At 37.9% G+C, this 288358-nt stretch overlaps 4 protein-coding genes across 5 annotated transcripts in view; 3 read left to right on the top strand and 1 right to left on the bottom strand.

Moving 5' to 3' along the window:
• LOC149287231 (voltage-dependent L-type calcium channel subunit beta-2-like) overlaps window positions 1-10498 on the top strand; it is a 43302-nt gene extending 32804 nt beyond the window's left edge. For both annotated transcript variants that reach the window (XM_089493220.1, XM_089493219.1), the window contains exons 7-13: window positions 284-364; window positions 1735-1793; window positions 3212-3321; window positions 8071-8222; window positions 8526-8621; window positions 9119-9304; window positions 10010-10498. In XM_089493220.1, coding sequence (XP_089349346.1) covers window positions 284-364; window positions 1735-1793; window positions 3212-3321; window positions 8071-8222; window positions 8526-8621; window positions 9119-9304; window positions 10010-10498 — 1173 coding nt within the window. The remainder of the gene's footprint in view (window positions 1-283; window positions 365-1734; window positions 1794-3211; window positions 3322-8070; window positions 8223-8525; window positions 8622-9118; window positions 9305-10009) is intronic.
• An 8799-nt stretch (window positions 10499-19297) lies between these two features.
• LOC149287230 (tRNA (cytosine(72)-C(5))-methyltransferase NSUN6-like) lies at window positions 19298-26700 on the bottom strand. The gene is made up of 11 exons (XM_089493213.1): window positions 26626-26700; window positions 25965-26120; window positions 25293-25372; window positions 24466-24575; window positions 24225-24378; window positions 22751-22832; window positions 22269-22388; window positions 21168-21309; window positions 20375-20526; window positions 19853-19978; window positions 19298-19501 (listed from the first exon to the last, which is right to left on the bottom strand). The coding sequence occupies exons 1-11, from the start codon at window positions 26698-26700 to the stop codon at window positions 19298-19300; spliced, it is 1401 nt and encodes a 466-aa protein (XP_089349339.1).
• An 11318-nt stretch (window positions 26701-38018) lies between these two features.
• LOC149287229 (ADP-ribosylation factor-like protein 5B) lies at window positions 38019-45998 on the top strand. Its single transcript, XM_089493174.1, has 6 exons — window positions 38019-38064; window positions 39736-39796; window positions 39890-40037; window positions 43901-43984; window positions 44455-44606; window positions 45950-45998. The coding sequence occupies exons 1-6, from the start codon at window positions 38019-38021 to the stop codon at window positions 45996-45998; spliced, it is 540 nt and encodes a 179-aa protein (XP_089349300.1).
• Window positions 45999-106545: 60547 nt separating this feature from the next.
• LOC149287228 (MAM and LDL-receptor class A domain-containing protein 1-like) lies at window positions 106546-284467 on the top strand. Its single transcript, XM_089493201.1, has 34 exons — window positions 106546-106702; window positions 115606-115763; window positions 117182-117274; window positions 119727-119913; window positions 120285-120431; window positions 123257-123348; window positions 126763-126939; window positions 129729-129828; window positions 132787-132939; window positions 133323-133428; window positions 133974-134341; window positions 135993-136414; window positions 139971-140058; window positions 140792-140968; window positions 141725-141884; window positions 148175-148331; window positions 149850-149960; window positions 152643-152856; window positions 153572-153816; window positions 154704-155001; window positions 155088-155333; window positions 155765-155922; window positions 163602-163779; window positions 173225-173353; window positions 175055-175204; window positions 177075-177232; window positions 178228-178429; window positions 183110-183382; window positions 186395-186520; window positions 191057-191123; window positions 202573-202655; window positions 202738-202819; window positions 204498-204514; window positions 284388-284467. The coding sequence occupies exons 1-34, from the start codon at window positions 106546-106548 to the stop codon at window positions 284465-284467; spliced, it is 5559 nt and encodes a 1852-aa protein (XP_089349327.1).
• Window positions 284468-288358: the final 3891 nt, after the last annotated feature.

Raw genomic sequence — 288358 nt, 5'->3', positions numbered from 1 at the left:
GAATACAAAATACGCCCTTCCTATGGTCCGACCTTTACTTGTAAGGGACAGTATATGGGATGCTGTGAGTATTCACATCCCTGCATTACCTGAAAGGACCCCAGGTAAGGTAAAAATTTCATTTAGAGAAGCATAACTTTGGCAGGGCACTGGGTTTCTTAAAACTTCAAGACAGAGTTGGTGTTTTGGAATCCTGCATTAACACAGAATATAAAATATAAGTTACCGATTGCTATACATTAGTTTTACTCACAGTGGAACTGTTTTTCTCTTCTTTGTACAGACAGAACACGTCCCTCCGTATGATGTAGTGCCTTCAATGAGACCAGTAGTTTTAGTGGGACCATCTTTAAAAGGCTATGAGGTAAGACACCCTTTCATGTTACAGGGCTTTTTTAGTATAATAAGGGCAACCGATGCTTTAAGTGCTATGAGATTGTTCTTAAGGGGTGATAAGTTTATGATGATCTCAGCAGACATTAAACATTAGCATCCCAGATTGAGATGCACGTGTTTGTGACCCTTAGGGCCTTGCCTTTTTCCTTGAAGAACTGCCCCCTCTTCATGGGCTGAGAATGATCGGAGTAGAAGTCCATCTTATTATGTGCTGCAATGTTTTCTCTTAATGTAAAGTTCAAGAAAAATGTTTCAGTTGGTTCAAAAATGCCCGTCTCTCTGTCCATTGTTATGCACCCTCCAAAAAGCAAGGCGCACGTGTCTCTAAATATATAATCACTTTCAATGAAATCCCAAGCCCTCAGACCAATCAATGCAAGAGACCAAATTGCGGCATTCTGAGATGTTGAGGGATTCGGTACAATAAAGGGGAATAAAATATAAATAATAAAAAAACTGTTTTCCTAGCTATAGATTACCAAAAATAATATAAAGCCATTAAAAGCACTTAGTGGGGTGTAACTTAATTCAGAATTTAATTCAGAAATTGTTTAAAAATGTGCAATAACAGTGTTTAACGTTACTATTCATTTTCTACCTTATAATTATTTGCAATCTACTAGTATAATAATTAATTTAAAAGCATTTGAATTATATGTAACCCTAAATTCTACCTTAATTAAACTATTTGTTGTCACAAAATGAAATAACGTATATAAATTACTCATGAGTGCTCATGGGATAAAAGTAATCAGACTGTAGACTAAATTCTATTAATTTATGGAAAATTGCCAATCCATGTTTCCAATATGTAGAAGTAGGCATTGCCAATTAGTTTACTTTCAGCTTTGTACTTGCAGGATAGCGGAATCTATCTCAATCTCAGAAATCATAACAAGACTCTTGGAGGGGGAAGAAAATAATGCCTCAAATGGGAGATAAATCGTTCTATCATGATGAGAAAAATAGCAGTAGTAGTAGTCATACCTGGGAACTTTCTAAATGAGCTGACCCTGAGACTCGCCAAATTTGTTAACCAAATAGATTTAATTGTGGTCCTGATGGAAACCTTGGCTTGTCATTATTTAAAGATACACTTAAGTGAGTCACCTGCATTCAAGCAGGGATATCAACCATACCATTCTAGCAAAAGCACCAATACAGAGTCTTATAAGTAATCACACCAATGCAGAATAGGAATGGTCAGCTCCAGACAGTACGACCCTGTGAACTGCCTGAGGTCAAACACTGAGGGTTCCTAGATGTGGTAGTAGTGTTATTTCAGAAAGGGCTTCAAAGTGATATTTATGACTAAAAACGCAAACTTTTTTCTCATAGGTTACTGATATGATGCAAAAGGCATTATTCGATTTTTTAAAACACAGATTTGAAGGGCGGTAAGTTGTTTTTATATATATATTACTTTATATGCAGTATATTATGTCCTACATACTAACACAATGTATGATGTAGAATAATAATTCTGTGTAGCACTGCCGAATCCTCTACACCCTCCCATTGTATCTAGCTAAATTGAATCGGTTTCCACTTTGAGAAAGCCCAACCTGACACATTTTTAAAGGACATGTTTTTATTTTTTTATAAATAGTTCCTTTAGGTTAAAAAGTGATCATTTATTTCCGTTACAAAGGCCTGAAACAGAAGTAATCTTTTATAGACTGTCAAGTTACACATATACTCTTGCATTTACACATGCCCATACAGACACATATTCACACACAGGCACCCTAGCATACACTTGCCCAAGCATAAACTTTCCTTCATACTTTCTTTCTTTCCTTTCTTCTTTCCTTTAGTGGAATCTACTCATCTAGGAAAACCTGATCGCAATAAAATATAAATGGACAATTCTGACACATTATAGATAACTATATCACATAAAAATTGCTGTACTTTAAGGAAACTTTGCAGCTGATGTACATAATGTTCTATAGAACAAACAACTCTTTATAGTATTTCTTTCTTTGAAAGCATCTTGTTACTTTTAGAGTCAAAGTATGTGAATATGTTGAGGGGCTCTTGTTATGTTTATCAAGTTAATGATTTCCCAAGAATAAAAAAGTAACTCAGTTTATGTTTTCCTGGCTAATAAACATACCTCAATCTCTTGACATAGCAGAAGTACTCTTAGTGGGCGCTCACGCCGTTCTGGAGTTCATCAAGTAAAAAATAAACTGTTGCCAAGGGAAATGGCTTAAATAAATATTAGTATTCCAGCCACACATTCCATCTGTCACGTAGAGCTGTCAGATACCTGCGCCTACACCCAAATTCCTGTATGATCTTACATGACTTGTATGATAATATGAACAGATGGGTCTATACTATCTGTAGCTTAGTTTTGTGCAACTGTACAGCTTGGCATTTTTTACACATGTAGACCACCGTTTTGTAGCATTTCACACAGCCTTGTAGCTAATATTAGCTATGTCTGTTATTTTTAACATGGGCCTGAATTTAGAAGATCTTGTGTTGTTGCGGAACTGAAAAGGGACCAGGTCGTCTGATTTTATGCCGCGACGCAGTGTATTGGTAGCCTCCTGGCTCACCGCTCCCCTGTTTGTGAGATGGCCTGATGTATGCTGAAGGTGCGCGCTGACCTCTCGCCCGGGCACAGGGAGGAGGCATTGGTTTCGTACAACAGATTAGACCTAAACTTAACAAGGTTGCTCACAAAATTAACTGGGTCATCAGCTTGGGTTAATGTTGCCCTATATCAGACCTGTTTGCTAAGAGTATATAAATTTCCTCTCCATGAATTATTCAATATTAATAGCATTTGCCTTCATTTCAGGATATCCATAACACGAGTCACTGCAGACATCTCACTTGCCAAACGTTCAGTGTTAAATAACCCCAGTAAACATGCGATCATTGAAAGATCCAATACACGGTCAAGTTTAGGTGAGTACCTGGTCTGGCTTTTTTGTTTTTTACATGTATAAGAAATCTACCTTACGTATAACATGGGAGTAACCATATTGTCACTAGGCATTTATCTTATTTGCTTAGGTCCCACGTTGGGACTATATATATTTTCTTTTTTTGCACAAATTCATGACAAGGTTACATCTCTGTAATATATGTTTATTGAAAGCTGTTATATAATTACAAATATTTGTTTAGCTTAAATAATTATTTGCATTGCTTGTTTATTGCTTGTATTACTTGGAGCCAAGAAAATGTTATCACTTAGCGCCCCTGAGACTTACAGCCTTCCCTTTAAAAGAGACGGGACAGAACTTCAGGCATGACTGCCGACAGCTTCCTATTTACCAGGCTTATATGTTGGCGGTTTGCTGTTCTAGTCATTGATCTGATTTTCAGGGCTGCTGACAGACTGTGTAAGCGGGGCCTGAATTGACCTCTTACATGTGTGAAAGAGGCTGAAACGGACTTACTGTGCGCAGAATGTACCGTGACACAAAACTGCCCATTTAACAAGAAGCTGTGACATCACATATACATATTGTGCATGGGCCTAAATGTGTCCCATAACTTTTACATATCTATTTGTCTTTTTATTTTTAAGAAAACTTATTAATATTGAAGAGTTACTGCTTATTTAACGTGGTTATTATTAGCAAATATTAGGACAAAGTATTAAGTTAATATGCAGTAGAGTCATTTTAAATGGAGGATAAATAAAGCTTGTCTCCTAGCTCTGCTGTGTATCTTGTATGACATAAGCTCAAGTTTAAAAAAAACTACCACATGTAAAACTGTATACAAAACATACTATACAGACAGGTCTTTAGATATTTTGTTAACAGTGTTTAATGTCCATTTATCTGGTTAAAAAGAGTGTTAAAGATCCAGGAAAATATTGTAATATTCACTTATTTTTTATGACAGTTAAAATGTAAGAATATACACTTTTATAAAAGGTAACTTTGTACTATAAATGCCGTTTGTTATTGTTACAAATATCTCTGTATATGTGTTGTAAGCATATTGACAGAAGAAATTCAGTTTCATTGTGAATTATAGTGCCAGTTGCAATTAATGCATTTTTTAAATATGGAGAAAACAAAATAAGAATTTTAAATCACTGGCTTTTGACATATTAAGGTCATGAAGTATGCCAATGCTTAGCCTTATACTTCCGTATTCTAGAACATCATTTGTTTTAATTTTATTTACTCCGTGGTGACTATTAATTATGTCGTTATGCGTAGAAACAAATTTTAAAAATCTTACTACATAATGAAACCCTCTTACGTAATAAGACTAAATGTTATAAAATAGCTGCAGACATTCTGTAAGATATTGTATATATTTGTCCATGTTAATAGTTAATGGTATTACTATGCTGTTTTTAATTCTATCAGTAGTCTAAAAGTTCATTTCCACAATAAATTATTCACAGGACAAACACATTTTCAATATCTGTCTGATGATCACATTTGACTACCTTTAGTCTTTAAGGAAAATGTTTCTCCCTTGAGAAATTGAGAGCTTTATGTTTGCCTTTATAAGGATCAATGTAGAGAGGGATGTTTTTGAAAGGGTGAGATTTAACCTAGATAACCCCAAGGTTATGCATTTGTGGAATATAAATAACTGTGTAAAGTCTAGACCCAACCCAATGTGAAATAAAATCAGCAGGGTGTTTTAAGCAAACTGTTGGTATAAATAACAAGATGGCAACAGAATTACAAGTCATGATGGTAATTGATCTGAAATGATCAGGGTCACAAACCAATCCTTCATTTGTGATGTAAGTATGATCTTTCATGTATATTAAGATTGCCAGGGGTCATGGTCCTTCCAGAGTTTAAGGATTTTTGCACTAATCATTTCATTAAATACTATTCTATATTGCCAAGTTTACTTGTGAAATCTATTTGAAACCTAGTGTACGTACATATTCTTGTTTCCTTTGCCAACAGGGCTGGCCTGACCTTATAGGACAATTGGGCAGCTGTCTAGGGCACTGAGATGGTAGGAAGCACCACCATTAGGTTATTTTCCCCTATACGATCTGTTCAGCAACACTTGAATATCTATTTCTAATAATGTGCAAGCATAGATTTTCCCTAGTTCAAAGGGAAGCTTGGGGACTGCTTTAACAAGTATAGGGCATGAATAGTAGTTTAGACGCCTCACTTTCCAGGCCTAGGGAATGGAATTCAAAACTCGAGATGCTACCTTTCTATGGCATATATTAAGATGGATAGAAAACATTGATGAATATGGACATGCTGTCTCTTCAACTGTTAAGCCACAAGGTGTATGGCTAATACTAATGGGTCATATTTTTGCCACTTATACCAAGTAACATTTTTCCACTAACTGGTCGTTAGAGAATTACAGTCCATAAATTAAACTAAAAAGAAGTGCTATAAACATAAGAAAAAGCTGTGACCTTATTAATCTTCATATACAGTAATACATTACCGTGACCACACAGTGGCCTTCATTTGTTGCCATTTCACTGTGTTCTTCCAAAATCTGCATGCTTTCTCCATAATGATTTTGGTTTATTCCATTCTGCCCTCCATGTATGGTCCTTCCTTTACAGATGTTTTTGGTATGTACTGGGTGCGTTGTGTTTACGGTGTATTGTCATGTGTGTGAAGTGATTGACTCTAATGTTTTTCTACATGTCTGTGTAATTTATGTGCACGTCTTACATTGCTCGTGTTATTTTTTGATGTTCCATTTTAGTGCTGGGTTATGAAGAAAAAAAATCTATTTATAGCAATGTTCAAATAGAACAACGCTATACTTAAATAGACTATTTTCTATTTTTGCCAGTTGCCACTACTGTAAACAAACTGGTTTCACCCGATAATGTATGGCAAATGTCTAAATATTGTCAAATAGACGAGCAAACAACTTAGTCAAGAGCTTTATAATTAGGCATGGATAACCAACAGGTAAGCCTAACCACTGTTATAACTAGAACTCCCATCATTTACTTTGAATTGTGGGTATTGTAGTTAAACATTTTAAATTCCAGATCTTTACTTTTCATGTAGAGGTCATAGAGTTCATAGACGAAGACTGTGAGGCAGGGCATTGAGTGATTTGAACTTGTCCACAAGTTGGATGGGAAGGGAAAGAACCCGAGCAGGGAGTGGGCAGAGAGATATGCTACTTTCTCCACTAGGAAATCAGAAGGTTTCGCTAGAGACCCATGAATCAGCTGATCAGGACAGTTCCAAGTTTGTGTTCAACACGTCTAGTGGGCCATAATCAGACTCACTGCTGCGCGGCTGCTCAGTGTGCCAGTTACAAGGGAGATCCCTGAGCTCCCTAGCTGGTCCATTTATGCTTTAAGGACTCCATAGTGTAGGATATAATGTGATGTCCCTGCACTCAGCAGTAAGGTTGGCGAGCTGCGGATGTGAGTCCAGGGCAGCATCCTAGGCAAAAACATCACAGTGGCCAGTCCGTGAATCCAGAACCATTTCAATGAAGTGCACCATGGAGCTTGACAAGCAACCTGCATTTGGAATGTCCTGCCCTGACTTCAGAGATTCAGGGCTGTACGGATTTGTATATCATTTGGAGCCAATCGAACTGTCTTGAAGGGAGTAATACTTCACATTCTTAATGTTCGTTATATATATACTCAAAATTGGCTGCCGGGACAAATCCAGATATACAATCTTACTGAGATTTTTAAGTAAGTAGGCTTGCTTTTGACTTCTTTGTGTTAATAGAATCCCCTTTAAGTAAATCCTTGAAGATATGATGTGCTTCTCTGGTCCTGTTCTGTATGTCACACTGCTTCCTATTTCTGTAATATAAGGTAGACTATGTTGCAGATCTCTAAATTAGTGTCGATATATCTGATGATTGTATAGGTTTTGCTGGTGGGTATGATTCTCACCAAAAAGAGTGCTGTAGAAGCCTTAGTGCTATGTTTTACAAAATCTAAATTGTATCGTCGATGTATCGCTCGATAGAGCCACAGAATGAATTGTAAAAAAGCTCAACTTTTTTTGTTTCGTTAACAAGTCCAATCCTTGCCAGTCCAACTGTAAAACATGGAATGTGTCAGACCATTTAGATGCATGGGTTGGAGGACAGTGATTGTTGGTGAAATTCAAGTAAATCTTTCTTATTTTGGCGGGTAGGGACAAAAAATTCTTAAAAATTTGGGAGGACAACTGGATACCATCATCTGAACTGATGATAAATTAGGCCAACGTGAGGGACTGAATGTGTGTAGCCCATAAGCCCTCCCAGACATGCACTAATGTAAATACTAACGTTCCATGCATTCACAGCTAGGTATTAGGCAAACCATGAACCTATTGTATGTCAGTGAGGTTTATTCATTATAGGGGGAAATCTGTAGGAAAGTTGAATATTTCTGTATTAAATGGAGCATGCATGACCGGCTCAGGCCTTCTTGTGGATAGGATTGACCCATCATAATGCATAGGAAAATAACAAAACAAGTGGATCAACGTTACTCTCTGCGAAGACCTTATTCTTGTATTAATTTATCACATACATTTCCAAGGTCCTTTTTGAAATAATTCTTATTGTACAGTATATATTTTTCAATTATTTCAGAAGATTACATTAACACGATTATTTCATATAACTAAAATAACTAACCGTGTATTTAAGAAATATGTATATGTTGTGCATTTCGGTGTTAAAATGTTATGATTTTGTTCTCGCGTTACACAGCTGAAGTTCAAAGCGAAATTGAACGCATCTTTGAACTAGCGAGGACTTTGCAGCTTGTGGTTCTGGATGCAGATACCATCAACCATCCGACTCAGCTCGGCAAAACCTCCCTTGCGCCTATCATAGTGTATGTCAAGATTTCCTCCCCAAAGGTAAACGCATGCATTTTATTATGTTTGCAGATCGTGAGCAGGAGGGGCCTTTTCTTCAATAATTTAATTAACAGTTTAGCTGTAGGGAGTGTTTTGGGTAACCTGGCGCATGGTAATACTTTCAAGTTAAGTAAAGGGACAGAGGGACAAATCATTTCATTTAATATTTAATGATCAATAGTTTGTGTCATCTACTGGGTAGGAAGAAGTATGTTTGATGACCTGAAACACATTATTTCTAGCTAATATTTTGTTTCTTCCAATCATTTTGTAAGTTTTCCTTCATATATGTCTTTCTTGCAGGTTTTACAGAGACTAATAAAATCAAGAGGAAAGTCTCAAGCAAAACATCTTAATGTCCAAATGGTGGCAGCTGACAAGCTAGCTCAGTGTCCTCCAGTAAGTTGTCAGAGTTAATATACTATTAGACGCTATTTGTACAGATAAGTTAACACCAGGGCTCGCTGACATATTACATAACCAAACTTCACAGCCTCGTGAGCCGTAATATGCTTTCCAAATAGTAATCCAAATTGTCATTTAATAGTTCTGGAATAGCTGATTACTCAGGTTGAATAAATATTTTCATTGCTCTTAGGTCCTGATATAGCTTTACCAGTGAATAGTTTTGGCTTTAGCAGCACAAAGAAGAATGATGCATGCACACGTCTAGGGTATTTCTTAGAGTTGGCCCCCTGTAGCCTTCCTCTTCCGGCTCTTTTTGGATTGTCAGCTCAATTCGGTAGAGTTGGGCATTAATAGGTGCAAGACTAGCCCACAAGTCCAGAGTATGCAGAACCAGGGCTGGGAGTTGGTGAAGCAAAAGCAAAATGCAAGTTAATAGCCTAAATGATTTATTTAAATATTGATTATTTCTGCATTAATGTATTTCATAGGAAATGTTTGATGTGATATTGGATGAAAATCAGCTTGAAGATGCATGTGAACATCTGGCTGATTACTTGGAAGCTTATTGGAAGGCAACTCATCCTCCAAGCAGCAACCCCCCGAATGCACTACTGTCTCGCACGCTTACAACAGCAACGCTTCCCATCACACCTTCCTCAGGCTCCAATGCACAGGTACGTACATGTTTCAAAGTAGGAGTAATGGCAATGATGGAGTGAGCAGAGCTACACGTTCTGTCATTGGCAGCGTGGGCACAATTAGATTCTTTGTCAGTGGCGGAATTCAATCCTGTTATTGACAGCGTGGGCAGAATAAGATCCTCTGGCATTCTCTGTCAGGGAACTTTAAGAGCTCACTATTTCTATTGCTCTTTAAATGGGACCATGGCCTTAAAGGGATGGTGAAGAGAAAATTACAATTATGTTTTGGATCAGTGTTTTACTTCAAGCTATTTTTAAATTGAGTATAGATACGGTGTTTATGTCACATGTAATAACCATACGCCATACAGTCTCCCTTGTGTCCTGACTCCCTTTTAAGTTATAATACTTTGATGTAACAGCTAGGATTGAGTGATTCCTCTGAACCTCTGAAAGTTGCCGTGTAACTAACTGTAACCTTTATAAGTACATATTTATTTGTGGTAAGGGATTATGTTGGTATGATGTCCCTTCTCCCAAATGTACTATTTTTTGTATAGTTTTCAGGCTCAAGTGTTTGTGGATAGGATATTTTTTTAGGGATGTGTAAGAACCTGGCGCTTCACGGCTATAGTATAAGCTATGCGTGTGAAATTATTGATGTCAAATTTAAGATTTGTACTTTGTTGATCCTGAACTGAAGCCATAATCAATCTTGTAACTCCGATGTGTAAGCAGGGATCCCAAGGAGAACAGAAGAATGAGCATCCAGCCCCTGAACGAACTGGCTCAGTGGAGGAGGAAAGCTGCGCTGCTGAGGTCACAAGAAGATCCCAACACCGATCTTCCACATCTGCTCAACACCATAATCATCGCAGTGGAGTCAACAGAGGCCTGTCTAGGCAGGAAACATTTGATTCTGAGACGCAAGACAACAGAGACTCCCTTTACCTAGACACAAAAGAGGACTACCCTGAGCATGAACCTCAGGATTCCCACTGGGATCACAATCACAGGGACGAGTCACATGGAGGAGGTGGTGACCACAGACATAAAGAAACAAGACATCGGTCGAATCACGAGCAGGACAGAGAACAGGATCACAATGAATGCAACAAACCACGCAGCCGACATAAATCCAGAGACCGATATTGTGAAAGGGATGGAGAGGTTTCTAGGAAACGTAACGATACAGAATGGAACAAGGATGCTCATATTCGCCAGTAACACTTGCTTCATTGATATCTTTATATGTGATTTTTGTTTTGTTTTTCATTCATGTAAAACCACCCTTTTCGAATTGCTTGGTTTTCTGTTCCAAAACATATAGGACCCCACTGTAATCCGTCTTTTTGGAACTGCTGTTGCTTCCATAGCAATAGCATGCAATAGCTTTTTTTTGTGTGTTTTAATTTAATATTTGCCATGGTGCAACTGCAAATCTGTTACCTGACCATATATTTAGCTGTTTTGTGATTACCATGTTTGTTGCCACGAAGGTGATGTTGCTGTTTTAAGGCAAGTGATAATGTCTCATTTTTTTATTTTTTTGGCGGGAGGACGGAACAGATTCAGGAGCATAAGGATGGTAATTTCACTTGTTTTCCTTCCACATTTATTCCACTTTGTACATGAATAAATCTTTTCCATCGTTAATTTTCGAAGACCGGGAAAAGTGATATCAGACTTTTGAAAAGACTACTAGAACATCATATTTTATTTTTGTATTTTGAACTGCAAACACTTGATTTGAATGTTAATTTCAAGACCACTTGTATTTCCTCCATTGTGTGGGTATGAGGACAGAGCTAAATATTGCCTTACACTTGATAGATCAGTTTTAAAAGAATTTTATGTGTGCTGGTCCTTTATGTTGTAAACGCTATTTATATGTTTCCTTCATACTGCTTGGTTATAATGTTCTACAACAAGGTTGTACATTATACATAATAACTCATTAGTCCTTTTAAATCACTTGTGACTGGAATTAATGTGGAAAAGTAAAATTTAGGCTTCTTTCAAGTGAATAATAAATCATCGTTAGTGTAAAAGTGGCATTAACCACTTCTCTGCCAGAATGGTCTCTGAAACCGTTAAGCAGCAAAAGGGTTGGTTATCTGTAGATAGATATTCTGGACCTAAAGTTATTTTTTATATTGTTCCATTACCTGCAAAAGAACGGCAATAACAAAAACGCGGTTGACAGCGAAGGCTAAAATAGGTGCCAAGATGATGAAATAATTAAGGTCCTTCCGTTATGTGTAAATTAGATTTTTGAAATGATTTGCATATACATATTATGTTTATAATGGAGATCTATGGTGTTGCCCCATATGTGTTGGGTATGACAGCTGATTTGATTTGCAGTTTAATGCCAGTAAGGGACGTGCGTAGCTCCATAGCCTTCTTGTTTAGGCGCCCATAATACATTTTTCTTTGGGGGTAAAAGCAAAGTCGAGGACCCCAACTGATACAATACTATTCCCGAGTACAGGTATGTTGCAGACGGACTTTTAAGTCGTTCTCTTTTCCCCATTCACTGAAACACACATACATAAAAAGTGACAGGTTCGCTTTAAATTCCCTTACAATTGTAAGAAATGTGTCACCTTCGACAAAAAAGTAAACATTAGCATGAGTAAGATTTCATGTCTATCTAGATGCATAATCAGCAAAAAAGATTTATATATGTATATATATTTATATATATTATAATGTATATAAATGATGAAATTATATCAGATTAAATGTTACTGTCACCTCAGAGTATTATTATTGCCAAGCAAGATTGGAATTAATAGCCGCTCTATTCATATGTTCATATATTTTTGTCATAAATGTACTTTGGTAAGATGGTTTTTAAGAGAAATATTTAAATATAAGCCTTGTTGAATACTGTATATGCATATTTGTGGGAAGTACCTTTATTTTCCAAAATCAGATTTGTAAGCATTTGTACATACTTCAAAACGGCCTTTGTAGATAATGGATTGTAGGTTCAGTAGACCTGTTGGACTGTTAAATGGATTTATTTATTATGATATTTACAAATGATGGCTGTAAACTACATGTTATTCTTGTAACATGTAGAAATCACCAACAAAGAACAATGTTCCAATACATCTGGTGTTCATCTCTTAATTATAATATATACTTTGGCCGTTCAAGAGTTCTTTGCTGTAATATTCTTCATACATGCTGATGATGACAGTATTGCTTCGTGAAGCCAGAGAAATGTATGTATTATACTGAAGTACAAAGGATTGGTGAAAAACCCAAGATGTGAAAATGTGGCATACAGTGTTACCTCTAAAGTTACCGTTTCATTGTGAGCACCACTGAGGTGACTTCTTCCATATCTTCTGTTGAATGCAATTAGTGGATAATACTTCTGTAACCAGTCTTTTCTGTTTCAGTGTTGGACTGATTACCTTATAAATAATGTTTGCATATGAAAATTCTTGATAGGTTGAAAGTTACTCCTGTGGGATGCAGAGAGTCCCTGTTGGACCAAAGTTGCCTGTCCAGCCAACACACATCTCTTCTAGGTTGGCTTTATGGTCGAACATTCAACTTATACACCTGGTGTTACGGAATTACCATATTTATTAAATAATATATAATCAAATTGTTTAGTTACAGAGAAATAATGTTTCAAAATGAAGTCATGGTTATATAAATATAAAATATAATATAAGGATAATTAGATTTATAAAATGTCTATTGCACATTTTCCCATGGCCCCTTTTTCTATGTTTGGAACTAACAGATGAGAGCTTTGCTTAAATGAAAAAGTCACTCTATGCTACCATGGCCATATTTCAGCAGGGTATGACATCAAGATGACCCGGACTGGCCATTGGAAAAAACACTGGGCAAACGCGAGTGCCCTTTGTGACTCCTACCTACCATTGGTAAGGCTTGTGCGGTCAATCAGACACTTAAGTATGCACCCACCAAATACACCCGCACACACAATTATAGTGTACTCAGTTGTAAGACTGAAGAGTGAGGCCCCATATATCCAGCAGATGGCCAAAAATGTGATTAATCGTCCCTGTTATTCACTCATTGGCAAGCAGGGCTGCCTCGCTTACATCACCATTGACCGAGTTGGTCGAAGCCTTAATACCTCTCTGCACCAGGGTCCCAAGCAAAACTTTGGGGGTTTTGTGGGCTTTTTTGGTCCAGGTTAAGTACTTTTATTCTTCCCATGAAAGTATGAAATCAGATGGGCCCCTGTACCTTTTCAATTCATTTACCCAACGATACCAATTAAGGCTACAAGGATTCTTAGAATTGGCACAAATAAATGTAAACTGATGCAAGTACCAGATTGAATAATTCCATACCTGTCTAAAGCCTACGGGTTAGAATATATGCACCGTGACTTTGTTTGGAAATGGATCAAGAAGTAGTGACGCGACACACTTTTGTTCAGTGAAGACAACATCAGTTGTATACAATAAACAACATTCAATTCTAGACACTGGGGAGAATGCCAGTCAAAACATTCACTTAATGCTGCAGTCTTTTATGGCCAACCCTATATATCGGTAATACAGCTTTTACATTTGTGATGTTACGTGAAACATATACTTTTAATTGTGTAAACAAACACATGGATGTTCCGGTTATACAGATATGGTCAACATTATCGACACCTTTAAATATTTTGTACATCATACAGGCTATCTTCAGAAATAATTGGAATGTACCTACTTCGTTTTATCAGAATATTTTAATGTGATTTCACAGAAGAAACATAAAATATGACCTGGAGTTCCTGGGGCCCCTGAGCCCCCATTCTGTGGGAGAATTTGTTTATTGGTAGTAGTCTGAGCTGCTCCGCTGCTGATATAACCTCCGCATCCTGTGAGCTTTACAGCAGGTATGGATATTACCTGTGCGGAGCCGTCTCCTCTCTCCCAGTGACCATACCAGGTAGGAAGAGTCTGAGAGGTTAAGGTCACAGAGAGTGCTCTGATTAACAACTTCTTCTCTCTCTCCACCTCCCTTTTATTTCCCTCCATGTTATATGGGCTCATGTGGTCCATCACAGGCTGTGCAGGAGCTCGTACCCTGCTGGGGAGAGGACTGCAGCCCCCAGACAACAAGGAAATGTCTTGAAATGCAATGGCTGATGGCAACTCTAGGTCGCTTTAGTGGAGCTTAAGTTCATAGTTGTTTTCCACCCATGTGTTGTGTAGCATATGCAATTATGTCGTGCCCCAATTTGTTGCCACTTGACATGGAGTTATGCACCACTTGCCTACCTAACTTAATAACAATGCCAACTGTTGAAACAGAGATGCCAATGTTTTGGAGATGGCCCTGTACCCTTTAGAATTCTTATGTTTGCTGATAATATTGTGTCTGGTGCTATCAGACAGCTCTCTCGTCATTCTTTGTGAGAAATGAACAGGGATTAAAAGTGGTCTTTTTAAGTATTAAAGCCATGTGACCACTGACAATTCATCACAGGAGGGTCTAATTTCCCAGCTATGATTTTATACTTCTTTACAGTTTTTAAATCGTTATTGTTTTATCCTGTGCTGTCCTGTATTTAACTTTTTTCAGGAGATATTCTACATGATGTGCACAGCATTCAACGGTGCAAATAATGTTGACCATAACTGTACCGGGGGATTCTGGTAATTCTGATTACAAGGCCCCTCCGCAGACCTTTCACTAGAGAGGCAGTAAGGCTTTGCCCATTCCCCCATTTAGCTTTACCCATCGTCATATGGTTACCCATAGTATGTGGGAGACAAGTTCTAAATAAGATCAGAGGGTTTTCATAGCAGGACAAAAAATGGGTGGACTAGATACACAGAGAAATTCTTAACAGTCAAGTTATGTCTCTTTGGGCAAAATCCAAATTTGATCTCCAAATTAAGATTCCCCTTCAATTAATTCCATTGTCATATCAACAGATAAGATATCGTTATAATTCTCCTCAGAAGTCTCTGAAGGTGAATTATCTATCACCGTAATAAAGGTTGAATGGAAACTACCACACATTAGATAATTGATTCCCTGCTTCTTAATATGTTGAAATAATCAATGGAAAAGAGAACATCCTGACTGTCATGAATTAGTTCACAAATCTTCGGTTGTCTCATATCGAGTGGGACCAAAACCAAAAGTTTTCGGTCAGTTTAAGGACTATGGTAACGATTTAAAATATCTTCAAAAATGTTTCATGTTTGTATTTTATCAAGCCGCATATTAATTTGGATTGGTCCTGCATAATGACATCTCCAAGATGAAAACGTTCATCCTTAAATCAAGTTGTCAGCATAGTCTGAACAACCTTTCGGACCATATCAAGATTATAGGCAACTATGATAGGGTATACCTGTATATCCTCTCAAGAAAAGTTACATTTAATTTAGAAAGTTTATCAGCTCTTAATGGACGTCCCCCAGAAGATGAGCTTTTGGGGAGGTAAAAGGATACAGTGTGAGACCTAAAGATCAAAGTTAACATGCATTGTGAGTTTTATGTCTTTAAGGAAAATAAACAAGTAACTAAAATGTTTGTCCCAAGACGACACACGTTCTTTTTCACGTGTAAACATCTTTATAACTGCTTTCTTAAACTCATGCCACCCTTACTTCTCTGACCTCAGAACATGCCATAATCTTATTTCACTAATGCATTCCCTGTCAGTTCGTTTTATGCTCCCGTCTCAAGTCTATTAATTTGCCGAGGACTTTGTCGGCTCTCAGCACGTCTCTCTCCGTGGACATTATGCCCCTGGACGGTTGCACTTGCTTTCATGTTTCTACGTTGCTTTCTCGTATGACCTTGCGGAAAACGTTATTGCGCGTCACTGATGTTTTAAAACTGTTTTTACAGAAGAATGGAGCAAGAATAAAGCTGAAGCATACAAAAGGGAAACACGCATACATAGAATTGTCTTAATATTAGTTACCCCCTTCGTGACAAAGGGTTTTTCTTACCCTAAAGGACAACACTTTTTTGCCATCTTTACCATACATTTTATAAACCATGATTACCCTTTTCCGCAAAAATTATACATTCTAATTTCAGGATACGAAGGGCTTCTTTTGAAACAATGGAAATACATAAAATGAATTAATTACTTTGCAATTAGGATTTCTTTTACAGGGCCACATTGATTGCATAATAACATATATGGTATCATTTTAACACTTAGGGGCATCAAAGGTTTTTTGTTTGTAATTCTATATTTCTAGTAGCAGGGGTAGAGGGTATCGGGGTATGTTCGTGTAGTTTTTATTACATTTTACATTCATTTTTAGTTTACATTAATTTTTAGCTTTTCAGTTATATGTGTATATGTGTCGAAAGTGTTAATAAGATAATGATTCTTTCACAAGTAAGTGATTATAGATCACGTTTTACGACATGTTTAATAGATGACATTTACATATGGTTTTTCTTCCCAGGCATGGGAATGGCTTTGCGTACCAAACCCCACTGCCCATCCACTAAAGGCTGTCTGTGTCCTCTTATACGTAGCCAGCCTCTTCAAAAAATCTACTCCCCCATAAGTGGCGGGCTCTCATAGGTGAGAATATTTAAATGAAGCCAAGAGCTCAGAGAATCTTAGGGTTTGTAAAGTCAGGCCTGGCTCACGATCGATCTTCTAGTTTACCCAGTTGAATGATGTTGAGGTCAGGGCTCTGTGCGGCCGGTCAAGTTATTTGACACCAAACTCATCCAATAATTTATGGACCTTGCTTTGTGCACAGGGTCACAGTCATGCCGGAACAAAAAAAGGTCTTCCCCAAACTGTTCCCACAGAGTTGGAAGCATCCAATCGTCTAAAATATTTTTGCATGCTGCAGCATTTAGATTACTATTCACTGGAAACCCCGAAAAACAGTCCCAGACCATTATCCCTTCTTCACCAAACTACAGCCGGCACCGTACATTCCGGTAGGTAGTGTTCTCCAGGCATTTATCCATCACACGTCCATATAGTGAAGTGTGAAAAATGTTTTCACTGCTCCAGAGTCCAGTGATCCCTTGGAAACCCATTTCATGAAGCTCCCGCTGCACAGTCATTGTGCGGAGTTTGCTTCCAGAGGTTGGAACTCTGCAGCGAGGGACGCTACAGAGGACAGGCGATTATTACACTCTACACACTTCAGCATTAGGTGGCCCCGTTCCGTGGATTAGAATGGTCTACCAGTTTGTGGCTCAGCTGTCGTTATTCCTAGACTTAACAATAATAGCTCCTATTGTGGACCGTGGTAGAATATAGCAGGGCAGACAGCGCCAAGTTCAAAGTCACCGAGCTCTTCCGTACAACCCATTCTACAGCCGGTATTTGTCTATGGAGATAGCATTCCTTTGTGCTTGATTGTATGCACCCATTTGCAATGAGTGCAGCAAACACCCAGTAACACCTTAATTCAATAATTAGGAGGCATGTCATACTTCGGGTCATAATCTGTAAGTTTAGCATCACCTGTACCTATGTAACAGCCCTTGAGCAAGGTGTATACACTGTTTCTAACACTCCCAATTCTTGCCCCGGTCATTCTCTTCCCATCTTTGGGGAGGATTCAGATCTTTTATTCTTGTTACTTTGCCCGTTGGCACCCCTTCCACTTTGAAGAATGATGGCAGGTGTTAAAGGCTCAGCTTTATGGGTGTATCGTATATGGATATTGCACCCCATTAGATGGCTGTGTAGAAACAATTGTACCAGAAAGTTACAACTGCACCTAACTTTCTTCCTAGAAAAGAGAACTTACCTGCCGTAAATTACCCATGAGCATTGTTTTGTGTGCTCATTTTGACACTTTTGCGCTGTACTGATGCATGAAACTTCCATTTGTGTGCAGTCTTCTTAAATAAGGATATTTCCTTGAATCCCATGCGAGTTAGATGACTCACCAAGCCTGAACAACTTCACAATCATGGGTATATTTCTTTTACATGATGTTGATGAGGCTATCTATATAAATACTTGTCATTGGAATGGTTATAGGGGGTACAATTTGTTCTGCAAAGTAAAGTACATTGTGTACTACACTACTAAGTCAAAGTATTATAGTCTTACTATATAGACAATTCAGAATTTATTATATCTGAACATCAATATTTTTTAGCCCTTGTGATCTTGTTTGGATTTTCCAGCACACCAAGGACAAGAACCCAAATTTATGATGCCACTGTACAAAACGATAAATACAAATTAAGTAATGCAGCAATTTAAATAAAAACAGATAAATGTTCTGTAGCATCTACAATGTAGTTCTTTGCTGATTACTGGCTTCAGGTTGAGGCAAAAAACATAAAATGGACACAATGAGATTTTAACACACACACTAATATCTATCTATCTATCTATCTATATATGTAAGCTTGCTTGAACAGGGCCTTTTTGTACTAGATGTAAATAAAAGTTTATTTTCAAGGGAAAGTTCAGTAATTTAGGAAAGCCTTAGACAAATAGTTCAGCTTTATTATTAACAGAAGATGCAGTTAAAAAGGCAGAAAGTCGGGAATACCTTGCACGTCCAGAATATGAAGGTATAACCCGATGCAAACTCTGGCTTTCTGTCTTAAAAAACAGTCTTTAAAACAATTTTCTGTCTGTACATTCAATCTAGACGGTTTATTTCTTTCCCCCCTACTCTGACCCTGAGCTAGACGGCCCCATGTTCTGCACATGCCTGTATCTGTTAAGGTACCTAAACAGTTACATTTTAGACAGCCGTTAGTGTCAATACAGCGCATGGAGCGCACAGAACCTAAAAGGTTAAGTTTGTCAGGCGTGCTCTTTACTGGAAACGTATGGATGACATTGCTGCTCCTTTAATGCTGTTTTTAAACCTGTTTTTGCGGCAGCTGACGGGGAAGTAAACTTGCAGACTGTCTGCGTCCATGGCAACTGGGACTTTCATTTGTCGCCATGGTAACGCGGCAGCAGTAATGAATTTACCACCTGAAGAATGTTATTACTTCGCTCGTGTTGCACGTTTTCACTGCAAGAATCTTTTAAAACATTTTTTTTTAACATTATTTCTTTTTTAAAAATTTCGCAATAAAAAAACCTATTGTGTCCTTATTTGCTAAAACAGCGGCGGCTTCATCCATGGAAGTCAACGTAATCAGATCAACGTCACGTAATTCGGTATCAGATGGGTCAAATCTTTGTAGCATCGTTAGCTGCTCAGGGGATAACCCGGCACCCATCATACCTTGCCCTCCGATATGAGGTTCCTGGAGAAAAAAAACCAGCTTGTAAGCAACACCAATCATTAACAATAATGAGCATTAAGAGTAAATTGCAGATCCTTGCTTAACCCTTCAAATACTAAAGACGCAGCTGCCAACTGCCCCGATTTGGCTGAGACAATCCTGACAACAAGGCATGGCAGGCTGCACACAGGTTTACAAGCACAATGGCCATTTTGCGGCAAAAAACTTGCTTTTCATATACGCGGTATGGTGAAGCATGATGTCACAAAGCCGCAATGCAAAGAAAAGTTGTTAACAACAAGGGGTTAAGTTACAGGAATGATGTAGAGACTCCTAAAGGAGAAAGCAGAACGGTGGTGCTGTGTGTTTTACCTGTGATTGAAGCCAGAGGCTGGGAAACGTCTGCAGGGCCCACGCTACTTGTTCTTCATTTTCAGACAACGTTATAGTGCAGGTGCTATAAACAAGCGTGCCACCCGGCTTTAACAACTCCACGGCCTGAATAAAGAAAAACAAGTCTGACGTGAACACAGATTAGTTGCTGTTTATTCCCCATGTTGCTAAAAACTTTAGAATTATCACATCATATACTGATTTTTTTTTTGGTCAGCCAATCAGGGTGCCCCTGCCCCTAGCGAGTCCCAAAGCAATCGGCACTGAAACTTCCCCCAAATGGCTGAATTTGGGAAAAACTCCTTCCCCAGATATAGCTGCACATCTTATTAAAGTTAACGTTAATAATATATTACGATGGCAGTGCTGCCATTTACTGAACAGACTTGCTTGTTATATAATGACTCAAACTCTTCTATATAACACAAAAGAAGATAACGCGCTCAACAGAATAATGATTTCCACTAATTCTTTTGCTGAAGTCACCATCCATGCACTTACCACAGAGAACAGTTTGCGCTGGAGAGGTTGGTAAGATGTAATTTCTTTTAAGGAGAAAGGACAAGTCATGTTGGGCCTCTGTCCCATTCCGCTACAGGGGGCATCCAAAAGAACCCGATCAAATGTCCCTGGCAAGAACGGGGGTCCACCTCCTATATTTACACATAATGTTATAGCTTAACAAACAGTTCCATATCCTTGACTTATCATATATCGTAAGCAACAAAAATTAGAATAATTATCCCAACGCCTCCTATATGATTAACTTTACGTCACAGAGTGAACATCTAAATAAATGTTATCTTTATTTAAGTGGTTGGCCTCACATCCCACCAAAAGGATCTGTAGGTGGACCTTTAATAAAATTTACCTTGGAACCCCTCACTTTAATCAAAGCATAAAAACTGCCTTAGATTGTGTGTAATGCCAAATGATAGGAAAATGCTTATAGTTTCGGCACTGAAAAAAAAAGTTACTATGACATAAAAAGCTGATAAATGCACATCTGGCCGATCAGAAATGTGGAGATAAGTGGAATGCTTCATCACATAATCACCTGGCAGAGGTAGGGTATACAATGATTTTTTTTGTGAACAAGAAAGCTAACAAATACTAGCTTAATGTAATACGGCAATGTTATCCCTAAAGGCCACTAGTGCTGGAGTTTATTTTTCATACAAGCTACAGAATTTTCAGCAATATATCTGAAAATTATTTTAAAAACTATAACTGGGGAGCCCATTTAGCTTTAAACGTAATGTACTAATTTTATCAGTAGTGGTAAAAATCCTACCTTTAATCACATTTTCTTCCGTCGCTACAGCTTTGGTGCTGTCAAACTGAAACGCCTTTATGCAGTTAAGCTTCAAAACAGAAGCGTTGCATTTAATTTTTTCAATTTTGCTGCTTATCTTATCCATTGCGATGACTTCTCCCTAAAAACAAAAAACATATTGTTTGATGCATTTTGGCATAAAATCCATGCAAAAAAACTAGTTATTTCAGATGCTGCGGAGGACAACGGAAGAGGGCAAAGGGGAACGGGAAAAGGACAAAGTGAGGAGGCGGAAACTAACCATGGGGAGACTTGTTGGGTTTACAAAAGACCGTGGTCATTATTACTGTAGATATCCCGATGGTTGTATGTGAACATGTATGTAGAACACACAAAAAGCATCACAGAGTAGCCTCAAATCTTTCAATGAGAGCAATCCAGAGGTCAGCCGCCATTTGATTATGGGGCACTCTGAATTCCACCGGGGGAAAAATGCTTATAAACAACATTCATTCGTAATTATTACATTTGCGTTCACTGTTGGGAGATGATGGGCTATTTTAATGTCACGTTACTTTCTATTTCTGTGCAGAAAAATAACTAAAAGCATATAGAGCATTACTCGGACAGCTTATTCCGTGACCTGCTTCTCTCCACTCCCATCTCAAAAAATAATAATAATCGTGTGTTGTACGCTTTCCCACAGCAGAAATACGTAGAAAGGGAAATGTTCCCCAAACATACATGGAAGTAACCAGCATCAGCTGTAAAAATATTTTTGATAGAGCTACAATGTTTATTCAGGTCTGCGCTCTCTAGAGAGGAGGGGACACAGACCATACTCAATGCCGAAGTTCTGACAAACATTACGTGACATTCTGAAACGGTAGGTAGACCAAACTGTACTTAAATTTAATGGATTTCACTGAAAAGGTCAAAAATGATGCTGTAAGCCTTACTTTCCTTGTTTGTTTTGTAGACAGAAGCTTTGCAGGTTGGTTACGTTTTCAGTGTAAAACCTACTTTATTTGTCAGGATAACAAAAATGTCGATTAACAGTAGAAAATAATCAAGACACTGCTAGTAGTCTCCCCCTGAAGTAGAGCTTTTTGTCTTTACCTGGTCATTCATGAGCGTGGCCATGTGTGTTGTCTTTCCGCCGGGGGCAGCGCACATATCCAAAACCCTCTCTCCTGGCTGCGGACTCAGGACGTGGCTCACAACAGCAGACGGTAAATTCTATCAAAAGGAAAAAAAAAACCTTAAAACGGGTGAAGGCACCACCAAACGTTACCAGTAAGAGACTGTAAGACCATTTGACACTTTCTTCCAAGAGACTGAGAACACTGGTGATTACAACTAAAATACAGTAACATTTTCTATAAATACTTTGCTTTAAGATATATATTATGCATGGAATACAGCTCGTGTTCGTTGAACGCAAATAGACTATACCTCAAAAAGGACCCAGGTAGCCATGCCATGTCCGTTTCGTATCCTCCGCAGGCAAGCACTGGCCAGCTGCCCAGAAAGCTTAACCGACTGATCCAAATACAGTCAAGAAGATGTCCCAACACAAACTTCACAGCCTTGAAACATACCTGTAAAAATACAGACCCAGGGAGAACGCCGTCAAAAGATGGGCTCCAGTATACAGGTTCTGTCATTCTGATCCCTTTACCCCTAAAAAACAGAAAAAAGGAGCACGATCAACAAATTAGTATCTCCCATGATCACAGGTGATGAATCCTAACCATGGATAATGTTTCTTGAAGCATTGGAGCAATGCTGGCAGCATTCTCTGTTGCTGCCACTCACCAGCTGCTGCTAAGTGGATAACTAAACACAGGGGAAAAAATAGTTTTTAATCAAGGATCAGAGCAAAACCCAGACTGGCGTTTTCAGAACAATGTCCCACTTAATCATTCTTGTACCATGTTTCCAGCAGACATTAAATCTACTACTATTAAGATCCAGGTCTGCACAAGGTCACCTATAGCACATATAGTTGAAGCACTTACACTGATCAGCCATAACATTATGGCCACTGACAAGTGAAGTGAATGACACTGATAATCTTGTTATCATGGCACCTGTCAGTGGGTGGGATATCCGGCAGCAAGTGAACATTTCGTCCTCAAAGTGTTGGAAGCAGAAAAAATAGGCAAGGGTAAGGATCTGCGCGACTTTGACAAAGCCCCCAAATGCAGCTCTTGTAGGGTGTTCCTGTTCTGCAGTGGTCAATACCTATCAAAAGTGGTCCAAGGAAGGAAAAGCGGTGAACCGGCGACAGAGTCATGGGCGGCCACGGCTAATTGATGCACATGGGGGGTGAAGGCTGACCCTTGTGGGCAAATCCAACAGACGAGCTACTGTAGCTGAAATTGCTGAAAAAGGTTAATGCTGGTTCTGGCAGAAAGGTGTCAGAACACACAGTGCATTGCAGTTTGTTGCGTATGGGGCTGCGTAGCTGCAGACCAGTCAGAGAGCCAATGCTGACCCCTGTCCACTGCCGAAAGCGCCTACAATGAACACGTGAGCATAAGAACTGGACCACGGAACAATGGAAGAAGGTGGCTGGTTTTAATGTATCACATTTTCTTTTACATCTCGTGGATGGCCAGGTGCGTCGCTTACCACATGGCACCAGGATGCATCCATCGAGGCGGCACCTCACAACTTACAGGACTTATAGGATCTCCTGCTAACATCTTGGTGCCGGATATCACACCACACCTTCAGAGGTCTAGTGGAGTCCATGCCTCAACAGGTCAGGGCTGTTTTATTGGCAAAAAGGGACCTACACAATATTAGGCAGGTGGTCATAATGTTATGGCTGACCGGTGTAAACATGCAAAAAAAGTTATATGCATCTGCTTCTCATCCGCTAGGTAAACATGTTTATTTTAAATTTGATTAGAATACAAAGTTAAAAGTACACAGCAACACCAACAATGCATTATTTATACAGCAAAAAGGAAAATGAAAGCATGCTTTTGAAGTGTGAGTTTGCTCCAGATTCCTTTCTCATTACCCATTTAACATTGTATCAGGTTCGTTTTTATGGACACTTACTTTACTGGAACGTTTGAACAGAAGATGTCTTTTCGACTTAATTCAGAGATCCCATTCCCTATAAACACCTTTGCCCCAAGAAACTCTTTGGCACCTCGTTTACATTTCCCTTCAATATCGGAGTACACGGACACTTTTTCACCAGATTTCATCCCTAAAGTCAAAAGGAAAAAAACAAAACGTGGGTAGCGGATGATAACTGACATAAGATCCTTAACACAAGAGTCTGACGGTGGCTTACATTTAGAGGCAGATATGATCCCAGAAGAATAGACATGAGCTCCTCTAAGTACAGCATTCCCACACTGGGCACCGACAATAACTTGCAGAGAATGTTGCTCTAATGTCCTCCTAAATATAGAAGAAAACACGGTTACCATTCATAGACAATGTTGGGCAAGCCACTGTGAGCTAAACTGTCAAGACCTGGCACTATGATTTGAGCGTTAAACAATGAGGTATATTGCATTAAAAGAAAGTACAATTTGTATATATCCAGTACACTTTAAAACATTTAGTAGCTTAATTTTAATGTGCTAATAATAGGCTTTCAGCCATACAATCTTGGCTGCTTTTATTTCTTGAGTGGTTATATGGAATCCAGATTCCAGAAATGCTTCCTTCTCCCACAGTAATGTTAGATAAAACCCTCATATTGTGTCAAACACAACAAACAAAAATCCACAGCTGCTAAAACACTGGAAACTGAAAAATGAAAGAACATATCTAAAAGGTATAAAATAAATTACAGAAAATAATGGGTTTTTTTTCCTATTGAATGATAGGATGCATTTTCAATAATCAATATATTTCAACATAATTGGCTCCTGATTAACAAAGGAAGAATTTTTTCAGATTATTTCCTGGACTGTTCGTGAATAAACCTTTATGTCATAAGTTTTTGGGGGTTCTGCGTAGAAAGCAATTCTTGTACAAGGTGTGCTGTCACCAGAGTATCCAGGGCAACATTCTTGATGATTGTTCCACGTTTAACAATTTGCACTTTACAGCACAAAATACATGAATGAAAGATGACTGCTTTATGGGTTAAAATTTTATCATACATACCTCGGGCCAATGACTGGGATTAACAAGAGATCATGAAGTTTGGGGTGTTGCAAAACTGGAATATTGACACCAGGATATTGCTGTTAAAATAATAATTAAAAAGTCAGTGCACCGAAACGCTACAAAGTGTAAATCATATTAGAAACAATGTGCGGGCAAACTTCTGGAAAAGCCCAACCGGCATTGGTCTAATCCAGCTAACCGGAATGAATCCAAGAAACAAAAATATGGCAAAAAAACCAAAAAGATATAGTATATAACACAAGAAGGTATTAAATATTTCAGTCCCAACAAGGAAATTTTATCAAGTCTCTCTAAATGTTTCTATTTGGGACTGAATCACCAACTTATTTTTTTTCTATAAGCCTGGGCTGAATAATGCATTCAGGTACATTATTTATACCATTATGTATTTTTATTTGATTGCTTTAGAATCATTAAAAAGTTGTGATTTATAAATACGCCGTGCTGTTAGAATAGTGGTTCCTATAATAATTTTTGCTGTTATGTAAAAAAAAAAATCTTTTTTCAAGTGAGATTTATTACAAAGAGCAATTAAATACATGAAGCGATTCAATGAAACTTAAATCATAAAAAAAAGAAATCGAAGGGGAAAATGGAATGCGTTCCCGGTCTTTCTGTCCATTTACGATGTGCAGCAACAATGCAAACCTTATTTATTTCTTCCTTAAGCAGTTCCTTCACATTTTCCACTGAGATTACGAGAGTGTTCACACGGACAGTTGTAAAAGATGGCGGGTGGGCCAAGTGATTCTGAAGACGGTCAAACTTCTTCTCAGCCTCAGCCGCACCCAATGTAGCCACAATCTATGAAAGAAACCAGTTTAGAACAATTAGTTTAAGACAATACTAATTTAGTTCTTTCATTTTTATTAGCTAGAATATTCACTCTGGGTGATTAAAACAGGGCCGCTCCACTGTTTATCCTAAGGCAGAATGATAAATCAGTGCATTTGTCTCATTGGGCTATGAGACCAGAATATATCCAGCTGCCTAGAAATATTATATTATTCCAAAAAAAGAATTATCGTAAAACATCACAATGTATCTAAACAATCATTTTAATGAGATATTCATAATATATATATATATATATATATATATATATATATATATATAATATATAAAAATGGTGTGCATTTCCAAGTTTAATATTTCAAGAACTTCGCATTATTTAGTATGTATTTTTTTCACGTACAGTCTGATATTCTTTAAACCTAAGTGGTAAGGAAGGCATTTCGCAGCGAATGTTGTAGCCTGTGATATGATATTAACAATTTATGTATTTATGTGGCACGTAGTTCTAGCTCACCTGCGTATTAGTGTAAACACCCCGTAAATAGGCCTCTACGTCACCTTTTAGCAAAATCTTAGGGAAAAAAGCCATGTCGCACAAGGAATTGTGCCAGACTGCTGTTAAAACTGAAATATAAAACACACAGAAAAGGAGGTTTCATTTAAAACATAAAACACTTCATTGTATTCTAAATGTATGTACATAACATAAATCCGATATTCAATTTGAATTTATCACAAAGACTCAACAAAAAAAACATGTCTTGGTGGCTTAATAATGAAAAACCAAAAGGGTAATTACCAAGGGTAATAAAATCAGTTTTTATATGGAAATCACTCATTTTGGGAAATGTGGGTAGTAATATATATATATATATATATATATACAGTACTTGGTTGGTATAATAGTGTAATAATGTCCCCACATGGCCCAGAGTTCCACGGACACGTTTATGTCACTCTGTAACAGGCAGACTTACCATAAGGCAAATAAACAAAATAATCCTTGTTATAAAATTATAAAAGGGAAATAAAACTTATAATAAAATAAAACAAACTTCGTTGCTTGGCTTTCTAATCATATCATCCACAAACTGTGACAGCCGGCTAGGTGCAATTGCATTCTATAGTGCAATACGCTGTAGCTACGGAAGCTCCAGAGGCTCAAATATCCCTTCTTGGCGTTCAGCCGCCATTTGTCAGAATAACTTGCCAGAACCCGTCTACACCGGTGTCGATGTGTTCTTTTTTCCACCCCAAGGTGCGTGGATTTAAAAAAGATCGGTTTTCAATGGCATAATGTGAACGTTAATAAACAAAGTATGTCCATGTGAAGCTACCGTACTGACGCGATATAACAGGCGGTTTTCGGCGCCATTATTGGTACTGGCGAAACTTCCAACATTAACCCCTTGATGTGATGCTAAAAAGCACTGGTCCAGTTATTACTTATTAGGTAATATAAGAATAAAATAAAAAAAATCTTACCTACCTAAAAAACCAATACGCTTCTTGGTCATTTGAAAGCAACGTTGCTATACGTGTCATATAAATACCTTTCTTTTATTATTTAACCCCTTAAAGATTAAGGGGATTTTCTTTTACACTTAACCCTTTCAAGACCAGGGTTTTTCATTCCCTAAAGCATCGTGGATTTTTGTGATTCTTACCATATGTTTGTTAAACCTTTTAGATACTTGATGTACCCACAGGGCACTTTTCTTTTACAATTATATATATATCCATAATAATTATTTGTGGTATTATATATGCAAAAAAAAAAATAACACACTAAAAGAGGAAATAAATTGTGGGTTTTTTTTGCAATTTTGACTAGAATTTCTGCACTGTAGGTGCCACAGCTGAACAACCACTCAATTTATGTTCAACAGCATCCCCTGATTACACTGAAACTCCTGGTTTGAGGGGTTTGGAGGTAACTATTTTTTAAAATATTTTTTTACTTGTAGTGGTCGGGCTAAGAGATTTCAGGGTACGTTTTAAAAATATACGTTTTTTTTGTTTTTTTTTTAAAGGAAACTGTTCCCAGTGCAGTATGCATCACAATCCATTTGGGGGTCTCTTATACAGTTTGGTTGCCATTGATGTCTCACTGACATCACTGTCTCTGAAATTTTATTTATATTCCATTATTCCCTTCATTTTTTTCTTTATTTTTGGGGGAAAAGTAGAAACTTTTTTCTCCTTCTTCTTCCTCTGATCTGTCTGTTCAAGCAGGGTTCCACCAGGTGGAGCACTTAGAGGTCCCAGAAGGATTAGAGCGACCATACCTGGTCTCTCCTATCCTCAAGTGACCTTGTGGCGGGTATCAGCATTGACACTTACTGGGAGGGAACGCCTGAACGTGTAATCGGGGTAAATCAATATTTATTGAAATGTTCAAATTTTGTAGGGATACAGAAGAGAAAAATCAGGGAAGGTAAACAAGGGAACACACACTCCAATATAGCATGTAAGGAGGATGACAAGGTGGCATACAATAGTGCAATAACCAGTAGTCATGCAGAGTACATCAAAAACATGCCAAATGAGCATAGTCACTCGGTCATGACCCCCATCAGTGGTAGGAACATGAATATAGAATGGGGGAAGCCCCCGCAGATAGAAAAACAGGGCATAAGAGCACATCAACATAAGCATATATGAAACCTAGGGCTTAGATGAAGCAAGTGCCGAGATAACACAGCATACCAGTACATCACATGAAAGAACCAGGCAGACGCCGAACTAGAGATACCATATACCAGTGTATGAGCGGGGCATGCCAAGGAGAGAGGCGCGTGTGTCCCAGAAGGGAAAATAAAAAAAAAAAATAAAAAAAAAAAAAAAGGGGGGGGGGGGAGAGGAGAGAAAGGAAGGGAGAAAAAGGAGAGAGGAGGGAGAGGGAAAAACAAAACAAAACAAAAAAAAAACATATACATGGGGGGGGAGGCAGAGCAGGCAATAGAAGTAGAATAAACAAAAACAGAATACAACAAAAAGCCCCAACAGAAGCCCATTACAGTCACGCACATGGCGCGTCAAACAAGGAGGTGGCCGGAGAATCGGAAAGGAGCCGCATCCAATAGAACCAGGTACGTAGATGTCTAGTCGCCGCATCCGAGGCAGAACAGATAAGCTCATCAAGGGTTCGCGCCCTCTCAACACGCTGAAACCATTCCCGAATCGTGGGGGGGGCAGAATCACCCCAGTGCAAGGGGATCAGGGCCTTCGCCGCAGTCACTAAATGGCGGAGCACAGAGGATTTATACCAAGAGATCGGGTATGGCATATGGTTTAGGAGCAAAAACTCAGGGGTAAAGGGGATAGCGTTATCCGACAGGATTTGAAGATAGGAGTGCACAGTCGTCCAGAAAGGCGAGAAGCTGCATCTCCAGCACTCGTCTGAAACAGCAGAGGTATAGTGCGCAGTAGAAGCAGGAGACCGGTACCACAGGGCGAGCAATTTGTAGGACGTTTCCTGGTCCCTATTGCTGATGGAGCAGTGGTGCGCAAGAACACACATCTTCTCCCACTGAGCCTCCGTGAAGACCACTTGTAGAGAAGACTCCCATCTGCCCATAAAGGGGGGCGGGGCAGGGTGCAGGACCGTCAGGAGGAGGCCGTAGAGAAGGGAGACACCATGAGCAGGGAGCGAGGCGGTAACGCAGAGGCGTTCGAACGCGGTGAGGTCCCTGAGAACATGATGGGGCCGACTCAAAGACCGAAAAAAGTGGCGAAGCTGCACATAACGAAACCGGGCCAACAGGGTCGGAGGACCCGGAGCCACCAAGTCCCCCAAAGGCTTGAGACCGGAAGGAGACAAAAAGGCACGAATACCAGAGCCCCCCGCTGTGGTCACAGCAGGGAAAAGGTCAACACCCATACCCGGCGGGAAATCCGGATTATCCCGGACAGGGGTGAGCGGCGACGGGATAGCAGACAGTGCAGTACCGCGCAACAAGGAGTGCCAGACACGCAGCGTCGCCCTGAGAAAAGGATGGTGGGAGGCCCACTGATTGGCCGTAGGGATCGCCAACCAGGGAAGGGACCTGGCAGGGAAGCCCAAGAGAGCATCCTCAATGCCAATCCACAGTTTCTGCGGCGGGCCATGCACCCATTCCAAGATCCGAAGGAGGTGGCAGTCCCTATAATAAGTACGAGGGCAGGGGAGCGCAAGGCCCCCTCTAGCCTTGGGGAGGATCAAAGTACTGAAACGAATACGGGGGGAACGGCGCCCCCAAACGAACCGAAGAAAAGCAGAGCGGACGGCAGAAAAGAACGGAAGAGGTATGTGAATAGGAAGAGTCTGAAATAAATACAACAGGCGGGGCATAACAGTCATTTTCAAGACATTAATCCGTCCAATCCAAGAGATCGCTAGCCCAGACCATTTCCGCAGATCACAGCGCAGAGACGTCAGAAGGGGAAGGAAATTATAAGCATAAAGTTGGGGAAGGTCAGCGGACAACCAGATACCCAAGTAGCGCAGCTTCGAGCAACACCATTTGAAAGGGAAAAGAGCACCCAGGGCACTACACTCCCGCGGAGGCAGGGTGAGATTGAGAATTTCCGACTTGGCCATGTTTATCTTAAAATGAGAGAGCGAACCATACAACTGAAGCTCTCGCATAATGGAAGGGAGAGAGATCCGGGGCTGGGAAACTGCAAAAAGAAGATCGTCCGCATACCCCAGAAGTTTATGAGATGTGCGACCCACCTGTAGGCCCGTAATATCGGGGTTCAACCTGATAGCCTGCAGCAAGGGTTCCAGGGAGAGCACAAACAGCATCGGCGACAGTGGGCAACCCTGACGTGTCCCATTACGGATGGGGAAGGCATCAGATAAAAAGCCATTGATGCGGAGGCGCACGGAGGGGGATGTGTAGAGTGAGCGGACCCAGGTGAGAAACCCAGGACCAAAACCCATATGGCGTAGAGTAGCCAATAGAAATGACCAGTCAACCCGATCGAAAGCTTTCTCCGCATCAGTCGAGAGAAAGATAGCAGGCAGCGAGTTGCGCTTCGCATAGTGCATCAGATTAAGCGCGCGAATGGTGCTGTCCCGAGCCTCCCGGCCCGGCACAAAACCGGTTTGGTCCGGATGGACCAGGGTGGGCAACAACGGTTTCAGGCGCATAGCTAAGATCTTCGCAAAGAGCTTCAAATCAGAGTTGAGAAGCGAAATGGGACGGTAGCTGCCACATTGTTCCGGATCCTTATCCTCCTTGGGTATGAGGGAGATGGAAGCCATCAAGGTATGCTCGTGAATCTGGCCCCCCTCCAGGATCGAATTGAAGGCAGAGACAAAGCGTGGGCCAAGGGTGTCCCGGAAGCGAGAGTAGTATCGCAAAGGGAGACCATCGGGCCCCGGGCATTTCCCGGTTTGAAAGGCTGTCACCGCTTGAACAAACTCAGGCAGCGTGATAGGAACATCTAGCGCTTCCGCAGCAGTAGAGGGGATGCTCGTACGGACAGTACGATCTAGGTAAGCAAGCAACGCCGATCGGTCAGCGGTCGGATAGGGGCCACCGTCCAAAGGGGGGAGGTTGTAGAGGCCCGTGAAGTAATCAAGGAAACTCCGCGAAATGCCGGAGTGGAGAAGGTGCAGACGACCGTCCGTAGACCGGACCCTAGGGATATATGTCAGGCGCCGGGAGCCTCGGAGGGCACGAGCCAGATACTTGCCAGGCTTATCGCCGTGTTCACGGAACAACGCGTTATTGCGTAAGTAAGAGCAGTGGTATTTATCGTTAAGGAGCTTGGCCAGTTCTCCACGAAGAAGCGTAAGCTGCTGTAAGATGTCTCCAGACAGAGAGGCCTTATGGGCCCGTTCTAACTCAGCGATGCGCGCACACAAGGAGCTGAGCTCCCTGCCCGCCGCTCGCTTTCGCTGGGAGCAGAGTCGTATGTAATGACCCCTAATCACACTTTTATGGGCTTCCCAGATAGTAAGTTCCGGGACATCGGGGGACGAATTTTCACTAAAATAAAGGGATAAAGCCTGTGAGGTCTCAGCACACACCGCCTCATCGGAAAGGATAGCGTCGTTCAGGCGCCACGAGCGTTCCGTGGGGCGAGTCAGAGGCGAGGCCAGGGAGAGAATCACCGGGGCATGATCAGACCACGTTGTTAGCCCAATAGCAGCCTGACGTAAAAGGACAGCGCAATCATAGGGGAGGAAAAAGTAGTCAATACGAGAATAGGAATTATGAGGGGTGGAGAAAAAAGTATAGTCCCTATCGGAGGGGTGAAGAGCCCTCCAACAGTCAACAAGACGATACGTGGAGAGAAGAGAAAGGAGGGAGCGTAGGACGCGGCGCGGAACGCGGGAATGGCCAGAGGAAGTGTCCATAGAGGGATGAAGAGCCACGTTAAAGTCACCCCCCAAAACCAGAGTACCCTCAGTAAAGGCCCGTAATCTAGTCAGGATCCGTTTCAAAGATAAATGTTGCCCCCGGTTAGGAAGGTAAAGGTTAGCAAAAGTGTAGGTTTGGGTCGCGACAGTCCCCTTGAGAAACAAATAACGTCCGTCCGGATCAACGCAGACATCCAGCTCCCGGAAGGGGAGAGATTTAGAGAGAAGGATAGCAACTCCTTTCGTCCTCGCGGCAGTGTTAGAACTAAAGAAACCAGTAGGGTAGAACCGGTCAGAAAGCCTAGGGGCTCGACCGGCACAAAAATGCGTTTCCTGGATAAAAGCTACATCAACCTTTTCCCTTCGTAAATCGCGCAGCAAATGGGAACGTTTTTCCGGGATATTAAGGCCCCGAGCATTAATAGAGAGAAGCGTGAGGGCTTTCGCCATGGTAACGGGCAACACCGTATAGGAAGGAAGAACAAACAAACAAACAAAAAAAAAAAAAAAAAAAAAAAAAAAAGGGGGGGAATGGGGGGGGGAAGGGGAGGGCAAGTGCTCTAGGGGGAGGTAAAAGGGAAGAGGAAAGAGAAAAAGAAGGGAAGGAGAAAAATGGGAGAGGAGAGGAGCCGGAGCCCCGAACAGGGGACCGAAACACACCAAGCGCCTGCCGAGACGGCAAAAAAGGGGAAAACCACCTCCCAGGAAAAGGGAAAGTGGGGCCGAGTTGGCAAAAAAGAGGCGATATGTGCAGGGAGGTGAGCAACCAACAAGGAAGAAAAAGAACCCCGCCGCTACACACAAACAGATGTACGCGGAGTAGAAACCTGAGCAAACAACATAGTTACAAGTTAAAACTGCCACAGGGCCAGTCACAATGTAGAAAGAGCAAGCCACCGAGGCAAGAACAGAGCGGCAGAAGGGCGGTAGACAGAGGACCGTCCCCAGGTGAGAAAGGAGAAACACGGGTGTAGCAGGAAAGAACTGACAGGAGGAACACAGAGTGAGTGCGCTATGTTACAGGGTGACGTAAACAGACATGCCAAAGTCACCAGCTCAAAGAGTAACGAGAGCACCCAAATAATAATCATACAAATATATACAGTTGCAGAGATAAATGCAGATGCGTGTGTGCGAGGCAGGGGAGGCAAGCGTGCGAGGACAACCCTGTGCGCGCGCAGAAAGACAAGTGCAAGGGAAAAAAAAAATAAAAAAAAATTGTGTGTATGTAGGCGAGGAGCGAGGATAGAGGTAGGCCCAGGAGGGATAGCCCCGCGCGCACAGGAGTGGGGAGGCAGCCCCACAACGGCGAACCTGGTTAAGGAGGCAGTGGGCAAGTGAGTGGAAAGCGCACCTCCCATCGACCACAACGTAAGAACAGCCCAGCGTGTGCCAGAAATACGCAGAAAGCGACGCAAATGGGTGAGTATGTGAGCGCAGGTGAGGGCCACATGGCGAGGACATCCCCTCGTGCGCACAGGGCACCCCCATGTGGCCTTAGAGACATGTGCGATGTGCGTAAATAAACATAAACAACCGCAGTAAAAAAAAAACAAAAAAAAAAAACAAACAAAACACGTGTACGTATGCGAGGAGGGAGTCAGCTCCGAGAAGGCGAGTGCCCGGAGGGCCACCCGTGGATCACAATACAGGGAGTGAGCAACCAGTGCCACAACGGGGGGGACCTGGGCGAGGAGGTGGCGGGCAGGTGAGGAGAAAGCGCGCCTCCAGTGGGCCACAACACAAGGACAGCTCCGTGCGTGCACAAAGACATACAGAAATCAACATAAATGGCCGAGCATTTGTGCGTATGGGAGGGCCACACGGCAAGGGCATCCCCTGGGCACACAGAGACATATGCAATGCGCGCAAATAAACATAAACAACCACCATAACAAAATCAATAATAAAAAAAAAAAAAAAAAATTGTGTGTATGTAGGCGAGGAGCGAGGATAGAGGTAGGCCCAGGAGGGATAGCCCCGCGCGCACAGGAGTGGGGAGGCAGCCCCACAACGGTGAACCTGGTTAAGGAGGCGGTGGGCAGGTGAGTGGAAAGCGCACCTCCCATCGACCACAACGTAAGAACAGCCCTGCGTGTGCCAGAAATACGCAGAAAGCGACGCAAATGGGTGAGTATGTGAGCGCAGGTGAGGGCCACATGGCGAGGACATCCCCTCGTGTGCACAGAGCACCCCCCGCGCGGCCTCAGAGACATATGCGATGTGCGCAAATAAACATAAACAACCGCAGTTAAAAAAAACAAAAAAAATAAAAAAAACCAAAAACACGTGTACGTATGCGAGGAGGGAGTCAGCTCCGAGAAGGCGAGTGCCCGGAGGGCCACCCGTGGATCACAATACAGGGAGTGAGCAACCAGTGTCACAGCGGGGGGGACCTGGGCGAGGAGGTGGTGGGCAGATGAGGAGAAAGCGCGCCTCCAGTGGGCCACAACACAAGGACAGCTCCGTGCGTGCACAAAGACATACAGAAACCAACATAAGTGGCCGAGCATTTGTGCGTATGGGAGGGCCACACGGCAAGGGCATCCCTTGGGCACACAGAGACACATGCAATGCGCGCAAATAAACATAAACAACCACCATAACAAAATCAATAATAATATAAAAAAAAATAAATTACAGAAATAAATATACATCAATAAGGCAAGGCAAGGACACCGGGCATCTTACGTGCAGGGGAATTCGTACAGGTAACATAGTCCACCTCAGATGTGCGAAGAAGTCATTGAAACGTGAGGGTGTGAAAAGCCGCAAGTCTAAACCCCGGGGAATGTAGCAACATAGGGAGAGCAAACCGTGCCTGAGGCCCATCAAGTGGGCAGCCAATAGAGCAGAAAATAGACCGTGTTATTCCTCAGCGGCCCGTGCGGAAGGTAAGGCTCCCGGGTGCGCGTCAGAGTCCGGTGGAGTACCCCCGAGTCGGGGACGCGGAGCTCTTCGTGGGCGAGAAGGGAGCGGAGGCCGCGACGATCCGATCTCAGGATCGAGACCCAGGAAAGTCCAATCGGGGATACGTAGAGAAGACAGGCCAAGCGTGCGGAGAACATCAGGGAGCTCGTGGTGGTATCGAAGCGTGAGGGAGGTGTTTGCGTGTCGGATTACCAGGGCAAAGGGGTACCCCCATCGATACGGAATGTGCAGACGCTGTAACTCCAAGGTCAATGGCCGTAGGGCTCGCCGTACGTGGAGGGTAAGGTCAGAGACATCCTGGTAAAAGGTGAGCTGATGCCCCTGCCAAGGCCATGCCCCCACCGCCCGGGCACGTGACATGACAGCTTCCTTGAGGGTAAAGTCTGTAAAATGACAGACTATATCCCTGGGAGGACCGGACGGAGTACCTCTGGGCCGCAGGGCCCGATGAACACGGTCGACAGATCCCGCCGCATCAAACGGTCGACCCAGTAAGCCGGAGAGCAGAGATGACAGCAGCCCCGGGAGGTCCTCAGAGGCGTCAGCTTCGGGCACACCACGGATCCTGATATTATGGCGGCGGCCCCTGTTGTCCAAGTCCTCAACACGGCGGCGGACCTGTCCCAGACACCGGAGCAGCCGGTGAGTGTCTTGGTGTGACTGCCGAGTAGCATCATGGTGGGCCGATGAGGCGTCCTCCAAAGCAACCACCCTGCGCTCCAGAGAGGTTAAGTCGGTTCGCAACGCAGAGACCTCGTCTCTCACTACCTGCTTGAGCTCAAGTATCAGCGTTGAGAAGTCCGTACGCCACGGAGCGGAGGAAAACAATTGACGAACTTCAGGCGTAAGAGGCTGAGAAGGTATCGGAGGCACTGGGGCGCCATCTTCAAGAGAGGACGAGCTAGCGGGAGACCGGGCCTCGTGCTCCTCAGAGGCCTGCGAAGCCAGGTCCGCAGGAGTGCGGAAATATTCCCGCAGGGAAGCAGAAGTCGAGCGGGAGCGGGCACCCGGTGTAGAAGGGTCCGCAGGCAGCTTCTTAGTGCGTCCCATGGCAGGGAAGAGGTAAGTTAAAGCAGGTTTCAGGCTAAAAAAAGAGCGAGCAGCGGCGGAGCTGAAAGATCACGCAGCCATCTTCCTCGGTGGCTGGACACGCCCCCTCCTGAACGTGTAATCAAGCATTCCTTATATAATGTTTTGTCAGCGCTTACACCAAGCGCCATTACATATGATCATGATGCTTGCACCATACTTTACAGGCTACTACGCCCGTGGCATTGGGTACATTGCCACATGACTATTTTAGTGGCCTTTTACGACTGTCCTAGCTAAATACAGAAAAATGAACAAAAATAAAAAGATTTATAGATCACATCAATTTTACAAGTAAAAGGCCCAGCTTTTTTACCCTATTTGGATTAATAATTGACAGCCTGATCTGCCGTCTACCGGCGTAGGACACACTATTATGTCCTTGTTGACCTAGGGATTATTAGAATGTCTGCCTTGGTGATTAAGACTAAGCCATCCTACTATTTCACGCAGGCAGTATGATAAGGAGCCAGGGTGTCTAGTAGATTGGGCTAAAATAACAGACTTAGATACATATAAATGGCCTTCTTTACCCAATGTATCACTGCGTAACTGACTTAGTCTTTCTATTTTTGTCATACACAGATAGGAAAAAAAAAAGAGAATTTTTTTTTTCAAAACCCATTTTATTGTTGTACTAGTAATAAAAATTAGACTTGGGCGTCGGTGGAAAGTCCGTATTCGTTTTCGGAGGGGAAAAAAATTCTTCATCCAAAATTTTCGTTTCCGAAAATCCCATTCGTCCATCCCATTGCTATGGAAACAAGACATAAACTTGTAGTTGAATTCAAATTCAAAAAGATTCTACGCCTATTAGTGTAGTTAAAATGCTGGCCGCAAAAACTAAAGAATGGCCAAAGATTTTCGTATTGCGCACATTCGTCTTTTGTTCCTTTCATCCAATGTTGCATTCGTTCGTTCTAAGGACAATTTTACGAAATGCCAAAAGTGCCAAAAACAAATAGCCAAGTCTAATAAAAATATATATCTGATGATTCTTGCCACTGATTACCCCCTTAATTTTAAGTATGGGGGAGGGGAGGGTTGCAACTTTTATGCTATCACATAAATGAAAGCGCATACAAAGGCTAGTGAAATGCAACTCAAACGCATGGATCATTAATGTAAACCCCCGGTGTCATTCACTTGCCCTCAGGGCTAATTTGCCATCCCCCTAGTGCTCAGTAGCTGTATTGGGTACCGCAGGCTGCACTAAGCTTCGCACGCTTTCCCTCTCATGACCCTCAGGCAGCACGCAGCCAGTACTAGGAATTGAAGAGCGCTGACGTCGCACGCGCGTCAGACGCCGGCTGCGGGTACGTCAGAGCGTTGTGTGCGCGTGCGCAAGGCTTGCAGGCGTGAGGCTCCAGCTGCTGTGCATTCCCCGTTCCCTGAGGCTCAGCCAGCGCTTCTTCCCCATGGAGGTGGCCTGAGAGGGACGGCTCCGCTACCCCCCGTGCGGGACACCCTCACTCCGTTTCCTATGCGATTGCACGAAGGGCGGCCATACGCCGGATAGGCTCCCGTTAATCATGGGGCTCATTTTTGCTAAGCTGTGGAACTTTTTCTGCAACCAAGGTGAGCGGCGGCGGGTCTGTGCGAGCGGTACAGCGCGCTCTGTTATTGCAGCTGCCGCGGCTCATTGCCTGAAGGAATACCCCGTGTTTAATGAAGACACACGTTAAAGTATGCTGCACTAGTTGGGTCCCTAACGGGAATGTAATGCACACTCGGCACAGAGCATTTAATGCCCCTTCTGGTTCCTAGAGGGTTAAACTGGTCATCTGGCAGCCCACGGCTTGTTTACAATGAAATGCCCCATTCTCCGCGCATAGTCAAGTACATGCCGCATCCTCCCATACATCCATGAGCCCATCCCCCACTCCATTACATGGATGCTGTTTGACTTTCCATTGTGCTGCCTGCTGTGCTGAGTGGCACTTAGATGTTTCTAAAACTCCTCTTTGTTGCAGTGTGTGTTGCTTGCTTTGTTTATTGTTGGAGGTTTGTGTTGTGCCCGTGTGTGACATTGTATCGCAGTATACTGTTATTTAATGTCCTCTCTGGGATGTCTATATGTAACTATCCATACTGCTGCCGATGTATTGGTGGCTGTCACCGTGTCCTTGTGTTCAGGTCAGGAAGCCTTGTTTACAAATACAAAGTATAAATAGACAGGGAAACATTGCCAACGCTGCCTTAGATGATCCCCGGTGACCTGGCAGTAGCTTTGATTGGCCACCTTATTGATTTAATGATGATACTCGCGTTGCGGTATTCCTATAACCTCGCAAAGACTTAGTAGCAGTGATTGTGGCTTTGTTTACATACATCAGAATAATCGTAAATATATATTGAATTATTCTGATTCATACCTGCATCATGCCTTCGTTTTAGACCCAATCTCATGTTACATCATGAGTTCAAACGAGCATAAAGCTATCCTGACTCTAGAGTCAAGAATTATTAAAATCGGAGTCTTTACAGGAAAAAATGGGCATCCTAGATTGGCCGAGTGGTTCTTATCTGCTGTCTAATTCTAGGTTTCTATGTTTTCAATCATTAATATTCTGGATTTTTACCAATAAAAATAAAAAAAAGCTCTGTGTCATTTTCCATTCAAACAACCTGCCTGCGCTGGTGCTCCGAGAAGTACCTGGTTCTGCCATGTTCAGCCATCTCATAAATCTGTAGATTATCTGTATAATGTATAGTTTTCTAAAATCTGATTAATGTGAGGAACTGTCCTGTTTTTCTTAGCCTGTGGCTAATTATTGCGCGGGTATTATTTAACGGGTTTTCTCCCACTTCTGTATGCTGGACAAAGGTGTTTGTATTGCATACCTTTTCTCCTTTCCGCCCGGTTATTCCCCCGAGCTGCAAAACTTTTTGCTTGGTCATTTCTCAAATAGTTATATTTGGATAGTAAAGTTCCACCGGGCTTAGGGATCAACCCACAAAAATTACTTCACCTCAATCAGTGTATGTATTTTTACGAGAAAAGTCTGGACTGCATAGTGTGTTTGTTAAACTGTATATTCCAAGTGAAAAATCAATACATTGATCGCAGTTAACATGGCTCTGTCATCCACAAAAACGTTGATTGCAAGGTTCACTATGGGTGATTATGACATTTACATTATGCAAGCAAAATCATTATATAAGTTGGTGAGGTTTTTCTTTTTATTCCATTTTTTTATCCCTCTGTTGTTTTTTTATTAGTCATAGTTTTGTCTTTTTTTCCCCCAGAGCACAAGGTGATCATTGTTGGACTTGACAATGCTGGCAAAACAACTTTACTGTATCAGTTGTAAGTATTTGTGTGTTGTACTCCGCAACTGTCCTTTTTAACGCCTAGAAATGGTAACACATCCGTTATCTCCTTTATTTTCTTATGAAACAGTCTAATGAATGAAGTGGTCCACACATCTCCGACGATAGGAAGCAACGTAGAAGAAATAGTTGTGAAGAATACTCATTTTCTGATGTGGGATATAGGAGGCCAAGAATCTCTACGCTCATCATGGAACACCTATTATTCCAACACAGAGGTAAGCGCCTCCTGTTACCTGCATAGTGAACATAATTCACGTTTTAGTGCTGATAGAAATACCTGTAGATGGTCAGTCATCTGAATCATGGAAAGACAAACACCGTATAGAACACATACTCAAATATTACACGCACATAAAATAATTCTAGGCAGTGTTCCTGACAACGTATCCATTTTCAGACATACTGAATTTTATTTTGTACTTTTTATTGGGCATGCCTCACATTTCTTTTGGATGGAGCTGTAAATGCCAGTGTGTGGTCTTTATGTATTACGCATGTGAGATTCTTCCACGCAATCATTCTTTCAGCACATATCTTTTTAGCACATATCTTTTTAACAGAACATTCCTGTAAATTTACTCTGTAAATAGCTCCTGCACCTATTTAAATATCTTCTAGTTCCATCAGCTATGGATGGATTGTAGAGGATAATAGGTTGCATTCATATTGTTCACTTTTAAAAACTCAATCTTATAACTCTCGGAAAATGCAGTCTATACAAAGTACTGTACATAGTATGGCCACATCGTGATGATGCAAAGGTAACAACCTAACTATCCTGGTTATAAAATGCCAACATTTGACGGCAGGTCTCCTCTTAGTGTCCAAAGATCGGCTCGGAAAGGCGGCTCTAAACTGTAGTAAATGTTCTGCATGTAAATTACACTGGGAAAGCAGAGATTAAGGAACACCCATACAAGCTTTTATGTAAACCTTTTATGCTCGTCTTCTTCATATAACATACCTAACACACGTTGCTGGGCACCATGGGGACAATAAATATGCCATATAAAGGGGAGGAAAAGGGTGCGAATTCCCTTTAAATGTTTCGTTGTGTCCGCGTAGCCAAGGAATTCAGTGCCGTGCACTTTGAGAGCAATGAATTCCAAAGCTCTCATGGGTTTATTGAGGCCCATAAAGTGGATCTGCCACTCTGCTACAACTATTGGCCTAACAATATTCATTCGTTTAAACTACCCATTGTCTGTGTATTTTGGTTGGTAGTCAGTGTAATTATTTTGGAAATATTTAAACATCAACCCCATGGAAGCTGCAGTCTGTGCTGTGTGCAGCAGGGCCAGTATTATCTAATCCAGGGCCAGGCAAGTGTGTAGAAGTAAGGAGCCAGAAAGAGGTAAACCCATAAGGGTGAATATAAAATGCTGCAAGCATTTACGAGCCATATCTAAAAATTCGGTAGTTGTGGCCAATTGGCTTCTAGGAATTGCCAAGAACGTAATCTCTAATGTAATCAAGGTCCTCACCTGATCTTTCCCTTCTCACCTACCCATTCCAACCCTGCTTGCCCCTAATTAACAATAAGCAACTTTGGGGGAAAAAGCGACTGATATGCTTTAATATCCTACTAGGGTAGGTCTTGCTTGTGCTTGACAAATTAATGACCTTGGTACATGACCTGTGCTTCTTAGATTGGATTACATGGTCTACTGATACAGATCTGGTTACTTTTTGCCTGATCTGTTTCCACTGTGTTATATTAAAGGATATGTCTCATGTAAAATACCGTATTTGCTCGATTATAAGACGAGGTTTTTTTCAGAGCAAATGCTCTGAAAAATACCCCTCGTCTTCTAATCGGGGTCGTCTTCTAATCAGACCTCAAATAGAGGTCTGATTAGGAGACTAAGATCCAGATCCCCCGCACCGCTGCAGGGGACCTGGATCCTCCTGTCTCACCCGACTCCCCCCCCCATCCCATCATACACACACTTACCGGTGCTTCCTGCTGTGTTGCCGGGACAGCGGGTTGACGTCTACGCAATCCGCGTAGACAACGTCCGCTGCAGCCGGAAGGAGGTGTGGCTAGCAGCGGGGGTTGTCTGCGTCCGTCGCATAGACCTTCCCCGACTGTCAGAGATCAGAGTTCCCCGCACCGGTGCGGGGAACTCTGATCTCTGACAGCCGGGGAAAGTATACGCGACGGACGCATACAAACCCCCGCTGCTAGCCACACCTCCTTCTGGCTGCAGCAGAAGGCGACGTCAACCCGCTGCCCCGGCTGGAAGCACCGGTAAGAGAGGGGGGAGAGCGGGGGAAGGGGGGGGAGAGAGTGTGTGTGTGTGTGTGTGTGTGTTAGTTAGTTAAATGGGGGTATAGGGTGTGTGTGTGTGTTAAATGGGGGCATAGGGCATTTCTGGAGTGGCGTTAAGGGGGCATTTAATAGAGCACTCTGCCTCCTGAAATGCCTTATACCTCCCTATATGCCACTCTGCCCCATAATATGCCTTTTAACCCCCTAAATGGCAGAGTGGCATATAGTGGTATAAGGCATTTCTGGAGGCAGAGTGCTCTGTACAATGCCTTTTAACTCCCTTAATGCCACTCTGCCTCCTGAAATGCCTTATACCTCCCTATATGCCACTCTGCCCCATAATATGCATTTTAACCCCCTAAATGCCAGAATGGGATATAGGGGTATAAGGCATTTCTGGAGGCAGAGTGGCACATAGGGGGTCAAAAGGCATACCATGGGGCACAGTGGCATATAGAGGGTTAAAAGGCATATCATGGGCCACAGTGCCATATTGGAGTGGCAAGCCTGGGGGCAGATGTGCGTAACTGGGGGACAGGTTGGAAAATACAAGAAATAAAAACAAAAAAAATCTTTTTCTCAATCATAGCTTTTATTAAAAAAAATAGTTTACATGAATTAACATTTACTGGTAAAACTTTTTTCCTTTGGGGTCGTCTTATATTCAGGCTTTTTCTTTGTTTCCTAAGTTAATATTCAGATTTTGGGGGGTCGTCTTATAATCAGGGTCGTCTTATAATCGAGCAAATACGGTAATCCTTTATACTGAACGCTTTATTTCTTAATCTTCTACAGTAGTACATACAGTGTCCTCCACTAATATTGGCAGCGTTGGTAAATATGAGTAAAAAAGGCTGTGAAAAAATCTTAATGGATTAATTTTATAGTATTTTCTTTAGAAAATACTGCCCACATGGATATCAAACTATTGCACACACAACACAGGTTTATCCAAAAAAAAAAAGTGAAATATGTGATTATTGGCACCCTTTTAGTCTATACTGTATGCTTACCTCCTATAAGAACATAATATAAATGAGAGGTTATGATTATGTTTATATATTTGTTGCCAACTTTATTAGGGTGAGAAGCGCAGACAGTATTTTGTTTCTTGTATACATTGTACAGCCAACACACTGTATTTGCTGCATGCTCACACTGTTTGGTAGGCCTCATATTATACATTTGTATTATTTGAGCCTGAGACTAGCTTAGCGCACCGACATTTTTTCTTTTACCTCCTATAAGTCTTCTCCTATGATGCCTGATGAGGTTGGAGAATACATGGCGAGGGCTGTGAGACCATTCGTTTATACATAATCTCTCCAGATGCTTGAAAGTCTGAGGCTGATACTGGTGGACTCTCCTCCTCAGTTCACCCCACAGGTTTTCCATGGGAATTTGGCCTATATGTTACCTTATATTTATACCCCCTGTGAAACAGGAATTCATGGTTGAAGAATAGTATGTTCCTAGTCACCCAGGTGTACTAAAAATGTAAAATATCGATGGGAATATCCTTTTTTTTTTTTTTTTTTCTCAAATGAATTTATAAGGGTCCCAATATTTGTGCCACCCATTCAACAATTTTTATTTTCTTTGGATAACCCTGGGTTGTGTTTGCAATGGTTTGATATCTATGAGAGCAGAATATTTTTGTGGAAGATCAAAAGGTTAAACAATAAAGGCAATTTTTCACAGCCTTTTTTATTTTTTTGCTTATACCAAGGGTGCCAATATTAGTGGAGGGCACTGTAGCTTACCCTTCCCTTGTAACCGCATTAACTGTTGTTTTTGTATCCCTAGTTTATTATCCTGGTGGTAGATAGCACTGATAGAGAGAGACTATCGATCACAAAAGAAGAACTGTACCGCATGCTGGCACACGAGGTAAGCCACTTTGAAACGCAACTTTAATAACTTTTAATAGTCTGTGAATTTGGGATTATCCTGACTTGTGTTGAATTGAAATGAACTGCTGGTGAACTGATTCTTCATGGCAGTGCTGAGTTTTATATGAAAGAAAAACATAGTGTGTGTGTGTGTGTGTGTGTGTGTGTGTGTGTGTGTGTGTGTGTGTATATATATATATATATTTTTTTTTTGTCCTCGATAAAATTTAAGTTGTCTGTTTAAACCCAAAATATAGCAAAACTATACTATATAACTGGAAAAAATGTGTCCTGACTGCAGACATGCAAAAGGTTAAATAAATCATATTTAAAAAAGTTGCTTATTAAATGTATGTGTAATATATATATATATATATATATATATATATATATATATATATATATATATATATATATATATAATCCTGAGAGTGTTAGACAGCTGTATATAACTTGTATCTCTTATAGGACTTGAAGAAGGCTGCGGTTCTTATCTTTGCAAACAAGCAGGATATGAAAGGGTGCATGACGGCAGCTGATATTTCAAAATACCTCACTCTTAGCTCAATTAGGGATCACCCCTGGCATATTCAGTCCTGTTGTGCTCTTACAGGAGAAGGGTATGTACATTCACACAATTGTAGATGTCTAAACTATTCACTGTATATTCAGATTTAAAAAAAGACCAGAATAACACTATTTGTTCACAGATTTCCCCATTTCCCACATTTATTGTTTGGAAAATCATATATGTGAAAGCAACGCATATACGATGGTTTGCAATATGAAATGATCCCTGAAGGACTCACATGAGGATCGCATAAAACTGTTTTAGAAAAGACTCTGCAGGGCCAGATACTAGTGCTTCATTAAAATAAACTCTTTCCCCTTCATTAAAGCCAGCTTCCAGTATGGGGTACTATCTGATCAAAGGCTGACTTGATCGTTTCTCCAATAGCCTTTATTTTTTTTATTTTTTTTTGCATTTTAAAGCCATTCTCTGTATCAGCGGCCAGAGGGGAATTATGTATCTCGCTACGGTAAGGGTATGTTTTTGTAAGTAGAGAGCGGGTGTACGATGCAGGGTCACAGCCAGGCTCCGCAGCAGAGGATCACACATCAGTCTCTGGAGTGTGTTGCTGATTTGCATCCAGAATACCTGGGGTTACTCCTCACTAGGTGTGGAGAAAGGTGCCCAACTCCCTGCCAAACTCCCCAGCAGCTAGGATATATGCATTCTACTGCACACTGAACTGGTGTCTTGTGTGCTTGAACAGCCTTAAGATTACTTTCCACCAGTTGACTGAGACTATCTCATTCAGCTGTCTCCTTGCACAAGTAACTCTTGGCTTAATGATTCTTTAAGCAAATCACATTCCTAAAACGAATTAGCTGTTTTGGTGGGTAACGGTTGAAACATGGAACACAACCCCCATAAGCTGGTAGCAGGCATCTGAGTGGAGGAGGGAGGCTTGCTGTCCTATGCTGAAGAAGACCCATCTAGTGAGTCCACCATTTTAAAAGATTGTGGCGGAGACCCAAATGGCTGGCGCGTAAAAATACTCCTGTAAAGTTTGAGACTGGGGCTTCTGTTTGCTTCATGGTCTTCCCCTTGCTTTTCCTGTAGCCCATATGACTTAGGAGGGTTCTTGCAGAACTGTACTTTACGTTTTACAGTTTGGAATAAATGGTGCATAGAATGGTGTTTAGCATGTTTTAGCAGGCCATCTTTAACCCCTTGAGGACAACGGGTAAGTGTTTAGGACCTGCTAGGCAACGTCCTAGACAACACCCCCCCACACACACCAAACTTTTTCCTATATTATTTGCCTTACTAATTTTACTAGAGTGTGACTTGTTTGGGACTCCACCTGCTTACTGCTCTCACACTTATGCGGAAAGTATTATTCACATATGGTGTATGTAGACTCTGCTAACACATTGATATTTCCCCCCTCTTCAGATTATGCCAAGGCCTTGAATGGATGACTTGTCGCACTGGAGTGAGATAACTTATTTCCACAGAAAGGACTACTATTTATTCTGTGACATTAAACAGTCTCCTCACGTACTTTTTGTACACAGACATCAGAACACTTGATTCATAACAGGTTCAACCTATCTCTTTGAGCCACACTTCACTTGAATGAAGTGCTGCTGTATTGGAAAAGAATTGAATATTTCCATGAACCACAGACAACCTCAACAAAGAACATTTCTTATTTTATCTTGTATTTTATAGCATCGCATCTGTTGTGTAACAGAACATCTAAATCAAATTACACTGCCACTGTTTTTATACTGGCATATATGTAGCTTTTTTAAACTAAGCATACTGAATAGGTCAAATGTTTATTATTTTTTTTATTTTCTGTGCTGACTGTATTGGACAACATAGGACAGCAAGATATTGTGCAATTACATTTTTTATTTAAGTATATTAAACTTTTAATAACTTAAGCTATTCAGCAGCATATCAATGTAGTAAATGAAATGTTGACTTTTTAACTTTGTGGGTAAAGCAATGCTATGCGCGTTGGCCAGGTACTTCAGAAGGTGATCGGTTTTGACTACTGCTCATTAACGTCAATGCTTTCTTCATATAACTTCTCCAATTCACTTAAACGTGGGGCCTATAGTAGATGCTAAATTTTATGCCTGCTATTTTTATTATTGGAAACAATTAAATACACATAACTCTCCCAAATGCCTGGTGTCTATTATTATTGCCGCCTTTAATATATAATCAGCATTCTCTGGTTGCGTTAGGTTGATTTCTAATTGGAACGGCTAGTTCAGTGCTCTCAATGCTGCCTGTGTGTTGGATATGATTTTACAAACAGAAGTTGCTTGGGTGGGTGGATATGTGTATAAGAACCTGAGAACGCCTCAGGCCAACTCTACCTTTAGCAAATAATTTATTTTACTACATATATAAAGGAGCACTTGGTGCAGATATTCTTAGGTATTTCATACAAGCAATTTGCTGCAGCTTCAGTGTTAAGAAGCAGCTGCTCACTAAGTGAAGACGGCTCTGTGTGAGGTAAGAGGTAAAGTGTGTATAATATATGTATAATACAGTGCATTTGTCACACTCAAATGTTTCAGATCATCAAATTTTATAGCAAGACAGGAGGCTTCGTATTTTGCATTAACCTTCTTTACTGTTAACCTCCAGCAGCAAAACAGTTAACAGAAAACAATAAAACAACCAATAGGAACACAGGGAACAGTCTATATAAGTCTGCACAACTGGAAACTCCTCCTCTTTCTTTGCTGCTTAACCTCCAGGTGAGAACATTCCATTATATTGCTTTATAAATTGTCTATATGGTACTTTTATTTTACACATTTTGGATGTTTGTATTGGCTCTCGTACCCTTTTTCTTCTGTGGGTAGGGTTTTCTCCTACCTCCCCTTGCTGCCTTTCCCCGTGTCCTCGGGGTCTCTTACCCCTTTTCCTCGGGGTGTCCGCCTGTCTGGCCTCGTGGGCAAGTCCCCGTTATTCCCGGGGCGGCGGTTTTTCCTCCCTCCGCCCTAGGGTTTTTCCTTGGTTCCGCCACCTGCGCGCTTACTTCCCCGCGCGGCGGTTTGGTGTTCCCCCTTCACGCGGCTGTCTACCACGTTTCCCATTTGGCGGCCTACCACGTGGTTGTGCGGCGGCCCGCCGCGTTTACTTACGCTGCCGCGTTGGCTTGCAGCTGCATGCACCTACCGTGCGGCGGTTTCTCTTGCAGCGGCCGCTCATCTGTTTCCCGCGCGCCGTCGGTCCGTTCCCGCGCGGCGTTTATTACTGTGTCCGCGCGGCGTCCGTGTCGCGGCCCGTTATTTTACCGCGCTGCGGCCGGTGTGTTGCCTCACCCTGCGAGGCTTTTGTTTGACCTCCTCGCCCGCGGCGTGGTGGTGGCCCCGGCCTTCCCGGCGGCCTTCACCACGCTGCGCGCTATCCCTTTATGGTTTGGGCCTTATCGGCTGCATGGCATGTTTTTTCTTTTAGGTTGTTTTCTTCACCTTTATTTTTAGGAGTTTTGGTCTACTACATTATTACACTTATGGATGTCTGTATAGTAGCTTCCACTAATCCCCTTGGGTGAACCCCCACTGCCTCTCACTGTTGCTGGCCTTGCCTCTGAGCACTTGGGTGAACCCCCTTCAGCCCTGTTTCTCTGGGGTGACCCCCTTTCAAGGATTTGCTCCTAGGGTGACCCCTTCCAATCACTGCTCGGGTAGCCCCCCTGCAGCCGTCGGGCGTGGTGAACCCCACTCCTCTGGGCACGTTCTTGGGGATACTGCACCTAACGTAGGTTTGCACTTTACTGTACGGGTGAACCCCGCTGATTTGGCCTGTGTCTGGATTTCCCATACTCACTCCTTGTTGTTTTGTGTTCCCATTAGACACACTTGGAGTATAATGGCCGAAGATTTACAAAACCAGCTTCCAGCGGCCGTTCAGGCCTGGCTCCGATCCGCTCTGGCTGCATCACTGCCTGCCGCCCTCGAGGAGCTCCGGTCTGCGCGCCCAGATCCTCCGGTCATTTCCCCTGCCGAGGTTGAGGAGTCAGACGCGGGCGGTTTGTCTTCCCCCGCGGGTACGGCGGCTTCACAGAAGCGTGCCTGGAGCGAATTGCCTTCCACATCGGCAAAAGGAAAGGCTCCGTTAAAGAAGGTCCGCAGTTCAGTCCTTCCCATGGTGTCCCCAACTGAGGACCTCACGGATTACGAGGTGTTGGATGAATACTGCGCGGGCTCTTCAGGTTTAGCCTCCCCTGCCCGGGAGCAAGACTTCGCTCCCGATCCTCCCAAGATTCCACTCAACCCATCCAGCGCTCCCGACCAACCGTTTGAAGTTACGGATGACCTCGGCACTCCGTTGTTTGTCCCCAGGGCCCTTCGTCACCCTCGTTCTTCGGAGTGGACTCCTTCGGCACATATTGCCGAGTTTTTGCGGTTTTGGATCCGCCGTCCTCTGGACAAGGAGGTACGTCAAAGGCTCCGCTCGGAGTGCCCTCGTCCTACCGTCAAGGATAAGGTCCTCAACACTCCCGAGTTCGACCAGACTTTTCGGCTGCTCACGTTCCGGTGCAGGGCTTGGGTGTCGGTAAGGATCCGGCGGTCTGTCGTCTCCTACGGGGTATTCGGCTCTCTAGGCCCCCGAAGGCTCGTTATGGGTCCTTTTGGGACGTCTCCCGGGTGCTCCAATTTTTGGAGGATTGGCCGGACAACGATGGGTTGTCTTTTCGCCAGCTTTCCGCCAAGACGGCTCTTCTGTTATGTCTGGTTTCCTTTCGACAGGTGTCTGATGTTTGTGCGTTTGACGTGTCCTCTTTTACCTTTTCCCCCGAGGGTGTCTTGGTGTCTTGGTGTCGGAGGACGAAGTCCAATTCCTCTTCGGTGTCTTACCCTTACTTTCCCGCGCGGCCACGCCTCTGCGTGGCCCGTTGTGTCCATTCTTACCTAGCCAGGTCGGCTCCTTTCCGCTCGTCTCTCTCGGGTTCTCTCTTCATCTCCTACGTGCGTCCTTTTCGCCCGGTATCTGTCCCCACGATTTCCAGGTGGATTCGTTGGCTTCTCCTTTTGGCTGGCATTGAGGGCTCCTTTGGAGCGTACTCGGTGCGTGGCGCGGCTGGCTGTTCTCTCTCGGACCTTTTGTCAGCGGCAGATTGGTCCAGAGAATCTACTTTCCGGACCTTTTATTTTCGGGCCCCGGTTCACGCTGCTTTGGCGTTGATTTAGGGGCGTTTAAACTGCAAAATACGAAGCCTCCTGTCTTGCTATAAATTTAGGGATTAATCTAGCCTTGGTGCAGTATTAATCTAAATTTTATTAAAGACAGGAGGCGAGTATTTTCCCCCCCTTCGCTTTGTTCTGTCCCTCCCTTCTTTGGTTTTAATATGGTCTTGCATGTTTGGGAGGTTGTCGGGGGGTTGTCTTTTATTGCACTTGTGGCTGTTGCTTTTGTGTCATGTTTCGCATATCTTTGTATGGTCCTGTTACGTTCTCTGTTGTTTCAGGTCGTCCTCCGGTGGTGTAAGGTGTTGGTGCCGTGGTGGTCCTTTGTTCTGATCTGTTCCTGATGGGATGTTGCTGTCGTTTTTCAGCTTCGCAAAGAAAGAGGAGGAGTTTCCAGTTGTGCAGACTTATATAGACTGTTCCCTGTGTTCCTATTGGTTGTTTTATTGTTTTCTGTTAACTGTTTTGCTGCTGGAGGTTAACAGTAAAGAAGGTTAATGCAAAATACTCGCCTCCTGTCTTTAATAAAATTTAGATTAATACTGCACCAAGGCTAGATTAATCCCTAATTATTATCCAACTCTACCTGGCCCTATGTGTAAAAAAAAAAAAGTAATTGCCTCCTTAGTTGCCAACCAAGTTTGATTGATAAGCAGATTTAATTTCACTAGAGCCACCCAGGCATGATTACTGCCAGCCCTGTTGAATCTAAGCATCAATTAAATAGAACCTGTCTTGCAAAATAAAGTAGGCTAAATGCTCTTAAAAAAGCAGCGCATGATGCCATGGTCTAAAGAAATGAGAAATTCAACAGATGAGAAACAAAGTCTATCACTCTGGAAAGGGTTAAAAAGCCATTTCTAAGGCTCTCAGAAACCAGCAAATCCCAAATGAGAGCCATTATCTACAAATGGCTAGGGGCCGTCCCACCAAAATTCCTTTCAAGAACGCATCTACGATTCATCCAGGAGGTCGAAGAAGAACCCAGACTAACCTAAAGAACTACAGGGCTCACTTAACTTAAGGTCAGTGTTCCCAACTGCAAATATGGCATCCATGGGACAGATGCAAGGTAAAAACCACTGCTGACCAAAAGCAACACAAAGGTTCCTCTCACATTTGCCAAAAACATCTTGATGACCTCCAAGACTTTTGGGCTGATGAGTCTAAAGCGGAACTTTTTGGGTAGACATGGGTCCTGTCACTTCTGGTGAAAAATGGAGCTTCCACCATAAAAACGGCATACCAACGGTCCAACAGGGTGGTGGTAGTGTGATGTCTGGGGCTGCTTTGCTGTTTCAGCTCCTGGAGAGACTTGATTGAATTGAACCATGAATTTCATTCTCTACCAAAAAATTCTGGTCCGGCCCACATTGTAGAAACAATGCTTATAAGGGAGTAGAGAGATGTGTATAGCCCAGCACCCTGGAGAAGTGGAAAAAGTGAAACGTGTAGTGTGTGTATGTGCCCTGGATTTGGTCTTGAAAGCAGTTGTGAATCACTGAATGGAGGATCAGAGAAGAGGGGAGCACCATTAAAATTTAAAGGGACCACACAGCTATGATATGCATTACAGAGCATGCTCTAGAATGTAAGAATGCGAGCAGGGCCCTTGTCTTAGTCTGCCAATCCTAGTTATTTTCATGCCCTTTGAATGATTATCTAAAGGCTGTGATGCTAACAGTTTCCCATTAACTGCAGATCCATATGTTATTAGGGTGACACCATCAGCCATGTTTTCCACATATGATTTTTACATATTGCTGACCATCCCATATAAAATGCTGCCCTGCAGTATGGGGGATGTATAACTCAACTCACCAATTGTTTCCTTTCCATAAGTCTATACTTCCCACGTACTGCAGCATTTTATCTGGGCTGGAAATTATACGTGTCCTGGAAAACATGACCGATGGTCACCCCATATGTTAGTTTTGTTAGACATGTGGTATTTGAGTGCTTCCCTTACTCTCAAACTATGCTCTGAGGGCATACAAAACCTATGCTAAGCCCCTTCTCCTTTGACATTCATCAGAAGGTCATTGGGATATTAAAAAGGGCCTCAAGCAGCCACTCCAAACATGAATGCATATTAAAACACTTAGCGAGTACTTTACCTCTTTAACACCCCTAAGGACTACTACTATGTCCCCAATAAAGAGGTCAGGATGATCCTTAAAACCAATAAGTACATACAGTGTTCTTAATCAGCATCTATTAAAAATATGAAATGTCAAATTCAAAATAAATTCCACCAGGATGTTGAGTAGCAAAAGTGAATATCCGACCCTCTGAGTCAACAAATGTAATAATAGATATTCTTAAAATCTATTTTTTTAAATGTAGGGCTATCTGTCCCTCAATATCCAATATATTTTATTATTATTATTTATTGTTTTATATAGCTCCATCAAATTCCGTAGCGCTGTACAATGGGTAGACAGGACATAACAAGTAGTATGTAACATAACAAATTGACTAACAGAGACAACAGGTGAGAAGTGCATACTACATTGGATGGATGGATGGATGGATGGATGGATAGATGAGAGATAAGAACATGGAGAGATAGGAGGTGAGAGAAAGAGAAGGGGGATATAATGCGAAAGAGGAGAGATGGAAAGAAAGGTGATGGATAATGAGGAAAAGGGGGAGAGATAACGAGAAGAGGGAGCGACTGGGAGAAAGGATAATGAGAAAGGGGGAGAAAGTGAGAGATAAAGAAAAAGAGAATAGCTAAACAGAAAGGAGAGATGTCATTTTTAAAAAAAGTTTGATTTAATTAATGTGTGCCTTTGAGGCTGACATATTCGCTCTTATTTTTAAAAAAAAATGTATGTAGGGGGAGGGACGAATTTCATCCTTGGACCCAAGCTACACAATGTCTAGGGCTGGCCTTGGTATGCCTCTAAGATGCAAAACACAAAATATCATATATGTAAATAAAGGCTTGGAAAGAACAAAACTTACCAAGTATCAGAAAAAGTAGACATATTTATCTGTTAAACTTCCATACACCTCAGGTGAATAGTATATTAGAGATTTTATATGAGACAGCCATGCTTTGGATAGAAACCCAGTGGGTGTAAACGTGACAATTCAACAGTTATTTATTAAAACTTATTAACTTTATTAAAAAAGGGGTATATTCACTAAAATTGAAGTTTGCAGTTGGGTTGAACATTTCAGAACAAAGACAAGGCTAAGCCTTTATGAAGGATGAACCTCCTCCAGCAAGGAGGGCCAGAGTGGCCTTACCTTACATGTAGATAAATGATTGAGATGACCAAAAGTAATCTCGCTAATTTTACTTGGAACAGATGTGTCACCAACCAGCCCTTTTTGCGGCGGCTGTCCTATGATGTGTTTCTTTTTTCTCGTGCCATACTCCGGAATGAGAGCTCTCGGTAAAGGAGGTCTCAGACAATCAGGAGATAGTTCTCAACTTCACATGGAGCTCAGTGTAAGCTGCAGCCAGCACTAGGTAAGGAACCCATTGTTTGTGTGATATATGTCTGTAATGTCTGATAATAGAAGGATTAATTCTTAGAAACTACTCATGTCTGGTAGTAGGGATAGTTAATTATCAGAAACTCCTCATGTCTGGTAGCAGAGGGGAAAATTCTCTGTTCATGTTTAGTAATAGAGAGGTCAATTCTTTGAAACTGCTCACATCTGGTAATACAGGGGTTAATTCCATAAAACTGCTCATGTTTCGTAATTGAGGGATGCCATCTTTGTCCCAAAACAAGCTTGTCTGTGCCATGTGTGCCCCCAAATGGCCTGACTGTGCCATCATTGTCCCCAAACAGCTTGTCAGTACCCCCCAAAAAGCTTGTCTTTGGCCTTAACCCCTTCGTGACAAAGGCTGATTTTACTTTTTGTACCCTTCGTGACAATGGCCGTTTTAACATTTCTGCGCAGCTCGTGTTTAGCTGTAATTTTCTTCTTTCCCGTTTACTGAACCCATACACATTAGATATTGTTTTTTTCAGGACAAGAAGGGCTTTCTTTAGATGACATTGTTTTGATTGTATCATATTATTTACGATTAAAAAAAGTATAAAATATGGTGAAAAATTTAGAAAAAAATGACTGTTTCTAACTTTTTGTTGAAAAATCTTTTACTCATCTACAAAAGGTAATGAAAAAACCTGCTAAATAAATTCTACTATTTGTCCTGAGTTTAGAAATACCCAATGTTTTTATGTTTTTTTGCTTTTTTCTACACATTATGGGGCAATAAGTACAGGTAGCATTTTGCTATTTCAAAGCCATTTTTTCCGAATCTGGTAATTCTTCCCCCCATGTGCCATTTCGGGTATATTTGAAGCCGGCCCACGCAATTTACCCCATCAAATCATATATTTTTGAAAACTAGACAGCCCAGGGTATTCCAAATGCTAGTATTTTAACCCTTTCCAAGCACTAATTCTACCATCAGCCTTTGTCAAACTTTATGGTAGTAATTTTTTTTGCATTTGTTTTTTCACACACATTTTACTTCAGGTATGAATAAACAGGTTCTGGTATATGTCACAATCATAAAACACCTCAATATGTGTTTAGCAACATCTCCTGAGTACAGCGATACCTCACATGAATGATTTTGCCTGGCTGTTTGGGGGCAAAAGGGCCACATTTGGGGCATGCGTATTTTCAATGTTGAACTTTGGCGTTTGGCGATCAACTGCCCATGTCCTATTTGGTACCTCTTTGAGCCGGGCCATTTCAGTATGCCCAATAAAGCCATATATTTTTGAAAACTAGACACCCCAGGGTATTTCAAATGCTAGTATTTTAACTCTTTCCATGCACCATATCTACCAACAGTCTTTGTCAAACTTTATGGTAGTAATTTTTTTGCATTTGTTTTTTCACACACATTTTTCTTCAGGTATGAATAAACAGGTTCTGGTATATGTCACAATCATAAAACACCTCAATATGTGTTTAGCAACATCTCCTGAGTACAGCAATACCTCACATGAATGATTTTGCCTGGCTGTTTGGGGGCAAAAGGGCCACATTTGGGGAATGCGCATTTTTCAATGTTGAACTTTGGCATTTGGGGATCCACTGCCCATGCCCTATTTGGTACATCTTTGAGCCGGGCCATTTCAGTATGCCCAATAAAGCCATATATTTTTGAAAACTAGACACCCCAGGGTATTTTAAATGCTGGTATTTTAACTCTTTGCATGCACACATTTTACCACCAGAATTTTTTCTAAGTTTGCAGTAGTATTCTTTTGTGTGTATTGTTCCCCCACACACCTATTTTATGTATGAATTTACAGCTCCTGGTATATGCCGCTGTCACACCACACCCCAATATGTGTTCAGCAACATCTCCTGAGTACAGTGATACCCCACATGCATGGGTTTGTCATTTTTGGGGGGAACTAAAAGGCCACATTTGGTACGTGTGCATTTTTCTAATTGGAAATTAGATGTGTGGCCATCCTTCCCCCCCGTGTTAATTGGGACCCATGGGCATTTAATATGCCAGTATTTTAACTCTTTCCATGCGAGAATTGTTTTAAGCTAATATGCTAATTTTAGGACTTATAAAAAAATATATTTTTTATAGGGCTGCAACTAACGATTATTTTAATAATCGATTAGTTGGTCGATTATTTTGTCGATTAATCGATTAATCGGATAAAAAAATACATTATTTTAAATTGAAGAAAAATTGCAATAAAACACGTACAATTTACACTTTCATCTCTTTATTGCAATGGCCTCTCTCTATTCACCTTCTTATTTTACTGACATAATAATAAAAGCTACAAGAACCCAAACACAGTGTTTCTCAAACTAGGTTTTAATACAAAGTTATTAGTAAATATTAATTCATATGTTAACTATTTTTCATATTTAATAAAAACTGAGAAAAAAGCCTTGTTTACATTTTTTTTATTTACCAAACTGCCCCCAGTTATGCACATCTGACCCCCAGCTTGCCACTCTGCCCCCATATATGCCTTATACCTCTTGTATGCCAGATTCCGCTGTGCCCCTGATATGCCTTATACTCCTTATATGCCAGTGATATGCAACTGAGCCCTCTGATATACCTTTTACCCCCAGATTTGTTTTATGCCCCCCTGATATGCCTAATATCGATATGCCTTATACCCCCTATATGCCACTGAGCCCCCTGATACCTTTTACCCCCAGATATGTTTATGCCCCCTGATATGTCTATATGCCCTGAAATTCATAATACCCCCCATACACCACTATAACTCACCCATACACCACTCTGGCTCCTCCCCCTCCCATACACCACTGCCCCCTCCCCCTCCCATACACCACTCTGGCTCCTCCCCCCTCTCATACTCCACTCTGCCTCCTCCCCCCTCCCATACATGACTTTGGCTCCTCCCCTCCCATACATGACTTTGCCTCCTCCCCCTCCCATATACCACTCTGCCTCCTCCCCCTCCCATACTCCACTCTGCCTCCTCCCCTCCCATACATCACTTTGGCTCCTCCCCCTCCCATACTCCACTCTGCCTCCTCCCCCCTCCCATACTCCACTCTGCCTCCTCCCATACACCTCTGGCTCCTCCCCCTCCCATATACCACTCTGCCTCCTCCCCCCTCCCATACTCCACTCTGCCTCCTCCACCCCTCCCATACTCCACTCTGCCTCCTGTGAACCTCCGTTGCTGACAAGACACCAGGGAGCCGGGTAGAGAGGCAGAGTGCTGTATGGGAGGGGGAGGAGCCAGAGTGGTGTATGGGAGGGTGGCTCCCATACACCCCTCTGCCTCCTCCCCCCTCCCATACACCGCTCTGCCTCTCTACCCGGCTCCGTTACTGAAGGCACTTTCACTGCAGCTTCATAGAAGCCTCAGTGTAAGTGAAGGTGAGTAACGGAGTCTGTCTGTGCGATGCAGACCCTCACCGGCTGACAGAGAGGATGATCCTCTGTCAGCCGGTGGGGGTCTGCATCGCACAGACAGACTCCGTTACTGCCCTTCACTTACACTGAGGCTTCTATGAAGCTGCAGGGAAAGTGCCTGTCAGTAATGGAGCCGGGTAGAGAGGCAGAGTGATGTATGGGAGGGGGGAGGAGGCAGATGGGAGGGGGGAGAGAGACGGAAGTGAGAGACCGGCCGACAGTGAGGAGAATCCAGGTCCCCTGCAGCGTTGCGGGGGATCTGGATTCTAGTGTTATAATCCGATGTTTGAGGTCGGATTATATAAGGAGAGGAGTTTTTCAGAGCATTTGCTCTGAAAAAAACCTCTTTTTTTAATCGATAAAAATCTATTCGATTAATCGATAATGAAAATCGTTGACAACGATTTTCATTATCGATTATTATCGATTTTATCGATTAGTTGTTTCAGCCCTAATTTTTTATATATATATTTTATATTTTTTGCCTTTTTTAAAAAAAATTTTACCATTTTTTTTCAACTTGAAGGTTCCCCTGATAGTGACATCAGTGGGAAATAATTTTTACATTTTACTGGGTTTTTTTTACTATTTTTTTCTAATTATTATTAATTTTATTTTATTTTTTTATTTATTTTTACTAATCACACTGTGATTAGAAAGCTGGGCTCCATTGACTTGCATGGTTGAATGCAGTACCTGTATTCAACCTGCAAGTGGAGCCATCTAGCGAGGTCTTTCGTCTTTATTGTTTTTTTTCCCGGGCCGCCGCCAACTTGCTTATGGTGAAGATCACCGATAGCGGCGGCTGTGACCGCGCTCCGGAGCGGTCACAGTCCATCCAGAGGTAAGTGTTTGGTGTCGCTGGATGCCTCCTGATCGAGGCATTCCAGCGACACCATTTGAGTTTAGGAGGTGATCGTTGATCGCCTCCGAAATGCTTTTAAAACGGGCGTCCGCCGCCATACCATTATCATTCACCGCGCTCAGGAGATGTTGCTGAACACATATTGGGGTGTTTTGTGATAGTGACATATACGAGAACTTTTTAATTCATACCTGAAGTAAAATGTGTGTGAAAAAACAAATGCAAAAAAAATGACTACCATAAAGTTTTACAAAGGCTGATGGTAGAATTAGTGCTTGGAAAGGGTTAAAATACTAGCATTTGGAATACCCTGGGCTGTCTTGTTTTCAAAAATATATGACTTGATGGGGTAAATTGCATTGGCCGGCTTCAAAGATACCCGAAATGGCACATGGGGGGAAGAATTACCAGATTTGGAAAAAATGGCTTTGAAATAGCAAAACGCTACCTGTACTTTTTGCCCCATAATGTGTAGAAAAAAGCAAAAAAACATAAAAACATTGGGTATTTCTAAACTCAGGACAAATAGTAGAATCTATTTAGCAGGTTTTTTCATTACCTTTTATAGATGAGTAAAAGATTTTTCAACTAAAAGTTAGAAACAGTCATTTTTTTCTAAATTTTTCACCATATTTTATACTTTTTTTAATAGTAAATAATATGATACAATCAAAACAATGTCATCTAAAGAAAGCCCTTCTTGTCCTGAAAAAAAATATCTAATGTGTGTGGGTTCGGTAAACGGGAAAGAAGAAAATTACAACTAAACACGAGCAGCGCAGAAATGTTAAAACGGCCATTGTCACGAAGGGTACAAAAAGTTAAATCAGCCTTTGTCACGAAGGGGTTAATGTGTGCCCATACATGCATCATTAAGGAGCCTCTGGCCTTAAAGTGCCAGGGCTGCTATTCTTCCCCAGTCCAGCCCTGAATGCAACGGTAAGTAAATAATTTTTTTCCTTAAGACGTTTAATATCTCATTATTTAATTATATTTTCAATAGAAACCTTTTTGGGCACTATTCTTTATCGCAAGTTGCACTTTTTTAACAAAAGTAATACGTTGGTCAAGCCATTATAAACATCTCTTCTCCACTGAAAAATATAAACAGGAGAAGAACACATTCATAAGAATGAAATACACTCTTGTCCATAAAACATGGATTCTATTAGTTGGCTGTCTATCAGTAGAAGGATTTTACTGAGGCAAAGCGAAGAGAAAATTTACAATTTGCAGGTATGTCATCTTAAAACTGTCTTATCCTAGGTGTCAAGTGGGTCCATTGAGGAAGTATTTATGTAGTGAGAAGAACTAGCTATCAAGACAAAAACATTACTATGTGAAGGATGGCGTATTAAAGCCTAAATGTGGCTTGCATTGTATTTGCTTCTGCCGCGTAGTAAATAATGTAAATTAAAGTTCAATTTGTATACAAGGACTTAATAAATGATGGAAATATGATGGTATTGGTTTCTGAATATTAACTGACTTACCGTACTTGATAAAAAGGGCCTTAAAAGATTATTTAGGATAACTTAACATATGTAGTTTTTAGCAAGTATGTTTTTAGCAAATCAGTTGATCAATTGAGTTTATTTGGCACTTATATTATTCTTCTAAGTTCCAAAAATGGGAGGAGGAAATGCAACTGTCCCATGCGGTACTCGGTAGATTTTTGGCCTCTTCATTGTTCCCATGGATATAGGTATTGAAAGAAGCGCTGCATTAATTTAAATAAATATGATATGATAATGATAATATGAATAGTTAACTATTAAATAATGAATGAATTCATTATTGTTCTGGATGATTCTAGCCTTTGAATGAAATTACATGAACATTCCCCATTACTCTCACTTACTACTCTGCAACAATAACTTTGAACATGATCATTGAAAAATTTGGTGTAACTCAGAAAATGACATAGATTCCTATAGCGTACTTTATTACATAGTATATAAATCATGATTAGGTACCTCTTTGTATCACGTGATCATAGCTAAAGAGGAGTATTCACTATGCAGGGAGTGTGCAGGTGTCCTGGACATTACTGCTCCCTGGCTTACTATGCATTATTAAAAAACAATCCCAGTCAGTTTCTTCTACAAGAAAGCTGGGAAGACCATGTATAATTTATAGTTTATGTGGAGAAATTTCTGTGAGATCATCTCACTGATCCCACTATGATTGTACTGAATTCACCCCCTATCTGGATGCTGATAGGAGGTCCCACTGACTTGGGTGGGCTGTCCCGTTGATGTGGATGGGCTGTTCCGCGGACGTCAGTGGGCGATTCCTCTGACATTGTGGGTGGTCCAGTGGATGCTGTAGGATGCATGCCACTGTGTGGGTGGGGCCTGCTGCAACACTGCTCCCGCGACCCAGAGTTTCCACAAAGTGACCCGGAGATTCAGCAGTTGAACCAGAGTTCCCAGGTACGTTGTGCTGCGTACTCTAGGTCACACAGGTTAATAAAGGCCATGAAGGAGACTGTGAGAACTAGACTTGGGCACCAGGGAGCTCTTCGTGTTCGTCTTCGTGCTCGTCTTCGTCAAAAAAAAAATCTTCGTATTCCGTGAATATTCGCCCGTTCCTGTCTTCTCTTCGGGCGAATATTCGTTTTTTCTTCGTTTTTTCTGGTTAAGGGTTTAATACAGGGTTAATGCATACTGCAGCAGCTCTGGCGCCAGTAGTTTAAATGTGCGTATCAGCAACTCTATTGGTCGCCAGCAGGGGGCCTCCTGCTGGGGACCAATGAGCTCACTACCATATATATAGCTAATACATTCTCGGGCAGAATATTATGCTACTCAACAGAGGGCAGCATTCTGTCCGAAGATATATTAGCCATATGTGGCAGTGTGTTCATTTTCATTTATTAATTATTTAAATAAAATCTATCCCCATGATCCGCTGGTCTCCCCGCTGCAACAGTTAAATGTCCGCACTCGCAGACATTAATTCTGTCGAACTTGCAAACTCTTTTTTTCTATTTATTTTGTTTTTTTTTTTTTATTAAACCATTACACGAAAGGATCATGGGAATATATTTTATTTGAATAAATGCAAATGAGCTCACTGCCACATATGGCTAATATATGTTCGGACAGAATGCTGCCTTCTGTTGGTTTTACATTAAGTAGCATAATAACTGGATTTCTTTCAAGCATATGGAACAATGCTACTTAATGTAAAACCAACAGAGGGCAGCATTCTGTCCGAACATATATTAGCCATATGTCTTCGGACAGAATGCTGCCCTCTGTTGGTTTTACATTAAGTAGCATAATAAATAACTGGATTTCAAGCATATGGAACAATGCTACTTAATGTAAAACCAACAGAGGGCAGCATTCTGTCCGAACATATATGGCTAATATATGTTCGGACAGAATGCTGCCCTCTGTTGGTTTTACATTAAGTAGCATTGTTCCATATGCTTGAAAGAAATCCAAAGTTATTATGCAACTTAATGTAAAACCAACAGAGGGCAGCATTCTGTCCGAACATATATTAGCCATCTGTGGCAGTGTGTTCATTTGCATTTATTCAAATAAAATATATTCCCATGATCCTTTCATGTAATGGTTTAATACAAAAAAACCCAAAATAAATAGAAAAAAAGAGTTTGCAAGTTCGACAGAATTAATGTCTGCGAGTGCGGACATTTAACTGTTGCAGCGGGGAGACCAGCGGATCATGGGGATATATTTTATTTAAATAATTAATAAATGAAAATGAACACACTGCCACATATGGCTAATATATCTTCGGACAGAATGCTGCCCTCTGTTGGTTTTACACTGAGTAGCATAATAACTTTGGATTTCAAGCATATGCTACTTAATGTAAAACCAACAGAGGGCAGCATTCTGTCCGAAGTTATAGTAAGTTATTTATGCTAAGTTAAATGTCCGTACCGGCGACTTTGTTGGTCGCTGGCACTGACATTTAACTGACACAGCGGGGAGACCACTGGTGTCCCTGCTGTGTCAGTTAAATGTCCGTACCGGCGACTTTGTTGGTCGCTGGCACTGACATTTAACTGACACAGCGGGGAGACCACTGGTGTCCCTGCTGTGTCAGTTAAATGTCCGTACCGGCGACTTTGTTGGTCGCTGGCACGGACTTTTAACTGTTGCAGCAGGGTCCCAGGTTGATTTATTTTTTCTGCCTAGCAACTAGTGGTAAGGGGCCGGGCGAGTGAGCCTATTGGTCGCTTGCACAGCCCTTTACCCTACGGATTTCTGCTCCCGTTATCCAACGCAGCATCGCAGGGGTTAACGGGAGCGGAAATCAGGAGTTAAAAAGGCCGTGCGAGTGAGCCCTATTGGTCACCTGCAGGGTCTTCCTCTGGCATCAACCAATTGGTTGATGCCAGAGGAAGACCCTGCAGGTGACCAATAGGCTCACTCACACTGCCCTGTAACCCCTGATGACGAACCTGCGGATTTCCACTTCAGTCAACTCCCGCGATGCTGTGAAGATAAGGTAAGTTAGATGGGGAAGGGACCGGGGAGAATAGTAGACGAAGGCGAAGATTCTTCGTGTGTGAGTCTTCGTCTTCGCCTACGTTTTACAGGCACTGTCTTCTCTTCTTCATGTCTTCGGAACGAACACGAAAACGCACTCTTCGTGTTCGTTTTCATGTTCGCCCGAAGACGAATGCACAAGTCTAGTGAGAACTAAGTTAATTTTCTCCAAAATAGAGGGGAGTATGGGTTGTCACTAGTACCCTGGGCATTCTGATTTCTCTGCAGTGTCAAAAAACAGAAATTTAATCTTTCAGACAAATAATGGGCTATCCAATCACTAAAGTGCCTTGTCTGGAACATTGAACCCTGCCATGTGTTGCATTCTCCATGTGTATTTAAATATCAAAAAAGCTTTAGTGCCCTTTTATGCCTCATTCCTGCTGTAAAGACTGAAACCTTAATATGTTGAATGTCATTAATGTGGCCAGTGGCATCCCAACCATGGTTACTATAGAGGGCCCAGGTGAACCCTGCCACCTCTTGTCTCCACACCTGGACCCCTGCAGCTTAACGCTTTGACGCTTTGACGCAATCTCTCTTTTACCACCAAGGTCAAGCAGGAATGCAGCAGGCACACTTTGCAGGTGAGGTAAGGGAGTGCAAGTGAGAGTATGAATGAGTAAATGAATAAATGCATAAGTGAGTGTTAGCATAGATGTGGATTCGTGAGTGAGTGTTTGTTAGCATGGACTTATAAGTGTTTGAGGGGGCAAACAGAATGTTTGGGAAAAAAGATGGAACAGATAAGGTTTTTGGGGAAAAAGATGGAACAGACAAGCTGCTTGGGGCAAAGATGGTACAGACAGACTGCTTTAGGGAACAGATGACACAGATAAGCTGTTTGGAGGACAAAGGTGGCACTGTGGGACATGTTGTTACCCAGGTAATTATTTGTAATACTTTTGGTTCCTGGGACTTTAATAATAATGTGGTGTTCTGTTGTTATTAAGAAACAATGAAATATAATTTTTAAAATAATGATTTATTTTATTGAACAGCAAAAAGCGTATAAGGGGTGTGGCGTGTGGCAATAAAATATATTATTATTATAGGGCCATATTTTACTTACAATTTATACAGCGCTTCTTACAATACATACATTTAAGGGGTATGAGAAGACTAGAATTGACAGGCTAACACAAACTGATACATTAGGTGGAGAGTGATATGGGGTGTGTGTGTTTGGGTGTTGGTGTGGCAGAGCCTGTCCTAGTGTGTATTTGGTCATCAGTTTCCTGGCACTTTACTTACTGCAGGAATAAATAGAACTATCTAGAGATAAAACTCCCTCCTGAATTTGTACTCACTTCAGAGGACAAAACTTTCTTGGCCCAGAAATCAGTGAGAGGAAAAGTTAAGGTTTTGTGTTATTTACTCTGTTTCAATCTGCATATTTTATTAAAAAGGATTAGTGGCACTAAATTGTGGCTTCAGGCATCCCGTGTATGATGACTTTTTCAGAGTATTGATTACTCCCAATCCCATCACATAAGATTCGATTCTTGTATTATCTGCCGAGTACTGATGTCATCTTTATCCAGTACACATCAATGCCGAGGAGTTAAGATTCTGTTTATTTTATTTATTTCCATAAAATGACCACAAAAATCCTCAGCACCAGGCCCGTGATGCTCTTAATTCGGCCCTTGTACCCACAGCTTGTAATTCAGCCTTGTGCAGTTTTATTTGGCTAAACTTGTTTTAAATGGTTTGTGGACTGACTTTGTTTTACTGTTTTAGTAATTTAGTATTGATAGAATGATATGTAAAAGTTGATCAAAAAACCTTTCCACTGCTTTTTTCATTATCCCCAAATTAACCCTATATTAATATGCATTATAAAGCCAAAAGGCCATATTTTCTCAGTGAAAAATGAGTGAAGCCCACGAACACATACATTTCTGATGAAGTGGCCCACTGCAGAAAAAACTTGGACACCCCTGCTCTAGTTTTAGATTATGAGTTGTCCTAAAGTTTTGCCTCTGTTGAACTGAAATCCATTTGTGTATTTTAATAGTTGTGTTAGTTTTAGTTACTTTTAAATGTAATCATTGTTGTTTTCTTCCAAAAATACTGTATGTATTGTAGTTGTTCATGAAATTAATTCCAGGATTTACCACCAGATGGAGCAGTTACTTTACACTAAAAACATCACTAGACAGTGGCATTGTCTATAGGATCCTATATTTTAAAGTAAAATAATTAACCTGAATATCACTGGCACCCTTTGATTGTTAATCATTATTGATCTACAGTTAAGTGGACTCTATATGTTTTTAAAATTATAAATTGAACATAAAGTACTTTAATATGTCAGATAAATTGTACGATAAATTGTTTAGTGAAATACTTTTGGGGAAAGAAGAATCAGTTAACTTTTTTAATGGATACATATATACTTAGTATAGACAGTGCTTGTTTTACAGATTCTAACAATTATTCAGACTTCAATTTTCTCTGACACAAATTTGCATATTTCTCCCAATGAATGTGCATATTATCATCTATTACAACAACCTTACCGTGCATGCTATTATAGATCTGCGAGTCTGCCCAAGCATGATTGTGGCAATGTGGGGGCATTTTTTTGTGGCATGACATACCAGGTACGTCACAGAACCAATGAGCCCACTTGGGCGCATTGCATGACGCACTTGGTACCTCACCATACATGAAGGGGGTTTTCTGAATTGCAATTAGCCTTTTCCAAGATGACCGGCCTCTTTTTTTATGGACTTTTTCTATACACTCTATACACTATTCTATACACTCTTTTTCTCTAAATGTGCACCGGATGGTGCACAAAGAGCATGTTCTCTGCCAGATGTGTTTGAATTGCTCTGTTACTAGACCACTTGGCTGGACCCTAGGCTGAATATTAGCAGCTAACCCCCAAGCAAAATTTCACTCAAATATAGTTTTTTTTAGGAGCAAAAAGTTTAAAAGTATTTAAAGAAGAAGAGAGATGCCCATGTAGTCCATGGTTAGTCACCTGCAGTTATTGTAACATAAATAGCTAATTTTTTTGGATATCTCTGTAAAGTAAGCCAATAAAATGTATGTGAAGCTGGCACATATTCAGGCAGATGGGAGGATTGGCCCACAGCCCGCATAGTGGATACTTATGTTGGAATCAGACAGCAAATTTGTTGAGGAATCAATGAAGGCACATTCAACCCTTTTTGTTTCTACCAGGTTAGTGTAGCAATTGATACTAACCCAAGATATCTGTAGGTCCCTGGCAGCAGAACCAAAACTAGGGCTCTTTGCATGTGGTGCAGGGTTGAAGGTCAATACTCCTGGAGGGGGAGAGGTGAAGTAACATTGCTGACAGGAGATTCAAGCACCCCCTCCAACTTCTCCTTGAAGAGCTAGGGACAGCTTCCCCTCCTGCCCCATGGAAGTTACAGGCATACTTGGTAGGATAATGGTGCAATAAAGAGATATATCCACAGCTGCTTACAATAACTGGAAATGCAGCCCAGGGGTGGTTCCAGAGCCTGGCCTTAGGAGGGGCAGGCACACTAACACACAGACAGACACTGACACACACGTGCAAGCATTAACACATATCCACACACATCCAGACACACACACACTAATATACTCAGATACTCACACTTACACACAGACATACCCAGACACACACGTGCAAGCATTAACACATATCCACACACATCCAGACACACACACACACTAATATACTCAGATACTCACACTTACACACAGTCATACCCAGACACACACACACTAACACATATGCACACACACTAATACATACATCCAGATGCGCACACTAATATACTCAGATACTATCACACTTATCCAAACACTAACACAACTAGATATTCACACTAACACAACCAGACACAATAACACACACAGACACACACAACCAGACACTCCCACTAACACACACATCCAGACAGTTGCACTGGCACAATTAGACCCCAACACACACACAGATGCTCACTAATACACTAACATGTCCAGACCACTGAAACAATTCAGCCATTGTCTCACTTATTACACATTGGCATTTAACACTGAGATGTCTGACTTACTGACATTCTTCAGAGTTTGCACTTGTAAGGCTGTTCAATTACAAAGTCTTGTAAAGTTTGATCATTTTGTATATGAGATGGGAATAATATCTGATGTTAGAAGAAAACTTTTGTCCATCAGGACTGGCTACAAGATCTATGATTACGTCCACAGATGACCTATGACTAAATCCAGCAATATGGACGTAACATGTCAGTGACCACTACTCTATTGAGGGATTTTTTCTTTCTTATGTTTGGAATTTGAAATAAAAAGTAAAACAATTTTTAATTTTACATATGGTCTCTCTCACAACAATATATCTTAAGCTATTTTGAGGACTTTTTGTTTTTTTGTTTGATCTAATTGATGCCTTATGGCGCTGTACCCAGAAGGCAGCAATAACTATTTTAGTGAGGTTACTATACTCCACGATACAAAAGATCTATTAGTTGCATGACTATAGTACTTGACTGCATATTTGATGTGAAATGTAGCTTGTCAATTCTAAAATCCGCTTCAAGAACAGCAATGTAAATACAGACAAAATGTGGTTAAATATAGTCACTTCACTTGATCTTCTGCAATATACAGTGTAAGTCTAGTATATTAAAATTTGAAAAGTATATTCTTTTTAGTCATATAAAACATAGGCAATCAATAAACTAGAATTTCATGGGGGTCTTTCACTTTTGAGTCTACACTTTATCAGAAATGTATGTGTGCGTGTGCTGCACTCATTTTTCATTGAGAGAAAATATACAACATGGCTCTTATCATTATATAGCAAGTCAGACATAGATGGTGATACAGCATGACTCCTATCATTATATCCTGAGACAGACATTGATGTTACAGTATAACCATGTACTGAGCTAGACATCGATGGTGGTACAGTATAACTCCCCTCATCATGTACTGAGCCACACATTGATTGTGGTACAGCATATGTCCAATGTCCCATCATCATTTTTATTTGCTTTTTCACTTTTACTTGCTCTTACTCATTCTCTCTCGCACTCTCTCAGTCTTACTCATTCTCGCTCAAACGCTCTCACTCTCTCAATGTCTCCCTACCATCTCAGAAGACCTGAACCAGGCTTCCCAGAGCACATCCTCAAGAGTGTTGAGCTTCCGGGCACACTCTCTTCCCCCAATTGGAGAAATGGGGGAGATGCTGATGCCTTTGCTCCACCCTTTTAAAGAACAGGTACTCCAAGGGGCCAGAATAATACAGACAAAAACGTGGAGAAAGAGAGATGCAGAAATCATTCTCTTTCTCTGTGAATTCCTCTTCATTATTCTAGCCTCTCGGAGTACTTGCACAAAATGTCGGAATAACATGGACTTTCCCCTGTTCCTCCAATCCGGGAAGAAGGTACGTTTGAAAGTTCCGCGGAAGTGCTTCATGAAGAAGCAGATGAAGAAAGAAGATACAGGGATAAGTGAACAATGAAAGCAGACAGAAGAACAAGAAGAAGCAAGAGAAGAAGTAGAGCTGTGGAAAGGAGATTCTGGTTGGCAGCTCTGGTTGAAAGTGTCTAGTGGGCTGTATTTGGCCCATGGGCTGAATGTTGGATGATACATAAATACAGGACCAAATTCAATTAGTAAAATATTATCTATAGCAAAAACAATGTGTTGCTTCTCATATGTGATAGAATTATAAGGCCAAATTTAATTCCCAGTCTGGCCCTGAGCAACATAACTATGAAAGATTGGCCTTGTGGTTTCTTGCTCACCCTGCATACTATGTCTCCAATATCCCTTTGTGCAGGTACAATAGAGTCCCATACCAGCTTGGCACCTTAGGCAACTATTTAATTTGCATTAGTTAAACTTTGAAGAAAAAAAGGAAAATGATATAGAAAATACAAAATACTTCATTTCCATTTTTGAAATTACTTATCTTCTAAAACAAAACATACACTTGCGCTATTCACAACACTTTCTAACTATATCTGCATAAACAGAAGCTTATTACTCATTTGGGCATTTTGAATTGGATCAATGCCCTGAGCAAAAGCATTAGATGTACATGTATAGCCTTCAAACTGCCAACAATTCAGTCCATCTGCTCCTATGGAACTTTGCCTGTTTGCGAGTTTGTTGGTCGATTTAACTTTGGACCCCATCCAATAAATGCTGAATTTACAGAAGCTGTTTTTGTATATTGTTACATATGTCAATAAATTTTTTTATAATACTTTCTTATCAACCAAAGTACCTTACACTTAATTAATTCACTGCATTTTATGGAATGCTATTTATCAAAGAAAAACATAAAATATAGTTAGTATATTTTAAAATGTAATACAAAACATTTCTGGAGTATAATCTCTTCTAAGTTTCTACAAAACAAATCATTAAAAATATGTCATCAACAGCAATGAATATTCAAAATGGAATGTGGAATGTTTTGTATTTTTCAATAAATTAGCATTTCTTCTGTTATGATGCTATAGAATATATTATTGTGTTTCGAATCCTATTTCTACAGCAATACAACCACCAAGGACCCCGTGCAGGGGTTTGATGTGTACTTGAAACAAAATGTTTTTACACCAGGTATTTAAAAGAACAACATGTATAACCTTCTGCTATCCTACGGTGTACTGAAGCAAAATCCCTGGTGTATTGTCGTAACAATTATGCTTTGCATGTAACACTCGTGGGCTGTGTAAGTCAACAAAGAAAAAATATTTGCATTGGCTTTGGCTGAAAAACATGATAAATATATTGTTTGACGTTGGAAGAAAACATTCACATGACCCAGTTATACTTAGCGTATGATACAGAGGCATTACACAGAGCATCCAAATTGAAAAAGTTTAAAAAAAGGGTACAAATTTCAGCAGAAATATATAAAAAAGCTTAGTACCCCTAACACCAAATTTTGGAGTGATTATTATCACGTATTTAAATTCTCTAGCATTTGTTAGGTAATCCCACTATTGTGCTAAATAATCTACTTTTATTCAGTGCTGTGTTTAAATATGTTCTCTTCACCTGTCAATAAAGCTCCAGATGCTTTTTAAAATGAAATCAGCCTCATTTCAGGGACATAAATTTGAGCTGTATTCAGAAGATTGGAAACCTGCCATTCCTTTAATCAGAATGTCATAATATGATGAATCTGAAATGTTAAAAAAGGAATTTAAGTTTTCTGGAGCCCAAAAAATAATTATAAAATCTTAATTCACCTTGGATATTATTTAAAAGAATGACATTGGCCATGCCTTTTTTTAATCCACTCCAAAAGTGCTCAATTTTTATTGTTAACTTACTCTTTCGTCTACAAAATATTCAGAATTTAATATCTTGAGGAATAGTCTGACAAAGGTCGGAACTAAATAATTCCAAGGGTTGCTAGAAAATAACTTATATTTATTAAAGATAATATTCTATTTTTTTCTGATATATTTACATTTTATATATGATAAATGGAAGGTGTTCTAATATACTTGTTTGCAACCACTAAATGAAAAAAGGTGCAGCACATAAAAGAGCCGATCTTTATGTAGTTATTATTCGGTGCAGCCAAAGCATTTGGCTAACTTAGTGAACAGGAAATCAGATTTGGCCATTTGTTTGATTTTCGAGTGAGCCTGTCACCAAACATATACTTGACATTACTCACTAGTGCAGAAAATCGCCTTATATGTTTTGTTACATTTTTTAGCACACCATATGGCATTTTTTGATATTTGCATGAAAGGATTTGCACATTTCCTGTTTTTACAGGATAAACAATCTAAACAAGCAACTGAGATTTTTGACTGTGAACTTCAGATGTCTTTTAATTCAAAAAGCGGAAAAACACCCCAATCTGTTCAGAGAACACACAAGTAACACTTTACTTCACGCGAAGACAAATCAGAAGAACTACAAGATCCTTAAAATATAACATATGGCCTAAGGTCCAGAGAACATCAAAGACAGAGAAAATATAATAAAAAAAACAGTTTATTATATTGGTATGAATTCAGATTTGAATGAATTGTAATTTTAACAAAATTAGCCAAATTTGCTAATTCATATGAAAACAAAACAAGTGAAAACAAAGCAGAGAGCTCAGAAATTTAATTTGCATTTTGTTGTTTTTTTTCGCTCCCTCACCTTCTTGCAGGGCCGGCCCAAGGCAAAATGCCGCCTGGGGCGAATTTTAAAATGCCGCCCCCCCCATTATCTACCCTTCCTCTCCCTCCATCCCTGCCGCCCCCCCCCTTGTACTTACCTTTCAGCAGTCCTGCGGACAGTCTCCCTGTTCGGTCTCGGTGCCGGCTTGTAATGCTGAGTGCCGGAAGATTTCGCCGCAGAGGAGAGAGAGAGGGGCGCCGAGCGGGTACTGACAGCTTGGTAAGCGAAAACCACTCGCGCCCCTTTCTCTCTCTTTCGCTTTAAAAAAAAAAAAAAGGGCTTGGGGCGGCAAAGTGCCGCCCCTTCAAAAGTGCTGCCTGGAGCGGTTGCCCCACTCGGCTCCATTGTCGGGCCGGCCCTGCCTTCTTGCCCTCTCTCTTATACTCTTTCATATTCTCTCACACACTCTCTCACAATCTTTCATGCTCTCACACTCCCTCTTAATATCTGACTACCTTTTCCGCCAACAGAGTCTATGTCCTTGCTTCCTTTTTCCAGAGCTCCAACTCTTATGCTGCCTCTTCTTGTTCTGTATTTTTTTCTTGGCTCACTTCTCCTCACTATATACTCTGTTAACTTGGTCTCCTGGAGCCGGCTTTAGTACTCTGGCCTGGTTTTGTACTCCTGCAACAGCACACCTTCTCCCCCAACTGGAAGAATGGGGAGAGGCCATAGCCTGTTGTGAATTACTACACCAGGCTAGAATAATGCAGACTGATACAGAGATACAGTAGAGTGTTTCTACAATTCTCTTTCTCCATGTATCCGTCTGCATTATGTACTTTCGCATAAAGTCATGGCAAGCCACACATGGGGAGCCTGTCCCCCATTCCTTCAACAGGGGCAGAAGGTATGCTCCACACTTTTCTGGACGCACTCTGGGAGGTCTGGATATCACAGCGGACGGTGGGGAGAAGCGAACCATAGGACAGAAGGGGCAAGACAAGAAGCAGAGCTGCAGAAGAAGACAAGGAGATGGAAGCGGTTGGTGGAGAAGGTAGGGAGACATTGAGAGAGAAAGTTAGAGAGAGAAAGAGAGCGTAAGAGTGCGAGAGAGTGAGTGCGGGTGAGTGCCAACAAAGTTTATTTCCGAATGTGAAAATATTTGTTGCACAAAAGAATGGAGCAAAAACAAAATGAAATATTTGTCTAAATCGTTTTTGTTCCATGTGCACAAGTCTAGTAATTAATCTATTTATTTATTAGTTAACAAGGACACAAACCAAGTTTTAGGGCAAGATCTTACATTTGCACCTACTCTTGATTTTCATTTGTTAAAAATATTGCTAGATAACAATAATAATAATTGCTATTGTTAATAGTTTTGAAGAAATTCTACATAGAAAAAATATCTTGTATCAAGATCAGTTGTTAGTCTCTTTAACTAGGGACAAAATGAAGATAATATTGTACATGTTTTTGGCCACTAATGTATGTATTCTGTATTTTTTATTCTTTCTGTTTACGTTTTTCATTAGGAGTGGTTGAATTTAAATCCTTCCATGGGACTGCTGTTTTTTATTTTATTGAATATGTATTAAGCTTGAGTAAGTGTATTATAACTAGTTAGCCTGGTGGTTAGCTGAGTGCCGAAACGCTGCCTCGTGTTTCAGGATGAGCTTTTTATTTATACTATTTTATGTTTTTCTCTGCTTTTGTTGTTCCCTTTGATGTTCTTACTTTTTGTTTTTAAGATGCTGGATTAAATGATAAACTTTAACTTCAGAACTCATTGAAATTGGACTTAATTGTTTTGTTTATCCGCTGAAGCCCAGAGTTTTGGTGTCTGTTGTTACGGGCTACAGAGTACAGCTCGATCACGAGACCTCCCAGTGTGATCAAAATTTATTGAAACTGTTACATGGGGGATGGTACAATGGAAGCATTTTCATATAATCTAATTTTCTGCCATGCTGCTAACAGATGATATAACCCAGCATACAACATTTCTCCCTATTCCTAGTCATTTAACAGCTGTGTCGTTTCCTTTTTATTCCTACAGAAAAATTACATATGAACTGGCTTAGACAAATGCCAAAACGTCCCATCACACAATGAGTTTCACATTGTATAGAACAAAATCTTTCTGGAATATTTTAACAAGATGGTTAACACGACATGTAGACAGTCTTTTTTTTATATGGCCTGTTTAATTTTATAAAGTTCATCTTGTAGTACACACACATATATAGATAGATATATTTTTGCTGTATGTTTTGGATCATTTTACTGAAAGATCCAACCACGACCCCAATTGGCTGATGCCAGAGGAGGCCCCTGCAGGCAAGCAATATAGACGTTCGCACGGCCCTTTAACCCCTGTTGGCAAAACTACGGATTTCCGCTTCCGTCAACCCCTGGGATGCTGCGTAGAAAAGGTAGGCTAGATGGGGAAGGTTTTCATGTTCGCCCGAATACGAATGCACAAGTCTCATAATAACTATAATTATTCTTTAAATTACAATGTAACTTTAAATAGCTCACTCCTACTTACCCTTACTGTGTGGAACAGACGATTTTTTTCAGTTTTACCCTCTGGAGAGGATAATTGCAGTGTCACAATACACAACATTAGTTCAAATACAGTAATTCTGTCTAGCACACAACCAGCATCAAACTCCAAAGATGCTTATGTTAGGTCATGTCAATATCTGTGTCTGACTGTACCTCTGTCTGCTCTTCAGGGATCAGTAAATTCAATAATAAGCCAATCCTGACCCCTGTGCCGTATCTGTGCATCAATTAGAGCAAACCTTGGTTCTATCGCTGCAGTCATGAACAGAACTAATTACTAATCCACCACAGCATGTTTTATTTGTTAAATGTTAATTACCTTTGCTTTGAGAAAAACGCATTGGAAATAGGATACACAGTTGAGAGTGAACTCTTAGCACAGAATTCATTCAAATGCATGGGATAAAATAATGAATTCATTTATTTATAAATATATACTAAGATCTGGTAGACAAAGTTTGGTTGACTATAAGAAAAACAAGGGATGTTCGAAAAGTTTCCACACTTTTAACTTTATTTATATTCAAACAACTTACATCAAAAACAAATTATATCACTTTTCTACCTTTTGTCACCTTCCTTTGCGATGCAATTTTCCCAATTTCGTACCAACTTTTTCCCAGAAGTGGGTCAACTTTCCTGCCGACGGTTGCATCTTGAATTTCTTTGCTATAGGAGATGATGGATGCTTCCACTCCATTCTCTGCTGCTTCCTTTCGGGCTCGTAATTATTACTGGTGCATAGAAGAGACACAAAATATTAGCATACGCCGAGTCCGGTGTCACAGAAATAAAATGTAATCTATATTCTAGCATATGTAAATCAACTCCAAAATAGTTATATATGGCCTACATAGACCAGTGTATGTTCAAGAGACCATGTGTCAGGGGGCGATAGTACTAGTTATTTGCAAAAACTGAGTATGGTCAAAAGAGGAGTTGGACAGGTGAGAGCGAGTATAGTTTCCATTAGGTACCATGCTAATAAAATTAGCCACTTGGTACCAACTTAGACTGCATTAAGTTAGATACAGTCTATGATAGCAGTCTTCTCTGTTAGTTTCCACTCTCTACACATAATACAACTCAAGGGCTTTAAGTGTCTCAGGATTTTGGTATCTTCTACATAGCGAGATTTCAGAACATAATCTTAACTAAAGCTCAGGAGAAGTTGCATGAGATAGAAGGGTAAAATCGCTAGCTGAAGCTATGCCATTTCTAGTCTCCACTCTTTGGTGAATGATTCAGCTTAGGACATGTAGAGGCTCGTCAAACAATCAAGATTGGCCCTGACTCTGCTAGTGCCCCACTATCACAGGCTCACACACCACTACCCTTTCAGATCGGCGATATATTTTCTATCCACGGTTGTTTTATCATAAAAATCAGTTGAAGTCATCCTAGGTAGTCAACTGCTATGCCTGCATGGTGGGCATACCCGGGAACTCTCCAGGAGAAATTCTGCTTCCCCAGGTCTCCATGTCACTTTCCCATTTCTCCACTATCTGGGGCTAGCCCAACCCCCATGCACAGATTGCCCTGCCCCAGCCAATACTACCCCATCCTGCATTCAAAGCAAACCCCATCCTCTTATGAAGCTACTCCCCCAGAAGGGTAGATCACCTGGTAGATTACCAGGTAAGATGGTAGAGTTGTCCCTGTCTGCATCCAATGAGATAATATCTCTGGCCATCAGGGCATAATTTACATAGAACCTCAGCCACTGGGTAGAGCCATCCACTGCATACTCTCAAAACTTCTTTATGACCTACAAATGTTTTCTTTCTTTCACTTGTTTTTATGATATTCCTGCAGCACGATAATCCTGTTACTTGAAATACTTGAAATAGACAAACCTTTCTCCATGTTTTGTAACATAAAAGAGCATAAACAATTTCTATAATCTAATGTTTCATTCTATTTTTTGGCCGCTGACAGTTTCTTTTTCGGAAGCAATTTGAAAATCATCAAAGACATGACTGGGACAAACAGAACCTTTCTGCTCGCATTAAGTTAAATGACACACACAAAGCATTTTAAGTTTCCCTTTGATCCCGATTGAAGTGCTGTTTGCACCATAATTTTAGAGAAAGGTTAAAAACAAAGGTGTTTATCTTTGAAATCATTATATACTCAGTTTTTTTTTAGAAAGATTCATAAAAATCTTGATTTAAACTTTAAAATGTGTTTTGTTTTTTAAACAAAATATAATATATGTATGTATATATTTGTCCGGGTCTTGGTAAGTTATTAGAATCCAACTCCCAGCATGCTGACTGTGCTAGTCATGTAAATCAAATTACCTCTGCACTTTACATTTTTAGTTTTTGGTCCAGTCGTTATTGGACAACCAATTTAATTTCCAAGAAATCAGAGGACTTTTTACATTCGGAAATTAAATTTGTCATTTACCCTCTGTGACAGGCCTCCCTTTTCCTTGGGATTTTTGTCAAGGATCTTGGCTGTAACCACAGTCTTCTAGGGTAAATGAAGCCCAGGACACATCCAGCTCAGCTTCAATGTTTATTTTAAAGGAATAAACAGCAGCAGTTTATAAGTAGCACAGGATAACAGTCTTTGTTTGAACACTTGCTTAGTAAAAAACAGCTCCAAACATTCACCTTCTAACCAGTCACAAGTTATCATCAAAACGGTTTTAAGAGAGAAACCACTCCTCAGTTCATCAGCTCTCCTAGCTGGAATAACACTGGTCTCTCCCTCTGAATCAGGCTCAATCCCTTTAACCTTCTGCCTGCTAATTAATCAGCCACAGGTGAGCTGTTACTTAGTCCACACCTGTGGAGCTCCTGTCCAGAATACAGGCTCTGGACTGGATCAAAACAGCAATTAGTGCTGATGGAGCACTGGCCCACCCTGCTCTTCCAGATGCTCCGCCCCAGGGACCCTTACCATGTTTTGCAAACTGCCAGTAGTGCAGTTTGTAAACAAACAACATATTTCCCTGGGACATATTTTAAAGTAGGCTACTATTGACCAAGGCTGGTCTAATATATCTGCCATCTATCACTATACCACACCTTTTGTCACAACTCATTCATGCTCTTTTACACTCATTCTCATGCTTATTCACACTCACTCTCATTCACTCTCTCTCTCAAAATGTCTCCCTCCCTTCTCAATTTCTGTGTCCCTGTCTCCATGTCGGACAGCTCTGCTTCTTATCTTGCATCTTCTTGTTCTTCTTTGTTCTCTTTTTGTTCTTTGTCCGCTTTTCCGTGGACAATGGGACAGGGACATGACCTCCAGTGAACTTCCCCAAGATGGAGTTTCTAAGCACATCCTCTTCTATCATATAATTGTTTTATGATCCAAGGCAACTACATTTACATAACAAAGTGTGTGCAACTAATAATAATGACCCGCTCAATAAAGTTTGTTGACACGCTAGACTGAGGGATGTGAGCCATTCATCATCTGGAGTATGGAACTTTCCTGACATTCAGTAAAAAAGGTAATTCTTGTATTAGTTAGTCTGTGTTCTCGGGATGTAGGGCTTGAAATGATTAATGAAGAGACGTATCTCATTCATCTTTATCCTTAAACATACAGCAGTAATTAGCTCTCATCTTCAATTAGCAGATATCTCCAATTCTTCATTTTCCCTTCCCAGGATAAAATTGCATGACTGCTCACTGAAGATTGAGTTGCTTTTTTATCTTTCACATTACAGACAGGAGATAACTCATTAGAATTCACCGCCACAAACCTCTTGTCTGGTTCCCTTAAGAAGGAATGCAACGTTACTTCTGTCCCCAGTATACCTTCCAGAGGCCTGCTTGACCCATGCTGTCTCATAATATCAGTCTTATAATTTCACTATCTGCCACTGAGATGTACGTGCGCGATGACAGGCAGTAGATGTGGGTTTTGTAAATGTACTGGAGTACTTGTTTGTGTATTGGCTTAAGTATATGAAGTATGCATTACAAACTTCATACTAAATTAACAGGTAAAAACACAAATATAATTTACTGTAATATTGAGTGTATATCATATTGTATCTATCTATCTGTTCTGAAATTAGCAATGTAATGTTGAGCATATAGCTGATAGCTGACAATTTTTACACAGTGTTTTTTACTAGGAAAAAGTGCTTATAAAATGTATAAGATGTTATTTTGATGCAAAGGGATAAACGTGAAGCAATCAGTCACAAAATGTAATTAGTTGCTTTGGACCAGTATTGGTTTATACATAGCTGCTAATATCTGGTGTCTGCCTTTCAGCCTCTTGGCCAAATCAACTAGGTTAAAGTCATCTTAATTCATATCAACCAGATTTCTATTAATAAATCAATTTATTTATTCACAAGTATTTGAGTTGAACTGGCAGTTGAGCTGGTGGTCTTGTGAAAAATAACTCCAACATGAGAAAAGGAAGCAAGTTGACCCCAAACTCAACAACCAACTTATCTGGTGGCTTCATTGACAGATTCTACTGTTGACTGATCAATTTGATCGGCAGACTTATAAGAGATATGACAACAGTTGTTCACTTGCTCATTTACCTTCTCCAACCGTTTTCTTATCTCCTCTGATCTCTTGGGGGATGCAGAGACCATGTTGACAGGTCACCATGTGAGGCAGTGTCCTGTTGCACAGCAAAAAAGACAGGAGGAAGGGGAAGGGAATACAGTGCATACACACAGTGCCTGCAATAGAATTTGCTCTAAATTATACTATAATCCTTGCTTGTCTGTAGAGGTAAATTAATGCACAGCTTTCCTTACAGACACTAAAATGGTTAATTGTAATTTGCATATTAATTACGCTCCTACTGAGATTTTTATTTTATGTAATAAAGTTACTACTTTGGTTGATGCCCCTGCAGGCGACCAATAGACTCACTCGCATAGCCCTTTAACTCCTGACGGCGGAACTTGGCCTGGGGAGACCATGGCCTTTCTGCTCCAAGAGTTAAAGATCCGTACGAGCGATTCTCCATTCTCCATTCAACCAAGGAAGTACAGGTGCCGGCGACCAATAGAGCCCCTCGTACGGACGAAGAATGTACACGAATATTTGCCCAAATAGTAAATATACACATTTGTGGAATCAAATAACATACTAATGTTGTTTTTCTGCTGTAAATGCATTTATTTTAGTAACTGATTGGTTCATATCTGTGTTAAAAATTAACCTTTATGACTTCTATGAACCATATTAAAATCTATTGATTTTTCACATATTGAGCACATCTATGTATATACAATCTCTGCTAAAATATTGACATTAAAGATAAGTCAACTTTGAAAACATAATGTTAAATGATTTACTAAATGGATTTTTTTCTTATTATTTTTATCATTATTATTATTTTTATTATTAAGTTTCGAGGTTTCATGTACATGGAGGTAATGGAAACTGAATAATTTAATATTCGCACAACCCATGGTGAATTACTTGGGAAAATTTGGATGACTCGGATTGTTATCTGAAATTTATTTAACCTCACAAGCTTTTCAGTACCAGACCCCTTGGTGTTCAGTTAATGCAGAGAAAGGAATCCATCAGTTGTAAGCATATTATTATACATTGATCTGTGGATTTCATGGTGAAAACAAACATTGCATTTATCTTAAAGATGCTGTCAAAAAACACCTTTAACTTGTATAAAGCAATAATGAAATGTCTCATTCGGACTGAGCAAGAATAGATATGGTGATCTGATTATACATTAATCAGGTGCAATGGATGCAACACTGGCAGGTTCATAATAAGAAAAAAAAACAATTACAGATATTATCGACAAAAGCTTTGGCAGAAACTTTCTACAACAATCACTCAAAGGGGTTAATAATGTTTTTCCTGTACTTCATTAAATAACATGTAATTCACTGTTTGTCTCTCAGACATGTGGTAATGGATCATTATGTCATTGTGATAGGATGTCCAAAAATCCTCCATTAGAAAAAAAAAAAAAAAAAAGCCTTTCTAGGGTATTACTGGCTTAGCTTAAAGCTTCTTTTCCCAAAACACATAGTTATACTGTGATTCAGAGGGTGTAAGTATGTGAAGGATCTGACTCACTCATCACAGAGGAATAGGAGGAACAACAGGTGTCCGAATATAGGAGGGGGGGGGCAAAATAACACAACATGTTGCAATGTTTTTAACCTTCACAGTATGAGCATCCACACCATGACTCTTTGCAGCTCTTAAAATACCCAGTGTTGCAAAGCTTTGGTTATGGATAAGGTTCTGCAGATTTATGGGCTCTAGGAACAATTACATCGACATTCCCGCTAGTAGAAGAAACAGTAGGGTCTAAAATGTCTAACATTTACAGAAGCGCTGCATAATTATTTTAATTTATACAAATGTTGTGTTGTCATTCTCTGTTTTTCATAATACATTATAAAGCATAATGAGGATAATTACAAACCATGGCAAACTTTCAGTGACCCATCACATACAGGGCCATATGACTCAATATGTAAGACTTGCCAAGATTATGCCTTTGTCTTGATATTTTGCAGAAGGTCAGATTTGTAGTCCAGTTATATACAAGTAATATTTCAAAGTTAGGAACTAGACCAGAATTCTTCATTAAGTGTGAATTCTTCAATTACAAAGATGTATAACAGGACTGTCCAAAATATGATGGCATCTTACACAACACCATTATATGAGGAAAGCTAATGAAATACCAGGTCCTTAAAGCCGCAGTGTGATTTGTGTTTGCAGGATCAGAAGGCTTAAATAAGCTTACATGGCTTAAAAGGTCTACTAACCAAAGCCACCAGAAGGAAAAAAATATATATTTCCACTCACAAATTCGCCCCCTTACATCATAACAACGACGGAAACAAGAACAAACATTTTCCTGGAATTGACACTTATTCAGATTTACACACATTTACACACATGGGGGAAATGACCCAGGAAATTCAGACCCTGAAACAATTTCTTTATTTGTACCTGAGCATTACTCAGCTATATTTGTGTCATTTTATAATTTAAATTATAGAATGAGAATCTTGCGGCATTATATTCCGCACACTGAGAGAATTCGGCCTGTATCAGGTTAATGATACTTGAATGATTTAAGATATTTACATTAACATCATTGCCAGGAATTCAACTTATACTTTTTCATTGTAGTAACATTAGAATAGTTAAATAACATATGTAGTAACAATATAACAGTTAAATAACGCAGGAGCAAATTGTATTTCAAGAAAAATAACTTTCACAGATAAAAAAGAACTCATTAGATTTTTTCTACAATTTAACAAGAAAGCAATGGCACAAAAATATTGAAATTCTAATTAAACTGGAGTTTGAAAGCCGATAGCCTTCTTCCCCCTTTCATTAAATCCATGCTTCTCATTTTTTGGCTTCTTTTGACCTTGGCATTAAACTAATTAAGGGAACTGTTTCCTTTTAAATTAATAAATTATGCTGAACATATTAATGATTTAAAGAGATTGTCTTGGCTAATTCCCCCCCCCTTCTCCAAAAAAAAAAAAAAGTAGACCATTGGCCTCCTACCCCATAGTTAAGCATCTGTAGGAAGGAAAAAATCATATATGTTCCTTTATTTTTAAAGATTGTTTTATACCTGCTTGATGTTTCTGTTTCCTATGTAATAAATTTCATATATCCAGTATTATGGCTTATTTCTTTGATTATGCAGATTATGTATAAAATATACACAAGCTATTGCATTTTAAAATCCCAGTTTTGTTGGAAGATATATACTCATTCTGAATTCAAAGCTCTGCAAGATGGAGTTTTTATATTATTCAATGTATCATTAATTATTGCAAATATATTTACTGTGGGTCTTTGGTGATTTACATGTTTTCACAGCAAACACTTTTCTGTACTGAAAACTCTTGGGTATCTTCTTTATTAAAATGGACAATATGAAAGCTTAACAGACATGTTAAATGCAAATCATATAAAGTAAAGGTAAAGTAACTTCCACGCTTTGTAGCTTTGGGTGATATGCATCCAGATCATTTGTGTGGTGTTTATTAATTGCGTTTTACAATACAAGAATCCATACTTATTATCTCTGTTGAGTAGACAAGACTTTTTTATTTTTGTAAGTCTAATGTACCATAAAATCTCGAGTATTAAACCACATTTGTATAATGTGCACGTTTGATTTAGTTTTGATGTTGTTGGAAGGTTTAAAAAAAAAGATCACACATATATAACCCCCAACGTTTCAGGGGGGCTTTTGCTTTAGGGCTTGTATTTAACGTTACAAGTACTGCATCTTGTTTTAGATGGGAAAACATAAATTGCCTTTTTTTTCAACCACTTGGCAGATTTGTTTATATTTTTTGAACAGATTCTATAAGGAGGAAGAATAATAAAACACAAAGTATACAACTGAATATAAATGACCCTTTATAATCATGAGACTTTACTGCTTTCCTATTCAGAACCTTGGTTTCCTTGAAGAGCATACACTTGGAATCTTTATTAACTGAGATGATTAAACACTGATTATTGAATGCGTCAAAGTTTAATAATTGCGGTGAGCCAAATGATGTTATCGTGGGGTATAGTTTATACACACACGAGTGAAAATAGAGACTTAAAGTGAAATAATGCAATATTAAAATGGCTAAATGAGCTATAGGGTTTACCCACTAAAGTGTGACTTTCCAGGAGAGCTGAGTATGACCTTACTAACTTCCTTTAAAGTCATTCTGACAATTTCCTGGTTTAGTAAATAACACCCAATGGGTTGTAGTTAATGTAAATCTACAGTGGAATGTAAGGTTCTGGTCTGGGTACTAGTGGTTCTTAAATGTGTGTATGTATATATATATATATATATATATATAATTATGGATATGTATGGGGTTCAATTTGATAACAACCTATATTAAAAATCCTAGAGAAAAGAGAAGCAAGAACCTAATGCACTGTAAAATAGTTTTTTTTCCATTTAGATACAGTACTGTGCAAACGTTTTTGGCAGGTGTACAAAAAAAGCTGTACAGTAAGAATGCAATAAAAAATAGACATGTTAATAGTTTATTTTTATTATTTATTACTAAAAGCAAAGTTATTGAACAGAAGAAAAAACTAAAACACTCCTAAGAATCAAGTTGACCATTAATTCTGACCAAATCCCCAACTCAATTTGCAGAAATGCAGCCCCAAACTTGCAAGGAACCTCCACCATGCTTTACTGTCGCCTGCAAACACTCATTCTTGTACCGATCCACAGCCCTTCGATGAACAGACTGCCTTCTACTACAGCCATTTCTTTCAAATTTTGACTTATCAGACTCATCAGAGCACCTGATGCAATTTTTCTGAAGTCCAATTTCTGTGTTTTAGTGAATCGTTGACTCGCTTGGTCTTTCCACTTCAGAGGTATGGCTTTGCTGGGCTGATGCAGAGCTGGTGCTGGTGACCCACATGAATAGGGGCGGCAATTTTCCACCTTAAGTTAATGTTCTTTAGGAATTAATGGAGAAAGATAAGTGTTTCTGCACCTCTCTTTTTTCCAGCTAATCTATCTTTATTATCTGAATTGTTCTTGCTTCTTGGTGCAGTTCTGCAAAAGGGCATATACAGAGAGACAGCATCGTTCAATCAGGGGAGCGAGTATGCCTGGACGCAGAAGAAGACAGAAGAAAGAAGACATGGCAAAAAGAGGACAAAGAAAGAAGACATAAGAACATGAAGAGGCAAGAGAAGAAGTGGGAAATGAGACATGGACACGTAAGCAGTCAGAGTAGAAGGTAAGAAGACAGTGAGAGAGTGTGTGTGCACAAAGGAGAGAGCATGAGTGAAAGAATGGAGATTGAGAGCCAGGCCTTCTCGTTTAACATCAGTGCCTGACCTCACAAATGCTCTACTGGAGGAATGGGCAAAAATTCCCACAGAAACACTTTAACATCTTGTAGAATGCTCTCCCAGATTAGTGGAAACTGTTATAGCTGCAAAGGGGGAGCCGATGACATATTAATGTCTATGTTTTTACAAGGCAATGTCATAAAAGTCCCTGTTGGTGTAATGGTCATGTGTCCCAATACTTTTGTCCATATATTGTATATACTATACTGGATCTGCCTCTGAGGTTATTCCTAAAGCACTGCAAAAATCTTGTTTCAGTAAAACATAAAACATACAATTAAGATAAGTCGTGCTCATAGTATCACTTGAAACCCCGTTGTTTATCTATGAATTGTTATCAGATCTTCCTGCCAGGCACAGACAATCATTAAAAGCAAAACAAAGTGCCACATACTGACAATAAATGAGCACAGGAGCAAAAGCAACTCTGCATCCAGCCATAAAGGAGCAGAAGTTAAATATTGGCTAAGACACACCTCGACTGTGATGAAATACATTTACTCTCCAGCCATTTTTTTATGTCTAGCAGTCGTGCTTAGGATAAAATGTTATGCAAAGAATAATGGCGTCTGTGATATTTTAGCAGATGCTTTTGTTTTGTGCGCTCCATGTAACTAGTGCCTTAAAATCACCCCAAATGTTTAACGTGTACTACTCCTTAATTGCTATCAATCTAGTTGCTATTGCCATAAGGAGTCAAGAAAATGGATTTCGATGCAGAACGGGATCTGTTGTACCTTTGGATAACCTGTGCGACTTCACTGATCAATGTGAGGATAGCAGCGATGAAAGTCAATGTGAGTGAAGAGTAAAACATTTGTATTTATTATTATTTATTATTAAGATATTAAAAAGGTTTTTATTGATATATAATTATATATATATATATATATATATATATATATATATATATATATATATATATTTATATATATATATACATACAAGTGTATGTGTGGTAGGAATGCATTTTTTGTTAACTGTTCCTTTAAAAAAATAATGTAACAATTTTACGCAATTTCTGTTTTTAGAAGGAAAAAAATATTGTATACTGTATCCATAAAAATACTATGAACTCAAGCGATAGCTGCTACAATATATTAAAATATATAATGTAATAATATACATTAAATTAATTCAACTAATAATACAATAAATTCATAATTTACTGAATCAGGGTGTTCAGTAGTACCATATTTTTTAAAAGTTTATTCTTCGTTGTCCAAAGAAAAGGAATACTGCACAAATTTGTGGTGTGTGAGTCTGTAACATCCAAATCCTGTATGTGGGGAAGAATAAAATTAAGGAAATTACTAAAGTAAGCAACTGTGAAAAAAATCAACTAGAAAAGAAACTGGAACTTAGGTCCCTAGAGCTATTTGTTGGGAGTGAGGGGGGTTAAGATGCCTGGTGGGAGATGGGAAAAAGCAGTCTCTGGCAACTGATGGGAATTAATTGTTTTGGAATCTAACTTTAATTGCATCACACAGTTTTAACTATTTTATCCTCCTTTTTACATTTTAATTTCCTAACCCATTGCACCATACCATTTATTAAATTATCAAGATTATAATCTAGAACTATTGAATTAATATGGGCAGTTATTATTACATATAATTGTTATTATTATTATTATTATTATTATGTTTGTATCAATATCAAACCTGGTTGAAGGCACTGCTTATGGTATTCTCTTTTATAACATAATTATGTTATTACCAATACAGGTTATAATCTTTCTTTGTGCTTATTTTTAATGTTACAAGCTATTATTGGGTTTGTTGCATTGGCATTGTACATTTGGATTGTTTATTAGCATGTCTTCAGATAGAATCTTCCTGACCTTGGCGAAAACAGAAAGTGAAATATACATATATACATAGTGGGGCTAGCTCTAGGGTTTTAGTTACTCGATTGCTGATCCAGTAAAAACAAAAATGGGTTCTGCATCCCCTACGAATTCATGGTCTTAGGCAGATGCGTAGGTCACCTATATGCAGTCATATACTGATCTAGGCTGACTAGATCTAGAGCGACAGGTAGAGGAAGGCGGCCGCTCCTCTGCTACAAAACCAGAGGTAGATCTCTCTATTGAGGGGTTTACACTATGGAAGAGAAGCAATAAACAATAGTGACCACGGGCATGAGCCTAGCGAGTAGTTGGGCCACTGACCTTGGTTAGGCTTAGGGCAGCACACGACAAATCCATCACTGCCTATATTGTAGGGGATAAATCCTTATATTAACATAGTGGATTGAATGTTGTACATAAACTGAACTTTAACGTCCAAAGAACTCATTACAAGGATGCTATATAAATCTTTATTTATGTTGTTCGTGTTCTTCTGAAAGTTATTTTTTTTGAACATTTTAAATAGGTTCCCTGAATGAAAAATGTGATTTTGAGAAAAGTTTTTGTGGTATGACAGCTGAAGGATGGATTAGAACCAGTGGCCTTGGAAATACAAGTCCAGTTCATGACCACAGATTCAATGATACAGGTATGATTCTAAATCAGGTTATTTGTATAATTTGTACCAGATCTTAAAGTCTAAAGCCAAACACTACTATGTATTGGTTAGCTAGGTTTGACCCCATTAGGTGGCCTCTAGGATTTTAAAGAAGCAGCTTCAAATAACTAAAGACAACAAAGAAAAATGTAAATTAAAAAACCTTATCCAATAATTACCAACAATTTACTAAGTCACATAAGCCTTTAGGATGTTATAAGTCTCTACGACAGATGGATATTGAGCGTATTGTTTGACATTTTTATTTCATGTCAAGGAAAGACTTTTGTCGCCCCCCGAAAGCATATGTAACATATCAACTTTGACTAAACATTCATTTTGTGAGGCTAATACACATATATCCATTTTTCTTATCAATAATTTATTTTTTTTTCAAGAAAAGTGAAGCATGTCTCTTTTATTTGTTTTCCATGTATGACCTTTCTCCATCTTGATTAGTTTGGATAATGTAAAAATGGGTTCAAAGTCTTCACAAGTAATATTTTCTTAATCATTAACTCAGTTATCATTAACTCAGTTTTTCCCATTTTGGTATCCCTTTTGTTCAAAAATAATTATTGGTATTATTTTGTTTGTAAAATATATATACCGGTATATACACATGTCTAGTAAGCAGATTGCCTATAGTAATTATTATTTAAAGAACATGGTAAAAAACCAAGACAATTCTCTGAATATAATGTTCCATCACCAATATGTTCTGACATTTGATGAGTGTAAAAAATGTCCAAGCTAATGTAGAATTAAATATCAAATATATAATATGCTAGATAAATACATACAGAGATGTTAATATTTGCCCTGGTTTTTGGCATCAGCTGCCCCAGACTAACTTTAGGTATATAGTACAGTTAATTAATAGACCATAGTGAGTTATTTTTTCTTCAATTATATGAACTATATCAGTCATTAAAATGGCATTTTTTAAAATATCTCTCTTTTTCTCCTTTCTCACTCTCTCTCCCCCGTCTCTTCCTGTCTTTATAGCTTCTAAAACTCTTTCTTCTCTCTCCCACTGATATGTTATGACTAGAGTCATTAAAGGATTTATTTTATAGTTTGTATAAACTATTGTTTGGTTTGTAAATGAATGACCACAATATATAGATTAGAAACCGTCCCTTCGTTTTAATTCACAAAGTTAAATCATACATATAGCAAACGTCAAAATCTGTTTATGGAGAATCTATTTACAAGACAGGGCTGTAGTTGTTAAAATACACTCCACAGGTTAAAATGTTCGATAAGACTTCTACAACTTTGGAAGTAAAAAAAAACACGGAGAAGCATCAATTGTAAGGATTTTTGACCAGGCAATGACAAATAAGGTGACTGATCGGCAAGAGAGAAGTATTATTTAAGGAAACAATACACAGGATTAAAATTTAATTATTTTATATGACTCCCATTAAATTCAATAAACACTGTCTAGACTGGGATAAAAATAAAATGCATCTGTAATAAAAATATTTCTTACATAGAATGGTAGTGCCCCTTTTATCTATAAATAAGAGAGCAGGTCACTGGCTACAGTTACATTGAACAAATGTAATAAAAAGTAAAACCAAAGGAGAATAAAGCTTAAAACTGGGTCTCATTTAACAGGCATTTTATAAACTAGACCATGGTATTCTTGTTGGGTGATAAAATTATGTCCCTATATACATGCGGAGAAATATAAGGAATATTTCTAATTTTACATTAGGGAATATTAATATTTTTTGTTATGATACATTTAAAAATGTTATATAGAGAATGCAGGGATAGACTTACAACACATCTATGCAATAATTAGATATAATTATTTACGTTAATATATTAAGTTATTATAGGAATACTTGTTTAGAGAGAGGAACACACACACACACAGATATATATATATATATATATATATATATATATTATATATATAAACACATATATATATATATATTATATATACACGGGGAGCAAACCTCAGAGAAAAAATAATAAAACACCTTACAAACACGCAATAGTTATTTTAACTTTGTGTTTCAGGAATATCTAATTTGCTTTCAATCATATTATTTAAAGGTAAATAATATATTCTTGTCAGCCCCCCTGGGTTCCCCTACTTCTTGCTGAGGCAGTTGCGGGGTAGGCTGTATCTCTGGTCTTGCGCCACACTGGTGATGCGGTTGCGGAACAGGCGGCATCCTCGACCTCAAGTAGAAGGCGCACTACGGTGGTGATGTAGGCCACATCCTCAACCTTGAGCGGGTGTGTCCAAACGGCCCAAAGAACATTTTCATTGGTGGATAGTTCAGATTGACATATCAGGCCCGTAGCAGTCAATTAACTCTAATGACTGGGATGAGCCGGTTACCTGCAGCCTTATTTCTAACCCTTCTTTGTGTATTGCCAAGCTGTGGTACTTGTCCACGTGCAGTCACCAGCTCCCTGTTCTTGCTACAGCTTGTTAACGCACTTGAACCTCCTTGACCTTGTTTGACCTCCCAGCTTTTTGACCTTTGGCTTGTTATACGATTATCCTGATTATCTCCTGCTCCATGACTTCGGCTTGTTTGCCCTTTATGATCCTTTACACGGGGTGTCTAAACCCTTCTGCCAAAAGGTAATTTGGACCCAAATTATAACTTATGAATGAAGAAGAAAGATACAATGTGTAAAAACCTTAAAAAGGCAACTATCACTAAACAAACCATTACATGTAAGAAATGGATATGTGGCATTCATGAAGGGCATAGAATTGTAAATTGTCCTCCATTTATACAATCCCTTGCTGGTGATTACAATGGAATCCAATTGAAGTTTTTTGGAATAGGATAGTTTCTCTTTAATTAAAGGTTAAAAGGTTAATTTAAAAGATTCTAAAAATATATATTTCTGATCAGGTCACTTCTTGGCACTTTCTTCTCACACTAAGCTGTCCATTCAAGCTACTCTACAGAGCATGGATTTCCTTCCAACTAATGATAAGGTGCTTTGCCAGGTGAGTTCATCCTTTTTCTCTTACATGTTTAATTACTGGTGATTATTTCACTGTAATTTCAAAGATATCTCTCTTTTCTAGCTGAGATTTTATCACTTTGCGGATGTTGACGGGACACTCATGGTAGGACTACGTATGCAAGATCAAGATCAAGTAAATAACATTTGGATACAAAACTCAACGCATACAAATGTATGGAGGCGAGAGGTCATTTCCATCAGTAGCACAGAAAGATTTAAGGTCAGTGAATCCTTTCAAACCTATGATGTGTTTTTATAGTAGTTTTACATCAATATGAAAATGTTATGACATCTTTGGGAAAGGTGTTCTTTCCAGTCAAACCTAGAATTCCATCATTTCTATTTATCTGTAAGAACCCTCAAGCAAACATAGATTTAATTTGTCAGAATAGAAAGTTGGCTGCTCCCTGGAACCTAAATAAGAGTCTCTCTTTAGGAAGGACAGTCTGTCTGTTCCTCTTCTTTCCTCTTTTCTATAGTATGAGAATGTTCTGGTGCCCTACAAGTCGCAATATTGTGTACAGAAACAGAACAAAAAGCAAGATGTGTTCATACATTAACTTGTGCAATGCCTTCCTAAGCTACCTAAATAGTTGTCAGTATGTACAAAGAATATAAAAATGTTTGGCAATGCCTTGCTCCTAACCAAACCCCCTAAGGCAAAAGTGTCCCTCCTTGGCCATCTGAAATGTTACAAGGTATGCTTATGTTATTGTTTTTATGAATGCCCACATAACGAGTTGTTATCCTGTGGCTTGTGATTCTGATACTGTCACCAAAAGTAAAGGTTCTACTTGTCAATCAGAACAGCATTGTTCTCTCTGTAACTGTTCCTGTGTTGATCAATTTTGCTATGGTGTGGCTGTGATGGCGTCTCATGCATACATTACAATTGAAGGTTAACTGAACAGTGAACTTGTACTTTGGTGGCAGGGGACTCCAGTCCTATAGAGGTCATCTGCTGCCCTTGGTAAGCACCCATTGAAAGGGTTTAACTTATATACTCACCCCAAGCACCATTGTTTGCTTTCTGGCTTATGCTTGAAGCCTTGGCTGACAGGGCCTGTCTATTACCTTCACAGATGCAGGTCCAGACAAATCCATGTTTAAACCAATTAACCTGGAGGTGAAATATCCTTGTTGCATAAATGAAGTGGTTACAATTCATAGTTAAAATATTTTCAGAGAGAGACTCTACTCTTAACCCGTTCTTTAGATATAATTAGCCTCAAAAATATAAAAACTATTTACTGAAAGTTAGTACCACGTATACATCAAAGACAGAAGTAGAAATTGTATAGCCGTAGCCACTGTTAAGATAATTGATTTGGCTTATCAAGTTCTCACACAACAGCCAAAGGCATACAAATAATTTATAATGTGATATTATAATTGACAAAGGATGCAATAGATATCATGGGAATCTGTTTAAAACCATTATTGTGTCCCAGTACAGACATACTAAATGTGTAATGAAATTTCTTCTCACACACCAAACAGATTATTTTCCAGGAAAGTAAAGTATTGCAAGAGAACAAAGTACCGTAGTAAGTTGATTATAGAGTAGGTATTTTTTTCAACATCACTTAATACAGTGAAAAAGTTTGCTACATAAGTAGAACATTTTATTTGGTTACTTTCTGAAGGTTCTGGTATGTTTCTTGTGATGAGTGATTTTGCAAAAAGTGGAATATTGCTGGTTGAGCTGAAGTAACGGGACTTTTTATCTATCTTTTAATGCAAAGTATTCTAATTGCTGTTTTTTCATGTTACCTTTATCAAAAAGACATTACAGTACTCAAGTACTCAAATCGCAGTTAAAGAGAATTCCTTCTTATTTCTCTGAAATTAAACTGAGTTTGTCCAAAACTACACACAAAATACACTATATGGACAAAAGTATTGGGACACTGGACCATTAAACAAACAGGGACTTTTATGACATCACATTCTTAATAAATATACATTAAAATGCAGTTGGTCAACCCCATCATCCTTTGGGATGAACCGGAACGTAGTTTGAGAGCCGAACCTTCTCGTCAAAGATCAGTGCCTGACCTCACAAATGCTCTACTGGATGAATGGGCAAAAAATCCCACAGAAAACTCCAAAATCTTGTGAAAAGCCTTCCCAGAAGAGTGCAAGCTGTTATATCTGCAAATGGGGGAGACCAACTACATATTAATGTCTATGCATTTAGAATGCGGTGTCATAAAAGCCCCTGTTGGTGTAATTGTCAAGTGTCTCTTGTCAATCTAGTGTAGTTCCTTTGCTTTAAGTACATGAAGTATCACATGACAAGGTGGAACAAAGATTGATTTAACCAAACTGATGATAAACTTTGATGGTAAAAGTATGTGTTCAGCCTTGCTCAGTTATTTATATATCAATTTAGAGCCTGGTCCCGAACACATCATGAATGATCATGGTAATCCCCCAAGGTGCCCTCTGTATTGATGAAAGTCCACCAAATCCTTCCCTGATCATTTGTTTGGTCTATAGGTCAGACCAATGTTCCAAGAAGACTTTGTATAGTGCTTCTATGTTTGTTTATCGTCTGGGGACCACAGTTTATTCAATGTTATTTTAAATTTTGTGGGGTTTTTTCCCAACTAATTTGGTAGCCCCTGTACTATTTACTGTATGATATTTATTACAGGCTGCAACTACCTAGACATTCAGTTTAATACTAATGCAGCCGAACTCTTTATTAGATTGGCTTGGAACATGACAGTGTTGTCCTTGAAGATCGGTAGAGAGATGGTTTCATCTTGAACAAAGTAAAATGTTCTTTACGCCAAGATCAATAACTTTGACAAATTTACTAGCGCTATCAAGAAAATAGTGTTGGCTGACACAGTAGATAATGTCATGTTAGGGCTGAAAATGTTTTTTAGAACAGGAGATCATTCATTTTTTGACTATTGAAATAAAAACACTGCAAGGGCCTGTGCCAAATCTCATTACCAGTGTTAAACCTCGTAAGGTCACTTACTTTTTCTTCTTATTTATGTCACACTTGAAGCAAAATTGGTTAATAGCTTTTTTTTTCCTTTGGATGCTGAGTCTGACTAACAAATATGAATAAGAAATATGTTTTTGTGTTTTTCTTTTATGTTTAAGTACAGTATAGTTGTGACTTTCTTGATGGGGAACTTACTTTATAATTCAGCTGATCAGCTGAACAGAGGGGGTGATCAGCGGGACAGCTGGGCATTGCCAGAAAACGGGAACTGTGCTACCAAAAGCAGGACACTTGGGAGTAGTGCTATTTTTACTCCGCTGTATTTCGTTTAATAATTTTTAGTCTGTTAGGAATCGAGTAATTAGTTTAATTTGGTTTTCATAAAGCAGCATGGGGAAGGCATTTAATGGTAGCCACACTCACTTTGCACACTTTTCAAACCTTTCCACTTTTTTTGCTCCCCATACCCCGTCATGGTATATAACTTGTCCTGCCACAAAACCGTTATTAATGCATAAGAGAATGTCAGCTAGTTTTTGTGCTGCTCTGTAAATGAGCCAAAACATTAATTCAGAAGGAAATCAGTAAAAAGACAGTGTGAATTGTTTTATGATGTAATTACACTGGAAACAGCAAACAAGCACTTTTAACAACAGGGGATTGGGACTGCAATTTTGTTCTTTTCCTCCACATCTTGCCATTTGCTCTTATATGAAAAACAAGATTGCCTGACATTTGCACTTGAGGTTTAGCTTTTCCAGGAAACCTAAAATATGCCTGAGCAAAGACTTGTGTTTTTCAACAGTTTGAGTTCTGATATTTAACCATTGCAGAGCTAAGGAGTTAACTAAGCTGGAAGTGTTTGCAGCAGTAAAGTCACATAAATTGGATAAAAGCCAACTCAGATTTGCACAAATGCGTTAATATATATAATATATAAAAACCATGAATAAATAAAAGCACTTGTTTTAGCTAGCTGCACTAGAATATGCAAATGAGTGTGCCCATGTAACCATGGGTAAGGAATCAAAAGTGACATTTCTTGTGTCTTTGCTCGCATGTCTTAATCTTACACATGTCTGTATTGGCATAAGTGTCCTTTATTTAGTTATTTTTTTTACAAAATATTTTTAGTATGATGTTCAGCCGTGCATGACTGTTTTATGGTTGCTAGATAAATGTTTTATTAACTGCAAGCTATAAAAATGTAAATAACCATCAATTGTGGTCCCATATTGGTGTTATTTCTTCGGTTTCCCTCTGTGTGCATAGATTATTTTAACCTAAAGTGGTTCTGTCACTTTTTCTACATTTTACAATTTTATACACACTCTAATCCATGGCAATTTATTTGGTTCTTTGTGCACCATTTTTTTCAGAGATGTACTTTTTGGTGCAACTGTCACATTTAAGGGAATGTTAATATATATATATATTAACGCATTTTTTGTAACTTTTTCCCCCTCTATTTTCTGATGTATATCATCTTTCTGAATCCCTTATTTTATACAAGTATTTTTATTGTTTTATTTTTTAAAAATTAAACATGTGGACTACAACTTAAATCACCCTCAGCCAGAATATTTACTATTAGAGACTGGGAACCAACCTTTGCCTCTATTTCCTTACAGAGCATCAGCTGGATATGGTTTTCTAGCTTCAGAATAGTTAATTTTTCTAGTCAGCTGCAAACAATTCATGGTCAGTGTGGCCAAAGAGGTCAAATACTGGCCCAGAGGATTTTAAGGAACTATCTGGAGATTACTACATTTCCTAACAATAACCATTCTCTCTTTCTTCTCTTCCAGCTTTCTCCCACCTCTCTCATTTCCATACTCTTTTTCCAATATTTCTTTCCGTTATCTTTTAGACCGGCTTAAAAAAAATAAAAAAAAAATAAAAAAAATTAAAAAAGATAAGTTTGGTCCCGTTCCATTGTGAGTGTGAAGTTTTCTGAAGAAAGTCTCTAAAAGCTTTATTGTTTACTGAAGTCAGCTGCACATCAACACCTGGGATTCTGTAATGCCATTTATTCTCAAAGCGCTCTTAAGACATTTTCACAATTTAAAAAAAACTATTCTGTTATCCTGCAGCTATGACTGAAATGAACAGCAGCTTTAATATACAATTTTCCACTGTGATTTAATTAGCTCATTTTAATTACACGTAAAGCCAAATGCCACTTGTATATAAAGAAATGATTCCTTTCAAATGGATAAATGTCATTCTTTGTACTAAACAAATGTGTTTCAAATTAAAAATGGAAATACAATGAGATAATTCACAAATGTATGCTTCATGGTTATTGCAATAAGCTGCCACAGAAAAAGCAGATAAGGTATGGAGGAAAGTGGACAGAACTTTGAAGTGTACACGTTGATCATTTAGCCATCTCAGGGTTTGGCCAGGAGAACTCCGGGAGGAGCGCTGCTTCTCTGGTTCTCTGATGAACACCTGAATCCGACGGGTAGCAGGAGAGGGGTCCTGACACCTGACACCCTTTAAATGTGGGTGTTTCATGTGATATCAGTGGGCCTACCCCCTGATGGTCATTGGACAGCTCTGGTTTCTTCCCGCAAGGGAAGGCTCCAGGTAGCCAGATGCCAAAAGTTTCCATGTATGCTTCTTAACCACTTTGAGATATAGTCGAAAGCTAAACCTCAGCAGTTACTGGACCACAACTTCTATAAACGTTCATCTGACACTTATATTGGTAACCTATACATGGACAGGCAGGGGTTAACGGGTTGAAGGATACAGAGATGACACCTTCACTCAATGGATGAAATCATGCATATAATGTATAAACCAAATTAAAATACATAATATAATAATAACCAGCCTCAAAAGTATGCACCACTTCACAGTGCGAGACGGGCTGCACGGTTAAGCACCAGGCACCATACACTGATCTGTGTCTCACCATTGCCATAAGGGGCCCACTTATACATCTTTTAGTAATACATGATAGCCTATGTAATTAACTGTCTACATGATCATGTTCATTAACTATTGTTTAGAAAAGTGGGTGGTTGGTTAATAACAGGATTCTCATGCTGTACTCCTTATCCTGTCGGTCAGGGTTCTCGAGCTCCCGACATCCCAGACTCAAGGACATGTTAAACCATGTTTCGCTACATTAGTACATTCTACACTACATCATTTTGATATAACTTTTCTATCACACTTATTTATGTAGAGACTAACTGAAAACAGCATATTAACCCCTTCCTTAACAAGTACCCTTTACCCAACATGCCTTCTCTTCCATGCACTAGATCAAGGTTTTCCCATTAAAAAATATCTACAAATATCTGCAGTTACCAGAAAATATAGGCTATGTAGTGAACATTGTCATACAATAGAATGCACCAACATCAAGCCTTCTTCAAATAATGCCATTCACAGTAAGAGTGAACATTTCTCAGGAAACCTTTCAAACCTTTTACCTCTTGTTGGAATCTTTGAACTTTGAAGGTGAGCAATAAATTCCAATACGTTATCAAATTAGTTCCAATCACCATTGGTTTTTTTCTCTAGGCCACTATTATCAACTTATAGTAGTACAATGTAGTGTATATTTACCCTATATAAAGCAATGAGCACCGTCTTAGACTTCAACATACTATATTTGGGATCTCTCTTTGTATGCAGAAGTTGCGGTATGGTTCTTTATGAGTTACCTGGCAGCAATTTTTTACATTCCAGGTTTGGACTCAGTAGCAGAGGATTGGGGAGGGACATAAAAAGGGAAACATAACCCCCAAAGTGTTATTTAATTGCCTCCCATCCCACCACACACAGGGTGAGGGAACAGAGTAGGTAATCCATGTTAAATAGGGGGTCATGGGAACCCCTGATTAATTTTTTACATTTATTTATTCTGTTCTTTTTTTAATTAAATGTAATGTAGTGGGAGGTATTCACAAGTCATTTTTTTGCCAACTCACACTTTGGTGAATAGACTTGTCTCACTAATGAGAGTCAATGAAGAAATTGAGTTCATTAGCATTGCCATAAACAACCAACTTAGTGTGGTGATTGTGCAGATGAAACCACATTTTCTTCAATGCTAAAAAATATTTTCCATTTAAATTTGCATGTTGTTTTAGCAACGCTTGATTCCTTGGTTACTTGTGAGCAGGAGAAATTATAAAATACCAATATTTGAATAAACTATAATATTTTCTGGTGCTAGTATGTACATTAGTATTTTTTTTCATCAATATATTAGAGGCTACAGATCTGAATGTATTTGGAAACATAGCAGATGCATAATTAGCTGTTCATTTAACAGCAACTGCACTGTATCTGCTTCCTTCTGCTATTAAAGTTCAATAATTAATGTCTTATACACAGATTGGCCATAACATCAGCATATTGTCCATCTGCTTTGTGCCATGGAATATTTTTACAAATTGAATGACCTCTTTGGGAGTCTGATGATTCACAACCAGAGAGAATGAGACAGGAAAGAGAATCACGCCGCTTAATAGTCTAGCCTATGGTGCATCTGCGCTCCATCAATGTATTAGACGGAGCCTGCCAGAAGGGCAGTCCAGAACCAGCATGCGAGCCATGTTCCCTCTGCGTGTGAAAACTAACTACTCCAGATGTTTTGGCCTTCATAGGGCTTGTCAGTGGGGTCCAATTAGTATCCCTCTAGGCACAGCACAGCAAGGAGATCCATGTCGAGACTCATCTTCTTACTTGGGGTGAGCCCTAAGAGAGGGCAAAATACTATACAAAAGTGGTTTGAGATTAACTCACCGAGGACAGACAGCTGCTTAATAGCCTATCCTATAGTGCATGCCCACTCAGGAGCATCTCAAATGTTCGCTCTCTTGTGCTATTGCATAGGAAAAATCTCCACTGACATATCGGTCGAATACCATATTAAACAGATTAAACTCAAACCTTTTTTGTATGGTATTACAGCCTTCAGGCATCTCTTGGGGCTCACCTAAACTTGAAAGGTGAGTCCAGACGTGGACCTCCTTGTTCTCTTGTGTCTAGGGGGATGCAGCAAGACCCCAATGATGTGGCCCCCAGAGAATAAAACGGAAGACTGGGGTTGCTGGTCCTCCGGCCTGATAGCTGGATCAGACTGTTATGTTAATGGAGATTTTTTTCTCTGCAACAGCAGAAAGGAGCTAAAATCTGAGATGCTTGCGAGCACCATTTTTTAAGCAACTCACTGTCATTGTGTTAAATGTCTTTTATTATTATGAAATTAAAAAAATGATTACCTAATTAATGCATTCATTAGAACATTTTATTTCTTGACAATTTAAAAGGTGTTAAAATAAGGTTTTTGAACGAAACGTAGCTTTATTGGCTAATGCAATGTGTGAGATATAGTTTCTTCTATAATAAAATATATGATTCTTATTTCATTAATGATTGTGTTATTTATGTATTTGGAAGTGGTTGGCAGAAGAGGTAGGGAAACATTTAGAGAGTGTGTGAGAGAGAGTGAACAAGAATTAGAGTGTGAGAGAGAAAATCTCGGTGCCGGGCAACGGATTTTGTTCCTGAATTAAAAATGCCCTCAGATTTATGGCCGAACTGATTGGCCAGGAGACATACTTTGTTGCCTGAAAAAGAATGGGCCAAACACAACAATTTGTCCAAATAGTTATTGGCCCATTTGCACATGTCTAATTATTACCCTTGCAGAAATTAAATAAGCAAAAAAAAAAGTAAATGTTTTATTGGTTGATTTATTATAAAAAGAATACATGTAACTATATATTATATTTTAACACACATTTGTGCAGATTGTCATCCAAGGAAGCATTCTGGGGAACACCAACAGTCCTGGAGCAATAGCCATTGACGATATTTCTTTTAGTGAAGGTTGTTTAACTGCAGCTGGTAAGTGTATGTTCATAATTCTACACATCTTAGTTTGTTAGGACACCTATTATAAACTGTATGGATGAGCTGGATGGCATACCTCCTAAAAGTCCTTGATCAGTGGTCTTTAGGACTCAAATCTACCTGTCCATCTTTTCTGTCCCGATGTCCCTCTTTTCTAGATGCTTAGAATATTTGGTGGATATCCTTACATCTATTTTTCTTGTTAATAATGCATATAGAAACAATGGAAGGATGTGCTTATAAACTAAACTTTGAAAATAACATTTATTATTGTAAAAAAATACCATACTCGGTTATGGAAATAGCTTTCAATAGGTCACAAAGTCACAAAACATGTTGGTAAAGCACTGCCTATAGTCACACTTCTAACCACACTCATCAGGACCGTCTTTAAAACTGATCGGACCATGGGCGAGCCCCCCCCATGCGCTCCATAGAATACAGTCACGTCCTCCACTTCTACTCCAAAAAACCCACAAAAACAAAAGTGCTTGCCGCACTGACTCTGCGGATCAGGAGGAGACTGTCACAGTCAGTGCTGTCTACCCTCCTTCTGATCCTAGCGTGATTCCGTGTGAGACGGCCTTTACGCCACACGCACAAGGCAGGGGAGGGCCACAGTATTAGATTGTAAGCTTGTTTGCGCTTGTTATCTTATATACTACTTGTCATGTCCCGGTTGTCCCATTGTACAGTGCTGCGGAATATAACGGCACTATATAAAACACCTTTTCCTGCCTGAGCCATCTTTGCCCCCAAGCAGCCTGCATGTGCCATCTTTGCCCAAAAACTGCCTGCCTGTGCCATTTTTTCCCCAGCCAGCCTGCCTGTGCAATATTTGCGCCCATTTACACATTATCTGTTCTTCCTTTGGCAATTACCATGACTGCAATAATTGTAGCTCTCCATAGTTTACAGGGAATAGAAGCACAGAGAAGATCATAGATGCTAACCCAGTTCATCACTCCTCTAGAATCAAGAATTTTCCATGTGAACTGTTATATTACATCCTTTTTATATACAAACGGGGATATGTAGATATCCATTTTAATGGACATTTGTTTTGCATAGATAAAATGGACAAGGAAATTTCATATATATATATATATATATATATTTACTCACAGAGTCCATTGCACACCATTCCAAGCCCGGTGCTAGTAACCAGCAGTTTCCATATAAAACACTTTCAAAAAGATGGTCAGCACTCCAGGTCTTTAAATTGACAATTTCATTTTATTCAAAGTCAAGTCGACGTTTCAGTCATTACTGACTTTCATACATATACAAATATATATATCGGTGTTGTACGGTTTCATTTTACATTACCTATAAAGTAAATCATCTACCCAAGAAAAAAGATTTGAAACCTAAATAAAATAAAAGAGATTCAATAAACTGGGTGCGACCCCCCCTTATCACTAAATTATTTGATATCTGATTTTAAAACAGATGGTTTATTAAGTACCGGTATTAACAGTTTTACATCAAATAGTACTAGACTATATTAGTATGAAAATCATAGTGCCTTTTGAAGATTAACATATTAGTAGCCATCAAAAATTCCCTTGCCAAATGATCTATAACACTTTAATATGCATTCATAATACAGATAATTTTTACATTTTAAGTTTAATGTATATGGTTGAACATATTATGGTAATGTGATTTACATGTAATTATATGCAAGTCGTTTTTTAAGCTTGAGATGTTGCGGTTTCCAGGGAAGCATTTAATTGCTAATTTTTAGTGTTGGGAGAAAATTACAAGGCTTCACAAAAAGATATGCAAATAAAAATGCTGGCCCCAGCGGTGTCACAAATTACAATGTACAGATTTGATTTGCATAACCACAATACCTAGTTATAGAATATTAGAAACACTATTGTTCGATCATCTTTTCAGCATTTTTGGATGTGTATAAAAATGTCACTTAACAAAAGTTATATAACGGGGAAATAGCTATTGACTCAAATTCATACCCCCTGAAAAACAATCCCATAAGAGAGCCGGGTGAGAGCTGGTGACTTTACGTATGGGGATCAGGTAAGAAGGTCCAGCCACACTGATATAGAACCCGATTAGTAGACAACTAGTTGATCACCAGAAGATACTGAACAGAAGACCACAGGAAGGTGTCAGCAAATGCTTTATAGAGTACTTGTTCCCCAGTGAGACATGAGCACTCAAGAATAGGATGGTACAGTATAAGTCAATTATTAACTAATTTAGTTTACTGACCTTTTGGTTCGGATAAAATTCGGAGGGCTTTTTTTAAATTCCCAAATGAATACAAAAGAAAATGAATGTTTTTCCTAAAGATCAATAAGAATTTTACTCTTTTGACTTCCTCCAAGCCATATCCATGAATCAGATCAGTATTATTTATTTATAATGTGCGTCATCCTTCATGGCCCTTTCATTACTCTTATTAGACATAGACATGACCCAAATGCATCTTCATAACTGAACTAAAAATATGTGCAACTTAATATGTTTCTGATTTGAGTGGATGTCACATTTAAAATAATTAATTTCTCGATGAATAAAACATATGGGTTTTGCAGAGGAAAGCAGTGATTCATGTTTGTTACATTCTTTATTCTTCAACACAGCAAAATAAATCCTGCCTGTGTATTCGATGTTATAAGAACATATAAAGGTAGTCTTTATGTAGTTAACATCTCAGGAGTCCATTTTTCTTTAAAAATAATGAAACTATACCACGTTGCTTTAACCCCTTCATTCCCCTATAGACGTACCGAGACGTCCAAAAAACACCCACAAAGAAACCCCTATGGACGTCCCGGTACGTCCATTCCTTCGTGCAGCGTCAGGGACACATCCCCTGACTCCCCCTGGCAGCAGAAGCTGGCATCGCCGGCTTTCTGCTGCCCGATCTCCCGTAACAGCTTCCGGCATGAAAGTCGGTAAGCTGTTACAGTTGAAAGTGCCCGATCGCGCAGTTGCAAACGCGCAATCGGGCATTCCCTTCTGGGTTGCGTCACTGCTGACGTAACCCGGAAGGTCATCGGAGGGCAGGATATCCCCTGTGGGGATATCCTGCCCTCCGATGAGGCACTCTATGCTGCGATCTCTATGCAGGTCTGTGAGGACCTGTATAGAGATCACAGTGTGATCGATGCAGGGGGATCGCGGGTAGGGGAGTGAGAAACCATCTCTCTCACTCCCCCTCCCGTCCTGAAACGGAAAAGCTGGAAAAAAAAAAAAAAGTTAATTCATTTAAAAAAATATATTAAATAAATCATTAAAATAATAATATAAATAATACAAAAAAAATTATAATGTGAGCTGTGATGTCATTGTGACATCACTGGCATGTTCAGGAGGTCCCTAGAAGGACCTCTAACCATTTCTGTGTACAAATAATATATAAAAAATAAAAAAATATATATAAAAAAAGATAATAAAAAATTATAAAAAAAACTTACTTCCCATTGCCCTAGCATAACATCTAGCCAGTATAACCCTTCTGCCCCCATTCACAACCCCCAAACCCGTTAAGCCATAGGCATAAAAATTATGCAAAATTGTACACCTTATAGTATGCTCCCTGGTGCTGGGAAAGTCTGGAAAATCTATATAAATTAGGTATTTCTGAAATCAGGACACCTGAATTGATAAACTTGGAGGGGATTTTCCATCACTTTACCTAATTTTGTGAGGATTCAGAGGGAAAATGTAAAAAAAAATTAGTTTATTTTTCTAATCTTCGCTAGTTTTTACTAAATTTCTCATTCTAAATTTTCAGCTAATCATCCAACTATGGTATCAAACGAAAGCTCTATCTCTCCTTGAAAAAACAATATATAGTTTATATAGGTACACTATTCACAGGAAAAGAGAATCATCGCTAAACCGACATACCCCAAAAATGGCAAAATTGCTCCGGGCTTTGAGGTACCAAAAACCCCTGGGATTGAAGGGGTTAATAACCAATGAGCGTTATGAGCTGATGAGATTGCATGGTTGGACGCTTGATTGTATACACCTGCAAGCTGAAGTTACCAAACTGACTAATTAAAAGGAGTGCCCACATATTTGGCTATATAATGTACTAGTTGTTAAAAAAGTGTTTTTAGATATAACCTTTCCAATACAATTGTATATATATAGCTCTATTAAGCTCTATTTACGGTGTAATTAAAAGTATAATCCTCTAGATTGTAAAATGGTTTGTGCAGAGCCCTCCTTACATGTTGTTTCTGTAAGTCAAATTATTATGTTATCTACTACTTGTTATGTCCTGTCTACCCATTGAACAGCGCTACGGAATATTATGGCGCTATATAAAACAATTAATAATAATAAAAATAATAATAATAAAAATTAATAATAATAATAATAATAGAAAACAACAAAGTATCTTGAAAAAAATGATGCTTTTCTTTAACTGTTTCTTCTAGATAGTAATTGTGCCTTAATTTTGTATGACTTGTTACTTAAAGACATTATGGCAATTTAACATAAAGAACAGACTGCCTCATTAAGATTTTTCAACCATTTCAGCAGTTTGTAAGATAATTCAATAACGTATCTCCCTGTGCATTACTTGTTTCTTGTGCTTATAATATAATAAAAATATTTATTATTTTGCTATTATGCACATTAAACAAAAGCCAAAACTGTGGTCCAACTGTACCTCTAATTCTGTATTAAAATTATACTTTCCATTTTTTCACACACAGGACTTTTTTGTGACTTTGATAGTAACATGTGCGGCTGGACCTCCAGATCATCATCAGAGTTTACCCCCTGGATTCATAAAAAGGAAGAAGCAATTGTGTCTCTAAATTCAGGAGCTATAAGTGATTTCAGCAACAATGCCAAAGGTAAAAAAAATGTTTCTTTTAAATTCAATGTAGATTTTATAGCATGAATAAAACATTAATAGAACAGATCATTTGCATTAGGCAATCAAACCACTGTAAAATGATTGTCTTCATACAGAAAAAAACATCTACTTATACAGGTTTCAGGAAAAAAAATAATGCATTTTAATATGATAAATTAATTGACTAGAAGGAGCAGGATAAAATTGCTAAATTACATATGCATAACACCTGCAAATAAATATTTGGTGAAAAAAATAAAAATAAAGTACTATGTTTTGAGGCCTGGGTTGTTAAAGAGAAAAATACCAAAAAAATATATAATTAACCTCATAGTAGGGTATGAGCATAAAACTGGTGGACCAAAGGCAGAAAGAGGGCACAAATCGGTCAAAATTGGCTGAAGATTGGGAGACCAATTATTTAGTGTTAACCCTTACATTTTAGGAGCCGTAAAAATATGTTATCATATACAAAGGTCAAACTATACCCTGTGAATAGTGGAACCACATAAATTAGAAATTTACTCCAGGACTATTTCAGTTGAATCACGTAATATATATATATATGGAAAACAAAATAAACAATTTTAAGTAAGTGAAATTTTCTTAGTATATATATATTTTTCTCAAGCTATGATTCTACTTCCTTCAGTTTTAGCTGAAAAAGGTTATTCCTATTAGTTTTGTATTCACTTTCCTTTTACTTCTAGAGTCTGATTTCAAGCTTAAGAAAGTATAATCTCAATATAAATGTCAAAATTCAAAGTGGAAAAAAGGAAGGTTAATATTTGACATTTCCAGAATTGCAATGATTACATTAAGTTAAAGACAAAAGAGTAAGAAGGGATATAAAAGGTGTTTGGGTCCCCAGGCAGTTTTGTTTGGAATGATGAAAATGCTATACAAAAAGTGCAATAATTGCTTATCCTAAAAAAAATATATAATACTGTAACATTTGCATTCATTTTGCTATTACCAAGAGCAGGAAACTAAATCCCAGCTCAACCTACCTTAAAGGTCAGAATAGACCCTTGTGGCACCAGTGGCAAATTATTTAAATGCCTACTAATATTTCTGAGCTGGCAGTCATTGAATGTTTAGCCAGTGCCATACAACAGAATATCAGTAACAACATTCAGGGGTAGTCTCTTAAATTGTTGCTTTCTACCCCATACTCCATCACTGGGGCTCCTGGCACCTGGGGCAAGGTTGGTGGTCCCACATTGTGTGATGTCACATTCTTTCAAGAACCAGATAGGCGTCCAGGGACATTACGGTGCATGATGTCAGCCGCCCCTCTTGCCCCATGGAAGTTGCAGCCCTGTCCTTCATTACTAACTCTCCATCCGTACTTTTTTTTTCTAATAAATTTAAATCAGTTTATGGTTATAATTAATATCAATGCTTGTTTTTTTTACCCCCAATTATTTTCTATTTCTTTTCCAAAATAATTACCACCGAGAAGCACCCGCTTAAATTCTTCTCAGTCTGGGTTCCTTTTTGAGTGTAATGTTTGTCTTGGAGGGTCTTTTTGCTAAAATAGCCGAGACTGTTCGTCTGAAAAGAAAAAAACCAACCTGTAGAACATGTTTACCTATGGATATGTTTTAGTGTCCTCTTGCTATCAAATATCCCTTAGTGACATATCATTTTTCTATTGGAAAATAAAATGGTATTATAATTTGTCTTAAGTTTCTAGCAGGTTATATTGCTGTCCAAAAAATCGGCTACGCAGTAATTGTTGGCCTTTGAAAAAAGATTTATGAATTGAGTACAGTTGAAAATACACATTTGGCATAGCTGGGAAAGTCTTATGACTCAATGCGAATATTACAAAATAACTTTTTTTAATACAATAAGTATTAATGTTTATATTTAGGAAGCAGATAACCTGACTAGTACTTTTGGAAACGCTTAGGATTAGGAAATGTTCAGCATTGTCAAATAAAATAGGCACTGTGTCTGATTATATAGTACCAGACAGAGCATACTTAAAGCTATCTTTTACATCGTAAACATTTGGAAAACATCAACAAGCCATTGTTTATTTTGTGGTTTATGGTTGCAATCGAACGTGTAGAACTTAAACATAAACATTTAGTCTCAAGGGTAATTGTATGGTTCATGTTGTGCAATGGCCATAATTAAATTGCATTTTCCAGTACCATTAACCATGAAATTATATGTTGGGATGTTTAGGAAATGAAATTCAACAGAATGACACACTGTTACAATTGTATTCAAAAGATTTGGAATTGCCCCTTTATAAATTGTAGACATAAAGTATCAAATGTGTGTTCCATGTTGTTGGTACTTACAATGCAATGTTGTAGCAAAATTTTTTTGTACATAGCTAACTAGATGAAGCGTTAGATGGTAAAACTAGGTGAAAATTCAGATTTACCACAAAATCCAGTGGGACTCCAACTTATTGTGGAGTGCTGGAGCACTTTCTATTCAATGAGAGACAGCATGTTTTATGGGTTAATGGGTTAATGGGTGAGTGGTGAGTGGGCAGGCAGTTCTGCTTTTTTGTAATATGGTCCAGACATTGTGGGCACTAAAGAACAGGCTGAAATGTGTTCAGACCTTTAGAGCTTTGGTAAGCATGTCCTCCAAGGCTTTGGATAGCTGATAGAACCAGGTCGCCACCAAACTGTGGGGATTTTGATGCTCCTAGAAGTGTATACTATAGCTTCTGGATGGTCTCTATTGTAAGGTATCTAAAGTCCAAATCCAAGGTGAGTCTCACAGTCAAAGTTGATATCCAGGAAAATGTCAGTCTCACTGGTAAAGGTTCATAATCAGTATCCAGGCTAAATCTCAAAATGCATTAATCCAGGGAGTATCTGGAAAGCTACAACGGAGGAGCAAGCCAACCAACTAATCAATGAATGTGCCTTTTGTTGTGGGTTTAAATAGGACACACAGAAGCTCCAATAGCCTGCAGGTAGGAGCACAACTAAAACTCATTACAAATCAAATAAAATAGATTCAGATAGATGGGCAGAGGGATGATCTGCTAAAGGTTTCCCTGGTGACAGAGGAGGATGATGCCGTTTTTTCTGCAACATTGAGAACGTGAGCCATTAACATCCTGATGTTATTAAAAATGGATAACGCATTGTAGAAGCTGCATTATAGCTTCATGCACGTGTGTCCCATCTTCAGTTCTGCAATGACATTAGAGATGTTGTCTACAGATACTGCAAGGGGCACAGAATTGCTCTACTGGATGAATGGAAAAAATTCCCACAGAAACACTACAACTTCTTGTGAAAAGGCTTCCCAGAAGAGTGGAAGCTGTTATAGCTGCAAAGCGGGGGGGGGGGGGGGGGGGACAACTACACATAAAATGTCTATGTATTTAGAAAGTGATGTTCCAATATATATATATTAAACATACACAGTTCAAGAAAAGAAACCACTAAATTCTTCAATAGCTTTTCTATAAAAAAAAAACCCCCAAAAAACAATTTAGAGCTCTCTTTTCTAGAGACTGGTCATTCTCTTCGAATAAGAGCAATGCTTTCGTTATCTTTATCCATTAAAGTTTTGATGCTGGCAGGTGTAAATGGGAGAAGCAATTATGTATGACATTTATGGCTTCCAGCCTGGGCTCAGTGTCATATATGAAAGATGATTATCTACCTAGCCATCTAGTAATTCCCTTCTACTCATCAATGGCCTGTGGTCAGTATGCAACCTTGAAGAATGAGAACTGAACAGTGTCTGTAAGTAGTTGTACCTGTAGTTAGATTTCTTAAATTTAATGCTGAGTTGTAATCCTTCATTGCAAAGTATAAAACTATAAAGATAAAAAAAATATTCTTACAGTGGAACTCAATCATCGCTTTCCGTAAAGGCTCAGAAATAAGCCTATGATTTTATTTTTCAGTTGAGTGAATATCTACTCATTCAAACCAATGTTCACTAATTGGTTTGAGGAAAACTATATTAAAGTGTTAATGAGGAAGTATTTTATCACAGTAGATCTTGCCTTATTCAATGTGATCATTAAAAATGATTAGAGGCATTTGTCATGCAAATGACAATGTGTTCTATGAATTGTTGCTTGCATGTTTTTTCCTTTACATTTTTGAAGCTCTGTTTTTTTGCATCGTTGGGCTTCTTTTATAGGAAAAATGTTTTTAAATTGGGAACAACCTATGCCAGTATTCATATTTCAGATATATATTATATATCAAAATGTTATGAACATCCAGGCATATATAGTACATAGATTACAGATTTGATAAACAGTTGTCAGAGATTACAGACAGCTAAACCAGAAATATCTACTTTAAATCTGGACCAGTTTCTCAGGAATGACCTTTATGTCAACTATAAATCAAGGGGGGCATGTAGCTGGATTAAAGCTTCCCTATCACAGCTCTACTAGATCTTATCTGGGTATCCATAACCTTGATCTATTTGTGAAATACAAAAAACAGAAACTGTCTGCGCTTCTCACCCTAATAAAGTTGGCAACAAATATATAAACATAATATAAATGAGAGGTTTTGGTTATATGAATTGGCCAAAGCATAATTAAGCTCACCCGCCACGTCAAGGCACACTCTCAATAGGGTGAGAACCTACTCTCACCTCCTACATAGTGGGCACACAAAGCAGTTTATACGGCTACCAAAACCTTATCGGTCTGGTTGCAGCTTGCTGTCCAGGTGTGAGGCGTGAGCTGCCCGGAACGGAGAAAATATAGGTGGGAACCAGGTATGCAGGTAACAACTTGGAGCACACCACGAAAAAACAGGAACGAAAGGAATAGCCGGGGCCTGGTACACGAGGTAGCACGTCAGGAAAAGCCGGGGCCTGGTACACGAGATAGCACGTCAGGAATAGCCGGGGTCTGGGCACGTTTACCCGGAGCGGGTAAGTGATGCCGGCGAGGACCCTGCCATCGGTCCTGACAGGAGGACGGGACAGCCGCGGCGCGGGACCGTTTACCCAGAGCGGGTGAGTACTGCCGGCGAGGACCCCGCCGTGGTTTCTGACACCAGGGGTTAATGGGAAGGAGGTTTAATTGCACCTCCCCCAACACATTAATAAGGTTTTGGTAGCAGTATAAACTGCTTTGTGTGCTCACTATGTAGGAGGTGAGAGTAGGTTCTCACCCTATTGAGAGTGTGCCTTGACGTGGCGGGTGAGCTTAATTATGCTTTGGCCAATTCATATAACCAAAACCTCTCATTTATATTATGTTTATATATTTGTTGCCAACTTTATTAGGGTAAGAAGCGCAGACAGTTTCTGTTTTTTGTATACATTGTACAGCCAACACACTGTATTTGCAGCATGCTCACACTGTTTGGTAGGCCTCGTATTACACATTTGTATTATTTGAGCCTGAGACTAGCTTAGCGCACCGACATTTTTTCTTTTCTCTATTTGTGAAATGTAAGTTTATATTCCGTTGCACTTCGGGAAATGTCTGCTTAACTAAAATAGTCTCTAATTCTTGTGTCTCTGTACTAGACTGAACTAACTATTGCCACGAAATCCAAACGCTAGCCTTTTCCTAACTTCCTTATATATTCAATGTACCAAGTAACTTAGCTAAGACCCAGCTGTTCAGATGTCAGTCACAAAAGGAATTTGAGTTCACAATAACCATAATTGGGTTCTTGTCCATTTTATAGCTTTGATGATGAACAAATTAAATCCAAAACAGATGACAGAAGATAGTGAACTAAATATTTTATTAAAAAAAAGTTATATAAGACAATTGAGTATATAAATTAACAGCACATTGTTCTCCTTTATTAGCAAATATACACTGCACTTGGTGGGCTACCATAAATCTGGCTACCAATTTTCCAGGGTCCCAAGATAGAATACTGAAGCTTGTGTGACATATCGTGGGTGTAGATTCAAATCATGGGGTGATCTATTCATTCATCCATTTATGTTTTTTTATGGGTAGTGCATTGTATTAACATTTTACAAATTGAGCTATTTTGTGGTCCTTATTTGATCTACTTCAGATTAATTAGCTTTTGAATGACTATAATTCCATTTTATTACATTATTTTTACGTCAAGCATTTGTCCATGTATTGCAGCAATATTACAGACTAAATAAAACATGGGTTGTTAAAAAAAAACAAAAAAAAAACCCCATAAATAACATATTATGGCACCACTGATCTATATTTTGAAACTTTTTTTGGTATAGTGCTTTCATGAATTATTAGATCAGGCAGGAATCATTTATCGGATTAATCTGTTACTGTACCCAGCAACATTGGAAATACTATAAACACATTTTATAAAGAAGTCCTTGAAAACGGTGGTTCAATAAGGAACACAATGCAGACCCTTATAAGACGTGTTCTAAAGTTTCATAAATTGGAAAAAGCAATTTTGTCAGGTTTCTTGGCACTGAAGCAGATACCCAACCAGCTGGGGAAGGTGACTTTTAACTTGAATAAAAAAAAAAAATGAAAAAAACAGATCTTCAACTTTATACAGAGAATCCTATTACAACGAACGAACAATTTATATATTCTGGATATTCTTATTCAACACATAACAGATGATTTATGATTTCCAACAAAAAAGGTTATAATTGTTTATTTAGATTTAAGCAATCGTATATATTTAAGGAGTAACGCATAAAGGACAAAAGCTTATTTACACTTTGTCACCATTTTTGCTATATCTTCTATCCTCTTTGAGCAACCACTCAAACTATGTATTTTACGTTTACATGGCAATAAGGGTTGTCGTTTGGAAACATTACTTATTTAAACTAAAAATTAGTATGAAAATCTAAAGTGTGAAAATTGAAAAAAAAACACCTATAGTTTTACCCATTGTAAGTTGCACAAATTAAAATTTAAAAAGACAAATCTTATTCATTTATTTGTGTTGTGTTTGCAAGTCCATCATATGTCTGGGATTTGTAATCTATTATTGCATTTATAAGTAAATATCAGATGGCGCATATTGCTTTTTAAAGCAATATATTTTCCAAATTCAGACACGGGGACTGCCACTCTAACCAAAACAGCCCTACAACTGATGTTATTTCACATTTTCATGTCTTACGCAGCCTAAATCATAATAAAAATATAAGAAGATATTGGGGATATTGGATGACCTTTTCTAGTTTTACTGCGGGGGATGATTTACTCTACATGTAAGATACCATATTTATAAAAAAATTATCAAAATTTGGTATTGACCCTGCTTCTCATATCTTCTTGATCCTATTGGAAATTATTTGTTTCGGGTAAACCTGAAGCTTGTGAGATCTCCTTGATGACATTCATTGTTGATACCTGATGGTCCCATACCTGTAATGTGAGTGACTCCAATCTTTGGGAAATATTTGAGTGCATTAGAAGCACAAATAATACCATCAAGTTTATTATAGTATCGTATTGTATTTTTATCAGTTTTTTCTCTCTCACACACACACACACACATAGCCCTACATACTACAAACTTCTTCACAGTATCAGCACCAATGGTTAAGTAAAATGAGAAGCTCTAATCAAACATTTCAATTTATTACATATGATTTGGGGATTCTATAGATTACAGTAGTAGTATGTGTGCGCATGTAAGTGTAGGTGTTGGAGAATATGTATATGTATGTGGACATGTATGGCATTAGTGTAAATATGTGTGTCAGAGAGTTTGAGAGTGTGCACATACAAGTATATGTATAAGAATGAGTGTGTGTATCTGTGTATGGTATCAGACAGTGTGCATGGTGTTTTCATAAGTGTGTGATACTAAGTGGCAGTAGAGTGTATATGATGTTAGCATTATTTTGGGCATTAGCATTTGGTGTTAGCATCTGTGGGAGGATGTTATGTATGGTGTAAGCATGAGTGTTTGTGTCAGTATACGGTGTTAGTGTGTGTGTATGGTAGTATATGTATGGTGTATGGTATGATATAGCATTAGTGTGTCTGATGGTATTTGGTGTTAGCATGTGTGTGTTAGTGTATGGTGTTTGTGGTGCGAGGTACACGAGGAGAAAGGTAGACAAGTGGTGTTAGACTGAGACCACGTTTGCATGTTAATATGTGTGTGTGTGTTTTAGTTGGAGGGGCACTGAAGAAATATTACACAAGTGCCACAAACCCTAGGCTCACCCCTGCATGGGACTTCTCCTTTAAGCATGAGAAAATCTGAAAGAAATTATCTGAAATATATTCATATTGATGTAAGAATATTAGAGAGCTTGTTACTTTTTTACTTTGAAAAACCCTGTGTATGTGTTATATCCTCTATGGTCTTTCAAACAAAACCAACAGATAAATTATAGCAGTAAAATACTCATTGCCAGTAAATAGAAGTTCGAATTGGTTTGAATTTAAAATAAGGGAAATGGGCTTTGGAAGTCTGCATGAAAGGAATGAAAATTAAATGCAGCTTGATACATAATGTTACCAATAGCATTTGAAAATGTTAGTCTTTGTTCCATTAAAGTTTATCTGGTGTGAAAAATACAATAAGATAAAAGTTTTAGGAAGTTATTTACATTTTAATGTGAACTAAATTAGACAATACTACAGTATCTCCATAATTAGTAATACATTAATTTTCTTAAATAAGGCTTGCTTTGAAGTCCCAGAGACTTGTGTTTAATATGCAAAACAAAATTCTGCATGTTTAATATACATGTTATATATATATATATATATGCTTATATATTTATTTATATAGTTTTCGTTTTCTGCAGATAAAACAGTACCTGCACTAAAAAACTGTGATGCTGTAAGAGTTCAGCAATTCAGCAAAGCAATTCTGAGCAAACTCCAGGCCAGGCCTGATACATTAAAAGGGAATTCAAAGTAAAAAGAAGAATATGTTCGTGGAGTATATATATTTGACAATAATAAACAGGGCAAGAATACTTTCTGACACTCCCTCCATTTTACATATACAATATATATATATATATATATATATATATATATATATATATATATATATATATATATATATATATATACTGTGTACATATCTATATATACACGCCGGCATAGCATACAATTTTCACTTAAAACCAAAGAAAGTGGTAGAAGTGTTAGAGGGTAATACAGGGAGTTATATTATGCATAGTGTAGTCATAGGGCAATGACTAATGTCTGTATCTAAGACAAGACCAAAGACTGATTTGCATCTTAAGATGGGCTGAATGGTTCTTATCAGGGATGACAAGTTACTCTTGGGATGACCCACAAGAATCCCAGAGCTGGTTTATTTGGAATGGAAGCTATCCATATTTTCCAATCAGTAATGAACCAGATACTATAATACCTGTTGAATCATTTGGAGTCATTCAGAACTCCACATTGTCCACAAGACAACCAGGATACCAAAAACAATATAATTAATACATGACAGCATTTGAACCCTTAGAATCCTTGAGTTTCTGGACTACATAATTAAGAAAATAGCTTGTGGGGTGATTATAAGTGTATAATAGCTGGAGTGCAATGGGGGCACATGTAATAGAGTAGACTCTTTGGCAAGAAGGGAGAGAGGTTTTTCATCAATTAATACATTTGCAATTCTAAATATGCTGGTATGTATCCTGTGGATAGCTGCGCACAATAGACACATGATATATAATGTCGCTATACAAAGGGTTCTCTTGAAATAGGTAATATATGAAATCCATTTGAGGTAGAGTATAATTGTCTATTGATGCTCCGTGTTAGACACCTTATAAAATGTACATAATTACAAGGTTAATTCTCAATGTCATAACTCATTTGCCTTGGAATGAGTAGTTATATGGTAAGCGGAGCATTACATATCTATGATTGTTTTACTGTCTCAGTGTGGGTAGGAGCTCTGATTCCTATGTCTCTTTCTATAAAGTACAAGGTTACTAATTTGACATGTCTGCTGACAGAGAGCATCTGACCATGGAAAATGGTTAAATATCATGTTAACAGAATGAAAAAGTGCACTTGTGGTTACTGGTTTCTCTCCGAGCTAGACAATATGACAGATACCTCTAATGAAATAATGCCTTTCAGCAACAGCAATGGGAGCGTGTAGCACTTTCATTGCCCATTTCACATGACATGTATATACCATTTATTTGATAGTAACCAAAGCCGGAATTTGGGATAAACTGTTGCAAGATAAATGAATAGAAAAAAGTTACTTTATTGTATATTATATAAACAATGCTTTTTGTGGGGGGGGGGCTCTAGATACTCTAGAGTCAGTGGACTGTTAGAAAGGGAGCCTGGGAGTGAGCGGGTTGCCCCCTTCTCTGGTCTGATTTAAAGATGTTGGGCAACTAACTTTTGAGTTTTGAGGCTTTTAACGTTTGAGGCTATTTTGAGTTTTTATAGCATTTCCAGAAGTAGCCACCAGGCTGTAAGAATGACGGTAGATGAGATTTCTGTAATCAGTTTTCGTTTCATTCTCTTTCTGTCAATGTAATTTGGACAGGACTGAATGTTGTCTGCCAGAACGTTTTGGGCCACTTTATAACTGAGCCGCTTGGCTGGACTTGCCCCCTGCTTAAAGAGCGTCTTCCCCTTCCAGCAGTGTGGAAGTAAAGAGGTAGGCAGCCTAGCTTGTGCTCCAGTTCCAGGCAGAAGGAGTGTATTCACTAAATACATATGAGCTATTGTCTTCAAAACCGTGTGTTTAATGCTTAAATATACCCTATCAACTAAAGAAAGAACCCCTGAAGTAGGTGTGGACTGGGATGGAATAAGCTGCCCCTAGCACTTTAAGGCCAATTTGAACAACACATTTCATTTGTATCCAGCCGGCAGCTGGACAACACAGGATCCATTTTTTATTTTTTGAGCTGGTGTAAGGGTAAGTATCTGGCCATATTGCCTGGTGTACCAGATAGCCAGTCTAGGCCTTCAAAGCATATTTATCTCCCCCTCCCTGAATATGGTTTGTTGGCCCTTGACGAAGTATCATAACTGTCTTTAGTCCCAGGAACAAAATATAACAATGTAAATTTTTTATCCAACACCCTAGTTCAGGGGCGTCCAACCTGCGGTCCTCCAGCTGCTGCAGGACTACATCTCCCATAATGCTCTTTCAGCTAAGGGGCTGGCTGAGGAGGATGGGAGATGTAGTCCTGCAGCAGCTGGAGGGCCGCAGGTTGGACACCCCTGCCCTAGTTCATTTACTTTCACTGCAAGCTACCCTTTCATATTTACAAGACAATATATATATTTAGGTGAAAAACGCACACATTTTGTGACAGATGTTAAAGTTTGAATAATAAAGTTCAGGATCCCAGTTTCAAATTAGCCTCCAGTCTACTTTTGTCATAAAAGGTCTAAGGTCGAGTCTGTGTCCCAAATGTTTTGTGCTGGGGATAAAAAAAAAATGCAGCGCAGCTGACAGATTGCAACTCGCGAAGCAGCCAAAAAATCTGCTCTGGGAGATAACGCATTCAGGTTTAGTCTGAATAGGAACTGTCAACTTTTTATTCTTTGCAAAGGTTTCTATGAGAATAGATATGTCTGCCAATGAAGACTGAAATAAGACCGACGATAAAAAGCCTAACTAAAGATAAAGCGAGAATTATGGAACAAGAAATAAAAACTGAAACGAGACACAAATATCCCATTTCTGCTTAGATAACAAAAACTCATATAAAATGTATTTTTATGGCATACCAACAGTTAGGAACGAAATAGTAACCTAAGGCTCACCCAATTTAGATTTGCTTTTCTTAATGTCACTGTTGAAGGAGCTCAGTATAATATTAACCATGCCTGTCCCTAAACCACAGTCTAATAGACTGTAAGCTCACAAGAACAGGGCCCTCTTCTCCACCTATATTAGTTGTTAAATATTTCAATGGTTTTCCATTTGAATAATGTTGAAAGATATTATGTAGCGATACCTTTCATTAAAGGTACCAAAAAGCAATATCCATAATTCTAGGCCACAGGATTAGTAAGTAACAGTATAGGTATGATGTGGGTGTACATACTGTATTTATGCTTTTTTTGTAATACGTTGAAAACTCCCTGTCCTTCAATGATGTAAAAATGTCATGGTTATATTACTTTGAACGGCCTACATTAAGGACCCCTTTAATCGATGTCTATGTAATCTATGTAGAAATGACTGTGTTCCTTTTAAATGCTTACAAGTCTCGTAAGGACTACATACATTAAAAACAGAGACCTGCTGCCATTGTGGATGGCAAATAAACTTATCGCATATAATTTTATGTGTTGTATATAACGGTACAGTATAAAATTATACTTTACATTATTATTATTATCTTTTATTTATATAATGCCAGCGTGACAGGAAGCTGGGCATATATTCATGATCTTTAAAATAAATAGACAAACCACTTGTTACGAGATATGTGTTATTATGTCATGCTGTTATTCATTTTTACATCAGCAGATGGCACTCACGTCCATTTGCAACATATTTTCATTAATTTTTTATTTTATTTTTGTTATTTAACCTCTAACTATAAACCAGCGGTAAGCTTTTGTATCTATTATACTGTAACATAGAATTTTTGCATTAATTGCCAACTCTTTAAAAAATCTTACTGTGCTTGTAGTTGGAATGCTGTATTAGATGTACATTTCAGTGTTATAGAAATTACCGGTATATATCTTGGGATATGCATTTTATCCCAAGATCTACCTTTTCTAAGAACCAGCCGTTGTTTGATGATATTGCTTTCTAAATTAAGTCTGTTTGGGTAATTGTAGACTGATATTAAAAGGGTTATTTACCAAGGTGCTCAAGTGCCTGCTGATGTCCGTGCCACATTGTTATGTGCCATCTGTCTTGGTGTCCTGGACAGCCCTGGAACAAAGAAGTAAGGACTGGGTTCCTAGTAAATGCTGGGCAGGTGGACATATCAGTGCACATTCTCTGGTGGGAGAGGACTGGACAGCCTTTATTTTCCAAAATAAATTAGCAGGGACCTGGAAGATGTATGGGTCGTAGTAAGAGTTGATGTTCCACGCATGTTTTTGCTAATGCGCAGGAGGATAATTGAGCTTTTTTATTTAGATGACCTGCAGTCCTGTCAGTGTAGGATCTGTGAAGAGTGTTACTGGCACTGTTTGGAGCACTAAAACTGTGACCGGATTCCATTTGAGAATGTTATACTTTATGCCGGTATTTTTCTGATGCCGCTGTTTGATGGGGTTCAATTGACATCACTCTCAGCCAGTTAAAGGGATTCTCTCTTTCCCCTTCTCTTTTGCTCTTCTTTCTTCATATTTTACTTTCTTCTCATTTGTGCTTTCTCTTTTATCTTCACTCTCTCTTTTTTTTTGATCACTCTACTTTTCCATCTCCTTCCCTCCCCCATCTTTCTCTCTACTGTTTTCCCCTCTCTCTTTTTTTCTTTTCTCACTTTCCTCTCCCTTTTTCCTTTTCATTATTGTCTTCTCTCTTTTCTCAGCTCTCTTCTCTCTTTACTTGTCTTTCCCCTTCTATTTGCCTTCTGTCCATTCTCTGTTCTTTACTTTGTTCTCTTTCTTTTTTTTTCTTTCTTGTGTCTCTTTTCCTTTCTCCCTGCTGAACCAAACATTTTTAGGTGTGATTGGTAAAACCATTTCCATTCCCCTCACGTGAAACCTCTTGAAGATTGTCCTGGAAATGACTTAGCAAAAGATGGCAACCCTAGCTGGATATGCACAATATAGCGGAAAATGTTTTACTTCTGAGTGACACCAAATTATGGAGGCCTTGATACAGATAACAACAATTTCTGGCAAAGCAGACATGCACACTGGATTCAGAATAAGATCTAAATAATATATTATTTCATTGCAGGGTCGTTTATGTTTTTTGGAGCAGGGAACAATACCTTACAGAATGGTGCTTATATGATCAGCCCGCGGTACTTCAGCACCGGCACAACCTGTCAGTTCCAGTTTCATTATGAAATAGAGGGGAATAATCTTCTGAAGCTTCTTCTATACGCAGAGGAGGTACTATTTCATTTGCCGGCATTAAAGTACTTTCAGTTGTATATAATAAACATAGCTGGACTTTTTTGCAGTCACAGCAAAAATTCAGAGAGAAAATAATAAGCGGTTTCTTTGCCAAAAGCATAAATTTATTTTACATTTATATTAAAGCCATAACTGTTAGGGCAATCTGTATCCAAGTAAACTTTAAACCACTTTTTTTTTTTAACTCAACATAAACATTGATATACTGTATACATTTATTTAATGTAAAATGCAAAGTTTTCTGTGAGTATAAAATATTTTGTATAATGCAGAGGTAAAAGAAAATATAAAAAAATAGGTAGAGGAATAACCCAATCTTTTCATTTTTATCAAATGGAGTTTCCAGTAAAACACACTAGGCTCATAGGTGCTAGATCACCTACTCTTAAAACATGTATAACTAAATGCAGCAGTAGAAACATAATTCCTCATACTGAAGAATGCCCAAAATATCTTCCTAATTCATATTTTTCTAGCATGACTTAATCCTCATGTGATGTTAAAGTAGCCACCGATAGGTTGATGCAATGAATGTTTTGTGTAAGTGGAACAGTGTCTTTAACTGGGGGGCGCAGGAGGCCAATAGGGCAGACTTACTGGCACTTACTGGCTAGTCTTCCCCATATTCCCTCCATATTCTGTCACTTTTAAATCACTTACTGCTCACTTTACCCTTGGCTCACAATACTGTGAGTGAATGAAACATGTCTGTATGGGGTGGCAGGAAAGATTCAACAACCTTTTGCTGTAGTTGTTGTCTGATATGTGTTTCCTTTGCTTTGAGTAACAAAAGAATCATCAGGATGAAGACTACACAGCTTAGTTTAGGTTCCTTCAAGCAGGAAACGCTGTAACTATAAAGCCGGACCTCTTTTAGAGTTCTGCGGACTAGAAAACATTCTAACCCGAAGCTCTGGATTCCTTTACAGTCTTATTTTACAGTTTTTTTAAAGTTAGGGTGCTGAATTCTTTAAAACCATGAAAGCATTTGATGTGGTTCAAGATATGTAAAAGTCTATTAAAATATTATACGGTACTCTGGAATGTAATGAAACCTCCACTTCAAGGAACTCTTATTGCATTTTTATTTCTCTCTAGTTCTTAATCACTTGCCGTGTTTCGGTTATGGATTTACATGAATAGCATTTGATTGCTCATTTATGTGAATATTCTCAGCTTTAATTGATTCAGGGCTGGCTGACATTTTGGGGTCTTTTTGATGAAACACTTCATGTTATTAGGACTAACAGAATTTTTAACATTTGCATTTTTTTGGCATTTGTGGGTAGATAGAATGTGTCATTTCTGAATTAGATGTAATATGCTGTAATGTTTGAATTTCTAATACCAAAACATGCATTCGTTTCAACACTATTTTTTACGTTATGTTTAAGATGGAAGAAATACTTTTTGAACACAATAGTTCAACAGAAAGTCAATGGATTAAAGGGGAAGTTTTTATTCCAGAACATTCAAAGGGATTTCAGGTATTCACAAATATATATAATGTGCTGTATATTGTATGTATTGTGTTATATATTGTTTATTAACTTTTGTGTTAATATAATATTTTTTATAATATAACTTGCCAACTGTGTGGACACCGCTCCGCTGGTTATTGGCATATTGTTGCCATGTCTACAGTGACAGTGTCTCCGTAGGGAGCATCTTAAATTGTAGCTTTCTTGTGCCATTACAACAGAGAAATCTCCATCTACATATCACTAAACTTATCCCCATCCCACACATGGAATTTTTACATTTTATGGAGAATGGGAAAAAATGAAAATACCAATATCGTATTCAAAAATTAACAACCACTGGTCCATTCTGAAGGATAATTACAAACAAAGTTTTTCTGAAACTAAGGAAACAGAGGCTCAACAAAAGAGGAGGAGCCTGGACATGAGTGGATGTGACCACAATAAAGCCCCTCCCCCATCTTTCACTGTGCCACTAAAAACATGGTGCTTTAGCACAGAAATAGATAGCATAATGATAGATTTCCCAATCGGTCCCTGCTCATATAAATGCATGTCACCTAAAAGATTTGTTTTCCAGCTCTTGATGGTGACCATCACTTCTAAGTGAAAATTAATCACTTTTGTCGTAATGAAGGTGCAAAAAAACCCGCAAAATAATTTTGCTGTGATGATTTCAGCATTAGTATAATGTTGTAATTAATAGCTTATAAGCCTCTATTGTTTCAAACATGCATAGTGCAGGATAATTTGGGAAGTGTTTTCATTTTACCTATTAAAATAGATTAAATTAGTCATTTTCATTTAATCAAAATAGTTAAATTAATTTTACTTTTGCCGCTTGTTGCAGATTTTCACTGAAACTAGCCAGTCTCAGTGCAAATTATACACGCTGGGGTTTCAAACACATTGTTTAAATGTATAGAATCCATTGGTTTGTTGACTGTATCAGAAGGTTTAGGTCTGCTGCTTCCAACACAAAGTATGAGCTGGATTTACTAAAGATGACCCTTTAGCATGTTTTATATCGGTTTAAGCAGAATGAATGAAAACCTACTCCTGCTGTCACTGACTGGCGCTGCCATTGATGCACAGGCCCAGCCTGGCCTACTGGGAACCCGGGAGATTTCCCGGAAGGCAGATCAGTCCTGGGGCCGGCCTTGCAGCACTGGGGACATGCTGATGTCTATGGCCTGCAGCTTATCGCTGTGGAACTTACATATTGTACAAGGAAACTCTCTCTTCCTGCCCAGGGCAGGCAGTTTAGGGGGGCAGTGGTGGTACAGTTAGGCTGTTTAAGAGGCAAAGGTAGCACTGGCAGGCTGCTTAGGGGGAAGAGGTGGCACTGGCAGACTGTTTATGGGGTTAAGATGGCACAGACAAGCTGTTTGGAGAGAAAGGTGGCACTGTGGGACATGTTGCTTGTGAAGCTGGGTGGAAATTGCCCCAGGGCCCTGGGGTTTCTAGTTAACCCCTCATGGGACATGTGCACACATGAACTCAACTACACAATAAAATATATGGGGATGGTGTCCAAGTATTTCTAGGGCTGTTTTTCATTCCCAGTTCGGCTCTGGATGCTAAGATCCTTTTGAAACAAGCAAGCTCTTCAGTCCAGGTGGGGTCAGCAAACTGTTCTGTTGTTCTGTAAGTCTAGCCTGAGAGTAGTATTAGACACATTAGACACAATATTCCATTTCCCCCTTAACATCAGGGCTACTCAGCAAATATAGGAATATATGCGTATAAGAGTATAGCTGAAGGCTCCTTAAGATGTCTGAATTGCGGAAAAGATAGTTCTGCCAACAATCATATAAAATGATTTTGCAGCAGTGAAAAATCCGCATCACCTTCTTATGTACCTTCAATAAATAGATGGGCTTGATTGCAATGGTACTAACATTCATATTCAAGCATTTTCAGTAAATGTAATAAGTGTCACTTGAACAGACAGAAATCCAACAGTTGATTTCACCATCAAATAACCTATTTCCATGGAGCTCCACAGGTATGAATCAAATTTAGAATGTATGTAAAGTGGAAACTGTTTCTTTGAATTATAAAGTATAAAATTGCAGTTTCTTCTCAGTAGGGTAATAGTACAGATTACTTTTTTCTCATGTTGACTTTTTACATTCTTAAAAATGGTTCAGCAGTTTTCATACCTTCAAGATACATCATAACAGATTTGTATTAACAATGCCTTGCGCATGTGTTTAGAAAATAATATTTCCCAGAACAATGTGAAACAATGAAAAAAAATGGTATTGATCAAAGCAATGTTAAAAGTATGTAGACTGTTTTTTTGGTTTTGATAATCAATGTCGATTTCTTTTTGTAAAGCCTCCCTGTTCTTTCTCTATTTTGTCAGCATCATTAAAAACACGAACTAAGATGTGAACTATAAAAAATTATAATCTAGTACCGTACTTCTTAACATGTCATGAATATTTTGAAGCTTGCATTTGAAGGAAGAATAATCGGCAGCAAAGGGTTCATTGCTTTGGATGGTTTCAGAATCGTTGGCTGCAAAATATCCACAAAGCTGCTTAAATCTCCCAATGAATTGTGTCTGAGCGCCCAGTCGGCATGTGATTTTGAGCTGGATTGCGAAGATGGAAGTGATGAAGATCCAGGATATTGTAGTAAGAATTAATATCATAACAAATAATACATGTCTAAAAAAAACACAAATTACAATACCTGTCTGAAATGTAAGTCTTTATGATGACCTTCCAAAACCCAGAAATACAACCCAATAACATATGAAAAACAACCCAAAATAAATGAACCTTGATGCTTGTGTAGGTGTGTGTGTGTGTATGTCATTGTATGCTTTCAGGGTTAGAACAGAATATTGCAGAAAATAACTCTTATGACATTTTAGTAGTGATGTTACTTGTATACACAAATAATATGTCATCATATGTCATATGTGTATATATATGAATTATAATATCTGTAATGGCCTGTCTTAATCATACTACTGAAATCCTAAAACATTTGTGATGTACAGGAAATTTTAGCAGATGTGACTTTGAATCTGGCTTTTGCAACTGGACACCACTCAAAACAGGTGGCCATAGCTGGAAAGCAACCAGCGGAAGAAAGTTACAGGATCAACTCCTTCCAAAAAAAGACCACACAACTAAAACAGAATATGGTAAGTATTTGATGTCATATATTCTCTTTAGTTTGATTGTCAAGGCGTCCAGTTAAAATGTTACATTGCAGGAGCTACTTAGCTTAAAGTAACAACATATAAGAGAATGGCAACCAAAGAAATGGTGGAGCATTCCACTGGTTGCTATGGTGATTTTAGTGTTGCACTTTTTTGTCACTTTATGTTTATTTCCACAAATAAGAATATAAAGATGATTTAATAGTATATTATTGGTAATAGTAATATATATTTATGTTTTATTTCTGTGGAATATTGTCAATATAAAACCGTGTAAAGAAGACATTTCAAGATTTTTTACATCATTGGTAACACGAGAAATACATATTACACAGGTTCAGCTCCACACTTATTTCTCTGTTAGGCCAAAAGGAAAGAAGTAAGATGCATTATTGACAAGATTATGAATTTTCCACCAAAAGAAAGGTGCAATGGATCATAGAATAGAAACATGGAACTTGGTGCAGATAAGAACCATTCGGCCCATCTCGTCTGCCCATGTTTCCTGATGTAAAGACCTCAATGGGTCCTTGATCTCATCTTACATTCAGAATAGCCATATGCCTATCCCATGTATGTTTAAATTCCTCACTGTATTAACCTCTACTTCTGCTGGGAGGCATTTCCACTTATCTACCTCAATCTCACTACAATACCAGTTCTATGTGAATTAAATTGCAATGTGGAACCTAGAAGCAGTTGAGGGTCAGTAGTACCATTTGTTTTATCCCATTCACCATTTAGAAAACTAATTTATTTTGTCCATTCCCTACTTAAATCAGCTAGATTAATAACTGGTCAAATTACCCAGTGCAGTGTACTTCTCTTCGAATTTCTTATTTTCTTCTATTTATATATATCTATAGATACAGATATCTATCTATCTATCTATCTATCTATCTATCTATCTATCTATCTATAGCTAGATATAGATATATACAGTAAATATATATATATTTGTATTTTAGATAAAGTCCAATGGCAGAAAACAAATTACTAAATCTGGTGCACAATAATTATGGCTGTGATAAAATTTAAGTCAAGTCGTAACATGACTTTTATGCTTTAAATGTGCACCAGAAAGTCTGACATAACAAAATACAGTCTCTTCCTATCATAGAATTATTTAATTTATTTATGACCTTGGGGGATTGCTGGTATGATTTTGCGAGACGGAACGAGAATAAGTTGGTAAAAAGCAAGTACCTATAAATAATAAAATAGTTAAAAATAAACGCTGAAATAAAGAATCTTAGGACTACTTAGCAACATATCCTGGCTATAAATAAAATAAAAATCAGAACCAACTTAATATATGTTAATTTTATTGATCGTTGTATTTGTTTTTTCATGAATTTGATTATGCTGTAGGACATTTTAATAAACTAATTTAATACTCTCTAGGCGATGGACCTTGTGCTGGTGGCCTGTATAAGGATCTAAAAAATGTGGTTAGCTTCACGTTATCTCTAAAATAAAATGCATCTTACATAAATAATTTAAATTTGGCATGTATTATACAAAAGCAAAATGTAGGAACTTGCTTATTCGTTCATATGTTTTCTCGCTTCCTTTGTGTTGAAATAAAAAACCAATAAAATAAATTAATCCAGAGCACACAGTAGGTTTTTACGACATCAGTTTTAATCTCCGTTTGACATCACTGCGGTTTTTCCCAATATTAACTGCTCACAACGTTGTTCTCCCCCCCCCCTCCATTCCAAAAGAATTTGGCATAAATCTTTCCCATTTTGGAGAGAATTATTTTTTTCATTCAGCTGCTATATACACTAGTTGCATGTCCACCTTTCAGCTTCATTTTGTGACCTGAAATACTATAAATATCAGTGTAAAATTTACATTCTAAAAAGCTTTTTGATTTTCCCTTTAAGTTACTAACACAAAATGATGCTATGGAGAGCAGTTGTATGATGAGGGTGTAAATGCTAGAGGATATTGTTTTTGTGGTATTGATGAAATAATAGAACTGATTCTTTCAAAAAAGGTAACATTTATCTTTGGAATTTGTCCTTAAATTAGTAAATTGGTCTATGATGTTAAATCAATTCATATTATCTTTGTGTGTGAATATATGACGGATGACGTAGGAGTTGATGTACCATAAATACATAAAACGTGGTGAGATCTATGTAAAAAGTATCCAGTCTTCCAATGCTAGAGCAGGGCTGTTTTCTGCATGTTTTTTTTTGTATTGCAATACGGCAAGGGCAAGGCTATAACCAAACGGGATTAAAAATAATAATTCACCAATGAAGAGGTAAAATTGTATAGGCTGTAGGTAGAGAACAGCTCCACTTTTAATCCAAAGGAAAAAACTGGTGTTCTTACCCATCCACCCATTAGTTTCTTGATTTTGCTCCTCCAACCACTATACTTCTGTTTGATAATAAACACAATTATGCCATACATACATTGACTCATATAATACACTTACAGCCATGAGCTAGTGCAACAGTCATGTAGCTCAGTCATGAAGACCCTTGTAGAAACCCTGGTAGAAACACACAGTCATTTGCATCTTCACCAGGTGCAAAAGTTATTTTCTTAATAACCAATTATTGTACGAGTGGATATATTTTATAACAAGTGCGATTTTAGATTAAAGCTCATCCAACAATGCAGTGCAACAATAGTGATTCTCATAAAGCGTTTAACCTGATCGCACGTGGAAGCTGAAAACTTGCACTGTTTAGGATATGATGAGGACTTGGTTTGAAGCTTATAAATTTAATCAACAGAACATTTGTCTGAAATGTGTGTTAATAAATGTATGTTTTCTTTTCTAGGAAATTTTATTTATGTTAGTGGACATTTGGGGCAAGATAAAAAATACTCCTCAAGGCTTGGAAGTTCTTTTTTTGTAAAGCCTCTTTGCCAGGTATGTAGATTCGTTAACTATTTTGACAGATAGCCTTCAATCACGGACTGGGTGGACATCACTCTAAGCCAACCGGATACCCATACATCTGTCACTGGCTTTAGCCAGGATGGAATGTCATTGGCTTGGTATTGTCAGGGTCCCATAAATAGTACAAACCACGCTAACAAATAGGAGTTATGTTACTCTTAAAGGATGATGGAAAATAAAGTGATAAAAGAGGTGAAATTACTTTGCAGTATATAGACAAAAATGAATATTGCTCAGATATCAAAAATAATTAAAAGTAAAAAAGTAAATGCACGGTGTGGGGATTTGCGTGCAGCTTTGTCTACCATAATTCCACTCTGTATACATTCATGCACAGCATAGTCCTTCACGGTATGAAAACAAACATAATCCATCAGCCGAGATTCCCCGACTGGGAGCAGAAGCATGGAAGGACATAACAATTTGAATAAACAGTGGGGTTTTCCTTATACTTTCATGACATTTGTGATTGTTGAATGGCTATTGTAAATTATTCATTTTGAATAAAGGGGTTTCATATACTCAGATGCTTTGCCAATCTTTCCCTGTGTTATTTCCTGACGCCCACTGCTTCCTTTTCTCATTACAATCAAAATCAGAACCGAAAGAGAAAACAAGTTCTGACTGATGCAGGGACCTTCTATAATGTATTTTCCTCCTGGAATGTAGAATTCACTTAAATCTGCCATTCATAGTTACACTGAAAGTATTTTCTACTCCCTGGAATGTATTAATTTACACAAATACAAGAGCCGTGAAAGCAATTGTCCGAGCCATTAATTGTCCGAGCCAATCATTGAAAATAACTATTACTAATAATTGTACTTAATCTGAGTTTAGGGGATCCAAGGAGAATGCTACCTACCAGAATACATAGTGCCTACTCTAAAGTTTTGTGGAGGAGGGATAATGTTAATGATACAGCATATAAAAACATTTTGGACAATGTGGTACTTACAACTGTGTGTCATCAGTTTGGAGAAGACCTTACTGTTCAGTTTGGAGAAGATCTTACTGTTCCAGCATGACCATAAAGGCAAGGTCCTTTACAATAATCAACTCTGCAGATTAATACTGTTGTAAAAATGAATGCCTTGGATTTTCATGGGCCTTTAGTGGTGTGTGGACGAAGTATAAGTTTTGAGAGCTTGGGGTGGTTAGTTCCTGGTGTCTGTCAACAGAAAGACAGAGCTGATCTGCTTTGAATTCAAAACAGAAGGGAAGAGGAAGAACAATGTCAAAGAAATGAAGGTCAGGACAGACAAAAAGTTGAAAGCTTGGTTAGTTCTAACATACATGGAAGGCATCTGAATTTGAAGGATGGTTCATTTTTATCACATGAAAAAATTTGTACTATGGGCTAAGTCAGTAAGATTTTAAGTTTAGCTGAAAAAATATTGAAAGGATGTAATAAAACTGTGTTCAGCCATATTCAATCATATTGTAAACACTTGTATTTTTTATTTGGCAATTAAATACTTTTATAGCAGCTTTTATCTTCAAGGCAAGTCAGATAACAATGATAAAGTTAATGTAAAATGTAAATCCTCCACTGTTTATTTTTTGAGCTTAAAGAAGTAGAACGAGAGAATATATTTTATGAAATCATCTACTGGGTTATAACATAACTTTTATTATTATCTTTTATTTATATGCTGCAAACAACCTATGCAGGGCATCTTACAATCCATATATTAAAGGCAGGGCTGGTACAAGGACTTTTGCAACCCTAGGCAAATCCTAATTTTGCTGTCCCATTGGCTCTGTCCCTTGTATACCGCTCATCAAACACATGACCTCCATGCCTGCATTGACGGTGCCTACATTGCAGGCAAAGATCACAGGTCACACACCACAAAGGCCAGCCCTTGCTCCCATACTGCACATATGGGACTTGTCCAACATCCACATTGCACACATAGGACTTGCCCAGCACCTAGATTGCACCCTGTATTACTATCTCTTATTTGTAGAAATGTGTCAACGAATTTGTAATGTATAATTAATTTGAAACATTGGTCCATATTTATCAGGTCTTGTCCAGTGATGGATGAGGTGCATCAACAGATACATGCAGATGATTTTAATGAAATTCAGATTTGGCATACTATGTGTCAAGACCCCAAACAGCACAGGTTTCTGGTATCTCCTCAGTTCCGTTCAGCACTCTTGTCTTTCAAAGTCTACAACTACACTGCACAGCTAAAGGTCACTGTAAAACTAGAAAGAAAAATACATATTTACCTTTCATTTTTTGGTTAAATGCTCTGTACCTATTCCGCTCACGACTCGTTTAATATTCTTCTGCATATTCTCTTTCGAGCTTATGTGGCCTCACATGAATATAATTAAGTATTTTATTTCCGTGCTCACCTCGCGAGGCATAACATTTAGATTACGTAACCGCTAAGTCAACCATTCTTTAACTTATTTTAAACAACCACGAAAGGACATAGAGGGTGAATTAAGAATAAAAAAAAAATCCATATTCACAAGAATTCCAGAGCCTGTTCTATACCAATTTATATTAATATTAATCATTCATATACTGTAGGATGGCATCTTATTAAAGTGACTTTTTCAAGATGACTGATTTCACAGGAAGACAAGCTGTCATTGCCTTACTGTTACATAACTGATTAACATTCTAAAGATGCATTTCCTTTCACATAAAAATGTATATTGATGGTAGACTACCTGCATTTGTTCACATTGTTCTGAACTTTTTCAAGTTCAACTTCAACTAAAAATGTACACGTCTATATAAAAAAAATATCAATACGGCATTTGACGCACAATTCCAAAATAATGGATGTAACCAAATAATCATATTTTTTGTGGGGCTTCACAACTACTACACAATACCGCACAATAGAATAGAACAAGTCCAACGGTTCTTCCATTTTCAAATTAAGGATTAACCAACACAATCCCATTTTAAACTTTAATTAAGGGCCTTGCTTGTGAATAAGCCTCTTCTTCCACAGTAGCTTCCATAAATATGTTGAGATACTTTGGTCGATTAATTTGTGTTCCAAAAAAAAGAAAGATTGAGCTACTGAAAAACGTAAAAAATATTTTCCTAAAAAACAAAACATTTTGGCTTCATCCATTGCATGACTTTATGAATATCTTGAATATGTTGATATCCCAATAAAGGTTTGTCTAAGTTCCCTCTGTGGCACTTCATATTATGAATGGTTATCATAAATGATAATAATCTATAACCTTCCATTACTGACAATAACTCATCTAAAATATCCTGGTGTGTGCAATTAAACCACAGTTTGTAATTAGGTGTAATCCAGTTTTTATTAATCCATGATATTTTGTTATATTTTTATGTAAGTGGCAGCACTTATTCTTTTATTTATCACTCTACAGATCCAGCTTTGGTACTACCTACAGGATGCTTCCAGGTTATCAATTTTTAAAAGACTTGTTAATAAGGGGTCTTCGTTACTGCTGCTAAAAGAAATAACAGGTCCATCTGATAACCATTGGAGAAAGGCAACTATTCAGCTCAATACAGATTCACTAGATATAACGGACCAGGCCCAGGTACGCTTTTTATTTCATTGGGTTGAATGCATAATGTATAATGTATAATGCTCCCCCACTTTTTTAGCTAGGAGGTCATTTGACACAGGACAGAGGCTGTGGGGTGGACCATACTAAGTCAGCTATGTAATGCAATGGTAGATACATGACTAGAGAGGGCAGTGAAGGTGACGCCTCTGGCTTATTATTAGTCTCTGTGATAATGTATTATTGAGCAAGGCAACTATGAACATGGACTTTATTCCTTAGGAACTTCATATGTCAGATAAGCTTTTTTTTCCTGCAATCCTATAAAAGGAACAACCGCCCAAATATTCTGTTTAAATAACTGAGCTTTATTCAAACAATCTAAAAAATCCCTCTTTATATGCACCCTTTGCTCTGCCCCTCTACTTGATGGCAAGTTACCCTGGTCAGCAGGCTAGTGTGTCATTGGCATGTATTATTGAAAGGGTTCAATCCTAAGGCATGTTGGGGAGAAAACATGGGAAGCAAAGTTTTGTGCGTCAGACCAGGCAGTGCTTCTTGCCATGGGGTGCACAACCGTTCTTGGTAGGGTTTACAAGCTGAGCTAACTATTATATAAGCTGATCTAGTAAATACCGTTTTCTGGCCTTTTGTCTTTGTTAAATAAGTAAAATTCATCATCTAAGGCATGTGAAGGCAGGACTTCCAATCAGAAATAAAAAGTTTATATAAAATATGTATATGAAATCAAACTTTTAAAATAAGAACCAAATTGATCAAAATAGAGCATGTGTTAATATATATATATATATATATATATATATATATATATATATATATATATATATATATATATATATATATATATATATTTATTTATTTATTCAATAAGCCAAGAATTAAGAACATTTTTTTTACAATCGGTGCCTACTGGGAGTAAACAGGAAATATTAAGGGTGCAGAAGTTTGACGGAATCCTGTGCATATTTCTGATTAGTTTATGCTCTGATTTAAAATGCAGTCTGTCATTGTCTGCAGTCTGCAGGTACTAATCCCCCCCCTTTGTGTCATGTTAAAATACATTTAATTAAGAAGAATTATGCAATGGCTTGTTCTGTAACTAAAACTGACATTTGTCAAATATATTTATTATATATTTCTATATAACTTTTACCATTAAAATAGACACTTTTCAAATATATTTATATTAAAAAAATATTTCTTGCCAAATATTACATCATGCCAAAATTGATCGATGATCTTTATGCAGTTTCCAAAGATTGTTTGGTGAAGATTAAGCTATTAAATTAATACATATCCTGAATAGTGTCAAAAATCTGTCTAAAAATGTTCTTCACCTAGACAGAGCACATTAAGAAATAAGGGTCATAACTTGAGTGAAATGGAATTTTATAATGTTTAAGGGTACGTGCTAGTAATATGTAAATACTGAATGAAGTCAGATTTACTCACGTTTATTTCTACCTATTCGCGTACAGTTTTATGATTTAAAATTATATGTTTTAGGATGTTAGAATATACTTATTTTTGGTAGGCTTCATTACCTCCTTATGTCAATTGGTAAATTTTTGTTTTTAGATATTTTGTTTAAAATTCACCATATGGAAGGTGAAATCCCAGGGGTGAACTACCAATGGGACAATTGCCCCAGGGTCCCCAGTCAAAAATATAAGATGTTTTTATGTGACCTGAGTGCCATATGTTAAGAAATATACATTTTTTAGAAGATATAAAAACTTTTTTTAGAACATATTTAAAAAATCTACTGACCCTGGTGTCTCCAATTCAAGTTTTAATTCTTGATTTCGGCCACCAGCTACTAATTCAGTTCCAAGAACAACATTGCTTTGCATATAGCAGATCATGCGCAAGCCACTGGATGTGGGTGGAAATGTGGTCACATCTCTGGAAACCCTACAATGAATTACCTAAAGGAACTGAGTTCCTGTAGCTGTAAATTAAAATGTCATCACCAATATGGGAATTCAGAATTGTAATGCCAATTACCTCCACAGCAGCCAGGTGGAGGTATTATTTGCTGCTAAAGGCTCATCTGGATGTATATTTAGCTCTGGAAGTATATATTTTGCTGGGGCTTTGACCCCATTTGTAGGAAATAATACAGATGTCTGTGAACATTTGTGTGCCTGGAGAAAAATGTAGACCTGTCTTTAAAGGCTTTACTTTGGACAAATTAGGGATGGCATAAGAAACACAAACATAAAAAAACATTAAAGAATGTACATTTTCCACAAAACTAAAAGAAATGCGTTATAGCTAATGACGTTTGCACTGAGTGATCACAGTTAACTCTACTGACCAGACTTGACTTTTGTTACGTGCCCATGCATGTAACCAATTGGATCAACTCAACTGAATTTGAGTGCACATGCGAGTTGGTGGTAGTTAATATGCAAGTTGACCTTTTAATTTGCATTTACTCTCTTGGTGGATAGACCTGACAACTACATCTGTACATACTATATGTTTAATAACTAATAAGCTGGCCAAGTTTTAACTAGACTTGGGCGCTGGCCAAATCTTCGTTTTCATCTTCGTTTTCATCTTCGTGGGGAAATATTCGAGTCGCTCGGACGGACCTTTAACTTCTGATGGTGAAACTCTGCCTGGGGGGTCTCCCTGCTGCCTTTTTTTTTTGACAGCTTGCCCTACACATTGTTTGTCCAATATAATGTATTACTATATACTGCAACACTTATTTTTTCACTTGTACCAGATGACTAACATGGCTCTCTTCAATGAAATTAGTGCCATGTAAATTTTTTGGTTTACAATTTCAGATTATTATGGAAGCTTCAATTTATTCAGCTAATTCCACTGTTGCTGTTGATGATATCAGTCTATCTCCAGAGTGCTTCATTGCAAATAACTCAAATTCAGGTAACATAACGTGTATATATACAAGAAAGTACACCCTCTTTGAATTTCAAGACATATTAACAATCATCTATTCCTTAGCAGGTCTAAAAATTAGGTAAATACAACCTCAAATAAATAGCAACACATTACATATTATACTGTCAAGATTTATTCAACAAAAATTAAGCAAAATTTATCTGTGAAAAATATCCAACCACATACAAAGATCACAATAACTTTCCGTGAATTGAATTTCAGAGCTATGACTTTATTGAATTGGAAAAACTAAGGTCTCTTTGGAAAACAAGTGAATCTGGGATTAGCGTAGAGAGAGCGGGTCAATATATAGTCGCTGTAACCACCATAGAGAGTCTTTGAAAGGCTTTAGAATAATTTTCACTTTCCTCCAGAAAGTTTAAATTGGACACCACCCTGAAGACAAGTTGTCCTTTTGTTAAGGTGGCATATTACCAATGAACACATCTAGTCTTCAAGAATAAACCTTTACAATTTATCTCAGGCAGAGTCTTGAGTTTGCTGGGTAACTGATCTATTGAGGTGAACTCCAAACCTACACGACAGCAATTAAAGTCTACCAATTTATATTTATTTATTAGTCATTTGTTCATAGAAATGTGACGTGTGTTAATTTACTTGTAAAAGTCAAGTTGAAAAGGGGCTTCAACTGGACCAAATCAGATGATCTTGGATGGGGGCAAGTTGACACAGAACTCCATTAAACTTTAAAGGCTATCTAATGTGAGAATAGAGTTGATTAATGGACACAAATGGCTCAAAACAAGCACTACTCAACTTCAGTCAAGTTGAATGTAGCAGCAACTTGAAGGTAACTTGATGGCAACTTGACCCATCTCAAATCTTAGTGAATTAACATGCCCAAATGATTCCAATGTATCAATGATTTATAATAAATATAACATTCATTTACATAGTTAAAAGACCATTAAATAGTTATATATGTATATATATATATATATATATATATATATATATTTATTTTTCCTTTTTTTGTTTATTATTTTAAATTGGGTCTATGCCTCCCGGTAGCAAGGCATATGATTTTGCAAATACCTAATTTTGATTTGATGCAATAATATTGTTTTATTCCACAGATCAGCCAAATGAACCTTTATCTTTCAATTGTCCAGCAGGGTATGTGCCCTGTGGAGATGGCAACTGTTTGCCTTGGAGAAAATTTTGTGATTTCACTCTGGATTGTTCTAATGGTTCTGATGAATCCTTATGCTGTAAGTTACTTTCTGTTTACTTTTAACACATTATTCAGAATTACAAATGAGTCATGACAAATGCATGCTAAATAGTATATCAGCATGTTCTGGATTTTGATGGTCCCGTTGATACCTGTATGAAATCATTGTATTCCAGCTTTGGTTCTTACTCCAGTGAGACATATCCAATTAAAATACCCAGCTCTGTAAGAGCTGACCTTGGATAACATTTTTCTCTGGTGTGGACTGACCTAGATTAATTCAAATCCTGCTAGCCATGTTAACCATTTTTCTTACATTATGTGGCAACATCATTTTAACTATGTGCTAGGTATTTAAGTTTATTTTCATCATGATTAAAAGCAGGTAAGGGCACATTTCACACAGATCCAAGCTGCTCGAGAATTACAAAACCACATTTACTTAAAACTACTTTTGGTAGTGGCTATTTGATATACTTGATTTAAGAACATTATTAAATTAATGTCATGTTTCCTAAATATCATACTGAATACAACCATGCAACATGTGTGTATTGGAAACTTACCGTAAGTGTATATCACACTTTGATGGGTTTGATCGGTCCTCTCTATTAATTTATTTACTGTCCCTTTTTTATTGGCAGCTTTTTTATTGGACAGCTTTTGTAAGAGTTTGGGGAGAAAAGGGAATTTAATTGATGTGCTAGTCTAGCCACTTTGGCAACATATTTTAACTTTTCTAACATAAATACACTCATTGATAACTAAATTTTAACTTTTTCGGTTACCAAGTATGCCACTGAACAATTTTCCTTTTACAAAATCAGTAGTTTTATTATTATTTTTTTTTATTGTTTTATATAGCGCCATCATATTCCATAGCACTGTCTTCTTTATGTTAACTGAGACATCTAGAGGCAGATTAGATATTTCACCTAAGACTGTAAGATCCATAGGTAAGGGACATCCTTTCCTTTATGTGACAGTAGCCATGACATCATGACTATTATCATTTTTTATCATTAATTAATCGTTCATTTTTTGCATTAGCTGGTACGCTAAATGTTTTTTTTTCTAAAAAGTGGCTGGAGAGCACTTTGTCAGCAAAGTGGATATTTTGGTCTAATCTACAAGTCTGCAAAACAACATATGGTTTGGTAAAAGTGTGAAACAAAATAAATTAGCTCTTAGTTTCTGATGTTAATGTCTGATTACCAGATACAACATTTCTGTGTGTTCAAAACTGAGTTTGAATTGAAGTTCATTGGGCATTTTGGTGCACCTGCTGCTTAATGCATATGTCTATAGACAGAATAGGCATAAGTACAAGTAGTAATGAATAATAACTTTCCAATTTTTGTAATATCTATTTTTTTAAAGGGTCATGGAAATATTATAACCCCTGGCCGCTTGATAACCTTATTTCACATTGGGACATTTATTCTTTATTTAGTTTATGAGGTATTCTGTATTTATTCAAGTAAGGCTTTCTCAATAAAAAAGTTGCCTTTACGCAGTGACTTCATTATGGAATATTGCATGTGTATAGAGAAGAGATAAAAAGGTCTGGTGTTCTCAAGTCAACCAGGCCTTTAGAGGCTCACCATCTATAGTAATGCCTTTTGCATCATACCCTCTCAGAAAATACAATATAAAATGTGTTACCTTTTACATTGTACAGCATTAAGTAGGCCAGCACGTTGACAAAAACTAATAAAGGAAAATGTATATGTTTATGCCATTTCCAGCTGCCAAATGTGACTTTGAAAGCGATACATGTGGCTGGTATGAAAGATTCCACGACAATTCATTTGACTGGATACGAGGTTCAAGAAGCACCCTGTCTAGTGATTACCAGAAGCAAGCCCCTCCACACGATCATACGTCAAACAAACCAGAAGGTAAAACAGATTTGTGTAACAGTCATATATATAAAATGAATATCTGATTTATAAATAGGATTGTGACGTTATTATTGCATTGTTTTATATTATGCATAAGACAAAAATGCAGTATCCTTTTTGTATCAATATCAATTTTTAGTAGAAGTTTCTTCAGTTTATTGCATAGAACATGAATACTTTTTACTATTCTGTGTCAATCTGAAATCTGTATATTATTTATTTTTTTGCCTTTTAGTTGCCATCAAAGTAAACCACTAGATAAACAGCATACAACATTTATGATGGTGTGAATATTTACTGAGTCCGTCTTCAAAGACAGGCCATCTGTTGGATGTAGTATTTTTACAATATGTATATTTTATGTTATCAATTCATTTTAGGTCATTTTATGTTCCTTCGGAAAGAAACAAGCTTGAATTCACCAGTTGCAGAATTAAGAAGCCCCAGATTCAGCCAGGCAGCATCAGGCTGTACAGTGACCTTCTGGTAAGGTTATTTTCTTTAGATTTATTTTTCTGGGAGAAGATATCTTGAGGCTTTTTTTATAATGACGTTGAGGTCGTTAGAAACAAACCCCTGAATTGTAAATGATTAGGTTTGGAAGGTTACATCTAAAACCAAGCTAATAGGTCTGCTTGGGATCTATATTGGGTAATTATTATTATTTCTTTATGAGTGTTGTGGGGTGATGGCATAATATGGAGGGTGGTGGAAGATGTGTCATGAACTGTACATGAGCAGCACAGTAGTACAATACAATGTTAACACAACACAGACAAAGTGACACCGTCACAGGTTATAAGCTGTGCTTCAATGTAAGCTTTTTACTTAAAAAAAACACTGGTAGTGTCATGCACACCCATGCCGTGTATTCACTTGTCAAAATCTTGATTTTTGGTAATGTATTTAAAAAAAATGTACATTTTTTTTTTCTGTCGACAATGTTAATTCCAGAAAGTGTATGCAGATATGTTAAAATGAAACAAAATACTAACAATACAAAGAGTTACTAAAGTTCAATTTCTTTCCAGGTATTACAATTATGGGCTGTCTGTTGGTACAGCGGAAATGCAATTGCATGTTGATAGCGAGTTAATGCCTACAGTGTTATGGAGGACATACTACGATCAGGGAAATCAATGGTTTAAAGCATTCATTCAGCTTGACCGTCTATCTAAACCCTTCCAGTTATCACTGAATAAAATTAATCTAGAATATTACAATGGAGTGTCAGCGATTGATGATATTACATTTGAAAACTGTTCTCTCCCTCCTCCGGTGACAAACTGTGAAGGACCTGACCTTTTCTGGTGTAAACACACCAAGGCTTGCATTAGCAATTTATTGGTATGTGATCTTATTGATGATTGTGGAGATGGATCTGATGAGGTCAATTGCTGTAAGTACTTTAATTTCACATTCTCATTTTCATTTACATTAACGTAAATTCCATGCATCACCTTCAAATGTGTTCTATAATATCAGCGTCCTTCAGATTTGTGAATTTCCCTGGTTTACAAATGTTTCTATGAAAGTCAGAGGACAAAGAGGTTGGCAAGGGGGGTTAGATGCAATTACCCCCAGGTTGCTATGATTTGACAGATTTAGGCGACCAGCTATTTTAGTTGTTTTTTCACAAGTCCCAGACATGTTTTTAGAGAGGAACTGCCGCCTTCATAAGTATTACAATAGGTACATTTAATTTCCCGTCCTGAAGTTCTTGCTCGTCTGCCCACCCACCCGTTCAAAAGATGCCTGAATTAATCAACAATCAGTAGCTGGGCCAACCGGTGGTTGGTTTAGGCTCTAGTGTGCAAGTATAATGTCTCCCTGTTGATTTCAAAGGGATCACTTTCCTGCTAGTGATTGGCTGCTTAAGCTGTCAGTCAGTTACAGGATATATACCCACTGATTTCATTAAAAGTACTTAATGGACAGGTTAAGCAGCCAATAAATGGCAAGAAAGTTCAGAAGAAGGAACAAGGAAGATTTTGCAGCATGGCTAGAACTTGTGTGTCATTCAAGTGCTTTATTGATTTTTTCGAAGAATCCATACTAACAGAAAGTTAGTGCTAATCACATAATACTTTATTGTGTATTCTTCTAGTAGCTTCTTGTAGTAGGTTGTCCCTTTAAGTAGAAGCACCAACTCTTCTTTAAAACAGCATCACCTTATCCAGGGGCATCACTAATGCACATTTCTTATTAACCGTAGAAACATTTTTAGAATTATGTTTTTGTCCTCTTGAATTTAGACCACATGATATAAGGAATTGAATGGAAAATGCGTGAACTGAAATTAGCCTCCTACTGTGATGGTTAATTATGCTGAATTAATTAAAACACATACAGAATGCAAAGTGAATATTTAGTTCCTTTTTGCAAGGTTTATTTCTTACATTCATAGATTAAATTAGCTATAGGTGAGGGATGGTGGATTTGTTGACTAATAAAACTTATTGATTGTATATTTCTCATTGAAATATTATTTGTAGTCTTTTGTAAACACTTATTAAGATTTTTTTCTGGTTTACAAGTAAAAGCTCTAGACCAGTCTTTGTACGTTATATATGCAAGAGATATACACACATATACAATACCCTTAAGCATTGAGTAGAGAATTCATACTCCTTTCACCATACTTTTGTAACCCAACACGAGTCCAGGAGTCACAGAAGGTTATTGTTTGTTTGCGGCATCTGTTCTGGGTATTTGCTCTGGGTATTGTAGCATAAACCCTGCTTCTTGGGTTTTCTACAAAGAATATTTGTTGCTGGGTCTGCTTAGATCCTAGACTGTAAGCCCAATTGGCCTTCCATTGAGTATTAGAACACTGCAGTGGTAAATTTACATTCTGGGAACCCCTAAACCCAAATGGGTGGCAAAATCTGGGAGACTCCGTTTGACCCATACACTCATACTTTCACATGAAACTTTATTAGCTATAAAAGTTTAAATAATAATTATTTATCAATTCAATTGGTTCCTACAATTTTGCATCAGTACTAATAGATTCCAAAGGCTGTTATCTGTTAATCTTTTACTTTCAGCATCTGAATTACAGTGTAATTTTGAACATGGGCTTTGTAACTGGGTACAAGATTTTGAAGATGATTTTGACTGGACCATAAATCAAGGTTCAACTCCAACACTTGATACCGGACCCATGAAAGATCATACCTTTGGCACAGCAAAAGGCCATTACCTTTATATTGAGTCTTCGGAGCCTCAAGTATACAAAAATCAAGCGGTCTTACTGAGTCCAACGATAGATGCCACAGTGAACCACGGAAATAAAACCTGTACTTTCAGATTGTTCTATCACATGTATGGAAGGCACATTTATTCCTTGGCAATATACAAGAGGACGATGAAGAACACTAGGGGCCAATTATTGTGGCAAGTATTTGGGAACAAAGGAAACAGATGGCTGAAAAAGAATCTTCATATTAATAGTTCCCAACCGTTTCAGGTATACTCCATAAATGTTTATTGTATGAATAATTAAATTAACAAGTTATATCATTGTATGTGCATGCTTTTGGTGTTCATTTGTATGCATTTGTGTTTAATATATATTGTAATTTTTTTTGCATAATACTAGATTTGCAAAGGGCCAGTTTAGTACTCTTACAATAGTAGGCTGTCTGGATTAATTGGTATATTTTAGCCTATTATTAGGACTAGCATTATAGAAACCACATTCTAATTCTGTATTCTTCACCCCTGTAAATTACAGACATATAACATTGAAATGTGTGTGGTTCTTTCTCTGCATTGCTATATATATATTTAATATTATATATAGATATATATATATACATACATGTCTCTCTTATTATATATAAAGTCAGTCTCACTCTAGCAGTTTGACCCTTTCCCTTGTATATTAATATAGGTGAATTGAATTTTCCATTTGCCATTAAATGTTACACACTTTCTAGGTAAAAAAAAATCATAATCCACACTTTTAAATGTATGTCTTTTCATTATATAGTACATGTCAAATAATATTAAAGGTAAATCATTGAGAAACATTCCAATAATGTGATTAAATGATCTACCGTGGAAATACTTAGATAAAAATAGCCTTTTCTTAACCATTATTAGGCCATACGTGCAGTAACAGCATGCAGCGCCAACACACATAGAGAGATTGTCCCCTGTTTTTAATTGCAACAACGTATTGATAGTTGCGGTGGAAAATGTTTTCTAACTACCTATTTTGTGCCTGTTTGTGGAAATATTAGAAGGAACAAATTTAAGTATGTGCAATGTATCAAACCCCTATGAAACATGCAACATTCCCTTTTTTTCCTTTGAAGTGAAGTGCACCTGGAACTTGTGTATATATATATATATATATATATATATATATATATATTGTATAGTTGGCATCAATACTATTTTTATTGATATTTCTGTGAGGCAAACAGAGAGGAGCACATCTCAATAAGTGATGATTAAATTATGTTATTAAAAAATTCAGGTACTCTGTGTTGTCTACATTAGAGGTAGATTTTTTTATAGTGGCTCAGTGAGGTCTATATTAAGTGTCTTTGATTTCTGTTTCATTGGTCTTGACCTACCAGCTGGAGCTTTTTTTTCTTATAAGGAAAGGTTTGTGTACGTCCAGTTGTAGGGGCTTATACCTCATGACTATGTTAGGATAGATTTGTATAGCTATCTATGCCTGCATATAGGCATCACTGAACAAAGCATGTATGCCAGACATGTTATGCCAGTGATGGCCAACTAGACATATATCTTAAATCTAAGACAAGGCTAAGGACAAATTAAGGCCTGGGTCTTTACAGCACTAGATGTGCCAAATGGTTCTTATATCCGACATTACATTTCCAAGAAAAGGTTGTATTACCAGAATGCAGTTACAAAAAGCACCTTGGTGTGAAACGATTATTTTTTTTAAACTAAAAACTGTAACAAGTATTTTGAATAATAATAATAATAATAATATATATATATATATTATGGGGCAGTAGGGTCACATGCTGCCCATGTGTGAAGCATAGTAATCGTCCCTCCCTGTAACCAGCAGAAAGTAATCCCATTGACTTTTCCATTGGGCTCTGATATTACTTCATGCATTTTGTATATTAATATATTCACTTTCTGCACAAAGATCCTTTCACTTCCCAACAAAACACTACCCTGGTGTCCAGAGCTCTTCTAATTGTGTTTCGAGCTTTAAAGTTTCTAAATATAGCAACATGTAGCATACAATTCAATTCCAAAACACGTTGTTCGTCATGATCGGGTAGACTTTGGCGAGTCTTCCGCTGTGTTGCTATGCACTTTAGTATAGTAAATATTTGTACTCTTTGAAACGGTGTGCATTATAATGATTTGTGAATGTACTGATTGTGTCGCTTAACTATTTCAAAGGTTTATGGCTGTGTCTATTCAAGTGTAGGAGTAAAACACACTTCCTAGTATTTTAGAATGCAATGTTGAAAATCCATTATATGTTGATGACTTCAGGCGAATGAGGGTGATTTCCCCAAAGCTATGATTACTATATACTATTACTATTACAGGCTATAACATTAAATGCCCTGTCAAAGAATGTCTGTCTCTTAGATTTAAAGAAATGTAGGGCAATTTGTCCTCATTCGGTTTTTAAATGAGATGTGAAATGAGGTTCGTAGCAGTGGTAATCCCTCGAGGATGCTTAACATTAACATACACGGTTTTCTAGCATGGCAAGTTGTTCGATTGTGGTCTGGTCAACACATTTTTACCTTTGAAATCCACTTACAAAGAAAGGCTAAAATATATTGTAAAAAGTTGATGGGAAATTGACCCGGCTGCTAAATTCAATAAAATTATCACCATTGCAACAGAGCTATTTTTCTCAAATGTACTTTTTTACTGTAAAGTGTTGACCTCTTATAATTACAATGGTGAGGAACAAAAATGTACACAAGTCTTGTAAAAAGCTCTTTTTGAGTTCTTTGCGGTTCTTCACTATTGAATTTACCCTACATTTCTTGATCAATTCATTCCACATATCGTGTTCACTTGGCCAGCGATACCGCTTTCCATCTTGCGTTGATGCAGTATTTGTTCCCTGACTGTTCTTAAAGCTAAAACTTGAGAAGACCTCCAGTTTTTTTTTTCAAGCTAAAGATCAATCATACATTTCTTAAGTGACATTTTAAGCAATTTTAGAAGTAAACCTCTGGTTAAAAATCCAGTATATAATGGACTAGAATTTCTATTTGTCTGTACACTTCAGTACAAAAGTTTTTAATCACATTACAATGCCACCAAATATGTAAAAAAAATGCCATTTGTAACACCACATCTCCAAAAATTGTTGGGCTTAAATGGTAACATCTTGGAGATATGGCTGGGGACCAGGTGCCACCTACTCAAGACCTTAAAATGATATCTCTTTATTTAAGACAATGAATTGCCTTATAGACTTTTTGTTTATTCAATCTAATAAATTCTGAACATTTGGAAGTCAAATTCTTGGATGTTTTTTGGTTAAACAGATATTCAAATCGAAATATTACCTCTGCAGTTCTATTGTTCAACCTCATGCATTTAAAAAACCAAAAACATTGACGGTCTTCACGATATTATCTGCACAGTGCTTACATGGTATAAAACAGTAATGACATCAAAAGGTTAAATGGACACTTTCATATCCTTAAGAAGAAACAAAAATGAATGCAACAGCTACAGTATTGATTAAAAATACAGAATTGAAAAAAAGTCATTAAAAGAAGACGCTAATGTTGTACTGTATGGAAATTACTGGGAACAGCCATGGACATAAAAAGAATGCCATATCCTTATAATGACTGATATTAAACAAAAGCCTATGCTATCATATGTGTATGTTTTTTCCCAAATCTTACACAACTGGGTGATTTGAATTTCTTAATAGCACAGTGAATGTTGTAAGAAATAGGGTTTGTTTGCTATGGCTAGATTTCAAAAGTATCGCCCTCATCATGTTTGAGCGTATAATGAGCAAGTGTTTATTTTCTTTTCAGCTAATGATCACTGGTATCATCGGTGATGGTTTTACAGGAGATATTGCGATTGACGATCTGTCATTTTTAGGTTGTTCTCTGTATAATGGTAAGTTATATAATGGTAACACCTAGCATGTGTTCTGATGTGCTGAATTTTTATACTTCTTATTTAAAGGGCCCTTGAAAAAGGAAGGGCCGATGAAAATAAACTTGTTTCGAGCAGAATTAAATTAGGTTTTAAATTAGTGAAATATTCAACAGTGAATTAAATTAAATCAATGTAATGTTTCTTTAAAAAAAAATGCTATGTTGACTGCCCATTAGACTTCGCCTTTAATCCATTTAATGTGCACAGATCATCATCCACAGATCATCATTCGTGTGCCCTATATCCTGATATATTATGGTTTATGGGAGTGCTGGCATGGGGTAAGGGGGGCATTATTATTATTTATTGTTTTATATAGTGCCATCATATTCCGTAGCGCTGTACAATGGGTAGACAGGACATAACACGTAGTATGTAACATAACAATTCGACTTACAGAAACAACAGATAAGGAGGGCCCTGCTCAAAGGAGCTTACAATCTAGAGGGAGTTAGGGCGTATTACTCTAGCCCTACACTAACAATAGCCTTCTTTGCTGCTCTGTTTCTTGCATTTTGGGGGGAATTGGGTTTTGTTTTATTGCAACACAGGCATTAGAGTTTCTACAGTAATTAGAATGTTACACACTTTGAAAACAGTCCTGAAAAAAAATATTATTGCCCAGGACTTGTCTAGGTCTGTGAACTGTGATTATTTTATATATATATTGTGTACTCTTTTAATTTTTAAGGTGTTTTGCCCACGAAGGAACCAATTTCCGTAGAAACTTCAACCATGCCAACATTACCTAACCATAACTGTACATCAGAGGAATTTATTTGCAGGAAAACTGGAAAGTGCATACCAGTGACAAATGTGTGTAATTTCAGAGCAGACTGCCCAGATAACTCTGATGAAGAGGAGTGTGGTAAGTAAGAATAGTACTTGGCAATTTCACATACATTTTAATAAAAGACCAGGTAGACAGTGGACTCTCTCTCTGCGCTCCACACTACCTACCGTTTTCCCCCTCTTGGTCTCTGCATTGCTAAGTGAAAAGGAACACTAACATATGACATCATATCCCACCTCCCCCTCTCTCAGCAGAGACCACTTGTTTGAAGGACAAATGGGCACCTGCAAGCCCTTCTTATCACAGGACCCGAAACCATGAGGGGAAACCTGTCTGGGGACCAGGGGATGGTATTATAGCAATGACAGAAGGCTTTTCTTTCTGCAGTCATATGAAAGCATCTGCTGACCTCATCATTTATGATTGCTAAGCTGTTCCCTTTCCTTTAGTAATAAGAAAGGCCTACCACCACTTTCCTTATCCATTGTTAACCCAACATCTACAGATGATGGTTGAGTGGTTCCAGCACCAATTCAAGGAAAAAACGTCTAGCTTATATTAATTATCCATGAAAAAGGTATAAACTCACTGCAGTAAATTAGCGAGTGATACACATTAGTCTTCTCTATTCCAAATGGTACATTTTAAGCCAGTGAAAACCTTTGCAATCAAGAAAGGTAGAGGATATAGATATAGATATCTGTAAGATATGTATAAAGTATTTTAATGTATTGATGCTATCATCATTGCTATAGGCATTTCCCTTTCTCTTATATTATGTTCCTTTTAAATGTATTTGAAATGTGTTTTTTGTGTTTGCTCTTCTCTAAGCATCTAGCTACTGCAGCTTTGAAAACCAAAGCGTGTGCAAATGGCTTCAACCCAAACAAGAGCTGTATCGCAAAGATACAGCATTCCAGTGGGAACTTGGACAAGGAAGCAGCATCCATCCTGGAGAAGAAAGCCACCGACCTCTTAAAGACCATACTTTGTAAGTGCATCTATCTTACGTATATTTGAAATGGATATCTTTGCACTGAGAATGACAAGCCATACACTTTATTAGATGAAGTTTTATTATTTAAACAAGGTTCCATTTAACATTAATAACATAATAATAATAATGATAATAATAATAATAATAACATTTTTGTTCTAAAGCCCTGTTTGTCCACCCTCTTTAGTTTTGATTTGCAGTGTATATTCCACAGTATATTCTGTTCCTGTTCTTGCATTCCATAGGGTACAATTACACAAACAGTATATGTTTATATGTAATATAATAATATAATATGTAATATGTGTAATACAGGAAATGTGAAAATAAAGATTTACTGTAACAAAACCCATTTTATGATCTCCCTAACTTTTTTTTATTAGTTGAGAGTCAGCCGGGGAGCCCTATTGCTCAATAGGGTTATCACTGCAACATTGTGAACCAAACTTGCTATTAGGTGCTATTTTTGAGAACAAGGTTTGAGAAACACTAATCAATGTCACAATGATTTATGACCGAACAAAACTTGAGGGTATTAAGCTACTATGCATATTGGACCAAAATGTGCAAGAAAACTGTTAAACCAGAATATTACAAATCAATTTATTGTAAGGGGACAGTTGTGATTTTGAAGTTGATTCAAATCATTAGCCTTGATTATTTTCATGCCTCATAGCAAGTAAAGTGGAAATAAATGTTTATTTTCTATTCTAATATTGTGGTGTAAGTGTTCTATTCATTTTCAATTCTTGGCTCAACAACTGCATATGCAAATAAAGTACTGATTCAATCTGATTTATAATCTTCAGCTTTAATATAATTCCTTTTCAGAACTATGAAGCAATTACTAAAACAAACTGTGTCACTTTGGCCAGTAGACAAGCATTGTGCGGAATAAACAGCAGACATTTTTCAGAACAGCGTGTACTTTATATATTCTGTGGTGCAAGACCTGCCTGATCGGATAATCTTGTACACTCTGGACATAGTCCGTACAGGAGATAGAACTTTATTCAGATAGGTGAGGAACTTAGTTTTATAACACACATTGTACACCTACTAAAATAAGTTAAACTTAAAGGAACAGTCATGTCAACAATGATCTTGTCTGCTTAATTTCCCATATAAATGTTTCTGATACTGTCTGTGCCCAGCCTAATGTTTCCCTGAGAAATATTAGTATTCACTGAGTCTAACCTATTCCCTTTCCTCTCAACTAGTTTCTTTGTTTCCAGAAGTTATTGTGCCATTGGCACCTAAGTAAGCCCAAGTGATTATAAAGTAGATCAAAGCTGGACAAACCTTACTATTATGGTAACTACATGGCTTCCTAGGGCACTGAGTTGGTAGGTGGTACATCGTGAGGTTCTTTCATATGTTAGGAAGCAAGTGCATGCAGGAGGAACTTTTTAGAAACCCTGGGGCAGTCATTGGCACACAGCCTTGTCTTTGCCTACAGCTGTGGGGTAGCATTAAGTGTGGATGGAAGCTCAGTACTTTATTTAGTACACTATGTGTAAAGCTAAAATCCCTTACTTACTGACAGTCCAAGGAATAAACTGTTTGCCACTAGAAATATAAAATAAATACAAAATATGATACATTTTGAGGTAGACCAGGTGTAACATTACATCTACTGTTTTGCTTGACTAGGGTGCTAAAAACCTAGGGCTGTTCTGACATTGTTAAGTCAGACCAGTTGTAACCTTGCTGACATTGTGTATACGTTGCAGTGCTTTTAGACTAAATTGAACCTTAAAGGTGAGAGCAGGGCCATCCTGGGAGAGTAGGAGCAATGGCCTTGACCTCTTCTTGAGAGCTTCTGTAGATCATCTATTCTCTCCATGGCACCGTACACAAGTTACTATAAGGGTAGCTGTATTGAGAACAGGTCATGATCAATAATTTATTATGGTGAATTTGCACTCAGTATCTCATCAACATTTTGCTTCCTTTGCTCTACAATTGAAACGACATCTTCAGCATGCAATATTAGAATCAAAACATAAGGCAAATAAGTTTCAATTGTTCCTAGGCTTCGTTAGTGAAATGTAGTTGGTGTCTTGGAGGAACCCCACGGACTCTTCAATACAGCACCAGTGATTCTAAGACTGTTAACTTCAGCATCCAGAAAAAATAGCATTGCTAGCGTCAAGCGTTGTTATTTAGATTGTTCACCCAAATAGCCATTTTATAGCGGCCTTTTAATTTTGTTTATTTGCTAGAATTAAATATAATTCTGTAAAATCTAAGACTGAAAAAAAGTTATGTTTTTAAATCATTGTAGGTTCTGCTTCTAATTTTTCTAGCGAGCAGAATATTATATATTATAACTCCAATCTGTTAAACTTGGCAATTGAATTAAAGGGCATTTTCATTATATTACTATCAATCCTTCTGTCTTCTGCTTAGAGTAATATTATTTTACTTTTTCAAATTAAACTTAAACATACAACATGCAGATTGTGCCAGTAAATAGGATACAAACATAATAGATGTCAAAATCCATATTTGCAAAGTACTGTAAATGCTTTCTGTAGAATGTTATTAAAAATCATTCAGCAGCCCTAATTCGATTTTATTGTAGTCCATACTTTATAAATTTTCTATCACATATTGGCATTTTAAAAAATAATTATCTACAACCAGGAACACTTGTATTCTACTTTTATTTGTACAATTGCATGAAAATCTCTAGTAATGAAAAAATATTTGCAGACTACTTGCTATTTTTTTTATATATTATCTAAATACGGTAGATATGTATATTTTATATTCTAAAACGATGTATGAAAAAAACAAATAGTGAGCATAAAAAAAGGCTTTGCCAAAGATAGAAGTAGAGTGCTTATACAGCACATACTGGAAAATTAGAATGAGCTTTTTGGACATGCATCAAGTGACACCTCAGGGAAAGTCAAGTCTACTGTGTGAAATTCTGCACGCTACAAAGAGGAAGCAATCACACAAGACACGGTGTGGTGATTGAATAAAAGAGGTAAGATTTCAGGAGTTGCTTTGAGGAAAAACTGTTAGAAATCTTATAGCTCATTGATAGTCAGATGCAATGATTCTAAACCATATAGGTAATTTAACAGAATAAAATAAACCGTATGCCTTTTTCCCATTATTAAAGAAGCTTTCACCAGATAGGAGGAATATCTTATTTATCAGCATCCACATAAGTATTTTTTTAATGGTGGGATGATTAAAGCTATTGCATCCAAGTGTCTATAAATTGAACAGCAGGATCACTGTGTAGAATTCCGGGTAGATAATTGCCCCTTTGGCCCCATCACTATGCAGTAGATAATGACTTTGGAGTTGCCCATGGTCACTGTATGTCCGTAGCAGTCTCAATAACAGTACATGTGTCCTTTTGGACGACTCTCCCAGCCAGTGTTCCAAAAGGCTGTAATGAGCATGAACACAGCCTATGGGATCTTGGGGGCGTGGGGGGTCGGAACGCCATCTTCTATACGTTATGACACTTTCCACTCCAACAAAGTAGTACAGTATTTTTGCATTTGAGTTATATGTGGCATTTTTTAAAAGTGACAGCTATACTCCACTAACTGATAAGACAGATTCATTGAAAGGTAGCAGTCAAAAACCTTGTAGAAAAATATGTAATATCATCTCGACATGCTCTTTTTTGTCACCCCCAAAAAAATATGGCACACATAACTAGATCAACAAACATTGTTTGCTACAAATTGCCTTACTATCTATTTCTTATTAACATAGATTTTTATTTTCAGTGTTGATAACTTTAATTGATGGCGATGCTTGTTTTCACAGCTAACCCTTAAAGTGCCAGCATGCTGAGCAAAAACATTGTAATACCCTTCCAGTCCTTAAAAAGTTAAGCTAACTGGTCATCAATAAAAATATATTTATTTGTCTTTTCACATTATAGGCTTTTAGCTATAGGAGGTCAGGCACACACTTCAATGTATAGTATTTATTAAAAATGAATGATATGGACTTCACTTATTCTTAACTCACATGAATCTTTTATGTGTCCTGTATATTTAATGACGACTGGATATCCTACATGTTAAATTGGTTTACTATGATTCAGATCATCACACATTTCATAACTACTACTGGCTTCAATAAGAATACAATGTGATTATAATCTACAGGTTATAGATCCATAGACATGTTTGGTTTTCTTCTGCAAATCTTTTGAAGTTATTATAAAGTTATGCTGTTTTAACGTTTTTAAAGTGGTCGTATTATAGTAGTAACCAATGGAATCTTCCACACCACAAGAACATCTATTTGGTCCTACCAGTGGGGCTAAGTATGTAAAGCGATTCAGGTGCCAAATTTAAAAAGCGGTCACCATAGGCCTGGCATAGCTGAGTGACTCCCCAAGTCCTTGGCCCTTCCCAGAGACATACACACTAGTACACACACTTACACCTAAACTCACTATAACTCATACTAACACACACCTACACTTACATACCCACACTGAAACAGAAAATATGACCAAGTGACTCCATCACACCTGGTACATCAAACCTTTACCTTGTCTGGAGCTCTTCCTTATGGCTGCTCTCACACTGTACTAGAGGCTGTACTCCTAACCTGGGTTCATATAATGTCGTATTACATGACTCCACTGCACTCCCACCTGTTCCAAATTGGACTGGCCCAGTTTGAACCTCATTTGGACTGGTCTGAGGGGGCAATTGCCTGATTGCCCCCCACCCCTGATATCAAACAAGTGGATGTTTCTGCTTATTGAGCCATTGAAATGATTCCTTTAGAGGTTAGACTACTTTTAATATAGGTATTAGCCTATGACTTATTTTAAAGAGATATGTACCATGCAATTTAATACTAAAATACTAACATTGTTATTCTTTAGGTTTCCTTTGCTTTTAATAGTTGTATATCATAGTTAGTCATTCTCGTGAATAATTTCCTAAATCAGATCACTTGAAATAATTTACTTCATCTGCTTAATGAAACGAGCAGTTAACATCATTCAGTAATCTGTAATGTATTAGGTGTTGACATATTTATAGTGAATTCAATCAATGGGAACCAATATCCTAATATAAACATCACCTCATTCATTTACAATATCACCCTTAATGGAGGTAGAAAATACAGCAGTAAATCTGTTTCAGTCTGGAAACTAACAGAAAAAGAAAATTATGACTACATCCATGTCAATATTTATATATGCCGATATTTAGAATTAATTTGGGAACACTAAATAATGCCTTGTAAACAAGAATAAAAATGGTTGTTTTGTACAATAAATTACAATATCACTATTGTTGTCAGTAACTAGTAAATAATTAACTTTTATTTCAATATTTCAATTGACGCTATCTGTACTTCTTTCTGTATGTTTCTTTACACCCCATTCCCTCTAGATTGTAATCTTGCCAGCAGAGCCCTTTTTTCCCTAATGGATTGGTTTGTGTTTATCTGTCAATTCTAGTTTTGTTGTACCCTGTGCTCCGTAAATTGTTGGCACGATGTAACTGAGAGATAATAGTATAGGTTATATACGCATAATAATGTCTTTGTAGCAGATCATTACAGGGCTGATCTTAATGCTGGACAAGTCAGGTAGCTGCTGGGGCACCTGGGCCACTGGGTGGGGCCAATCATCCCAGAAAATGCCCCAGTGTGTAGTCATTCTGGTACCTGTCAGGTGTGCAACAGAAGCATCCACAATACATGGGGCTTCCACAAGATGTGTATGCCTACAGTGGCATTCTAAATGTATAACTTATATATGCATGTAAGGGGAAATAAAGGGGCTTCTTGGTGCTATTTTGTTGCGGATTGGCCCATGATCTGTGATCAAAGCCTTGGTCCTCTGTTCATAATTTCCATTATTCCATTACTGTCCTTACTTGGATGACCAGTTGTGAAACAAACATGTTAAGGGATTTTTAGTGCCTTCTAATAAGGTCTTCTGATGTGACCTAATTATGAAATGCTCCAGGCCCATTTCTTTAAGGGTTGATAAATTGCAACTGTATATTAGTGTAGATTTTGCATTAATGGTTAAGTTTCATTGTCAGATTTAAGTACTTAAATACCTGAAACAAAGTGTAATTTTCATTAAAGATCTTCCTCAGTTTTATTGAATTATTATCAATCAGGGCAGTGGAACCATTCTTTGTATCACCACGTTCCAGAATTTAGTTCACATGTATAAACTGTGGTGGTTGACAGCCTCCAAGCTATATGTATAACAATTTGTGAAAATGCTGAAAGTTTGTATTGATTTTTTAAATATTTTTTAGGTCCTCAGAGGAAGGCTGGTACATATATGCAGATAGTTCTAATGGACAATTTGGTCATATAGCTGAGATCATGACTCCTGTGATTTCTCAAACTGGACCCAAATGCAAGCTGGCGTTTTGGAGTTATATGAATGGAGCAACTGTGGGCACTTTAGAAGTAAGCATTTTAAGGTTATTTATTACATCATCAAATGCTATGAAGACTAGGTTATCTGCTGTCAGTGTGGTTTTATACAATAAAGATTAAAAAAGTCAATATGATGGGATGTGGTGCATTTCACGCGTCTGGACATCATGTCATCATTCCATCATGAACACCAAGATGAGTTGGCAGTAAATAACTTAATGAGAGCCCAGCTGAATTCTTATGATTGATTCACTCTGTCTATTGTGTGTGAATGAAGCCTGTGCTCAGTACACCCCGTGGTGTTTTTAGAAGTTAGCTCACTTGTTGTTTAACAGTAGGCAAGAGCCTAACAGGGAGTAAAGCTTGATTCAGTAGCATATGGGCTGTGTCCTGAAATGTTATAGCTTTCATTTTCAAACCTTCTTGAGCCAAAAACTGGAACGCAATCAATTTACATGGATATTCTTTATTATGATATATAGGCAAAACCTCATATCTTATTACTATGCAAGGACATATGCGACAAACAATGCAGTACCTGAAAACCAGTAAACATGTGTCGTGTCACTGGTTATCCATTGTATCATATTCATTTGTTGCTATGATATATATATTTTTAATAAATTGCCTTATGTCGGTAATTCAAAGCCATATTTTAATAAATTTGCCCTATAAAAGCAGTACAACAGCTGGTATTTCTGCTGGTCTGGTAAAAGAGGGAACATGTGTCAATGTGAAGTGGATATCACAATAGGAAGCCAAAGGTAACAACAAATTTAGAGATAATTACAATTTTAACAATGTCAGCCACAAACTAAATTTCCCAAACATTTATACATTAGTTAGTACCTAAAAATGCTTGGAAATTGTCAGACCCCATCCCATGCCGACCCCTCTCCTTCAGTCCAGAACAGTTAAAGTCTGTGCTTAAAGTGTTAATGACCAAATCTCCAGGTCTAGCTATTATATGTAACTACAAACATTTACTTTATAAGTCATGTATTTTTGTTCAGTCCCCTGTGATTTTTCTTATTTGTAAGGGTTATCTATCACAAGGAGAATATTTTCAAAAGATTTATTCAACCAATATATCAAAGACCATACAGTGCCCAGATGTTTTTCTAGGTTGATTAATCACTAGAAATTTTCATTACAAGCCTAACATCAAATTCTCATGTAATTGTAATACAATTACAACGTGTGGGGGGTTTTTTTATCATTACCGTTTACAAAGAACCAACAAAAATACTTTACTTTGGATCATTTCACAATTTCACAGCCGTAATGAGCACAGTTTAACTAGGATATATAGAAGTCCATTAGTATACAAAGAGCTAGTTTGTTAAATCTCAATTTTAATAACACATTTTAATTGATATAGAGTGAATGTTGGAGATATATATTTCATTAGCTCATAGAATGCTACTTTATGTTCTACATATTTTATTATTTGTAATGTAAAACAGTCCTTCAGTTATTATATTAGTGAAATTATTTGTGAGAAAATCCTGTACATTTACATTATTATAATCCGTATTCCATTTCCAGGTTTTAATTCAATTTGGCAATTTAAGTTACAAGCTGTGGTCTCAAAGTGGCAGGCAAGGTGCCCAGTGGAAGAGAGCAGAAGTATTTTTAGGGACGCTAACACATTTTCAGGTCTGTAAAAATATCATAGATTTACTGATTATTTTATTTTATTATTTGATTTTTTTAAATATTAATTTTACTAAAAATCCTAGTCTGTATGTGGCTTTGAAGGCCTGTAGTTGTGTACAGGGGTGACTGAAAAGGTAAGAGGCAAACAGAAATTTCTATGATTAAACTATGTGACTAAATAATAACATAAAGAATATTGTGTTAGTACTCAACAGTGCTGAAAAGCTCCATATAGTTTCTATTTGTGTCTCTGCAGCAGAAGTGAGCAGAAAGTTTCTGCTATTGTAAGGTGCACTTTGATAAAAATTACATTGCAAATGAGAATGTAGAATTTGTAGTCTATATGACACATTGAAATCTTTCATGGCATGATGTTGCTTCTAAAATGCTACCCAACATATCACCAAACTGGCAATAGCGGCATAGGAGAAGAAAATTATTTTTGCAAGATATTATAAGAGGCAGGAGCGAGACTGAAAGTTGTGCCTGGAAATTACTATACCTCGGTACTCTCCATGCTTCCCCAGGTTGCCGGGTGGAGATTTTTGTATTTTTAATAGGGTACAACATAATATTATCACATACACTAAAGCTCCTCTAAACTGATCTAGAGTTGCTATCAGACATTGCACTTCAAGGCACTTCCTTGTTTTCCGGGGTCCGCACTTCTTAAAAGCCGGGTATGATCTCCTGCAAAGCCTATGACTTGACACCAAGTCCATGTAACATGGAGGGACACTAAAGGATCAAAGGAAGAGCACAGTCTGTGACCTAAGGCACTCCCACTTAACTACAGGATGGGGGCTCCATGTGCCCCTTGGGTAATTTACCTCTGGGTATTTCAATGCAAATTAAAATAGTCTTAGCAGATACATAATACTACCCTTGTTATTTCCTAGCCATATTCTTGATAGATTTAAACTGGATGTCCTTTTTATAGAATTGAAGCTGAAATATAGTTGCATAAAAATGTCAGCAGTATAGCCCTTAATTGGATGTACCATATGTTCAACAATGTGTCATCTAGCCAAATAATTAACACAATATGTATATCTGTTAGGAAACCTAGTTTAGCATCCTATACAGTGTGGAAGCCAATCTATCATATGTTCAATAGGATCAGGGCTCCTTCTTAGATAATTAAGTAATCTGCTGAAAAAAGCCTAAACCAATTATAATTACATTACACTTAAAAAAAACATCATTATATTTACCCTTGGCATTTCTTGTGTAACTAAGTTATAACAAACGTTTTATTAAATGGTAGACAGTTTGGAAAACAGTTTGGTTTTCAGTCTGCCCATGGTCACTTATGCTTCAAAACAAGTATATAAGGTTTATATAGAGATTTAAAAGGATGTCAATCACCTGAATTATACTAGAAGGAGGTTGTGTGCCATATTTCCTAAAAGTGGTGTGGCCAAATTGTGACATCTTCTATTTATCCATGATCCGTTACAAGGCATCGAAGACTAGAGAAAAACAAGAGGTACGAAAAAGGATTGGGTACAAAGAATGGGAAGGAAAGAGACAACTAAGGGGAAGGTAGAGAGCAAATTATCAGGATTAGATGCAGCAGAATCATCAGCACGGAGAGTGTAGAGATCATCTGGTCGCATGATCTCTCACACTCTGCCTGTACATTGTGTCTGACCCATGCTGGATTAGCTTGCAAATGACACAGAGTAAGAGAGACACACCACTCCTGCAGGTGTGGACAAAGGCACAGGCAGGCTGTTTGTGGGCAAAGATGGTACATGCAAGCTTTTGGGGGGCACTGACTAGTGTTTGGGACAACAGTGGCACATACAAGCTGTTTGAGGGCACTAACAAGCTGTTTGGGAATAAAGATGACACAAGCAAGCTGTTTGGGGGCACATATGTCACAGACAAGCTGTTTGGGGTATTGACAAGTTATTTGGGGACAAAGTTGATACAGACAAGTTGGGGAAAGGTGAACAGACAAGATATTTGGGGACTAGGATGGCAAATTTGGGCCACTGAAGGCACTTACAAGCTGTTTAGGGCAAAGCTGCACCATGGGGCATTTTGCTTGGTAAAGTAGGAGGGCCCCGGGGCAACTTTCGCACTGGGGCCCTGTGGATTCTAGTTACACCCCTGTGCTTATACTAGGTTTAAAAATGAAAACTGCTAGGAAAGTGACAACATTAAAAACCGAAAGACGCGTGTTTGAAAATGTTGTCACACTTTAAAAACACACAGAGAAACAGAATTTCTTGAAAGATAAGGACCTTTCAGCCCATCTAAATTGCCTGTTTTTCTACCTGTTGCAGAATTTTGCTTGGTCCTTGACCTTAAAATAGGGTATTGTTTAGAATTCTTGAGTTTTCACTATGCAGCTTTAGTAGTCAAACAGGCTAAACTGGCCTCATTATGCATAGTTAAGGATCAATTCTACTGAGTTTCATGCAAGAGGGGTTTATATAGTTAAACCAGTGAGATGACTTTTAAATCTTACATTAACTATGCATTCTGCGGGGTCAACTCAGCCCTTGCAGAAGAAGCTCAATAGCCCTACATAATACCTAGTGATATTAGGAGGTGAAACTGCGTTTCCTGAAAACTCCTATACTATCAGATCTATGTTAATCTCACAAGGAACTGTGATCAAGTTACATTAAACCTTGCAGGGGATAATACGTATTCACATTGCTTTTGTAGATTGTCCTTCGAGCTTTGCGTGGAGTGAGTTATGTAGGAGATGTGACAGTCGATGACATTTCCTTTGAAGACTGTGACCCAATGCTGATCCTTGACAAGGAATGTACAACTGATGAATTCATGTGTTCCAATAAATACTGTATTCCTAAGGACAACTTATGTGATTTTGTTAATGACTGCGCTGACAACTCTGATGAGAATCCTTACATCTGTAGTGAGTCATATTTTGTTTTACATAGCATTTACTATGCAGATTCATTTAGTGCTGATAAACACTGACATACGCAGTTCAATCAGCCACAGTAACAAGGGACCATGTTGTTAATATTCCAGAGTAACGGTCAAGTGAAAAGTAGCCAAAAATTAAATGTTACCTTCACAAGATTATACATCAAAATAGTAATTGTAATTATGATTAGTCCCCAAAAAAGCAGAATAAGTGACACTGTAGAATTTTCATTTAAATTTTTAGCAGTAGGCTAGTACTGTAAATACATTTCTTCTCCAGAAGCATTTCTATAAAGTTCTGATTTGTTGTATATGCTTTATTGAAAGGAAATGTATGAAAATTTTTGCTAAGGCTTGTTCGAGCGGAATTTCATGATCTGTGAATAATGCTGTGAATTCATGGATATTGTTATATGATGGAATGACTGCACATATAAAGCCTAAGAAACATATATACCACATAAGAACACTACTCTGACTAGCTTTGCAAAACTGTTGATTTATGGCAAGATATTATTGTTATTAATAATATTTTACTTATATGTTTAGTAAAGGCAAAATATTAAGCATATGTAAAATATAAAAGGTAAATGTAACAAGTAACAAAAAATAAACATATTTAAGAATGTTATTTAATAGCAAATGTAAATGGTTTGTTGGTTTAATGCATGTCATTTCATACCATATTATTCACTTTTTAGGGTTTTTTGGACGTTGCAATTTTGAATTTGACCTCTGCGACTGGAAACAGGACGAGAATGATGACTTCAACTGGAATCTGGGATCTGGCAGCACTCCAACTTATGGCACGGGACCAGCAACCGATCATACCTTGCAAAACCCATCTGGTTATTATATCTTCATAGAAAGCTCATTTCCACGACTACCAATGCAAGGAGCAACATTATCAGGACCAAGGATCAGCAGATGGAGCAGAAACTGTAAAGTAAGGGATCAACCAAAATACACAATAGCCACCAGATTTCATTGAGCGGTTGAAGGTTGATTCTTGATAAAAGTAACTGTCACAAAAGCAGACGGTCTGACAACTATACAATAAGTAGATATACAGATAGGCTATTGTTTGACTACACGTGATAAATGTTTTAACCTATGATATGCATGTACACAGAGGAGGGCAGAGGGGCAGGCAAGGGGTCAGAGGTCCACTAGGCCATTGTTGTTGGCCTGTTTTATTTCTGAGCCGTTGGACCTGGGCTCAATGTTATCAGCCCTTAGTCTTCTTCTAACAGGTCTCCTGTCATCTAAATCATAAACCACATCATTTTAATCAAACCATTATGCTCCTACAACTTCCTTTTTTGTTTGGTCCAGGAGGGGGCTTACTTTATCAAGTAAACAAGCCATCAACCTCTTTTTTCGTGCTAAACACATTTAACTTCTTCTGACCTGTGCTATCCCATATCACAGCATTCCCAGTATGATTTCCCTCATTTCGAAATCCTACATTTTACAGTCCCATCAACTTAACTAAACCTATGTAGCTGTGTTTAGCGATTAAAATAAGATATACATAAAAATGATGCTTTATATATAAGAAGAAATGGATCCGATTTGGTTCTCATGATCTGCATGATTAGTCCTCCCTATGAACTCATTGCAATTTAAGTAAAGATACAGTATGACTGACACAATAAAAGTTTTTTTGAGAAATGATTGTATCTCAACTTAAAGTTGACTCTAACTAATTTCCATGTAAAGCGAATTCCTTTTTACTAATGAAAAATATCCATCTCATCTGAGACTCTGTATTATTAACTTGAAGTAAATTCCTGAGAGTAACTTCCATCTCAATGTTACTCTTTGCTTCAGATTATTTTTTATTTCCACATGTATGGTGAAGGTATCGGCTCTCTGTCAGTAACTCAGGTGACAGTAAGCAATCAAGAGCAAAGATCACTGCTAAACCTTACAGGAGACCAGGGAAATTTTTGGCAGAGACAGGAATTAACTCTCTATGAACTTGGAGAAGACTACTATGTCACCTTTGAAGGAAGAATTGGAAGAGACCAGACAGGAGACTTAGCTCTGGATGATATAGTGTTTTCTAATGAGTGTCTGCCTTCATCTACCTGGTCCCTGGAGTCTGTGCAGAAGTCAGCTATGAAAGGTAAATATGCTGCCTTATGTATTTATATGACATTCAAAGATATGCTAAATTTAAACATAACCTTAATTTTGTGGTTTCTCTTCCAGAAAGTTGTCTGCAAGGGTTTTTGCAATGCAGTAATAAAAGGTGTTACCAACCTGAGCAAAGATGTGATTTTGTGGATGATTGTGGTGATTATACAGATGAAAGTGACTGCGGGACATCCTGCACCTTTGAAAAAGACATGTGTGGATGGCAGAACTCACAGGCTGACAACTTCAACTGGATTTTAGGAAGGCATTCTTCTCAAGCTCTGAGTCCTCCAACAGACCACACTCTAGGAACAGAGATGGGTATTATTTTGCTTTAAACACTTTGCATAATATTAAAGTGGATGTTTTTCCCAAATTCTACATATTCTAATGCTATACATTATATAAACCTATCTAATGCTAAATATTAAAATAATAAGTCTATTCCTATTAAAACCGACCATATGTGCACGGTGTGGGGGAGTTATCTCCACCTCCTTTCAGCAGGATATGCATTATTATTCTTTTCCATTAAAACACCATTTTGTTAAATTGCCGATTGTTGTTAATTGGTTAAGGTAGCCTTTTTAGGGGTATATAGGGAGATGAGAGAGGTTTAGACAGCTCATTAAATTCAGCTCTATGTTTCTGCGTTTGGTTATAAAAGTGTTTCATTCAGCACGTTAGGTGAAGCAACACATATAAAGCATTAGTAAGTAAGCGGTCTTTGTGCTTATGTTTCCATATTCCAGGCCACTTTGTGTGTCTTGAAACTTCTTTGGTTGCATTAAAGGGTGAGAAAGCCCATATAAAAAGTTCCAGGTGGAAAGAGTCAAGCATGGACTGTACACTGAGCTTCTGGTACTACAGGTCATCAAAAGCTACGGGAACAATACAGATTCTCATCAAGGTAAGAGATACTTTTATTCATTTTTATAAGTTGTTTATATAGTATTTGGTTTTACGTACTTCAGAACAACTTGAAGGGATAACAGTTATACAATACTAAACCATATAATGCAAGGCTCCTTCACAATGGAGTATGGCCAGATATTTAAGTAACTATATTAGGTTAGCTAGATTAATTACTTAGCTAGTAACAGAAATCTATTGTTTTAAAGTTATGAAAAAATGGAAATATAATTTCCAGCTCACAGATCTGCCACTGTGACTTTAAATCACCAGCATTGCTACAGTTATATAGCTGTCCATATTGCTAATTTTTGCTTTTCCAAACCTACTTGCATGTACACTATATACCTACAGGCATGTAGAAGACCCAGGACTTGGATGTACCTCTTGACTGTTTTGCTATGTATAGGCTTAACATCAAAACAATCACTGCTAGATTTATGATGTTTATCATAGGCATGAACTTTTTATTCTTCTAATAGGGTAAATTGATACAGTCATGTTAGCACAAGAGACAATTGTGGCTTTAGCTAAAGTTGATACATTTTATTTGAGCAACATAGAAAACATTTACCGTTACAGAAGAAGAGACCTTTGCTTTTTGAAATCTTGTATAATTTTAAATATTTCCCATTATTGGCCCAATTAAAAGGTATAAAGTTTATGAACCTCATTTGTAATACGCGAGCAGTAGTGCATTTAAACTTAGGCAGCTGAATGAGAACGGTGGCAGACCATCTTCATAAGGTGGGAGGGCCAAGTCTGGGAAGCAGGTCTTCTCTCTCATGGGAGAGCTAAATGTTACAACCCATCGGGTGATTAAAGGCTGCCCTGTAATCAGTTTTGATTCCTAGAGCATTGATAATACCAGATCATAAATGTATTTACCTGAAAGTTTGTCCAGTGAGCTTATCAAAAGCAACAGGTCCTTGTGGTGAGGACTTCTAGCGTGTTTTCATATGGATCACGTTTGTTCCCCTTACCGGATCATCACCAAAACATTCTACAGGACACAGGGAGACTGTTAATCCACAGACATCTGATTTAAATGCTGTGTATCGGTGTGAAGTGCACATAAATGTACTTTATTTTTAGATAATATATTTTTAATATAAGCACGTTAATTTTATTTTCTTAAAGCATAATACACAAAATACATAAAAACCCAAAAATTACATTTGCCTTCATGTTATTAAATTACATGGAAATTATGCAACATATGTTTCAAAGTGTCATATTTGTTACAAAGTGATTACAAAGTGGTTTTAATCCAGCAATCCAATATTAGGGCATTATCAATATGACCTGAATTAACTAACTGAGTCCAAAATTGCCTACATGAAATATTGGAACTGTACTTAAAATATATTCTATAAAAAACTCAGATGTTTGTAGTTAAATCTAGGCTATGTTTAGGCTATGTTTAGTAACTGTTCAGACTTTGGTAGTAAAACAGCATTATGATAGTTCTCTTTATAGCAATAACTTTACTTGTAAGCCACTTGTAAAGCTTTATTGCTTTTATTTATGTTTATGTTTTACCCTGATAGGGACTCTCTCTTTTATTTTTTTATTTTTTTCTTGAGCATAAAATACAGTGCTGTATACAGTGCCATTGTTGTCAGTCTTGTGATATTTCGGATTACTTTACCACACTAAGTTCATTCTTTATGACAGTACTAATGAAGTCTGTTCTAACTTTCCCTAGTCAGGGTGCCCGACCGGGCGATTAACAATTAGCTATTCTGTTGTTTATCACAGCAGTATAATAAGGAGACAATGTTAATAGAGCAAGAACACATACAAATGTCTAATATAAAGTAACCTGAATCGGACACTAGCTATAACATTTGGTGGAAGTTCCCTTTTAAAGAGACTTAACATTAGTATTTGTTCACTAAATAAATCATATTTTGCGTTCATATATATATATATATATATATATATATATATATATATATATATGTCCATTGAGATTTTCTTTAGCTACCCATTACTTGAACTTTTTATTTTGCAAAAAAATTTAATAGTGTTGGAGATACTTGTGTAAAAGCAGGCACTTCATAGAAATATAGGCCAGTCTTAAAGGGGGCTAAAACTAGCATATCAATTCATTTATTGCCCTAAATTTCCCTTCTTTCTCCTTCCCCTTACACGCGTGGCTCCATACAAACTGAATTAATAAATTAACAGGGCAGAATAGTAATAACGAGGATAATAATAACACAAATCCTATTCAATTAAAGACAGGCACCATTTCCAACAATGTTATATAATTTACTCTTGGGAAAGCTGGGGCTTTCAAAAAGCTCCTATATCATGTGCCTTTAGTAAATAAGCCCTTGGGCTTGGAAATCTCAGTAGTTTTCGCCCCAGGATACAAGTTTGTTTGATGTTTCTGCTTGGTTATCCTATCACTATTATAGATGTATAATCAATAAAGGGCTCCTGTTTTTCTTTTAAACAGTTCTTAAAGTTTCAGTTATCCATTTGTTCTGTTTGCAAGTAGCTTATGAAAGAATTGCTTGCCTCTGTTTCATGGTACTATTTGTTATGATGACAATTTAGAGAATGGCATTAATAATTCTTCATAGCTCAATCCGTTGTGTTTTATGTTAAGTATAATCTTGATCTTACTTAGACAATTTAATATTAAAAATACTGGTTTACACCAAATGCTCATGGCCTCTAAATCATATTTATAGTATGCATTAGCCAAGAGTACTGACTATGGTACATTTAATTTAGACTCATAATCAGGAGATCCTGCTATAAAGACAATATCTGCCATGCTTTGCAAGCAGATTAACTTCCCCAGGAACATTATACATCATCTGAATTACAATTTAATGAAAAATACAATTTGAATTAAAAGAAGGCTTGATGCAGAGTGTGGTTAGAAGATAAATGGACCATCGTAGATTGAAGAAATACATGGTCATCAGATAAAAATACCTATTTGGTATGCAGAAGTAACAGTCTAATAGGATTTATGTTAATTTCATGGTTATATCAGACATGTACTTTAAAACACCATTTCTTAACGATCAAGGATTTGATTGTAACCAATACTTTCCAGAATCCTATGCGTCATCTTTCTTCCTATTTGTAGCCCATTCATTAACCTGTAGAGCGTCCTAACATTCATTATTTCACTGCTATCGAATGTGAAATCGATACCGTACAACCTCTATAGGTTACAGCTTAGCTGCTGCTATGTAAATCTCAATGGTGTGAAAATTCAAACTAACAAAACACATTCATTAGTAATTCAGACCATATTCAATGAGCTGCAAGGCTACATTTTTCATATAAAAGGGACACTTTACAACATGTTTGAAGAGATGACCAAACATAGATGTGAGATAAATTTCTTCTTCCCAGAGCCCTGTGAACGTTATGCATACAGCGCAATTATGCAAAGTATTAAAAGGGGTGCAATCACCAGGGGCATTCTGTTGTTGGCTGTAATGATTGTACCATGTTCAGAATTGCTCATTGTACGTAACTCCTATGTTTTCAGAGAAAGAAAATACCATGTGTTATAAAAAGAGATAAATGCATTATATAATTAATGTAGGAACTGTATTCGTGTCGTTGATAGTGTGCCTGATATTCGATTTACAACTTTTGATCTGTAGTAGTTCATACTTCTTGCTAGAAGTGAACATTGAGAGCATGAGATACTTCCATTGAAACAATACAAGCATTTATGATGCAAGAACTCAAAGAGGGGTGTCCGAAGGCTCTGGTGTGTTTTACAGGCAGGGATGAACTTTCATGATGTGTCTCTAACCACAAAGGCTAGTGCGGTCCTCAACACATTAAAATAAAGTAAAATATATATAAGTATATATAAATAAGTAAAATAAATAATGCTTCAGGAGGGATCAGGCTGAAACCAGGTGTAAGTTCCATTGCTTTCTCATGACAAATATTCCTTTTAAAGATAATTGCTTCTTTACTACATTCTACCTACAAGCCACCCATTTGTGCTCATAGAATTTCTAACATCTGAGTACCAAAAAAAATATTTTGTTTTATTATTTTTTTCTGTGTGCTCTTAATTTAAAAAATCTACTTTTTCTAGGGGCATGTGATTGACTTCACTTCACCCTTATGCATATATACAATGTACACAGGCAACTGTAACATCCACTAATAAATCAATTACTTTGGAATCCCCATATTAATTTGTCCCTTGTGTGACCTATAAGCATTGTGATAAATTTCACCGTATAAAATGACCATCAGAAAATATATCACACTATTATTTGTAACTACCATGAAAGGACAAATTAATTAGCAGAACACAAGCCCTGCTCATCCGAGGATTAACGATGCAGCAGATGTACCATTAGCAGTGCATTATGCTCGATGTGCAGAAAAAAAGGACGCAGGGGAAAGTGTATAGTGAAGTTTCAAAGTGGTTTTAACGTACATAAAACATAACATTTGGCGTCTCTAAAGACATTTATGTATGTGGCCTCCATCTAGTCTATAAGGGCATATATGAAGCAGTCTTAAAAGGAGGAAAAGGTACATCACTGTCTGGCACAGAAAGGCATTTGATAGATAGATAGATAGATAGATAGATCTATATAAATTATTTATTATTTATTATAAAAATATATGTAAGACAGTTTGTTTGGTGCCGATTACTCTAGTAGGTGTTATTTTGTTTCCATAGTTATGCTATATTTTGTTATAAAATATTTTGAAAAAAAACAACTAAATGAAATACAATAAATTAAATTTAAATTGAAGCTAATATGAAATATTAAGTTAAAGGTGATTAGTAATTGTTGGTCCAACCTAGAAAAACAAGTCAGGACAGATAATCTTTCAGGACCTCCAAGATCTCTTCTTGAGATGCCTTAATTTTTTTCTGGGACCAATACGACTAAATCTGATTTCTTTTTGGGTAATATTGACAACACTTTACAGACACCCATTAAAAACAGGGCATCAGTTATGCAGCTTCAAAATTCTGCTATGTCTCAGCAAGATTATTCGTATTTAGACAACAAGGCTTACACTGGGATATGCCATGGTCTGATCTAGAGAGTTTTTGTTCTTAAACCTAAATGTTGTTCTTTTACCCATGGATTTTGTTCACAGTGCACTACTGTGTTTTTCTATATATAGTAAATCTCCAGTTGTATCATGCACCTGGAAAAAGGAAAGGAAAAAAAAATTATCTGTCATATTTTTAGTTATGTAATATGAAGGCAGAGATGTGCAATGAACCAGAAGACACAACTAAATCAGCACCAGGTAACAGGCTTGCCTCTGGATTAATTTGGATTTCCAGGAATTACCATCATTTTTCATTCAGGTCCTATTTTAAATTGGTTCATAAATACATTGTGTTAAGGAACATCACTGCAATGTAAAAATAGTGACCCGTAAAAACACTTTTCACCTGTTTGATGCATATGAATTTATATTACTACCATTATTATTGATACTTAGCCTCTTCCGAGGCAGCAAAAGTGTTGCACAACTGCCCTGTATTTAGCGATAGGCACATGTTATTTCTGCCTATGTCTGCATTTTTTTTATGTATTGATCTGCAATCAAGAGCCATAATGTAAATATGTAACTGGTGAGAGAATCGACCACTAAATCTAAAAAATATCTTGTATTATAGAAGACCTTTAGTATGTAAATGTGAGATTGATAAATCTAAATTGGAGAATGAATCACACATGGGTTTACCGTATTTGCTCGATTATAAGACGACCCCCCAAATCTGAATATTAATTTAGGAAAAAAGAAAAAGCCTGAATATAAGACGACCCTATAGGAAAAAAGTTTTACCAGTAAATGTTAGTTCATATAAACAATTTTTTTAATAAAAGCTATGATTGAGAAAAATATTTTGGTTTTATTTCCTTCTATTTTCCAACCTGCCCCCCCCCAGTTATGCACATCTGCCCCAGAAATGCCTTATACCCCCTATATGCCACTGTGCCCCATGATATGCCTTTAAACCCTCTAAATGCCACTGTGCCCCATGATATGCCTTTTAACCCTATATGCCACTGTGCCCCATGATATGCCTTTTGACCCCCTATGTGCCACTCTGCCTCCAGAAATGCCTTATACCCCTATATGCCACTCTGGCATTTAGAGGGTTAAAAGGCATATTGTGGGGTAGAGTGGCATATAGGGAGGTTTAAGGCATTTCAGGAGGCAGAGTGGCGTATAGAGGGTTAAAAAGGCATTTCTGGAAGCAGAGCGGCATTAAGGGGGTTAAAAGGCATTTCACAGAGCACTCTGCCTCCAGAAATGCCTTATGCCCCCCATTTAACACTCCCGCCCCCCCCCAAACTTACCGGAGCTTCCGAGTCCCCTGTCATGTAGCCGGGGCAGCGTGTTGAGCTCTAAGCGATTCGCGTACACAGCTTCCGCTGCAGCCGGGAGGAGGCGGAAGTTGTGGAAGTTGTGTACGCGGAAGTTGTGTACGGAAGTTGTGTACGCGAATCGCGTAGAGCTCAACACGCTGCCCGGTGCTTAGTCCAGGCAGCGTGTAGAGCTCTACGCGATTTGCGTAGACATCTACACGCTACCCCGGCTACACACCGGGGACTCAGAAGTGGGGCGGGGGAGACAGGAGGATCCAGGTCCCCTGCAGCTCTGCGGGGGATCTGGATCTTAGTCGTCTCATAGTCAGACCTATTTGAGGTCTGATTATAAGACGACACCGATTATAAGACGAAAGGGTATTTTTCAGAGCATTTGCTCTGAAAAAAACCTTGTCTTATAATCGAGCAAATACGGTAATATCGATTAGTAACTTAATAGAACATGATGAACATTTGAAAAAAGGTAAAATTAATCAATAAAGCAATCAGAATTATCTGCATGTCAGATTACTTTTTTATATAGAGAAGGCCATATATATAGGTGGAATCACAAATAAAAGTACTAAAAAGAGAAAAAGCTTCTGATAGCGGCCCGAAATCCTCGTATTAAGAAACCCAGGGTGCCTCCCAATCCGTTCCATTATTTTATACTTTCACAAGAATGTAATAGCCTATGTTATCAGCAAACATAGTTTAGTGTTTTTTTGTGAGATATTTTAGTTTAATTATCCAAAGTAAAGACACCTTACGTGAACTGATGGAGTTATATTGGACTGCCTAGACAGCAGTCCCCGGCTCACTTGTTCTACTCTGGTTTTGCTTTACATACATCATCTGGCAGATCTGCATTAACCCTACCAGATACACCATTCTTACATCTACTGCATGTAGGTAATCAGATAATCTGGTCACTTGTGATGTAGCCCTATGAAATCAAGGGTTTTTACTTTGTACGAATATTTCTTGGTACAACACCAAAAAAAACCAGCTCATGCGTCCCAACACTCAGCATCAATAGCTGTCACACTTTTTTAGGGAGCAGTGTAAGAACAGACCTCACATGCCTTCATTTTGGGCCAGTTAGAAGAAGATCCATGATCTCCCCAAGAGGTCCTGCTCCTCCAGCAGCGGGCAGTCCACCTCTGGAGAGATCCATCCATGTACGGACACCTTGCCGATCCCTTTCCCCGCGTTAAAGATGGCCCTGCATCTGACAGTTGGCTGCTATGTAATCATATGTTGTGAATGTAACCATATATTAATGATTTTTATGTGTATTTAAATGTACTTTTTTGTCTGTATTTAGACAGATACTACCCTTTCAAAAATTTGGGAATGTGAAAAACAAGATGGGAAATGGAACAAAGCAAATGTTTACCTTGGCAAACGGAGACATTTCGAGGTCATTTTTGAAGGCATTTTTACGAGAGATTTTGGGGGAGGAGCAGCTATAGATGACATTGAATATATAAACTGTTCAACACGTGAGTACGCCTTTATTAATTATACTTTTCATACGGACATAAAAAATAAAACATATTAGTCTCTGTGAGCACAGACCTACAAACCATCATGGAAGTCCCGTACCACTATGGCCTGTGCATCTTAGCTAAACAATTAGATTATTGTGACTCAATATATTCTGCTGAACTACTGTATATTTTTATTAGACAATGACTATATGTGCCTTTCAGTTACAATTTACCAGACGCTCAATCTAAAATTAAAGTGCAGCACATTTTCACTCGATTTTTTCTGTATTTTTTTGCCCAAGAATGAATTCAGTGTATAAGGGGCTGAGGAAAGGATCATTTGTCAAGTCAGTGTAAATCACTACATAAAAAGAAAAGCATCATGATCCAGATGTAGCCATTAATTAGCTTTTTTTCTCCCAATTCTATCCTGTCTGAAAAGTTATTTTGTTTTATAGGTAGTTAGTGTCCCCTTCTACTTTAAAAAGTTGAAGAACATTGCGTTAAAATAATAATTTCCGTAATTTTTTTTCCTTTTTTAACGGCGTCACACAAGAAATGTTTATTTAGGTAAAAAAACTAAGGATACCAGTCCAAATAAAACATTTCATAATCATTTATAAGAACTACGCAAAGCTGCAAGAAGATTGTATTGCTACTGGATACATTTGCAAGTCTCATTTTTTTATTTAACCCTGAGGTCAACAGGTTAGAAAAAATCCTATTTAATCTTTGACAAATAATACCTATAAAGGAATGCTATAGATTATTGTATTTTCATAGCCTGTTTTCATTAGCTTAATACAAGTATGGAAATATTGATGAATACGGTTACATTAAAATAATATTTTTGTAAGAAAAGCCTAAGTTAGCTTTACAAAGTGGAGAAACGCCAGTGCCAAAGTTTGGATATCAGGTCAGATCACAATATTACAAACATACAACAAACATACAACAATCCAAAATATACAAAGGTTGGGCATGTTGTACTACACGTAGACACTATTAGCCAGGTTTGTGTTTTAATATTTCTTAACTTACAGCAAAATAAATGCTGGTCTTACCCTTCATATCAAGTAATTCTGCTATGAAAATATTGTTTATATGTTATACTTGTGAATTATTTTTAAGACTAAACTGCTACTAAAAACTAACCTATAGTTATGCACTTCATGGACCTCATGTGCTTTAAGTACATGGGCTTCATATATATAAGTGTTCTAAATACCATGTGAACTGCACTGGACGCTGCATAAGGTTAGAGGTGGGGGGGCGGTATAGAGCTGTGTGAGCTGGGAGAGGGGAATCTATGGGTTACTGTCTGTATGTTTGTATAAGTTTATGGTGTTAGAGTGAGTGTTTATATGTGTAGGGTGTTAGAGTGAGTGTTTATATGTGTAGGGTGTTAGAGTGAGTGGGTGTTAGTTTATGGTTGTATTACTGTGTGTGAGTGCATTGTGTTACAGCGTATTAATATATGGCATTAATGTTCGTCTCTTAGTGTATGATGTTAGCGCATGTGTGAGTGTTTGTGTGTTATTCTATGGTGTTATGTTGTGTGCAATACTGTATGGTGTTAACATAAGTGTGTGTCAGCATGCGGTATTAGAGAATATGTATGATTGTGTGTACCAGTGTATGATATAGAGTGTTAGTCTAGTGTTAGTGGCATCTGGGAAAGGGGAATATAGGAGAAAAGGGAAAGTAGAGGGAGAAAGCATGTGTATAACACATTAGACAGGAAACGGTAACATATTTCAATATACAGGTGTATTTAGTAAACACCGAATATTTACTAAACACTTGTCTTTTTGAGCCATGCCTAAAAAGAGGAGTATAGTAGTGATGAGCCTCATCTGCCTAATATAAATAGGAGATATATAAGTAAATTTGGATAAACGATGTTTCTCACAGAGCCACACAGGCTATAATGTTTCCAAGCCCCCTTATTACTTTCAAGAGCAAACAGTTTGGAGGAAAAGGAAAATAAATACAAATAAAGCGAGACTTCAGTACATAGATGAGATCAGTCTCTTGTTTTCACAATGGATATTGCCACAGCAATATAAATAACCTTCCTCCAGGGTCCAGTGAAGTTAATGATTTTAAGTCTCCCCCTGATCTATTTCATTATTATCCCCAATACCAATACTTTGTGTGGGAATATCCGTACTGCTGGAATATTCTCTGTATAATACATTTGTAATGAGGTCTTTTTAGTGATTTTTTTTTTTACCTTGTTTTGTCAAATTAAATTGACCACTGTCCCATCTCCCTCTGGTAGTTAATTCTTGGAAGTGAATAACAAAGAGAGTAATAGTAATTAATTCTTTGGGGGCATTAATCTAATAAGACAGAGGAGGAAACAAAGCAGCAAAAAGCAGCCATTAGGAACCATCTTACAAAAAGTGCTCTAGGGAGCATCTGAAACACAGAGCAGAGACCAGATAACAATTCATCAAGATAAAGCACTGCAAACCGGGGAAAACTAACCGACAGATGGAATTAAACGCTGCTAGAACTATGTGGATAAATGCTTTACACTCACAATAAAAACAGAAATCTATCTACCCCGTGTAATAAACATAAAAATCATTTCTAACCCAAAAATAAAATATTAAGTGTGTTTACAATAAAATAATATATTGAGAGTACACAATCACACCCAATGGGCCATATCAGTTACAAAATGGGATCTGGAAAATATTATGGGAGAGAAAATATTGAAATAACAAATATTGTTGAAATCTGATAATGATAAATGAATTGCATGCCCCAATTACGTTTAATATATTGGAGACGGAGGTGTTATAGTTTGAATTATACCTCATAAATATTAGGGAATATTATTAGTGAAGGAGGACATGACTGCTGCTGTAGGCCGCAGCATGGGCATGCCAGCAGTTCTCCTATCGGATGGGTGGATACGACAATGTTGCATGCCTGGATCTCAAGAACACACATCCTCCCTCCGTATTTATAATGTGAAGTGGAATTGGTAGTCCTCTGGCCTGTTTTCTCTGTGAAAGAATCCGCACCTTTGGCCAGTGTTTGGAATGGTGGTTATGTGGAGGCTGCACCTAAATTGGCTTGGGGCGGCTGATTGCACCTGCTGAGCTAGAACTATTGGTTTAAGGTGTTTTTTGAACTGTCTGCTAGTCTTAATGGCTAGCAGCTGGCAGGTTGTTAAGGGTTATGGTTCATATGTTTTAATCTGGCACAGGAAGTTAATAAACCTGTGCCAAAGCCCTTATCTACATTAATGGCTCTTGTCATTAGTTGATGGTGGGTGATTCAAGGGCTTGTATTGGTATCAGGGTCTCTAGGTCTAAGCAGTCCTGACAGGACTGTCCCGTATAGATAATTATATATGAATAGGGAATAAGTAACATCTGAAAAATCTTTCTTGAATGAATGGAGCCAGATGGAATGTGTTTATTAAAACACACATGGAGTGACTTGAATTGAACAAACCTAAACCAGAGTTCCATGATGAGAAGCACATATCTGTCTGCCAGCTTTTGTGATGAATTGTATCAACATGCATCAGACTGTGCTTTATAGTGGGAACATTTCTACATTTGCTTTGTTGTGAGTGCCCACTCATTATTAGGGGTCTGAATAAAATAATTAGTATGGACAAGGCATATTTTAAGATAATCTTCTGGAATTTTGAGTTTTTACACAAACTGGGACCAAAATTAAACTGTGTGGTCAGCATGACCAATGCACGAGGTTCCACCTTGGACCACATAGTTGAGTTGTGTGGAGTTTGAAGCATGCATACAGTATGTCTGTATAAATAAAATATCCACATATTATCCCTAAAAATAGCAAAACTATCTGATATAATCATGTGTTCAGATATATAATAAGCTAAATAAGTGTTAAGAAGCTGACAGACTCCCCTTTCTACAACACTGCTTATGTTATCCTCGTATATCCTGGAATTTCTAGGTTTACTGTCATTTCATTATATCAATTCCTTAATCCCGTAGAAATCCATTTTAAAAACAAAAACAAAAAACAGCACATCATTTTCAACACATTTAGTTTTAACAGAAAGAAAGAAATACAATGGAGACTAACATTCCATTTAAATGTAATGGCAAATGCAAAGAGCACTTCACCTTTATATTTTCATTCTATGTGCCATCTTGATTCTACATTTTAAAAATAAAGTAAAAAGTGGTCAACACATGTTGTCAAGCCACCTTTAAAGCTATATAAAAAACATGATTTTGAATAAAGAACAGACATTTCCTAGCCTGGTAGAATGAAATGCAGTACTGCACTATGATGTTGTAAACATGATATATTAGATCTCATGGATCACACTTACAAACAAAACTCTGTATGGGGTTTATAGTGGCTCTCACTGGACACAGGTTCCATCTGCAGATGATTAAAGTATTCCTTCTAAGGTATAAGCTGTAATATCTGTTTGTACCCTGACTCTTGTAAAGGGTGTAAGAAAGGAATTGCCATCAAATCTCTTGACACATGAAATCTCATAAAATCTAGACAGTGTGAAACACTATTACATGCAATTAAAGAAGAACTTTCTTAGTATAAGAAACCAATTTAACTTAGTTAATTTTAGGTATTTGTCCATTTCTATTATTCTTGTTGGAGGAATACATCCATTTTAAGATAAACAATGGATTTCGCTGCAGCAGTGTTCGTGGAGTTAAGGAAATTGAAATGTTATTTTTAGTTATGGAATTATTAATGATAAAATGTTTTTTCTCATTCTCTATTCTGCTCCTCAGACAAGGAAAGACCATAAGTGTAAGGGTCTTCTCCATTCATGTGAGGAATAACTGAAAATCAGTACTCTTGATCACACTTGAGGACAGAGATGGAGAAGCTCTAGCTTAAATAATCTGATCTGCTGACAACCACTATTCATTAAAGTGAAGAGTATGAGAGCGCCACAGTAAATTGACTACCTGTATGGAGCAAATTTAGGTTACCATATAAACCATGACACGTAATTGTTTATCATGTTATTTTAATGTGCTGTCCTGCAGTATGTGGGATTTATGACTAAGTAACCGATTCAGTTTTGTGAGTTTCTGCGTTCAATCATCATCAGGGCGGCACCTTCCATGTGCTCTTCACTAACATGGGAAATACACATGTGTTCTGGAAAAAATAGCTGGCGTGGTCACAGTGAACTAGTTTTGTTTAGTTTAATCTCCATATCAGTGGTTCTCTTTGTCCAGGCAGGAAGCACTAATAATAGATGTTGCACCAGAGTAGCCAGGGTGTCTTGTTAATACTAGTGCAGGTTTTTTTTAACAAAATGAATCAGGTCACCCAATTTTAAGCTGTCACTCAGCTCTGTATAGTCTCAGGTTCTGTATTTCTCACTGGGATCTCAGGGATGCTGTATGATGAAGAGCACTTACAATATTTAGCAGGTTGTAGAAAGGACAGAAAGACATGTCTTCAACTAATAACTACATATAACATGCTATTTTCTCATGTATCAAATGCGGATAGATCTGGCTATTTTATGCACTATTGATCCTCCATCAGAGGATATGGGTACAGTTGGGTGAAAAAGAAAAAAACCTTCTTTGAATTATATGGCTTTATATATTAGGACATAATAACAATCATCTGTTCCTTAGCAGGTCTAAAATTGTGGTAAATACAACCTTAGATGAACAACAACACATGACATATTACACAGTGTCATGATTTATTCAACAAAAATAAAGCAAATATATATATATATAGGGAACAGTCTATATTGGAGTGTGCCGGAAGAACAGGTGAACGTGGAACAGATAGGATATGGACTTCGGATAGGGGACCTTGGAACAGACTTCGGTACACAGAGCCAAGAGCAATGGTAGGACAGGTAGAATTCACAGAACACTGCTAGAAACAGCACAGGGCCAGGAAGCAGAGAAAGAGCAGAGCTGTTTACACCACAATGCAAAGGCCCAGACTGGGGGGCAGAGCAGTGTTAGGGATATTAATGAGACAAAATAGGCAAAACCAATATTTTGTCACACACACAAAATAACGACGCTACCAAATATTATAGTACCACATCCACAATATTAATTTAAGGAGATACCCTATATTTTATCTCCGATCCTAAATTCTTTCAGATCGCCGAAAATTATAATTGAAATTAGATAGATATCGCCACGATAGTCAATCAAAAATATTTATTTATTGTGAATACAATTTATAAAATCTATGTATGAGTCACACAGTGCATAATATAAAACACAACGTTCTTAAAACATGTCAAAATTGAATCAATTCAAATACAATATATTATCGATAGTTATCAATATGAATTAGTACTATATGAGTCTAACACACAATTAATTTCCAGTCCACTCAGCAACCAAAAATTGATAATAATCAGGGCAGTAATAAAGATATCACTATCTCTCTTATATTAGTTTAACTAATATGACAAATTAAAAAGTAATTTAATAATGTCTACGAGTATTAGTGAAATTCCTAATAGATGCAAATGATGTCAAACTTCATCTACAGGTAAAAATACCTTTTCATTATTGTTATTATCACGGGTTATAAGCTGCAGTCTCACAAGCCGCCATATACAATAATGCAATATATTATTTCCCAGAAACAGGGAATTCTATACGAAGAAGACAAAATTCACCTCTATTCAGAATAATAAAACAATTATATTTACCACCACTTGTTGCTGTTGTCCAACTGGTCCTTGTAGAAGTTAATCCAGGTTCAGTGGCAAGAAATTAAGTGGGAAAGAATATAACTTTCTAAAAGTTATATAGGTTAGAACTCCAAGTAACTCTAAGAGTGAAATATGGTGCCAGGATCTTTAGATTCCAATTCTCTGGGGTAAATTTGGTGAATCAGTCCGTCCTTTTCCTTTTTCTTTTTATTATCCAAGACATAAGCTTAAAAACAGAGCTTATTATCATAGCCTCCACCTCTTGATTGGAATTCTCCAATCATAACGGTGGGTTTTACCCATTATAATTAGGATTTTTACTCATATTTACACCGTTGTAATTTCTTAATTTACCTGTGAGAGACGCTCTGGTCTCAGAATTAACTTAAAACCATTACATATGTGTTTGGAATTTATCCTTGGTCACCCTAATCGCCAGGTGTTACCTCCTAGATAGTAACTCAGGCCTTGGTAGTCTTACCATGTATCCCCCATTCCAAGTTACATTTCTAAAGATATGCAGCGTCTACTCCTTAACTTTCTCATGGAAGATAACATTAATTGTATCATACATACTGAAACATCTATATACATGAATACTTCTTTGTTCTCTATTATAGAGGGAACAAACACAAAAATAAATCATCACTACATGATTAAGTAAAATAAAATGGCTCTGACTCCATTTTGTGTTCATGTAAAGTACAGAATATATGGAATACATGTTTTCTATGATAAAATATCTGACAGCAGGTATTTAAAGGTAGGGCTAAACCCAGATAATGTGCTTCAGCTGTCCAGAATAATAAGTAATGTGTGCTTTTGAGAGGGAAGGATGGCCACTAGACAGAATCCCGGCAGGCAGGGAGGAACCCTGACAGTCATTGAGTCGACCATGAACTCATCTGTATAACAAAGCATTCTACAGTCAAATGAGAGGCCATCTGTCCAACAGCTAAAGCTTGGCTGAAATTGGGTCATGCAACAGGACAATGACCTCAAGTACACCAGCAAATCTATAACATAATAGCTGAAAAATAAAAGAATCAGGATCTTGCAATGGCCCAGTGAAAGTCCAGACTTCAACCCAATTGAAATGCAAACCTTAATGAACAGAAGCAACATTGTAAAGAAGAGTGGGCCAAAATTCCTCCACAACGATGTAAAAGACTGATAATGTCATACAGAAAACGATCACTTCAAGTTATTGCTGCTAAAGGTGGTTCTAAAAGCTATTGAATCGTAAGGTGTACTTAGTTTTTCACACATGGCTTTTCCATTTTGGCTTTATTTTAGTTGAATAAATTATGAGACAGTGTAAAATGTCATGTGTTGTTCTTTATCTGACGTTGTATTTACCTAAATTTTAGACTTGCTAAGGAGCTGATGATTGTTATTATGTCCTGATATTTTTTTTATATTTTTGTTTCTTTTTCGCATGACTGTACACACACACGCATGTGTATATATATATATATATATATATATATATATATATATACTGAAGACTGCTGAATTACCAAGCAGCCTTTACAGGAGCTGATGCAAATGTTTTGCTGCTTCACACTGTTCATCTATGGTATTTTACACAAACAACACTCTCACAAACAACACGCTCTCCTTCGTATGATGAATAAATGATATTGATTCCACTTCTCAGATAATACAGACAGTGTTTGCGAGGAATAAGATTGTAATTTGCAAAAGGTGAGGACAATGTCTCTAGCAACTACATTGTTTTACTAAAGCAGTTAAATTTTTAGTTGGTTTGAGTCTCATTGCAATAAAAATCTGTGTTTGTCTGCTAAAACTAATCAGTATTTTTCAGCCATTATTTCAGAAATAATGAATGTTTACTAAGAAAAAAAAGAAATAAGTTCACTAAAAACAGTGATAAACAATGTTAAGAAATCTTAAAATCAGGGGTAGGTAGCGGCAGGCTAAATGTCCTATAGGAGTAAATATCTTCTACCAGGCTCATCATGGACACCCTTGTCCAGATATGTAGAGTTTAGTTAAGATGCAATAACCAAATGGCTCTCAGAAATATTGCAGTGTTGTGTGTGTGTGGTGGTGGTGGGGGGGGATAATTAGGCAGGTTTGTGCACATTTGGGCAGTTTTGAGCATATCATTGCAAGATAGATAGATAGATAGAAAACTCAGGGACCAGCCTGAAAATTCCAGATAACGTATTGTGCCATAACTCACTATGACAAAAGATTACGGACATATATTTGGAATTCATGGAAAATGAATGCAAAATTTTTTTGCTAATTAGTTGGGCTCTTCATTCACAGTCTTGATGTAAAGCAAAGCAGGCAGGTGCCTCAGGCCCAAACTTACCTTAGAGACTGAAAACAGCTGTCTACTAGTCCCCAACTGTGGTGCACATGCATGCCATCATTGTGCAGCTGGAAAGAGGGAGGAAGGGACTGGATCAATGTAGGTCCCAGCACCACCATTCATCAAAGCGTGGTGCTTGTTGCTGACAGGTACAACAGACCTGAATAGAACGGGAGAAGCTACCTTATTATTGAACGTGGCCCTAATTATTCATTTAGTATATAATATAAAAGTGGGGTTAGTTAGGTATTGAAAGTGTTTTAAGTAGGGTCAGGATATGTTACCATTGAGATGTTAACTCACTAACTCATCATAGAAATCTAAGGAATTAAATACATCAGTGGACGTAAAATCAGCAAATGAATGCACCATATCTTTGATTTTATTAAAGTATTGACTTAATGTCTTATTGGTTGCAGTTGGAGAGATATCTGGGAAATGTCCAGCAGATACTGATTTTGTCTGCAAAAACAAGAAGTGCATTGAATCCCACCTTGTCTGTGACTACAAACCAGACTGTGAAGATTTATCAGATGAGACAGACTGCAGTATGTTGCTTTTTATTCTAATATATTTGTATACTTTGATGTGCAATATCTGTTTGTATAAAAAAATACCACCCACTAACTATATATTTATATAAACACACACTCTGATAGGTGCCTATACCACTTGCAGATTCATCCCAATGAACATTACTAAGCTTTTTTTTATTACTGGTTTACTTTTATATTTATTTTAAGAAAGCAGCTTGTACTTTAAAACTTAAAAAGCACAGGATGTTTGCAATTCAGTAAGCTCCTTGATTTTACGTTGGATCAACATAAGGGATTTTAAAAAGGTGTCCGTTACAACATTTAACATTTTCTTACTGTAGAATAAAACAGAAATAAATACTTGTACTGCTTTTCACCTCAGCTGTATGCAGCATTTACTGTGAGGAGGCAGGAAGATAATCCATGGTGTATCTTCATAGATATATTTTGTCCACCGAAAAAGTTACTTTTCCCATCCAAAGAAAATTCCGGGAAACAGCTACACCAAATTAACGAATTTACTGATAATTTTTTAAAATAAAAATATTTTTTCGCTGGTGCAGGGGCATAATTAGAAACCACAGGGCCTCCGGTGCTCCCAAGCCGCTTATCTGTGCCATCCAAACCCCCAAACACTCTACCTGTGCCATCTTTGTCCTCAAACAGCATGCCTGTGCCATAATTACCCCTAAACAGCTTCTCTGTGCCCTCTTTGTCCCTTGCAACATGCACTCTGGCACACATACGTTCATACACACAAATTTACACATGCTAACACACATACACATGCTTACACATACACATTTATGCTAACACACTTAACCTTACACACTCATACCAACACACGCTCCATCTCACACCACTCACACATACATACTCACACACAGATAGAAGGGATAGAAAAAGTATTTGAAAAGGGCACTTCACACTTCCTTGCTGTAATTCCAGTAGTCAGAACAGATAATAAAGCGCACATAGGCTCTGAGTTCTGTTCATAACCATTCGTAACATAAAATTGCGCTCACTGCTTTCTTAAAAGTAAGTTGCATGTCAGCTATAAAATACTTAATAAACAGAATTTTTGTTTATAGCTAAAGAATCCTCTAATCTGAGGTGAATTTAAAAAAAAGCATTAAAAAACACTCAAAAAACCTGTGGCACAGATGCTTTCTTGAAACTGTTGTAAAATATCCTTCCAACCGCTTCTCAGGCAGTTTTAAACCAAACTTTGGACACCATTTCTGTATATGGTTTTATTTCAGCCTAAAAGTGCATTGAAATGCATACCAGTAACTATTAATAATGACAACTCCTGCAGTACAGGCAAGCAAAATCAGGGGCATAGTACATTTAAGTTTTTAATTATTTTTTTTTAACAATTTTCTCACTGTCGAAAAGCACTCAGGCAAGTACTAAGATGAAGAATGGGAATTCCTTTGTGAAATTAAGAAAATGTGTTGAGCCAGAAACAGCTAATCCCTTAATAGACTTATAGAAAATCGTACAAAGTTTGAACAGCGGTAAAACTGAGATGCTTGAAAGGGACGGGGAGAAGTTGATTTAAGTGAATTAAGCATTAATCCTTCTGCCTTCATAGTAAATGATTTTGGTGTAAATTAAAAAGAACATATCCAATGAAGATTCTAAAAAGGGCTTTTTTAATTGATTTTCTCTGTGAATCATTTTTTTTATGTTTGTATAATTTACTCTCAGGCAAATACAACAATATATCTGGCAGCTGCAACTTTGAACACCTTGAAGGATGCGGTAACTTTATCTGTGATTTGACACAAGATCAAAATGACCAGTTTGACTGGACCATAAGAAGGAAGAGTGGTGGTATTAATTCAGACCACACACCAGGTAAGCAAACCATACATTAAGGCATTAGGGGTTAATGCAGAACGGCTGGTCAGATAAGCCAGAGGTCAGGTCACAGAGCAGGTAGTCAGACAAGCCAGGTGTGTTACACAGGTAGAGCAGTGCAGTATCCGAATCACTAAGACAGCTGCCGATGGGTTTAGTTCATGCTCGGAAACTCACATTAATTTCAATGGGTGCGATTTTCTGCCACTGATTAGCTGCTTCAACCAGTCAAGGGAAACATGTACCTCAGGTAAGTGATTTTACTTGAGTGGGCTGTGAGGAGCAATAAACTGTCCCTTTAATAAAACACAAGCCTTTTTGTCTTTCATGTACACGAAAAAGAAGAAATAGAGCCGGTGGAGACTATACTCTGTAATACTATTCTTTTTATTGCTTGGTGTTTTTCTTTTTATGAATGTTTTCCAAACACACCTCTGGCTTTTAAGCAATATTATGGCACATGTCCTGCGGTCCATTAAGATGATTCCATTTACATTTTGAGAAGCATTATAGATAAAATGTATACTTTACAAATCATTTAGAAATAACTGAGTTAGATAGTATTCCAATGCAGTGTAGTATTTTATGGTATTGAAAAAAAATGCTTTAGTTTTCAACAAAAGATGAAAAAGAAGCAATTGTCTGCTACCACAATGGAGAAGTCAATGTGGCCATTTTATAATGCTAATTGTAAATTGTCCATCAAAGGATTACCTCACTTTCAAGTATGGAGCTTTAAAAATACAAAAGAAGGTTGAAATGATTTTAAGTGATGAAACTGAATGGATTGATATTTGCAATTTCTAACATAATAATTCCAAATGGTACCTAAAAGAATGTTTTAATAATTTCCTAGATAAAGGGCTTGAAGCTTGCTATAAGCTGCTCCATTCATTGTTCCTCTCCTTCAGTGACATTAGAAAGGTTCTAGTTTATATTAAAACCCTACAAAAGAGAACAAGTTCTTCTATTCTTTAGGATTCCATTCTGTTTTAATGAACTAAACCTGAAGCATATCACTTTGTCTCCAATGCTTTTACATTCTACTAACTGTAGCCACACCATGTGAGAAATGGCTTAGGGAATTCTAAGTATGAAGGCACTACATAAACTGCTAGAATAAACAAAGGACTTCAGGAAGGAGTGAGATAATTTATTTTGTTATTTGTACAATGACACAGAATTTACCATGGAAGCTAGATGAAGCAGATGCCTCTGGACTTGATTGACCTGCTAAGACACAAGACTATTTCAGTGGTAGACGTCCCTCAGCCGAGTCCGCTGTGCCTGTTCCTGTTCTGTGTTTGTTGCAATTAGTTCATGATGCAGCAAAGTTTTTTATGCTAGAGAAACTGATGTCTTTACCAGTGCTCTCACTTGATCCTACCTTGTATGAAGGACCTTTGGGTCCACTGAGTTGTTAGTTGAGTTAAGGGTTGACTGTGCTGTCACATGCTCTAATTCCATTCACTAATATACAAGTTGCTTGTACCAGTTACTTATTTGCGTCAGCACTAGTGTGAACCAATTTCATATAAATACATTAAACTCATCCTAAAAATAGTTATTATAAATGATAAAAAATAAAACATAAAAAATGGACCCCAGAGATCTCATCACATGGTAATTGTAGTTAAAAAGTTCCTCTAATGAAATCTCACCGAAAATAGGCTTTATACAGGACCATCCAAGCTTTTCATGTGAACAGCTGGCCCTTGAAAGCCCAATTAATATTCTCCCTTTCCTAGCAGTCCAGGGGGCTCTTTATATGCCTTCTCCTAATTGCAGTTCATGTGCCTAAACTAACATATATACAGTTTATATTTTCTTGTAGGTAAATCATAAGTTAATCATTTTTTTTTTCTAGGTAGCGGAAGACATTTTCTGTATGCCAATTCTTCAATGCAGAAACAAGGAGACACTGCAAGGATATTGACAAGTAACCTTTTCCCCGTTACTCAGGAAGATTGTAGAGTGAGGTTTTGGTATTATATATATGGATCACAACAATCGGGAAAACTGATGGTAAACAAGTATATTTGTTACTTACTGACTATTTCTTATTGCTTTGAAAATCAGGTAGTGACTTAATTTACTGTATTGACAGTTTAGGAATTAAATGATGACAGATGGGAACCAAAAAATTAGAAATACATTAATTCTCACGTGGAAAATAATTTATATTTGTCTGAGTTTTGTTTGTCTCACATAATTTTTTATAACATATGTTTTTGCTGTTCCGTCAACATATTGCATTTGTGCACATATGTAAGTTATATTTATATACTCAACAGATTGCAAAACAGAATTGCTAGTATTTTTGCACCTAAAGTTAATTGTATTAAAGAAAAAATCCATTAGTATGTAAGTTGTTTTGTCAGAGCTTTAAATGTTGCGAATTAAAGATGAGGGCATGTGAGGGAACGCAAGTTTTATAAAAAGTCCCAGAAAGGCTAATTGAAGTGCGATTAAGAAAATGAAACCACCGCCCCTATTACTGTAACAAAAAAATTGTTTATGCTTTGAATATTATTGAAATTAAATGTTATTATTGAAATGAAATTTCCAGATGACTAGTACACATTTAGGGTTCTAAGTCTTCATCACCAGAAACCGTATCTCATTAATCTCAACTATGTCCACAATTGTCATTAACAAGCATTTCAATGTTCTTTATTTATTTTGCTCTGTTTACTCAAACACTCACTGTTTCCCATCACGGTAATGTGTCAAGAGAATGGGAGACAGTGACAAATATGATTGTTCAGACTTTTGCCTTCTGTACTTTTTCAAAGTCATCTACTTTTTATGATTGGTTTGCATGCTGCATGCAACATGTTCTTCAAAGCAAAACTGATTGGTTTTATCATCAGAATGATTTGTTGTCTGGTGGAAACTGTCTATGTCATCAATCACTGAATACATTAACAAGCATTGGTGATAATACTAAACCATCGAACTGGTAATGATTTCAGCGTGCCTACATAAATATTAAAACATATTCATGCTGTTTTGTGTAGGTGTACATAACTACTAGTTATGGACTGAATATTCTGTTGTGGTCGGCGACTAGGAGCACAGAAGGGAGGTGGATGTATGCCAGTGTAATCCTTTCAAGCAGCAGTCCTTTCAGAGTGGCATTTGAAGCACAAGTAGGAGGGGACCCGATTGCAGACATTGCTGTGGATGACATATCATTTACATTACAGTGTTCTTTTGGGGGTGAGTTCTTAATGGTATTGATGATGCATAATCTTAATATTTTCATGGACAATTTGGGCAATTAGTTTTCCTTTAGGGATATGTGATGGGAAACTTCAAACATTTTGGGAAAGTAAATCATCTATGTCTGGGCACACAGGATCTGTGCATGCTCTAAACCTTAAGTATATTGACCGACCATCATTGGTGCTGGACTGCAAACTCAAAAGCATTGAGTCGGCCTGGCCCCTGATAGTGTCAATTGAGCTGGGAGTAGGAGGAAGACGTGGGCAGGAGTGTGGTCAAATGCTGCTCCCTTGCTCAGAGGAAAAAAGAAAAGTTACCCGGAGGCCTGGGGATGCAGTGAAAGACCTGGAGACTCCGGGTTAAACTCGGAGAGTTCCCAGGTATGCTCAAGAGTTGTAATTAGGATCCTCAGTTAGGAAAAAGAAATGGTCTAAAACGTGTGTGTTTACAAAGGAAGACATTCTACCTGAATTCTCCAAAGTAAAATGTGTTGGAAAGTACTGGACTGCCAGTGCACACAAGTAGCAGGAAAAAGCCAGTGTCCGAAAAGGGATTGGACCAAAAACTAATTGTTTTTGGTCCATGTGCACAAGTCTTATTTCCATGTCTAAATTTAATTTTTACACTAAATGAAGCTTGCTGTGAAAAGAGAACCTGGAATAAAAGGCTAAGCCATGTAATTTTTAAATACAAATCAATTGATTTTGCTGTTCTGAAGAAATAATGGGAATTCAAGCAATACATCATCATGTTCGTGCATGCTCCATAGATTTGTTGCAGCATTTATCTTTATTTTGTAAAAAAATAATTGCATACCAAGCTCTGATGCATGCAAGGAAATTATTAATATTACTCTTCAAGTTGCTTTAGCAGTGCAGGTTTTGGGAAAAAAACTAGCAAAACCAATTTTTTTTAAACTTTAGAATAAACAAAAAAGCAATCTGTGTTCAGCTAAGGAGATCCTGAAAGAGGGGGAAAAGGTGAAAGGGCAAAACAACATATGTAATATAAGACAGTGAGCGGTAAATAGGCAGAACAGCTTCCAGCAGAAGAGGGTAATAGAGTGTACTTAAGTCTAAATTAGATAAACATGAAGCTATCCTGAACATAAAACAAGACCGGTTTGTTTACAGGAAGAAATAAGGGGCAGATTACATGGGCTGAATAGTTTTATCTGCTGTTAAATATTATTTTATGTTTCTATTATAAAGTCAACTAAGTTTTAAAATGACAACAGAAATTTCAAATACTTTCAACCACATGTTTAATGAATATCAACAATACATAGGATTAAAAAAATATCTACTTCATAATACATGGTTTTCTTAAACATAGCAGGAATATGTTTTCTTATTTCTTAGGAATTATTATTATTTACTGTAACATAATCAGTTATTGAAATGCCTAAACATACTGATGAAATAATACCATGCCATGTACTTACATTCCTTATTGGTAACCAAATAATAATTTGCTATTTCTGCATAAGCATAGTAGAGATTCAGAAAATATTCATTTTTTTCCCAATGAAAATTGTAGAACAAATGGAAAATACTGTAATAAAAAACGCTGAAACAATTGAGCTGAACAGATAGATTGGTACAGTATGTTATTTCAAGTCACAAGGGACTGCCATAGATGCCGAAAGAAATTCAGCCAACAAAGTATTCAAATATAGTAAAAGTAAAACAGACATCACACTATTGGAGGGAAATCATAATTTTTCATAGAACCAGAAAGATGATAAGTGTAATGGTAGTTGTTCCCCTCAAAAGTGTCAAGGGGGGCGAAAAGATTGTAATACTTGAAGACGTATCTTTCCTACCTGTATTCTGTTCAGCAATTCCTTGGAAATGCATGTTGTAAACATGCCTGGGAGTTTCTGAGGGTAGGTTGCTCGGAGCTCTCTCTTCTGGAGGTGTAGCTTTGTGAAAATATGGCGTTGTCCCAAACAACTTTTAGTGGACTAGAACTGAGAAGGCAGAAAGTGAGAAGGCAAATATGTGTGGGGAGTGAGTTTGGTGAAACATTGCTCCTCTGTCTGGACAAAGAAAAAATTGGCCTGGAGACCCGGCAAATCAGGGCTTCACCTGGAGACCTGGGTCAAACCCAGATAGTTCCAAGGCTTGGTTTTATAGCTTTAGTTTATTTAGTTTAACTTGACTGACCACATACAACTTCAAACAAACTTAAAGATTTACTAAAATGTAAGCTGTTTTCAAGGACATTTAACATTTTATAAGTTTCAGGTGAGGGTATGTAAGTTCAATGAAAGTTTGTATGTCCTGTCCTAAAGTTAAAAAAAATTAACCCCCACAATACACATTTTTTAAAAAGCGCTCAAAATGGGACTCTCTAGAAAAATATAAACCGACTGGGTACCTACTACTTACCCTTTTTTCCCACCTCATGAGCAGTGGAGCAGATGATTCAAATGAACTACAATGTTTGATCGTTTGATTTCTATGTTAATACGACTTGTTATTAGGAATTGGAATTGTTTATTAGGAGAGAGAGTTTTAGGAGAGATATTTTTAATTTTCTTTTATGATTGTTTTAACAGTTTGTTTTGCCATGCACAATGCCTATGAGGGTGATTTATAAGATACATATTTATATGTACTTTTTCTTTCATTAATCACTAAACATAACATGAACACAGCTTACTAAATATATAAAAAACATTTTATCACTTCTGTCCAAACTCTTGCTGAATACTAAACATTCTAATAACAACATATTTTGTAGGATTCAGAACTCTCGCTCAGGTTTATTTAATGTAATTTGGGTAATGTTAGCATATACTGATGCAAAATGAATTGCACAAATAAGCCAGTGTTGACGGTTGACTGACTAATAAACAAATATGAGTCTTTTTGAGGATTTGCAACTTACATTCAATTTCTGGCATTATTTAAATTCAATTTGTTGGAATACCAAAGGCAAATGTATGAATAATGTACTTCATTTGTGAACTCAGCTGAAAGATAGTAGTAGAAGACACTGCATGTCAAAAGAGGCAAAAGGCAATTATAAAACCAATTAGATTCCCATGTATTTAACTGTCGGTTTTATGTAATTTATGCAATGTAAACTGGACCATTGACAAAAAATTTAAAGTGAGGTTTAAATTGTCTGCTGACTCAATTTCCTGATACACCATTCTAATTTTATAGTAATTGTGTGTATGATTGGAAATAATATCCAAAAGACAAATCAGCAAACATGCAATCTAAAAAAGTTCAAAAAACTCTCCAAGGTTATGATGACCTCTTACTGTACCTAACAGCACAATATCATTGTTATATGCAAGTATGTATATATATGTGTATATACTTTTTTTTGCAAAATGACTTGCTTTTGACATATTTATAAAAGCTTCACATGTTTTAATTTCTATATTCTAATCCTATTCCAATGGAGGCACCCTTGTTTCTACATCCATGATTATTCAGTAATGCTGTAATGAGCAGGTTACTGGGATTTGTTTTAAAGCTGTTGGTTAACTTTTCTGTTGCTGATATTTTTCATAACCTGTTACTGGATACATGTTGGAACTAAAAGCCCCTTCAACTTAACTAATGCGACTCACCTTAAGTCAAAAGCACTTACTTGTTACAGCTTGGAAAAAACTGAACCATTCATTAACATAATTAAGGTGCTTTCATGTTGATGCTTGTGCTTGGAATTTTTAAAATTTCCGTTGTAACAAATATACACTATGCGGCATGGATGCCAAGTTGAGCAGGGGTGTGTAAGTATTCTCATCTTTTGGCTAAAGGATAAATGGCATGTTTAGTCACTATAATACACTGTTAATTTGAAACATGTCGAGTTCTGTTGTGAAGTTGGCAGTCATGGACATTTTGTCCATGACTTGACTGCCAAATTGAGCACACATTGCCTTTAGTGAATAAACCCAGACTCAGAGTTTGCTAAAGCAGAGAGAAAGCATGTTAATGGCACATTTACAGGATGGATTACTTATCTCATTGTCACAAAATGTTATGCCTTTTTCTTAACTCTACTGTAAACTTTTGAAAGAGCCCTATCCAACAAAAGAAACAGATTGTAGCTGCAGTCCTAAGAAATTTTACTCCAGGGCCAGACTGGGAATGACTAGATGACTCGGAACTTTAAGGCCAGCTGCACTTTAAAGCATGTTACATTTTAATGCAGTCATGCATATCCTGCCATCAGCTGAACACCACTGGATCTGCTGCTGGAGTGTCAGTATGAGTAATCATGTGACTGTACCGGTCATCGACTCAAAGGGCATTTGCCTAATGTGCCAGATGGCCGGTCTGGGCCTGTTTGAATCCCATAGGTTAAGCATATCTATCTATCTATCTATCTATCTATCTATCTATCTATCTATCTATCTATCTTTCTAATAGACTAATAATGATTTCATTTAAAATGCCAGATAAATATCAAACCATATGGCATAAAATGTATTCACACAAATCAAAATAAATGCATTCCTCCTACTTATCACTTTAATTATGCTTCTGTCTAGTACAGCATGATAGGCAGAATTATCCAGATGGAGCACACTAAAAGTGATTTGGTTGCTTTGTTTGATTTAACAAATATTCTTATGCTTAATGTTAATACAACTTGACTTTAAAAAAAAATGTTGTGTAACAAAACATATTTGTTTATTCATTCCAGGATCAATAACACCGCAGCCTACATGTCTGTCTAACCTGTTTACCTGTGTCTATGAAAAGGAATGTGTTCCTCTGTCTGCAAAATGTAATGGAATAGAAGACTGCATGGACGGAAGCGATGAAATCAATTGCCCCACTCTGGTTCCTAGCACGGAAACTTCAACGAAATGCATGGAAACAGAAATTCAGTGTGGTGATAAAACCTGCATCCCGTCTGTGATGTGGTGTGATGGAGTGCCAGACTGCCTGTTGGGAGAAGATGAAGATAAATGCAGTAAGAGTCATATCAGCTCTCAAAATGCTGATCTGTTTGGTGCAGGCATGAAGCAGTCACAGTGATGTTGAATTCCCGTTGTACAAATCAGATAATACAGCATAGCCAGAGTCGTTTCCTATGCTCAGAAACACAATATATATTGAGTTATATTTTAAAAAAAAAGATGTTTTTGCCTTTTCCTAAATGTAAAATGAACCTTTCACATGTACCAACCAATGGTGACACATTTTTAAAGGCTCTGGGGGCAGGAGCAGCATTTTCATACATGTTTCTTCAATTAATATGAAACTTGATTAGCGTATTAGACAGTATTATAAAATATATAGAAAAAAAGATTTCCCTAGCAAAACACAAGAGATCACAGAAGCTGCTGCATTCTCTATCGACTTGCATGCAAATGCTATTTAGTGGTTAGACTGCCCATTTCCCCAGTTCACATGAAAATCCATCAAATGCAAGTGCCCGTAATTTAATGTAAAAACCTTAGGTCATCATGGCGTTACAGTGAGATTAAATGTTCCACCCACAATCATGCCTCAGCACCAGTGGCATCTTCTGGCCAAGCCTGAGTAGGCCTATGCCCATGACAGCAGGTCCACGGGGCCACAGCCCCTCTGCTGCATAACAGAAGCCTGATGCCCAGTTAGGCCATCAGGGTCACTGTAGCTCCTCTGCTCACTTGGCCAGTAAAAGAGAGATCAGTGATCTCCCCAACCAGCCCATAAACACTATGGGGAACTGTGTCTTATAGGCAATACCTGTACAATTCACTTCTACTGAGCGCTGTTCATCTTTAAAAGCCGGAATACCGGAATAAGACATATTCTAATGCTCAGCAGTAAGTATGGCACTGTACAGCTGTGGGTGCTGCCTCGGTCAGCGCCAAGGGTAAATATAACGCTGCCCAGCACATCAACACAATGTTCAGTTGTTGTAAAAGCAGATAGTTTACACTGAGCCTTTTTCTTTATTAACAGATATGAACTTTCCTGCATTGCAGAGTCCAAAAAATGTTATTGTAAGAATTTCATTTATTTTTAAATAGGTGCAGAGTTCCAAATGCTGGTCTCACTTTGGAGATCAAAACACTTTTATGATAAAATCATCTTTCTAGTTGAGGGCATGTTTGAAAAAAGAGTTTTCTTCGATTAAATACATGCACTGAAAGGCTGGCAAAAGACAAAAAAATTTAACAAAACCAGTTACTGTGAGACCTTCCAAAAATTGCAATATACTTTAACAAATATTTATTTGATCCAAGTCTATTTTACTCTGCTGGCTTCTTTCAATATTTTTTTTAATTTATATTTCTGAAGTTACAGTGTGATTTATATTATTCAACTCCACTATAAGCCCATCAAAAAGTCAGCGGCTAAATATTTATGGTCAAAAATAATTTTAGTAGTATAGCCAGAAAAATATTAAAAACATTTTAAGTTATATGTTTCCAAGGAGTATTATGATATAAATGTTGCAGAGAGCTACACTTTTTCGCAACATTTAAAAAAGCATACCTTGTCTTATTCCCTTATGTAAGTGGCAATATATGAATAGTGTGTCCTAGAAAAATGGTCAATATGAAAACATTGGCGTAATCTAGGCCCCTGCATTGCCAGGGGTTTCCCTGTACAGTTGGGGCTACTAATGCTAGGGCCTCCAAAACCCTTCCTTCTGAGACAGCCATACAACTAGTCTGGCAGGCCTCAGATCCAACATGCTGACTGAATCTGAACCCTGGGAAATGATGTGATTTCCCGGCCCTCACTGGCACTCGTAGGCAGTGTGTGGGGACCATGAGAGAGCAGATGAGCTGTCACCAGCCAGTGGACTACCCCCCTGAGAGTAGAGTGTGTCTTAGTATGTGTGTGTAAGCATGTTACTATGTGTATGTGTGTTTGTGTGCTAGTATGTTTGTGTGTTTAAGTATGTTACTGTGTGTTTGTTAGTATATGTGTGTAAGTATGTAACTGTCTGCTAGTATGTTTGTGTGTGTAAGTATGTTACTGTGTGTTTGTTAGTATGTGTGCATAAGCAGGGCCGGCCCAAGGCAAAATGCCGCCTAGGGCGAATTTTAAAATGCCGCCCCCCCATCTACCCTTCCTCTCCCTCCGTCCCTGCCGCCCCCCCCCCCTTGTACTTACCTTTCAGCAGTCCTGCGGCGAGTCTCCCTGTTCGGTCTCGGTGCCTGCTTGTAATGCTGAGCGCCGGAAATCTACAAGCCGGCACCGAGACCGAACAGGAAGACTCGCCGCAGAGGAGATAGAGAGAGGCGCCGAGCGGTTACTGACAGCTTGGTAAGCGAAAACCACTCGGCGCCCCTTTCTCTCTCTTTCGCTTTTAAAAAAAAAGGGCTTGGGGGCGGCAAAGTGCCGCCCCTTCAAAAGTGCCGCCTGGAGTGGTTGCCCCACTCGGCTCCATTGTCGGGCCGGCCCTGTGCATAAGCATATGGTGTCATGTCCCGGCACCCAGATGTTGGCAGTGTTTGAGGACCACTATGGAGCAGAAGAGATGTCACCAGCCATGGATTACCCCCTTCCTGATCCAACAAAGGTAGGGTGTGTGTGTAAGTATGTTACTGTGTGTGTTAGTATATTACAGTGTGTGTTAGGATGTGGGTGTATTAATATGTGTGTAAGCATGTTAGAATGTTACAGGGTGCCCTGTAATGTTTTGTTATGCCACTGTATGGAAACTGTAGGCTGACAAAATGATGGAAGAGGACAGGAAATAAGTTCCCAAAACTTAGTTATAAAAGAAAGTGAGTGAAATAATAGTTTTGTTCACATTCCACGAGAAAGAGTGAATGCTTTGACACTTGTCAATTGTGTAAAATCATTTAATAAAATCACAGAATCAATAAATGTTGGCAAACTGGCAACGGAAAGGTGGGTCAATAGGTACCCGAAAACATAATAATTGTAGATTTAATCACCCCTTAAACGGTGGTAACAGAACATTATGAATATATATATATATATATATAAAGTAATGAGACTCATTTCATTTTAGGTACTATGGCTTGCCTGGACGGTGCCTTACTATGTATTTCCACTAATACCTGCATTCCTGTAGAACAGCGCTGTGATGGCACATCCGACTGCAGCCCGTTCAATATTGATGAGTCTAGCTGTTCAGGTATCAAATATAAATTAAACAGATGTAATAACTATAATTATCAAAATATTTTATAGTATACTACAGCATTTATGAAATAGAACTAGTGATAATGCACTATTTATCTCCATGTACGGTATATTGTTTATGTTTAAACAAGCCGAAGTTATGAACAATTAATCAAACTTAATCAAATTTATTTGGTTAAAAGAAATGAAAAACTGGAGCTCAGGAGTATTTTCAGATTTTGAATATAAGGATCCGTTACCTGACACCAGTGAATCGAAGCAGGGTGACATATTTTCATTGATGATGAAAACACTATTTATGCTTTTTTTTTCTAAAAATGTGCAAAAAAAATGTTTTTTTTTTAAAACATTGTAGAACGTAAATTATAAACCACATCTAATGTTCTCTTTGCTACAAGCCTATTGTGTTTTCCTTCAGAGTGTCTCTTTTCAGGCTGAATGAATGTGAGTCATTATTTCAGCAGCACATCCAAACACTAAAAAATGTTCTAAAATGAAATAGATGCCTCATTACCTCATATTAACCAAGATCTTAAGAGGATATAGAGCCAACCTATCCCCCAATCCACTATAGAGTGTGGTGGGGTGGTTACAAAACTGTTTTAAAAATTTTATTGAGAGGCCTGGCACCCAATCATACATCACCCTATACTATGCCATACCCAGTGGGATGGTATTTTTATTATTATTATTTATCCTTTCGAGGAGGTCTGATACCCAATCATGTCTCTCCCTCCTTCTATCCCCTATGCTGTGGGACAGAGGAAGTTACGTGCATTCAAACACTCTAAAATTAGACATAAAATATGATGTTGTTCTGTAAGCCGAATAACCGACCCTTTACCCTAGTTAATGTATACTTAAAAAATGCTGCAACATTATAAGATTATAGATATAGTACATGGGGAAGAAGGGAATTTAATTATTGCAGGACATTTTAATTGCATCACAGACATGGACAGATAAAAACATTAAAAACCAAGTAAAAAAGTAAAACAAAAAACTGTCAGGACTCGGGTGATCAGGTCAGGTAGGAGCCCATGCGCAAGGGATACTTGGGGTTCAGTATGTAACCCACGGTGCATGATTATGCAAACAAAGACACCACAAACAGAAATCCAGGTAATGCAGTGTATTTCATGTATATAACAGGACCAGCAAATAAGGGTAATATAGTCTAAGCAAGAAACCGGACATATGGCAAAATAAAATACAGGTAATAAGTCTTTTGGCAGGGAGCCCGCTTGGAAGGGCACGACAGACAGAGAGCCCACTTGGAAGGGCACGACAGACAGCCCACTTGGAAGGGCACGACAGACAGAGAGCCCGCTTGGAAGGGTACAAAAGGCACACAGCCCACTTGGAAGGACACAAACCAGGGAGTCCACTTGGAAGGACACAAAGCAGGGAGTCCACAACAGCAGGGAGTCCACTTGGAAGGACACAATAGCAGGGAGTCCACTTGGAAGGACACAAAGCAGGGAACCAGGAACAGTACAGGTGCAGAGCCACAGCAGGAAGGTCCATAGACTTAAATACAAAGGCCCTGACTGAAGGGCAGGTTCATAAAGGCAGGGTAATCCAGATAACAAGGCCCAGCTGGATGTAGACTAGGGCTCAACCCAGGTAACAAGGCACACCTGAGTTCTGAGTGCTCCAGAGGGCGGAGGGTGGCCACTAGTGGTCGCAGATGTAAACGCCACAGGTATAAAAAAGCCATGGTTCAGGCAGTGAAAAATTGGTTCCCGACAGTACCCCCTCCCCAAGGAGCGGTCACTGAACGCAAACAGACTGAACAAAATCTGTACACCTTTAATAAACTGAGCAGAAGGGTGTACTTAACGTGATTTCTTCTTCTTCTTTTTCGGTAAAGCTTGTTCACAGATCTCCAGGTCTTCCTTTCTGATTATATTGCCATTAGAGGTAATAACACAATCGAAGGAAAGGTTATCTGTGGTGCAATTGTAGGTCAAATTAGGACTGGATGCTGAAGAAGTTGAGGAGAAGCTATGAGTCAGTGCTTTCTCTTTCCATGTACCAGGGGTCACATAGCTGCCCTGTACCCAGGGCACCACTGAGGGCAGTTCATTACGGGAAGCATTGATGGAAGGCCCCTTCTTACCCAGAGATGGAGTAGGGTCATGCATCTTTGTTACCAGTCCAGAGGTGATACTAGGGGCTATGGTAGTCTCTGGTGTATCACACTTTGCTGAGGTAGCAGTGATAGGAGTTGCAATCACAGCTGAACAGAAAGCAATAGGAAGTTCATCCATATGGGAGCAACCCACACTGCCACAGACTGTAGGATCACAGACGCTGCATTCCATCACAGAACAATCATCAGGCTTCAGCTGGACATCCACCGGCGTTTGAGAGGCACCAGGAATCACCAGGGTTGGTATATACTCCATGGGTTCACTATCCTGGGGAATAAAGCTACTTCCCCTTTTAGCAGAGCTCTGTGCTTGTGACGTAGACTGCTCAATCGGTACAGAGGGTTTAGGAGGTTTCAGAGGACATTGGGTGATCCAGTGTCCCTTTTTGCCACAGTAAAAAGCAAGATTCCTCATCACGCCTTTGTTGTAATTCGGTTGTGGTAAGGGGTTCACGTTTCCTAGGAGATTCCTTTTTAATACTGGTAACAGGCTTGTTGGATTTCTCAGGTGATGTAGCAGGTGTAGGTGAATGGTCTTCATGAGAGTGATTGGAGTTGGAGTCCCAGATTTGCATTAATGATTTGCACAGTTCAAGCAAGCATTCTCCTATCACTTTGATGACTGAAAGTAACCCCGCTGACTCCTTGTAATGGCCTTTGTATTCTGTCAGGACTCGGGTGATCAGGTCAGGTAGGAGCCCATGCGCAGGGGATACTTGGGGTTCAGTATGTAACCCACGGTGCATGATTATGCAAACAAAGACACCACAAACAGAAATCCAGGTAATGCAGTGTATTTCATGTATATAACAGGACCAGCAAATAAGGGTAATATAGTCTAAGCAAGTAACCGGACATATGGCAAAATAAAATACAGGTAATAAGTCTTTTGGCAGGGAGCCCGCTTGGAAGGGCACGACAGACAGAGAGCCCGCTTGGAAGGGCACGACAGACAGAGAGCCCGCTTGGAAGGGTACAAAAGGCACACAGCCCGCTTGGAAGGGTACAAAAGGCACACAGCCCACTTGGAAGGACACAAAGCAGGGAGTCTACTTGGAAGGACACAAAGCAGGGAGTCCACTTGGAAGGACACAACAGCAGGGAGTCCACTTGGAAGGACACAACAGCAGGGAGTCCACTTGGAAGGACACAACAGCAGGGAGTCCACTTGGAAGGACACAACAGCAGGGAGTCCACTTGGAAGGACACAACAGCAGGGAGTCCACTTGGAAGGACACAACAGCAGGGAGTCCACTTGGAAGGACACAATAGCAGGGAGTCCACTTGGAAGGACACAATAGCAGGGAGTCCACTTGGAAGGACACAATAGCAGGGAGTCCACTTGGAAGGACACAATAGCAGGGAGTCCACTTGGAAGGACACAAAGCAGGAACAGTACAGATGCAGAGCCACAGCAGGAAGGTCCATAGACTTCAATACAAAGGCCCTGACTGAAGGGCAGGGCAGGTTCATAAAGGCAGGGTAATCCAGATAACAAGGCCCAGCTGGATGTAGACTAGGGCTCAACCCAGGTAACAAGGCACACCTGAGTTCTGAGTGCTCCAGAGGGCGGAGGGTGGCCACTAGTGGTCGCAGATGTAAACGCCACAGGTATAAAAAAGCCATGGTTCAGGCAGTGAAAAATTGGTTCCTGACAAAAACAAAAAAAGTTAAAAAAAAGTAAAACAAAAATCTAACGCTTTAACCAACGCTATTATAGCTGCAAACCTATTAGATATCTGGCGCACATACCATCCTACAGAGAGAGATTACACACACTTCTGCAAAGTACATATTCTTTTTATAGAATTAATATGGTATTAGGGAATGTGACCTCACTTAACTTGATTAAAAAAAAATCCTCACTTGGTCAGACCACAGCTTTGTTTTTTTGTGAAAATCTACAAAAACACCATTCACTACATGGCAATTAGATGAATTTCTTCTTTTTTTTAAAAAAAAAAAATATAGATTACATACAAAAATGATAGAATATTTATTTCAAGGAAATAACTCAACATCCATCTCTTCCTCCACAATTTAGGATTGTTTAGGATCCATAAAAATACTAAATCAATCCAACCCACATTAATATGTTTTAGTAAATTATCTTTAGTGGAAAATGTTGAAATACAGAAAAAGTTGAACATCAGCACTGATAACAAAACGACTGATGTTTTGTAATGATATGGTGACAGATTTTATGGGAGTTCTAAACCAAGATCATTTTTTTCCCCTAAAAATGTGTGTATAAACTAACCTATAATTGATATTTTCTTTAACTATGGATTATTGCAGCGGAATCAATGATGCATATACTTAATATTTAAATACAATAACATTCCTTGTTTTTCTTGTTCAATTACTTTACAGTTTGTCCTGAGGGATATTGCAAAAATGGAGGAAAATGTGTCATAGAACATGATGTCCCTTTATGCAAGTAAGGTTCAAAGTCATCTCTAATATGTATTATATTACTTTTAATGTATAGAAAAAGTTGCAAGTTGATGTTTCTATAAAAACACAGATTTATCTCATTTTAAATAATGGATAATTTTCACAAACATCGTATGTAATAGCCATAAAATGTTCTCTTTATCTCGTATACTGTACAGTTGGTCCTAACGCAGTTATAGAAGCTTCATGAATACTGTTGGTGAACATTAAGGGGCACTCGAGCCCTTATATACACTTGAATGCAGTCTTCCCATTAATTCCAAAGGGAGGCCTTTCCTGCCACTGATTGGCAGCTTAAGCTGCCAATCAGTGACAGGGCATACTCCCATTGATTAATTTAGAAATGCTTTTCTCCCACTGTGCTCACAGAGGGATAGGGTTACTTTAATACGTATTCTTCTCTAGTATGGCTGTCAGGGACATCAGATCGTCCTCTAGCTGCACAATTAATTTAACTTAGTAATAACAAGTAAAATCATCCTCTATAAAATATTCATTTATATTGATATATTTCCAAAGGGTATGCACTTTTTCCTGTACAAAAATGAATGATTTTTAATAATCCTTGTCTCATAATATTGTGTTCTTCTACCTCTTCAATGCAGCCATTAATCATTCTGTAATGGCCTGTCTCAGTTCTATGTGATTGCATGAGCTTGATACTTTATGTCCCAGAAGGAAGTTTTACCAGTTATGCAACTTATCATACTAACTCCCACAAGAATATATTTCACAGGTTTTCTGTAAATAGCAAACATTTGTTCATTCAAGAATCATCCATTCTTACTTGTACTGCATTCTTCTGTCAAGAATGTAATAAAGAAAACATTTTGTGACTATGTTTATAGGATTATACGGGGTTCAAAATTAGATCAATGTTTGCTGGCTGTCCTATTAAAAAATAATTAATGAAAACGCATATACTGTACATATACTGTACATATACGCACAACTTAGGTGTCTTTTATAAAAAAATACAATATACAAATTGGTTATATCGCACATATGAGATGCAACCCTAAATGTGATTGGCTTTTCTGGAATGTCATCTGTAAATTTTGTCCATATTGATCTTAACATTCTGCCATTACTATTTTGAGAAAAAGGTTGCTAAAGTAATGAAAAAAATATTTTAGTATTTTACTTAGAATGTTGAACAGTATTTATTGAGATTCATTGATGCCCACAGTAACCTACCAATTAGGATAGCTGTTTATGGTTAATAACTAATACACATGAAAGCTGATCAGAGAATACATATTTGTTGCCTACATGTGATAATGTTTTACTCAATCACAACTTTTAGAACAAAAGAACAAAATTAACTTACAATAAAGAAATACGTTTATAGTCTTAAAGAGTCAGTTTTAACCTTTTGGGCCCCCCTGACTGACAGAAATCCAGGACTCCTCTGCTCCCCGCCGCTGCTGCCGCCACCGCCGCCTGCCTCAGCGCTGCCCAGAGTGCAGTGTTGGGAGCGTGAGGCGTTTGTCTCTGTGCTCAGCAGTGAAGCGCCGGCACCCGAGACAAACGCCTCACGTTCCCAACACAGGAGTTGACGGTAAGTGACCTACAAAGGGGGGTAGGGAGGGAGTGAGTAGATCGTGAGAAGGGGGTGGTAGGGAGGGAGAGGGTAGATCGTGAGAAGGGGGTAGGGAGGGAGAGGAGAGATCGTGAGAAGGGGGTAGGGAGGGAGAGGAGAGATCGTGAGAAGGGGGTAGGGAGGGAGAGGGGAGATAGTGAGAAAGGGATAGATGGGTTGGGGGGCCCTTAACAGATTCTCGCACCGGGGCCCTGAGGTTTCTAGTTACGCCCCTGGCAACTACTATATTCCATGCACCTTGTTAACCCTTAAACATAGGCATTTTCCATGGCACCATAGACTAAGATTTTATCTCTTAGATATTATAGAACATTGTTTTAAGATAGCACTTAAGTGTCCGCACAACACAAAAGACAACGCAGATCCACCTTCAGCCTGCATACTTTCTGGAACTTCCACCACAATGTCTGTGCCCACTTGGTGCGGCTCAATATTAGGGACTAAAATAACCCTATTAATGTTTAAAATAGTCCAGGTTTCCCCATTTGAAGAATTGAGAAAAATGTGTCATCAGTGCTTTTTATGCCTGTCATATCCAGCGAGTTATTATGACAGCCTCAGCGGTTAACCAGTCTTTGCTTGTGAGACATAATTCTGTACTAAAGAGGAGAAAATAATGTTTCTAGGAAGCAGACATGTCAGTCACCATTGTGTCTGTTATAGAGAAAGATGGAAGAGACACTAGTTGTGTTCTGACAGCTCAGTTGCTGTCGAAGCATAACCGCCATTCAGTTTAACTAGCTGCCAGGTCTGAATGAGCCAGTTTTTGGTATACTGGAAGCCTTCTGTTATAACTTTGTAGACAACTGCTCTTGCACCACACACGTCAATCACACCTTTTTTTGTGGCTGCCTCACTATATAGTGCCAGCATATGACTGTGAGGCAAAAGGGGGCCCATTGCAGCTTCCCCTTGAGTCCACACAACCCTGGAATCACCTCCGTACGGACCTGCTGCTTACCTCCATGTTGCTCACACACAGTGCAAGCACCCGCTAGTGTACCACCCAGGGCAAGCAGAAATGCAGTAGGGTTCCTGGTTCCCCCGGGCCATGAAAGAGAAAGCAGAAATAAGCTGCAGAAGTGTGCAAGTGTCACAAAGAAATGTGCAGCTAAGGTAAGACGGTGCAGGAAGGTGTATGAATAAGTAAGTGTAAATGAATGAATATTTGTGAATGAGCATCTGTAAATGATTAAATGAATGAGTATGTGTGATGGATGTGTGAAACAGGCAGGCGTTTGAGGCAAAAAAAAAGATTTTCTCTTTCTTATTGCCTGCTGATTGGGTTAATCATGGGAGGGATGATTTAATGTGCAGGCATTAAGCATGTATGCATTTTCTGCCACACTCACTTTAACACATGCATTCCCCCCAGGGTCCCTGGTAGCACGAGGCCCCTACCTGCTTACTTGTTTTTCTGTGATTTATATACTGTATAGACTGCACTGCACAACAGGGACATAGTGATGGCAGAGTGAGCTTCTCGCTTTCCATTACACTTGTGCATTCCTGTCGTGCTAGGCTACACCATGACACGCATAGGAACGACCATCAGAGGGCAAGGTGTAGTGGAGTTTTGAGAATTACTTAGGACACAGGATAAGAGAAGGCACCAAATTCGTATTTTGGGCCAAAATTAAAATGGAGTGATGTCTCTTCATTCAGTATGTATGCCCATGGCCATCATGTGTATAGCACCACTGTGCATATGGCCGCTGTAGCAAGATGAAGCCCGCTCAGAAGCAGAATAAGAGTGAGAACCAGCAGAGGCAGCAGGAGGAGAAACTGCCGATATCGTGGGACACTGGATAGAGCTCTCAGCCGACGACGTGGTGGAGGACCTCCCTGTGTGTAGGGATTAGTGTATTATAGAAAGTCTAAATCCTATAAATTGTTATAATTATTTCTTGTAGAGAGGTCAGAGGGTGACAGAATTATTAATAGCTTCTTATGTAGCTGTAGGTTATAAAGTATATACAAGTTAAACAAAAATATATAATAATAAGTGTGATCAGTTCATTTATGGTGATGTTAAATTAGATTCTAGATTGAGCATGTACAAATTTTTAATCCTTTATTTTATTCCTTTTTGCTTTTTCGACTAGGTGCCCACATACATCTGAATTTTTGTTTTTGGTGAGGCTGGGGGCCAAGGATATTTTTGAGTGTCTTTTTGTAATTCGATCGCATCTATAGAACCAACGAAAACTTTCTCTATGTAAAAATCAGGCTACAAAGTTTTAAAGTACATTCCAGGAAAAAATGTTGCAAAACTTTTTTGGAATATGTTTTTTTATTCACACATATTGACACAGAGTTTCATAAAACACTACAATAAGCTCTTCATGGACATTTCAAACTGTCAGTTTTACGTTCACAATTATTGCTTTCCTTAATTTTACCTGCTATATGGCTATATATTAGCCATGGGCAATTAGACAGTGCTATAATTAAATAAACAAAGTTATGAAATTATTTAAAGTAGCCTAAAATGTATTCATTGTACAGTATATTTCTGCTTCAGTCGGTGCTACTGTGTTTCTCTACATTTGGTTTTGATGGCTATCCGAATGGGTTTTATTCCAAGGTATATTAATACTCACACTGATGAATCACCCTGTCTACTTTCAGTCTTTAGAATTCTGGTTCTTCCCCTGTTGAAACAAACATAACATAAACGCATACTAGAAATATTTTTCTAGGGTGGGTGGATTGGATTTTATTTCAGTATTATGATCAAGATCTGGATTTGTGATTAGGATTAACCCAAACCACATCTGGATGGCAGGGAGTACAATGATTTCCAGGCTTTTCAAGCTCTTCTCAAAGTAGTTAATGGGAAAAAATGATACTCTCATGGAATTCTACTAAACTGCCTCCCGGTTACTAAAATATGTTTCTGAAGTGAAAATTGTATCTGCTTACCCTTTTTTTTAATAAATAGGCAAAACAAAATTATAATGATGCTTCGATTCCATGATTAAATTAGGCAGTGTCTCATTCTTTTACAATACGACCACAAAATAAGAACACGTACTGTAACATTTAGAAGACAAAGGCAATAACTGTTTATTAAAGCACCACAAATGTGGTTTGTCTGCAGCCACCACAAAACCCATGCTCAATCTGTGGTTCCTGATTTGCATTGAAATAATCACCCTCAATATATTATCTGTCTGTTAAAGTCAGGTTTTGGCATCAATCTCTAGATAGGAGGCATTTCTTCAAACCACCAGCAAACCATGTCAGCAAACAGTTTGACTTCCTTTTTTCTGTGTGGGTGACCAGAGTAACGGAAAGTCTGTTTTTATTGAAACCTCATGCATGCTAGTCCTGAAGAATCCATTTGTATTCCAGTAAGTTTGCATGATGTGATGCACTAAAGGCTGGAACTATAGGCACAGTTGTTCAGTTGATTTCCCATACTGGAAATGTATTCAGGACTTTTTTAATTTTCTATTTTACTCCCTTTCTATTTTTTATTATATGGCAACACATTCTAGTTGATGATCGGAATTTTTTTTTTTGGGGGGTGGAACATCTTGTTTTTTTTCCTGGAGCACAAAATTATTCCTGCTTATAGAAACACGGAGATAAGGAGAAGAAGATAAGGTTACACAGTGATTATAGGTTATAGATAATTGAAATAAACCCAAGGAAAAACATTGTAAAAGAGAAATGTTCTACTTAAAAGAAAACTGAAAATTAGACAGAGCTAAAAAAATAAATATATTTTAAAATATTTGAAAGAGCTGAAAATGTTATTTTCGTTGTTTAAATCAAACGACTTATGCTATTCGTTATTGATACATACAACTTTTGCATTTCAGAGAACACTGCAATAAGCTCTTCAGGGATCTTTCAAAATATCTGTTTTATGGGCATTGTTTCCCTAATCTTATGTACTGTATGGTTACACATTGGTCAACTACTGCTATGATAATATAAACCAAGTTATTGTTTAAAGTAGCCTAAAATTTTAACATTATGCAATATATTCTTGGTTTTGGTTTAATGGCTGCTACTGTGTTCGCTACATCTTGTTTTGATGGCTACCTGAATGTGTTTTTTAAATAGTAATTATTATATTAAAATATGAAATAACAATATATATAAATATATATATATATATATATATAAAGCCTTCTCCTTACCCACTGCCCTCCCACTCTACACCCAGTAAAGACCATATAAGGCTAGCCATGCCCCCAGATGCATTTAGCCCTGCCCTATACATGACTAGCCCCACCCCTTCACAAAGCCACTTTGTGCATAATATATATTATAATATCTAAGCCGAATATGCGGCTGAGAGTGGCACGTGTTTCAGTTTGGTTGAGAGAGGTCTGTGTGAATGATGAAATGTGAATGGTGAATGATGAATGTTATCCCTGTGTGTGAATGATGAGACCTGAAGCGTGTTTTGAATGTCTGTGACGGTAGTTTTAGTGTTTGCAAGTGGCAGCAGATTTAGGATGTGAAAGAGTTTGATGGGGTTTGTAGAGGATTCCATACTAAAAACTAAGTACTGGGCAAGTGAGTTTGTCCCCATGACTAGTAAATCTAAAGGATATTTTTCAATGCCTGTTTAAGGCCATAATGTTTTGCCATTTATTCCTATGAAAACATACATATTCATCATTACCGTGTTTAAAAAATAAATAACCGAACATGACAAGATTTAATAGATTGTATCATCATTATTTGCTTCTCAGGAGACTTGGAAATATTAGACAGTTCACTAGACAGTGTAAGTACAAAAATCGTGATTGAAGTGGACTGTTTAAATTTCTTGTACATTTAATTAGCTATTTCAGATATTTTAATTAAGTGGATCTGCACCTGTTCAAATTTTATCATTTGGTTTACAGGGTTCTTTTTGTAAATCAAACTATCATTGGATACGTCAGAGATAATGCATAGTCGGCATAATGCTGTACACTGATAATGATACGATGCATGAAAGTATCACGAGTACATATTACGCATAATGCTGTATATTGATAAGTAAGTTTATACAGACAGCCATAATAGATAGTTCTATTGCAGACACAATTATGATACAGCTAATTTTTTAATTTTAATTTTTAAATATGTATACATGAGATGCTTTACTTTTTCGTGACTGCCACGTCCAAGTCTTTTTTTTTTTTAATCAGATAATTTATCTGCCATCACTTTGCTCTTCCATCTGGCCATTTGTCTTCTGTTCTAGATGCTGCAAAAAAGCCATTAATAAAGTACCTAATGAAGGTTCATTGGCAAAACTACACATTAAATTTTACTAAGTTTTACTAAAAATAAATTACATACTCATGATCGCGGCATTGGTTGTGCCCCCGCCTTTAACAGTATATGTTCTAGAAGAAGTTAGGATGTATGATTTAATGTTGTCTCCTGTGGGAAAAAGATGGATTTTTGATTCTCTCAAAATGACAAAATGATTTATAATCTCTCCAAGCTACATTTTAATACACAAGTTGCGGTTGCTGCAGGCTTACAAGAAAAACCCAAATGCAAATGAAATGTGTGTGTGTGTGTGTATATATATATATATATATATATATATACTGGATAGCCATATGTCTCTTACTTAATTTTCATGAAAGTATTTGTTTCTTTGGAGCTATGATACGGTCAGGTAGTATTTACCAAGGGGCTCATGTGAATGTATTTTCTAAACTCCAGAGGTGAATTTTATTCATACAAACTGTTTCAGTGCAAATGGCGCAGCATTGTGTAAATGATGATTTATCACCTACAGCATCTGCAATTACACCAAGTAATTAGTCTGCTTGTGCCGATAGGACAGGCATACTCTGCCAGCAAAATGTAGACAAATCTCCTTGTTTTAGTTCAGTAACCCAACCATTTGTCAACATGTACTTCCTGACGTAAGTGTAAAACTATTATTTAGTAGTGCAAAAGAGAGCTAGCATGTCTTCCAAGCAATCATACTACATGTCCTACAAAACCCATTCATCATTATAATCTTGGCAGGAAAGACCCAGCACATGGTTTGTGTTTACAGTCAGACAAGGACAGTCATCTAGGTAATGAGCCAGCTTTAATTTAATTAGCACAATTAGATAGATCAATTCACATGCATAAAGGAGCACTGAATGGCCAACATTCTCCTGGTTAGGTTATTGCTCGATACATATTTCATTAATAGATCATACAGGCCCCATGCCTATTGCCTAATTACCTCTTATTAATGAAGGAAGCAGTGAACATTACAGTGTGTTATACGCTTCCCCTAAAATGTCAAAACATAAGTATAGTAGAATCTATGATATTTTTTACAAAAGGAACGAAGAGGAAATTATCTAGTTATAGCATTTTTTCAGGTTTTTATGGTTCTTGTCAGTCTTTATTTTCTTTTCTAATCATTTTCCTGATTACTCTTTTACTCTCTTACCTGTTTACTTTTAGGTCTTTCTTGCCATTCGATGTCTCTCTCTTTTCCCCTTATTCAGTATATCTCTCCTATATACCTTTCTTCACCTTTTATCCTTTGTCCTGTGGTGGTCTGTTCTTCCTTCATCTGACTTTAGTAGCCTTTTTCTCATACCCCACCAACCATATTTCTCTCATATTCTAGTATGGACGATAAATAAATAAAATAAAGTGTCAGGACTCGGGTGATCAGGTCAGGTAAGAGCCCATGCGCAGGGGATACTTGGGGTTCAGTATGTAACCCACGGTGCATGATTATGCAAACAAAGACACCACAAACATAAATCCAGGTAATGCAGTGTATTTCATGTATATAACAGGACCAGCAAATAAGGGTAATATAGTCTAAGCAAGTAACCGGACGTATGGCAAAATAAATACCGGTAATAAGTCTTTTGGCAGGGAGCCCGTTTGGAAGGGCGCGACAGACAGAGAGCCCGCTTGGAAGTGCACGACAGACAGAGAGCCCGCTTAGAAGGGCACGACAGACAGAGAGCCCGCTTGGAAGGGCACGACAGACAGAGAGCCCGCTTGGAAGGGCACGACAGACAGAGAGCCCGCTTGGAAGGGCATGACAGACAGAGAGCCCGCTTGGAAGGGCACGAAAGGCACACAGCCCGCTTGGAAGGGTACGAAAGGCACACAGCCCGCTTGGAAGGGTACGAAAGGCACACAGCCCGCTTGGAAGGCACGAAAGGCACACAGCCCGCTTGGAAGGGTACAAAAGGCACACAGCCCGCTTGGAAGGACACAAAGCAGGGAGTCCACTTGGAAGGACACAAAGCAGGGAGTCCACTTGGAAGGACACAAAGCAGGGAGTCCACTTGGAAGGACACAAAGCAGGGAGTCCACTTGGAAGGACACAATAGCAGGGAGTCCACTTGGAAGGACACAAAGCAGGGAACCAGGAACAGTACAGGTGCAGAGCCACAGCAGGAAGGTCCATAGACTTCAATACAAAGGCCCTGACTGAAGGGCAGGGCAGGTTCATAAAGGCAGGGTAATCCAGATAACAAGGCCCAGCTGGATGTATGGACTAGGGCTCAACCCAGGTAACAAGGCACACCTGATCGCAGATGTAAATGCCACAGGTATAAAAAAGCCATGGTTCAGGCAGTGAAAAATTGGTTCCTGACATAAAGTAAGCATTTCTATACTGGAGGGATGAGAGGTCTGTGTAGTACTGGCACAAAAATGGCTGCTTCCCAGGGCGGTCTAGGGCTGTCTGGGATTAGTCATTTCATATGCACAACTTCACTAACCCCTTCACAAATCCAGTTCCCCAAAATAGGGAGAGCTTGGTAGCCTCACCTGGGAAGTTTCCAGGCATGTCCATCTGATTATCCTTCTTCTTTCTCTGTCAACACACAGTGAATGGCATGAGTTGTATCTGTCAAATTCAACCCAGCTGTAGCTAAAACCCTGAACTCCATCAACATATTGTGATAATCAACATTTTAATAGATAAAGCCTTTGGGAGTGCTGGGAAAAATTTTGTCTTTGGGTAGCACAACTCAACTCATCGCCTATAAAAAAAATTACTAGAATAACCCTAAATATTTTGATGATATTACAAAATACTATTTTAATTGTTTTAGCTTCTCCACTGAGCATTACTACATAACAATGCCATCCAAACACGTTTACTTCATTTTACTATAGTTTACTTAATTTTCTGGAAAAAGATTGTGATTGACAACTGCAAATAAATGTTTAATTATTGGCAGTGTTCAATCCTAAAGAGAAAAGTAAATCTTATTTGTGGTCACAGCTGTTATGCAAATCATATCTGTGCCAGCATAGTTTAAAGTCTGTAATTTGAATAACTATATAGTTTCTGTATTAATTGGATATTAATTAGCCTGTTGGAATTTGTATGTGGTAATTGTGGAGTGTAGAGAAAAATATACCAGATTGCCTAGAAAATATGTCAAAAGAGTACGTGTTATGTCACATATGACATAAAAGCAAAAGACACTGGAAACAATACCTTGTGTTATTTACATTATTATTAGATGTTCTTAGGTTACTCAGCTTTACATTAAATACAGCTCTGATTTGACACCGTTTACCAAAGGCATAGCCAGGTAGTTTCATACTAAATCATCCTTCATCATCCTTTATTTTTTTGTGATCCCTCAGGGAAGAAGGGACAATGGGATCTTAATGGTCAGACCAAGGAGAACATTTTAACACCTCCTGGAATCTACCTACATTGCTTTAAGAAACTGCACATAAACCTTTATTACCAGAGGTTACATAGTTACATAGTTATATAAGTATAATAATAATTAAAAGACATGCGTCCATCAAGTTCAGCCTTTCCTATATCTGTTAATTTTTTGCTGTTGATCCAAAAGAAGGCAAAAAACCCCAGTTGGCTCTTTCCAATTTTGCACTAACAAGGGACCCCAAAATGGCAGTCAGATTTCTCCTTGGATGAATTAGCTGTTTCCCCATAATTAAAGATTATTAAAGTCCTCTAAAATTTTAATAGGTACATGATAAGGACCCAGTTAGCTCACCCAGTCTATTTCAGGCAAGCTTGAAACTTTATATACATTGTGCAGCAAAATCCCTAGCAATGTATAAAATGTTACACTTACTCAAACATTGCCAGCACCATTTCTTGGTCTTTTCCAATATGGCTGTCTAGGCACTGCTCATGCATGCTCACCCAGCCGTTGTGCACACAGCATTCTATGACGTGGTACAGAGAATTGTGGATCCATGCCCATCCCCCACCTATTGGCCATGTGTGTCATTTTTATCACTATGCCCTCAAACCTGATGGCACAAAAATAATACAAAATATTTTAAATTGATTTACATCTTTGTAGGAGAAAAGATACAATGTACAAAGTAGTACATATCCAGCAACATTTAAATAAGTTTTTCCAATCAAATAAAAGTAAAATTTGGGCTGGATGGAACCAATTTAATTATTCTATTCCTTAGGGGGGAATATTCCTTATGTTTAATCCTATTATAATAATGATACGAAGCTAGGTACCCCAAGAGCTCCAAGGTCTCATATGGATAGTTATATAGGACATTGTGTTTTTTGGTTTTTTTATGTCGAAGGTAAATGATACGAACCTGTTAAATTAGTGCTTGAAGATATGTCTCTTTAAAATAACTTTATTAAGTATATTATCGGCCGTATATAGATTGTGTATCAAATGTCTTCTTGTCCTTTGTATGTTTTAGAGAGATTATGATTGTTTGTTAAGTTTTTATGTTTTATAAAAGAAGAAAAATTTAATAAAGAATAATTTGAAAAAAACAAAAAAAAAACATTTAAATACGTTTTTTTTAAAAAGACTAAAGTCTATCAAAATATTTTTTTTACATTTTTGTTTATTTTCAGATGTCCAAAAAAATGGAAAGGAAACCGCTGCCACCTAAGTTCTACTCAGTCTCCTCCTTTAATAACAGAAGATAATGTGAATGGTAAAGAGAATCCTCACTATATGGAAAATCTTCAAAAGTGTATTCCTCTGTGTAACAATGTGCTTTCGTAATGTCTTAACAGGCGTATGGGTTGGTCTAGGCGCTGGACTAGTTTGTTTCATAACTGTACTCACAGTTGCAATCATATGCATCTTCTATAAAAGGTGAGACATTTTTTTTGCCGTCAATAAACACACACAAAAAGAGAGAACAAAACCCACATTTATAATAATTTATATGTAAGAAAAATGAAAAAGAAAATTGACCTATATTGTATGGGTTTTTACTTTGGAATGTCCTTATTTATGTATAGAAGCCTTTTATTTAACAGCGGCATAAATAGATAAAGTAAAAAAATGAAGGAATTTTAACCCAGTAACTAGCTATTGTTTTCCAATATCATTCATCTTTATAAAATCAGAAAAAAATAAAGGAAAAAAAAAAGAGGAAAATGAAAGATCGTCTTTAAGTGATCTTAAAGTTTCATCATTTTATCAGATTTGAATATACATTATTCACTTACAAATAAAGTAAACATCTTCTCAAATATAGAGTATTGTGGATAGGAACAGATTTATTTTCAGGGATCAGTGCTGACACTTTGTTACTCCCCCTAAATATGACTGTAAACTAGGGTTTGCTAGCATATACTTTCCTTAACTGACCCTTATTCTTTGCAATTTGAACAGTGTTTAACTGAAAAGTGGTTCTCAGTTACACACGTTATTGTTAAATGCCTTGAATAAAACATTATATTATATGACATACTATGAAATATGTTTTGCTAAATTATGTTATTAAAACAGTGTTGTAAAAATCACTTACAAATTCCAATAATGGACTGGATTTAAAAGTGAAAAAGAATCATTTCAGTGGGGGGGGGGAGCTTAATTTGAGAATAAGGCTTGAGGGAGAATGGAAAGAGTTTTCTACAAATGGAAAATTCCCTCATTGTGTTAGAATTCTTTGTAAGTGAAAATGCTTCCCAAATGGCAAATAAAACATTGTGGAACCAGATTACTGTGTGGAAAATCCCACCCAAACAAAGCAGAGGCTGTGTATGATAAAGCCAACTGGAAATGGGAATCAGCATAGCTGCCATGGTGATATAGGGGTACAAACGGTTAAATTGTGTTGCTGGTTCCTTATTTTATCAATGATCATAACGCAGGGATAAAAACTTCAGTGTAATAGTAATATCATTTTACTATATGTGTGTGTGTTTCTAATTTTGCTTGCACAATACATACTGTATACTTGTCATTAGTTCACTAGCTGTCAATGTTTCCTTATCACGTACTTTCCTTATGTCATTAGCATATAAATACATTTATCATGGATGTTCCGGTATTTGCCTAACAAGCCAAGGCTTTACTTGCTCAGAAGAAAAAAACTAAACTAAAGATGAACCTGAATTCAGAATTTGCACCAGATACACTTTTTATACTTTGTTGTTTGGCCTTTTAACGCAAAATGAATTCACATAAATTTTACCCGCTAAGGATGCCACTTGTCATTAGTTCACTGGCTGTCAATGTTTCTTTATTACGTACTTTCCCTATGTTAATTTGCTGTAAAGGGTCATTTTTCTTATTAATGACCCACATTCATCCTTGTCAGTGTTTTTTTTTTATCTTTATCAATCTCTTGTCTCTTAGGAAAGCAATGCTTTATTTTATTGTTGTATTTATTGTAATTCCTAGAAGAAGATGTTTTAAATAACATAGAATGCTAAATTCTTAATTGTCAGTAGAATCACAGCCATAGCCCAATAGTGATAATATTTTTTTTTTCATGAATTTGACTATTTTATATGAATCTTGTGTATAAAATAAAACACAGGTTTACAGAAATTGCAGGTAAACCACTAGCCTGCAGTCTTCACTGCTTGCAATTATAATAGTCTTACATATTCTAAAAGTTATTATCCATACTGCACTTCTAGTCACTGAACAAAAATAACATTATCATTCAGATTATCAAAACATCATAGGAGTGTTTATTTCATCGGGAATGTGCCATATTTTATACACTCATACCTGGGAACTTCTCAGAGTAGGCCACCCCATAAGAATAGGTCTAGCCCCAGACAGTGGTTGGGGAGTGGGAGAGACGTGGGCAAGAAGTAAGTTCAAAGTGAATGTAGTCAAGTGCCTCTCCCCTGCCCAGAGAAAGAAGAAAATGATCTGGAGACCCAGGGAACCAGGGCTTTACCTGGAGGCTCTGGGTCAAACCTATAGAGTTCCCAGGTATGCATATGCTATGAAATTAAATTACACAATATGTTTCTCGTATTCAAAGAGAGATCTCATACTGGATGTTTTGAAACGCCAAGATGTTTTCTTATCTCTTTTTGACAACCACAAAATACCTAAGAAATGGTAGAGGCTCATACAGTGAGGTAGTTTAAAACATGCATGGGATAGGAATAAATCTATCCTGAATCAAAGATGAGACCAAGGACTAATTAAGCTTTGAGTCTTTATATCAGGGAACATGAATAAACTGTATGGACTGGCTATGGCATCAAATTCTGTTTCTATGTTAAGATACTGTATGATAAAAGTGCTGAATGAACAAGGTAGTAGATAGATAACTACACTGAAGGAACATTTTATTTGTATATACAGAAACTTTGTTTTGTTCTCTACAAGTTTTATCTTCTCGCAGAGAGATCATATGCTTATAATCCTGTCTAAAGTACTGATAGAAATCTGACTACCACACCACGGAATTTAAGACACATGCTTTTTGAAATCCGACCCTGATTTAATTAAACTTATCTTTATTAAATACCTACTATGCCTACGCAATGAAGTATCTTAAAACTAGTTATATTTCTTCTTGTATTGTAACAAATGTTTCAGTTTTGAATGGTTAACAGATTGGAAATGGGTTGTAAAAATGGAAAAAGCAGTATTGTGGTCACAAGCAGAAATTCTGCTTTTAGCTTGGTTGTGCCTCATTAGTTTGCACTTTCAAAGAGCCTCAGAAGGGATGGATTTTATACATTGTTTTATAGACTTCACCTTGGAGGCAGATTGACAGAGTACGCTAATGAAGCAAAGCCAGCATGGAAAAACATGTGAACAGAATTTTCTAACTAAAACCTCAACACATGTATTGTCTGAAAAAGTAAAGACTAATATTTTGCAGGCTTCAGAAAGGATGCAGAAAGGATGTAACTGCATGTACAGTTATTGCTATTCACATGCTTTTGTACCATTACCTATATAGAATAGACAATTTTTGCCTTACTAAGATTTAATTACTCTTATGGCTGTTTTTCCCCAACAACACCCAACTACAAAAAGAATCCACCATTGCAAACATAGTGGGATTTTTACACTACAGTTGTCCAAGTAGTTACAAGGCTTTCGAATGATACTTTGTTTTCTTTAAGATGTAATTAATCAGTTTATTCAAAGTGGAATCATCAGTTAAGGTTTGTTTTCTACACCTTGGAGGAATAACCATAGGGTCCCCGGCAATGTGGGTCAAGGTACATATTAAAACTATTAACAACTAAGGCCTGGTGAGATCTTTAATCTGCATTGCTGAAATCTGGTTTTATACTGTTGCTTCAACTACTAGAGGTATGCAAATTCTAAAGAGGTCCTATGTAATACTGTAAAAGCGGTATACTATTTAGAACAATGTACTACTAATAATTCTAAATCGCATGGTGAAGATTAATAACTACCTTTTTCAACAGGCAAAGGAATAAAGGAAGCATTCAAGAAGGGTTTTCCAATCCAGTTTATGGAGAAAGTTGCCAAACCATACCAAGAGAGGTAAATAAAATCAGCATTAATCACAAGTGCTATCATAATAGGGCAAACGTGGACAATCTGGTAATCTTCTCAGACACTATAATCCGCATGCCAAAACTATATTCACCAGTAAGCGATATACCTTCCTGGGCAGCAATCTGAATAAACAATCAAATCCAAGTACATATTTAACGAGTGTAACTCAATACACTTTTCAATTGAAAATCACAGCAGTTCTAAGCAGATGAAAGCAAACCTCTGGGCAGCCAATTAAGATCAAAGTAATTAAAATATCAAGTTCAATTAAGTTATAATAGTCTTTTAAATGTCTAGAGGTCCATGTTAATTTCATCTTACTATAACCAAAATGTATCAAGATCTGTTTTCTAAACCATTAATGATACAAAGTTTGTTAAATTATCGATTGATATGTATATTAGTGTACCTTATGTTAATTGGGGAGTCTGGATTTAATTTACATGTTGAAACATTTTCCCCTTTACATAGTTAACTAATAGTCTAAATAGATATCTGGGGTTTCCACCGGAAATCAAATTATACAGCTTGCTACAAATGTAACAATGTGAAATCAAGAGGGTTCTCACCAGTTTGTGGGTTTCATGCCAGTAGTCTTTCAATCTTCATAGTTCAAAGCTCTTTCCTTTTTAAATTACATAATATTGTCGTAAACTGGTCAGCCATCTAACTTTCACATGTTTTGTTCAATTGAACATTGTTACTTTTTCTGGCAGAATTATATTTAGGTTCTATTAGTTAACCCCATGAAAGAGCAAAGTAAGATTAAAACAAAAAAATACCCATTTTAACTACCAAGTCATTTTAACTATGAGGTTGACTTTTCCTATTAAGTTCTTCCTCCTCTATCAGCTATAGACAGGGGGGGGGGGGCAAAGAGATGTGTTTAAGGCAGTAGATAAATAATTCAGCATATTTTGACATGAATTCCACTGGACTCTTTTGAAATAAATAGTCCCTAATCTTTAAAATTTTAAGAACAAGGTATAAGCACTGTATATTAACAGATTTAGTTAAAACGGTAATATTGATAGAACCACTTTAAATGTGGCCGTAGTGGCATTAATTCAGAAATTCAGCTTTGTGTTGGGATTTAAAACGGTATGAATATTTCCATATTATAATGCTGCCAGAGCAGTGAATACTACCCATGTATTTATTCATGCATAGTGGATCTCTGCTCAGTAGAATTTATATTCTAATGTTTGATATCCAAGTCCCCCGTAGGTAAACTGAATTACTCAAGTCAATTTTAGATTCAGGGTTAGAGGTGAACAAACATGGAGAACCATTCATTAGGTCTGCCCTGTTCATAAACTAAACTAAATTAAAGTCAATGAGGACATTTTTTTTTTTGGTTCCTACAGGATGACTTTGACCTCTCTTGGTAATGTACTGTATTAGTTAAGATAAGCAAACCATGAAATCATTTTTATTGTGATTTTAACCAGTAAGCGATCTGGTTCTTGCATATACATTTTCCAATATTTTTTAAATGTCCTTATTATTAAGTCCCTATGTCATCATTTGAGCAGCTCACAACACTGTTCTTCCCTCTTCCCTTCCTCTTACCCCACGGAGAGCTACTAGCACCCGAGTTATAATATGATGCCACTGGTTAGTATGACTGACTTACTGTAGAATAAACACCATATAAAGGGGGTTGAGATGGGTAAGGGTCTAGGAGTAAAATAAAGCACCCATGTACTAAGCAGTTAATGTTCAGTGTCCACAGTGAAGGAACCAATTCTGAATATCAAATCGTATTCTTATTTTTGCTTTAATGGCTAAAATAATTATTTTATTGTAAGTTATGTAAAAGGATATCATTTTAATAAAACATTATTAAGTCTAAAGCCAGTTAATTATAGGATAGGATTTTTCACCAAAAGACAGTTCCAGCAAGCAAAATCTCATTTGAAAGGCACAACATGACCTCCTCCATAAAACGTCGTCCTGAATGTTCTTAACTCTGTCCTTAAACATGTTTGAATATAACATATAACAATAATATCTTTTATACCTTGATCACTGTTATGTGACAATCTAAAATCTTTTATCTCTTTAATTAATTTTGTTGGTTATCTGAGTTTTTTGTTGTTGTTGTAAGTTTAATATTGTCTATTTTTATGATCTGATTCTAAACAAATTCTGTACGTTTTATTCAGGAGAGACTTTTCACAAGAATTAATACAGAAACTAAATTATCATCTAGTCCTGTGTGTTCATGATAAAATCTTTTCAGTCGCTGCTTAAGAATGCCATTGCTTGAAATATTATTGTCTACATTCTATTGTAAATGTTTTTGTTTATATACGATAAAAATGTACTTAGTTAGATAAGGTAAACGACAATGGTACCAAATTAACATATTGCCAAAATAACATTAACAAAATAACATATTGCCAAAACACTCGCAGGGTCCCTTTAATTACCAAATAGAAAATATTCCCATTTTTGTCTTCTGCTCTAAACACCTTTATGAGATAGCTGATGGTAGGTGGGTAGATATAGATAGATGATATTATTATATCATCATATTATAATATCATATTGTATCATCATTATATTATTTTGTAACACAGCATTATAGAGAATCATTGACTCACAAAAGTCCCATATACTTGTTTTCCACAATCCATATCACAGTGTTTGACCTAAACAGAAAGGTGTTTGATCCAGCTCTAATCTCTCCGATGTTGGTTTGTTAGACAACTATATTTCATCCATAACCCAAACTGTAAATCAATTCCTGTATTCTATCACTTTGGGACACTTTTGGTTTGGAATTTGACAGCCACCAGCTGCAATGTTTTCATAAAAGCTAGAACTGTGTTTTGCATCCCAATCTATAATTAACTCACACAATGATTATTTATTGATCTGTTACATAGAATCTATTCATCCTTCCAGAAAAAAAGACTATTAGATCTTTACCAAGCAGTTATATCCAATCTCGAACCAGCTATTTATCTTATTATTATTGACAAGTACAATGTCCTTCTGCTTGAACCAAGTATTTTAATCTAAAATATTCCAGTCTAATGAAATTTAGATTAAGGAAGCATACCTTCCTCACCTGCCGTGACAATATTTTGTTTTTCCATATTCACTCTTATTTAAAAACAAACATATATATGATAATTTTACACAAATCACAGTTTAATTGGGTTTTCACAAAAGTAAGAACAAATATGTTATACTCTTCTTAATACCGTTTTTCAATAGTATCAAATAATGTGGTTATTCACTAAAACTGGAGTTCAGAGGATAGTTGGCCTTTCATCTCACCAACCAGGGCCAACATCTGTGACCTCCTCCTGCAAGAAACTCTTGCATGGTTCTGTGTAATGCATAATTATACCAGTGCATACAAACAAAACAAAAAACAAACAAAAAATATTTGTATACGAACAAAAAATATTTATTTATTTTCATATATTTTTGACTAAATGGAGATTTTAACAGTCTTTTTCTCTCTTTTGTTAGTTTTTGTGTAATTATACCAGTGACCTTACATAGATATGCAGATAGTGGCAACAGAAACAAACCATTTGGCTCATCTGGTCTGCTCTATTTAAGTCACATTTAAACATATTGATTCTTTAGGAAAGCTTGGTGCATATGACACGCTTTCGTGAATTTCTTTCTTAAGTAGAATAGCACAGCGACCATCTAGCTTTACTTCCAAGCTTCCTTTTTGTGCTATTCTATATCTTCCTCAGTTTTCCTGACAGATATAGCAAGTTTATTTTCTATTTATTGCCATTATGCTTGTAAAGTGGCCCATTCATTCATTTTATTATGCTAAAATTAAATTAATATAGCACCAAACCACCAGGAAAACATTACCTTGTCAGTGCTGACCTTTTGCATTTTGTTTGCTTTCAGGAGGCTGACAGTAATCTTGATTATAACGTCCAAATCAGTGTTTTTCCATGGAACGCATTTCAACGGGTATGTTTTTTAGAATAGTCTTGTATTGTCCCCACATAATGCATTTAGTGGAATTTGTAATTATTTAGAGATGAAGAAAATAATGAATTCAATACAAACAATGCAAAATATTGATGTAGTTGCTGTATCTACAGAACTGGACCCATAATGTGTATAAAAAAATCAAAATGAAACACTTTGCATTGGTCAAGTTGCCAGACCAGTTATGAAATCACTTATACATCACATTAAGATTCTGGGTATCTGAGAGTGAATTACTTCAGCAGGTTGTTCTGTAGCTATTGAATTCATTGTGTGAGTCAGATAACTGGTAACTAGGGGTGAGCGTTGCTAGGGGCATTACAAAGATAAGGACAAGGCATTTTCGATATCAGAGAGATGCATTGGAAAACCATCCCCCACCATAGTGAAAAGCAGGAGATAACAAGAGAGATGGGGTGTCTCATCATATAACGGCGTCTCTCAGTCATAGACTGTACCCGGGGATCGGCACGCTGGATGCTGAGACAATCTACGAGAATTGTTCAATCGCAGCTTCATATAAAATCTATAGACATAAACCTTTAACTAGCTGCAGGAAAGAAACTAACTAACTTCTTTTATACGTTTTCAGTGGTAAATTCACAATAAATTAAAACAGATTGTATTCACTCTAACAGAGGTCGAACCAGAAGGGTTGTAATCGCTCCTGGGGTTTCTGAATCTGTGATAGAATAGGATGTTGCCAGATAGCACCTCTGTCTTCTCTGGGTGCTCTATGTGCTGATTTGATGGGTTTTCTATTTACTTACATGATTTTATTTGCTGTACAGTACTACCAAGTCAGCATTTACCATATTTCCCCATGTATAAGACGCACCTTAATTTTGGGGGCCGAAAAAAAAAAAAATATTACATAAAGTTATTGTACTGGCTGCCTGGGCATGATATGAGTGTGATTGATGTTAGCTGCTAGCAATTGTTAGCAATCGCACTCCTATCATGCTTAGGCAGCCAGTACATGCACATCACTTTCAGCCTCCCTATGCCCCCTACCCCTAAAAAATATATATATCTACCACCACTGTATAAAATGCACCCAATTTTTAGTCCCCAGGATGTGCCACCGTGTCTTTGGTTGCCATATTACATATTATGCATATTATTATCTTTTAATGAGTTTACGGTACACCATATGGTGAATATCAGTACCCCCTGCCAACCAATATACAATGCATTTGTTAAAGTCTTTTAAAATTCTCTAATAAAAGAAAAACAAAGCAACCCATCAACTATGATTCTCGATTCGATACTTGTAACTTTGGTATTTAGAGTTTAAATTTAAGATTTCCTTCAATCAGGTACATTTTACAAGCAGAGATTGCCTGAATACAAAGAGAGAAGCTGTGAAAATGCACCTCTAGTTCCCCACTGTGCACATCGTAGCCATTAAATTGTGCTTTAAGCTTGATATATGTTACATGGTGCCACCCGCCTAAATCCACTGTTTAGGATGCACACATCTGGGGACCGCTTGACTGTGAATAGAAATTGAAATGGTTACCAGGGAATTGATTCCACAATGTAACCTCTGGCAGAAATTTTCCTACGGACTTTCTTTTTTATCGCACTCATACATGAGAAATGCCTTATAGCCAATTTGCTAAAGGAAATTGACACAATTAGAATGCACTCTAAGACTACCCACCAGAGACAATAATACACACATATTTGTTTATTTTCTTGTAAGGTTGTTTTTTTAGGAATAAGAAATATATTCCTTACTCTGTAGCTAAATAATGTTTTTGTTTACTTAAATGAAACTAAATTACAAAAATATATAGTTATATTAACTAAAAAAATACATAAATACTGGTACGTTTCACGTTGCCAATCATTTGAATCAGTATGAAATATTTTGAGTTAAATTTAGTTGTATCCTGTGAAATGAGATGGTAATACTTACTAAAACATTGTCAAGGAATATAAGTGTCATAGCAACAAGGAACTTGCAGAATACATAACACCACTCTTAAAAAAAACTATTTTATAAAATTACCAAAAAGTTATATTTTAAAGTAATCCGTTCCTGAATTAACATTAAAAGAAATATCAGGACAATATAGCCTAATTATTTTCAGTTGTATATCAAGAAATGTTATACAGGCTTTAACTTGAACCATTCTCAGATGTAGAAATCTATTATCATTTTAACAAGTGCTTCTCATTACAATCACTCGTTGTTATGATCTGCCGTAGTGTCAACCCAGATCCATTTGCCTTTTAAACTGCCTCGTCAACCACCTATTTCCTGGAGGGAGAAGCCAAATGGCAAATGATTTAGGTAAACTGGAAAAATGGTCAGAGCTGTGGCAACTGGCATTCAATGTGGATAAATGCAAAGTAATGCATCTAGAGCATAAAACCCAAGGGCAGAGTATAGAATGTTCGATATTGTCTTAACCTCAACGTGCGAGGAAAGGGATTTAGGGGTAATTATTTCTGAGGATTTAAAGCTAGGCAGACAATGCAGTAGAGCAGCAGGTAATGCTAGCAGAATGCTTGGTTGTATAGCGAGAGGTATTAGCAGTAGATAGAGGGAAGAGCTCATGCCGTTGTACAGATCACTGGTGAGACCTCACCTGGAGTATTGTGTACAGTACTGGAGACCGTATCTCCAGAAGGATAGAGGTATGTTGGAGAAAATTCAGAACAGGGCTACTAAAATGGTTCATGGATTACAGGATAAAACTTACTAGGACAGGTTAAAGTATCTTAACATATATAGCCTAGGAAAAAGACGTGACAGGGGGGATATGATAGAAACATTTAAATACTTAAAGAGAGTCAACATGATAAAGGAAGAGAGTTTATTTATAAGGAGAAATACTACCACAACAAGAGGACATAGCCATAAGCTAGAGGGGCAAAGGTTTAAAGGTAACACCAGGAAATATTACTTTACAGAAGGGGTAGTGAAAAGCCTTCCACCAGAAAGATGTTAATACAGGAAAGACATTTAAGCAAGCATGGGATAGGCATAAGGCTAAGCTAGATATAGGATAAGGCCAGGGACTAAGGAAAGTATTCAGAGGTTGGGCAGACCGGATGGGCCAAATGGTTCTTATCTGCAGTCACTTTCTATGTCTCTGTGTATCTATGCTTCTATTTGCAATGTGACCAAGATTACTGTTTTAAACGCCACATTAAAAGGAAATTGTTTGTAGTTTAAGCAGGGGGAACTGGCAAGGGAAGCAGTTGCTCTTTGGGTTGCTCTGATATAAAATGTATGGCCCACTATCAGAAGTACTTTTTTTCTCAGTGTGTTTTTTGTGGTTATCAAGGATTTAAGCCAATATTTTATCCTATATAAGGTTTTGTCGGCATTCTAAAATGAGGTGAATACTATTATTTAATGTTATTTCATTTTATTGGAATATATGCTTACAATAACAGGTAACAGATTATCCTTCATTATCATTTTTCTTAGGCAAAATATTGTGTACTATAGATTTTTCTTGCGGATATTGTATTTTTTTTTGCTTTCCGTTAAGAAATAGCTTCTCTCCAGGCTGAAAGTTCCCCGTCGTTAAGACACTACTTCCTTAATTGTCTCTGGTCCATTTGAGATGTTATTGGCTCCAAAGTTGTTGCCATGGATATCAAATTAACTGCTTACCTATTGTGAGATTATTTCTCCCCAAAGCATTTTGCTTTATAAACTTCATGAAATGTATTTGTCATTGTTATAACATTTTATTAACCCTGCTTTACTAGGAAAGTATAGTTATGAAATTAATATTTTTATTAAATAATCATTTCTCTGTGTATTGATTATTATATTCTTATAGCTTATTTATATGAACAATGGAATAATTGTTGGGGAGATACATAGTTTAATAAATGGTTTATATATTATTCTTATGCCCGGCCCGATTGTTAGTGGGCAGCTACGGGGGGAAACATCCAGCCATAAATGTTAATAAGTGTATTAACTATTTTCTCTCTAACTCTGTGGTTGGCCCTTTCCAATCTCGCTTCTATCTACATCCAAAATTATACCAATCTTATCTCCTCACTGTTAAAACAAAAGGTCATTCCTCATTAGATCTGAACAGTCTTTGGGATTGTTGACCACCTATTGCTACTGCTCTCTTTGTTCTGCTCTGAACCTCTAGCAGACCATTTTCTAATCCATTTTCTCTTCATCTGCTGCCCCACTGCGCCAATCCCTCAATTGACTCTTCATGCCCTCTCAAATAAATTTTGCAAACTTGACCCCTACATACAGAGCTCTTAACTTATATTAATTATCTCCAAGTACTCAACTAACCAGCATATTTGCTCTGCCGAAGACTTGAATCTCTCTTCAACCATAATTGCCTTTTTCTACTTATAGGATTCTACCTGTGGTGTACCTATATTCCTTCATTTCCTACATTGTTCTGCAAGGCTCATCCCTACTTATTCTAACTTTAAATGCTCACTGAAAAAACACCTGTTAAAAAAACCATACAGCCCATCCTCCTTGTACCCACAACCTGCATTGTAAAAATAAATCATCTGTCCTACATACCTTTGAGACCTTTGACTCCACCAACTTCTCCACATGACAGTCAAATTATCCACGCCTGTGCAGTCCATAACCTTTTGTCTTATTCGTCCTCAGCCTCCTAATATATTTTAAGCTCTCAAGAACAGGATCCCCTTCTGTATCAGTATGTACAGTATTAGCGTCTGTGAATGTTTTGTATTTTTTTGTATATTGTCAATTTTAATGTTTTTCTTAATTTTCAGCATGTAATGCAAATAAAATGTAATGTACAGAATGATATAAACTAATACTCCTACTCATTTCTATTTTGCAGCACCTCAAGAAAAAGCAAAAGCCTTGTGTATTTTCCAATCCACTATATGGCAAGAAAGAAGAGAGCATTTAGTTTAGATGTCAAATCATTTTGTGTAAAACCAGCAAAATAAAAATTACAATATAATTTATATAGTATAATATTGTAATGTGTGTGTATATATATATATATATATAATTGTCACTGTAAACCCTACCTGCTGTTATGGACAATGAGTTTCTCATTTATATAAAATAGATCTATTCATGCATAAAACTAGCATAAGCCAAAGTCTTGTTGAAAGTTATCCTAAATTATACATTAGGCAATGCCACTGGGTATTACCGTATTTGCTCGATTATAAGACGAGGTTTTTTTCAGAGCAAATGCTCTGAAAAATACCCCTCGTCTTCTAATCGGGGTCGTCTTCTAATCAGACCTCAAATAGAGTCTGATTAGGAGACTAAGATCCAGATCCCCCGCACCGCTGCAGGGGACCTGGATCCTCCTGTCTCACCCCCCCCCCCATCATACACACACTTACCGGTGCTTCCTGCTGTATTGCCGGGGCAGCGGGTTGACGTCTACGCGATCCACGTAGACAACGTCCGCTGCAGCCGGAAGGAGGTGTGGCTAGCAGCGGGGGTTGTCTGCGTCCGTCGCGCAAACCTTCCCCGACTGTCAGAGATCAGAGTTCCCCGCACCGGTGCGGGGAACTCTGATCTCTGACAGCCGGGGAAAGTATACGCGACGGACGGATACAAACCCCCGCTGCCAACTCCACCTCCTTCCGGCTGCAGCAGAAGGCGACGTCAACCCGCTGCCCCGGCTGGAAGCACCGGTAAGAGAGGGCTGAGAGGGGAGGGGAGGGGAGAGTGTGTGTGTGTGTGTGTGTTAGTTAAATGGGGGTATAGGGTGTGTGTGTGTGTGTGTGTGTGTTAAATGGGGGCATAGGGCATTTCTGGAGTGGCGTTAAGGGGGCATTTAATAGAGCACTCTGCCTCCTGAAATGCCTTATACACCTATATGCCACTCTGCCCCATAATATGCATTTTAACCCCCTAAATGCCAGAGTGGCATATAGGGGTATAAGGCATTTCTGGAGGCAGAGTGCTCTATACAATGCCTTTTAACTCCCTTAATGCCACTCTGCCTCCTGAAATGCCTTATACCTCCCTATATGCCACTCTGCCCCATAATATGCATTTTAACCCCCTAAATGCCAGAATGGGATATAGGGGTATAAGGCATTTCTGGAGGCAGAGTGGCATATAGGGGTATAAGGCATTTCTGGAGGCAGAGTGGCACATAGGGGGTCAAAAGGCATACCATGGGGCACAGTGGCATATAGAGGGTTAAAAGGCATATCATGGGCCACAGTGCCATATTGGAGTGGCAAGCCTGGGGGCAGATGTGCGTAACTGGGGGACAGGTTGGAAAATACAAGAAATAAAAACAAAAAAAATATTTTTCTCAATCATAGCTTTTATTAAAAAAAATAGTTTACATGAATTAACATTTACTGGTAAAACTTTTTTCCTTTAGGGTCGTCTTATATTCAGGCTTTTTCTTTTTTTCCTAAGTTAATATTCAGATTTTGGGGGGTCGTCTTATAATCAGGGTCGTCTTATAATCGAGCAAATACGGTATCTATACACAAACACCCCTACACATGCTACAATTTATATTAGATATGGAATTAAGTTCATACATTTTAAAGCTCAGTACTGAAAAAAATATGTTGAATAAATTATGTTGATTCGAACCTTTTTTGTTTATCTTTTATTTTGTACAAATATAATGGGGCAATGTTTTGTGACCATGAACATGACATTTATGTGATGTTGGTAACCACATTCACTCATACCTGATAATTATCCTGGTTTTTTTTACAAAAGTCTTGAGAGACATTGGCAGATTCTCAGGATTCATTTTATTGAGCCCCTGGGATTTTTATTTTCCCTTTCCTCATCTTTGCACCTCTCTATTATCTGTTATGGTTAAGATTTTTAAAGGTATTAAAAGTTTAGTTTTAGAGTGATTTTAGGTAGGATTTTTTCAGCATAGATATCGTTGGCATTGCAATGGTAAACTATAACTTTTTTCCTTTTGTCATATGTAACCTCCTGCATCCTGGCCTTGATTGTTTCTTGGGGAGGTTACATTTGCTAATACTTATAAGCAGCGTATGTTACATTTATTGGACTCAAGAATGATTAATACATTGAACTTTAACCATATTTTCTGGGAACATTGCCAAAATGCCAATCACTGCTTGTGTAAGCTTGTCTCAACCCAACAACAGTAACATCTTCTAATTAACTGGCAACCAGAGGAGGAGATATGAAAACAAACACATTTCGGAGGTTTTGCCATTCGTTATTGGAGATTAGTGCGAACACATTAAGTTTTTACGAATCCGAATGCACAGGTCTACTTATTATATTAAACGAGATGTATAAATGTATAAAAGATGTATAAATCATTATATAAATTAATTACATCAAAACACAACAGTAAAACTATTTTCATGTATTGTATTTCATTATGGAATATACTTTAGAAAAAAATGCTGACCTGAATATTACCGTATTTGCTCGATTATAAGACGATACAATCGCGTAGAGCTCTACACGCTTCCCGGACTAAGCACTGGGGACCCAGATGCAGGGGACCTGGATCCTCCTGTGTTATGCCCCCCCCCAACTTACCGGTGCTTCCGAGTCCCCGGTGCTTAGTCTGGGCTGCGTGTAGAGCTCTACGCGATATAATCGCGTAGAGCTCTACACGATACAATCGCACTAAGCACTGGGGACTCAGAAGCACCGGTAAGTTGGAGGGGGGGGGGCATAACACAGGACAATGCAGGGGACCTGGATCCTCCTGTGTTATGCCCACCCTCCAACTTACCGGTGCTTCTGAGTCCCCGGTGCTTAGTCCGGGCAGCGTGTAGAGCTCTACGCGATTCGCGTGGAGCTCTATATGCTGCCCGGACTAAGCACCGGGGGCTCAGATGCAGGGGACCTGGATCCTCCTGTGTTATGCGCCCCCCCCAACTCAGAAGCACCGGTAAGTTTGGAGGAGGGAGGGGGAGTGTTAAATGGGGGTGTAAGGCATTTCTGGAGGCAGAGTGCTCTGTGAAATGCCTTTTAACCCCTTTAATGCCAGAGTGGTTAATGCCACCTCCCTATATGCCACTCTGCCCCATAATATGCCTTTTAACCCCCTAAATGCCAGAGTGGCATATAGGGGTATAAGGCATTTCTGGGGCAGAGTGGCAAGCCTGGGGGCAGATGTGCATAACTGGGGGGGCAGGTTGAAAAAAAAAAAATAAAAACAAAATATTTTTCTCAATCATAGCTTTTATTAACAAACAATTGTTCACATAGTTTACATGAATTAACATTTACTGGTAAAACTTTTTTCCTACAGGGTCGTCTTATATTCAGGCTTTTTCTTTTTTCTTATTCAGATTTTGGGGGGTCGTCTTATAATCGAGCAAATACGGTACTATCTGTTGTTACTGTTATCTTATTTTTTTTTAAAGAAAGGTCATATAATCTGCATTTATAAAATATTTCTGGCCTTCTGAGGTTCCAAATCCAACCATAAAACTAACCTCTGAGCCAATTTGGCTAAAATGCCGTAGGTTTTCTTATAGGGCAGTAATAATTTATTTGTTTGCTGTAGCCTATAATTATTAGTCTATAACTATAGTGCTCAGCGGTGCCAGAAGCCAATGTGTATGCTTATGAAAATGATGATTTGGAGAGTCCCCGATGCAGCAAGCAAGAGAAAGCATAGCACTTACATAATGAAGTCGCCAAGTTGTTAGCAGTGAATTTGTTCTCTCTTACAGAGAGCAAAGGTTTTCTGGGCACTAATCCATTTAGCTATTTTGCGGTGGCAAACCCCGGGTCACAATCTTGTGCTGTAAAAATGATGCCAGAACTACCATTACATGGAATCTCTGGAAAATAAGCTATAACTAATAAAATATAAGACAAAAAACAAATAATAGGTGAATATCTGCATCCATTTATTATACTTTTTTTTAAATAATGTTTTTGTCCTCAGAAGTCAAAGGTATCTATCTAAAACAGTATAAACTCCAAATGTGATCTGCATTTAGTTAATTTGTTGTCACTGTGTTAATTGAGAAGTATAAATGTTAAAGCCATTCTTTTAGCTTCAGTTTTTATAACTGAATCCTCCCAAAAAAACCATTATTAAACTGTATAAGTACTGGAACAATATGCTAATGTTCTGTAATTTTTGTTTTATTTGTTTTGTTTCAGTTTCATGAGTTGTACACTTCTGTAAGACTTATCGAGTCACATGCAGAAATAGAATGAATGAGACGGTGGGCATCTGGATAGCTTAAAATATCCAATGTGTTCCACAGTTTAGAACTCTCATAGGAACAGGGAGTACATAAATAATATTTAATGCAAATTAATTTAGGTTGGAGTCTGACCTAGAAAATGCAGAGCAGCCTATACTTCAGGGAGAAATGCAAGCCATACGAATTACATAATCAATAAAAGAGACTACCACCATACACCACAACCTTACAGCCCAGAGTTAAAGGTAAATTAGAATGTAATAATCTACAAGTAAAATTTAAAAGCTGGCACATTTCTTTGGCACAACAAAATGAATACGGCAATTGGAGCTGCTGCTTTACATGCAAAGCAGTATTGTGGACACAGGATCTCCTAGCCCACCATCATCACTTCTTCTGTGTAATTAAAACAGTCCATCCTTTTGTTCAACATCTGAAGGCTTTGTGGTGTCCGTTATAGCGGTATATATTACACAAGAAAATACAAAGGAAATATTCTTCATGTTATTATACAATATTTTTTATTTATCTAACAGTCAGTCACCACCTGTGTTTGCATTGTTAAATTTGCGAAGACTAGAAGAACATTCATAGAATTTTGTAGAGGTACAGAGGTTACAGAGACATAGGGCCCCATGGGACACAGACATGTTTATTTTGCTCCTGTCTTATTCTGCCTGGTCTCTTCCATTTAGGATGACCAGATCATTAACCGTTTCATAATTAAGTGAGTAAATTATATGTGCAACACAAAAATAATATGTACAAAGTGTCACGTACAAGTAGTTTGGAGACACCGTGGTCAGGTAGGACTCCAGTACAGAGCAGTTCAGACAAGCCAAGGTCAGGATTCCGGAGAACAGGATAGCCGGTATACGTAGCCGAGGTCAGGATTAAGGAGATCAGGATAAACGATAAACAAGCCGAGGTCAGGATACAGGATAACAACGTAGTCAGGCAAGCCGAGGTCAAACACAGGAATCAAGAAGGTAAACGCTATCTGGGTGCTAGCACAAGGCATAGACGACCATCAGAAGGCAAGGTGAAACTGGTCTGAGGGGTTTAAATGGAGAACCGCAGAGGAAGTCTGAATCTCCCACCAGCCCCTCATGACATCACTTCCGGTGTCTGTGAATCGCGGCCATCTTGTGGATAGCGTAATCTCCCTTCATAAATTCTCGCAGTATGCGAGTTCGCCACTAGAGGGCGTGCGCAGCAGCAGGACGCCGTGTACCAGGAGGTCTGCCTCTCCTGCGCGGCACTTCAGAGGAAGGTAGTGGAAGCGGCCTTGCGGTGGAGGGAGGTCTCCCTCTCCCTCGTGGCGGCTGCTGCAGAGGTGGACGTGCGGTGGAGGGGGTCTCCCTCTCCTTCGTCGCGGCTGCTGCGGAGGTGGCCGTGCGGTGGAGGGAGGTCTCCCTCTCCCTCGTGGAGGCTGCTGTGGAGGTGGCTGTGCGGTGGAGGGGGGTCTCCCTCTCCTTCGTGGTGGCTGCTGCGGAGGTGGCCGTGCGTTGGAGGGGGGTCTCCCTCTCCCTCGTGGAGGCTGCTGTGGAGATGGCCGTGCGTGGGAGGGGGTCTCCCTCTCCTGCGTGGAGGCTGCTGCGGCAACATGGGAGCCGAGGGCAGGTGAGTAACACAAAGATACCCTTCCAGCGAGAGTTCCCACACACAGTAACCAAAAGGTTCGTATATAAAAGCAAGAGAAAAAATTATGGTGTAGTATATCAAAGTAGGTCTTAAAAAAACCGCTATTAAGCAGATCGGACCCTTACAATTTAAAGGGCATAAATATGCCCATACATAGAGTGTAATGGTCTCCTTAGGAGTTTCTTTATCCCACATTGGTACTTGTAGATAAAGAAGGTAGGCAGCGGAGGGGAGTAGGTAAAAACTAGACTTGTGCATTCGTCTTCGGGCGAACATGAAAACGAACACGAATAGTGCGTTTTCGTGTTCGTTCCGAAGACACGCCAAAGAGAAGACAGCGGCGGTAAAACGTAGGCGAAGACGAAGACACACACCACGAAGATCTTCGTGATCGTCTTCGTCTTCATCTACCACTCTCCCCGGTCCCTTCCCCTTCTAACTTACCTTGGCATCGCGGCAGTTCACGGAAGTGGAAATCCGCAGGTTCGCCGTCACGGGTTACAGGGCAGTCCGAATGAGCCTATTGGTCGCCTACAGGGACCTCCTCTGGCATCAACCAATTGGTTGATGCCAGAGGAAGACCCTGCAGGTGACCAATAGGCTCACTCGCACGGCCTTTGTAACCCCTGACAGCGAACCTATGGATTTCCGCTCCCGTTAACCCCTTTGATGCTGCGTTAGATAACGGGAGCGAAAATCCATAGGTTAAAGGGCTGTGCAAGCGACCAATAGGCTCACTCGCACGGCCCCTTAACCCCTTAAGGTGCAACAAGTGCACCAGGAGCCTGAAAGTCTGTACAGACTTTAAAAAGTTAACCCCAAATGAAGCAACTTGTCCGGCAGATCCCAGTGGTCTCCCTGTTCTATCATTTATTAACTGATAGAACAGGGAGACCAGTGGGATCTGCCGGGTAAGTTGCAGCATTGGGGTTTTAAAAGTCTGTATGAGCGACCAACAGAGTCGCTCGTACAGACTTTTAAAACCCCAATGCTGCAACTTACCCGGCACATCCCACTGGTCTCCCTGTTCTATCAGTTAAATGTCCGTACAAGCGACTTTATTGGTCGTTCGTACGGACATTTAACTGATAGAACAGGGAGACCAGTGGGATCTGCCGGGTAAGTTACAGCACCAGGAGCCTAAAAGTCTGTAGGAGCGACCAACAGAGTCGCTTGTACAGACGTTAAAAAGTTAACCCCTAATGAAGCAACTTGTCCGGCAGATCCCACTGGTCTCCATGTTCTATCAGTTAATAAATGATAGAACAGGGAGACCAATGGTATCTGCCGGACAAGTTACGGCACCAGGAGTTTAACAGTCTGTACGAGCGACCCTATTGGTCGCCAGCAGGGGGCTCGTCTGCCATCAACCATTGGCAGACGAGCCCGCTGCTGACGACCAATAGAGTTGCTCATACGGACTGTTAAACTCTTGGTGCCGTAACTTGTCCGGCAGATACCATTGGTCTCCCTGTTCTATCATTTATTAACTGATAGAACATGGAGACCAGTGGGATCTGCCGGACAAGTTGCTTCATTAGGGGTTAACTTTTTAACGTCTGTACAAGCGACTCTGTTGGTCGCTCATACAGACCTTTAGGCTCCTGGTGCTGTAACTTACCCGGCAGATCCCACTGGTCTCCCTGTTCACGAAGAATGTCCACGAATATTCGCCCAAAGAGAAGACAGGAACAGGCGAATATTTGCGGAATACGAAGATTTTTTTTTTCCCGAAGACGAGCACGAAGACGAACACGAAGAGCCCCCTGGTGCCCAAGTCTAGGAAAAAAGATAATTTTAATGTATAAAAGAAAGGCAAACTTGTTGTCCTCTGTTTCGGATGCTACCACAAAGAGACGCCGTCTTAGTCCTCTGATCCACTTCCGTAATCCTACTCCTCCGGCTGCTTTCTAAACCAGTAGGCACAGCGTCAAGCGCATGCACCAGATGAAGCGATAAGCGAAACGCGTAGTGCGTGTTGACGACATTGGGATGAGGAGTAGCATTACGGAAGTGGATCAGAGGACTAAGACGGCGTCTCTTTGTGGTAGCGCTGCTACGAAGTTTGAAGCCTGGACTCTTTAACATCTGAAACGGAGGACAACAAGTTTGCCTTTCTTTTATACATTAAAATTATAATTTTTACCTACTCCTCTCCGCTGCCTACCTTCTTTATCTACAAGTACCAGTGTGGGATAAAGAAACTCCTAAAGGAGACCATTACACTCTATGTATGGGCATATTTATGCCCTTTAAATTGTAAGGGTCCGATCTGCTTAATAGCATTTTTTTAAGACCTACTTTGATATACTACACCATAATCTTTTTTCTTTCTTTTTTCTCTTCCCTTTATATATGAACCTTTTGGTTACTGTGTGTGGGAACTCTCGCTGGAAGGGTATCTTTGTACATATTATTTTTGTGTTGCACATATAATTTACTCACTTATTATTTGAGTGCGCAGACACTTGTGTGGTTTTGATTGTATTTAATTTGGAACATTTTAGGGAGTTTGTTCCTGTGTTTTTGCAGCACCACTTCACCAGAAGGTGTAATACTTATATTTAATTAGAATATTGCACTTCACTTTTTTGTATTTTGCGTTTCATAATTAAGCTTATGTTGTACCTGCAAACCCAAAGGAGGTTTTTTTTTTGCTAGATGGTTGCTCAACTCATGCACATTATAGTTTTTTTAATATATATATATATATATATATACACAAGTGTGGAATATTTGTCCTCTACTGAGCCGTTATGTACTTCACTTGGGCATAACTGTAATGTTCTGACCCGAGGTGCTCATTACATGCATACAAATATAACTTTTATCTCACAGATTACCTTGAATACCCAGGATTCTTTATAATTTTCAAGCTCAGAGAAATCTTTTTTCTTTTTTTCTACTTGGTATCTACTACAAAAATCTATCATAAAGTTCAAGAAATGGCCTTTAGCCTCATACATCATCATTTAGAAGAGCAGCATGTTTCAAATACTTAATGAACATGGGGCCTTTTCCTTGTAAAGTAAAAAAAAAACTCAGGGAGTTAAGGAATCCAATCTCTTTTGAAAAATAAAATCTCTTACCTCATTAACTCGTGGAGAAGTGCACTAGAATGACTTCTCTTTTCATTCATTAAAATATGTTGCCCGAAATCATTAGCGCTCATAAATGACTTATCTGCTATGACTTTGTATTATTCAGTTAGTTAGTTTACCTTCTGGGTTCTTTTAATTTTTCTCACGCGTGTTCTTTATTTATTCTGCTGAAGTCATCTAGCTATGTACCCGTCAAACCTTGTAATTAATGCTGGACAATCGAGGTCTGCAAGCTACATGACCAGGGTGTACCTTGATCAAAATAAATAACCCTCCTCGTGACACAAATAATTTTACTGTTTCATGAAAGCAGCCCCTAATTTGTATTTATGGGGGCACATAAAATATAAAGCAGCAGCCATTGTATATAGTCCAGAAATTAATGTATTTTCATAGAACGCAGTGTTTTATTTTTCCATTAGCTTATATACAGTGTATTAAAACCTGTACGAGACAATTGGGTCTATTCACAAAGAACTCCAGCATTCTCCGTTAGAGTAAGTTAGAACAGCAGTAAATAAGAAATGAAGACATAAAGAAATATATTCATCTCTGTGATACTATTCCGAATGGAGCTGAATTTTGCCTTCATCACTTAAGACTAGGTGTGAAGGTATCTGTGAAGTTAATTACCAATAGGAATAGGCATAGACAGCTAGAACATTATGCTAATTAGAAAAGTAATTAGTACTTTGCTGCCAATAAGAAACTATAACATAGTCCAAAAAGCCTATGGTTCCTTATTAGCTAGGCCTACTGACAAGCAAATGATATTAAAAATGCAACAATATATTTAAATTTTTCGGTAGTTTTCCACATAGTTTATTTACATAATTCTTTTTTTTTTACATTTTTGTGCAAAATTGTTTCTAATCCATTTTTTTTGCAAACAAGTATTTTATCCTATCTGTAAACAGGGAAAAGAAAAAATGTCGGTGCGCTAAGCTAGTCTCAGGCTCAAATAATACCAATGTGTAATACGAGGCCTACCAAACAGTGTGAGCATGCTGCAAATACTTCTGTGTGGCTGTACATTCTCACTTTTTAATTCAAGTTTTGTATGTACATCATTTTCCCCAAGCATGCCTCAGAGGTAATCTAGGACGTATTGTTGCCTTGTTTGATTTTCCAAATAATATTACATCCTATTTCTTGCTGTGTGGTCATTAGAATATACAGAGCCTGACACGGCACATGCTTCAAAGTGACAGCTTTACTGGAAAACCTACTGTCGGTCTTGATAAACAGCCCCATTATTTGGGTTACCGTAGTCTAGAAAAAAATGCCACATCAATTTTAGATGTGCGCGTCTGCATTTAAAAAAAAAAAAAAGTGGATATAGAGACAGATACTGAAATAAGATTAAAGTTTAATGAAACACAGAAAGCTGTAGTAAGAGTATCACAGATACACAATCAAACTGACAAGGAGATGAAAATGATAAGTGGAAAATCCTTAACGTAATCGTAAAAGGAACAATCGTAACACAAGAAAAAATTAGATTTTTTTCTCACTGGGCAATGTACACAACCCATTGTGGCCAGTGTGTATTTTGCTATATTTAAGATCAGGGGGGCAGCAAAACTTATGTTTTGAGAAAAGTTCTGCGTTCCAAAGAAATAATATAAATAATAATAATATAATAATAATAATACCGTTAAACATTGCCCGTGTTTAATTATCTAAATAACATTGCTGCTAAAACACAGGAGACTAGATTTAATGAGCCCCTTACAATTGATAGTAGGAGTTTATGGTTAAAAATCAGTCACCTGTTCCAGATTATTTCCTGCAGGGGAAAAAAACTACTGGGGCAAAGCAATCCACTAAAAATAATAATAATGTATTTTAAACGTCAGCTCACAAGCCTCTCACCTGGAGCATAGGCATCAGATATATATATATATATATATATATATATATATATATATATATATGACAGAAGCACTGTAATTTTATATGTTAGCTTTGTAATTTGGCTTTTTTGGATTACCTTACATTTTTAGAGAGACCGGTTTATTGTTTTATGCAGTTACCTTGGCACATGCCATTTTAGGTCATAACAGTAACTTTAGCACAATATGTTTTTCCTATTGTAAGACCTTGGCACAGAGTAACCTCTCATAACTTTTGGTTCACTTTACTGAGCATTCTCTTTTAGAAGCTTCTCAGTTCTGACAAGGAATAAAAAGAAGCAATCTGTAAGGGCCTTCCTTCTAATATTGCTTGAATGGCAGGGGAGGCAATTCTACACAAAAGGAGCTTAATGCTTTTTTTCACAAAAGTTACAACGCTTTATTGACTTTTTTTAAACAATGTTTTGTGAAAATTCAGGAAATTGTCGTGGAAGGATGCTGTAACTTCACTATTTAGTATTTTATGCAAAAGGTTGTGAAAATCTGAAAATAGCTTTCTAGGGGTAGTAATAGCAGGAAATGTTTTTAATGAATGTTGTGCCTCCCAACTGTTTATACATGCATGGCAGGAAAGACTTGCTGTACAGTCATATCCTAATACAGTGGGATTCTAGGGCTACCTAAACCATTTGACGGGTATTTTTAATGGCCGCCAGTCCATCAAGCACAGTTCGGAGGCTCCTTTTAAATCCTGAACAGCCTCATTGTCAATTAATGTCTGACAGTGACTGTAGCTGTCGCCAACTGATAATTGGCAGTTAATCTAAGTCTTAATTAGAAGGATGGTTTACATTTCTTCATATTCTGGGGGAGGTGAATAAACTGAGTCCCAGAAAAAAATATGCAATTAATACAAAGTGCAAAGAAAGTTGAAACAGAATAGATTTCTATCTATCTATCTATCTATCTATCTATCTATCTATCTATCACTCTTTTTCTAATATGGACAATTCTAAATGTTGTGTTAATGAGATTCTGTTCAAACATCCTTTGATCACAGATAAGCCAAGATGTCAGAGATAGGATTGCCAGCTATACAGGTTCACCTTGACAGTCCAGGAATAATGATAAACCCCACATTTATGTCTGTATTTTCAAGAAAACAATGGGTCTGACCATAACTCTAATTTAAAGATTTGGCCTCTCTCTCCTCTACTCTCCTTTTGTCCTTCTATCGCTTCTTTATTGCCTTTTGCTCTCATCTTTTCTTTTTTCTTTCTCTATACTTATTCCCATTCCCTTTTCTCATCTCTCCTTTCTATTTTCTCTCTTCATTCCTTTCCTTTCTATACTCTTTTTTTCTCTATTCCGCCTACTTTATCTAGTTTCTCTCTCTCTCTCTCTCTCTCTCTCTCTCTCTCTCTCTTATTTCCTTTTTTTTCTTCTCTCCTTTTTCTGTTTTGTCTCCTGTCCTCTTTTTCTCCCTTCTCACTCTTCTTTCCCCTCCTCTTGTTTTGCTCTTTCTTTCTTTCACTCATCTCTTTTCTTCCACTCTACCAAAACAAACATTTTAGCTGTCATCGGTAATACTGTAACCATTGTTTAATTCACTTAAAATACTCTTAATTATTTTCTTTAATCATTCTTAAGCACATAGGTTATATATATATAGCAGTAGCACAGACTGAACAGCTACCTTGTACATAATGAAAGCAGGCCTTGTAATAAGACACATCCAAATGGTAGTTGCAACTCAGTAGGGATGCTGTGGCAGCATTTTACTAATCTAGTACAATGCTCTGCCAAAAATACCTAATAGATACCTAAACTTGTTTGAATATAAAAAACAAAAAAACATCTACAATGACATTGCAGTTCTGGCTCATACGGACAGGTGAAAGCTGAATTGTATGTTCTTACAGTGACGTTGTGTCTATTTCAGAAGTTCAGTAAAGCACATTAACCTATATCGGAGAAGAGGGCTCGGTAGATGACAATGTAATCACTGAGAGTGAGGAAGTGGCATCCAAACTCAACAAATTAAATACTTTTACTTATCTTATAGACTCAACAATAACCCAAAGCGAGAAAAAGAAATAGGGAAGCGTTTGTTAGAAAAAAAAGCCACAACTAAGCTTTATAACATTTAAACATACAATCTTCACACCATTTAGGACTTAACTTAATATTCAAGATTATTATTAGTACATAGATAATGGGCAAATGCATCATCTTATCATTTAGTCAAGGTCAAATTTGTATGACCCTTGTAATCAATAGGAACATACTAAAAATAACAAGTGATCTAAGAATAAAAATAATTTTTACTAAAATCCAAATTGTTACTAAAAAATCACTTTCCTGTCTTTCCCCACTTTATTTAGCATCCAAAACCAAAACAACCAAAGAACAAATAGACCATTCAGGCATTTCTAAGGCTGATTTATTGAAACATGGGGTTTTCACTGTTATGGTTAAGATTTATTATCTCTGTTGGACATTGTCTCACAAATAACTCTCCAAATAAAATGGCTTAATTTACTGAACTGGTATAAGGTTATAATCTTAAATTTATTTATGTTGCCGCTCGGTTTCTTTTCCTGAATGTTTTATATCTGTTTACTTTAGTATTAGGTATTCTTCATACTTACTCACTTTCCCCAAGTCACTTGGTGCCACTCATGGGTTCACAATCTGTGGATAGTGTTTAATGTTCCGCTCTGCCCACTGGGAGGCTTTCTATTGTTTTGTGAGATTTAGCTTACAAAGTGCTCCATTTTCAGCTCTTTTTTCTAGATGCTTTTTGCACTGGGACCCAATGCTGGACAGATAGGGAATTTCCTGATGCCCCATAAATAAAGTCTAATAAGACTTAAACATCTACATAAGTTTTTCTATTACAAGCATGCTATAATATATACCTCAACATATATTTCATGTATGTTGTTTCTCAAATGCTTTAAAACTACTGCAAGATGTGATATAGAAATATCAGAAAGATAATTCCATAAATAACCTCCAAAGGTACTGCAAAGTATGTTTCCATTTGTCTACTCTCTAGCAGAGAGTTTATGGCCAATATCTTCTTTTAAGAAATATAGCGAAAATAAAAACCAATTGCATTGTTCCATTAAGCAAAAATCAATAACATCTTGAATATAGGGGCAGCCAGTAGAATTTTAAAATGGATAAATCTAATGTATTCCCTTTGCACTCAAGTTATTTATTTGATAGCAAAATGTGCACGGTGCAAGAATCCTGATACATTATTTGCACTATAGATGGCAGCAGGACCTCAGAGCTTACAATATAAATAAAGTGATTCAGAGATCATATCAGGTATTTCTTGGATGAGATGATAATGCTCTGACACCAAGAAAATGAAACAGGTAGTGAATGAAGTGGTAGTGTATCAGGGCTGGCTCAAGATATTGTGCTGCTTGGGTGAAATGCTGCCCCTCAAACCAAAAATACATTCACATCCATTATGCTATATTATTAATAAATTCACTCTCTCGTGCTCTCTCACACAGGGCCACCATTAGGGGGTTGCAACTACAGTTACAATTGTAAGGGGTCCATCTATCCTAGGGGCAGGCTGTCCTTGGGGTCTGTGCACTGGGAGTCCAGGTTCACAGAGAAGCGGAAGAAGACAGAAGAAAAAAAGACAGAAGCAGGAGGCAAGAATAATGTTGATAGATTCGCTTTGAAGGAGAGGTGCAGAAACGCTTCTCTTTCTCCATGAATCTACCCGAAAGAACATCCTTAGGGCTGTAGTGTACTATGACAAATCCAAATCACTAGACAACAGCTTTCAATGATCAGTCTCAGGGTTCCCCCCTACTAGCCTGGACTATGCGATGATTATACATTGTTGTGTTTACCTGCAGCCACTAGTGGCCATCCTTCGTTGAGCCATGTTACATGAGTGTAGCCCTGTCGTTATATGTCTGCTTGGCCCTTCAGTCTGGTCCTTTGCATTGTGGTATATATAATGCTGCTGTTTCTCTGCTTCCTGTGCTCTTTCTAGTAGCATTCTGTAGAATTCTAAACTTTTTTGACCCAGCTTGTCCTGACCTTTATCTCTGTTTCCAATCTGGCTATTGTTCCTGTGATCTTCTGATGCTGACCTGGCTTGTCCTGACTTTGCCTTCGACTTTTGATTTGACTCTTGTTCCTGTGATGTTCTGGTTCTGACTACGTGTGCCCTGTCTAGGTCTTCCAGTCGTATTTCTGTTGTGTGCCCTGTCTGAGCAGTTCCAGCCTGGTACCCTGCCAGAGGACCATGTCTGCTTCAAGATTCCCGATCCAAAGTCTGGTCCAAGGTCCCCTATCTGAAGTCTATCCTGCCGTGCTGCATTTTCCTTTGCACATTTATCACGCTTTTTAACGGTTTCTCCTGTTCTGACAACACACTCCAATATAGACTTATATCTGTATATGTATATCCAGCCTTGTGTGATTTTATTTGCCCGTCTGTACCTATCAGGTATTGTGTACATGATGCACCGTGGGGTACAGACAGAGGCCCTGGCATCCCCTGCAACTGGGCTCCTACTCAATCTGCTTGTCCGGGTCCTGACAGATAGATTATACTTATTTATTCTCCTTGATTTTCGTTTTCAGCTAAATACCCAACTAAGTGCCATTCATCTGTGCACAGCTTCCCAACCCAACGTATATCAAGCTGATGCTGCAGAAATGCTGCTGGTGGCTGCTTATTGCAATGCCTGAACTGCAATGAGACTGGAAATGAGCTACTGACTTTTACAGCAGAATAATTAGAATAATAATATTAATGTTGGAGTAAGGAGAGTGATAGGTTGGCAATTTAGCTGAGTAAGCTGTTTCTGAGAAATCTGTAACATTGCACATAAAGAATCCGTTTAAAAGGCAACATCATTCTTGAGTATTATAGATGAATTTTATGGTGTGGTGTTTTGTATTACAGGAAATATTTGGTCTTTACAACGAAATTGGTCTTTCAAGCAATTTAGAGAAGAACACAACATGAAAATCCATCTCGAGGTTATTCTATGGCAAACTCAGCCTTCAGTCAACTTCACTCATTTCATTGATATATGTATTAAGTTGTGCACGGGCTTATTGTGAGGGGTTTACAAAGAAGCACTTCCATGTATTGATCTATAAATCTGTAAACAAAAAGGTACATAAAACATGGCGCATGAAAAGTATAAAGATTTGTTGGGTTAAAAATAGCATTTTGCAAAGATAAATATGAAATAATTTCACCAATGTAACATTACAATCATAATTCTAAGAAACTTGCCGTGATTGACGCTTCATAAGGCATGGTATAGTCAGGCAATGAATGTTTCATCAAATGCACTGGTAAATGAAGTCATCAGACTCTGATGTACCTTTATTCATGCAGAGGACTACATTCATGCAGAGGACTAGAATATTGGTAAGTTTATACTGATTGCTCCACATGTTGCATAAGTAAACTGTTACAAATTATTATTTAAAATAAGCAGTCCCATAAAACCCAGCGCTGTATACAGTAATGTAGGTCGGCATTGGCAGAAATGTGGTTTTATCTCATTTTGTTCCAATAAGCCTCCTTTATCTGCAGACCTTGAAGCTGCCATTGTTGTCAGGCATGTGATATTTTGGGTAACTTTCCCTACTTAAACACCACACTTAGCTGATCCGCTATGGCAATGCTAATGAAGCCAGTTCCCCCACAGCCTACCATTAATCAGAAAGTCCATCTGGGTGGTTAACATTGAGCAATTCTACCGTTTACCACAGATAGTATTATAAGGAGTCAGGGTATTTGTCTAGTATATTGGGTTAGGATAACAGAGCTAAAACACATACAAATGACTAATATGCAGCTAATTGAAAACATTATACAAAAATTAGGAATGTTTTTTTCTTTTTTTTTAAATAAAATTGGCACAATTTTGTTGAAAAGCTAGAATCTGATGCAGAAAATAATGGTAACCCCTGAACAAATATATTCAATATACTGTATGTAATATAACTTATTAAAACATCAGAAAATCTTCGAAAATATACAATATAATCCTCAATATAAATTGGTATGAAACGCTTGAAGGGTTCTAGGATTAACAAATATATCCAAATAACAGATTATTCATAGGATTCCACTCTGTTAGTATTATTTGGACTAAAGTTTAGATAAATTAGATAAGCTTAGCGACACTAAAAAAAATAATTAAAAAAAATGGTTTTTTTACTATTTTAATATTATCTAAAATACACATATAAAGTGTATCCATTTAAGGCATGCTAAGGCGCCACCTATTTAATTACTATATTTTAATTTTTTTAGTGATCCCAATCAATAACACCAGGTTAGGTATAATGATTGGCATGTAAGATGCTTTAGTGCTCTCCTTCGATGTCTATTTCATGGTCAAGACTAAAGCAAATCTCCTATGCATCTGTAACAGCTACAGAAAGACTCTTACATATTGTGTTTCTGATGAATATTTCTTTCCACAAAAGCTGTCCAGTTTGGTTTTATGAAGCTGATCTGCCTACATATTCATCCTGCTCTTGAGATGTTGCCAGTATTTCCAACAGCAACACCCTTAAATGGCTAGCATAAATGAAGCAACTTTTAAATATGTATTTATATTATATATATATATATATATATATATATATATATATATATATATATATATATATATAGTTTTTGTGACACTAGGAGTCCTCACATACAGTCACTTTTTCAGATCTTTTTGATCTTTTTGATTTTAATGGCAAAGCATCCTTAAAACTAAGCAATTGCATATAACACCTAATTCTACCCATAAAAAGTGAAATTCATATTTTCCTAAAATAATTTTAGAGAATCTAAAATTTAAAACCCCCAAATCCACTGATTCGAAATACAAATTCTTACAAATAGGTGGATATGCCCAGTTATTGCTACAAAAAAAGCCTGACAATGCCTGGTCTGATTCAGCATACAGATTATAGCATCCCTTCAAGAGGTTGTGCAGCATCTGAAGCCCCCATCCTTCTATACATTCTACCATACTAGTAGAGTTTTCCGGCTAGGATGAGATAACTGGATTAATGCGTCTCCAAGTCAAAAAGCTGCCAACTTGTACCAGGTAAAGTTACATGAGCTATTCTGTTTGCTTTAGTGATCACAGTTTGGTGCTAAATCCCAGCGTTTTTTTTTACAGTAACACAGAGTCTCTCCATCCCCCACCAACCCATAAAAGCACAAGACCAGAATCCTTACATTGTCAATTCATGTCCCCTATTATTGCTCATCTAAAAAACCTCCTAAAAGCTGCCTGTGTGTTAAATGGTGCCTTTATCTATTTACTGCACTACAGAAATAAGACTGTTTTCTTTAAGTTAAATTGAACAGAGTAAATCAACCAAAATGTGTGTAGCACAGAGGTGTCAGCTCCACAGCTTCAGTGTGAAAGGAAAGAATTTTGAAGTCCCCTAAAGGAAAGAGAAGAGGCAGAAAAAAAGCCATGAGTGGCAAAAGAAAAAAACCTAATTAATCTGCACCAACCACCCTGGGTGTTCTTGAGGAACAATAAGAACAGGGTGGGGAACTGTATTACTTTTCCTTAAAAAAAGAGACACAGTCTAAAATAAAAATAAATAAATACAAAATAATAAAGTTAACTCTTCTGCAAACATTTATAAACACAGATCGAATGAATGCAAATAGAGCAATAGAAGAAGGAGGTATTTTGTGTCTTGGGTTGTAAGCAGAGAATCTCAACAGCAGCCCCAGCTCTGCATGCAGCCTGAGGAGAAGGGGCGGTGGAAGGAGGAGGAAAGAAGGAGAGCTTGGCAGAGATTCTCTTCTTTCTAGGAGCAATCAGCTTTGGAAGGTGTTAGAACAAGCAGCAGTTAGCAGGCAGAGGAGAAGGTGTGCTTGTGGCTTGGCTAAGGCTGTCCTAACAAACGGGTCAAGAATTAGCAGAAGACTTTCATCTGGAAGTAGAAGGAGGAAAGGGGTCATGGAGATACAGATGTCTTACCCACAGAAAAGTGCATCGATTGGTCAGTTCGCCCCCTCTTGCATGAAGCAGTGAAGTGAAAGGGGGAAGGTACAAAGGGAGGGTATGGAAAGGAGAAAGCAAAGGGGATGAGGAGGACTTGGAGGATCAAACAGACCTTAATCTGCTTTCACTGCATGTAAAGTGCAGATCACAAGTGAAAGGGTGGGAGTGGATGAACTGAGACTCTCATTTTGCAGAACTACTTTATAGCCACTGACATTAAGGTGCCTGGACTTCTGTTTTCAGATGTGATCTTCAGGTGATGACAATTTAAAGTGCATGCTATTTCTTTGGAATGTTTTTATTTTTCCTGATTGCCTGAAATCCTTGCTTCTCCTACTTTCACTGAGCTGCCTGTGAAATACATCACACCGCTCTCAGCTGGAGGACAAAACCTGCTTATCATCAGCCTTGAATATGTCTTATTAAAACTTCACCTATAAAATGGGATTCCTTATTGGAGTTTAGAGTGGACAAAATTCACTGTTGCTTCACCCCCACCCTGCTTAATGGTTGCAAAGGGTGAGGACACAACCTCATACCCTGGAGAGTTATTTTAATGATCAGTATTGTGCCTGGACAAGTTGAATCTGATCCTAAGACCTGATGATTGTCATTCCTTAGCCTCTGTATTCCTGCTCCTTGATCTGTGAATTTAGAAGTTTATTTGGAAGGGTTTGGTTGGATGTATCAGCAGATCCGAAGAAGAAGGGTTGTATTCTGTTTTGGAATTTTGTCTCCGCGTGTGTTTTGGGAAGACGAGAAGAGGAAATCCAGAATTATGGAGATAATCAGGAAAATCAAATCAATGTTTGGAGTTTTATTACTTTTCCCATTGTTGGTGGATCGCTATCAGTTTACATCAGCAGAGGTCGCAGAGCAGCTTTATGGTAAGAACTGTAACATGCATATAATAAAAGATTTCTTTCTTTTTTACAACCAGAATCAAGGGATTGCAGTAACAATGGTGTTGGGATAAAATGAATACAATGTAAGTGCTTTGGAAGGGAAGATACATTATAATGCTATTCCTTGGTGTAGCCATGTGTCTTGTGCTAGGATGGTCAAGGTGGCACTTATCTGCTAAGGAGCGTAAAGTATCCTTCTAAAACACAATAGCTATTTTTTTCCTGTAAAGTGTTCCATAGTGTGCCAAATTCGGAGTAACAGAAATGCTCACTGCCTTTTTAATGCCTGCAATGCAAATTAGTGTTGCTTTTTTTGTATATTCTATATTTCTGTGCAGGCAAGGCAGATCAAGAAATAAGTTGTTCGCTACACATATACAATCACATCAAGATGTGTGTTTGCCCATAGATCCTTATCCACAGTACACAAAAATGTGTGTATTTACATAGGCATGTATTTTATGGAGTCCAGTGTTAAGGTGTTATCATGATACTGTAGGTTATTTACTACAGCTGCAGATATGGTACTAAAAGATAATTATATTTGTGTTGCAAACAAGGTTTTAAATCAAGTACACGTGTACAAACACCATAACAAACACTGTAATAAAGATATTTTTTAGGAAACCATTGCAACTTTAAACCTGGCAAAGGCTGGTGTAAGGATTTTTGCTACCTTAGGCAAAGCCTCATTTTGCCACCTTATTGGATCTACCTTGATTCCCACCAACTTGGAGCCCTGCCCCTGAGGACATAATACACATGACCACCCAACCCCATGTTGATGGCAACCTTTGTCCTTTCCTTCACTGTGCTATACCCCTCTCCCATGTAGTCCAGGTATAAATCAAATAAACACCACATGCAAACAGAATATTGCAGGTATAGATCAACTGAATAAGACATACAAACCCTGTACTTGCAGGTGAAGAGTAAATAAATAATACATTGAAACACAGCATTGCAGGTGTAGAACAACTGAATAACACACAAACACAGCCTTGCAGGTATAGATCAACTAAAAATCATAAGCAAGCTCAGCACTGAAGGTATAGATCAAATAAACTAGGGCTGTAACTAACGATAATTTTCATAATCAATTAGTTGGCCAATTATTTTTTTGATTAATCGGATAAAAAAATAAATGTAAATTTTTCATTTATTTAAAATAATTTAATGAACAAACTGGATGTTAAAAACAAACAGCAGGGGCAGCCGGTGAACGGCTGCGTGATCCACACAGACAAACCTACTTTTGCTGGAGCTTCTATGACTGAGCACCGGAAGGTCATGTGACGCTGGTGCTCCACCATAGAAGCCCCAGCGGAAGTGCCAGCAGTAGCAACGGTTCTCTGCACGCATCGTGCAGACCCCCATCGGCTGCCAGAGAGGAAGATCCAGGTCCCCTACAGCGCTGCCGCTGATCTTGATCTTAGTGTTATTATCCAACCTCTATTTGAGGTTGGATTATAAAACGAGGGGTATTTTTCAATGCATTTGATCTGAAAAAACCCTCATCTTATATTCAATAAAATTGATTCAAGTAATCAATAATGAAATTCATTGGCAACGATTTTCATTATCGATTATTATCAATTTTATCGATTAGTTGTTGCAGCCCTAAAATTAACACACCCAAGAGGCCTGTCCTGGCACCCAGATTGCACACATAGGACTTGCCCCAGCACCCAGATTGCACACAGATACAGGATTTGCCTAGATTGTACCTACAGGATTTACCAAGCACCCAGATTGAACTGACAGTTGTCTACTCTCAGAGTCTGAAGTCTCCTCTCACTCTGGGCTCCTCTCAGTATGGTTAATTCTACACCATTTAGGCACAAAACAGTAAAAGTATTGGATAGACCGTCAGGACACACACATACTCTATCCTTACAAACACCTGTCCATAAACACATACATATACACACATTTTCACACTTGTCCCAACAAAAAAACATCCTGGCTTTTCACTTGCCCTTGTATGCAAACACATCCTCTCCTTTCTCATAATTTCTACCAAGTCTCATTTTCTCAAATTTTTTTTACCCATCACAGTAGGGACACAATAGGTACATAGGTTGAACTTGATGGTCTTTTTTCAACCTTATGAACTATGTTACTATGTTACCCTTTCTCATTGCACTCCTTTATCTTTCATCTCTATTTGATCCTCCACCATCTCATTATCTCTCCACCTCTTTCTATTTATCTCTCTATTTTCTCAATCTCTCTCTCCCCTTACTCTATATCTCTCCCATTTCTCTTAAGTTCTTCCACTTCTCTTTGATCTATCCTTCTTTGACCTTCTCTATATCTCTCCACCCCTTTTAGTTATCTCTCCTTTCTTTCCCCCCCTTTCTTTTTATCTTTCTGTTCTCTTTATTTTCTCAACCTCTCTTTATTTCTAGTTCTCTTTCTTTCTCTCTCTCTTTCTCCCCTTTCTCATTATCTCTCCTCTTTTTCTGTATTTCATCTTTCCCATTTCAAATTATCGCTCTTCCTATTTCACTTTATCTTTCCCTTTTATATCTACCTCTCCCTTTTCTCATTACCTCTTCTCATTATCCCTCCCTTTCTCCCTGTCTCCTTTCTCCTTATATCTCATTTCCTCTCTCCTTTCTATTTATCTTATCTCTCCCTTAACTCTTTCACTCTCTTCTTTCTCTACCTCTCCCTCTCTTTATCTTTACCTCTCTTTTCTCTTTATCTCTTCCCTTTGTCCCCATCTCTCCTCCTTCTCAATATCTTTTGCCTTTCTGTATCTATCCTATTATTTAATATACCGTTCCCTCTTTTTCTTTTTTCATTATCACCTTTCTCTTCTGTTTTCTCCCTATTTTTCTTGTTTCTCATTATCTTCCCTATCCCTCTCTTATATTTTTCTCTTCATTTATTTTTTACCATCTATTTTATGTTTATCTCTTCAGTTTATCCCAATCAATTACCTTCCTGAAGTCTTCTCATTGCAGGCCTCCAATCATGGCCCCATCGCTTGGTGCCCGAGTGCCAGCATTAATCACAGGCAGTATCACGAGAGGTAGTATCATGTTGTGACTGCTACCGTGTGAAGTTGCCAGCAAATAATGCTGAGCAGCAGGGAGTCTGGCGCACTATGATCTCCCTAACCTGCCCTGCTTCTCCAGCGGCAGGCAATCCAAGTGCCTTTAAGTGGTCTGCCCTGATAACTGGTATTACCACACAGCACAGGGCAGCTGGCAAGGGCAACAATAGGTGCTCGGATTTTATTTTTACCTGCAATTCCACATACAGCCAATAGGGAATCTATAGCAAGAGCATGAGGACATAAATTTGTTTTGGACAGGACATATGGCTTTGGCTTTTTACCATTGGGCCACTTGGATGGACTTGCCTCAAATATTGCTAATGCTTCTCTGCCAACATTGCAACTTCTGTTCTCTCTTCTATTGGCAAACACACAGCAGTCAATGCACAGTCACAACCTTTATTATTTATATTTTTTAATGACAAGTTGTATGGGATTTTAAATGAGGTACTAGCAGTTACCTGCAATTATACACTTCTCATATGGCCAGTTGTTAGATTGAATGGTTTACAAGAAAGCAAGAGATGTGATTGAATATTGTTACATTAGTAATATTTTGTTCATATATATTGTAATATATTGTTTATATATTTTTATATATATATATATATATATATATATATATATATATATATATATATATATATATATACACTTTACAACCATCCAATGCTAATATTTGCTGATATCCATTGTTGATTGATGTATGCAGATAAAACAGTTAGAAGAAGCGAAAATACTTACTATAGGGAAAAACAGCTATAAATTATGTTCACATTTCTTATAGTTATATCTTTGGATTGGCTTTCTTGTAACAATGGCTGTGGAGTGGGTTGATGCCGCTTTTTCTCATTATTGTCTGAAAAGAATAATTGTGCCACACGGTTCTATTTATTTTGATTTAGTATACTATTGCTTTTTACTTAATGTTCTACTAAAACTCTAAAATCTAGAAATTGATCAGGCCCCAAATTGTTCTGTTTTCAGTTTTGCTTGGGTTAAAGTTTGAGAAGTGGTCACCATAGCTGTCAATGGAGTGTTTAGACTGATAGTGCCATTCCATTTGTTATTACGGTAGTAAGACCACTTTTTCAAACCATGTACCAGAATCATTTTATTCGTAACCTCCATTGTGCCATGATATATGATACTGCCATAATACTGTTTGTTCAGTTCATAACATTATATATGAAATTATAAAGATATACTGATATAATAATTTGTCCCAGTAATGATGATAGAAAATTGATTCTAGTAATAATGATGGAGAAAGGCCTGTTTGCTGATAACTTTTAGTAGGTTTCAGTGCCTTATCATGAGACAGAAAAGCAGTACTGCTAGCCAAAAGTAAAGTAAAGTTTTTTATCCATTTCTACACATCTACAAGTAAGATATTTAAAGGCTTGGGGCCCTTCCTTCATCCATTACACTTCATTGAAACAATCACTATATTTAAATCATGATGTACCATACTGGGGCACCAATACAAAACTGACCATCCAATATCAATTGATGGTACTTTGTATGTGCTTTATACCTTGATTAAAACCCTTTATACAAATGGTACAATCTGTAATCTAACCATTAACCCATCTAAACCACACTTACGGGACCAATGACATACCTGGTAAGTCATCAGTAAAAAACTATACCATGTCGCTGCTGTTGCTGACCACTCCATGACCACACTTCTACACATGTGATCCTTTCTACAGCTAATCACATGTCAGGGAAGAAACACTTGCTTGTATAGACCACAGTTATCTCTGCTTTCTGTCTCTCACCGCACTGTGATCATAAAATATTTTTTTCAATGTTATTATTTTAACCTGACTCTAACAGGTACATTTTTTAAAATGTAGTTTTTAATTTATAGTGTGTAGTTAGTGTGGTGTGGATTAGTGAGGTATTAGATAGGGTAAGGCTGAGAGTTGGTAGAGGTAAAAAAAAAATAATGAAAAATAGAAACCTAAAAAATTTAAAAAACTTAAATGAAAACTATATAGGAATATAGGGATTCCAAATCAGGGCAAATTGACAGATATATTTGTTGGTGTTTTTCCCCTTTTATACTAGTTGTGGATAATTTATATAACTGTAAAACGTTTTACAATGTCTTACACGTGTGAATATTGTTTAAAAAAGTTCTACTTATCCTGATTTTTTTTTTTAAATTATTAAATATATATATACAATTTGTGTGGGTACGAGATACTAGTGAAGGTATAAACAACCAAATATTTTCTCCGCCACCTATAAGTAGAGTTAACACGTTTGATGTGGCTTGCCTTCTTATGGGCAACAAAAGGGCATAGTTATTCTTAAAGCTAATGATTTATTGCAACGTTATATATGGTATTTCACATATATGTGAGGTCCAGCACGACAGTCTCTCCAAGTCTAAAAAAATATTTTTAAATGGTATTTTTAGGGTATAGTATAATTATAATGTTTATAAGAATTTATTGATATGTATATATGTACATATATACATTGAAAAGGAGTAGATTATATATTTATACCTTGGAAGAGTTGAAGGATGTACTTTGCCGCCCCAAGCCCTTTTTTTTTTTTTAAAAGCGAAAGAGAGAAAGGGGCGCCGAGTGGTTTTCGCTTACCACGCTGTCAGTACCCGCTCTGCGCCCCTCGCTTTCTCCTCTGCGGCGAGTCTCCCTGTTCGGTCTCGGTGCCGGCTTGTAATGCTGAGTGCCGGAAGATTTCCTCATAGCCGGCACCGAGACCGAACAGGGAGACTCGCCGCAGGACTGCTGAAAGGTAAGTACAAGGGGGGGGGCGGAGGGAGAGGAAGGGTAGATAATGAGGGGGGGGGCGGCAGGGACGGAGGGAGAGGAAGGGTAGATACGGGGGGGGGGGGGCGGCATTTTAAAATTCGCCCCAGGCGACATTTTGCCTTGGGCCGGCCCTGGATGTAGATTATGATAACATACATTAATGGTTAATGGGGGAAGCATTATTTCAAAAAAGAAACCTTGATTTGACAATATAGAAGCTATGAAAAGTATTTATTAAGAAAGTGTACAATAAAACTGCCTAAACTGTGTTATTGTCCCAAAAATAAACATCCCATATTACCGTATTTGCTCGATTATAAGACGACCCTGATTATAAGACGACCCCCCAAAATCTGAATATTAACTTAGGAAAAAAAGAAAAAGCCTGAATATAAGACGACCCCAAAGGAAAAAAGTTTTACCAGTAAATGTTAATTCATGTAAACTATTTTTTTTAATAAAAGCTATGATTGAGAAAAAGATTTTTTTTGTTTTTATTTCTTGTATTTTCCAACCTGTCCCCCAGTTACGCACATCTGCCCCCAGGCTTGCCACTCCAATATGGCACTGTGGCCCATGATATGCCTTTTAACCCTCTATATGCCACTGTGCCCCATGGTATGCCTTTTGACCCCCTATGTGCCACTCTGCCTCCAGAAATGCCTTATACCCCTATATCCCATTCTGGCATTTAGGGGGTTAAAATGCATATTATGGGGCAGAGTGGCATATAGGGAGGTATAAGGCATTTCAGGAGGCAGAGTGGCATTAAGGGAGTTAAAAGGCATTGTATAGAGCACTCTGCCTCCAGAAATGCCTTATACCACTATATGCCACTCTGCCATTTAGGGGGTTAAAAGGCATATTATGGGGCAGAGTGGCATATAGGGAGGTATAAGGCATTTCAGGAGGCAGAGTGCTCTATTAAATGCCCCCTTAACGCCACTCCAGAAATGCCCTATGCCCCCATTTAACACACACACCCTATACCCCCATTTAACTAACTAACTAACACACACACACACACACTCTCCCCCCCCCTTCCCCCGCTCTCCCCCCTCTCTTACCGGTGCTTCCAGCCGGGGCAGCGGGTTGACGTCGCCTTCTGCTGCAGCCAGAAGGAGGTGTGGCTAGCAGCGGGGGTTTGTATGCGTCCGTCGCGTATACTTTCCCCGGCTGTCAGAGATCAGAGTTCCCCGCACCGGTGCGGGGAACTCTGATCTCTGACAGTCGGGGAAGGTCTATGCGACGGACGCAGACAACCCCCGCTGCTAGCCACACCTCCTTCCGGCTGCAGCGGACGTTGTCTACGCGGATCGTCAACCCGCTGCCCCGGCAACACAGCAGGAAGCACCGGTAAGTGTGTGTATGATGGGGGGGGGGGAGTCGGGTGAGACAGGAGGATCCAGGTCCCCTGCAGCGGTGCGGGGGATCTGGATCTTAGTCTCCTAATCAGACCTCTATTTGAGGTCTGATTAGAAGACGACCCCGATTAGAAGACGAGGGGTATTTTTCAGAGCATTTGCTCTGAAAAAAACCTCGTCTTATAATCGAGCAAATACGGTATGTATTTTTAGAGCACAGATAGGGCTTATTCCTCAAAGTTGACTGTAGTATAAAGCACATGAAATCTTCTGTGTTGTTCAGCTGGCATTGAGAATGAGTTCAGTTATACCATGCTGGCCTCGGTTTTCCTTAGAGCATTGTTGGATATTATTCATGTCTGCGTGATTTCACTGCACCTTACATGATTAGTATAGCTTCTCCGCGGTTACATTTACATATATTGTTCTTCTAGGCACAAAGTCTTTTGTTACTTTATTACCTAAAACAAATATATATATATACATTTTTAATGTTACAAATATATATACATTAAAAAGCGTTTATGGGAAGGGGAATTACGTGGGGTTTGGAAAGCTGCAATTTTCTCTCTCTCTCGCTCTCTCTCTCACTAACACACATTCTCTCACACTCATTCTCATTCACTCACTCTCCTTTTCCTTAATAAATACGACCCCATGGACAATTTGTTTTAAGGGGAAATTCCTTTATGTTGAAGAATCGTCTCGACCTTGAGTAATCCACATTCAGATCTTTACCCTAGAACAGTCCTTCATGTTGCATATAGAACACGATTCAAATAATTACTTCATTGCTTCGACACAGACTCATGATAAGAACCCAATAGGTTTAAGTATCACTTTATATTACTTACACTACATTTAAATTTACAACTTTTGCATTTAGTATGGCAGTGGTTACTGTTGTAATAAAAATTTTTGTATAAAAGAACCAACGGAAACTTTATTAAAATCATATAGTACATAGTGATACTTAAACATTCATCATAACAATAGTGAAATAACTTTAACGTTTATTTTTTCACCTACTCATGGAAACGTTTGAATTTGAAATAGTTTCCAACAATTGTGGCTTCTACATCTACATTTTTATTCCTTACATTTCAGTTTTATGCATTGGTGAATCAGCTTTTTCTGTGTACCGCAACCACAGGGTTCATAAATTAGCTTAGTCATCAGCTGAAGAAAGAACATTTTTGTAGCTATAAGTTGGGATGATATTTATCGACCCAGTGCATTCCGTGGATATTTCCTGCTAGGGTATTAAGTTAAATGTTTACAATAGAACTGAATACACTTTAATTTCATCCTAAAATTATGTAAACCTATGTATTGTAATAATCGATTCCTGCCTACCCTCGGAAGAATGCTTAGAGGATCCACTTCCTCTGCTTTATTACATTACATTTTAATTGACATTACGAACATCATTCCTAGTGGTCTTGATTTGTATCACCATTCCAATAAATACTTATTTAATCAAGAAAAATGTTTGCCTCATTCTTTTTTTATTGGAACATTTAAATGTCAAGGGACAAAAAACCAGGCACTGATTTCTTCGTTCTAGGTTCTTGTCCTAGAAAATCTAAATGCTTCTCAAAATTTCCTGTAAGTTTTATGTGATTGAGCCTCTGGTGGAATTGATGAAATGACAGATCTGCTAAGCTTTACAAAATATCAGATGGTGCCATTAATGTTTTGTCGTGAAACAGCACCTTTATGTGGACCTCTCTTTGTATGCCTTCAATGAAGTTCTAGTGAACCCACTGTCTCTGGGTTCTCAGGAGGGAAATTGGAGGCATGAGAGTGGAGGAAAGTGTTAACAGAAAATAAATCTGATAACTTAGAAATTTATCAAATCGAGTTAGTTAAGAATTTGTCTCTTTTTTTTAAAAAAAATAACGAGGAGCCAGGCTTCAAAAATTGGCAGTTGGAACAATAGCTCATTTCAACAGTGTAATAGCAAAAGTGCTTGCCAAATATACTTGTGTTGATCCCGTAGCATTTTTATTTTCTGGCAACTTCTTTTTTTATTCTTTAAATAGCCAGTTTCAGAAGAGAAACCAGGTGATGTATTCACCTGTCTTAAATTTGGCAGCTTACTCACACTTCAGTGAAAAGTCCAAAAAGAATTCTCTTGACACATAATTATATTGCTGTTCTAAGCCACAAGAATCTAGAATTTAATGTAAAATTCTTTTGGCTACTGCCTTATACTAATGCATTTTGCCGACATACAAGTATAACAATGCCTGGTTATTTCGTATCTTTTTCATTTTAGAAAATAACTGATATATATATATATATATATATATATATACACACATCACGGTTGATTACTAAGTCTCTAACATACATGTGTTAACATATATGTGTTACATGTATTTTTTGTTGTACTTCCATGGGTCAGAGCTGTTAAAAGAGGTGAGAGTAGTTGAAACTGTGTATATCTTAAATTATGAAATACCCCACCTATGCCCCATTCTTTTGAGGGAGAAGTAGAAAAATGAAACCCTACCCAACCCCCTCGCTTCTTAATCCCTCCGGACAGTAAATGCATTCTGTGCATTCTTGGGGTACCAGGGCAGACTAAAGAGTTTTGTAATCCAACTCAACATAATGAAAAAAATTGTTTACAAAACAACACAATATCTACTGTGTACTTACAAAAAAAATATACCGTAATGGCTCGATTATATGCCGCACCCGATTATAGGCCGAACCCTTAAAGTTTGGTGCTATTTTAAAGAGAATTTTATTTTTAAAGAAAAAATACGCATGAGTGGAATAGTAAAACAGTATTTTGCCTAATGAACATGAATACATGATGTCTAGCGGGGGCAGCCGGTGGACGTCTGCGCAATGTGTGTTCGTCAATTCTGCCAAGGCTTCTCCATCATAGAAACCCCAGGGAAGTGTCGGCCACAGCGGAAGTTGTCTGTGCACATCGCACGGACGTTCATACAATTTCGGCACTTCCATGGTGGAGCACCGGAAGGCTATGTCACACAGGTGCTCCGATATAGAAGCCCCTAGTACCGCGCAGACACCCACCGACTGCCAGAGAGGAGAATCCAGGTCCCCTGCAGCACTGCCGGGCTTCTGTATCCCAACCCTGTTGCTTACCCACAGCAGGGCTAAAAGAAAAAGAGAAAAAACCTGCCCGGCTTATAAACCCCCATTATAGGCCATACCCCCACTTTAAAGACTTAAAGTGTGGGGGGGGCTATATTCAGGCCAATACAGTATATGTTTGATAATTGCAAACAATGCATTCTACCATTCTACAAATAAAGCCTAAAAGCTAACTTTCATTGCTTTTGCAGAAACAAAGCCATTGGTTATATCCTTAAAATCTATTTTATTAAGCACTTTTTTTCTTTTAGCACTCATAAGCATCAATTACATACATGACAAAACATGTACTTTCTCCAGCACAGATGGCCTTCTACATTTGCTTAAATAAAAAAAAAAAAAGCTAATTCCGAGGCAAGATCAATAAATATATTTTTTTTTAAATGACATTCCTAATACTGTTGAATGTCCAAAACTTTATCAGGAAAGCAACACTTTTTTTTAACTATATAGACCTTTATAAATATCATTCCAAAGCTTTACTTCAATTATATACATTACAAACTTAAGTTAAATACTTAATTTTTGGTCTTAATTGTTTTATGCCCTCCATAGATGTCTCCCTTCCTTCACTATCAAGTTTTCTGGATCTCCTGGCAATTACCTATTTTTTTCTGCTTTCTGCCTACCTCTTGCAGTCCTTTTCTGTTCTGTTAAAGTAGCATCCCTTATATCAAATTTGCTTACCTCTGCTTATGATTCCTAAATGTATTGGAAAGTTAGAATTTATTTTATTTTAAACATTTATATTAACTCCTAGTGGGGTCAAAAGGATCACAAGCTGCAGCATCTGATGTGCCACTGGAGCGACAGATCGAGAGAGTGTGTTGGCCAGCGTTCTACCAGACATTTGCCCAATTTGCCAGATGGCCAGTCCGGGCAAAATGGTTTAAATACATTCCACACTTTATTAAGCAAAACGACCTGGTTTTCTTACAGTACATTTGTATTTATCTGTGCTCATGCATTTCAGTTAAACCTATACGGTAGCAAATTGTGTAGGTTTCAGGTACTTTGGAGATTTGTAGTTTGTTTCTAGCAACATAATTTACAGACTAGAATTTTAGTATTTGGTGTGCTAAAACTCTGCGCATAAGGTAAATACAATTTATAACTGACTTACGACGCATGCAAATCCAGTGTATCCTGGGACCTGTCTGTTTAATGGTAAGTGACTAGGAAATGCTACAAGCTTTCTAAACTATTTAACAAGTCCCTTCCCTTATACATTTTTCAAGCTAATTTGCAAGAAATTTAAATCTATAACAGTGACCTTCCCCTGTAACTCCTTTCAAACTGATAAAACATCAATAAATTAGAGATATAAAAATGACACATAAAAGCAAATTGCGTTAGAGGGTTGAAACAGAACATCAAGTCAGTAGGAGCCATGTTGCTATAAAGAGTGAGTATATTATCTATTACAGAAACATATTCACTCATTAGAATGTTTGGTTCCACAAAAATGGCTCCCAAGTGTACTATTTCATTTCATACTTAGTATTAATGCACCATGGAAACAAAAACTAAGAGAAATGGATACAGATTTTAAGAACCTTTAAGATGCCATGTGACGGGGATAATGATAATTGTGAAATACCTAATTCCCACTAAACAAAATTCACATTTTTATCAGTGCCATTGGATTTAATGTTGGTCTCCCTATTTTCAATTCAGCTAGGGATAATGACAAATACAAATCTGCAGTTATGGGAACATACCTAGCCATGGTAATGCCTCAAAAGATAATAGCCTTACAGTTGTTAATGCTGGAGAAGCCAGCATGGCCATAATGTAGGCATACATTACATACTGGCACACCCTGAAAAATGCCCGGTGGGCTGCTGGCTATCGCCACCCCATATTCACCTGATCCCAATAGATTGGGTGGTACGGCGTGCAGCTGGATGTGCCCAGCCACGGGCTACGCCATTGAACGCGCCTACGTCATCAGTAAAGAGCCAAGGCTGCCTCATGATTGCCAGTCTGGCCCTGCCATAATGTCTGTGTGTGCGACACGCTCAGAGGACAGTTTCATATCGAGAATTTGACTGTCAAACCTTAACGCAGGTGTCTCAGGGTGAATTCAGGGAGGGTAGAAACATCTCATGGAGCAGAAGGTTCACAAAGATTGTGTTCTGTTTAATCCCAGAATGCTGTACGAGCACCAAGGCTGATTGTTTGCATGCAATTCTGTAGTGTAGCCCACCAGCCATCCATGCTTGGGGTTTTTACAACATGGTATAATTGCGTGGGAATTTAAAGGGGAATGCCCACCATTTTTTTATTAGTAAAATCAGATTTAAAACACACTTTCCAAAATATTGTGCTTATTTTTTTAACAGTTCAGATTGTTGGATAATCAGGTAGCTATACGTGTTAGCCATTTGTATTTATTCTAGTTCTGTTATCTTCTAGTTCTGCCCAATCTACTACACATACACAAACACCCTGACCCCTAATCATACTGCCAGTGGTAAGCAATAGAATGTCTCAGTCTTAATCATCCAGCCCAAAATTATGGAGTTTATAGAGGAAGGGACTACATTACCATTTCCATAAAGAATAAGCTCAATGTGGTGTTTGAGAGGGAAAAGTCACCAATAATAATACATGACTGACAACAAAAACAGGTTTTTGTCAATACTTACTTACTTACTGCTTCTGGAAAACATATTTTTGTCCATGGAACTTCTTTAAGAGTAAACATACCTTTTTCGCCAATACCATTTCCTTGTCACTTGGCTAACGCAATCTATAGGCAAAAAGCTACCCGTTACAAAATTACACTTTGTCATTTTTCAGTGACTGACAGGTTCATTTTAATATGCTCCACTGTACATTACCAAGTCAGCTTGTTTATTGTAGAGATAAAAATGGATGTAATTGGTGAAAGTTCCTTTTTTTTCTTCTACGATATCTTTCACAATCATGTTTCCAACAGTTACACTGTCTAATACACACCTGGCAGATTATTAGCAGGGAGAGCAACGAACTGAATCCACACCTGCTGCTTTTTTATCTATCAAAGTGACATTGATGAAACAACACCCAATAACAGCAGCCACCGTGCTACATAGAAGCTATCAAGCAGAACGCAAAAATATCAGAACTCTCAGATCCCCCACCAGTGTCCTTTGAGGGGACATATCCTTGTAAATGATTGTTTAAAGAGTAAAAAAATTGGTCATTTTGTAAATATTCTTTGTTTTCATTATTTTAACCTTTTGTCAAGTTATTTTAAAGTAAAATTATTGTATAAAGTGGATATAGAGGCAAAGGTGATAATTGTTAACCTTATTTGCATGCACCTACCCAGAATCCCTTGTGGTTGTGGCAGCACCATGAGATTTCTGAGGGAAAAACAAGCCTTCTGGCTTGTCTGGTGTCTGTAGATGAGTGTTTAATAATACTTCTACTATATATATATATATATATATATATATATATATACTAAAGCATAGGCCCGACGTGTAGCTACTTTACTGGTGCTTCTTCCTACTAAGGCGCAAGAATATATCCCAGTCACCCAAAACACTCTATCCAAATATGATTAAACCTTGCCAATAGTACAGTGCTATAATTCTTTAAACCCAATGTGTTATTGCAGAAAGTAGAATATTATATTGAGAATAGATATTTTGTGGAGTACATGTTAAATTTCATCATCTTCCTAGCTGAACAGATTCAGTCGCCTTTTCCTTCATCACTAATCATTTATCGCTGTATTTCATCCATTCCATGTAACAGACATTTCTTTCACCTAAACTTTATTTCTTTAGCGTGAGCCTCTGTCTGGCTCAATCTAGAGCTATCCATTAAAAAAGCAATATTCTTCTTAATCTAACCGATATACTCGGAATCCCACATTATGCGACCAGTGTCAGGCAGCTGCTGCTAAGGCAAATAAAATCATGGGGTGCATCAAAAGGGGCATAGATGCCCACGACAAGGAAATAATTCTACCCCTGTACAAGTCACTAGTCAGACCACACATGGAATACTGTGTACAGTACTGGGCACCAGTGTACAAGAAAGATATAGTGGAGCTGGAGAGGGTTCAAAGACGGGCAACCAGAGTAATAAGGGGAATGGGAGGACTACAGTACCCAGAAAGATTATCAGAATTGGGGTTATTTAGTTTGGAAAAAAGACGGCTTAGGGGGGACTTAATAACTATGTATAAATATATAAGGGGACAGTACAGAGATCACTCCCAGGACCTATTTATACCCAGGACTGTATCTATAACAAGGGGACATCCTCTACGGCTGGAGGAAAGAAGGTTTCTACACCAGCACAGACGGGGGTTCTTTACAGTAAGAGCGGTGAGATTATGGAACTCTCTGCCAGAGGAAGTGGTGATGGTAAACTCAATAAAAGAGTTCAAAAGGAGCCTGGACGTGTTTCTTGAAAGCAATAATATTACAAGTTATGGATATTAGATTAATAGGGACAGAACGTTGATCCAGGGATTTATTCTGATTGCCATATTTGGAGTCGGGAAGGAATTTTCCCCCTGGTATGGGGCAATTGGCATCTGCTTCATAAGGGTTTTTTGCCTTCCTCTGGATCAACACAGTAGGGACACAATATGTATATAGGTTGAACTTGATGGACTTTGGTCTTTTTTCAACCTTATGAACTATGTTACTATGTCTGATTGTAAATCTTTGCATTATCATTTAGACTTCCTGCCAGGAAAGGGTTAAGCTGTTTTAAGTTAATTCAGATATATATATATATATATATGTAGCTTATTGATATTCCAGGCCGGTTTTCACTGTTTTTAGCTTCAGGGAAATCATATCTGAGCCATCAGGGTGAACTTTAGGAAACAGAAGCTGGAGGCAGGGTCTGGACTCTGTTGTATGATACTATCATCTACAGAGAACATCTTAAGGCTTGCATTTGATATGCAGAACTGTATCTGTGTAGAAAATATAAAGAAAGTGTCACAAGTATGTATCTGAGTAGAATAATGTTTAGAAGGCCTGTGAGTATCTAAAGTTTTTTAAACAGTACATTGTCAGCTTATCTAACAGAATGATCTGGGCTAACGTGTCGTCGAGCAGGCTAACCAACAGGCATAAAGACATGGCATGGATGGCCATTCAGGGAGGCCTCCCCCTAAGGACATTTATGCATGCCAGGGGGCTGTGCAGAGATAGACACTGCCCACAGTGCATTGTGGAGGAGGAGACTTCTCTTCACTTGTTCTGGCAGTGCCCGTTTGCACAGGCTTTGTTCAGAGCCCTGGAGCTGGATCTCAAGGACTCTATCGAGAGAAAGTACCTGTCTTACCATTCGGTACTTTACGGACTTTTTCCAGGAACACACACGGAGAGCGCCATTGAGGATGCTTGGCGTCTCATGTGCTGTGTAAAGGACGCTCTATGGTTTGCCAGGAACCGCCTGGTGCTGAGGAGGGAGCAGGTCACAGTCCGTGACTGCCGCAGGCTTATCCACAGCCTGCTGAGAGACTACTCTCTCAAGGACAGTCTAGAGGCTGAAGACTAGCCCCATTCTCCTCGGCCCCTCCCCCCCCCATTTCCCCAGGTTATGTTCCACCAAGTGCTAACCATATGCGCCACGTCTGGAAATGTAATTGTACACTGCTTCTACTGAGCTTTCCGTAACTGAAGTCGTACCGTAACGTGTATTGCCCTGCGCTGCGTCGCAGTACTGCTTATCGTCTACCTGTACCGATAATACCGATTTATGTACTCCTGCTAAAACAGGTTGATGTCTGTTTTATCATAATCAGTTTGTATAATAAACTTAAATACAAAAAAAAAAAACATGTTAAATTTCATCATCTTCCTAGCTGAACAGATTCAGTCGCCTTTTCCTTCATCACTAATCATTTATCGCTGTATTTCATCCATTCCATGTAACAGACATTTCTTTCACCTAAACTTTATTTCTTTAGCGTGAGCCTCTGTCTGGCTCAATCTAGAGCTATCCATTAAAAAAGCAATATTCTTCTTAATCTAACCGATATACTCGGAATCCCACATTATGTCTGATTGTAAATCTTTGCATTATCATTTAGACTTCCTGCCAGGAAAGGGTTAAGCTGTTTTAAGTTAATTCAGATATATATATATATATGTAGCTTATTGATATTCCAGGCCGGTTTTCACTGTTTTTAGCTTCAGGGAAATCATATCTGAGCCATCAGGGTGAACTTTAGGAAACAGAAGCTGGAGGCAGGGTCTGGACTCTGTTGTATGATACTATCATCTACAGAGAACATCTTAAGGCTTGCATTTGATATGCAGAACTGTATCTGTGTAGAAAATATTAAGAAAGTGTCACAAGTATGTATCTGAGTAGAATAATGTTTAGAAGGCCTGTGAGTATCTAAAGTTTTTTAAACAGTACATTGTCAGCTTATCTAACAGAATGATCTGTAACAACGCTGTTGCAGAATATCATAAGCAGAAAGAAAATATTAACCCCTTTATGACAAAGCCTGTACATGTACGTGCTCAAAATGCATTGTTTTCAATAGGTTTAGGGGACCGCCCATTGTCCTTAAGGGGTTAAAGGAACAGTTTAGTGCCCCAATGCAGCTCTTCCAATGAAGAATGCATATCAAAGTACTACAGCCACTTGTGGGTGCTTGAGGTCGCTAATCAGTGGCTCGTCCAACTGAACACCTTCTGCAAGGCTGAGTTGTGGATCGAGGAAAGAGACAAGTGCATAGGTCCGTTCTGCAAATCCTTCTATGCATTTGCATGGAGGACAAAGCAAGACTTTAAAGAGGTCACTATCTACCTACCATATGCGTGGAAGTACCTATGATTCCTAGGGGGTCCCTAATAGGACATTAACCTCCCAGCCCATCCCACCAAAGTCAAATTAAATTTATTGAAAGTGAAATAGGATCATCTAATATTGAAATGCTCATATATTAAAGTATGCAATGAGAAGCAGATGGTGATATTTAAAGTCTAATCTCATTCACTGGATGTCCAGTGGTTGTTATACGGGACTTTGGAGGTTTCACTAACATAATTTTCCTGAATAACACACATTGCTTTCCTTTTTCCAATCTGGCAGATGTTTATGTACAAGAGATGAACATCATTGTTTATCTTGTCAGGTTTTCCTACACTGACATATTCACACTTAGAAACATCTCCCATGATATAATTTTGATATAGGAAGCAGCCTCCAGATTTAAATGGAAGATGGGCAAGACAGAGTTAAAGATATATACTGTAAAAAACATTTTGTGTGATATGGAAGAGACAGGCTTTGAAAATAGAAAGAATTCAGACTGTAAGGTATAGGGAGGGGTGTAAAATATTACAGAGCAGACAGAATATTCTGAAGAGTTGATCTGGAAGGGGTATGCCACAGTGCTAAAAAATTTATTATGGAGAAACTGGCGAAAGAAACATAAAAATGTCATATATAGAGGTGATGGTGATATGGAAAAGATAGGGGAGGGTATAGACTTGGTGTAGAATTAGGGATAGATCAGAAGACTCATCATACCTATAAAGAGTACACCATACCTATACCTGGCAATTTGCCTGGTTTGACTTGAAGTCTCAGGGAGAATAGCTGGTGAGTTTCTCTTAATCTCTGGGCAGTGGATTATGTCCCTGACCGCTAAGTCTAACTCTAACTAACTCTACCCATAAGCATGGCTAGCCACAATCTTGAAAGCAGCATCCATGGAAGAAGGAAAGCTATAGGTAGACTTCATAAAAAAATAAGAAAGTAGCTGGAATTGTTCAACTATCTCGTTGAGTGACTCTTGCACAAGACTACCAAGCGATATGATTTATGTTTATTTCGGTGATGGAGTGTTAACTGTTTAATTGCATTAATAAGAGAAAGTCAAAGCTGAAGGGCACCACTGCCTTTTACTAGATTACATGTCCTCCGCACGTAACAGACTACTTTGTATGAAACATCAGTAAGTAAACAGGGGAAACATAGAATCTGACGTCAAATACGAACCAATCAGTCCATCTAGTCTGCAATTTTGCCCTGATGTTAAAACGTAGACCCATCTAAACTTTGTGTCCTTGGTTAACCTTTGAAATGCTTCCAAGGTGACCCAAAATGCACCATATAGTTTATTAAAACTGTATCAGTGTTTATTCATGCAGTTGAAGACTACTTGATGGATTTTTAAGGTGTTTAGAAGTCTAAAAAAATGCACTCAGGGTCAACAGCTGTGGAGGTTTTTTTAAAAGCCCTTCTCCTGACTGTATCCTCAGGGCTCTATTTAATGAGTTACAAGTTTATACTTCTGCTGTACTAGCCCAGGGTTCAATATGACTACATCATTCAAAATATATAATTGTAAGAATAACCATTAGCATGAGAGGCTAGAACAAACAGATGCCTCGAAAGTTCTGTTACTTCTGCTCGGACTTTCAACTTAGCCCAATTAACAGGACAACTCTACAAGCCAGTTTATTTTTTTTTTTAAGTTTTACAGATGTTTTTCAATTAATTTTCCTAACATGGTTCTGGGAATTGAAACTTACTCCAACTTGCAGAAAATGGAAAACGTAGTGACAATACATTCTGTAATTAGGTAATGCTATGTTTACTTTATAATAATAATAATAAAAAGATTTTTAAAGGAGACAAAAAATGCAAATAAAAGGGTATTTTGTAGTTATACATTTACTTGTGACTTGTAACAGGTATATTCAAAGGAAGCAATAACAGGGTCTTTGTTTTTCGTGAATTCCAGAAAGTTTGAGAAACATGTTACATATCTCTGTTAAAACTTGGTGTTACAACTGTTTGCCAAACATTGTATGTCGCTGTTCTGAAATGTTGTTACAGTGGTAGAGCTTTACCTTGTTAAATTGTATTGAAAAAGCTTTGTAACTTTAAAAAAACAACCAACCAACCAATGGCACTTGAATGCATGAATATTCTACAGAAGCAGTCAATAAGGCTTTTGAAGGTTAAGTATCACCATATTAAAAATGTTAACACTTGCGCCTTCTTACCAAAGTTCCGTAGCATATCTCATTTACAAAGTTGCAGACCTCTGCATATTAAGCATTAAGGGCTCCTTCTTCATACGATAATAGTCTATTACTGTTAGTACTCTTCTGTGCTGGTAATATAGAGTTTTATGTTGATTTGTGTTGGTTAAAAGTTTTATGTTGAGTTGGTTAAATTATGTTTAGTGTCAACCAATTGGAAACTCTAAACTTATACTGATCACTTACATACAGAAAGTCATTTAGTATGTGACTTGTCAGGGTCAGATTTCTGTTCTAGGTTGCCCCATGCAGAAAGATTACTGATTTTCAAATTAAAGCAAAAGCCTTGCAAACATTGGTGGGGTATAAAGGAAACAATGGTTGGAGCATAAATCACTTGGTGGGACTATAATTCAATTTATACCCTTATCTACTGAAGTGCCCATAGAAGCGTGGCATGAGTCTGATGAATATTATACCTGGCAATGTCCCCTTACACTAGGGCACCTTTACTACATGATGGCACCTCTTTATGTTTCTTGCCCCTTATCCCTTTACCATTCTTCCAGCTCAAATTTGAGGGGGGGGGAGTTCTTTACATACACACTACAAGGAGTTTTGGGGATAAACAACATTACATGTACTTGTAAAGAATACCTAATAAAAATGTCAAGCCTATTGCACTTGTTGTATATGGTATTTCCTCATTCTCTCTTGATTGCAAGTTTGGAAGGATTACAAAAATTAAGCAATGCAGATTCAAGAATGCTGAGTATAATATTCTTTATTTTTATGATTCCATTAAACATTTTGTCAGACTTGTGTTGAGCTGCTCTGTGATCATTCACATAGATGACCTAAATAGACAATGCAAGCTAGCAGATGTTAATCATTAATACTATCCATCTGAATAAAAATAAATCTGGAATTGAATGGTGTAATTGCACCTACACCTGCTGACTGTCACAGGTTCTTGTCAGTCACAAGATTTGGTTGCCTGTTCTTATATAATGGGTTACTGAATTACGGTCTATTTTTTACTTTATTGCCTTGTTTTAAAGAGCGTTCAATAGTTTTTTTATGTGTTTAATAGTGTTATTTTGCAGACATAGTATCACACCAGCTATAACTCTAAACTGTAACAAAAACACTTTTATTAGTTTGTTGATGAGGAAATTGCTAAAATTAGACAATTTCAACCACTTTTTTAAACAAAAAATATAGCATCGCAACATGCAGCTTCATATATAGCTATGGAATGCTGAATTCAGTTGTTACAATAGCTGGATCCTCGGTGTGAGTTTTTTAAAGGACAGCATGTTCTATCAGAATTAAGCATATAAAGCTATGCAGGATAAGGGTGTGTATACAAAATGTGCTTTAGTGTGTGTGTTGTAACAATTTAAATTTTCTGGTGCTTTATAAATAAACTGTTATAATAATTGTAATAGGTCTGGTTGGTGGTATCACTGCAATTGGCCTCAAAGTCCCATGGTAGCCAACTGATCTTCACCGCTTGTGGACCATTTAACAGGGAGTACAAAGATCTGGAACTTGGAGTATTTGTGCCTCTATTATCAAGGTCAGCTGCCCCCAATATCAATATCAGGGAGGTTTCCAGTTCAGAGAACCGGGAGCCCTACCTCTCCTCCAGCTTATAAAACATAAGAAGGGGATGTGACTGATATAAGAAGGAAAGCCAACTGCGTACAAGGGTGAGGCTAGTCCCAAAAAAACTGTATAGGGTAGGACAACAGTCCCCTATGCAGAGATTAAACACACTCAGCCCTAGTGATTAGTATATATACAGTGTTAGGGATGGACATGCGGGTCATTAGGTGAAGCTTGCCAGCTAACTTTTGGTGGTGATGTCCACCTTTAGGTTCTTAATTGTGACACACTTTTGGTAGAACATCAAGTTAACATATAATTGTATCATAGACCCCTGACCAAAAAGGCAATTTGCTTACATAAAAAAGAAAACAATATTAAAAAAAATCTGGTTTTAGCTAAACGACCAACATGGAATCTTTGCGGTAGCCTAAATGCACTATATATATTTTCCTCTACTTTATCATTTGTTAGTGAGTATACCAGAAAACATGCTCTTGTTGTTCAGCATAGAAGCTCTGAGATAAAATTATATATATATATAATATATATATATATATATATATATATATATATAATATAAAATTAGGTATGGTGGGGAAAAAGCCATCCACTAAGAATAAGGCATTATAAAACATCATCTACATCCACCAGACAAGAAATCTCACCACCACAGCAAGGAATCCTTGTAGGCATATGCAAACAAGGTTAACAATGATCCCCTTTTTTGCCTCTATATCCACTTTGCTGATGAGTCCCATTAAGGACAAAACAGCTGTCCATGAGCGGTGATCCGGCTATTGTACCTCTTTCCCCAGCTTTGTGTGAAGGCTGTCTAGTACAGAGGATATTTGCTCCAAAGGGGTCTATGAATAAAGTGCACATAGAGGCTAAAAGGGGGGGGATCATTGTTAACCTCCTTTGCAAATAGCTACCCAGAATCCATTGCAGTGGTTTTAGACCTGCAAGATTTCTGTGGGAAAAGCAAGCCCCCTGGCTTGTCTGGTGGACGCAGATGAGTGTCTAATAATGCCTGCTTAGTAGGAGTTTGGAGAAGGAGAGAAGTGTGGCTGCATTTATTTGTGAAATGTCACTGCAGAAGGGACAGCAAGCTGTCAGTCAGTTAGTGAAGAACTGAACCATCAGTTACAGAATGCTGCTAAAAGTAATTATTAGTAACTTCCGCATGCCGAAAAAAATATCTAAGATCGTTCTAATGCACAATAATGCAACTTCGGCTCAAAAACTTAAGCATGTATAAAATAAGCATGTACTAGTAAAAAATAAAAGCACGGTTTCTTAAGAAAAAACAGAACAATTTTAATTTTTGTTGTGTTTTATATGATATTTTCAGGTTCTAAATACTGGCATACACATCATTTTCCTCCACTGCATTCAATCATAGTTAATGAAAGAAAATCCCCCCAAGGTTTTTTAATCTAAATGCAACATAGGGGCAAATGATTAAGAAACCACCATTTCATTAAAGAAGCTGTAATTACACCCGGGGGCACAGCCTGAATTTCTTTCACTGCATAAAGCCACATGACATCTAAATTCTCAAAAGATTTCCGTTCCCAAATTTAGTTTGATACATTAATGTTTTTTAATCATAGTATGTTTACCAAATAAACTGTACATTTCTGAATATAAAATCAATTCACTTTATGCATTTGACTTCCAGTTACATTTCTTTTATACCCAGGATTCATTATTATATTGAATTCCCATGTGAGTAATGTGGGTGTTTTGCATATATTAAAGCTTCTCTCCAAATCGTAAAAATCTGGAAAAAAAACCAAAACAAAACTTAATCTTTGATAATTATCTTAAGAAAGACAAAATCCTCGCTATGTAATCTACATGCACAATTAGATTTCAATGTATTACATTCTTAGCCAGGGTCCTAAGGGTCAAGCTTCCATACTGTGGCACAACCTAATATGAGTGAATGGTTTATAATCTGGTAGGAAAAATTAAAAAGCACACAAATTGTGCAAACCTGACCACAAGTCTTTTTGTAGAGTGTGAGCAGAGCCGGAGTGGCACGACGAGGGGGCCCTAGCGCTTTAAGGCTATGAGAGGCCACTCATTCTGTTTTTATGCTGACTCAGCGTACAGCCCAGCCGGTGGCTTTAGCACTTGTATGCTGCTTCAGCGGGTGATCATGGAGTGGTTACAGCCAACAGCCCACCAGGTATTTGCCCGATATGTCAGATCACCATTCTGGGCTTTGGTATGAACATGAAGCTAACAACGTGCTAGAGCCAACTTGATATACATATTCATTTTTGCACCGTTTGACGTTTTAACGTATACTTGTATGCTATCAAGTCTAAGCTGCAAGTTTAACAGTCCGATGTCTACTCAAGCAAAAATATTTGTTGATTGTGTGTTCTCCCTGTATGGATTGCAATACTTTCTATTTTTAAACATTTAATTTTGTTCTTTTTTTATTGTTTTATCCATGTAACGAAAAGAAGTATCATGCACAGAGCCTCAGAGGGATCCTTAAAATACTTTTCAATAGGTCAAAATGATGGAGCACTGCCAAGACCTTTTTAATCAATAAAAATGCAAATGCCGCCAGTCCATTTAGGGATTTATTTTAAGAAAGCGAGACAAAGGCCACTAAGTGACCTCCTTTTACAGAATATATAATTGTAGGTATAATCATCCTTTTAAAAACTGGAAAATATGCATATTACAATAACGAAATGAAAATTGTATCATTAATACAATTTCTCCTCTACCCTAGTGTTTTGGCAGGTAGGTAGAAGAACATTTTTATGACATCAAACAAATGGCTGGGGTCTATATGGCACTTTTTACATTTTGCCCTAACGTATTGCACATTGCTTTTTACTAGGTTCCTGTGCCCATAGTTTTTTGTTTTTATTATTTTTTTAGAACAAAAATCCCAATGTTTGATGCACATTTTCACCCACAAGCCCACAGTGGAGTCAAAATCCTCAAAGATTATGTGGTTATGTTTTTGGTGGACAAGGTGGTATGTCCATCTGGGTCCTCATTTCTTTGGTGAGGACTAAAAAGATCTGCCTCCCCACAGACCTCTGGCTGGTGAGAGAAGAATGGGTCGCATACCCAATACCTGGGAACTTTCTTAATGTTCTTTTAATAATTACCCTTTAATAGCCTATTATGAAGATTCTACGCAGTGAATCGTCAAATGTGTTAACCAAGTGGCTCTAATGCTGGTCCTCATGGAAACCTTGACTTGTCATTATTTATAGATACACTTCATTGAGTCACCTGTATTCAAGCAGCGATATCAATCATAACATAACTGGTAGCAAATGCACAAATTGGAAGTCTTGTATTTGACCACAGCTGGTTGTTGGAATTGTCCCAGCAAAACCAGGAATGTTGGCAGATATAGGACAGAGATTTTAGAAATCCATACATTTGAATGCTATAAAGTAGGGCTGAAAAAACGAATCGATAAAATCGATAATAATCGATAACGGAAATCGTTGTCGACTGGGAGACTGGGTGCAGGGCAGAGTGGGGGTGTGGATGCAGGGCAGGGTGTGAGTGTGGGTGCAGGGCAGAGTGGGTGCAGGGTGTGAGTGTGGGGGCAGGGTGTGAGTGTGGGGGCAGGGCTGGGTGCAGGGCAGAGTTGGAGACTGGGTGCAGGGGCACAGTGCAAAGTGCTGGGTGCAAAGTGCCAGGGCTGGGTGCAAAGTGCCAGGGCTGGGTGCAAAGTTCTGGGTGCAAAGTGCCAGGGCTGGGTGCAAAGTTCTGGGTGCAAAGTGCCAGGGCTGGGTGCAAAGTGCTGAGTGCAAAGTGCTGGGTGCAAAGTGCCAGGGCTGGGGCAAAGTGCTGAGTGCTGGGTGCAAAGTGCCAGGGCTGGGTGCAAAGTGCTGGGTGCAAAGTGCTGGGTGCAAAGTGCCAGGGGTGGGGCAAAGTGCTGAGTGCTGGGTGCAGAGTGCCAGGGCTGGGTGCAAAGTGCCGGGTGCAAAGTGCCAGGGGTGGGGCAAAGTGCTGGGTGCAAAGTGCCAGGGCTGGGTGCAAAGTGCTGGGTGCAAAGTGCCAGGGCTGGGTGCAAAGTGCCAGGGCTGGGTGCAAAGTGCCAGGGCTGGGTGCAAAGTGCCAGGGCTGGGTGCAAAGTTCTGGGTGCAAAGTGCCAGGGCTGGGTGCAAAGTGCTGAGTGCAAAGTGCTGGGTGCAAAGTGCCAGGGCTGGGGCAAAGTGCTGAGTGCTGGGTGCAAAGTGCCAGGGCTGGGTGCAAAGTGCCGGGTGCAAAGTGCCGGGTGCAAAGTGCCAGGGGTGGGGCAAAGTGCTGGGTGCAAAGTGCTGGGTGCAAAGTGCAAAGTGCTGGGTGCAAAGTACCAGGGCTGGGGCAAAGTTTCTTGAATAGTAATAGTCCACCTCTTTTCAGAATGTTTGGGGTTATTTTGTTTCATAAATATTGTGTTTGGGTTTTTGTACTTTGAAAATATTGTTTTTTTATTACATCATAACAAAATAAGAATGTTAATGTAAATTTTAAGTTGTTTTTTAACATCCAGTTCATTAAATTATTTTAAATAAACAAAAAATTTGCATATTGGTTTTTTTTATCCGATTAATCGATTAATCGAAAAAATAATCGGCCAACTAATCGATTATTAAAATAATCGTTAGTTGCAGCCCTACTATAAAGGCCCCGGAGTCCATGCAAACTGAATTCAAATGTATGTTATTTTGTTATACAATGTACAGAATGTACCTATCAGCAGAAAAAAATGATTTAATTTTATTTTTATATAGTGGATAGTTTCACATAGGTCACAGTTTCTTATTTCCCTCATCAGCAAAATAGCTTAGAATTCACATAAATGCTTTATACCAGCTACAATTTTGATATGGTAGAAAATCTTTAAAAAATATATAATAAATGAGACAAGCATAACGCACGTAAATCAGCTATATCACGAAAATACTTCTCAGATAGATGCTTGCATTGCGTAAAAATAAATGTATACTCATCACTCAGTTCTGATACGTTTTCACACTGCAGTATTGTGCAATTGTTTAATGAGATGCAAAATATTTAGCAGGATGATGGTTCTGCACCAGATTATGCCATTTTCAATTATAGTAATAACTTAAATGTTTACAGCTGTGCAATTTGTGATTTGCAGTGCCATTACTTTGTGCAGATCTCAAGTGGACGAGTTCATTAAACTAAAATCAGATTCTTGGCACAGTGCACCATTCTGGTGTAACAATACATGCGGCTGTCCAAATGCTCTAAAATATTGCGCGCTGAAATATTTTTTTGTGAACCCCATAAAGTTAGAAATTCTCTGGAGTGCATCCACAAAATAGTGCCTGAAAATAATGCCATATTTAACCGTCACAGCTCCAGGCATAGGGAAACAAATACATTAACTTTTATTCCCAAGATGAAAGGAATCTTCTGAGAAGCAGGATCTAAGATATTCTGTTTCTCATTACTTAGATTTAAAAATGTACAGTACAAGGTATTTGCTCAAAGCATACATGTCCATAAATCTGTATTAAACTAATATTAGCAGTGAAAATAGATACTCGTGATGGAAAAGGTTGTCCCTCCTCCAAAAAATGGTCCTTCTTATTAGATCATCCTTTTTGTAAGAACATCATTGTTTATTTTTGTCTACAACAGATTACTGCTCACTGAAAAGGGCTGAAAAGAAAACTTATAGAGAAAGAAATTAAAGGAATGTAAATGGTGTCCAAGTCTAAAAGAGAATGAACGAAAAATGAATGAATGAATGAATGTTGGCAATAATGAACCAAAATAATGAGCACGCTCTCTACTCATTTTACAGCCTACCCTTTTATATAGTAGTATGAAGCAAGAACCAGAATTACTTTAGGGGACATTGTAGGTATCCACACACTTCCTTTTGATAAATTATGGGCACACAACCACTTGCCTCGTGTGGATCTCTTCTTAAAATGATATACTATTCTATCACCTAATGCATATTTCCTAACTATATAATGTAAATTAGACCACATTTTCACAGCCAACTACCCACACCAAAAAATGAGGTGCAGAATAACATGCATGAATATGAAAAGTCTTCTGAAATTTTGCAATCTGCAGCTCCCTTAACCCTGGGGCCATGGAAACATTGTAGGCTATAGGTAGTTCCTGATACATCTAGTCGGGTCAGTGTAGGCCAAGGAACAGAGGAACACCAAGGAGGAGGCAGCTAAAGCTATTGCTGTCACCATGAAATTGGGTCCTTCCATGCATCCAGAAGCCTTGGACATGTCTTAGGTGCTGGGCAGTGGCCCATATCCATCTATTGTACAGTAACTGGAACATAATATTTGAAATGGGTTAAATGGTAGAGGATACATGCACAGCAATAAATGTGTGAATGCTAGTATGTTTTGTGTGTTACAGAATATGGTGGCGCTATATAAATAATTTATAATAATAATCTCTATATCTTCTGATACTGATTTATCCCTGTTTAGTTTAGCATTTCTATAAAATATTAACAAATGGCACTTATTAGACTTTTAGAATAACTGGCCATCTGTTTGCCTTCACGATTACATCAGGGTTTGAAAGTTGCCATCTTATAGTTATTTAACACGAAAAACATCTTTTCTAAGTTAGTCTTTTTTCTTTCTTTATAAGTGCTGTTATGGAACCTTTGGAAAATGTTCGGTGGAATGTCTTACTGCGTGGAAACAATTTTTCAAATATATCATTGAATTTTTGAGAGGTTTAATAATAAGATAATTGAATCCAAATGCAACCCAGGCTAAAGAATTAACAAGGTGTTATAGTCACAAGGGAGTCAGCTAATATATCTCATCTCTAAAAACAATGAATAGCCTTAATCCTCAATAACTGCAATATGACTCAAGTCCAGTAATATCAATTCCTTATGTTTTTTTTTTTAATCAAATGCAGTCTTTTAATTGTATATACACACTCAGCAATTGATTTTTCCAGGGAAAAAGATTAAAATATATTTTACTCTTGTAAAATGTTTTATATCAAGATGGTTACAAAAGCCATCATCATTAAAATGGGTAAAACTACTAGAAACCAATCATTTCAGTGGTGCAATATTTTTTAATTGCAGATTTTTAGAGAAAACACAAACAGTGCGTGTGTCTTTATTATATTAAAGAAGATGAAATGTGTGAAGGATAGGGTAGCAGAAGAAACGATGGAGGAACATGTCCAGTACAGGGTGCTGATAATATTTAGCTATACACATACACCCTGAGATAAAATGTAATTATTGTTGCATGGGAAGGCTTGCCTATGAAATGGGCATTGGGTATAGATGGTGAATATCTATTACTGAGGGACATGAATTGTTAGATTTGCACATGAAAATATTTATGCTAGTAAAACCACTTATTTGCACAAAATGTAAATAGAGGTATGTCTAGAAATGTTCTTATGATTTATCTAAATTACGTGTAAGTAAATAAGCATTATGAGTCAAACAGTGGGACTTAACATGAGAACCCAACATAGAAAAACTATTTTTAATGTTTTTTTTTAATTACAAATTTGAAATATGCACAAGTTTAAATGTTTGTGTCTAAGTTAGGCTTCTACTAACTGGTGTGCAATTGAGTATTAGCTTGACCGTTGAACATATTTCCTAGATGATATTTAGCTGGCGAGTGAGGATAACGGCAAATGTATATGTATTTGCAAAACAGATACCACAAAAGTTTAAAACAGTCACATGGCCATCATATGCATTAAAGTCCATTTCTAGATTGTAAGATCGTTTGAGCAAGGCCTTCCTTGTAAAATTGTTATGTTATATACTACTTTTTATGTCCTGTTTAACCATTGTACAGCGCTACGGAATATGATGGTGCTATATAAAACCATAATACAAATAATATGATGGCTGGGGTGTCCCTTTAACATGCAATCCTCATTTTATATAATAGTCTTTTCTTTAAAAAAAAATGGGTCATTGAATGAAGCACCAACAGTGAAGGATATTTTTTTTGGTGGGGGGTAGGGAGGGTTAGTTTTACTTGTAAACTTTAACTGCTGTCTCTGCATTTCTCCCACTCCACTAAAAGTGTTAAAATGTCAAGTTTTTCAATATGCATCATTATAGTATCTTAGAAAAACCCACTTAGTTGGATGTTGATAATGGTCTCACTAAATCACAAGTTCCCCAAAACATCTGAATCTAATTTCAGGTTAAGTAACATTCACTGTTATAAAATGTTTAGGAAGCAATAAGCATCTAAAATAGTTTTGCTGGCTTTGGCAGGGTGGTCTACAATTTATTGCTTTCATGCACCGTTGAGATATTTGGTGTTCAGGAATTGTTGTATTGTAACAAAGACCAGAGCCAAAATATACGATGAAACGTTGCTTTGTGTTGTTAACCAGATCTTGCAGTTTGTGTAACAGAAAACTGCTTAAACATTGGATGATTATAATAGAATAAGTGAAGGTTTAGAGCATGTGAACATTTTTAGAGTTTTAATATACCTAGCCAAAAAGTACATTTTTATTTTACAGAGAAAACCTCAGTCATGTGATATTTTTGGATATTTATGTAAACTAAAAAAGCACAGTATTTTGAAAAGTGTATTTTTAATCTTATATTACAAATACAAAATTTGGAGTGAGTTCTTCTTTAAATCCCCATGTTATTACACGTTACCATGTCGTCATAGAGAAAACCTACCTGTAATCTGATACTAGTAATTAAATTGTTAGTAGCCCCCACTTTAATGCAAATAAGAGATGTGTTTCTTTTAAATTAACAATTCCCCGTCTTTTTAATGTTTTTTTTTCCGGGATTTTAAGCAGGAAGCACGAGCATACTTAAGTACACTTCCTATTAAAATGGGATGTGAACACTCAGCTCCAGATCATGTGGAGGAAATGTACTTATTTATGCTTCATGCTTCCAGATTTTGGTTTCTGGGAGAGATGTAGATGGTGATTTGTATCCATATCTTCTTTGGCTTCTTTTGTTACTGAAAACACATAACACTGCAAACTGGTAGAAATTAATTAAATGTAATCAATCAATTTAATTAATATAATTGATTAAATATCGATAAATAGTATGAGTTGAAATATATAGTTTATTTTGCATGAAGAATCAGGTATCATCCTATGATGCATAGGAAGTAGAAGGAAAATCTGTGCCACGGATGCCTACTTGTCCTTACTCCCTACTACCACTCTTGACCCAGGCTGAAGCACATGCTCCTATATACTGGAAGCCAAGTCAATGTTGGAAGGATCTTGCTGTATAAATAGATAGCAGGACCTACCGGAGCATCTAGAAATGGAATAAATGAAAACTTGCATAAATCTGTATTTAAACAGATGTATCTCTGCACAGAAATGTAACTTCTTTAATTATTTCCCTGGCAACAAAGAAATAATCAAGAACAGGCAGGTCACAAACGTCCAGAGAAGGAATATAACTCGGCAATTAAATGGAAAGGCATGTTCTTGCCATGTTTAATTTCCTGATCCAGAGGTTATGTAATTTATGAGGGTTTTTTTTACCCTTCCAGAGGCATGACCTTTAAAACGGTTTTGTCTGTGTTCATAAAACCTTGTAATAATCCATTGGTAGCATTTATACACACTTGGGCAGCTCTTCTGACCTCATCTGGATTTTAATAAAGTCAGCAACAATGTATTTGAGGTAACCGTTATATTTGGTCGGATGTAGAAAACATAACAATGACCGGGATGTTTACCATTTATGTACGCGATACTTAAAAATATGTAAACTTTTTTACATATACAAAATATTATGTTTGGCTTATAACTCAATGCTGGAAGAGAAAAACAGTACACTTGGGTTAAAGCACTTTATTAACTTACTATACTTTTTTATTCAATTTGTTAGGTTTCCAACACAAAACAGTTTCCAGCAAATAATATCAGTAGATTTTCTGATGTGATAAATTTAGTAACAAGAGTTAATAAATATTGGCCGCGCATTTCTGTTTCCTAATGTCTTTTCAAACACAGACATTCCAGAACAAGTAGAAGCAAATTTATGATAAGTCCAATATCAGTCTAATTTTAGCAATTTGAGAACCAACATTTGCTAAATCACATTTGGTGCTGTTTTACTAATCTCTCTGAATTTTTTTTATAGCGAACTGATCCAGATTTTCTCCTGGTATTGGTAAATAAGAATTGAGTTAGATACATACATGTTGATTCAAATGTTCTAGGGTAAATTGAGTTTTAAAAAGGAATCACAGGTACACATCAGCATTCTCTTACAGATCTATAACTAAAATGAAACGAAAATTAACATTGATTAAGGTATGATTACTTATGGTATGTCTTGGTTCTTCTATTCACTATTAGAGCCAATGACAAAAGAGCCAGTGTAAGTGTGACAATACCAAGTTTTCCAGGACCTTTTGGGGTTGTCGGTTCGTCAAACATTACAGCTGCTATCCCTCTTGCTAGCTGGAGCTCAAGTTCTCTACTTTTTCTGGAGCAGTACAAGTACATCCAAAAAACGCATCCCAAGAATCCCCTATGGACATACCGGTACATCTTGCCTTCTTGCAGCGTGAGGGACACATCCCTGCCGCTGCACGGGAGATCAGGCTGTCGTTTGACAGCTTGGACTCCCCCCTGACAGCAGAAGCCAGCAGAAGCCAGCATCGCCGGCTTTCTGCTGCCTGATCTCATGTAACAGCTTCCGGCACGAAAGTCTGTGGGGACTTGCATAGAGATCACAGTGTGATCGGTGCAGGGGGATCATGCCCATGCTGGAAAAAAAATTAAGAAAAAAATAAATGGTTAGTGATTTTTTTTAAAAATCACTAAAATAATACAATAAACAATAATTAAAATAATAAAGTGAGCTAAGTAATGTCATTGTGACATCACTGGCATTAATAACATGTTCAAGTGGTCCCTAAGAGGACCCCTTACCATTTTTAAAAATAATTTATATATACAAAAAATAAAATTTAAAAAATATATTAAAAAGATAATAATAATAAAAAAGAAAAAAAAACTTACATCCCCATGCCTTATACAACATCTAAAAAGTATACCCCTCCTGCCCCTGTTCACAACCCCTAAACCTGTTAAGCCATAAGCATAAAAATGCTACAAATAATGTTGGGAAAGTATGGAAAATCTATATAAATTAGGTATTTCTGAAATCAGGGCACCTGAATTGATAAACTTGGAGGGGATTTTCCATCACTTTACCTAATTTTGTAAGGATTCAAAGGGAAAATTTATAAAAGATTAGGTGTTTTTTTAAACATTTTTGCTCGTTTTTACTGAATTTCTCATCTAACTATGATATCAAAAGAAAGCTCTCCTTGAAAAAACAATATATAGTTTACATGGGTACACTATTCGCAGGAAAAGAGAATAATCGCTGAGCCAACAAAAATGGCAAAATTACTCCGGAACTTTAGGTACCAAAAACCCCTGGGACTGAAGGGGTTAAAATATATATATATATTTTTTTTTTAATTAACGCTGTACCTAATTCAGCGTAAACCTTTGGTTTATCAGGTGAGTGACGGTCGTGCCCTAGCCTATATGTCTTATTTTTCTGAAAAAAAAGTTTAAAATTAGTGCTTCTCAATAGATGTTGGTTTGAGTCAAATGCAGTATATTTAGATTCAGATCAGGTCACATCATGAGCTAACTATTTGTTCTAGTGTTCATTTTTCAGGTCTTTTTCAGATTGATTTTTCCTCCAATGGGCCTATTTAATAGGATCGCAGGATGTAGCACAATTTGTTGGGACTTTTTTTCGATTCTAACAATTTGCAAGCAGTTCAATACTACCAATGCCCATTCTATCCTATTTGTATAATATGATTGCCTTTGGGCAACAAAGTCTCAAAATCCAAATACTAAGCATGTACTCCTTCCACTTCAAGTGAGCTAAAACCAATATGCTAATCAGAGAGGGCAAACTAAAAAGTGGTTGTCTGATCTCGGTTGAGTTGTTCTTAAATTTTTATTGTGGATGTTGTTTCACTCTGTGGAAATCCATTAGGAATCACTCCAAGTGTAAAGGTGAGTGTAGATCTTCTTGTTGGTTTGTGCCTAAAATGGTGATACCAGCTCATTGGACCAGGCAGCATTTGCATAGTAACCTCCTGTCCTTTTTGTAACATCACTAAGCTTTTCCTATGCAAATAATAAGCTACAATTAAGAATAATTAAATATTTAGCTGAGAGGAGATATATCCAAGACAGAGAAGATTATATTTTCTTTACATTATACCCTAAGAATTGTTTTGAAGTTCCCATAAAATAATGTTTGTCACGGTCAGGACTACTTGCCAAGCCGTGACTGTGTGGAGGGCATGGGCATGAAGGGGTTAATAGCACCAGGCCTCTGGATTTACTAACTTGACCCCTTAACAAGGCATAAGTTACCCCAAATTAACCCCCAAATCCTGCCTGTATCCCCCCAGGTAGTCTGCCACCACTCACGATTTTGATACCGGATTCGTGAGAAATCCGAATTAGAACCTTTATCTCTATATATATATCAACCCACCCCGGGCAACTAACATATATATATCCTGTAGAACTTAATAACAATATGGTAACGTGTTATCCTCTCTTAGGGTTCGTGGATATCGATACTAGAGCCCAAAGACAGACTTGGATTATGAATATTTTAATAACAAAAAGACAAAGATTACACAGTGCCAGAATTACAAAAAACAAGACATACAAAAGAGAAATAAAACAGCAAACAGTTCTTAAAAACAAAAGGGACTTAAACACAGGACCCTCACTCACGAGTTTCTCCAATAAGCAGGCCTGTGGGAACTCCTTAAGTCCAGATGGTTTCTTACAATGTTGTTCTGATCAGAGTATATCATGGAGTTCTGCTTTGAGGTCGCTGCATTGTCCCTAAATCAGACTTTTGCAAGCAAACGCCCCTCTGACCACATGACTGATTATATGACACCATCCCCAAGAATCGGGTCCCATCTTTGATGTGCCAATAAGTTATGGTGGGGTAAAGGTGATGGAAACCCCTCCACTTAAGATAGGAATGGAATTCTTATAACTCAGGGTCCTTATCTGTTAGGCCATGAATCACCACAGGGGTCCTTTGGGAAGATGACACCTCTAGCCAGAACAGATACAGAGGGCATGCACAAAAACACATTTACATCAACCTCAGATTAACTCATTGAATGCCTAAACAAAGAAACTAACCACCTCTGCTGGGTTACCCTTCCATGCATCCACTACATTATATGAGTTAATCATGACAATGTTCACTTATGAAAAGTCACTGGTTTGAATTGGCATTAGAGACTGCTGGGTACATTATTTGTGGGATCTTAAATTCAACACAATACAAAATTATTAAGTATTATACTTGGGAACTTCTGGCTCTGGCTACACTGAGCACCCCCTTGTGGGATGCAGGTAGGAGGCCCCGCTGACAATGATGGGCAGTCCAACTAACATCAGAGGGTGCCTGCCACGATATCAGTGGCCAGTCCCGCCAATGTCACGGGACATACTATTTTTATGGGGAAGTGGCCAGGGAGTAGGGTGTGCCACAACACTGTACCCGCAAGCTGAAGTTTCCCCTTAGTGATGTGGAGACCCAAAGAAACGCAGATTCACTTGGACTTCACAGCTATGATTACAATTTTAGGGACCATTACATAAGGAAGCAGAGGTATTAAAATCAAGAAGCCACTGTTGAACTATTTATAGTGGAATCATATTTTCTGGACATGCAGTTAAACCAGAAAATGTGATTTGGAATTAATTTAGATTCCTGAGATGATTAGATTGTTTTAGAAAATTGGTATTCGATATGATTCAAGGTCTCTTTTGAAAACGGGCATGATAAAAAACAAATTGAAATATTGCTGATTTTTCACAAAACAGGGAGGAGTGGAAATGATCTATTAGCCATATTAGAAGTAATTTATCTCAAAATGCATTGTTATATTCCTCAAGGTTATTGTGCCTCTAAACCATTTCTAAATAAGGTGATTTATTAGTTATAGAAAAATAAAAAAGTGAAGAACTGAGAAGGTAAAATCATCTGAAAAAATATGAATGTACATACAGAAAAATGTTTATATCCTGGAAGCAGCTTGACACAAGGAGCACTGCTAGGAGATGTTTAAGGGGGCAAACCCATGTTTATTGGGGAGAAGTCCAGGGTCTTTCAGATCAGTAATATAAAAGATAAGCACATAGATGCATTATTATTTGGTTACAAAGTGTGTCCATGGATTCCAATTCTCAGATCTTGAATGAGCCTACACTGCATACCAATTAAAAGTGTTTTTTTGTTGTTGTGTTACTCTATTTCGTTATAAAAATTAATATATAGCTTCGCACTATGTAAATGTAATGATCCTCTAATGAGACAGACCCTCAGTGCTGGTGGTAGGCCTTACACCTACAACAGCCTTCTCTCCTCTTTGGTGGAGCATTAGGATACTCTGCTATTGCCAGGTCTTCACTGCCTCCACACACAAACCTATGCTTGAGAAGATAATAGAGCAGAAGCTGTAGGTGGTCATAGTCAGGGTGAACCTAATGGTTGGTACACAGTTGGTCTGCATAGCACAGAAGCTAGAAAACCTATAAGTCATTACACACAGATCCCGAGAATCAAACACAATAACACCCAGGGTACAGCTAAACTGGCTTCTTAAATGAGCATGATATAATGAAACTGGAGTTATTTAACAGGCTTCCTTGACATAAGGCCCAATAAGATGTACCTATGATTAGTCAGGAAAAAAAGCTGTGCTGAACAAAAGTGACTCCTATTGGTCCCTCAACAACTAGTTGGCTCTAACCGTAGGTTGTAGCGAGCTGATGGCTGGAGCAGCAGAAGACAGATACTAGCTGCGTCAGCCTTGAAGAACACAGTTTTACTGTATTCCAAGCCATATTTGACAACAGACAGCAATAAATGCCTTGTCTTTACTCCTTAATTTCTTAATTAATGACCTAGCGCCGTATTCTACTTCTAATATCAGTACCATTGCATTTGTTTCTTATCCATTCTTCATAAGAAGATGAGCTTGTCCTGAATGCATGGATAAATGGGTGAGATGATGTTCAAGAGGCATAGTCACACAAATTAGACAAAAGTGCAACTCACAGATTCACTAAAGCCAACTCTAATTAGCTCTCACAAAAAAACAACTCTTATGCACTTCCTGTTGAAGAGTCAAATTGATGAGAGTTTAAAAAGGCAAGCAACTCACAAATTCATTAACCTGCAAGTTGCCCCCATGCCCGCTGGGATGCATTGACTTGAATGGATTTCATTGGGTTCAGAGACATAAACATGCTAATTCAAGTCATGGAAGAATGCCCCTCCATAGGGCATTTTAAACCAATGGCATGAGGGGGCATATGTTGAGGTTTCTGCCTCCCATAGGGTAATTTTATAGATTTTATCCCTCCATCCCTCTGAGCAGGGGATGGAAGTGAGGAGCATTATTGGGCACTAGAGGTTTCCTAGGTTCATTACCTTTTTCATGTATGTTAGATTTTGCTAGTTTTAGGCAATTAAATGCAAGATTTAATTAAGTTTGCATAAGTGGAAGGGTTTCCATGAAGGACGAAACAGCTGTCCATGAGTGGTGATTTGGCTATTGTACCTCTTCCTGAGTTTTGTCTAAAGGCTGTCTTGTACAGCAGGCAATTACTTTCAAGTGATCCATGTATAAAGTGGATACAGAGGCAAAGGTGATAATTGTTAACCTTATTTGCATGCACCTACCCAGAATCCCTTGTGGTTGTCAAAGCACCATGAGATTTCTGAGGGAAAAACAAGCCTTCTGGCTTCCGGTGTCTGTAGATGAGTGTTTAATAATACTTCTACTACCCCTTAAATTTAAGTGGAAGGGTTTCCATCACCTTTTACCCACCATAACTTATGTAATGGCATGTCCTCACCTAAAACGGTCAAATTTTAATGTAGGCATTTGCATGCACTCCCAAGAAATTCACATTTTAGTAAATGTGTGAGTTTGTTTAGCAAGTGTTAGCATGCAATCTCATTCAGGGTAAGTAAACTCAACTGACCTTTCGACTTCTCAGTAGGTGAAACCAAATGTCCAGTTTTGCAAGACTATCTGGCACTCAAACTGTACAATAAATGTAAAAGTGCAAAGGATATAATGGCTCTGTCTGTCACTATTGAAAGATAACTATAAATTACTTTTCAATGTCTGTTTATTTTGGCTCATGTGTATATAAGGATTTCAAGTTATTGTTTTAACATAGGGATTTCTCTGTTTAAATGTACAACTGCAAGGTGTTTCCAAGCAACATATTCAACAAGATAAGAAATGTGAATTGGCTTATAACAGGTAATGACTTTAATTGTTGTTTAATTGAGAACATATAGTTCCTATTACCATTTAAGCCAGTGTACCTCTCTTATGCCCTGCACAAGCATTTAGAGCAGAACTACTGCTAATCAAGGAAATTGAGCATTTTTGCCACTTTATATTTTGAAATTCTACCAAAATGAATCAATGTTAACTTCCCAAGGACTATCATAAGCATATGAAGCACTGCCAGGGTGATTTCATGGAGGTGACCCATGCTAGCTTTTGCTACATTGCCAGAATCTTAAGTGTTAGAGATTTAATGTGTTTTAAGAAGTCATTTGAATTTTTAATTTTTTTTTTTAAGCAGTCATTCAATGACTGGAAAATGCTCCTGAAGATGTTCCACATGTGCATGGGGATCTGATCAAATCGCTGGAGCTGACAGGAGATAAACATATCACATATAGGGAGAGGTGCTCGGCCAAATTTAGTGAGAGAGAGGAGAAAGGGGAAAATGCATATAGGGGGATTCTGCAGGACTTCTCCATGCATTTGCAAAATTAACCACATGACATAGGGGCCATGCAGTTCCCCCATATAGGGGGATTCTGCAGGACTCCTCCATGCATTTGCAAAATTAACCACATGACATAGGGGCCATGCAGTTTTATATATGCATTACAGAGCGTATGATAGCTGGAGTGTCTCTATCAGCTGAATTTCAAAGAATATACAGCTACTTAATAGCCTGCTTAGAAGTGTCTCAAATTTTAGCTCTCTTACATCATTACCAAGAAAAATATGCTCCATCAACATGTCTGACCCTCTCATAATGGTAGCCCAAAACCAAAACACTGGGCAAGTTTCCTCTGCACAAAAGGACCCCACTGGTGAGGCTTATGGAGGCAGACATGTAAGGCTGTCGTTATTGCTTCTCTCATGCAGAGGACGTTTAGCATTTTAGTTATTAAATATCCTTATAATATTTTTCCCTGTAATCGCACAAGAGAGCTAACATTTGAGATGTTCCTGAGTAGGGATGTACTGTAGAACAGGCTATGAGTTACTGTCAATCTTTTTTATGTATGAGTTTTCTCTTTGACCACTTGTCAGTTAGCACATACTTCTTGTTGGATTGGTTGTGTACATTTCTTCCTTAGCTTAGACTTCATTAATTTTATTACTACATTTTCTAACTAGGTGGAGGCTGCTATATTTTAATTATTTCAGACTAATACCTGAAGTTTTTTTGGAAAGTTTTTCAATTATATCCTTGAAAAGGAACAATAGATATAGGTGTATTGGTTCAGGAGATGATGAAGTTGAAGGTGATACTTTCTATTGGGCCAACATAGAAAGAAGGCACTTCTTAAGTAGTGAAAGCTTACGTGATACAATATAATTTTCTGTGTTGGCTTAATAAAGTAAATCCCCTTTAACTAATGACACCATTTGCATTTCAACTTGTTGTCTAACATGTTGTCTAGAATAACAAGGACTTCAAGCAGCTACAAAAAAAAAATATCTAAAAACGCCCAGAAAAGTTTTTATTTATTAAATCAAGCTTTCAGGCGTTTCATAGGTTTTTTTTAATATTTATTTGACCAATATGTTTACAAGGCCATACGACTTAATTTCCACTTTTGATTGCTTGCCAACAGGCCCGGACTGGGACAAAAAATAGGCCCGGGCATTTAAGCCCGAGCAGCCCATTTTTATTTATTTATTTATTGTTAAAGCCCACCCTTCATGTACCATATTTGCATTTACTCACTAATTCACACAAATCATTAACACATTCATTAATGCAATCTCACAAATCATTCAAGCAATTCATCCACACATGAATTCATTGTCATACGCATTCACACAATTCATCCACACATTTATTCATTCATTCATTCTCATACGCATTCACACTACCCCCTCTCCCCATCTTATCTGCCCCTTCTCACTATGTTCCCCCTTTTCACTATGTACCCCCTCTCACTATCTATCCCCTCTCCCCCCTTTCTCACTATCTAACCCCCCTCTGCCCCTTCTCACTGCACCCCCCTCCCTCACCCTACTTACCTTGTTGCCGGAGCAAGCAGCAACTGTGGCCGGGCCCGCGGCAGGACCGGACTGACTGGGCCTATGCGGCCTCTACGGCTGCATTAACGCAGGGCATAATGGGCACCTGCCCCTTAAGCCCGCCGCAGTCCGCCACTCTAAGGGGCCGGGAAGCCCCCACCAGGGCTTACATTAAAACATTGGGGGTTTTTTTTTTACTTTATTTAACATCCTCCATGTTAAATAAAGTTAACAAAAACTTTATTTAACATGGAGGATGTTAAATAAAGTAAAAAAAAAAAAACCCCGATGTTTTAATTTAAACCCTGTGCGGCCGCACACCCGTAAGGCCGGCCCTGGTGGGAGCTTCCCGGCCCCTTAGAGTGGCGGACCCCGTCGCAGTTGCGGCGGGCTTTAGGGGCAGGTGCCCCTTATGCCCTGTGTTAATGCGGCCATAGAGGCCGCATAGGCCCAGTCAGTTTGGTCCTGACTGGGCCTATTTTAAGGTAGTGGCCTGGAGCTGCAGCTCCATCAGCCCCTAAGTCAATCCGGCCCTGCCGCGGCCCGGCCCACCGGGTTTGCCCGATGGCCAGTCCGGGCCTGCTTGCCAAGAAGTGTTCATGCTCAGCACTACAAAAATAATAATTGGGTTCAAAACTAATTGAATATGTGTGAGTTTCCAAGTTTGATTTTGATATATACAATGCATTTGTACTGCATTCTTAGAATGAGATGCAGTCTCGTTGAAGACTTCCGATGTGAAAATGGAGTCTATAAACGTCTTGTAAGCTTATGTCACTACACATCATATTTGTGTTATCTTGATATCTAAGACTCGACATAGCTGTGACTTTTTTTGTATTTATAACCCAATTCTGCAGAAAGCTTTCTAGAAGAAGTTTGTGAAAAAAGAAAATGTAAATTATCCAAAGAACTTTATTCTAAAACTGCGATACTCAAAAACATTTTTTTTATAGAAAATTGTATCTACATGAAACAGAAAATTGCTCTACATGATGAAAGCTTCTGTTTGAATGTAAATATGATTTTACTACAATTTGATGATGGATTTCTTTTAAAGCTAGGACTATAATGTAAATTCAGTTTATATAAATTGCAGGAAAGATAGATGATAAAAAGTTATAACTGCCTTGCTCATCACATAACTCGTTTTGAAACTTTGATGTCTGTTTTTATTTTTCTGGTAGCATTTTGGCAAATCAGTATGACTTGTTGGCAAGCATCAAGGCTGAGATATAAGGTTAATATCCCATGTTTACTATCAATCATTTATGATCATCGCTACTCTTATATTCTCTTCTATTGCCCCTGGCACAGTTTTGTCGGATAATGTCTCCAAAAGGAAAAAGAAAAGACTGAATGAAAAGGAGGCTTCATTGTAACAGACAAAATAAGAGCTTCAGTCTTTGTAGTTGTAGTTGTAGAATTATGGTAGGTCCTTGGTCATGTATATTTCAACTCTCTGGAAATACTCACCTGTGAACCTACATGACTATAAATTTTGAATATGTGACACTCTTTATCTTAACCTTTGTGTTATATTACCAGTGTTCGCAGATTTTTATGTGCGGCATATTAAATATTAAAATGCACATTTATCAGCTCCACAGAGAAGAATATCACATCTTAAGAACTCTGATACCAAATGGCATATTTTTATATAGATATATATATATATATATATTGTATGATATACTTATAGTAACTAGGCATTTCATTTAGCATTTTTTTCAAAGAAATATTAAAGAAATATTGAAATATGTATTTAATATGGAGAACTGGTAATGGTGAATGGTGAAATTGTAGATGAGGGTGTCACCCTCGTATAGGCGGTATTGAAAGCCAAAAGAAGATATTATTTTCCAAGGGAAGAAGTGAAAATGGAGACGAGTGTAGGCCCAAGAACTGAGCCCTTAGGAACACCAACAGATAGCGGTAGGGTAGAGGAACAAGTTCCAGGGAAGGAGACTAAGGTAAAGAAATGTGTCACGGATGCCATGAGCATGAAGGGTTCGTTGAACGAGGGGGTGGTCAACTGTGTCAAAAGCTGCAGAGAAGTTCAAGAGTATAAGCAGTGAGAAGTGGCCTATTGTTTTATCACCATTACTGCCAAAAAGATCCCATATATCATGTTTTATTGTGTGATTCATGTACAAGTATTAGTAAGAACTGCACTTTACTTCATATTAATAATTGGTACACCTCAAGTACAAAAATAAAAACTAGGATATGTTTTTACCTGAATATGCATCATGTTGCAGAATGTTCTGATTAAGAAGAATATGCATTTAGACTTATTATGGAACATTTGCGTTTACTACACACAATTTAATTCAGAGATATAAATTCTGCATGAACCAAAATACTGTAAAAATTAAATATGTGAAGAAAAGCTTATACGTAACAACTTTTCTTAACCCATTTTTTAGAGGAAAAAATATTCCAGAGGTTAGTAAAGATCTAGTGCATACTACACTGGATCATAAGTTAGGCATGGTGAGCTGTACATTAAATAATTTTCTTTTCATGAAGCTGAAGGAGAATTGAATAGGTGCCAAAAATTGCTTGTTCGGTTACAGTGCATGAATGAAGGTACAGAGCTTTTTAAGAGATATTGCTGCGATATGCGCTAAAACAAATGGAGCTGCATTGTACATTGTCTCTGGAAAAAAGTTATTAATGCTGCTGGTGTTGTACAAGTACAGTGTATTAAATGCAGGGGTGCCGTTACTAAAGCTGAACAGGGTTCAGCAGCTACAAATCTTCTAATCTCGTAAACCAGGAGTACAGCATGAAACAATGAATTATATGTTTACAATACAGAGCCACAGAAAATAGCCATACAGGAAAAAATAGGTTTTTACCAGTAAAAACCTATTCCTACCAGAGGCACGTATCTCTTCTCGCTAGGTCAACAAGTGATTTCTCCACCCTCAGAGTGTGCATTAAAAGAAGGTGTAGGTTGGGCCACAGGAGCAGCAGGTATCCTTAATTGAGCCCGCTGCTGCATGGTTACAGTTTGGCTTAGGTGCTTAATTCCACAATAATTTTTGTGTTATTATACAATTCCTACTATATCAGATTATAGAATTAATTTCAATGGTCTGAGAGCCCTAGGGGGCCTGTGATTTTCATCCCCTCATCCTATGCTTACAAGAATATTACAAGGAAAGTTTATCCATCTTTTATAATACAAACAATTAAACCAGGATGACAAACATAATAAACATAATAGTGCAGTCTCTGACACAAAATAACAGAAAAAAACAGTGACAGATGGCATGGCTGAGCAAGCAAACACTTCCCAGATATGGATATATTACATGCTCGGTTATAAAGGTCACCATTAGAAATACAAATTCATACCTCTTTATTACACCCCAAGGCCACCATAGGTGCTGAAGATGCCAATGTTGGTCTCCATATAATGTATGTGCTTGTGAGTAAGCAGGTCTGTTTTAATGGCCTGTCAAAGGGAAGAGCCTCTATCATACCATCTTCATACAGAGCCCCGGATATATAACATCATACCTCAGGTAGCATAGTGTTTCAAGGGTCAAGGCTCAGGCTGACAGAATACAGTATTGTGACGGGGCACCTATAAATCTGCAACCATCAATGTATAGTTGTGCTACTTTCAATAGAAAATGTTTTTGTCAATCCAAACAAGTTTTCTATGTATTTTTATTTGCACTTATTTTATTTGGAAAACTTTTGCCATATTTTGACTGGCAGCCCCATCTCCTGCACACAACATGATCCAACAGTTCCTCTCCTCACCGCACACAACATGATCTGACAGCCCATCTCCCACCTTTACGCAAGATGATCTAGCAGCTCCTTCCTCAAAACTATGCACAACTCTCTCTGGCAGCCCACAACCCTTAAAATACTATCTGACAGCACCGCTCCCACTCACAACAAAATTGAGCCTAAATTCAACATAATCTGACAGCCCCTTTCTTACCTGCACAAAAGGCAGCACCTCCCCAACACACAATGATCCGTACGATCCGGCAGCACCTTCCCAACACACAATGATCCGTACGATCCGCTTCTCATCGCACATAACATGATCTGTCAGTCCCTCTCCTTTCTGAACTCAACATGATATGGAAGCCCCTTCCTGCAAATCATGATCTGGTAACTCATCCATCCACCTGCACACAACATGACCCTGCACCTCCTCTCCTGCATGCACACAGCAGTCCCCCTTTCACACAACACCATTGAGATGCCCATCTCCTCTCTGCACATGACATGATCTAGAAGCCCTTCTCCATACATTCACTTGGTGTGAATTCTTGGTCACAAGGCCAATCATAGTGCACTTCACTTTAGGCCCCATCAACAGTGACCTACAATTCCCACGCTAACGACTGTTATATGTGTAGTGATATAAATTTTTGTCCAGTGTTTCTCTTTTGCAGCTATGCAAAAGCGCATACAGAGGGCATAGCAGAAAGTAAATATTTTTAGGAGCCCTCATTGCTTAAAATTAAACGTTTGTAGAAATCATTGTCTGTGTATACATTTTGAACCTGTCTATACAAACACAGAACAGGTTTTGTTGTTTGAGATTTATAGCACAATTGTTAGAAGGCGCGACAACTGGCTTGGAACAACTGAACTGAAGTTTTCAGGCTGTGAGCTAGAACGCGTTGTACATTGATACATTTATCTGGTGGAAGTTTTATTGCAACAAGGAAGGTGTTGTAAAAAGAAGAGTTCTCTGCTTTTGAATAAATGGGAAGTTTGGTATTGCTATGTAATATTTTATTATAGAACACTTATTTAAACTTACTTATATATTTATATTATAGAAAACTTTATTAAAGAACACTAAAAAAGTAAGCCCCAAAGAATGATAAAGTAGGTTATTGATAAAATAACTATAAATAGTGTATAAAGGAGTAAAATCAGTTAGTTTATGGTTGCCTTAGAGATGTAAGTATTACCATTTCGAATTCCGAAGGGTTTCAGGTGGATTCATAGTTTCATGGGCAACATGATATTAGTGATTTGTGCTTGTTTTAATGCAAGTTTCTCTCTATACAAATATATTTTTTTACAGTTTATTCTCAGCTAGTGGACAAGAAATGAGGTTGGATATGGGAATTAACTGAAATGACAAAGGCTGTCACATCATCTGCTGTGTACCATTTAGCCATTCATCATGGAATTCTTATCCCTCGCCAGCTGGAATGCCAGAGGTTGCTTGTCCCTGATCACAACACATTCTGATGCAAATAAAGCTCTTCTTCAAAAGTATCCTATCACCAGCTTTCTAATTAAACTTTTCACATCATGCAGATCTATTTGGTGTCTCAGAAATATTAACTTATTTTTTGCAGTTTCGGAAAAGTCAGATAAAAATGGTATATGGTAGAACAGTGTGTTACAGAAGACTCAAAAGAGTTCTGGAGCATTGAAAATATGGTAAGAGAAGGGCATAGATATCTTGAGGGTGAAAGAGAAAGATGTAATGTAACAAAGTAATGTTCTAGAGAAAAGGTGGTGGAAAAATCAGCTGGTATCCTGGTACAAGAAGTGGAGGAATATTGTAAAGCGAAGGAATACAAGTGTTTTCGAAGGTCAAAATATAGAAACTAGATGGATAAATTGATTTTGTTTTGTTATTATGTATTCTTTACTAAGGGGAATACATTGAGAATTGTTTGATTCCATTCTATATTGATAGTAGAAAAATATCAATTCTAGATTGATCCAGGCATAGGTGAAAGGAAAAATTACTCAAATAGCCTAGCTTACCCGACCATATATTTTTCATATATCTACTTGTTTGTGGAATACTTTTTAAATTTGATAATTTTAGGTGGGACCACCCATAAACTGTAAAGCTTTGACCCCTAGCGACATCTAACTACACCCATGAAACAAAAATGTCCATCTTTGAAAGCATGGAATGATGGGGCCATCCATGTAACACTACAGGCTAAATGATTTCATGCATGAACTTGTATAAATCAGAATAGTCGGCTGTTTGGGTGTATATGAGACTTGTGCATTCAGATTCATACAAATTGCAAACTTACCTTATTTTAATAAATTTGCTGATTCCTATGAAATCCCTCAAAAATGAGACCAGACCCTCCCCCCATGAATAGGTAGAAGCGGAAGTGGTCGGCAGAGAAGGTAGAGGAATATTGTGAGAGGGCAGAGTGAACAAAAATGAGAATGTGAGAGTAATGTGGGCACCAGATAATGGATTTTGTTCCCAAATGTAAAATCCCCCCACATTTTCGGCCAAAATAAATGGGCAAGGAATGAAATTCACTGCTTGAAAATGAATGGGCCATAAAGGAATTAAAAACTTAATCTGAATCGTTTTTGGCCCATTTGCTCATGACTGTTGGTTACTTATAAATGGTTGACAAGTGTGCTGTCTTAGTAAGGTAGAGATTTAATTTGTATCAGGCATCTTGACACAAATACTGTGGCACTCTTAATTACATTAACTTAATTAAAAATGTTTTTGTTTAATAAATGTCATATTCATATACCTGTCTTCTGAAAAGAGAGATTTAATATATTGTTTATGGACATTTGTATCTGAATAAATCATTTATAGATTTTGAATTTATAGATTTTGAATTATTTTGGACATTTTGAATCTGAAGAGAAAATAATCTAGGCTTTTTGCATGTTTGATAACATTTCTGCACATTGCAAAATAAACTCAAATCATGCGTTGTAGATATTTTTAATTAGTGTTTATGATTCTTTCAATGATTTGTTGTGTTCCCTGATGAATTAGTCTGGGAGCAATGCCCTAATCAGTGACATAATAATTAGCTCAATAACGATATTTGCATACTAATTGACTTATTTCTGGCCTACTATCTTCCATACAGAAATACATTGTTTAAAGTGGGGAATTTCTCTTTAGGGTGAGCACCTGTTGCATGCTCAAAAATGTATAGGTTCTAGTATGTTAATAAGTTTGAATGTTTTATAGTAAAATTACTTTCCTTCCTGAAAACAGACCTTGCCATAGGGATTTTAATTCCATTGGTGAACTGAGATTTTACCCTCGTCTTTCCTATGGGAGGTAAAATGGGACTATGTAAGGTAGCAGGATCACCTGTGCACAAGGGTGGGTCTACTAGTAATATGCATGAAGACCAGGGTAGAGGGTATAAATGGAGGGCAGATGCCTCTCCCTTCACCCAGAGATCCAAAGCTGAATCAGAGATCTAGTAAACAGCTGGGATTTCTGTAGCCTACAAGCTAAACCCTGAGATTTCCTAAGTATGGAAAGCATAGTTTTAGATTGTTGTTTGTTCGGAGAGTTCAGGTTAACATACGCATGGCTGTCAACGCTTGGCATGTAAATTCACAGTTGAATTGTATGCATATATCTATATGGTAACCAGGGCCGGCCGAAGACTTAACGCCGCCTGGGGCGAAGTTTAAAACGCCGCCCCCCCCCCGCCGACGCCGGGGGGGGGGGGGGGGGGGCGGCATTTTAAACTTCGCCGACGCCATAATCTACGTTTCCTCCCCCCCCCCGGTACTTACCTTTAAACAGTCCTGCGGCGAGTCTCCCTGCTCTGCCACGGTGCCGGCTTGTAATGCTGAGCGCGGGAAATTGACGTCACTTCCGGCGCTCTGCATTACAAGCCGGCACCGGGACCGAACAGGGAGACTCGCCGCAGAGGAGAGAGAGAGAGAGGGGCGCCGAGCGGGTAAGCGAAAACCACTCGGTGCCCCTCTCTCTCTCTCTCCTCCGCTTCAAAAAAAAAAAAAAAAAAAAAAAAAGCGCTTGGGGCGGCAAAGTGCCGCCCCTTCTAAAGTGCCGCCTGGGGCAATTGCCCCAGTCTGCCCCATTATAGGGCCGGCCCTGATGGTAACATTAGTACAAGCCAGAGTCTTATATTTAGGTTGAATATTTTCCTGCAACACTATTCCTTTTCCTTTTTTTTACTTTTACCCCAAAATATAAATTTTAAGCTGGACTGTCACCAAACAATCCTTAGTTCCTCTTTCTTCCCCTGATGTCAAAATGTTTGATGAGTATCAGTATATCACAGTATAAAAATATTGATATGTTTATTATATCTTGATTTGGGTTTTTATGACTTATAAATATAAATAAATATATAAAAAGTATAACAACAGATACATTTAAGTATAAAATCCACCAAGTATAGAACTTCAAATTAAAAGGTGCATGGCTGTTTTATTCATTGGCATACATAATCTTATGATTTGTAATACATAATCTCTCTATATTTCTAGTGCTTCTTGTATTACATATGGATTTAAAAGACTAAGTATAATTATGCTGTGAATAAAAACTTTAAAATGCTGTTTTTATTTAAATATATACTGTATATATACATGTGATTGGCTGCTGCTACTCAAGTTGATTTAACATTGATTTCAATGACTAGAGGAAAGAAGTGCATGAAATGTACTGAGAAATGCTTCCTGCTTCTCGTGGAGGCAGCTGGGGGAGGAGTTAAATCAAACGCATTGATAAAGAATGTATGCACCAATTTGCATAAAATAAAAATAACAATGCAAAATAGACTTCAATATGCATTTTATGACTTAACAAGAAAAAAATGTCTAAGTATATATAAAAAATATTTAAACAGCAAAAAAGTTACTTTCCCCTTCCATTGAGCAGATTGCTTCCAAATTATTGCAGCATACCTTGTCAATGTTATTTACACAAGGGAGAAAATTCACAAACTGCTGATAACATTATGATAGAAGGCCCTCCGGCATCTGGAGCTTCTTCATTTTCACAAAATATCTTTTTTTTTTTGACATTCAATATCATACAGTGATATTAACTGCAGTGTTCAAGTGTCACTAACAGGCATGTTTGTATGGAAATCGTTTCTTTAGCACAGATGGCTCAATTAAAGACTTGATTACTTTCGTTAATCTCAGGGTACTCAAGTCAGAATATCCTTAAAAAAACTGACTTGGTTTTGACACTTGAAAAACTGAATTAGCCCTTACTGAGAGTATGCTGGTAGTTCTGCTAATATTCATCTTATTTAATTTTCAATTTATAAATAATCTCTACTTCTGAGTTTTTAAACAAATTAACAATTCATACCGAATCCAATAAAATCCATCACCGATCTGCATTGACATTGTAATGCTGTTTCATATTTAATAATAATAATAATAATTACATTATCTGCTTATTGAGAAATAATTATTTCATTTTAATTAAGGCATTTGTGGTATTTAGGTTTATTGCTGTTGTCTAAAGATAGTGATGGATGTATTTATTAAAGCAGAAAATAAAATATGCGCGTTCCATATTCCGAGTCGAGCCTTTTGTTCAAATTTTGTAAAGGATAAAAGGAACATCAAACAGCTAATGGGTTATCAAAGCCAGATTGTAAAGCCACACATGGTGACTGCTTTGATGACCGCCTTGATGCCCAGAGAGATTTGAAAATGTGAAATTATAAGAAATAATATATATCCTGACATAGCACAGACTTTCTACACCAAAGATCCTGAACAGGACTAAGCTTTTGTTTAAAGATAATCATAAATTAGGATGTGAAACGTAATGTCTTCAAAGTGTAATGGATTAACATGTCTTTAATGATATAAAAACATGTGTATGTCTATTAAAGTGCTGATTTTTTATATTCATTTGAAGGTTGTATTTCTTTTCACTATATGGATATAACATTTCTTTTTATTTGTTAAATTATAAAGGGCTACTGTTTTCTTTTTTTTATAAACCTACCTAATTAGGGCACAATGAGGGGAGAGAAGAAATCCCAGACAGTGGATGTGACCATGAGGTAGGAATAGCTAATGAAACGTTAATCAGTGAGATGAGATACTGTGTCTGATCTGTTAGAAGAATAATTAAGCATCTAGTAGTTTTGATTCTGTACATTGCTATTTTGAAACAGGGTTCGATGAACCTCTAAATGCCGTTGAGTCACAAAGTTCATCTCGTGAACCAGGTTGTAATCAAGTTGATCCAAGTTGAGATTAGTGAATACCAAGGAGACCGTTTGTTGTGTGTTATGTGCCAACTATCACCTCTCTTTCAGCCAGTGTAAACCTGCAGTAAATACCAGAACCCTGGACTTAGCAAGGCAACAATCAGTTTGTCACTAAAGGCAAAATATTTGGGAAAAATGCATCAGTGTTCTTGTGATCTGACCTAGAAGGACTACTATGAACTTGTATACGTCTAGACGAGAGTCGGTGAAATCACGCAAAAATGTCATCTTCAAGTATGAAGTATGCTAACAGCAAATGTGTGCAAACTATTTTATATCAATTACTATCTGTTAACAGTATAACAGGTGATGAGATGGTGAAATACTATCATTATCATGATATACAATACATCCACTGAAAAAAAGATGTGTATTGAAGAGATAAAAAGGTCTATAAAGACCCATCATTTAAAATATATTTAACCTATTTTGTCTCCCTGTCACACGTGTTAATAAATCTACAAGCTGATTCCTTTTTAAGCTCATATCCACCGTGTTCTCCAGGCGAGAACACGGTGAAGAAGAATAGAAATTAATATGTGGGAGTCTTCCTAAGAAGTTTCAGGGTATGATCTTTTGAGTTCAGATTTCAGCTATGAGAGCTAACAACAAAACCTCCTTTTGTAGTGAGTAGCACACATTTACTACTCATCCTGAAAATTATCTCTTCTATTGTCTATGTGTCAAATACCCTTATTTTAGTGAATTAGTCTATGCTTCCTGTATATGCCTCGGACACCTGCTCAGCAATTAGCATAACGTCATATTTCAATATTGTGTTATTGTATTTACTAGTCCTATCTGTTAGAGCATTGAACACTAGAGAATTGCATACTGAAATAAGATAGAATCCTTAATTTCAATGCAAATCTGAATTTTTTGTTGTCTCTGTAAACTCATGTAGGTTTGCATAGCTTGACCTTTGGGAGCAATTTGACATTAAAAAAAAATTAATAAAAATGTCTAAGTATGTGTTCAAGTGGAGGCTATAAAACATGTATAAAAAAGTATGTCAATTTATAGCTTACAGCATACCGAGGGTAATGTCTTTAAGTAACGATGAATACAAACTAATTTCAATCAGGTGTATGTTTGTTTACTAGAAAAACAAACTTGTTTTATTAGATTAATAAAGCGGTGTCCTCTTTTTGTCTTTCATGAATGGTGCGTGGAAATTATACCTGAAGTTTTCCAATAATATTTAACTATCTGTATTACAAAATCTCAAAGTGAACCAGTAATGTACAATATTTATGAAAGGATGGAGAGGTGTAGTTGTAGAATACAGAAAAATATGTAAGACCTAATTAGATGATTAGATTGAATTATAATTATGTAATTACCAATTATAATTTAGATAGGAAACAAGTAATATGGAGTTGCAGCTCTAGTGGCGTTCTAGTGTTCTGGGGAGGCTATCCACTACTAAGGCTGGGGAGGGCAGAAATAGAAGGGTCTGGTAACAGGGGATGCAGTCATCAGTGTGTCAAAAGTCATGAGGATGTGGTACACCATAAAGAAGAAGTGCTCTGACTATAAAGTAGATGATGGATGGAGCCAGGAACATACAGGCGGAGGGTACCCCACAAACATAACCATCAATGGCTGGGAGGAACTGATCTGCCAGCGTTGAATGCCACCACAATGGTCAGTAATTCCAGTGGTTTGGACTCTTGGGATACATTAGTCATTGCTGATAAACTACAATCTTTCCCATAATAACGTTTCATGTTAGTCAATGTCAGCAAGAAATTAATCTGTAATAAAAGTATAATGCAATAAGACTTTACAATTGTTGTAATAAGCTGATACCACCCTTTGCTTGATGCCGTGTAATAGACTATAAGAATTGGCATTACCTCTGCTGGAAACAGATAAGCCTCAAACATCCCCATTAAGCTATTTTAAAAAAATCTAACTGACTTTTACTAACGTGTATCAAACTAGCACATGTGAAGTGTGTTTGGCTAGTTAAAGGGCTAGGTTAAATCCTATGCTCATGAGACTCAGTCCTTCTAGTTCTGACCTATTTGTAAATGTATAGTTTATTAAACAGCATGAATCTCCAGAAAATTAGTTTGAACGTAGCCTATAACATTTACTTTAACACGTTTATAGTTTATTAACATACCACTGATACATGAGTACCATCAGAAACTATACTGAAAGGGTGTGAAAATGTTGAATAAATACATATATAAATGGTACATTAATTTTCATTGTAATTTGCACAGCTTCTACACATCTCATATGACACAATTATTAAGAACATAAGAAATATTGTGTTGAATTGTCCATACATTTTCTTATATGTGATAAAACAGCTACTGTATATATTCTTGTATATATAAACTTGCAATTGCTACAAATATTTCTTATTGTGTTTTATATTTAAAACATCTGAAGTTCTAGACTCTCGATTCCACCACTGGATGCCTGAAATGTGGATTTTATTGAATTCATACTTTTCCCTGGTGAAGCACTGACCCACGCATGCACGAAGACAAGTCTAGACATTTTTAATCAAAAAATGTTTGCATTATTTTGCTGATATGTGAAACTAAAGCATACTGTCCAACTTTCTTAATCCCGTTTCTATAAATCCCGGGATTCTCTGAGTTATATAGACAAAGTGTTTTGAAATCAATGTACTTTTGAGCTTTTGCAGATATATGACAAAATAAACCCTTTTATGAGCGCTGGGAAAATACTGTCCCTGTTATTATTTTATATGTTTGTCAGGCATCTTGCGTTAACCCTTTTCTCAACAGAGTGGTAGTTACTAGCATAACTGAACATAGTGTGAGGCAATCTTTTTGATGTGGGTTGCAAGTGGGAGTGTATCTTAATTGTGTCCTTCGAGAAATCAACCTCTCTTCTACTGATCCCGCTATAAAGATCTTTTAACTTGCCTTTATTCAAAAAATCTCAGCTCAGGGACTGGCTGGCCTAGGGTGAAGGGGACAATTGCCCCAGCCGGTCAGATTTCACACTAAAGGCAGGTGAGGGGTGCACGTCACACAGGCACTACTAAAATGGAGGGGTCGCGCATCGAATCCAGTAGTAAGTGGGTTGAGCAGGGTCACATTGCATGACCCTTCCATTGTAGCATGGCTAGAATGAAGAATTGGCTTAGGCATGTGTGTCTGGGTATTTTAGTGTGGACATGTGTTTGTATATGTGATTGTGTGTGCCTGGGTATGTTAGTGTGTGTGCCTCGGTATGTTAGTGTGTGCGTTTATGTTAATGTGTGGGTATGTTAGTGTGTGCATGTCTAGGGTATGTTAGTGTGTTTAGGTAAGTTATTGTTAGTGTGCAGTGGTATGTTACTGCAACTGTTTGAGAGTGTTGGTATGTTAGTGTATACGTGTTTCTGGGGTATGTAAGTATGTGTGTGAGTGTGTAAGTGTGGTTGTTAGGGTATGTACGAATGTATGTGTGAATGTGAGTGTATGGATGTGTGTAGTAGTGTGAGTATTTGAGTGAGTCTTTTAGTGTGAGTGGCCCCGCAGGAGAAAAAAATGGCAGCCTTTACTGCATATACCGGACACAGTCAGAGAGGTGTGCATGTTTTTTTATGATGTATCGTAACAAAACATGATGTAAAAAACCCTTGAAGGCTACAACATGCCCACTTGCTATCAATTATTAAAACAAATATCTGGTGACTTAATCTGGCTTTGGTTCTTAGTAGTCATACACATCAGAGAGTATGCGTTTTATAGATTTGTTTTCAGCATCAGGCAGGCAGGAGTGGGGGGTGGATTTAATGGTAGTTATGTAGGTTGACATGGAAGATACATCTATCTTAACGCATTTTGTATATTGACGTTTAGAGTGTACCATTTTTCACTAACATACTGAAGCGTCCAGAT

This window comes from Sceloporus occidentalis, unplaced genomic scaffold (genome assembly GCF_023333645.1).
Source record: "Sceloporus occidentalis isolate IW3139 unplaced genomic scaffold, rSceOcc1.0.p SCAF_63, whole genome shotgun sequence".
In the NCBI taxonomy this organism is placed as follows: Eukaryota; Metazoa; Chordata; class Lepidosauria; order Squamata; family Phrynosomatidae; genus Sceloporus; species Sceloporus occidentalis.
The sequence above is the reverse complement of the archived record's forward strand: the minus strand, read 5'-3'. Positions and strand labels throughout refer to the sequence as shown.

What these genes read in the sequence shown, in the direction of transcription:
- LOC149287230 (XM_089493213.1), bottom strand. Translation starts at nt 26,700, where the DNA reads ATGGCTTTTTTCCCTAAGATTTTGCTAAAAGGTGACGTAGAGGCCTAT. An exon ending in ATCCCAGTCATTGGCCCGAG is followed by an intron (nt 24,576 to 25,292) that starts GTATGTATGATA and finishes TTCTATATTTAG; the next exon opens with GAGGACATTAGAGCAACATT. An exon ending in GATCATATCTGCCTCTAAAT is followed by an intron (nt 24,379 to 24,465) that starts GTAAGCCACCGT and finishes TTTTGACTTTAG; the next exon opens with GGATGAAATCTGGTGAAAAA.
- LOC149287229 (XM_089493174.1), top strand. Translation starts at nt 38,019, where the DNA reads ATGGGGCTCATTTTTGCTAAGCTGTGGAACTTTTTCTGCAACCAAG. An exon ending in ACCGCATGCTGGCACACGAG is followed by an intron (nt 43,985 to 44,454) that starts GTAAGCCACTTT and finishes TATCTCTTATAG; the next exon opens with GACTTGAAGAAGGCTGCGGT. An exon ending in TGTGCTCTTACAGGAGAAGG is followed by an intron (nt 44,607 to 45,949) that starts GTATGTACATTC and finishes CCCCCTCTTCAG; the next exon opens with ATTATGCCAAGGCCTTGAAT.
- LOC149287228 (XM_089493201.1), top strand. Translation starts at nt 106,546, where the DNA reads ATGCAGGTAACAACTTGGAGCACACCACGAAAAAACAGGAACGAAAGG. An exon ending in CAACTGTGGGCACTTTAGAA is followed by an intron (nt 148,332 to 149,849) that starts GTAAGCATTTTA and finishes TTCCATTTCCAG; the next exon opens with GTTTTAATTCAATTTGGCAA. An exon ending in CATGATGTCCCTTTATGCAA is followed by an intron (nt 191,124 to 202,572) that starts GTAAGGTTCAAA and finishes GTTTATTTTCAG; the next exon opens with ATGTCCAAAAAAATGGAAAG.